This window comes from Synchiropus splendidus, chromosome 9, assembly GCF_027744825.2.
Source record: "Synchiropus splendidus isolate RoL2022-P1 chromosome 9, RoL_Sspl_1.0, whole genome shotgun sequence".
In the NCBI taxonomy this organism is placed as follows: Eukaryota; Metazoa; Chordata; class Actinopteri; order Syngnathiformes; family Callionymidae; genus Synchiropus; species Synchiropus splendidus.
Window position 1 is genome coordinate 18,024,052 of NC_071342.1, and position 263,449 is coordinate 18,287,500.

At 43.0% G+C, this 263,449-nt stretch overlaps 6 protein-coding genes across 13 annotated transcripts; 4 read left to right on the forward strand and 2 right to left on the reverse strand.

The window, feature by feature from the left end:
• Positions 1–32,820: 32,820 nt before the first annotated feature.
• On the reverse strand, positions 32,821–127,685 carry LOC128764517 (signal-induced proliferation-associated 1-like protein 2). 4 transcript variants are annotated; one of them, XM_053874286.1, is made up of 23 exons: positions 127,549–127,685; positions 114,641–114,724; positions 91,908–93,680; positions 88,158–88,291; positions 86,340–86,528; positions 80,105–80,279; positions 79,603–79,706; positions 78,626–78,783; positions 76,271–76,847; positions 67,838–68,112; positions 58,645–58,899; positions 54,046–54,189; positions 52,944–53,047; positions 52,669–52,757; positions 50,100–50,473; positions 48,224–48,502; positions 46,804–46,857; positions 46,069–46,207; positions 41,087–41,306; positions 39,478–39,609; positions 36,725–36,842; positions 36,580–36,655; positions 32,821–34,314 (listed from the first exon to the last, which is right to left on the reverse strand). In XM_053874286.1, exons 3-23 carry the CDS (start codon positions 93,415–93,417, stop codon positions 34,168–34,170), a joined length of 5,253 nt encoding a protein of 1,750 aa, XP_053730261.1. In that variant the 5' UTR covers positions 93,418–93,680; positions 114,641–114,724; positions 127,549–127,685; the 3' UTR covers positions 32,821–34,167. The 4 variants fall into 4 exon arrangements, with proteins under 4 accessions (XP_053730261.1, XP_053730262.1, XP_053730263.1 ...); XM_053874287.1 differs by lacking the exon at positions 46,804–46,857; XM_053874288.1 differs by lacking the exon at positions 39,478–39,609.
• Positions 127,686–128,086: 401 nt separating this feature from the next.
• map10 (microtubule associated protein 10) lies at positions 128,087–130,310 on the forward strand. The gene has a single exon (XM_053875520.1). The coding sequence runs from the start codon at positions 128,158–128,160 to the stop codon at positions 130,303–130,305; it is 2,148 nt and encodes a 715-aa protein (XP_053731495.1). The 5' UTR covers positions 128,087–128,157; the 3' UTR covers positions 130,306–130,310.
• A 600-nt stretch (positions 130,311–130,910) lies between these two features.
• Positions 130,911–135,693, forward strand: ntpcr (nucleoside-triphosphatase, cancer-related). 2 transcript variants are annotated; one of them, XR_008415809.1, is made up of 6 exons: positions 130,911–130,975; positions 131,187–131,349; positions 131,411–131,513; positions 132,293–132,490; positions 133,836–134,021; positions 134,118–135,693. XR_008415809.1 is itself a non-coding variant. In XM_053875280.1 (5 exons), the coding sequence occupies exons 1-5, from the start codon at positions 130,942–130,944 to the stop codon at positions 133,902–133,904; spliced, it is 567 nt and encodes a 188-aa protein (XP_053731255.1). In that variant the 5' UTR covers positions 130,911–130,941; the 3' UTR covers positions 133,905–135,693. The 2 variants fall into 2 exon arrangements, 1 of the variants encoding a protein (XP_053731255.1); XM_053875280.1 differs by having other exon boundaries at positions 133,836–135,693.
• Positions 135,694–141,916: 6,223 nt separating this feature from the next.
• LOC128765358 (uncharacterized) lies at positions 141,917–170,585 on the reverse strand. 4 transcript variants are annotated; one of them, XM_053876060.1, is made up of 33 exons: positions 169,962–170,585; positions 169,639–169,728; positions 167,714–167,842; positions 165,107–165,253; positions 164,470–164,661; positions 163,424–163,504; positions 163,120–163,238; positions 162,914–163,028; positions 162,767–162,844; positions 162,575–162,690; positions 160,185–160,347; positions 156,880–156,998; positions 156,697–156,790; positions 154,896–155,045; positions 154,618–154,767; positions 153,955–154,211; positions 153,267–153,396; positions 153,008–153,202; positions 152,209–152,361; positions 150,030–150,247; positions 149,564–149,747; positions 149,357–149,500; positions 148,826–149,167; positions 144,977–146,737; positions 144,739–144,858; positions 144,544–144,618; positions 144,385–144,471; positions 144,230–144,321; positions 144,068–144,153; positions 143,228–143,285; positions 142,953–143,152; positions 142,689–142,829; positions 141,917–142,621 (listed from the first exon to the last, which is right to left on the reverse strand). In XM_053876060.1, the coding sequence occupies exons 1-33, from the start codon at positions 170,433–170,435 to the stop codon at positions 142,392–142,394; spliced, it is 6,690 nt and encodes a 2,229-aa protein (XP_053732035.1). In that variant the 5' UTR covers positions 170,436–170,585; the 3' UTR covers positions 141,917–142,391. The 4 variants fall into 4 exon arrangements, with proteins under 4 accessions (XP_053732035.1, XP_053732033.1, XP_053732036.1 ...); XM_053876058.1 differs by having other exon boundaries at positions 163,093–163,238; XM_053876061.1 differs by lacking the exon at positions 169,639–169,728 and having other exon boundaries at positions 163,093–163,238.
• Positions 170,586–184,668: 14,083 nt separating this feature from the next.
• Positions 184,669–205,664, forward strand: klhdc3 (kelch domain containing 3). The gene is made up of 11 exons (XM_053875450.1): positions 184,669–184,775; positions 186,551–186,796; positions 187,795–187,971; positions 188,389–188,504; positions 188,579–188,650; positions 189,726–189,939; positions 190,163–190,249; positions 191,468–191,576; positions 201,425–201,498; positions 201,847–201,925; positions 203,605–205,664. Exons 2-11 carry the CDS (start codon positions 186,643–186,645, stop codon positions 203,669–203,671), a joined length of 1,149 nt encoding a protein of 382 aa, XP_053731425.1. The 5' UTR covers positions 184,669–184,775; positions 186,551–186,642; the 3' UTR covers positions 203,672–205,664.
• Positions 205,665–210,304: 4,640 nt separating this feature from the next.
• Positions 210,305–215,500, forward strand: npas4l (neuronal PAS domain protein 4 like). The gene is given in 8 exon segments (XM_053874521.1): positions 210,305–210,405; positions 211,461–211,624; positions 211,802–211,947; positions 212,013–212,118; positions 213,165–213,420; positions 213,477–213,577; positions 214,280–214,409; positions 214,486–215,500. Coding segments are annotated over 8 exon segments (2,019 nt in total).
• The last annotated feature ends 47,949 nt before the right edge of the window (positions 215,501–263,449 follow it).

Consider the following 263,449-nt stretch of genomic DNA (forward strand, 5'->3'; position numbering starts at 1 on the left):
GAGCCGCTCCGTGCTATTTATAAAGGCTTTGGAAAGACACCTGACGCTGGTCCATCCAAAACGCAGCGCCATGATCGCCGGGCGCCGGCCTGTGATTGGTCCAGACCGACTTCTGTCTGGAGGACGATGGTGTTTCAGCCATCGTGGAGCAAACAAACAGATACGTATTTGATCTCTGTCCGTCACCGTGAAGAGCATCACGCTGCTGCAGTGGGAGGATGATGATGTCACCATTGGAATGAATGGCCTCCAGGAGGCATCCAAATCTTTATCATGGAATCACAGCTTTGGCAGCAACAGTGTCGCGGACAAGACCGCTCATGTGAGGAGACACTTGACTTGAAGTTTTGACAACTAAATTAAATTGGATGTGTTCCAAAACACACGCATGAATTCACTCCCACAGACACGTCTGTGTTTTTTTTCTTTTTAAGAAGCGACTCCCCTCCAGCAAAAGTTACAATTCCGGTTTCTAAACTTCAGCCAACCTTGGAGAAATGTTTTCCATTGAAGGCGTTTGAATAGAACTCATCAACATTTCCCCTCACCAAGCAAGACACAAACACAAAACATGTCCAGATAAGCCGGAGACACAAACAAGCCTCGTGTCATGAGCGCCGGGGCGAACAAGCCGGGTTTTGTGTTTTGTCTGAATGGCGTCAAGAACTACTGCAGAGAAGCAGCATTGATCGAGAGGAAGGACAAGATATTTTAATGATCAATTCTTGTTAAATCTTCCATCTCACCGACCGACGACAAGAGAAACAAACACAATATGCTGCCGATTGTCTTCGCGCTCAGACTCACACACTTCAATTGCCAGTTGGTTTGTCTCCCACACACTGCTCCGGAATCAAAGCCCGCTATTGTCTCACTACTGGTTTCAGCTCAGTCCGATCCAGTTTGGAAAAGTGGCCACGAATGAGCGGAAGATTGTGGCATTTAACCAGAAAAACAAGCGGCGGCTATCAGTCCCTGACACACACACATCTGGTTGGTTATGAAGGCGGCGCATCAAGGCATGAGGAAGTAAAGTGACTGTTTACAAATGTCAGGCTGGTCCTGCAACACTTAGAGCAGATAACGTCAGAGAGCACAAAAGAACTGCCTGCCACAATTGGAAGATAATGGGAGGTGACTTTTACAAATGTGAAGTGGTGGCCTTTTCCAAATTCATTCCATCAAGTGACCGCGGCTGCGCTGATTTCCTGAGCTGCTGGTGCGAGTCGGGCCCGATGTAATGTCTTTGTTGAGAAGAAGAATCATCCGTCTGTCATCCATGGATGAAGAGGTGGAGCTCGGCTGCGGGTTGTTCTTCTTTAGATGCAACACATCGCAGGGTAAAAGAAAAGCGCTTTGTCTTTATCTAGTTGACGACATTTCCAGGATGTTGACAGTCAGCTCTCAACTCGGAGAGCTACAGAATGAGGTCAAAATCTGACTGGCAAAGTCGAACTGAAGAGTCTGGTTTTTGGCAGAAGATTACAAGTCTAGCTCGGGATAAGAGGAGTGAAGTGGCAGGAGTGATTTGCTGCTGCGCTGCTGAGATGACTGACAGCAGGTGTGTGAGGAACAGGCAGGTGAAGTCGATCACAGAGCAGCGAGACGTGAGACGCAGGTGTGAGAGGAAGTGGAAGTCAAACAATCCGAGTTTTTGGGATAAAAACTATTGACGACGACCTTGTCGAGAGGGTTTTCGTTCGCAGAGAGGTCTGAAAGTGCAACTGAGCTTTCAGCATGTTTTGTGCTGGAGCCTTGTAACGCACGCAAACTCTCATCCCCAGTGACTTGTCAGTGTCGTGCCCTCAGGTGGTGTTTAATTCTCGGAAAAAAAAGTGTTTCTCTTTTGCAATGTATTTAGGGCGCGAAAGGTCTGGGAAACCCGATCTGGAAAGCATAAAACCTTTTAATTTTGTCAAACTCCACGTGTTTCCATTGGGTTTTGTGCTTTTTAAAAAGAAGAAAAACTAATATTTCCTCCCTCCAACATTCTAATTCTGTCTGAAAAGCCAGATAAATACATAGTTGAGTGCCTTTTTTTGACGTTTGAGATCCTAATACCCTGTTTCGATCAGTTTTCAGAGGGATGCCGACTGCTGAAGTCTCCGCTTTGAGAATCAGTGGTCAAAATTGTGTTTTCATGCAAATGAGAGGCGAAACGCATGGAAATACGCGCGTGTAAACATGTCCCAAAAAGAGGCGAAAACCTCTGGATTTGTTTGTGACAGGCATCAGCATCAGAAATGAGGCAGGAGCTAATGGCAGTTGTTCATGGCCGGTCCTCATAAACATGAACTGTGGCTCAATATCTTCAGAGTCTCCTGCCTCCAGAGGGAATAAGCAAACAGGAAAACATGCTGTCAGCACGAGGCGAACTCCTCCCAGAACAAAACTTGGAGCGGAGCAGCTGCTAATGCACTGGCCCTTCAACCTGCTTCCATTGAGAGCGAGGACGATGCCCCCGGACACAGCGCGGCTCTGCATGGCTTCAAAAAAACAAACAAAAAAAGCTTTTTCTTTTGGTGGAATGATAGAAAGCTGCCCACTGTTCTTGAGCCCGGTGACTCATTCCCCCTCTTTTCTGCTCAGTGAGTCAGGACGGCAACATTTATTGCGAAGCCGACCGGAGCTAGGTGCTGAAACGGTGCAGGTCCGGTGACGTGAACGCTCCCCACCGTGTTGGTTGCTTCTCAGAGGCGGGTTTCGCTGCGGTGGATTGGACCTGGGGCGGCTGTTGGACTCTGCCTGACCTGGCAATACTGCAGAAGGTCAACGCAGCACTGGTGGCACTGCAAACACTCATGTATTGTATCTATACACGCTCCCTCAGGCAGGCAGGGACGGAGAAACATTCCCTGTGATATACAGACGACCCTGCTCCTGCTGACAGCGCCAGATCTTCCCTCTTATTTCGCAGACTCTATCCTTGTTTGGGTGCGGTAGGCGGCACAGCTTTACCGTCTCTGGAGTCACGGCCGGTGTGTGCACTTTCATATCCGTCCTTCTTTGACTATAAGCCTTTAATTACTGTACACACTTACCTTAAATTATGACGAACCGTAATCCAAATAACAACACCGTTGAAATACACAGTTTCTCAGGAGAAATATCGGAAATCTCAGCTGGGAATTATGAAGGTTATTTCTGGGAAGATTGTCGCAGATGGCATCTTTAATGTGCTGTCACCACGCTGAAACTGAAGAACCCCAACGTCATATGAATCATAGAAGACACACTAGAAATCTACTACAAGTTCTAACACTCTTCCACACCACTGTGCATTGAAAAGTTCCACCTAAATGATATCATAAATGGAAGAATTCGCTCAAGAATATAGTTCCAAACACAGGCCAAACTGACACACACACAGCCTCAATTCTCTCTGCACAAACACAAACTTCCAGAATACGAACATAAACTGAAACTCAAAAACAAACACCTGCATATGCATAACAAAGCCCAAAGCTGTTGTCATGAAGGGATGCCATTCAAAACACACACCAATAATAGCAACTCACAAGTTGAACACAAACACAGACTTTATCTTTGTGGGGACCCCACATTGCCATAATGCTCGCCACAGTCTCTCACCCACCTGGGGCCCGGTCAAATGGACCCCACAAAGGCATAAGGTCCTCACCAAGGTTATTATAGTTAATGAAGACTCGCAAAAAATTAAAACTGGATTGTACATCATTTTTGTCAACTGAAATAAAAATAAAAATGAAACTTTTTCATAAAATGATAACTAACTGAAAATGCATTTGCTGTTTGCTGTTGAAATTGTCCTTTGTTTTCATCTTTATTTAATAAAGAAGCATTTTTTTTTTCATTTAAAGTCTGTTTATTTTGGCTCAGCTTGGCATGTCAAGTCCCTGACGTCACGTGCGTTGATGCCCTGACGTGACAACACCGACTTGTGAAAGTTGGGTGACAGCATCATCTTTTCAAGCGTCTTTTGTTGACTGTTTATTGCTGACTATTTTTGTGACCTATTTCAACCTTCTTGTTTCAATACCCCACACTGAAGGAAAAATAAAAAACAAATAACGGAATTCAATTCAATTTCAATAACTGAAACTCAATAAACCAGCCAAGCTCTCAAAACAAATCAAAACCAACTGAATTTGAAAGACATAAATTCAAAACTAAATAAAAACAAAAGGTAATAGAAAAAAAAAACCCCAAACTATCATAACCTTGGTCCTCACAATAAGGTGTTTTAAGCATTGGTGCCCACAAGTGTGGATGATCCAGGTACACACACACACAGTTTGTCACACCATCATTGTGGGGACCTCTCACTGCCATAACCCTTTCCCCAGCCTCTCACCCTCAACCTAAACCAGGACTCTGAGCCAAACTTAAACCTATATATAATGACCAAGTTATTTTGAAGCTCTCGTCCTCACATTGATGCTTAACCTTGTGGGGTCCAACAAAAAGGGCACCACAAACATCTAAAGGCGACACACAATGACACACAACTACACTAAACCAAAGGACACACACATCCCCAATACACAAGACAAGACTAGTCTTATTTCGACTCCTCTTCACCAACATGAACACACTGGACACTGATCCTCTCAGTGAGTCCCCCACACACGTCACAAAACCTCCCTATTCACTGCACGGGCCAAGATCACAAACACACAACACAGCCACACCAAAACACACCCAGCTGCCTCAGCCGAGGAGCCGCATGCACAGGCTGAAACAACACAAACATGCGCGTGGATTCATCCCGACACTGATGAGTATTGACGCCAGGCCCATAAACAAACAAGTAGTCAGGTGCGATACAGAGGAATTACAGTTGACAGAGGCTGCTGAGGTTGGTCGCTGTGGCTGTCGAGCTTCTTGGCTGAGAGTGAAGCAGCAGAGCAGATGGAGGATCTGAATCGGCCTAATTGCCTGCCTTGCTGACACACCCCCATCTGCTGAGGCCGGCTCCTCCAGCTTCCTCCTCCTCCTCCTCACCAAGATCTGGAGAGACGCTCTGAGGACGTGACTGATGAACCTGTCGCCACCTCTCTCGAGCCACGCGGCCGGAGAGCGACACAAACATTAAAGCTGCGGAAATTTGGGTGTAGAGAAATATCCTCTTCTTTATTGGCTTCCTGAGCCACGGCCACTGATCTGTCTGTCAGAGCACATCAGCATTTCATAGCTGTGAATTTCACAGACGTCCGGATGGAGATGCAGAAGATGCGTCTGTGGGATTCAAAGCCTTCAAGAGACAGCAAAACCTGTCAGGATTACTGGAGTAGTCTGTGAATGGTAAACTTTGCAGCCCTTCTTGGGCAAGTTTGGAGGTATATTAAAAGCGTTCCACTCTTTCTCCTCTCCCTTGGTCGGGTATGAACTTTGACCTTAGTCGAGGATTGCTCTCAGCTATTGATGCATGCCACCTCCACCTCTTCAGAGAGGGGAACAGCAGAGACTGCGAGTCAGTAGCTGTCAAACATGTAACTCTTAGCTCCAGGGTCTCCACCATCTGCTGATCTATTGTACATTTTGACTCCCGGCCAGAACCAGAATATCAAGCTCATCAAGTTTTCGAACGGAAAAGAGTTGAAATATTTGTCTCATGTCTAAATGTAAATGTAACACACTCAACCAACAAAGGAACTTGTGGATCCAAACCCTCAGGAGAAGATGAAATGGCACTTTGATTTTATTCTCATCCTTATGGAGAAGACAAAGCTCCATCATGTTTGGAAGAATGAGGTCCATGGAGAAACCATTCGGTTGCTCTCGCGTGGGCCATTTCCTCTCTGGATTGAGATGTTTGAGGGCGCGGTGGCAGATGTTCTACAACAGAAGGTCCGGAGACTTAATCCAGCCCAGCACATTCATTTAACAAGGCCCACGAGACATTGTGTTGCATGCATTTAACATGACTTTAAACAAACGTGGCAGCCTCCTGCCACCAGTCAATTCTGCAGCCTCATAAATTTCAACATTATAAATCAGATGGACGAATGACAGATTCATGAGCCGTGATAAAGTTTTTGTGCTTGAAGGGGAGTCTTTCCTGTAATGAGTCAGTGGAGACAGTCTTTAAGAATCAAGGCAGGCCGATATATCGCCGTCCTCTTCTCCTCCCCAGCTGTGTAATTCATGTTTGCTCCACTGTTTTAAATCTAGTTACATTCTTGCTTGACACGGCATCGAGGCTTCACACAGCCAGAGGGACGAGGGGAGAAGGGGAAGCCTGGACAAGCTGCAGATCCATTGCAGGGCTCATGGAAACACAGGAAGGAGGTTGCATCAAACTTGACCTGGCAGATTCAAGATGTTGACCAACAGAAGATTTTTCCTTTTGTGGTAGTTGAAGGCACCACATTGTTCAGTCAGCCCATGCTGTTTGTGCGCGTGTGTGTCGGCTGCAAACATATGTTGCTCCAATTCTGCCACTGACACTCTTAACAGTGCGCTTGCTCCGTATGGTGATTCGCCCGGAGGCGCCAGTGGCAACACTATTGTCCTGCGAAGTTGCCAGAGGCGAGTGATTTAGTGGTGATTAGTGGTGTCCGGGGAAAGGGGGGGGTGTGTTGTACCCTGTGGATATACATGCTATAGAGGCAGGAATGGCCTCCAGGCAGAATTTAGAGACGATCCATAATAAAAACAAGGGTTACTGTAAAGCAGTGCCATGTGACTGTTCAATGTTTGTGTGGAGACGGTGTGAGTCCGGGGGGAGTGTGGGGGGGCGGGGGCTCATCAACTGGTGCCCTGTGAACTCAAATAGAAACCATGAGGAAGAGCTCGGGTGTGGATAATGAGGGATGAGGAGGAGAGAGTGAGAGAGGTGGGGGGGCGGGGGGGACAGGAAACGGAGCTAAAAGCGTCCCCCGGCTGCTGGCTCCGAATCATGGAGTCCTTCCGTCACATTTCAACATGAGACAGCAGTTCAGAGAGAGTGACCTAGTTTAATGCGCTGCATTTAAGTCAACTCTTGACTGTAGTGAGATCGGAAGCCAAACTGTGGCGACGGGGAGGAGGTCTCAGGTTCAATCGCAGTCCAGCGGTTTTCAATAAACAGCCTCAAACGCGGTGAGCTTTACTCATATATTTTACCTTTTTTTTTCTCACCCTCACCTGAAAGGAAAGTGACCAAATCGAGACTTAAACACGCTGAAGTATAGTCGCCTTGAAGCAACTCTCTGCCACTCTCAGCGTCACTGTGCAACTTTGGGTATGAATTTTTTACAAGTGAAGCCAAATGCAGCACTTGGAAGCGAGTTAAGACCAAAAATTATTTATTTAAGGAGAGAAACAAATGGCTAAAAAAGAGAATAAAACCACACATATCCACAAAAGTAGACTCATTGTAGAAGACAAAAAAAAATCCTGAAAACTTTTAACCTATTTCTTGGAGGCACATTTCGATTATTTGGGATGAACAATACTGGATTAAAGTTTTGTGTGTCAGTTGCTGAAGCAAAGTGCAATCCTGGGAGCCTCCCCCCAGTTGGACATGTCCCCAACACCTTGCCAAGCAGGCGTCCAGAAGACCTCCAGAGGGACGGTGCTTCTTTGAGGCTCTCCGGTTTGACTTCTCCTTGTCAATAACTTTCCTGGATCTTGTTTTGTGAGTGACAACCCGAAGCTCATGACCATGGCTGACAGAGGAAACATGCTCATGAGCTTGAGGTCATGAACAAGACCTCAGTTTTCTCAACTCTCAACTCCACCCTGGACAGAACATTCCACCCGTCTTCGACATGTTCTTGGATTTAGAGGAGCAAATGCTTAACTGTTCATGTAAGAATGAAAGCGTTTTTTCCCCCTTTGCGATGTGGTGTATTGACTTTTCTATATTCTGTCAAACCCTTGTGTGTTCGTGGGTGTTTTCTCTCAGCTACAGTGCGAGCACTTCTAAAATGACTGGCACAGCCACATGAGCCACACCATCATATCTGCAGTGTTGGTCATAAAAACAGCCAGGAGTGTTGAACATCGACCAGCTTGGATCAGCGTGTCGAATCTCTTCCATTTCAACTCTTGACATCCAGGCCATAAACTGGGCTCCATTTCGGTAGTTAACGTCGAGAAGCTTTGCTTGTCCTCTCCGGTCACTGGACCCTGCACTTTGAGACTAAATATTCTCCGGTGATTAATGTAAAGCGGTTTTGCGGCGGCGGTCGGAGGAAACAGCCAGTCGACTCATCTGGACTCTGACACCAGACACTTAATCTCTGTCTGTCGGCAGCGGTGAAGGAGAGCGTCCAAGGTCGAAGCCAGAGAACACACGACGAACAATGGACTCCAACATGACACATTGTGTTCTCTCCTCAGCCAGATGTAAAGATTCTGTCAAGTGTCACTCCACCGCCTCCTGGTTTACCGTCACACAAGGTTACCTGAAGTAAACTATCAGGAAGAGTGGAGCAGCATCGTGTCACACTCTGCTGTCGGCTCACATGAGGATTTGCTCCGGTGATGGTGCGATCAATAACCGTCTGGCAGCGAAAATACCCAAAACACACCAGGATATTATCGAGTGTGAAATCCAGATTTGAAGCAGACGCCTGGATAAACAGCAGGTCGTCTCTTAAATGCGTGAGAAGGTGGAAAACACAACCATCAGGATGGTTTTACACAATAAAATCAGTCAGATACAGAGGATTCGTTCTATAGCTGGCAACACTGCCGGAGCACTGGGAGCGACTGGGACCAGTTCAGTGTTCAGTGTGGAGGGAAAAAAAGAGGGGAATCAGACCAGAAGGGGTCACTCTGTCACCATCACTGCAGGGTCTTTGTGAGGGCTGCGCTCACAGCAGCTGCACATACAGAGCGACTGGTCCAGCTGGAAAAAAAAGACTGAAAGAAAAATGTTTTGAAAACCACTTATATTGATCATTAATATACAATATTTTCATATTTTATATTTTCAGCTACCTGGACAGATCAGCCGCCCACCACATGCTGCATGTGGAGGAGGATTTGTGTTTGTTTACAGCTGCTAATAGCCAAAGCTGTTCGCATGTTTGCTCTGCTTTGGTTGGAACAGCATCTGTAATTTCAGCCCAATTTCCTCTTTCAACACTGTACATTTAAAGTGAGCAACATCGACAGCAGCCGTTTACGTTTCTGAACTAAGAAAATGTCTTTGACTTTCAACACTTTTCCTGTACTGTTCCGAGGAAGAAATTCATTTTCAACAAACCCAAACTACAATTTAATCATCAGCAATTCGGTCGTCCAAATAGAATCAGCTCAATATTGCGCTCATTAAAAATATTGCGTTCATGCCCGAGAGGCAAATATTTCCAAAATTGATTTCAATTATCTGTTATGGCCTTCTGTCTTCTCTTCTAGAAAACAGTTCCTGAGTCTCCAATAGTCCGACATCAGCCCCTAAATGAGACACAGCGGCACAAGTGGAGTCTCTCTTCAAGGCTTGAGAGCTGCGCTGCCTCTGATCTCTCCCCCACACACCAATATTGTCTCTCAGCAGCACTCACTCGGACATATTGGAATAATTCCTCCTGCGATTGCTCTCCACGCGGCTGCACCTGCTCCACGCTCCTCTCTCCTACCTGGAGGGAAGGTGAGTGATGAGGCTCGGCCCGAGGAGAGGCCTCTCATTTGGACTAGTTTGATGGCCGTCTCTGGGGAGACCGTGAAAAGAAGGAGCGCGCAAACCGCATGCCCTCTTTTCTCTCCTTCACTTTAGCAGGAACAGGAATCATTCAATCACTCCCACTCTCCCTGTTGGATTGTCCAATCAGGCCCGAACCGCGCTCTGAAATGAATCACGTCGCCGTCTCTGGCGGTCGGCGGCGCAGGGATGAGCATGGTGGTGATAAAGAAGGAGCGCGAGTTCCACTGCGCACCCTTTGTCCTGCTCCGCATTCTCATTTCAGGCCCACCTTCACGTTGTGAAGCACCTGGGACAGTGATTCTTAACCATAGGGCCGCGAGCGCCCCCTAGTGGGCTGCTAAAAGTTTCTTTGTTTTACACCTTTGGGCTGCGAGACGCTCAGTTTTAATACATGAGCCACGTATGGTGGCAGTAGTGTGGCACTGAATTGACTTGACAGCTGCAAATCTGTGATAGTTGCCAACTATGGAGAAGTTCTTGAAAAGAAAAATTGATAAAGTGACAACGGTTCATGAAAGCGCCAATACTGTTATTTACACTTCACTTATATCTTCTTTGGAGTTTAAATATAACATATCATTTTGACATGGTTTTATTATATTTATTTTATTCAGATGTTTTTTTTCGATTTTGTCAACAGTTTGCATCAAGTTTATTTTTATTTCTTTCGTTTTTTTCTTTAGTAAGTTTGATGAATATGACTTGCACCTGGTTCTGCTGCTGGTTTGGACTTTTCGATGACAAATAAATAACTTGGCAATGATCACATGGTTTCATGTCATTTCACAAGGTTTCGGTTTGTTTCTGTGTAAGTAGATTAAATATGGTTATTGATCACAAATGAAATCAAGAGTGATGAAACAGTTCTATTACTTGAATGGGCCCCGGGTCCATTTGTTCTGGGTAAGGTGGGCACCGAGCTCGAAAAGGGTAAGAACCCCTGACCTAGGATACACCTGACATGTCCAAAGTCAGGCCCGGGGGCCAATATCTGCCCTCCATTACAGTCACACGGTGCAAAGCCTCTGCCAGTTCGCAACACTTTGGCTCTTCTCTACCTGAGAACATGGTATCACGGTGTGTAATGTGTGGACGGCTCGCCTGCTTCCTTCCTCCAGGAGGCCCTTATAAGCTCGTCCAGCAACTCAGGGGCCATCTTGTTTTTGAGTTCTTCATGCCTGCTTTAACTTGCTCCACTTGCCGGTCGACCGTTATTCTGAACATCACCTGCAACAACCCAGAATTCTCTTCTGTTCCACCCAACAAGCAATGATACCTGCCCTCTGTCAGAACAGCGACTGGACGCAAGAGTTCGCACACGTATCAGAACCATCATCTTAGAGTTCCTCATGACCTACGTCAGTTATAGAGAAAGCAAAACAAAACAGAGTCCTCTACATCTTTCATATGAGTCTGTACAGAACTTCAGATGAACTATTTTCAGGAAAACTTTATTCTATCAATATATAATTTGCATTTGAAACATGATAGACTGCAATGAACTCATAGGGGCAGCAGGTGGCAGTAGCACTACGGTGCTCCTTCAACACACTGGGGAGGCATGAAGAAGAACAGCAAAGCAAGCTAACAAAAAAAACCCTTTTCTAAAATTCTAAATATTTCCTCTCTTGGTGGAAGTAAAAACTGAAGTGTAGGCTTGATCCACCGGAGTTGGTGACTTGTAAATACTGTATGTCCTTCAGGAGTTTTCCAAGATATAAAGATGGACTGAAGGAACCTGTTTTAGTTTTTAGTTTCATTCACATTAATAATAACAACAACAACAACAATAACAATAACAATACTAATAATGATGATGATGATGAGTCAATTGGGTAGCATTTTAGATTGGGAACCCAACTATGAATATGCTCATTACATGCTTATACATGCTTATTATTTTAATAATCCCTAGTAATGGTGGTGTTTAATTTGAATGTTTGCTGAGCAGACAGACTTAACAAGGAGCTCCACAGTGCTTTATAATGCTTAGTTTCAGGCTAATATGTGGCTAATATTCTCATGAATAAGTGGTTTATTTATTGTAATATGTGTTCCATGATCTAAAGTATAAGTACCACTTTCGATCAATAGGACCTCAGACCTGTGAGGACCCCTCGGGCCAAATCAGCAAACAGTGTATGTGTAACAGAAATAGCTGATGCAACTTCCACTGTAACTGAACTCTTCAACGGATCATCATAAACCACCATAAGTCATAGGAGCAGAGCAAGGCGACTGCAACTGCTCTCACCAAAGTGAGAGCCAGCGACAGCATGCGTCAGTCAGTCCTTCAAATGAATCAAAAGAAGAAAGACAAAACACCAGAGCGCCGCTGATTCACACTCCGACGAAGGAGCTGCTGTTCCCAGAGAGCGACGCACACGTTGGCGTTACTCACCTGGGTGAGTCACTGTCTCCAGGGCAACGTGAAGATGATCCATAACTCAGAGTGAAGGACGACAGTCATAGAAACCGTGCTTGGTTATTAGCTTCAAGAGTGTTTACAGAGCTAAATGGAACCAATGGAAAACAGTTTCTGTAGACAAACAATGACACACGTCTGCTTGAAAACACTCGGCAGCGCACTTCACCTTCAGGTTTCACACCAGAGTCGGCGCTAAATGGACAGGAAAGGCTTCAAGGGTAATTGCTGCAGCGGCACAAAGGGGGTTTGTGAGGAAGACTTGACCCACTCTGGGCTTCAGGTCGCCTCCGATCTTCCCTTCATCGCTCCTCCACACAGTGCAACTCCGGATGCTGACCTGCTCCACTCTGTTCGGATGTTGGTCCCACCAGTCCAGCTCATCAATATTAAGGCTGTTTTTCACTCGCCGCTCAGAAGGTGTGAAGGAAGCCGCCGTGATTGTTGGAGCGGGTGGTGAGATGAGGACTCTGATGAGATGCAGGAGCTAAATCTCCGCTGGTGAGGGATTAGACCTCTGACAGGCGCCGCTACACCTCTCGCTGCATCGACACGGACATGGAGCTAAACGCCGCCGTGCGTGTGATCCAGCCAGGTGGTGTTATTCTGACCCACATATGTAGAACCTTCTCTGACCGAGCGGCAGCCATTTTTGTTCCAGTATATTTTCGCTCTCATCGAGAGCTCACTATCAATGCATAAATCAGTAGCCAGAACTAAATATTGAATATTCTACACATTAAACACACTGCATTATTTAGCAATATGACACTTTCCTATGATATTATTACACTATAACTACTAGCAAATGACAGCAACACCAACACGATTACAGTAAGAGGTTTCACCCTGTACTCTGCAACGTGTCATTATCAAATCTATTCAAGGATCACTTATTTTGTCATCAAAGTATTTAATGTTTACGTTGTTAAGTGTGAGTAAAGTTTGAAAATGGCTCGCCAGTCAAGCACTCAGGGAGTGTAGACCTCTGCCAAGCAGCTCATTTCCACTCAATGTCATCATTCTACATTGAATTGGTCTATAGATTGTTTTTTTTAGCTCACTAGGACAGAAGAAATATGAAATATTCCAGAAAAAATCATCAGTGTTTTCCATATTTTTGCCATGAAAAAACGTGTACAATGCAAAAATAGGTGCTGGACAAGTTCAGCAAACTGAAAAGTCACTGAACATTTGTTTGTGGTGGTTGCAAGGCAATGCAACTCCACATGGAACTGCACGTTTAGTAGTTGGTCTGTGCCCTCATGCTGAGGAAACTCCTCTACAACACCTCTGAATCCACCCAGAAGAGCGGACCATTACATGTTGAGTGTAAAAGAAACACAATGTCCTTCATCGCTGCCACAGAAGTATAACTTTAGTTTCTCAAGTGCCATTTCCTCCTCCCAGGAACTGAAGTACCACGGCCAATTGCCTCATATATTAAAGTAAAAACCTCATAAAGCAGCATGAAGACAATACTTTCAAACAAGTGCAAATATCGCCGGCGTTATTAACCTTCAGAATGAGACGCAACATAAAGTACATATACTGCCGCCGCCCACACCAGCGTTTGCACTGAAAATGGAAGCATGTTGTCGATGAATGCGCACGAGGAGCGGCTGAACGTCTCTCGTGGGTGTTTAATGTTCCGCTCGGCTTCTGCCAATTTTCCTTTTTACCAGACTGAAAGTATAAATCAGTCTGTCCTGATGCTCTGAAGCAGTCGACCATTGAATTCTTATCACAATTCACACCTTTTAATTGGATCCTGGCCAATATCAATCATGTTTGCTGCCGACTGTAATGAGTGGGTCAGCTGGAGTCAATAATCCATAGTAAAGCCAGTCAGACTCCCCAAAATGTTCATTGATCGGAGGGACTGAGCAGCGGGAGAGTCAACGTGGACGTCCTTCCTGTCTTCTGTCATCCTTCAATAGACTCAATGGCGGCAAACAACACCATAACATAAACAATATTTGAATCAAATGATACTTTGTAGTTCTAAAAACCATCGTGTACATTGACATTGTCAATGATGCTAGCAATGGAAAAGAACATAAGCCAAAAAATATAAAAAATGTAATTGATTGAAAATATAAGTAAGTATAATAATATAGTATAAATTATTATAAGTATAATCATAAAAAGTAAAAATTTTCATATAATAATATATTATTGTATTATATATTATATAATAATATTATATCTATCTATCTATCTATATGTATATATATATATATATATATATATATATATATATATATATATATATATATATATATATATATATATATATATATATATACCTTCACCTTCCTTCACCTTATATATACATATAAATATATATATATATATATATATATATATATATATATATAAATAAAACAGACAGCAAATCTATCTCCAACAAATTAAGTATATCTAAATGAAAAAAATGTGCTTGTATATATATGTAGGTTAAAAAAAGGTTACTAAATGTGGGAAGAAGATGCTGCTTTGAGTGAGATATTAATGAACGCTGATGTCGCATTAAAAAAGGAACGTAATAAATGACATAACACAAAATGATATGTGTTGAGGAAAAAAACAATTTTTGGTATGCAAGACTCAAGAATGCAAGAAAAGTCCCAACATGCAACAAAACAGAAGCATCAATTTAAATCAGGATAGCTAGTTTAAATAAAAGACATAACATAACATACAAGATGACATAACATAACATAAAAGATGTGGGTGTCAGGAAGTCACACCACCTCGCACGTGGAATGTCTTTTCAGACAGCATATCTCTGACTCTGAGCTGAGCTCTGAATCTCCAGATCAGGTGCCAGAAGGATAAACACTCCAGCTTTAAGCCCATTAGGCTCCAAGACAAGCTCCAAACAAGCCACGCAGGCCGTCTGACGTTCGGCTGTCTCGACTCATGAATGAAGGAAGGTGTTCACTGACCGTGGTGCTCAAGTCTGATCGGACACAGACTGCTCATAGCACAAAGTCCCACAGAAACAAGTGAGTGTCACCTTCCTCCCTTGGTTCTCATGGTTCCTGACCCGAGTCTCTTGACCACAGTTTTTCCCTCGGAGCTCTTTCAGGGGTGAATTTGCTATTTTCATGGAGAGAGAGGTGAGCGGCGCCTGCTCCTCCATGGTAAGTGACCTGTTGTGCCGACACGGTGAACCCGGACAACCCAAATAGGAAGTGACTTAAAGGTGAGTGAGCGTACCTGTGGGCCTCCGCTGCCATTTCAGCCACCAAACCAAAACACAACTGACAAAGCAGAAAAACAACACGCTTCACGTTTACACAACACGCCGCCATCTGCAGTTGCAACAAGGCAGCAGCCTCGTTTCTGGCTTCTCTTCTTCCAGCAAGTTCTACTGGATGATCTTCACGAGCAGAGGGCTCTTCTCCTGCAGGCAGCAGTTTCAGCCTCCTCTCCTCTCTGCCCTGCATCTATTTGTCTCCGCTGGTTCAGGAGCACCCTCAGGTCGTGGTGTTCCTGCCGACATCAGCGGGTTTCTGTTTGCCTGAGGCGCACACAGGAGCTGTGGGAGGAAACACGGACTCAGAAAACAAAGTCACCCACCTAAAAGCCTTTGGATGCTCCTCCAGATCCCCCCTCCTGTGATGGCGGGTCACAACATGACACTGCCAAACATGGGCCGCTCTTTCCAGCCGTCGCCATGAGTTACCCTCCTTCCCTCCAGGTTCAGTGAGCCGTGCTGCTGCCACCGTTTCAGAGATGGCTGCCTCGCCAACTGCCCTGCCACTTTAAATCTCATGATATCATCCTCCCTGGATGGTCCAAGTCTCTTCCTAGTGTTGCTCTTACATGAGGCGTAACACACTTAATTCAAAGGCTCTTTTCCCATATGCTGCCTGTCATGGAGTCTGGAGGAGCTGACTCTTCCCCTCCAACACCACCGTCTCACTTCATTCAAGCCCATATGAAATTGATTTGAAGCTGCAAATGAGTGAGTTATTGGGATTCATGTGTGCGTTTTTCTCTGCTGGTCGATTATGAAGTTCCTTCACGGAAGTTCCCGCATCATAAGAAGGACTTGCTGAAGAAAATCTGTTGTCTCGGTGGAGATTAGAGCCTTGTGTTTTTAACAACAGACTATGTTTCACTTTGTATTTAAACTGTGGATGTGTGGAGAACAGGTGCACTGGGGACCAGTATCGGTCCGTGGATCAATTGGTACCAGGCCACACGAGAAATAAGTAGCTATTTCCGTTTTATGTATTATCTGAGATTCAATGATCTTTTATTTTGAAAAAAAAAAATGACCTTCTTGGTTAAGCCTCAGTTACTTGAATGCCAAGATGTAACCCACAAGCTCGCAAAGTGAATCAGAAACAGCCGTCTTTGGGAAGTTTCTTTGCGAAGAGGAAAAGAGACAGGAGAAGAGCCCGCGACTTCCATGGAGAAGAAAGTTTTTAACAGACAATAGCAGGAGTTGTACTTGAAATATGGATTTATCATGGTTGGTGATTCCCATGCAGAGGCCGTATTTGACGGTTCAAAGTGGCAACTTTATCCACCCCGGGCCACGTTCAAATGGTCAAGCGTAGACCGGTCCGCGGTGATAAAAAGGTTGGGGCCCACTGCCCTAGATGTCTTCATATTTCCAATAAGATCAACACCTGTTGCTGTTGTCGTGACCTGGTTTCCACCTCTTTTCTCCAGAGGAAGTGGGGAGCAGGTTTTGCCAAGGCAGAGCTGCAGGGAAACCTGATGACACTGAATAGTCTTCTCCATTTCAGAATCAGGAATTTACTAATGTAAAGCAGGGCGCTCCTTATTTATAGTTAAAACTATATATGCATAAATGGTTTATGATTCATGAATCTAAGGAGCCAAGTGAGCCTTTCTTCTTAGTCACGGTGAGCAAGGATTTGAGTTATGCATTGTTGACCCAAGTTCTGTGCTTTATTCCACTGTGTTTTAACTGCTACGTATACAACCACACTCATATAGCCACTGTAGAAAAGCACTCCAACAGCGCACACCTCCACCTCCATTCATTTTGATTTTAACATTTTAATAGAGTTTTGTCTTTTTTAACCCAATTTTACACAATTGTTTTTAGCATTTCAAATATAACTGATAGCGAAGAGCTTAATGAGACAGCAGGTGGCAGTAGCGGTCTGGAACTCGCTCAGCGGTCCTCTGTCCAGCACAGAATGAATCCTTCAAAAGAGAATCTGTGTCCTCTTTCATTCATAAATGTCCCTGAATGATTGAAAGACAGATAGGTAGATGTTAGAATCCAAAAGTACTTTTCATTTCCAATCTAATCTCAAAATAAGATGAATGGAACCTGACTTTAACCATCTGAATTTTTCCGATATAAATGTGTTTTGCTTCAAGATTTGCATAGTTTATGGACCTAAAATAAACCTCAAAACTATCACAGTGTCTCAAATAATCCCTGCCTCTTATTTACGCAAGAAATCCTGATGAAATAAACCTTAAATTAAAAGCTATGTAACCAAAGTGAGTCGCCCTAGGTTGACATTTCCTCCGATAAATGGTCACCTGATATGTTGACATCCACATCCCCTTCAATTTTAAGAGCCCTTTTAAGTCAAAGCTCAAGTTACAGTGTTGCTATCTGGTTTTTCATTAAATCAATCTGAGGAATTTACTTCCCTGTAACTGTAATCCAGAGCCTCGTGAAAAAGGCCAGACTGTTCTCAAGTTGCGACCCTTTCCCTTGATCTGACAGACTTTTTGGAGGCAGAGTTTCCCTCTGCCACAATTAGATCAGTTACACGTTAATGCCGACAAATTCTCTTACCTTCGCTGTGCTTAAAATATGGAACAAAGCCCCCCCTGAGAATCCTGCGGCACACAGATATGACGCTATTCAGTCGATCCAAAATTAAATCGGGATTACGCTGGCACGGCTACACGCTTTACACCGTCGCGTTTTGCTGAGGTATTTGGAAAAGTGCCGAAATATGAGCAATCACGTCCACGGCTGCTGCTCAGACGTGACACTAAGCCCACAGAAGAATTCGCTAATAGGTCTGCGCGGAGGAGCTCAGACTCGGCTGGCAGAGACCAAGGAGTCAGGACCACTCACGTAACAGCAGGCCCCTCCACAAAGACAATACGCAGTTCATTAGAGGCCCCTGCTGAGCCGCTGGTTTGAAAATGAAAACAGTCGCACACCCAGGAAACCGCCCGTCGCTGGAGTACACTTCGCCACTCTGAGTGCAGCCAAGGTGCGGCGGGGTCGTGACTGGTGCTCACAGCAGGAGGGTCAGTCCTGCTTGCAGCAACTCCAGGTGTGCACTTTTTAGGTTCTGCTGTGCTACTGCGGGTTCTGCGGTGTCCTGGTGACCTCAAGAGGTTTTCTCACCTGCTGCCCCCTTGTGTCGACTGCTGAATCAGACGACACACAGTGCAACTATATATGCGTTGACACTGGACTAGTGAAACATTCCTTGGTCTTGGATGTATCACGACACTCAAGTACGGCAATATATTGTAATATTTGTTAACACAAGAAAGAAAGAAATATAGCTCAAACAATACAGTCGAAGCTGCTTATTTGTTCTGCTTCCAGCACAGTTCCAGCCGACTTCCAGGACAGTTCCAGCACAGTTCCAACCGACTCCCAACACAGTTCCAGTCGACTTCCAGGAGAGTTCCAGAACATTTGCAGCACAGTTCCAGCTGCTGGAGTGAGCCCCTTCTTCTTGAGCTACGACCGCTACGAGGTGTCAACTGACGGTGGTGCTTTCTCTTTATACAGAATTACGAGTGAAAGCTGAATTAGAAAGAAGCAAAATAAAGCTCAAGCAATACTGTAGTTTTCTGAGTAGCACTCACGTTAGCTGTAATGCTACATCAGTTCACACTGGAGGGTATTTGATTTTAGCAAGGCACATCTCACAAATAGCATGGCTCTTGTCTGCACTACCTTTTAGCGGTGCTGGTCTTATCCCTTCAGATTCGACTGTCATGTTGGTTGTGATGACCCTTATAAACCAACCTGGGTTTGAACTCCGGCTACATCTTGTAGCGTATCTCACGGTGCTGATGCTTCAATAACGTCAAAATATTGGTGGAGTATATTGTCATGTTCAAGAGAGTAAATATTTTCTGTTCAGCCCTGTGAACCTGGATTATATTTATATTACTCAGGAGGAGCGTTTCGCTTTTTTCGAGGTCGCTTTTTTCCTTCTAACTGATGGTGACAGTGATCGTCCTGCACTGGTGTCGCTCGCCCTGCTGCTGCTTGATTTAGCATTATTTGGAAATTATAGCATTAAGGAAGCAGATTTTACAGCTCTAGTGTGGAGGCTCTGCTCATAAACTGGCATTGTGAAAACTTTACAAGATCTCTATGGTGACAACAGCGGTGCCGTTGTGTGAGTTCCACAAATAAACTCCAGCTTCTCCAAGCCGCCGTGCACATTTCCAGCACCAAGCTACTGAGCTTTTGTTATCAGGAGCCTTTGATATTTCCTGCAGATGACCTCTCACCTCCTTTTCTCCGTCATGAATAGACTGAAAATGCCTCTGGGTTGGTCTTAGCGGATATGAACACACAACATGCATGTGCGCGTCAGGCGCTATTGATCCGGCTGCTCACTTGAGCGATTAGAAGGACAAAGAAAGGAGAAGGAATATGGCGGCGCACTGTATGGCCAACCTTCTGGGCATCGCCTCCGTCGCCATGGAGACCGAACATCAGCCCAGCTGGGAGGGTGTCAACAAACCCCGGACAGGGTTGGTTCTCACCCTGGCAGCGGTGGAGGCGGACAAACAAGACCGTTTGGCTCGTGCGCTGATTAAAACACACAGCAGTGCTGACTCAAACAAGCGGCCTGGATCAGAAGATTGTTTATCTCTCTGGGTGTTTGCTTTTAATGAGAGATTCCATTCACACCTTTCAATTGCTATTCATCTGTGCTATCGCTCACATCTCCAGCACACAACGCCGCCGCCTTTGTGGCTGAATTAGTCCTATTGTGCCAGCAAACCTACAGCTGTCCGGACGTGTGATCTCTCATCGCCCGGCTTCCCAGCGCACACTGCTTTTAAGAGTGAGGTTTTTTTATCTGGCTATTGCTACATGACACAAACAAGCAGCTTCATTATCACGGCGATCGGAGCTCTGCAGCGTGTGCCGTTTGACCAGAAGTGTTAAATCTGCCAGGGGTCTTGTGTCTTGTCCGAGCAGCGCGAGATGTCCGAGTTCTCCGTGGAGCCAGATGGTGGTTCATTAAACCTTGTGTGTTGTTGTTTTGGTGTGAAGCGTAGGAGGAACAGGGAGGATCTTTGTTCCCTCCGGCAGCCAGACTCACCGTCTGGCTTCATCCACTTTGAAAGCTTCATGTCTCCGAGTGCTAGAGAGAAGTGATACTACACTCAAGTGCGATGGGAGGAGGAGCTGCCACTTCTCTTCTTGCTTCAACATCTTGCTCATTTTAAGAGCAAAACAAACGTACTTACACCCGGCTGCCTTTTGGACACCAATTGCCCAACATTGCTAAAATGGACAAGGAACCTCTTTTCTTACGCTTAGACTTTTGGTGTTCCATCGTATGATCCAGTGGAATCAACGCCCCCATTGGTCACCTCTGTCCGAACAACGTTCCAAGAACGACCAATACTAGCTTTGTGGCAGTGATGATCCAGACATGAACCACCTTCTTCCCTGAGCTGTCCAGGAATGATCTTGGACCATCTCCACCAGGCCTTCGTCCACAACCCCCGAGGGATACCTGAAGGCTTAACTTGCAGCAGTGGCAGGACCAAGACCAGAGCACACTAAAAATGCGCTCTCCGGCAGGGTGCAAGGACTGTCCTCACTCTCAGGAAGTTCAGTTTTGAGCAGCAAGATTGAAGAGAGTATCGTCTCCATGTCAAGATACACCTTAGGATTGAGGAATACCCAGAATCCTTGGTGTGTTTTTAGCCTATAAAAATGGTGACCTACAAATCTATTTTCTTTGTTCACAGAGATTTTAAAAATATTATGAAAACCATTGTTCACAGCCATTTTACGAATTATTTGCCTCATTGTTGCATGACATTTACTTTTGTTTTCCGATATTTTGTCAATCTTGTGAATGTACAATGTACAAAATGAATGCTGCTTTTGCGTAATGCTGCCCCCAACAGTCCGAGGGTGCATCTGCATACAAGGGGTGTCCCACTTATAAGTCACTAAAACTTGATTTTGAAGGCTAAGATTAAGTGTTAAGATTGAGGATAAAACGGAGGATTTGGGATGCACTCCAAGACTGGAATCAACTCTCTTCAAAGTTTCCTTGATACTTGGGTCCATTGACCAATGTATTTCTCTACGCAAATGGATGACGGCCCCTAATACATAACCTTCATAATTTCAAGGGCAGTTATTGTTTTTCATTGTTTCATCTAGTGCTCACTAAGATCCCAGAGCAGCTCTCTCTTCCACCCTCAACCAAGACCTTGAACATGTGAGTTACAAATCGATAGTACAATGCGAACATAACTCAAATTACCTGCTTATTTTCATGGCCCTGTTCTTTAGATCCCAACTGCACTTCATGCAATGGGTCCTCAACCTTCATCATAGACTCTTAATCATCGTCTCTTGTCCTGAAAGTTCATATTTAGCTCATCCTCTTTGTTCTTGTCTCCACTCCACAACGTACAATCTGCCTTCCATAACTTCTGAATCTAGAGCCCTACCTCCAATATTCTCGTTCCTGATTCAACCAAATGAAAATCCTCCTTTTCCTTGCTGCGTTTGACAAAGTGCGGACCACACACACACACACACACGCACACACAGACTGGTGACATCAGTATTTACAGCCTTCGCCAGTGGGTTTATGTCACCACACTCCACCCCCATAGAAAACCTCAAGCGACCCGGTCTGCAGACCTTTCTGAGTCTGGAATTTAAACGTTATCTTTGTTTTTTCCACGACTTTCCAGTCTGGCTTCTCCAGTTCACTTGAGGATTTGTGCCATACTTGGGGTGTTTCCATACCAGTCCCACCCACGTGCTTGCTCTAGATGTGTTGAGCATCCATGGTGTCAAGTATCAAGTGAGATCATCTGGAAGCAGTGTTGGCGTCTCTGAGTACAACACAATGTTAAACCTGCAGATCTACTTTAGTTATCGACTGACTTCCTGTTTGGATGATCCGCCACAGACTACAGCTGAAACGATCAGCAGCGGAGACATCCGTAACTCGATGTTCATGTTCAAATGTAAAGCTGCCTGGCACAGGTATGTAGAGCCCATCCTACATCACAGCAAAGTTGGCCCCATGGAAGCAAGTCAAGTCCAGGGTGAGGTAAGTCACACATACACATTTTGAAATTTCGATCCAGGCGAGAGAGACCTGTGATAAACCGCGCTGTAAAAGCTCCAGCACAGCGATGTTATTTACATACATAGTTGGCATTTCAAGGGATCTGTGCCCGACATAAAACAGCTGAAATGGTTACCAGATCCAAACATTTGAGAAGAAAGACTGTGGCCAAAACTCTGTTTGTGGTTCCAGAATGTGGCTTGGCTTCAGCGGCGCCCTTCGTAAAGTGGGCGTTGGGTCGCACTTTATCTATTAAAGGGGCGTGAGGCGTCATTACAGACCGCTGGAATAAGAGGAACCACAAACCGTCCCAGCTCGGGTTTTTGTTGAAGATGGAGCCACTTGTTGAACAGTCCTCGACACCTGAATGTACGTCGGATCAGAACCGGTGAAGTCATTGATTTCGGGACGGAGACTTTTAAAAAACACGGGGGCTTCTAAATAATGACATATTTGTTTTAGCGTCTGTGTTTGCTGAACAATTCAGACAAGACTGACAGTCAGACAGCTGAAGGCAAATACCGCGAAGAACCGAGCAAACACACACCAGACGATGTCGCAAACACAGTCACATGGGCGCTGGCGCACACCTACACACTCCTGGCTGTCGGCACGGCTGTCGCAAGCAAAACAAAAAGAAAAGCTCGGAAACTCAGGAGCGGAACCAGCGATGGAATTGAGTTCAGGTGTAAACAGAGTAGAAAACAACTGGAGGCAGATGAAATAATATCATTTTGTCTTGATGTCGGAACACTTTGGTTCAATTCTGCGGCGTCTCTTTCGAGGTGGGATGGAAAACCGACCCGCTCCGTCCTCGCAGTTTTGAGCTCCTCCAGCTGCTGGCAGACACACAAGCCGCCGCGACTCTGGCGCGGGGGAATGTGTCACATGACACGCAAGGGGTGATGATGCAGATGATGCATGGGAAAAGGTGCAGTCACAAAAAGCCGAGGGAAAGCAGGTGCCGCGACCCAAAACAGGTTTTGCTTTATCAGTGTGTTTGGCAGGAAATCAAGGATTGTGTCTTAACGCAGAGAGGGGAGGAAAACTTTCCCACAGCAGTGGAGCGGAGGTCTGGACCCAACCCAGCTGACATGGAAGGAGAGGTTCATCTGGGACAGGCTGCCAGAACAAAACACGGAAAAGAGAAACAAACATGTGCTTTTAGATCCACTTCAGTTTGGTGCACTGAGGGTTTGAACCTGATCCCGGATCAATGCTGGAGGTCAAACAACTGATCATCTGAGAAGGTCAAGATGGAGGTCAGGTCTTCAACTGTAACAACTGTGTTTGTACATGTCCACTGAAAACTACACGGTTGAACAAACTGGATTGATCTATTTTTTTTTTTTTTGCTTTTATGATGTGACTTTTGTTGTAATAACCACTGAAGGATCATCAAACATAGAGGTCACGTGTCCGACTCATACCCCAATGGGGGTCAGCATCTCACATAAAATTCAAGATTTAATGTGAGTAAAAACAAACCCTTGACCATCTTTAATGCATGTCAATATCTTGACACACAATCCAAAGCTGTTCAATGGGCTGTTCTTTTGAGAACTGATAATAAATGTCAACAAATAATCTGGAAATTGAAGGAGGGGGTTGGTTGAATGTGGACATATGTGTTTGTGCTTTCGGAAGAAGCGTTCTGAGTGACAAAGTTTGTCACAAACCGTAAACAAGTTTCTTAGCTGAAATGGAGATGAACTGTTGTGAATTCCACGGGACACCCAAGACACTGGAGACAGATTTGAATCAAGCAGGGATTCAAATGTATCATTTTATTCAGAGACAAATACGAGAACAGTAAGGAGAACAGAAGGCGCCATGGAAGCGGGAGTGAGCGCACACAAACAGTAGCAAAGCAGAGATCAGACACATACACTCAGGGGAAATACATACTGGCAGGAACAGTGGGGGAAAAATACAAAAGATAAAATAAAGAAATAAATAAGAAGACGCACCGACTGTGACCCCAAACCTGCCAACACACCCTAAACTAAGAATAGCTACAATAAATACAGTACAGCAGAGTGGTTGGAACGGAGGGGACACAGCAAACAATAACACTCATTCAAATAAATTATACATTAAGGATGTGGCTTAATAGTGAAACATGGCAAAACAAAGGCGCCACATCTTTATCCAGCGGAGAAAAGGCGCTCGCCAGGCCTCAGCACCAACAGTGGTTGGGTTTGTTTGGGCCTCAGAACTGGCTGGTGAAGATGGCAAAGGCAGGAGCAGCCAGATTATCTTCTGTCTCCAGTGCTGCCCCAGAGTCCTGGCTGTTCGTGGACCTTTCATTTTAGTGTGTTTTATTTAAGACCCCAACAATTTCATCACTCCAAGCCACTTTATTATATTATATTAAATATGTTGCAACAAAGTGAAGCATTAGAGAGTAAATTTGAAGAATATTTTTGAAGTATATTTGTGTTTCAGGGCGAAATAAAAGCAAATTAATGGCATTAAAAACACTGGTGTTTTGTGTAGCCCACATGCTGATTGACCAGAGGCCCTGTGAGCTGCCCACATGAGGGATGAATGAATTATACTCCACCCAAACCATCTCATAATGCAGCTTAAAATGTTTTCCATTTCCTCTTTGTCCTCTCCGAAAGTGCTTCTGCCTGATTTGTTGCCTTTGCACTCAAGTCTATCATTGAGCTCAAAGACACAGTGACGTTCAGGGACGGACGTCCTCTGTGGTGTCAGACACCGACAAAGAAATTCGATTACAGCGTTGCCGCTCTTTTCAATCTCACATATTTCAACAGCATATTTGCCCAACGTGCCCAACACACCTCACTGTTGTTTGTGTGGCATTTCTACTTTTTTACTACCACTTTTTTCCTCCTGTGATTCTTCACCATCCGACATAGGAGATGTAAACCTAGACGTGTGTAGGCACCAGCTGACACCTGACTGCACCTATAAAAATGTCTGTGAATGGAGGACCTGTAGGGAACAATAGGTGGAAGAAGAGCTGTAAGAAGAGGGGGAGGGACGACTCAGGTGAGGAACGTTAAGGCGGCTTACAGGAGGAAAACAAACACTCAGACTAAGACGGTGACCTTCGCTACAAACCTGACGGCGAACTAAAGCGCTACCAGCAGAAGACATTTTTTTTGTAATTTGTTCTGTTGCTTTAAATGTATTCCTGGGGGACCACAGTCTGTGGTTGTTTTGCCGCTGCTAGCTAACAATGTTAGCACCTCTGTTGCGCCGGAGCTTTCCTTATTAAACTTGTAAATTACCCTGGTAGCACTTGTCAAAGTCTTATGTCACACCAGGGAGCAGGAGAGTGTGAGTCCATTATTAAAACTCAACGCAAAGAGGTGAAGCATTTTTGCCCTTTTTTTTTATTCCTGAGATGAAATTTGAATCTCACACTTCAAAGTACTGCAGCTCAAAGGTCAGCCATCTTGCTTCTGGATCGTTCCTCCTCCGTCGCGGTGTGATGTGTGCGTCGTTTAGCGAGCCGTCACTCCGTGAACATTAATTTGCACTTATCGATGCGGTTAATGAACTATTCCTGAAAACACTCATATTCGGGCTCCGCCTCATCGCTCCCGGTGATCGTAAAGTCTGGCAATTAAAGACGGATAATTAAATCCACAAATCAAAGGTTGGCAGTTTTATGTTTTCTCGCCGACGACAGGTGCGTCGCTGTTGTTTGAGGCGGACTGTGGTGGAAGAGGCGCTGACTCCTGTCAGTGTCCTGGAAAATACACCCTCATGTTGTGGTGGTGTTGACATGTGACAAAAACGTTCTCACACCTGAGGCGTCAATTTTTTGGCGGGAAAGTCAATCGCTTCCTGGCACTGCTGATATCCAACTGCAGCCAGAGACGACCGCAATAGTTACCGCCCCAATCCTGCTTTCAATGTGGAGGTTGCAGTCAGGCTTTTATATGACGTCTTACATACCGGGTGAGGTCAAATAGCGGGTCGGGGCGCATGTGCCGTACTAGAATAAAGTCTAATGTTAATAAAGTTATTCTGATCTCTATTACTTATTTTTCCTTTTCTTTAATGTTTACAAGGATATGCAATGTCATGCAGAGGTGTAGTTATAATCATGTTATAGACAAATGATGCTATTTACAGAGAAGAGTTGGCGGGCGCAAAACGTTCACTTCTTCCTGAGGGGGGCGCAACAGAAAATAATTGAGAAGCACTGGACTAGGGTTAGGGCTCAACGCTAGGAGAGACTCAAATTATACCTTCTGTTTTCCTCAGTAAACATAGTACCAGAAAGAAAAATGGCGACGTTAGCATAACAACGCACGATTAGCCATTTCAACACTATGGAAACCCTGGAGCAAGTCCTTGACTTTGGCCACAAAAAAACACTTTCACAGTTGAGCGTGCGGTTCTTAACTATTCTAGACAATGCTAAAGTTACTAGCAAAATGCAAGTAACTTGCTGTTGAGCAATGTCCTGCACTCAGCTGTTGCTGTGAAGTGATGTTTTTTTTGGGGTGAAAAACCAAAGGTGCAGAACTGGTGTTGTCAAATCGACCCACTCTGGGATCTGGTTGTCAAAAGGTTTCGGTTCTAATGACAGAAAATGCTGGCTCTGTGAGGACGGATGGCAAGCCTGACTCCTCGGGTGACTGAGTCCATCTCAACATAGACAGATCATTGTTGTTGTTCCAGGCGATGGTGGAACATCCTGTCCAGATTGGAGATGGGATCCAGTTCAAGTATCTTCATGAGAAGAACAAGGTCATGGATATAAGTAGCTGCGTGTCCTCACTGTGACTGGACTTGGCTAGTGACTTCCAGACACTCTGAAGACCTCTAGACTCCCACGGCAGTGAGCTGGTAACAAAAATGGTTGTATGGACAAACAACTCAGGTGGGTACCCAAGTCAAAGATCTGCTCTGGAATGAAGCCCCCATCCACTGTGAGGTTCACACTTCCCCCAGAATTCAACTTTGGGTTTGACCTTCCAGTGACTCTGCGTCTACGTGGTGATCGATGGTGGATCCAGTTAAGCTTTTGCTGCAGATGATTGGTCAGCGGGGGTTATCACACTTTCCATTCACCCTCCGGACGTCAATATTCCCATGACCCTTCAGCCAGACTAGTCCAACTCTGCATAATCAATACCGGTCGGACAAAAAGGGAAAGCGAGTGAAGAAATCCCGGTCCCGTCTCGTCCCCCCCCCCGCCCTGGCCCCGCTCTCCCGATCGGCCGGCTCCTTGAATGCCTCCTCGCTGCTGAAGCTGTTTGCACTGGAGGCGGCTGATTGAGGATCAATAGCCTGCTGCTCGGTGTCTGAAAAGGACGGCAGACAAGGACATCTTGGCAAACGGAGATAATTCCACAGCCCCGTTGTATCTATTTGTTCTTGTCTCTTTATCTAATTTGGCTGTGAAATACGTTCGACATCCTTTCACGCCGGCGACGCTGCTTTTGTTGCGCTGGATTCTTTGAGCGTTCATGTCTTCCCAGGCAAGTGGCTTGTTAGAAGGTGTCCTTCACCGGGTTTAACCACTCACCTGTGACGTGACTGACAGGTGGCCCAGCAACGCCTGGGAGGGCGGACATGTCCGCTGGCTCCTTACACACCCTCTGAGTTTGAGCTAGAGTTTCATTCAAAGCGCCTCCGGTAAAAGACGAGCCGCACAGATAAACAGGTGAGTGAGCTAATCCTGCCGTTACGCCTCACAGCCACACAACACAATTGGGATTGGGTTACGTGTTGGCAAAGCTACTGACAAACCCTCTTTATTTCACAGGCTTCAGGTTTTAATGATCAACTGGAGGCCAAAATATTGACGCTCAACCGTCCAAACGTGGGGCTGAACTCACGGCAGCCGGCGTTTTTAATAAAACACCATCTAAGTTATGAATACATTCCTGCAGGTGTTTGTTTGTTCAGCGAGCTGTTTTGCTTGAGAGTTCATACATAAGCCAGTAGCTCGATCGTAGAATTGCAAATGCGGATGGTTATTTAAAGAGCAGTAGCCTTGGAGGTTGACAAGAGAAAATGGTTGTCTGTGCACTGTTGGAATGTTACCGGCACTGAGACTCGGATTGGCTGCCTTCGGCGCCAATAGAGGGCGCAAACCTCCACTATCCCAGCGTCAATATATTACGGCATGGGAGTGAGGAGAGGTGGCCTTTCCAGGGTGTCCTCAGGGTTCATTTTGCTTTCCATTTTTGGGAGCCTTTTATTGTGGAATAAACGCACACTTAATCTCTGAGGACCAACGCTTCAGGTCGTGCAGCTCCGCACCACCTCCCATTCAACTTTGTACCAGAAGACCAGGACATCTGGTTAACCTACTACCTGACTCGCATTCATGCCAGGAATGTGGCTGTCTGCAGCTTCAGTTGCTGCCCATAACTATGTACCTAGATTTTGTGAAGCAGATTATAAGGGTTGGGATTCAACTCTGAATAACCCCATCAGGATTAAAACTAACAGGATTATCTGAACTGTACACTTAAAAAAAAGACCCAAACAAAATGTAAAATGAGGACAACCACGGGAAAATAGTTTTGATTTTGAATTTGCAGCATCGGGTTCAGCTGAAGAGGCTGTCGAAACAGTGGTGCTGACACATGGAATATCCCGGTCTGAGAGTGTGGACCGGGAGCTGGATGCACTCAGACGGCTTCAATGTTAATACATTTGATTCTAGTTACAATACTTGTCTTTTTTCTTGTAGCATAATTTCAAAATTCTCTCATTCTTCCCCAAAATCTTGACTCAAAAATGACTTGACATGAACCCAAATGAGGCTCAACAGTGGCTGTTAGCTTGGATTTACAGCAGACATTCGCTGTGAATGGCTATTGCAGTGTCGAGATGTATTTTCAGTGGGAATAAAGGTCGGTGCCTCCTCCAGTACCTCACAAAAAATGGGACTAAGGTCTGAACTCTGTGCTGCCAACCACGTGTAACAATGATGCTGAGACTCTTTCCTGATAGATTCCTGGAATTGTTACCTGCCCATGACATCAGGAAAGAAAAAAAATCACTTGGTCATCCAGTGTTCTCAGGTAGAGAGTGGACCTCATTCCTTTCCTAGACCTGAAACCCTTAGGTGGCTATTTGGTCGCGAGTGAAATCTCACTTTTTTCTCACCATGTGGTACAATTCTGAATGAGACATTTCCAAGATGGTTTCCAGTGTCCATGCAACAACTCACTGAATCAAATGATCAGTGATGTATTCAGTCCTATAATCTAGATCAGACGTGGACAAAGTGCAGCCCGGGGGCCACGTTTGGCCCTTTGCCTGCATTCATGCGACCCTCACCAGGTCAGAGCAAAACTACAAAACAAGTGGTTCTTTTTTCCCCCCATCGATTATTGTTACTTTAATTCAAAACATAGCTATTTTTTAATGTTTAATGGTCTGTTTTTCCTCCCATTTTACGTCTATGTCTTCCATCATTAGTCATAATGAAAAATAAAAAATAATAATGAAAAGATACCTAGTGACAAAACGCTTTGCATTTTGCCTTTTAACCCATAGTTTTTATGTATTACGCTTGGAAATATTTATCATTTATACTGAGAATCTTCAAATAAAGATGCATTATATAATTCAATACATTTAACAAACAGAGAAACAATAATATGTTTAATGTCATAGTGAAATTCAAATTTTTTATATTTTTGAAACGCAATTTATGTATTATTCATTTTGGCTTGAGAGCTCCTCATAACTGTCACGGTATATAATGTGGTCCACCTGGGATCTAGATCATGAAGAGGAGGTACTTCTGTGCTTATTCCTGTCCACCTGTCTGTCATAGGTTAAATAGACAACTGCACTTTGTCACACACCACTACGGGTATTTCAGTCCTCAGTTAACTCTGTATGTTTTTGTGCAGTGGGAGGAAACCAGAGTGCCTCACAGTAAGAGTTTCAGGGCAGGTACAATCCATCACATGTACAGTAGCATGAAGATGGAAAAACTTCAGATTTAGAGTGTGGGAGGAAACCAGAGTGCCATGTTGGTGGAAATGAGTTGTGTTGTGACTGAACAATTTCTCAGTTGTTTTAAAATGGCAGCCACTACAAGCAACAGATATTGTGTTGGGAAGCATGAACTCCATCTAGTAAGTGGAGTCCGGTCAAAAGACCCCCGTCTGCGTCCCTGCAGTGACAGCTGCGTTTTTCTCACATAAACAGCGTTACGGGAAAGACGATCCGGTCCAGGGCCGCACTTTCCGCTGGAGAGCATCTGCTGCCGGAGCAGGACAAGTGTGTCCCCGTCACACGCTATTAGGTGAGATGAGCCTCGCTGGGTCGGCGTCACTCCTGAGAGCTCCCGCAACTGCTGACACCGTCAAAATAGAAGAAATCAATGGCGTTAAAGTGACTCGCCATCTGGTGGGAGGAGATTTGCCTTCGTGCACGTCAGCATGTTCTGCAGGTGGATGGGATTCCGCTATTGAAATATCGGACCAATTATTTTGCATCCAGCAGCAGTTTTCTTCGATAAATTTGACGGAATCAATGCACACGCTCACACAGAACTGGTTTGGATTTTTTTTTTTTTTTAACTCCAACCATTACCCTCCGTGGTCCACTTTCTTTCCTGCCAGTCCGAGCTTCCCATCTGCTGCTGTCCTGGCGTGAGCACGCACATCAAGATGAACCACATCACGTGAGTGGCCCAAGACTGGACAGAACTGCACAGCACACACAACACACACACTCCAGTGTGGCGCTGGACGGTTTGTGAGGTCCACCAGGAGAGTCCAACCCAGACAGAAATCCAACCACAGAAAGGGTTTGCTCATCCTGGACTTGAGTTCTGCTCACATAATGAGCTTTAAAACTAAAAAAATGAAGCTGGGATCCCAATTCCCCGACAGGTGAGAATAATGATTAAAAACCCAACAAAAAAAAAACACGGCATGCTTTACCCATAATGCAACAGCTGCCTCCACGCCGACCTCTGGAGGACATGATAGATTGCTCCACGCGCTGGCAGCTGGACGCGAGCTCCTCTCTGGTTCTGGCTAACAAATGTAATTGTTTTTGGGGTTTTTTCTGCTCCCAAAAAGGCTTGTGATTAATTATTCAGTCGGCCCTGGGTCTCCCCGAGGTGAGCCAGACATCTGTCATTTATTTTGAGGATCTCACACGCTTGTGTCTCAAACAATAGAAAATACTGCGGTGGTTTTCTATGGCTGTTTTTGGGATTACAATTGTTGCTTTGAGGTGCATCAGGCCCCAGGTCTTCTGGAGAAAGTGGAGATGCTACGTTGACTGGAGAACTTCTCTTCATGGATCTTTCTAGATCGGCCAATGTTGTGTTTCAGTGCTGAAGTGCCTCTTTTTCCCTGGCTGCTTCATCATCTTTTGGATTGGAATTGTCCATGAAATGCCTTTAGACTAAACTATGTTTGCTGCTCTTACTCCTATATACGTTTGTTTTTGTCACAACTCTTTTCTTTTCTTTTCTTTTTTCTCACAGTGCTTGTCTGATGGGATTTGAACCTATGACTTCCAACTCTCACTGGTGAGATAGTTGTGAAAACTAGTTGCGAAAACAACAGGGCTCAAAATGGCACGATACTTGCTGGAAGTAGTCATTTTTTTCTAAGTTTGAATTCAGGAAACATTAGCTCTGACCACTTCACTGAGGTGGCAACCAGGAGATATGGAGACCACAATACAGTAGGCGCAGTCTCTTCACGTGTCATGTGTCTATTTGGTGTTCCCTAAGGGTCAACCCTGGGTCCTTGTTCATTCCATTTTCCCCCACCATGGTCCCATCTTGTCACACTTTTATTCAAAGAGGATCACAATGGACAAGCATGTACTGTTCCATCTCATGACTGCCCACTCCACGGGTGTCAAACCGGTCCTCAAAGGGCTGCAGGCTTTTGTTCCAACCATTGAAGTGTCTGAAGACAGTAACCAATGATTGTTAATGTGGTACTGCTTGTTTCAGCTGACACCTGACTAGTTCACTGATGTTGTGCATGTAGGGAGGGAACAAATACCTTCACCCACTGCGGCCCTTTCGCGTCTCAGTTTGACACCTGTGGCCTACTCCAGCATTATGGATGCTTCTCAGCATGGTAGCCAAATGCCCCCCAACCCACTGCCAGGACACTTTCCCAGGTAGGCATACTGATATGATCGACTGGCTCACTGCAATTGACTTGGTGTTCCTCTAGGGTCAAACTTAGGTCCTTGTTTTTTCCCCATGTTCTCTCAAAATGATTCCAACTTGTTCAATAGTGAGGGAGAGATGGATATACACATGTACTGGACAACCACTCAAACACACAGACACACACCTTTGGGCAGTTTAGTGTATGTCTATGAATTATGAGAGAAAAGTGTATGTGCCCACATGTTAGTAAAAGAAAAGAACCACAGCTCCAGCTGGATTCAAACTCACAACCTTCTCAAGTAATTTTAATACTCAACTACTCAGTCATAGACAAAGAACATATTTTTACAACTACATTTATTTAAAAAAAAAAGAACAAATAAAAAGCAACCAGAGTCTCACCTGCGAGGAGACTGCTTACATACAGAGAGACATTTTTAAAAGCATACAAACCAGCAAACTGTTGTCTAGCAGCATCCAAATGTTGGAATCTCCAAAATCATCATATATTTAAATATATAGTTTGTCTGTCTTTTTTTTTTGTTGCCCTGGCAAGCTACACACTTTACAACATACACAGAGCTTTATCTCTCCTTAGTGCAGAAAACAAATACCCTTAATAAAATAAACAACTTTAGGTTAAATAAGCTTAAATAATAGTGTTAAATACAAGACACTTCTGTGGCAGATATGTACACACATAAACACATTTGGCATTGTAAGTGTGGTTCACCGGCGCTGGCTCTAAGGTCGACTGCATTAGAACACACTTAGCTGTGACGAACTACTCACACATGTTCATACACGTCACTTCTGATCAGTGAGCCACAGACAAGGCATGTGTTTATACGAAAAAGCACAGCGAAACAATCCATTTAGAACCGAGAGTTTGAGGCACGGTCTCCTTCCTGCGTTATAAATACATCGTCGAATACTTCTCCACAGGAACGTTTGTGCTAACTGCTCTTTTTCTAAAAAAACAAACAAAAAAAAAAAGGAAATAATCGAGAAAAAAAAATCCACAGTTTTGCATCTACCACTTTGTTATTGCTAGGACAGTGTGACAGTGAAACTACTGACAGACGTGTGAGGGGAAAGAAGCACCTTGAAACACCGAACTTACTGCTGTGTGACGACACTGAAGAAACCAAAATGAGAGATTCCTTTTGTGAGGATAGAAAACGTCCAGAAAACATGGTTTCAGTTGAGCTACATTCATTTTTTTTCTCCCGCTGCGCTTCACTCGACTGCCACGAAACAGTTTGTACCACTTCATCAAGTCCAGTACATTCCTCCTCCTCCTCTTCCTCACTCCCTGCGTTGGTGAGGGCCGGCACAGAAACAGCTGCGTGAAAGTGTGTGTGGTATGATACAGTACAGCTGAGCATACAGTGCAGAAGACTGACAAACGTAGGTAGATTACATGTTGACTACAGTAAATGAGCTTTACATTCCACTACTGTAAGAAGATCCCGGGGGCCCTGCCGACACCACTCTCCCGCTTCCAGAAGTCTGCAAGGATGGAGAACAGCCTTGCGCTGATCCGCCACAAAGAAGTTCCACAACAGGGATTCAAGTTTGGCCACACAGAGTCTCTAAATCTGGACATCACTCGGGGCTGCGCTCTTTTAAATTGGCTTGAGGGAGTCTTAAGTAGGGAGTTCAGTGGTGGACTGGTCTCTCAGGGTTTCTTGTCGATGGAGTGAAAGAACCACTCGGTGAACTTCCTGAGCTGCGCGGCCGCCGTCTGGCTCTCCTCCTGGAGTCGCATGTTGTCCTGCCTCAGGTGCTGCACCTCCTCCTGGAGCATCGCTTTGTCCTCCTTCTCCTGAGAAGAGACATGAGACACGTGTAAACAGGAGTGAAAGAGGCCTATCAGAGACGGACTCGGCCAAGTCATTGTCACGCTCCTGATAAATCCCTCCTGAGGGAGTGTTTTCTAAGCACATCCTGGAACAGGGCAGGACCACTTTACCAAACAGGAAGTTAGTGATTTGAGTTAAACTTTTATTTACTGCTGATTTCAACCTGTTCTCCTCCTGACAAGATCCTTCACACAAGAGCCGGAGTCTATCCCAGCTGCGAGGTGCTACAGGAGGGACACGCTGGACAGGTCACTAGTCCAACACATCCAGACACCAAGACAACAGACCCAGTGATATTTAGAGTCATCTACAAACCTCTGTATGTTCTTGGATGGTGGGAGGAAACCAGAGTGCCACACAAGCACTCCACTAACTAACTCCACCAAGAAAGGTCACGGGTTCACTCCAAACCCAGGGCCACGCCAGGTCGCAAATGCAGATGAAATGAATCTTCAGTTGAACATCTTTTTTCCACGTCTGTCTGAGCTACCCCCCTATGACTGGGTTTATTCATTTGACAGAACAGACATCGACACTGGTCCCACAGGCGCATGTCACATGTTTCCTCTGAGCGCCATCGATCAGCACTGAATATCGCAAAATATGCTGTTTTTTTCCTTTCAGTTCCCAGCAGGGCTTGTCACAGCTGGTCCTCCACTCAGTCAGCACATCCATGACCCTCACTGGTCACCTTCCTCCTCTCCATCTCCAACATTCCCGGTCCAACGCTGTCCCTCCTCGCCACATGTCCAAACCATACAGCCTCCCTAACTTGCTCCTCCACGTGTCCCTGTGATATCATCTACTCATCCCCAATGACAACCTCAGTATCCTCATCCATGACTCAGTTTTTCTACTTCATCTTCTGTTGGTTCCATTTACAGACTGCATTTCATGTTTCTCCTCAAGAGGGGAACCGTTTGCTTCACATTCTTCCAGTCTGAACCGCCTGATTTCTCCGTCACTGTTCAGGCAGACGGATGCAGATCGACCTAAACAGGAAGTTCCCTAATCATCACATCAAGGCTTCCGTCAAAAAACTGAGACAAAAGAGGCGCATTTACTTTCCTCAAATGTACACAACCTTTTAACCCTTTATTTACCAGCCTGAAGTCCACACTTCACTGTAGCTCCTCTAAGGTTAACTAAAACTCAAATACTGGCATCACTGTCATCATGGCAGCACTGACACGTACGTAAGTCAGCTTCTCAGTGCAGTAAGGATTGGTGTGACTAAAAATAAATAAATGGTTAAAGCGGAAAACAGCTTTCCATTGCTGGATAGCATGTGCACAAGTGATGAAAAATCCATTAAACACACAGCTGCTGAGATGCGTTCACTGTGAGGCAGCCATACGGTGTTGGCGCGCCAATGGGACGCTTTATTAGCTTATAAAGTGAGTTGGAAAGGCACTGGTGTGTTGATTCACATGTTTGAGTGAGTCTCACTAACCATGCATAAAGACATATTAGCTCAGAACCTGATTCATGTCCCACCACAGCTGCTAAAAACAACAGTCAAAAAACTGTCCAATAAAAGGCCAGAAGTGAAAGTTAACACTGCGGGTTCTGGTTCTTGGGTGGCCTCACACCTCTGCACCTCAGGTGATGTCCCTTTTTTTTTCTCCTGAGCTGGTGGTGCTCTGCGCAAAATAGCTGGTTTGTGGCGCATGACGAAGTCCGTCAGCCGCGCAACCTGTTTACCACCATCGGCTTGACCTCCTTGTTTCTGTCAATTCTGAGCTCTATGAGTCGCCGTCACCTCAGATATGACTGATGACGGAGCTCCGCCACGACTGTAACAGAACGTGGCATTTCACAGCCAAAACTAAACATGAAAGAGTGTTGTCATGTTTATTTTACAAGGAAATAGCAGAAACAGGCTGCGTAATACGGAGCGTCTTAATTGATGCTAAACACAGTGAGAGAGATGACTGGCGATCGAGAAGGTTTTAATCATTTAAGTCCAAATCCATACGTCAGAAATGATCAATGAATAGTCTGGTGATCTTCAGTAACTTGGGAAAAAACAGTGTCTTTCCCCTTCGCTGTCCTCATGCTGATAGCTGCGCTGCTGCCACATCACAGCAGTGAAAACAGTTACTATTTGGGGCTTGAAAAGGTGTTGTTTATCTTGAAAAAATGCAAACGCACTGACTCGTATCAGTCAAGAATTACACCAGGCCGTTCATCAGACACATTTTGGGAGGACAGCAGAATCCCCTCACCTTTCTGAGGTCATGCTGCAGCTGCCGGAGAATCACCTCCAGCTGGTTGACTTTGCCGGTCAACGTTGACGGGGAGCTGCAGTGGAGGAGGGAGATAGTGATGATAAAGCAGGAGCATGGCGGTAAATCACATTCCAAAACTTACTCTGCCTGAAGTGCCGCTCCCTCCGCCTCCACCACCCGCCTGGTCAGCTCCCTGGAAATCTGCAGCGCCTCGGCCCGCTGCATGTCCGTCATGGTGCAGAACGAGGCCACGCGTTGATCTGGAGACAGAGCAGGTGATGTCATGGATCCTAATCTACACCTCGAATCAAAAAACAGGAAATTGTGTTTCACGGTGTCAACATGCCTCCAGAGAAAGAGCGGAAAAGGGCACATGCATGCAGTCCAGACAGGATGAAGCTGTTCATTCATGCTGCGTATGAATGAATGGTTCTGTTTAAGACCAGTGCCAACAAGCTGTCGGAGAACAGCCAGAGAGAAAAAGTGGCGTTTTCTTGAAGCTAATCTGCATCCTCGCGGCGCTTCTCTAAGACTCTCCTCCAACAGACTTTTGGCTCTTAATGGACCGGATCCCAGAGAGGCAGCAGTCACGCTTGTTTACCATATTAGACCCTTAAGCTCGCTCAAAGCCCAAATGAAAACCCAAACCTGGCATGTAATGCTCAGAGACTGCTCAGTTGGGAGGCATAATGCTCTTTCCTCCACTCCCCCCGCCCCTGCTCTGTCTCAAGCCCTTGGTCCTCAGAAGTTTCTGCATATTCATAGGAGAGATTAAGAACCGCTGCTGTTAATTTACACTCCAAAAAAAAAATCCACTCCAAGACAAAAGCTTGGAAAGGACTGTTGAGACGAGTCAGGAGCTTTTTCATTTGCATACCAATAAACATCCTTAGTTACCGCGGCTGCATCAGAATGATTAAGTTCATATGCAGATTCATAGGCACCAGATAATCACGATGAGCCATGTGAGCGACTGCTGCGTCATGTTGATTTGACTGGCTCTAAAAAAAGAGGGAGCTTTTCTGTGATTGTCGCCCAAATCCGCCGTGATAAACGCTGCTGTTCGTTTCTTGTTTAGCAGGGATATGAGCGGGCCGAGGTCGGCCTTTCCGAGCTAAGAGCACGCGAGTGGCCAGTCTCCCGAGGCCGTGCTGAGCCCAGTCACACACTCCAGAACTTTTCTGGGACAGCACGACTACCGCCTTCAGACTGCCAGTGGAGCTCTGGATCATCTCCATGATACGACTGTCATCCACAGAGGAAGCTCCGCAGAGTTGCCATTAATGAAGAGAAATGTCGGGTCACATGCTACACTGCCTGCGCATTAGGGTTGGGGTCAGGCAAAGTTCACATATGGGGGATTTCTTGGTGCCTCACATGAGCCACTGATGGCCGTGAAGCCTAAACTGAAGCAGCAAGTTCGACCTCCGCACAGAAACTTCTGAACTGCAACATATTAAATTATTAACTCGAGCTTAGTCATGCGGACCAAACAGGAAGTGTCTTCTGCTGTGTGTTTTTTTTAATTCACTTCCTGTAACTAACTTCCACCTGGAGCATCTAAGCACATCCATTTACTTCCGCCTTATGGGACCTAAGTTAACAAAAAAAAAAAAAAAAAAGAACGGGAGTCAATGGAGAGACAAAAGTTATTCTCTGATCAAGCTCACATCATTGTCATTATTTATTTATCATTTAAAATGAGGTACAGCACATGTGTGATCCAGGGCATCAGGCAGACCAGAAAATAACTTTCACCTCCCCATAGACTTCCATTCATTTTTGTTTCCCAAGCTTGGGTCTAAGGGACCAACCGGAAGGGTGGAGACTAAGGCAACTCTTAGTATCTAATTCCCAAGTACTTTTTTAATACACTGTGTAATTTGACTATTTTAGTTATAGTTAGTTGACACGCAACAATTTATTTTTTTATTTACTTAAAAAAGTTTAAACTGCATTCTATTTGAAAAACACTGTATTCTCTCACTGTTTCATGTATCTTAATACAGTTAGTTGGTGTGGAGTGTTCACATATTTTTGGCTTCAATGTACCATTTTTTTAATGCTACAGGTTCAAATGAAATTAAATTTAGTTCGCATAACATTAGCCCTCATCTTGATTCCGCCTAATATCATGACACATGCATTGATATCATAAGAGAGAAGAACACAGTCCATGCGGGGGATTGTTACGAGCCTTGACTAAGGTTGGTATAGACGATGGCGAAAGACGTCAAAAAACGTCTTCTGTATCACTGATGTGGTGATCACATTTCAATAAATTAAAATAAAGTGTAATGAGGCAGAACATGAAGAGGGTGAGATGTTCATTAACTGAAAATAGAGAGTGATTGAGAGAGAACGCAGCTTTCGCTCTTGGCAGGAACCAATCACTCATGTCGACGTGATCGCCGAATCCGCGCACAATTTCTTCCCTGAGAAATACAGCTGAGCACGTCGGGGATAAATCATAATTATTTCAAAGGCCAGTATCTGAAAAGCGGGCCAGATGAGATGTCATTTTCACATTTAATGGAGAAAACGTCAGAAGAGGAGCTTTTCCTGAAATATATCAACCTTCGGATTTAAAACGAAGTCTGCTTAAGTGGCAACCTGCTGGCTGTGTGCTGTGAAAATTGGCTCCGTGTCTGAGCTGAGAGTTGACGGCTCATTTCTCTGAGCTTCGGTGCTTGACGGGGACCACAATGGGGCGGAGGCGCGAAAAGCAAAAGACTCCCAGAAGTCAGCTCTTGAGCACTTAAGAGACATAAGAAAACGGCTGACACAAAGCTACATATGCAAGCGAGGGACCTGCGGCTTATTGACACACAAACACTCTATTAAGCCATGGTGGGGAGGGAGGGGGGCGCCAGCAGCTTCTGCCATGCTGGTTACCTTCAAAGGCTCTCGCCGCATCCACCAGGTGAGACCAGTCCAGGCCTGTGGCGGTGTCAGGGAGAGGCATGAGGCCCGGGTCGGCGTACTTGGACCGGTCCGCCAAGGAGCCGTCAGAGAACCAAAACTCATCTGCAGAGACAGGCAGGAGCTCCCATCAGAGTCTGGGCCTGGTTTGGAGGTTTCGGGCTGATCTCCAAGTCAACTTGCATCAGTCCAGACAGGAGGGATTGGGAGAGGAGTGGGCGTAAAGTGGGGGATGGGGGGCCAAGCTCCACAGTGACCTTGAATCCCATTGTCAGCATGCATGAGGGTGATCTGGAACTCCTCGCCGAGGAAACTGTTGCCGCACCTTTAACTTTGAGGGAGTCCACTTGGAAGACGAGGGAAACATCAAACCAACCTCTCGCCACGCTAAGCTGAGGGGCAATAAATCACTTGTCTAACCAGATGTCTTCATGTCTCAATCAATACAGCGTTCCCTGCCACCGTCTGTCTCTCTCTTCCTCCTCTCCGAGGCCTGGAAGGATGGAAGCGCAATAAACAAGCTCCTGCTTCTGCAGAGCGGCATTTAGAAGAGCAGGGAGAGGGAGCCAGAGCTTGAGGTGATGCCGGCGCTCGCCTTTCAATTTACACCGCGTCTCGCAGCCTGAGTGATTCACTGTTGACTAAATTGGGCTGTTTGAGGAAGGGACAGAGCCAGCGTGTGTTCCTGTCTACCCTTCAAAACAATTCGTCAGAAGAATGGCCACGAGAGGCAAAAGATTGAAGCATCTCTTTTTTAAACAACGGCAGGCGAGAAAGGAGTGCCATGGAAATGAGACAAGAGTGACAGAGACCAGGAGGAATTCATGAGTGAGTGAAACATCACGTATGACAGACGTGGTGGCATTCCTGATGGAAAAATGAACATGTCGATATCACAGATGTGAAGGACCTGAAGTGGCAGGAAGGACTCGCCACACCTCCCATATTCTAATACATATTCAGTGGCTACTGAGAAACCAGCGGAGCTTGCCAGCAGTGACAGGTGTCTACTTAATGCAGGCGGTGCAGGGAGACCCTCATAAGCATCGCGCCACCTCACACTCTTTCAATTAGCGATAGCCTCAATACAAGTTTGTCACCATCTCGCAGTGGCAGTAATGAATACAAGCCTACATCAAGCATCTGTGCCGTCCAAGTGTTTCTGAGGTTGTGTGTTGGTTTCACCTGCATGTGGCGCAATTTTTTCAAAAGATGAAATAAAGCCAGTTGTAGAGTTACTACATGCTAAAATCAATTGGTTTATTGTGTATCAAACTCAATGGAAGCCATATTTCCTACTTAGGTTGGTCAGTGCTCTGACCTGTCGGATAGATCTATGGCTTGTGGAGTGTTGTTTTCTTCTTGCCTGAGGGAAGATCATGCAGGACTACCAGATGTGGGTGACTGTTGAGATCAACTTTGGAGTTATCGCTGTTATTCGGCACCACAAGCCAATGCTAAAATGGCATCCAAACGCAGCTGAACCAGAGTTCTACCTTTTCTGCGTCATTTCCAGATAAAGGCTAATGGCGCCATTTGTATGACAAAGCCAGCATCTACATCACAAAGGGTTCTGACTTACTCCTTAAATTGGACGCGCCCTGGTTGTGGATCATGCGCGGTGGTAGCGTGCTGTGGTACGGTGGCGTCGTGCTGAACAGGATGTCGTTTGGCAAGGCCTGGTCCAGCATGGAGCTGTGGGAGCTGGCGTACGACGAGGCCTTGCGGTTGCTGCACACGCTCTCGTCCGACAGAGTTCTGTAGAGGGATCGCCGCGGAGACAAACCGCCCACCATCACCACCTGCGTGAGAACGAGGGGGTAAAAAAAGGCGGTTTTTAAAGTGCATTACAAAGTTAAATCTGCGCGTCTATAATGGCCTCCCGTCAGCTCTTTCTGTCAGCTTTCATCAGCACAGCAGGTTTACATGAACCCACAGCTGGGTGTGCGGAGAGGACAGTGTCAGGAATCAATTACTGCATGCTCACAGAGAAATGCGACGAATTGCTGAAGTCAGCATAGTGGGAACACCACGCTGAGACTGGTGTTGATCTTGGCAGAGGTCACTACACTGCGGAGTGATGTGACGCCGCACACTGCTTTTCTATTTGAAGATAATAGAATAATAGAAGTCCTTAGCCACATTGATTGAAAGAGTGCAACGGACATTTGGTAAAACAAGAGGCATCTTTGTGATCCAGGGTACAATGTCCTGTCCAGCTGGTAAGTGAGGTCTTTCAAAAGGTGATTTTCCGGTACTCATAAGCCAGGATGGGTCACGGTAGGGACATAGGGACTGGATGACATCATCGACCATGAAGATGCTGCATTGATCAAGTATCGGTTCAACATACTGTGCCATCCAATATGGATGCCTTTGGAACCCCTCATGGTCAGGTGTGTGGAGGATGTCTAGCTGGGTGGCCTGGAGGGTTTTTCTCATCTGTGCCACCCCAAACACTTTGGGGCCGTTTCCATGGAGACGGAAGTACAGGCCTCTTCACTTCGACTTACATACAACCCAACCTTAGACGTGGTCTATCACAAACATACAATAATCCAGATGTATGGGGCACAAAAACCTCCGCAGAACGTGTAAAACATTTTAATGACATGGCAGCAGTTGGATCGAGACCAACGTGAGTCCATTGTGTTAAGTACTCCTTAGTCTCAAACTGATTTACATGGTGACTGCTGGAGCTATAAAACGTCTGGGAAATGATCTCAGATGGTGTATCACATCAAAGAGAAGATATATAATCATCACTGCACTTCCAAGTGCTCCACAGTAACCATTTCCCTGGCACACTTCCCCAGGCTGTGTAACTCAGTATCGTGACTGTGGCCAAAATCCAGACAGGGCTCTGCTGAACAAACATACAAACCCACACTGACCAATCCAAGCCATCCTTGAAGCATTTAGCTTACATAAATACTGCAAATGTGACATCAGTAGAAGCCACAAATGATATGCGAAGAAGTCTAACAGATGTGCAACTGTCTGCCTTCGGCTTCCCAGCTGTAACCAACACAGGACTGGTATCTGCAGAAGCGCACACCCATCCATCTCCATTTCAAAGACAGATGTCCCACAAATCCCGCAGTGAGAATTTAACAAACATCTAGCACTTCTTTTAAATGGATATATAGTGGAGATATATACAGGAAATCAAAGCAACATGCTTTCGTTAAATCCCGAGAACATCTCTGAGGCTTTGACTTAACAAGCTTTTCTGTGATAGTAACTTTCACATAAAACTCCAAAAGATGAGACCGCATACTCCGCGCTTTCATCAAAACAACATAAAAATAGCAGCAACTTCTCTCTCACATCAATGCAGCAAAATATCTTCACAACTTGGTGAGGATCGTGATTTGCTTAAAATGGAATGCATGTTTTCTCGAGCAAGATCCCATCAGGTTAAAAGTGATTTCCTTTCCTTGACTTAATTCCTAAAGCAGAGGTCGACTGAAGACAATAGCTGACATATGGAGCGCTTTGAGGTGCCACCTGGGAGGATGTGTTGGACAACCACCAATTCACATGCCTTTTTTCATATTTCCCATGAGGGGTTAGAAGGAACACCACCGTGGGAGACGAACTTGACAAAGATCCTTCCTTCACGTCAGCAAAACAATACACTGCCCATCACTGGAAAAGTGTCCCAGTAGACGGAGCAGCTGGCAAAGAAAAGCACTCAACACCTGCTCTGCCACACAAAGAACGTCAACCTTTACCGTATATTTTACTGGATTAGTGTGGAAATGAGACAAGTCGCATTGAATTAGGAAGCAACTCAGCGGTTTTCCCAACATTGTCATGACTGTAATTCGATTCATTTACGAGCTGCTTGGTGATTCGGAAAATCCAGATCCAAAACTGAACAGTATGAGTTCATTGGGATCAGATGTTGTCTTGCTTGAGCATCTCGTTCCTAGATTGCTTTTCCACACTCTGACGGGAGATTAGAAACAAACCTCTCCTGCTCACTGAACCCAGGATGCATCAATGCTGTGAACCTTTGTGCAGGTTACTGATCCAGCCAACTGTGCTGGAATAAAATCAAAAGAAATAACCAGAACAGGACTCTGCGTTTAGATAAGATAGAGCTGATGGTGTGACAGAAGTCACAAAACATTATTGGTTTTCACTGAAATATACTAGACCAATTTACAGCACAACAATAGAGGCCTTCACACCTTGTTGAACCTTGTCACGGGGTCTGCAAGCTATTTGATGATATTCAACAACAGCTGTCAATAACTAACAGCAGCATTTAGTAATTGTGGAGATGAATGTAAAAGCTGATCCAGAGGTCAAGTCAAATGCCAGATCAGATAGCAAAAAACAGTTAATCTGATGAACACTCTCAGACGGCGTAGACACGGTAAGACAGATATTGTTCTGCCAAACCTGTGACATTTCCACAGTGCATTTTAGGAAAAGTCACGTTTTCAGACCAGAAATAAAATCGTACATCAGGTGTCATTTGTTGACCACCCTGAAACAAAACAAGATGCAACTTAAAGCATGAATTCATTTAAACATGTTCAATTTTCTACAGTGATAAAACTGTTCCCAATTTGACATGAGAAATTATAAGCTTAAAATGACAAACAGTACTAAAAAAAAAGATAAAATGAAAAACAAAAAACAAAAACAAACACTCACGATTATGTTATGCATCACACAGAGGTGAGATTAACCTGGGTATCAGCCATATAGCCAAACAAAGGTATGACCTTAATATTGATACACATGGTTATTTGTTAATGTGTTAACATTGGATTCCCAGACATGAGGAAATTGACCATGTATATCGGGAAAAATGACCTAAAAAGTGTATGATTTACATACACAGTGACACTGAATCATGAATTCACAACACAACAATTCATAGTTTTGATCCTTTTCAATACATTTTGACACAATTTAAATTTCTCAGAGCTCATGAAATGAATCGGACGAACAAAGCATTGGTTTTGGACAATGACATTGGGACATATCAAAAGGCTAGCGTACAGCTTTAATGGAGGAGACACGGCGACAGGACATTCAGGCTTAACCCTGATTCGCCACAGGACGAAGAGTGCCTGTCTACCTCTGGGACAAACTGCATTTATATCAGAACTGAACTGCATCCAAAAATAACCACTTATAAATCCCCAGGCTTCTTCCCTGGGAGATAATGGAATTGGGTAGCAGGAGGAAATGAAGACGCAATTAATAGAGTCTGCAGGACCCTGGAACATCAAACATCGCTGCACTGTCTCAAACTTCCTGTCTTTAATCCATGACATCGCCACTGAGCACACTCAGGCCTCGCAACAAATTAAATTAAGCAAACACTCAGCAGCAGCCACTGGGGGACTGAAAAGGTCCTGTGTTTGAAGAGCGGAGTGTGGCAGCGGGGCCGGCTGATAGGGAGCAGATGTGCGTCTTGTTTCTTTCTGCCTCTCAGCAGAAGGTTATCTCTCTCCGGGTTCAAGCTCAGGACTTGGGCGTGAAACAACCCTGTAGGATCTGTATCTGCGGCAGATCAGGTTTTGATGCTATCGGTGTTCACATCAACGTTTCAACAGGTTTCTCGCACCCACTTAAACAAGCAGGGGTGTAAAGGAAATTGTCTCCGAATTAACCACCTGGGCTGCGATGATGTTGTTACTGCACGCACTCCGCAAATACCTTTAAGTGGATTCACACATGGCCGAATCCAAACTTCTGTCATCGTGAGTATACTGTGCCAGAGAGCTGCCAAACACATCTTGCCTAAGACTATCAGCTGTCGCTTAATGGAGTATAAAATGTCCCCCAGATATATATGGACCGGGGCTTAACTCCACTACACTGACAATGTTCCAGGTTGAGTTACACATAAGGGCATCAGCAGTGCTGACCAAACCTATGTGGCTTAATCATGACTGTAAGGTTCTTCATGTTATGATAATGTTTGAGAGTGTGGGAACGACTCAGTGGTAATCCGTTTCCCTTTAGATGATTGGTCATGGAGGTCAGTCGCCATACTTCAGAGCTTCTCCAAGCGCAGTAGAAACCATGTGGAGGTTTCATGACCAGATGGAGAGATTAGATTTTACAGTGTCTCATCTGTAGGTTGCACAAGCCCTCAGTCAGAGAGGGACTTGAGTGTGAGGCGGGTTTTGGAGTCATTGAGGAGCAATTCTTCCACTGCACAATATCATGGCAAGGTGTCAAACAGAGACACTTCAGATCAGGTGCTGCAGATTTAGTTGTACCAACACATTTTCTTTATGTTGGGATCAGGTATCTTTGGACATGGAGGAGACCCAGGACGAGCTTGTCCCTCATTTGGTGCCAGTGGTAAAGGGATTCAGGGATGTTGGCTACACAACTGAGATAAGCAAAGGAAAGAGGTGCCCGCTTCCCAAAGAAATTCATTTAACTACCATAAGACAATGCAAATCAAGACCGAGATGGCAACATTCATCCAAGATGGCTTGTTGGTTTGCGGTTAGGGTTGGTAAACCATGAATGCATCTGACGTCTGCCAACCTAGACACCCCAAAGATGAAATTGTGACCTCACCTTCCGACTCCTGTCATCTCCTGGAGGACTGTCAGGCAGCATCATCTTAACATACTCCTCTTTGGAAAGTCTCTTCAGAGAAGTGCCGTCCTGTTCTGCAGCTTGGTGCCGGCAGGCGGCTTCCTGTGCGTACAACTGCCTGTAGACAACAGAGGAAGCAAAGACAAACACGACTCATCAGATGGGTGATGCAAGGATGTTGTGAGCGAAGCCTCTGGCCATCTCAGTTCAGGGTCAGAAAAAAGCTATTTAGGAGATGAAGTCAGCACTATAAACAGAGGGTTCAGGTGCTGCATGCTGACATCAGGTGCCTCCCTACTCCATGCTAGTCATGTGAGAAGTGGGTTGAAGAGAGAGACGGGGAGGGATCGTCAGCCAGAAGAGGATTGAAGAGCACCACAGGAGGGAAAATGGGAAGGCAGGAGGAGACAGAATTTGGACGTCAATATCTTACAAGTGCAAATCAATGTTTCTAAATCAGTCTTTTCTCAAAACAGCAGGAGTGAAATTACATTTGGAAACAGGATGTGGTGGTTGTTATATAGCTGGACATTGAGAGGAGACTAGAAGCTCCAGTGAGGTGCGTTGGCATTGGCTCCGTGAATGGGGCCCTATTCTAGCTCAGCACCGAAAGGTCAGTCACGGATAAGGAGTGGAGGGTTCTGGAACAAAGCCGACAGGGGCGTGTAGGGGTAAAACAGCAGGTCAGGGTCGTGGGGGTGACCCACTGTATACCTTGAACGCTCAGACAGCATATTGAGAAGAAAAGCTAACAAGCTCTCAGCTCCACTGGAACAAGAAGAGGCAGCAGCGGGAGAGAAAGAGATGAGGTTAGAAGAGCCGCAAGGCAACTGTGTTAGCAGAAGGAGGAAACTTTTAGAAAAAGAGAAACTTCATTATGTGCGCAGTGAGTGATATTAGACCATTCATCACGAGACACGCTGGTGTAAGACAATAAAACTGCAGGAATATCTAAACAAGCAACGGGGTAGGATAACTGAGTTACGCTGCTTTTTCATAAATGGGGAGAAGGTGACTTTGGTGTACACGATCAATCACAGAGCCCTTAAATATGGAATTTCAGAGTAAATGCAATTACTTGAGAGCTGGTATGAGGTTGCTTCACAGAGAAAATCTCACATTATCCTCAGAAAAATACGCTCCAAGCCCTCACACACACTTACACAATGAAGACTGTTTCATTTTTTGCCATCAACAGCTCTTTCAACAGCAAACCATTTAATAATCAGAGAGACACAGACAGACGTGGCTGCTCATACAGCGTCTGATCGTCTCTCAGCTACACTGCTGCTCCGTCTGGAGGCGATTTTCTGGATTCCATCCCAGCTTGTGTGTGTGTTTGTCATGAGCATGGATCTGCACTTGGCTCCCAGCAGAGATGCTGATCTGGTGGAGGATCAGTCCAGGCTCAGTCTGACAGTCCACTGGGACCCGGCTTCACAGCAGCAATCAATAACCACAAGTGACATGTGCCAAGTGTATTATGTCTGCGGCTCCATTGAGCTTATTTATTTTGTGGCTGTCTGCTTCAATCAAGGCCAGTTTATGCACATGGAGGAGGTAGGAGGGGGCACAAGTGAAGGGCATGGTGTTTGCCTCGCTTTGATTTGGAGAGTTTGGACAGATCATTTGGGCCACTAACAGAAATTAAAGAGGCTGTCAAAATGCATTGTTTCTGTTTGTACAAGCCTGCATAGCGTCACTTGAAATGAAGATAATAGAGACTCAACGCGGCAAGATGTTTCCCAAAAAAGATTTCATAATGATCAAGGATGGACAGCTTGTTACCAGCGAAACCATGTCCTTTGTTATTCTGAATAAGCATCATGCTGTTGTTAGCTTCCACCATTTTCAAATTTAAATTAAGTCGCTTTTAAATAGTAGTTTTTCCACATTCTCAAATGTGTTAAGTGGGTCGGCTGGTCGAATTGTAAGAAAACTGCCTCCAACATCAGCCTCCTGAACAACATTTGACAACTTGACACACACAAATAACCTTTGACACAAGATAAGGTGCAGCCATAGAAAATGTTGATGTTAAGAAGCAAGAGTTAGGATGGAAAAACTCAGACAAAATGAGGTGGACAAAAAGGTTTCCTGTTGATCTCGCTCACTGGTTCTTTATCTCACTCACCCACACTCTGAAATGTTGGGAGGCTCCTCCGGGCTGTGGGCATCGTCACCATCATCATTATGAGTCGTCTTCATGCCCACTTGGAGCTGGCCGACCGGCTGAGTGCGAGTCTGTCCACAGGCCTCTGGGCTAGGACCAGGAGCCGCCTCATGTTCAGGCTCCGGCTCTGGCCCGAGACCTGAGCTGTTGGTCTGAGGGATGGTGTACACCTTGGAGGAGTCGGCTGACATACAGTATCTGGCGCCGCGAGCCAGCGGACTGCCAGAGTGGTGTGAGCCACTGATCAGAAAATGAAATAAAGCAACATGTAACTCAAAGATGTCGATGCAGAACAAAAGAAGGAACTGAATAAAACAAAGAAGCGTTGATATAAAAATGGTTTTCTATAGAGAGATGGCGTGTTAATCTTTGACCTACATTGTGCCATGACTCAGGTCTATATCCTGTTGAACCCATATAAAATGTCAGCTGACAGAAATGATTGCGCTGTTTCTAGTTAAAGCGAATCAAGCAGACATGACCTTTTTTCATCAGTTAAGTTGTACACGAGTAAATATCAAGTACAAATACTGTGTTGGGAAAAACATGAAGTGGCCATCAGAGAAAGGATGAACCATTAAGATCAGATTGCTTTTGTGAGATTGGCACGCACTAATTTCGCTGGAGAATAATTTCAGGAGTTACCAAGAGGATGGTCGTCAAGCCAACCAAAAACAACACACAGTAGCTGTTCCACGCCGTCTCCTGAACTACCTGAACTAGACAGCACAATGGAGCTACTATAGATTCATACAAGGTCGACTATCTTTTGAAAAGGTGGCAGTTCCAAGGCACATAACAGTGTAGTTCAAGCTGAATGGGTCAAAATGAAAGTGTTTTTTGTCCTACAAACTGGCTTTTTAAAATAAACATTCAGTCATGTTCAGGTGGTCATAATGTTAAGGCTGAGAAGAAAAGACAAATAAATGAAAATGTTGGTATTAAGGATGATGGACCAAAAAACCCTGTTCATGGATGAAAATAATGTTGGATAAATTGTGTATTGGGTGGTTTTGAACTTTATTTTTGTTGTTAAAGGAAAAATATTGTGCGCAATATATCCAATAGTTGTTACACCAGGAAGTATTGTACACTCCAACTTCGATTATAAACCTATTTGAGTATTTTAAACTACTTTTCTGTCATAAAAAACTTCATATTCATTTGAGAATCCTCCATATTCATGACCATCTGGGCCACACCCTGTCTACTACGCTCCTGCTGTTTGGCTGTTCACTCAGACGACACTCTCCTGTCAAAACCTATTACCCGAAAAGCAGGCGGCGTCACAGTGGTCAAGGTGCGGACGCCGTCTCTTTCCTAATTTCTAAATGGCATCCCAGTTCTGATGCCGTCCAAGCAGGTCAACCGCCGAGCAGATTGTGGTAAGATAATCTGGTTTGGCAAGAACGAATAGATCCATTCAATTTCAGAACCAGATTGCTCGAGGTCGAGCGGCCAGGAAGACTCTGGCAAACGCACTTTCACCCACAGATGGGCTTGTGTGAGGATGAAGGCGGGATGAAGCGCCCAGCGTTGCTGAGCTGTGACAGCAGCTCCTGCCTCCCTCCCGGGTCAGGCACAGCTGGATGAGTCAGGCTGCCAGTAACAAGTGAGAGAGCACCACTGGGTGAAAAGGTCAGCTAACAGCCAGCAACCATTCCTTTGTCTCAGCCTGTGGATGTCCAACTACAAGAGCCATTTCTCATACATATATTCCCGAATGAAAGCGTTCCGTTTTATGAGCTGTCACACATCGTCTGTCTTGCTTTGACTAGCTCTGCAACTGAAAAGACTTCATACTGTTGGCTGACATTTCAAATGAAAACCATGTTACCTTGAGTGTGACGAGATCTCGCTCAAGTCTCCGATGCTGCCGTCTTTCACGCTGCACGCCATGATGGCAGACGCGTATCCTTGCGGCAGGTACAGTTTCCCATGATCCTCCTCTGACACCCCATCCTCGTGATGTTCAGATACCCAGGCATGTCCCTGATCCCCGATGCGGCTCTGCAGCAGCACCCTCGCCCCGGGCGGAATGCAGGGATTAGTGTCGATGCCGCTGTCCGTGGATGCCCCTTTGATGTAAGTGAGACCCAACATCTCGGGGTCCATCAAGTCTCCGGAGCCAAAGTGCTTGTCGTCACTGTTGCTGGAGGCGTTGCTGGAGAGTGTGTTGCTGCTCGAGTGACTGGAGTTCTTGTCACCCGTCTGTTGCAGGGAAAGAGAAAAGGGCAGGGAGGCCGGGGTTAGTGGGACAACAAAATACAGTCAATCAGACAGGGTCAGGCAGCAGCTGCAAATAATTTTTATGGGTATTTTAACATGTTAGGCACATCAGTGAGCAAGGGGGGGGGTAGAGTCACACGCTGCTTCACCGTCAGCAAGAAGTACTACACTGAAATGTAGCACTGCAAAGTAGAATAACAGTTGGCTTTGTGGAGGCAGATTTTGGCAACGCCTTTTCTTTTTAACAGCATCTGTGAAAATAATCATGAAAGAAATCCTATTTAAAAGACGAGGATTTCCATGTGCGCTGCCACAGGAATCCTTGATGGGGTAGCACTTAGGAGCAGCGGCACTACAGCAGAAGGAGTGTTGGACAGAGCAAAGTCTTTTATCATAAAATATCACGGCATCATGGCAGGACTGAAGAGATCTGTGGTGTTCACTGAAGCCACGTTGAGTTGCTGGGAGCTTGAATAGACGGCCGCCAAGGGGGCAAGTGTGGTTCAAGTACGTTTTCATGGCGATTGTTTTATTCTGTTTTTATCTGCTCAGTGTCATTAAGAGCGAAGAAAGTGGCCAGAACATAAAATGTGTTGCCATGACATCAAACCCTAACAATGAAACATGCAATTAGCGTCACATTTATCTGTAAAGTATGCAATGTTTGGCAAAATTGAACTTATTCAGCTCAGGATTTGGTGATTTGTCACAGTTCTGTTAGGGCCAATAAATCTTTCATAGTGGACTGAGATGAATACTTTTTTTTGCACATTTATTTAATAATATTGATGTGCAGTTCTGTTTTTTAGTATTTGTCATTTTTTATTCCTGCAGTATCAAAAAGGGTATTTGAGCATCGGACATCTTCCTGGGTATCGATATCAAGTCTGAAAGTTTAATATCAACCCTAGAGAGGGATGTGTAGAGTGGTAGCAGAAGACTGTGACCAAGAGTCAGAGGTAGAGTGAAAGAGAAGCTTTTCAGTAGTGAGACCTGCCATGATGCATGACTGAACGACACAAGAAGGAGAGTTCGAAGAATGACAGATGAAGATACTGACGTTGTCAATATGGGTCAGAAATGACTATATCAGACGGAGGAGTTCTGAGACAGAGTTAGGGAGGCAATGTGGTTTGGACTCTATGGGACGAAGAGATAGAGGAAGATGAGGTCAATGGCCATGGTGAAGGAGGACATGAAGAGGATGGTCTGACTCAAGGGGATGATCAAGACAGGGGATGGTCATTGGAATCAGTCTGGATCAGACCCAGGTTGAAATGACTGGATCAAGATTTTTTTTTATCACAAACAGTGGCAACCCCTGATGGGGAATGCAAAAAGAGGGTTAATTCATGATGCTAAAAAGACAGCGCACCCCAACTTTCTGCGCCCATTGTGTCTAAGAGAAGAGAGGCTGCTAGCACATTAATGTTCAGTACAACTGAGAGGCGCAAGGATCAAGAGACAGGCTGAATTCAGACAGTGTTCAAGTTACAACAACTCATTTACTGCCTCCCACACTTGCACTTAATTTGAAACTCAAATGAGATTAGGATCTGCTTTGTTTACTACAGCTAACTCTTGGCAGGGAGAAAAAAATCACATCACAGCAACACGGAAAAAAAAACCCAAAACAAACATTCCAAACTTGCTAAATTAGGGACAGAGCATCGCCAAGAGCTCGATTTAATTTTCTTCCAGTGGTTTTTATTAATGCTGCGCTGAGCGCTTTGACAGACGCTGTTAGCCGAGCGTGCCAGCCCTCAGCATAAAAACAGTAGATGAGCCGGTTCCAAAAATATGTACCGATGAGAAAATGAAGGGAAGGGGAAGCAACACATTTAATGCATAACAAAGCTTCTAGGAAAATGTGTCCTGCAAATGTGTGGGGTGATGAGACGAGATTGCCCTCAGCATCGTGATGTAGGGGAAGCGATAAGCGTGCACAGGCGCCCGCGGTAACAGCGCGAGGTTGAACACCCCAATTGAGCAGCTGATTGCCACGCAGCACATAAACAAGGTTGCTCTGACCTCGCTCTGATTCCAGCACAGATTTGGGATGAAACGAGGTATGACGGTGCAAATTTGGGCGGCGTGGAACGGTCAAAACAGAACACACACACATACACGTTTAAACAGATTAAAGAGCAGCAGGTTCAGACTTGAGAAATGGTTACCCTCGAGAGCTTGTTCGGGGAGTCCTTGCTGCCTTCTCTTTGCTTCAGGGGGTTCAGGATTTTGGTCGACGGGATGTGCCACTTGGCCTCTGCAGGTAAACAACAAAAGAAAATCACTTTGGCAGTCGCACAAAGAGCAACTACTAACTTCTCGGGCAGATAGGAATGATAGAGGGAAACAAAATCTGGCAGAGAAACTGGTTCAAAACCAGAGGAATGAGATCACACGCTGAACAGTGAAGTCACCCTGGCAAATTTCTGAATGGAACTCCCACCTGCTGATCGAGTCCTCTCCAGAGTGGGCTCTCTTTCTCTGTGGATCTCCACGTCCACCCCTTGAATGTCTCCCACGCGCTCATGCAGGATAGGAGAAGGACATCTGTGGGGGGTTTTGAAATATATCAACGCCTTTCATAGAATACCCACATTTAGCTGCAGCACAATCTAATCACCGGAGTTGAGAAAAGAATTCAGAAGCTGAGAGAGTGAAGCTTTTAAATGACTCAGCATGCCGCGCAGCACATTTGGGCTCTTAATTAAACTGTAAAGAGCCCTTAAATGGTAGGATGAATCCGCTGCAGCCATTGTGTTCCGACTTAATGGAAATCAATGTGCGAAAGCCTGTTGTCGTGCATCAGCGCGGCTCTTGACAGCGATCCGCGCGAGCTCGCTGCACTTTTGAGGTCTCTGACAGGAAGTCAGCGGTGCGGGTCTAAGCCGCTTGTCATGGTCCGTAGCTAGTTACAGACACTGGTCTATGATGGATTCTGCCCATGTGCAAGACTCAGCCTGACAGGTGTTGCAGCGGCAGCAGGACAGAGACGGCCGACTTCAAGGAATTTCAAATAATTTGTGCTCTTGAATTTAAGGAAAAAAAAAATACTTTTTTCATCTCCATGTTTTCACTTTTCTGCTGAGTCAGCACTGGAGTCGCAGCTGGAGTTGTTGAAGGACAATTCTTGAGAGTCACTTCACATTGCATTTCAGTTTATTAATTTAGATATTGAAGGGTGCTTTATCATGAAAAGAACTTCTCCATCAAAGCGTTTTTTGATTTCACAGCGGACATGAAAGACAATGATAGGGAATGATAGGGAAATAATATGCATTTTAATTCAACGAGTGCGTCACCCTTGTCTGTCGACATCTCTCAGTGTTTGACAGATGGATTAGAGGGCGGCTGGCATGCATTCCTGGCGTTTATTTGATTGCTTCCAGCATGAAACAGAAAGAGGGCGAGCCAAGTGCGCTGATGATTTGGCCATTTCGTCTGGAAAAATTGCTGTCATTTTGCAAAATTGCAAGTTCGACTAAGCAGCCCTGGAATCGCTTTTATCTTTGAAAACAACATGTTGCGCATTTTCCCCAAAAACGCACCCATCATATCCAGGCTGTTGCCAGGTGCTGCTGCCACACGGCCCCGGGTCGCTGGAGGACGACTGGTTGCTGGGCGAGCTGCGGTAGTGCTGGTCTCCTTTGTTACACGAGGTGACCTGAGGATTCTCCAAATCCTGCATTGTCCTGCAGACACAAGACATATTTTCACCGTAATTACACACTTAAATTCTACAATGCCGAGAGATCTGTTGAGGAACTATACAAGATCTCAGTAAAATGGAGGAGGTAGCTTGAGCTCAAACTAGATTAGAATTAAAAAATGCAAACAAACAAACATAAAGAAAACAAAGTGAATATATTCAAATTATTTTCATTCAATGGAATTTGTCAAATCCCGTCTTCCTGTTTTGCTCCTTATTCTCTGTCTCTCTTTCCTGTTTTGTTTTTATAAGTTGATTTTTTTGTGCTCACATTTTTATTTATTTGTCTTTTAGTCCCTGCAGGTTTGTGCTTCTCCCTCATGTTGTGTCAGACCTCTACTGAATGGAACTCCCTCACTTCTTGGACTCATTTTAAGTCTTTCAGTAGAGGTCGCTCACTGTTTGTTGTCTAGTTTACATTGACTCCACAGTCTCCATCTGATCCCAATGTCGCATAATAATTTTTTAAATATGACTATTGTGTGTGATCATCAAAGAACTGATGATAAAACAAAGAAAAAATGCTCTCCACTACATCAAATAAAAACAAAATGTTACATTCCAAATGAGAAGCTCGTCCACAGACTTGGCTCAAACAAGACAGCAAGACAACAGAACAATGGTGTGGCATCTGTTTTCTGGAAATAAAATTAAAAGATTAACATACAAGGAAATTTGGGAGGAGTAGATGTTATACATTGTTTGGGAAACAAACGTTCTGTCTTATTCTTATTAGTATGCTGATTATTTCATCTGCTTCATTTTCTTTGGTTTATGTTAAATGGTTTCATTTGTCTTGAAATGGAACTATCACTGAAACTAAGAGAATAAAGATAAATTTAACAGTTTATTCTTTCAAAAATGTCACATCTATTATTAAACTGATATTTACTCATACATATCTTGCGTGTCCTTGCATCCTCTCTACAAAATCTCCTTTCAAGGCCTCACCAACACAAATCCAACATTGTTCATCAAGTTCTTCCAGACACGTGGATAATCTCCGTCTAAGAATCATAAGTGAAAGAATCTGCGTCTTGTTTTTAGAAAAACACCAACCGTAAAGAAGATTAGTTATTATAATCAGACGCAGTAATCCAGATGGAAACCCCTCGGGTAGAAGAAGAGGTACTTTCTGCACAATACAAACCCAATTCTCCTCCAAACAGCCTTCTAATTCAATTGTGTCTCCTTTATTTGGAGTCCTGAAATAAGCTCTGGACTGACTTGATAAGTCGGAACAGGAGCTTTCTTTACTTACTTTTGCCTGAACAAATAACAAAGAATGTAGCAGACCACTGTCTGGAGGAATAAAAATAAACACTGGAATGAAATCAGCCCAGATGGCCTCCTTTTAAACAACATCAAAGTAGGTTAATTGACTTTAACACAGCAGTGAAAGAGAAAAAAAGCCTCGCAGTCACTCATAGATTTGTCGACTATGTTAGATTGTTTTTGCAGAGCAGAGACAATCACTGCAAATTCTGCACTTTAAATCTCAAAATCCAGCCCATTTTCTGTCCAGGATGCGGACGTGAAGTTGTACTTTGATCTCCTGATGACTCAGCTTCTAAAACTATCCTTTGGAAAGAATCCAGACATTGTTTGGATCGGATATCATGTTCTTTAGGGAGCGACCAACAGGTGAGAGTGGAAACTTAGATCCACCTGAGACTCAGAAGAATCAGTCCTGCAGCTACTTTCTCAACATGCTTGTGAAACACTCCCATGATACTACTCTGCTTGGACAGCACAATAGTAGAATACCAGAAGGTCGAGTTTTGAGTTTCCACAGTTGGACATCAGAGGAGAAACATTTATTATTATCTTACACCTGACACATAATAGAACTAAACACCATGGTGAACATCCATTTTCCATTTATTTTTGGGAATTATCCCAGATAACTTGGCAGATAACTGGGCGACAGAGCCACGGTACACCAAACTCTGAGTGACTGTCTGAAGTAGGTTGTTAGAAACCAGAGCCCAGAGGCTTCACACTTGTAACTGCAGAACAAACAAGCTTCAGACACAAGGGACATAAGAATTGGACTTGAGCATTTTGTGAATCACATGAATCATCTAAACGTTCCACACTATCACAACACATAAAGATCTCAGGCATCATTTGTTTCGACCTCCATGGGAAAATCTGAAATTCAATCGTAGTGTCGAGTGCTCAGACCAGACGACCAGTTCCTCCTGCGAGCGAGTGAGAGTGTCCTCAGCTGCGTCCAGGAGCATTTAATATAAAACAGCAGCTGCTGCTGTGCTGCACTTTCTTCCCTCATTTCCCTCCCGAGATATCATGTCAACTTCTGGGGGGGGGACTTCAGATGTGATTTTTCTCTACAATAACATCTGAAGCTACTGACATTAGCGGCAGCTCCCCGTCGGATAATGCGGAAGGTGTCGAATTTTATGGAGTGGATCTTGGGAGATGAAAGTCGCTCCGAGCGAATGATTTGATGGGGAGTAACATCATATAACCAAGATTTAAAAACAGGGCCGACTGGCTTGCATGGGTGAAGAGGACTTGTCAAATACGCTTAAAATCAGTTTATTTTATAGCACATTCATTTTGATGAGGTGCCGTAGATGAAATTACTGAGGATTCCAACATAAATACTTTATGTAAAAGTAGGGTGGAAGTCATTAAATATATGCTATGAATGGCTGCATTTGAACACAGACGCTTTTTTTTCTTTTTAAGAAAAAAAAGTACATTTATGCTGTGTCCTCAAAACTGGGAAATTCCCAGCTCTGCATCTGATGTCTGATTTGTGTCGGAAGGTGGGAGAATTCTCACCACCCCGAGCGTGAAATCAAAGATGGATGCTCAGAAGGCAAACAACGAGTAGAGCTCCAGTAATATTGTGTATATGTGACTTCCACCAATATTTCTTTCTCTAAATCGGTCAAACACATAGTAGTGTTCAATGCATCCATCTATCTATTGAACAACAACGCCTGCAACACCGCTAATGCTTTGGTAACTGGAACGCGCAGAACTCGAACTGAACTGTGACGTCGTTTCCAGCTCAGTCTTCTCACTTCGGAGTTAAGTGCGAGACTTACTCGGTGGCAGTGTGGTGACATTTTTAGAAACCCATTTGTTCTGCCACCACTTGCCAATACCCATCACATTTTAATGACCACTATAGAGCACAGTATAGCTTAGCAAAATGCGATGTCATTTTATGAGTTTAACTTAATAGCAACAAGGAAACCTCCAGAAGTAGAATCTATTTTCTGGGATGAACTTGATGAAAGATTGTGAGCAGATGTATTAAAGGGACAATTTCCGTACTAGATACTAGACAAAGACACAATTATGCCAACTGAGGCTTCCAAGAATTAAAAGGGATGTTCTTCTGTTTACACATGAATGCAGTTTGAATCTCTAAAGTTTTATCCCAGTTGTTTGTTCTCCCCTGAGTGGTTGCCTATGTAGTGCCGGAAGAAGCACCAATGATGTCGACACAATCTCGTGTGGGTGATTTAGCAACTCGGGAAAATTCTGAAGACTTAAACTAAAGTGAAAAACTGTGTTTAGATGCTGCCTTCTTCTTGAATAGAGCTGCAAAGGATTAGACTTTTCACACTGTGGTTAGGAGAAGAGCTTTGTCTTTGTTTCTGCAGTAATTGGATGAGACGAGCAGAGCAGTGTCAGTGTCCCCCTCACCTCATCCTCGGCAGGGAGTGGAGAATAGTAGCATAAGTGGAGTTGAAGGAAACCAAAAGGGGGGGAAAGAAAAAAATAACTGGTGCTCCTACAGTCAAAGGCTCTGATTAGGCAGAGAAGACAGCCATTATCCGGGCATAAGCAGAACAGGCGAGACCAGAGGGGGTCGTGGTGACACACTGGAAAGGTTATCATGACTGCGGGGGTTTCATTAGAGAGAACAAATCACCGCTAACATGGCTCAATGGAGATGTCCAAAAGAGACTACAAAGTGACAGTGGCCTTATCATCGAAAACGAGATGAAAGGGAGGCTGAGGATTCATCGGACTCGAACGTTCCATTTGTATTTATGCAAATAAGTTGAAGAGCTTTCACCCACAAAAGAAGGCAGTTCAAAGATTTTGTGTCATTAGATTGATCGGTGCTGCTTTTTGAGCTTTGGCCGCAACTTTGATGAAATAAATGTGTCAAGCTAGCGTATTGAAAAGATGATAGGAAATGTGTTTCATAAAATGAAGGTCAAGTTTTTGAAATGGAATTGAAAGAAAACATTTGTGATTTGTTAAGATGGCTCCTAAGGAGGAGGTCCTGGGACAGACCCGTGATTCCCCCCCTTCTCTCCGTTTCCAGATCCGTGTTTCAGGATTTCAGCTTCAAAAATTCTATGTTCTGTGCTTGAATGTCAAATCTATTTTCGTGTTGCCCTTTGAGTCAGAATTTCCACACTGGAAACAGTAGACTGAGTTGTACCTGGACCCATCTGGCAGCTTCCTATCAAAGGATGTGCTCCGTGGGATCGCTGCCTGGTGCTGCTGCAGGATCTGCTGGCACTGCAGGCGATCCGGGCCCTGAGTGGGCGACCCGCGGGATAAAGGTGGCGCAGCAGCCGTGGGCACCCGGTGCCAGGTGGTGTTTCTCCTGAAGGGCGTCTTGTATTCACATGGCGTGCCCTCGCTGTCGACTTTGTACTCCACCATGGGTATGCGGTAGAGCTCAGAGCAGCCCCTGAGAGGAAGAGAAAGAGGTGAAAGGTCAGCTATGAGCTTTTAATAGATATGAGAATATAGTAACAGCCTGCAGGATTATCAGGTTATTTACAGTGAAGGAAGTGAAATTTGGCCAGCTTGTAATAGGAAACAGTTTTTGTTAAACAACTGGATAATCATTTCTTATGAAATGTATGGTTTTAATAATATGAAAAAACGTTACAGTTGGAGCTAAAATGGTTTACAAATAATCTACATACACACACTTTGCATTGTGTTTGATATGAAACAATCCAATAGCAAACCACTCAAGTGACAGCAAATTCAATATTTAGTGAATTAGTGTGGTCATGAGACCATTTTTTTCTTTTATGCTTTGCAAAAATCCATACTGATTAAAATGAGACATTATATTGTCAATTACAGAAAATAAGTGTTGACGCCGCCCACAGTTATTCACAAAATCACGTCATCGTTTCAGATAATTCATAGATGACAGATTTATTGGGAAATGTTTAAATCACAGAAAACATGTATTTGTGGTTTGCGTGCATAATTACATAATCATGATGAATTATGTGTATAGCTCATCCTTATCTCTTGAAACAGACATAATGCTTCAGACAGCCTAACGCCAAATATGACTTCATGACTTACGACATAGTTAGTTAAGAATAAATTCAAGAGTGTGGTATTTGCACCTACGACATTTTCCTTTCTGACAATGATTCATGCAGGACCAGACCACTCTCTGTGCAGTCTTGAATAAAACCATGGAGGAGGGGCGGAATATGTTCTTTCTGTTGCCATGACAACACCAAAACACAGCAACACTGTCAGGAATACTTAACCACAAGCAGACGTCTAGATAAGGTCTATCAGACGTGCACACTGGAACACACAAATACACAAACGAAAGGAGGCTTTTACCTCCCCCATCTCCTTCCCATCATTCCTGACAACAGTGGAGATCTCGGGGATGGACAAGGCTTCTGATGACGTTTCATGCAACATTAATCTTCCGGGTTGTGTCGGGGTCTGCATATGTTTGCTGCTGATGGAGGCTTACAGGCTGATGGCTTTGACTTAAACGGGCTCTCCAGAAATATCTTGAGCATAAACCTCATGATAGCCACCATCCACAGCCTGGTTTTCCAAATCCTAAAAGCTATGCATATGTGGCTGTGGTCAAACAGGCACAAACAGCAGGGTGTGAGGCGGGCGATTGTGATGGTGAGGGGTGGAGTAATCCCTCTCTGAGACCCTCTCATCAAACTGGGACATGGCTGGCTGGACTGCTCATGCTGCCATCACGACTGTTATGGGAGCTGAATAAATTCTCCTGTGTCCTGCGTCTGCACAATGTCAGTGCCAGTGTCTCTTCAGGTCGGACGGCAAGTGCTCAGAGATCTTATGGCCATCATGAACTATTTATGCTGTATGTAACATGCATCACTGCTCTCATAAGTGGGACAGTGAGAATATTGACACTTCATTTCAGTGCACAAAGGTTACAGCATCTGCACAACCTTGAATGTTGAACAGATTAAATATGAGTCATCTAGTTGTAGCATCTGGATCCTGGAGCGCAGAGGTATGAATGAGATCTAAAACTGATAACAGACTGCAGTTTGATCCATAAATTCAACATTTTCCAAATGGGTTTAACATTCACCATGTTCTGAACAAGAGTTTGGTGGTGACAGACCGCAGACTGACTGAACTAAGCTACTAGATGTGGACCCAATGCAAAACATGGTATTTGTCTATCAATCTAGAACTAGTTATAATAACCATTAATTTTTAAATCCAATTTTTAAGCTTTGAGTAAAAGCAAAACTTTCAAGCGTCAATTGTTACAACATCTTGCTTTATATCCTTCACTCACAGTAAAGATGAGCTCTTAAGACCCATAAAATGTCACACACGGACTCAGGCAGACAATAAAACAGTTCAGTGGTACATCTGAAAAAAAGTTTCAGACAGAGACAGAGACCACAAACAAAGTGAAGAACAATCAAATGGATATAAACAAAGCTCGTCTGATGCGGTTAATTGAAATGATCTTGACTTTATAAAATGATGTTCTGTTGTTACTGGTTGCCATGGTAATAACGATGGCACAAAAAGAAAGTTGCTTTGTCAGGCCAAAGGAATTAAGTCTATACAAGACAGCGTGTTAAATCAACACGACCATAGGTACACTGTTTGCCACAGGGCAGCTAACACACTCATTACCTTGATGAACTATGTGTGTGTGTGTGTGTGTGTGCATGCACTTGTGCCAAGTTGCCACACGTAATTACTCCCTGAATAGGCTAAACCTAACAAACAGCTTGTCAACATGAAAGGTCTCGGTGATGGTCTCTGCTGCTGGATTTTTTTTCCACACAACCCAACCAATGCATGTTTCCTTCATTTTCTATATGGATCTCTATATGGAGCATTTGGAGGGTAGAATTCTGTGTGTTGATGCGAAAGGGATCTTTACTTTCATATACATAGTCCAAAGGAAACAAAGCGGTAATCAGAGATCAATGCTTCTGGTTGGAGCACAATGTTTGGACATAATCAAACGGGCCATCTGTCTCCACAACAAACTGCTGCGACACACACAAGCCTTCACTGATACTATAATGTGTAAACGCCTTGTTCAGTCACTGCTTGTTACTATAGAAGTGACAATGTAGAACAGATCGGAGGTGATTTTGATAAAGCCTTCTACAGCTAATTATGGAGTTGAGTTCAGGGTTTGGTTGGACTTTCGCAAGATCAATTTCAACACTCCGGGACCCCGATATGCTTCCAGCACTAGTGGTAAGTATCGGACGTTTAAATCAGAGGCTCTCAGCAGGGAAGCAATGGAGCAAATCCAGCGGGGCAGCAGACGGCAAGGTCCAGACTTTCCTCATCCCAAGAAACCTAATCCAAGCTTATTGTTCTTACAGCCAAGAACCAAAAAGAGAGCGAAGACTGAAGGGTATCTGAAGACCTCATTCACCCCCAGAGCCAGTTAGCATTGCACATGCATCTTGTACAAATGCCTTCTTGTTGTCAAGGAATGTACAGCTTGATGGAGATCCTGGAAGGACAAAATGAAAAGCTCTCTGAAGTGGCTGTTTCACACCAGCATTCACTTAAGAGCCATTTCTGAAAATGGCTTATTCAAAGATGACGGATTGGAGAACCCTTTAGGTGCCCCCCCCAAAAATTGTCTCCTTTGGATGAGCGAAACAACGGTGCAGCGCACCTCAATCACAAACCTGTCACTCAGATGACATGGTCAGTCACTAAAGGACGTGCTAATCCATTCCCACAGTCCATGTCACTGCAAAGAGCTGAAAGGGGTTGTGACCTCCTCTCGCCTTTTGCAGTGGACTGTCAAGGGGTTCATTAATGAGACGAGTCTGAGTGAACGTAGTGGAAGAGAAATAAAAGTTTTCTCAACCTTTTCTCTTTTGGCTGGAGAGTGTGTCCCCTGAGAGGAGGGATTAGGCTAAACAATTTGTAAAGGATCTCTTCGTTTCGGAGTAACTGGTGCTCCCTTTCACGGAGCGTCGGCATGGGAAGCAAGAAATCCGGCTTAACGTGGGTTCTGATGAAAATCCATACTGACGAGTCTGATGGCACTTCAAAGAAAAGGTCACTTCTATCCATCCACCAATGTCACAGGCAATTCTCGTTCACAGCAGGTGTCATTGAGCTACGAGCTATTTTTAAATGAAGTTACGCCGTAATCCCAAACATTCGATCACTCAAAATCCTAAACATGCTCAGCGTCTATAAACATACACGTGCCCTTTGTTTCCCTCACCGTCTGTCATCTTTCATAATCTGCGGCCCAAATTGGGCTAATTCATTTTGTTTACTCATACGTCTCTGATGACCCTTTACCAAAACATACGACTTATGCCATTCTCTGCACAATACACTTCTCTTTCAAGGGGCTAATCTCGTCCATCTTTTTCTCATTAGCTGAATCCCTGACTAGCATACTGAACTATTTTAAAGCTTTTCAGAGTGATGATGGAAAAGCCTCTGGTACTGCACAAGGCTCAAACCACATCCTGCCTGCAGTGTAAATAAATACACTACAAGGTTAGGCCAATATTAGAGCCATATCTCATTTGGGTTCAGACAGAGTGGGATAAAAATGTTTAAGGCATGAACTGCTTTAGGGGGTTTTACCACAAAACAGTCTTCAAATGTCCCTAACTCGACAGAAGACATGAGATTACTGCAGAAATTAGAAGACCACATGAAGTGGCAAAGAGTAACTTTATCCTAATGGATTCTTCATGTGCTAATGAAAACATTTCATTTTGACGGGGCGGCAGTTAAACGCACCAGATTTCATGAGACTCCATTTTATTTGGGTTTGTCCCATCTCTCGGCCCACAGGGGATTGACAGGGACTTTTCAAAGCTCCTCTGAATTCCTTTCCTTTGAGATAATGATGAAGAAACTGAAGCGCTTATTGTGGACTGCAACACTCAAGCAGCTCAAAGGACCAAAAGAGCTGAGCACCCTTTGGATGCTTCCCCTGACCTTTCACCCCAGACGCCTTGAGGGGAATGGGCATATTTGGAGATGTAGCTATTTCTGATGCTTGGAGCATGAATTTTACTTTCCCTGTCTGGCACCAAACATGACCCTTAAGAGTTCAGCAGACCAAACAAGAGCTGCTGTCCTCTGTAATACCTCCTAATCTGCCAGATGCATCTGTTAGCATACGCCATATATAGGTCAAGCTCATGCAAAGCACAACCCATTACATTACAGACTTAGTAAATGAACTAATGTTGTATATTTCATGAGCAAAGACTCAAAGATGCATCGCAACTTGATGGGCAGGAAGTGGCCCCATTTATTCTGATGGAGTGCATCAATGCATAGCTATAAATGCACAGCTTAACATACATACACCTTTCATTCATGGAGTTGCTGCTGTCACTTTCACATTGCTGCTTTGTTTCCCTTTTTCTCCCCTCTCTCTGTGACATGACCTCTGCTCTTTCACTACAAATCGCCAGCCACCCCCTCCCACGGTCGCCACTCATGCCAAAACCTTTCAGTGCTTTTCAATTCCTCAAAGACGCTGACAGACATTGATGAACTTGTTGTGATCAAAGTGTGAGAGAGCTGTGATGTCTGGTGTTTTCAGAAAGTGTAGATGAGACAGTGAAGTGTGGATGTATAATGTGACAGCAGAGTGTCGCTGTGGGAACTGAAAAATAACATTGTTGCATCAACAACTTCTACTCGTATGCACTTTTACACTAAATTCTGCATCAGCACATGCGAGTATGTAACTATTGGGGAATAACTCGTGTTACATAGCAGTCTGATGATTATTGTGGGGGATCCAGAGGCGAAATCCGTAGACAAACTTTGAATTCATGTCGAAGACACCTGGGGCCTGCTACGAAAGCATGATGGGAAGATACAATCACTTGCATGGCTCTAGCTCAAACCTATTTATCCAACTTCATCTAGATTTCAACCCAATATTCACTGCACTCAATGTACTTATTGAAAGCCAAGACAGCATATTGGCTGCAATGGCTTTATGGCATTAGGTACTTAAGAATTTTGTGCATTTTCTGCCAACTTCACAAGTTACTGCTTTGTTCTACAGTCTAGATGTTTCCATTCATTTACGTAGTTTTGCTTGAAAGAAAGCTTAACTCTAAGCCAGCACACCAGTCAGCAGTCTGGTCAAGTTTGGCCAACTGGGGTGCAGTGCTAGGTTCAATTTCAGGTCCCTTTTTATTTTCTGTTTATACTAACTTAACTTTAACGTCACAATGCTTGATTTTTATATGGACGACATACGCTCAAACACCCTCAAGGCCGAGCTGCTGTTTTAGAGTGTCTGGATGTGACCAGCTGGTAGACCCAAAAGGTTCTTCAACTTAACCGAGCAAAATCAGAACTTCAGACTCTCAGGTGACAAAACACCTACAGCTAGACTTAGATACCACTGAATCATTTGATTAAAAAAAATCAAAAAAGTTATATAAATTATACCCCACTTGATTCCCACAACTCCCTCATCTCTGGTATTTCCCCAAAGTCTCTGGTTTTAACAGATGACATCACATCAGGAGATTTACTGTTTCTCTGCCCTGGCTCCCTGTGTGTTTCAGAACAGATTTTGAAATTTTAGTAAAAACTTTGAAAGCTTGTTGTGGAACCCCAAGCTATACCTCAGACATAGAGGCCACTTTTGTGTCAGTTCACAGTCTTACATCCTCGGGTAGATCCCTTTTTGTCGTTCCAAAAGTCAAGGTTGAAACCAAAGAGGAAACAAGCCTCGACTTTGGAACAGACTGCCCGAGGAGATAAGACTGGCTCAATCTGTGCCTTCTTTCAATCTTTTTTACAAACACATTTTACAGACTGGGGATGTGATGTTTTACTGGCTCTGTTGATGAGAATTCCAGTTTATTTTAATGTCACACTGCATTCTCTTCTCTTTTGTTTGTCTGTGTATCTGCACTGTTTTTATCTGTGCTGTTGCGTGCCATGTCTGATTCTTTAGAGTTGATTTTAAAGCTGTTTTTTTGTAAAGCACTTTGTGGCTTTCAGTCTAAATGGTGCTATATAAATACAGCATGGCGCTATATGGTGCTATATAAATAGATTTATTATCAAAACAATTGTGTGCACTTGTAGTAATATATGAGGCATAAGTTAAGAGACTGACAGCACATCAGATCCTATGCCAATACCCCAATTAAAGAATCACAAAGCTGTTGTGCTGAGAGCTGACAGACTGTATTTATAGACTTTTATGAAACCAAGCTTTCCGGAGAATCAAAATATTCATTGGCCAAAACCATGTATATTGACATCAGAGCTCTGGTCCACACATTCAAATCTGTATTGGAAGGCTGTTTGTTTTGGTGTTTCTGCATCTTGAGCGGTGATTATTTTGTATCATCGCAGATCGCAGTAAGAGGATTAGGTGTCGCTTCTGCCAGAGTGTTGCTGGCCAGATGAGGGGTGTTTGCCCGCATGAAATATGTTACTGGTCTGTTTTCAGTCGCTGAAGTGAAGCATGTTTATCATAAAAGTGTTTCATATAAAAGCCAGAACGAAAACATTGGGGTTTAGGGCTGTAAAGTACAGCACGCTTGTAAAAATATATGATCGGAAAGCCTTGAGTAAATAGCTATTATCGAATTATGATTTGTCGTCGCGCCCTTTTACTTTCTTTCGAACCATTACCAGACGAATTTATCACCACAGAAAGAAAAAAACAGGGTCACATATTGAATCACTCTGTTGTGGTTATTAGTAAGTGGGAATAGCAATTTTGGGCGCACAAATCTGTCAGCCGCTGCTTGGAACTGAGAGCAAACAAAGCTGTTGACAATCAGAGTGTGAAGAATGATGCTTTCACAGATCCGCCCGTCACTGACAGACAAAACCACTTTTCACTTTCAAATCGTCTTTCGCCTCGACGTTCGAAAACGTTCCTTTCTTGCGATACAACTGGAACTGGATCAGAGGCTCTGTTGCAGGTTTGTTTCCTGAAAAGAAACATTCCCTTTTTTTAATTGCTGAACAGAACAAAGTTGGTTAAAGACGGCAGAATAAAGCAATCAGCAAAAGTGTACCGTCAGAGATGAGTCATTAATCAAAAAGCTTCCGCTCATTATCATTAGCCAGAAACGCTGACTGACCACGTCTGGGCGGCTCCACGGGTGCTCCCGAAAAAGTCACAGCTTAACAAATGGATGCCTCGTCTCCAGAGTATAACATCAACACAATCTTAGCGTTTCGTTTATGCTAATAATCTCCACTGTGAGGGCAAATGTCAAGCTAATTTAGCGCCGCTGCAGGAGCATCTTCTGTTTTTAGTAGACAAAACGCACCTGTTTTTCTGCCTCATTAGCAAAACGACTCTAAGGAGCCCTCTGATCGCAAAAGCGACACGTGCTGATCAAAGCAAACCAGCTGCTGTTATGGAAGGTCTTCTTCTGAGTTCCCTGTGGAAGGTGTCCCTTACTGGACACCGTTGGGCTATTCAGACTCCAGATAGCATGTGTCACACTCAAGGTCCACCAGGTCTGTTTGCAAGGCTCGCAAGATGGTTGGGACAAAGCAAAATTCTGATTTTGTTTAAGAAGTGTCAATGTATTTAAGCAGTGTTAAATACATTTTGTTTGTCCCTAAACTTTCAGTGTGTTTAAGAGTTTAGCCCCTAGCGTTTGACACCTCTGCTGTGTGGCAGTTAACCAGGACTATCGGCCACAAGTATTCATTATAATTTTAGCTTGAGTTACAGAAGTACTGCGTCAGTAGCTGAGCCAAGAGGCAGAGCTTACATTGGTAGATTGTTCCCTTTACCCTTTTCTATGCTCGTGAACTTTGGTTAGTGACCAAAAACCAAGATCCCGCACTATGTGGTCGACGACGCTCTGGGGTCATTGCGTCAGTTTTCCTGGGAATGACTGCATTCCCACTGAAGAACAGGAGAAAGTTTCAGATCGTTTGTTTGTGTATGCTGTTCAAGGTTAGTCCTTGACATCTTTGAGGCCTTGCGCCATGTTGTGGCTCTCTGCTTTGAACAAAATATACAGCCAAAACAGCTGATAATTTTTGTTAGGGTTAAGGCCTTTCTTGGAGTGGTTGTAGCAGAACTTTCATGGGAGATACAACTACCAGATACAGTTACAATAACTTAATGTTGGGGAAAGTTGCAGTTGAAATGGAAAAGCATATTTTGTGGCACCATAACAGCAGTGGTGTCGAAACTGTGGTAGCCATACTCAAGTGATGAGCAGATTTCGATGAGGATATATGACAGCGCAGCATGCTGCATATTATCCAGGTACATCACTTGACAGTGGGATCTGCATGTGTTTTAGAAAATGCTAGCTTCCATTTTCCTTACATATCCACGCCAAAACAAGTGTGTTCACAAAACAAGGAAATGGCCTCCTTACCTTCGAGGGGTTCCGTCTTCATGAGGCTGGATGATCACCACTTTGACGGCCACAGAGGTGCGCAGCAGGTCGATCATCTGCTCATGTGTGAGAGTAGCAACGGCCACCTTGCAGATCTCCACGAGTCGACTCCCCTGCCTCAGTCCAGCTTTCCAGGCGAAGCCAAACGGCTCCACGTCGGCAACAATGCCCTCAAAGTTGACGTGGAAGCCGAGCTGGCCGAGCCCGTTACGACGAAGGGTCATCTCTGATGTCTCGCAGCCTCTGGTGGTGATCTGAAACAAGAAAGGTTTATTAGCTTAGAGGGATTCCTAAATCAAAATCCAGCAGTAGCAACACTTAAAAAAATCACTTCATGTTTGAAAGCATCATTATTCTTTGAGCACCGTGAGCAACCACGTGACAAAACTCAAAAACCTTTGGTGCATTTTTAATCACTTTTAGAACAAGCTTTAAGCGTTTAAACGCTTGCTTTACATGCTGAGGTCATGGGTTTCAAGGTAATGTTTTCATTGAACTGTATATTTATGGAAATAGTTTGTTTATTTAAAGAAGTGTTTCACCGACTTTTACGTTGTGTTATTATACTACATTATTTACATAAGTTGAGAACAGATTATTTAAAAATGGCTGTTGAAACAAATATAAATCATTGACAACCGTGACAGCAAGGTTTATATAGTTTTCTACAACTTATTGCCTTTATGGTGTCACAGGATGCTGGATGCTAGGGACAATCCGTTCATCTCAGGGCACATGTAGACAGACAACCACTACCACACACCACTTTCTCAGTAGCTATGGACAATTTAGTCATCAATTAACCTCTCTGTGTTTTTGATCTGTGGGAGGACACCCAGCAACACAGCTTCTTAAAATAGTCCTGACAATCTTTCGGACAATAAAGCCCTGAGTAATTTAGATTTTTTTAAATGGCTGTGTAGTCCTGAAGTGACCGGCCAAAGTCAAACAATCAATTATCACATTTTTGCGACTGACATCATGCGACACTGCGATCAAACCACCTGTCAAAACAAGCAGCAGTCAATTAAACTATTTCGGAGGTCACTTTCTCCGTTCCTAGCAGGACTGCTTTAAGCAGCAACTCTTAAATTATATTTCAGATTATTTCCATATAAGGCATTGCAGTGATATTTGGCTTCCAGGAAGCACACACAAACATGATGAATGTGAGGAAAATGGCATGGGAGATGAGTGTGGGAACAAGATGTTTAGAGTGTCTGTTTAGAAATGTTTGGTGGAGCAACAAGACCCTGACAAAGTGAGAAAAACTGAACTGTTACAAAGACAACTTTGAACTCAATGAACAATATTATGGGTGTAAATTGAATCTTTTTCAGACACATCTCAAATGTAGGTTCAACAGTCTATAAACACAGGTGTGCAGTCTTGGCTGGAGTGACTGCAAGGAGACGAAAACATTGCGAACAATCAAAGAACACAAATGGATCTATAGTCATTCTGCAAAGACAGAATGAACAAAGTTCTGGCTCTTTCCAGTGCAGCTCTTGCAGTGGGCTTCACAATGTGCCGCAAGCAGTCTTAAATGCGGTGCCAGATGTTACCAACCTCCAGTTCACTTGGATCAAATTTCAGGTCTCACCATATTACAAACCATGAAACATCAAGACTCGTATTCAAGTTGCTGTGTCTCCGACACTTCTCACTGGGTTTCTCATTGTCATACAGTCTTCACCACCTGCAATAGGGAACTTGGACGTTCAATCTTTCTATTGCAATGTTGCACGTAGCTTCCTAGGTAGCACGCGTGCTATTATCCTCGAGAGTCAAATGTATTCCATGGAGCCAGCATCTCATTTTTAGAACAGATGCTCTCACCAGATAGGAAACAGAGCCGCTGATTCTTCCCAGATTGCATGTTTGGATGAAAGTCCAGTTGAGTACTTTTCATGCAAATTAAGTTGCTCACATTGCTCAGAAGTGTTTTCTGCCAAACCCTCCGTTTTAGGTGGGTCAGTTGCAGTTCAGAACAAGGATTAGTACATGTAATTACACAAACTCCCTCTAACCTTGCACTGCAACAACTTATCTACAGCCTGATAGCACGAAGTGACTATGAGAGATGCACAAGAACAAACAGTGTTCAGCAGAATATTTAGTGAGGCTGGACAGGAAAAATTCACTTTGTCCACGGAGATTTAATCACCCATCAGATTAGTTTTGGTTCAGTTGTGGATGACTGCCTCAGAGAGGCAGCTGGCTTCAGGGACACATTAACTCAGACTTTAGCCTGTCAACACCCCACCAGATTCTCACACTGGCAGAAATCCTACCCCGCTGAGTGAGAGGGTCGACCCCAACAACCCTTGATGGATCATAATATATTGGCCGTGTCCGTGCGTGGAGTCAGTAAACGGTATCTTAGTGAACTTCACACGTGAGCTGTAAAACATTTCGTAACTTCAGTGCGTGTTCAGTAGTGTTTGTGTAGCACGTCTAGTCAGTATGATTTACAGTGAACACTGCCTCGAGCACTCAATTTTCCAAGACGGAAAAAAAAGATAAAAGAAAAGAGCACTTAAGGAAGAAGAGCCACGAAGTGAACAATCAGTCAGCATAAACCATCAAGGGCAAAAGAAATTGGAAATGTGAAGTAGAAAAGCTCTCTGGGGATCACAGGTTGGAAGCAAATGGTCTGTGCATGAAGGAGACTTTGACTATTAGGAAGCATGAATCCATCGGTCCCCTGTCAAAGTCATATAAAGCTGGAGTAATGGTTTTCTAAAAGTGCTCAATAATCCATTGAGAAAAGCCAACGTCATTGATTAGTTGTGAACTGCTTGTACTGGCGGGGCTCCGGAGCCAATCACATCTCATGAGAGCCACACACACACACACACACACACACACACACACAACCACTCACTTTAACAGCGAAGGCGACCCTATCTCTTGTCCTGTCTTGCTGGGTTAGTTACGGCTAATATTTTTGTTCCAGCTGTGGCTGTATCATTGCTGTTGAAGTTGATTCTGTTCTTTCAACATATTGTAATGAATGTTGCCGTTACAAGTGTTTTTAATATTGTCGTAACATTGTAATCAGTGTCACTACTTTTATTACTTGTTGCTACTACTTGTTGATATAGATGCTCCTACAGTTCCTTCATTGTATTTATTACAGAACCATTAACTTGTTCAATTAACTCTTGGTTGTCATTATTGTTTCTTTTAGAATTACTTTTTCCACAGTTTCCACAGTTGCTACAGACATTTCCCGCTAGCTGTTCATACCTTCATAGTCGCATAGCAGCAGAGTCATGGCCATTAACTTTAGCCCTATTACACTTCACGATGCTGCTATGGTTGTTATTGTCACTTCAGGTGTACTGCTGTTCGTGTCAGAGACTGTGCGACAGCAGTAGTTACAGATTTCATGACAGGTGTTAATACTGCTGTCATTGAGTTTACCACTGTTCATATTCCAACTGTTGCCACTGTTATTATTACTTCTTCTTATCATGTCTGTTGTGTTGTTGTTCCTCATGTTGTGCTCATAATCTTCATTGTGGTTATCCTTGTTTTGGTTAATGGTGTCACGATGGTCGACATGGTTGTTCACTGGTTGCTTCTGTTCTTCCGTTTGAATGGTTCAGTGGATCGATCTATTGTGTTCAGTTGTAGATGACACTTTTGATGAACGTCATTATCATAGTTGTGATGTTCTTACCTTTCTTCTTCTTCTAACCTTTGCTGTTGTCCAGAATTGTAGTTTTTTTATTACATTTTCATAATAATACAATAAAATATTGTATTATATGTAATATGTAAATATCTATTTATTTACATGTTACTCTAGTTTTATTATTAATTTAAAAATGAATCAATTAAACCCGGAAATCTGTAGTTAAGAACGCTGCGGAGTCATTCATCCTCTGAGCTGCTCGAACATAATCTCTCAATGATGAGACAAACAGCGGTTTATCTAAAATCCTCCGTGTCAAAGTGAATTATATTCTGGTTACTGCAGTCCAACTCTAATCGAGACCAACAGAGAAACACCCAGGCTGCGTGAGAAAAATCAGCAGCTTCCTTCAGTGTGTTGTCAAACGCGAACAGGCTGCTATCGTCAGTGAAAGCTCAGCAGTCAGTGGTAGATTGATGATCTTGTCTCTAGCAGCGCGTCACACAGTCTGACAAAATCTGGCCAATCCTCTTAACCTCTTCTTAGGTGTTCAGCTGCTACTTAGAGCAGAGGCCCGTATGAACACAAAGACCGGTGAGCTTTATCTTTACACGTATTCTTCTAAATAAAAAAGAAACAAATTTAAATATAAGTCTCAGGCGTGGAAGGCACGATTTGATGGCTAACCTCAAACATGCTTGGGAATGGTTTGAGTCATCTGAAGTTCCTGCTCTTGGTTATTGTTAGCAGCCCTCTTAGCTGTGGTTATGACTCCATTCTTGAGGACATATTTTGTGTCTGTGCAGGACTTAAACCTGCGTGTGGCCTAGTTGTGTCTGGATGGTGAACTTTAATATGTTTCTTCTGTGAAATATTTAAGACACAAGTTTGTCTGGCAAGTGAAACGCTGAAATGTAACACGGCTACAGCAGTAAATAAGTCACCAAAACCAAGAACAGTTTGGCAATGTTTACAGCTTACATTACACTTTCAACAATGGCAGTTCCATTAAATAATAAACTCAATGAATTTTGTGATTTTCGTATTTTCTATTTCACACCGAAGATACGAAATCTCCCCGGGTACACTTAGTCACGCGTAGCTGTATCACACATCCTCCATTTCTCATCCATGCCATTTTCGTGATTGAATTCCACATGATTAATTTATAACCTCATGGTGACGCACACACAATCTTTTCATTCAGGGCAAAAAAAAAAGTGCTGAGATAAGAGTCGAGCTTGGACGACTTATCCCATAAAAGCAACTGTCCAATTCAGAACCACCCTAGGGAGCCGGGCGCACTAAGATGTGCTCTCACGTCGAGCAGTCTGTACACTTTGCCTGACTTTGTTCCGATTACATCACAAGTCCTGCGGCGTGTAAATCCCATCAATGAGTCTGAAACAATCAGAGCAAGGAGGAAAAAAAGGAACACATTTGGGACAAACTGTCGGCCTAAAAATCCTGACTGCCACGGCTTTGTTATCCATGAGACGAACCTACAATATATCCACGATGCACCCTTCTTAAATCCCATGGGTGTAAAGGACAGCGAGTGTGAGAGGAGATTAGCATTCGCAATGAAGTGTCCATGTCCTTTGGCTAATTATGAATGCTAATTTATCCGTCTCCGTCCTTATGAGGAGGTGAGCGAAGCTCCTCAATGACACCCCCATGCTTTAAAGATGAATTATGGGAAAACCTTTATAAGAATGATGCTGATCTGGAGGCATCAGGGCAAAATCTTTCTTTTCCGTCCAATTATGACACTAGTTTAATTCTCAACACAGTGAGATTATTCAAATGTGGGATTATGGGTGGCTTCAAAGCGAGGTAGGTTTGCTACAGTGGTCTTTGAATTAGCAACTAATCAATGGAGGAAAAAAATGGCAGAGGCTTACGGACCATCACAACCCAAAATATTTTAGTTTGGGAACATTTCGCAATGGACAAATCAGATTAAAATGATACTTGCCAAACATATCTTTCAAGCCATTTGAGAAATTAAAATGTTATGTTTCAAACATAATACATGGGTTTACAACAGCGAACAGTTAATATTCCCTTTTTTAGTAACAGTTCATCAACCAACACATCATGTGCCGATTAGTGGACGAATCACTATCCTAGTCGGTGACTAGTTGACTTGTTAGTTGCAGCCCTACTTTCAACAGAGTTGTCTACACTTGACTATCTATGCTGAATGTTCATACTTGAAGTCTCATTGCGTTTCAGACAATCTATTTTTTAGGTTCGTCTATTATTTTTTTGATCCATAATGCACTGCAACAGAACGGAAAAAATGAAAATGCTGATGTGTTGCAGAATGTCATAATATAATAAAAAACTGTTGTGCAATCTGACATATTCAACGGAGAGAATGTGGTCTTCACATAAAGGGATTGCTAAATGGTGAGGAATGGTGTTGAGAATGACCTCGTGACTTCTGCTCAAAAAATCTCCTCATAAGAGAGAGTCCTAATTGAATGTAATGCATCAATTATAGCACGGTAACAAAATAAAAGCATGGGGTTGCCATTCAAACACGCAGTATCATGACAAGATGTACAAATCTGCAGGTGGGCGGATAATCGTGGAATTAAGTTGCTTGTCTAGGAATGACACATTACATTATCTTGGGTAGTGTGTAGCTTGTGGCTCATGTGTGGCTGACAGAAGTAAACATAAAATAAACTTGTCCTCCTTAAGAGGGTTAACTGCATCAAATGATTTCTCTTGGACAGGCACGAGAAAGGCTTTAAATATTCCCATCATTCACCTTGTCCTTGTCATCAAACGATGACAACCAAATGTGTCATTGTCTTTTGCAATCCTCGGTGAGGGGGATTCAGTGGGAGGATTTCTGCAGTAAATGGACTGTTACCAAGGATTTTCTGGCTCTGGCTCACTGGAAATTTTGAGAGTGCTCATGATGTTGCCAAAGAGGGCCTAGGAGGAATACGCGGGGATGAGAATGCAGGCAGTCGGGCAGAAATAAAGTCCTCCAAAGCTCAGGTTTGGATTTTTTGAATTCTGCCTCAGGCTTTTATTTTTTTTGAAGAAACAAGGGCTTGCTTGATTATAGGGTCAGGAAATAAAGCACAGAGAAGTTAGAACAACACATTTTGCCATGGGGGAGGGCTTTTGATCACCAGTGAAGTTTAAAAATCACACACTCTCTACATAAGTGAGCCAGTTTTGACCAGAGTGTCTCTTCTATTCTTAGCAATTCAGACCCAAAAACATGTCAGAACTCTCCTCTCCCCTCCAACTAGGTTGGTGTATAAGCTGCTATCCAGACGACAACCAATTCACGTATGACCCCAAAGCCCATTATCCCTAATCTGACTCTATTAAATGGAATATCTCTGGCTCACAGTGACTTTTTTTCCATGATGGAAATCCTCAGTACATTTTTACCCAACACATTGAGTCGTGAACAAAATGATTGACTCCCAAACTGAGCCAAAGATATCTAACAGCGGGAGGTTGAAAACTCACGTTGGACTCAGACAGCTTCACCTTCAAGTAACATTCACAGGTCCACACAGTGCCAAGGAGCCCAGCTGGAGTCAAGGGGGAATTTAGGAAATACAGTGACGCGGTAATCCATCTGTAAACCCCACTTTTAGGAACGCTCCAGAAACAGGAGGAAAAACATTAGAAGAAGAGAAACCTGTGCATGGAAGCGAAACAGGAGACCTGACAGGACGGACGAGCGGAAGGTTAAGTATGCAGCATTCAGCCTGACATGATTGAAAAAAAATAACATGGTTTCCTTGTAAGTAGTAAGCCGCAGCGGTAAGAGCAATATTTTCAAAATCCATCGTTCCACCACAGAGTGACCACAAGCAGAAACAGGACCACAAATATCCCTTAATTCAGCTGCTTGCCGCTCAACTGAAGGCTTTTTTCCTTCGATAAGCTCGGCAGGCGATGTCAAGAGCTATTAAAAATGTAAAGCCTTCGCCTTGGATGGAGAACAACAACGGCAAACACACGAACTCCGTGGATGTAACAAGGTGCTTAAGGGGGAAGGACGTACACGCAGCAGAGTGGACAGAGCTGCATCAACAAAGAAATGAGACAATCAGAGGGCAAGATGGGAAATACAGTTGACATAAGTGGACACTATAGAGGTTTCAAATCCTGGCCGCATCAGAGAAGGAGCCGGTGCAATCATTCAGAACGCTCATAGCCAATCTCATATTGAGACTCAATACCATCAAAAAGAAGATGAAAAAGTTCCTTATAACATGCTTCAAATCGGGTAGTCAATCTCAGTAATGCAAGGGCCCAAAACTCAAAAGGAGCCCGGAAAGAAATTCAGTCAATAATGACATCCTTTCATGGGGAAAAAAGCAGTTTAAATAGAACGTGATATCAGTGTCCCTTTTAATAAGTTTGGACTTCTCTGCTGCTAGCTAAATAAACAAACTGTCCTTCTACACCACTCACAGAACATGGGAACATTCTTTCCCACCTTTTTTTCCATCAACATCATTTTTTATAGAGTTTTCCTTATTAATTCTTGACATTCATAATCTAAACTTGCAAGACTGTTGAGAAGCAAAGCTGGAATCTTTGTGGGTCATGAGATCCACATGCATAACCTAGTTTGTGGCGTATTTTAAATGAGTTTTATTTAGCTCCCTTATTTAGGATTTGGCCGCCGGGCCTTGAGATTTGACGCTTTAAAAGACCCACAACTTTTTTCTTCAATTAATCTTGATTTGGATGAAGAAGTAACATTAAAAGCACTGTACCTCTAATCTTTGCACCATCTCCCGGATGTCCTCTCCGCAGTTGTCATGGGCCGACAGCATCACACACTCCCCGCGTTCGTAGAAGATCCGAATGCTCATAATCCCTGAGGTCCATCCGATGACATCACGACAAGAACAGTTGAAGACTACGTTTTTGGATTCCTCCTCAATGAGGACAATGAACTCGTTGGATATGCCGAGCAAGCAGTCCACATCCATGGACTGGCCGAAGTCCCGGGCCAGAACACTCCAAGTGATTGCTCCAACACTGAACAGATGTGCGTCCTTCCTCGGCTTCACCTTCTCCTTCTTCTTGGCTCCGAGCGTAATGAAGCTGAATTTGACAGTGGAGTCGACAGTAGCAGTGCTGACAAAGTTTTCCGCCAAGTCCTTGAGGTACTCCTGCCGTGTGCGAGTCGCCATGGCGCGGAACTTCTCAGATTTGTGCGCGGCGTTTTCTCCGTTAATGACCTTGGCAAGCAGGAAGTCCCTGAAAACTGCTGATTTGGGGAACGTCACAGACTTGGGAATGGGCGGACCGAAGGGGGGCACGTCTTTAGATCTGGATACAGCCACGCTGGAAAACAGAATCAATCAGTCAGGTGATGGGCTATAATTTTAAGAACAAAGCAAGGGAGCATTAAACTAAAACGTATCGATGGAAATTACAGCAGAAAGACTGAAAAACTGTCGCCAACAAAGAGGTGCCCTTCGTTCAGAAACACCACAGGAGGGAGGTTGCGAGTCATAATTTCCAGGTGTCTCTGAAGATAATAAGTGTATCATCACTGAGAGGATGAAAAGAGCTGGTGAATCCAGCACGTAGCAGGAATTACTGTGAAGTCGTGACAGAAACCATAGAAAGCACTCAGCGGGCTGTTATTATTCTTTCAAATTAGCAGCCCCGAAAAGTTCACGCGGAACCATTTGGCGTGAAAACAATTATGCAAAGCACATCAAAAGATAAACACGTTCCCCTAAATCACCTAGAGGATGTTAATTCGCCTTTTATCCTGTGATAAAAAGCAGCAGTGTTTAGTGGTTTGACTTGATGGCAAAGGGTTTAGGGTTTATAGCAAACATCAAATGCAGTACAACAAATGCGAGTCTCGATGCGGTACTGGTGGAGTCTTTGACAACAACCTCCAGGTGTCAAGATGTCAAAATTGATTCATTGAAACAGACTTGTTCCTATAAATGGGGACACTTTTAATCAGTAAAAGTTAATCAGTACAGTTTAATCAAAACTATTTCTCTAGAATTAATATTAATAATATCAGTTATCATGACAAAATACATTTATCAGTGGAATTAAGTTTTATGAAAGAGTGAAACGTATAGCAGTATTTGCATTTTATTTAAATGATTTAAAAGGCGCACTACAGAAATATAATCTCAATGATCAGATTGTGGTAAAAAAATCCAATCAAAAATCAAAATAACAATAAAAAAATCTATGTGTGGTAAAATTAACGTCATCGGGACATAAATTCAAATTTAAAGACTAGTGGAGAGTGCCCAATATTCAGTCAGTGATTCAGTCATTCATCAAGTATTTTAGAAAGTGACACAAATATTTCAAAAGGTGAGTCAGAATATTTAGCATGATGAATCATCAATGCTATAGTGTCAACGTATTAGTTCTGCGGCTCTGAATGTCAGTAGAAGCCTTTAATTATTCCTATTTAAGTGAATGTAAATTGTTACAGAACAAGCTGTTGTTTATAGAATAAATACAGATATAAAAGAAAGTGATAGGAAATAACTGCGAAACAAACACGACTGGTTCTGTCACTGTGACAGCAGAAGAAGAAAAAAATCCTCATTGCGCATTACAGTAATCGGTTGATGTTCCTGAGCAGAACTAGTTCTCTCGGGAGCCCAACTGAGGGATGAATAAACGCAAAAAGTAAAAAAAAAAAAAACACGACACGGAGCAATCGATGTTACACTGAAAATACAGCTGTGTGATCCTCTAGTGTGCTGACTGTTGGTAAACAAGTGTGTTTGACTGTAAATACAATGATGTCTCATTTGTTGGTTCATTATTCTGAGACAAAATATGAGGATTTACACCTGTCAAACAAATGCATAGATTAGCTCAGCGCAGCATGAGCAGGCGAGGTAGCACAGCACAGGCAATTTATATATCTAAAGTATATATGGCACAACTCAGGCCATGAGATTTTGTGCGTCACATCAAGTCAACTGTCTGATGGACCACAACTGACACCTTGTTGAGACACAACACAAATACAACGCAAGGCATAAGGACCGTAGTTTGTCAGAGGAGGATTTGTGAGTAACAATTCAATGGCAGTTCTCTCCGACATGTGAGGCTCTACTTCCACATACCTGTAGCAGACGTTTTCAGTGCAGGGGTTGTGCACCTTGACGATGACAAACACGTGTTGGAAATGCGAGCGGATGTTTTTGGGAGTGAAAGGAAGGGCCCCTGGCTCCTGGAACACAATGGTGACGATGTCGTTGCCGATGTGCCTCTTCCTTAATAACTACAAAAAGAAGGAAGAAAAAGAGGGCATCTGGTGAATAATGCAAAGCTTGAGATGTTATTGTCAGCTTGTTTGATTTCCCCCACTTCAGAGGGAGTGCAGTGGCTGGTCTACCCAAGCATAGAGTAAAGACAAATTAGGATTAAGAGATTGCCGGGGTGAAGGTGTCTTCTCCAGCCAAACTTCAATTCAACCGCCTCTATTGTCAGACTGTGCCTGGACACAATGAGTGTTGAGTTTCAGGTTTCCAGCGACGGTTAGCAAAAGCCTGGGGCAGACAGGATTAGACGGTGCAGAGGTGAATTGGAAAGGATGAAGGGATGAGTGGTGTGAGCTCAGCTCGGGCCTGCCGGAAGATTAAGACCAGGAATTAAATTACCCCGTCCTGTAAATTAGGAGGGGAGAAGAAATGTCTTCAAACATAAGTGTTTCTTTGTTTGTCACAAACAAACAAGTAATCTGACACAGCTGAGGCCGTACACGCCTCTATGATTGCAGGTTTATCAGCCCACCACTTCACCCACTTAATTCCACTTGTTAGCACAGACATTGAGGCACGTCTAATCCAACGTCAGGTCCCACCCCTGGGGAAGCACTGATTAAAATCCTACCATGAGCTACCGTCTCCATGGCAATGCTCATGCTTTCAAATGATAGGTTATTACGGCGGTAAAATGAGCCTCAGGAGGAAGATCGACAGGAGTCAGAATTGGAAGGTATCTTTCAAGGGACTTATTACCTCCATTGGATTGTAGTTCACAGACAGGGAAAGCAAGAGGGCGGCCGGAATAAATTGAATTGTGGTTGCTATTGACTGACCTGTTGTCTGTTGTTGGGCGTGTAGGGGAGCATGGTGGACACATGGAACATCAACTCGTAGTCCTTGTAGGTGGTATAGAGAGAGTGTGTGCCGGTGGAGTCCGCTGGAACACAAAAGGAATTCATTGATGTGAAAATAAAGTCTATTTGAAGCTGAGATCTTGTGATTATATGCCAAACTATTTGGACCGAAAATCCATTGTACTAATCGTGACAACAATCAGACTTTAATCTGAAGATAGATTAGAGGCACACCATTTGAACCCCTTGAAATCTAAGGGATGTAGAGGTGATTACTGCCTATAATCACCTTACATTTAATCCATATGTTCATTGCCTCCTGGAGTGAAGCGAAACTTCAATTTTCGACTTCATGTCTGCGGCTGATGGCGTTTAGAAACACCGCCAAAGAGGGAAAATCGATAGCAGAGTTGAGCTGCAGGATTAGAAGTGTGGACTTTGGACTGTTTGTTTGGTCTGTGCAATGTGTGTTTTATCTTACTCTTGTTATCCAGCTGAGCTCTGTACTTGGTGAAGCCTTTGAGGCGCACGCGCTGGCCGAGCAGATCCAAGAACTCTTCCAGCGCCGGGCCAGCACTCTCGTTATTGTACATCTCCTCCTCTGTGCTCTGGCCCGCCTTGCAGTAAAGCACACCCACCTTGTGCTGGAAGCTTAACTGTACAGAGGAGCACACACGGACACTCAGTGAATAAGTATCATTTCCTGTCACAGGTCTCTCATGCACGCTGTACATAATGCACTCAAAGAACGTGAGGACCCACTTTCCATCACGTCACAGCTAATGTGGCGACCTGCATAACCCTTGAGAGCGCGGGCTGAAATCCCCTTTTGTAAATCTCAGCTATGAACCCGCAGGAGAAGACGATAAATTAAGTCAAGCTCATAGTTAAGCTACTTATCGTGAAGCTGTGGACAAACAAAGAGAGGCTCTGGGAGAGATCCATCATGGCATTTAAAGGAAAACTATAGGCAGTCGAAAAAAGATTTTTTTTCAGCAACACACCACTGCTTTAAGTGAAAATACATTTTTAAGTGTAGTAATAAAAAAGTCATTCAGTATGGTGTGTATTATCCAGAGTTGAACTCTGGGAAAAGTACAAAGAAATGAAACGTTAATACAGATATTGCCTTCACAGTGAGAGTGAGAACCGGCTCCACTGGCATGAATCTTTTATTGCACTTCAGCTCCCTCATGGCAGCCAGGAAGCCGAGTCAATGGGGGGGAAATAGATGAAAAAGCCCCCCCTGTGCCGGGCACCTGTTGCCTGATAGTCAAAGCTGAAGTAAACCCTTTTATCTCGGGTCCAGATCAATAAGCCAATACGCCAAATCAAAAAAAGGTTTCTGTGAATACACGAACAACAAATGGTTCATAAAGTCAAGCAAATGGGAATCGTCTACTCTCCTTTTTGGTTCTTATTCCTGAGGTGCTGTTCACGGCGTTGTCATGGCAACCTTGACTAATAGGCCGTCTACCTGCCGTGACCGAGAGCTGTTATAACATCACGCCCAGCAGCATCTGCTATTAAAGACTGGATTATGTGAACTAACTGTTCAATATAGAGACAGAGAATGAAAAGAAAATTGTCACAACCAATGTACTTGCACTTCTATAAATAGTCAGCAAGTGCATTTGATCACATAAGAGTTTAAGTAGCGCTGCTGCTGCCAAAGAGCAGGTTTTAATTCGCTGGGTTCCTTTTGGTTATAAGGGAGTCTCCGGTTTGAAATGGCATTTTCAGAACACACAGTCTTTCCTCAAGTGTTATTAACTAAAAGAGAAGGATACATGACGCTGGAGGTTTGTTTTCTCTAATCTATGTTACACCAGAAGTGTCTTTCCTATCCTCAATATTTCACCAGTGATTTTGTTCCCAGTAAGCAGCTTGTACAATTTGGTGCACACAGAATTAGTGAGCTGAAAAATGTTCCTACTGAAATAAAGTTTATATGCAATTAAACTGTATTATCGATTTGCTATTGTGTGTGTTATATAAATCAAAATTAACTTCTTAAAGTTGCAGTACTCATCAAAAAGCTAATGCCAGTAAATTTTGTTAGGGCGTAACCCTAAAGAGCTGAGCCATAAGGAAGAGCTTTTGAATTTCAGTGACACAGAGAAGCTAAAAGCATATTCTGATTATGACGTTGGTCATTGCGTGTCTTTCAGAAAAATCAGGCCATTTCATCAAAAAATTTAGGATATTTTCAAGTGTAAGAAAATTGAAGCAACGCATGAAGATTGTGGTTTATGTATAGGGTTTCTACTACATGTAAATGATCGCAGCGCAATGCCATCTTATTTGAAGGCCGCCATGCCTTCGGAAAAATGATCTCTTCTTTAAGACAAAATGTCATGGAGTCAAACATAACTAAACAAATTGGAAACATCGAAGCAAATGGATAACACATGACGGGTTATGGAGGTGGACTTGATCACGACGGACCTTGACTCTGAAAAAGGACAAAACTAAATTCTCAAGAAGGAACCCTAACCTAATGCTGAGTTCACTTGCTGTCGCTGGTCTGTGTTAACAATCAGCCACCCCTTCTATCCCCTCTTTAAAAAAAACCCTCAGAAAACACAAAGGTTGGACTCACACTTGATAAGAGAGATGAGAACACAGCCTCCCCGGAGGAACAAAGTGATGTTCTAACAGGACGTACAATAACCCAGTGACATCCATCTCCACGGCAATGCCTCTAAACCCAAAATAAAGCCTTAAAACATGAATACCAACGTTCATCCGCCTCTGCATGCTGAACACGGAGTACAGCCGAGTCGGCGCGTTTAGGGACAGGGAGTGCAGAGGAAAGGGACGGGATATAGTTCATGAGGAAGTTTTAATATCCTGACAGTGCTGATGGGAGGCGTGGGGAAAGGTGATCTATGAACCGGCAATAACCGCTGCAGCAGGAGTTAGATTAGATTGGATTCGATTTGATGTGTTTCAGGGGTGAGAGAGGAATCTCATTGTTCTTGCTTTAAGGTTTAGAAAACCAAGTGACTGAATAAATCGCCGAAATGTTTGGTTTGTATTGAAAAACAATTCATTATTTGTATTCAAATCTATTTCACCCCGACTCCCCTGACTATTGCAGTCTCTCGGTTGTTGGAAAACAACTAAACTTAAGGGCTTCAATTGAAAAATAATACATTGACTATTTTGGACAGTTGCAGTTTGTCACCAAGTCACTTGTTTCGAGACATGAACATGGCTGATAATTTGGGCAAAACACCCCTAACCCCTGAAACACCCCTGGGAGCTTGTAAAGAGGACCGATGTTTTGGTCACAGTTTAATATTTGATTGGTGCCTTCTATCGTCTATCATAACAAAAAGGCAATTTAGCTAATAGCTGCATGCTAAAATTTCCATATTCTATACATGTCCATATATTCAGTGGCTGTTTGGCCAAATGGGTTGCCCGTGACTTCAGCCTGTTTCCTTCTGATCCCTAAGCTTCTGAGTGACTGAAGTGTGTACCAGCTGTTTGGGGTGAGAGGCAGGGGACACCCAGGACATGGGTCACTACTTAACCTTTGAATGTCTATGTACATCAGAAGAGAATCAGACTCACATGTGAATGCATATATCTGTCCAATAGATATGGATGCTTTGGTTTGTTCACAGTAACTATTACTCCTTATTAGCTTCAATGGCTACTTTGTCAGAATGATGTCACTTTAGTACTCAATTGTTTCGTCACTGTTGATCTTCTACCTACGCTTTCTCATATTTAGCTCAACTTCTATTCCAGTTCTAAAGGAGAACATATTAAATTTGAACATTTCAATAACTAGTCTTTTCCCACAGTACGTTTCAGGAGCTGACAATGTAGGACGCATGCGAGAGAACAGATGTTGGAGAGCTGACAGTCAAAGTCGCTGGGAGCATAAATACTTGCCCAAGCTAGAGTCATTTTAAATGAACCCAGAATTAGAAAATTCCTTTTCATGTTCTCCATTATCAAAAAGATTCCAAAATGACCAGCAGCGCTCTCTCTCTCTCGCTCAGAAACACTCTGAGAACCACTTTCTAGCTGCTAACTGCACTGCTTTTTGAATCTCTTCTGGCTCCGCACAATACATTCCCGAAACCACTCCAGATGCAAACATGATAACAATAGATAATGACCATAATGAATGAGAATTACCACATTGTTGGAAGTAATTGAGAAAGGAGTGATCGGTTTACAGTTACAGGATTGGAGTGAAAAGCAGCTCTGTGTTATTGTAGAAAATCACTGACTAAATTTGATTAACAGCTGTAAACATTTCCCCGTCCATCCACCATTGCCAGAGTCGACCCAAAATACTTCCACATATGTTCTCCTCTCCTCTTACATCCACTTCAGCCGCCGAAAACTTTCTGCTCAACTGAACAGAGGAAATTAGGCGAGCTGCTGGTATCCCCTCGCTTTCCTGGTTTTACTGCAACAAAAGTCCCCTTTTAGCAAACAGGTTCTCATAAAAACTGAAACTAGTGCTGCACTTACGTAAACAGCACAAATCTAAGAGCAAGTGTGGGCCTGGAACATGACAGACTTGGAAATCCCTCTCAGATGGTTCCTTTCTAATGATAGCATCCTTACATAAACACATTTGAGGGGCGGTGGATGTCCAGCTCGGTCAAAAAGTAGATTATGGGGTGGCAAACCCGCTTTAAACCCTCACAAGAGAAGTATGGCATTAATGACCAAAACAGCCATGTGCAAAAATATTGACGTCCAACGCCCATATACATGTGACCTCACGTCATGTTTTCCTTGTGGTCTAATATGGGGAGTGGCTCCGTGAGGAGTTTGAACCAGAAAAGGTCTTTTACTTCTTTTGTGTCTGGTATTCTATCTGCAGACGATCGTTCTTACTACAGGAGTTCTGCAGCTCCTATTTCATTAAGGTCAGCCAACAGTCAGATTTCAATAAAGTTTAGATGTTGACAGAATTCCAAAAAGCATCATCAAAATGATTCTAAAGTCCAGTTTCCTTTATAATTCAAGTGAAAAGACATTTTCTGGATAAAATCAGATTAACAGCCCGCAATATCAGCGTGCCTTAGCCGTCATATTTGGTCCCAATGACCATCGTACTTATTTACTGCCACGAGCACGTGATGTATTTTTTTTTATCCAGGAATTGTAAGTTTGACACATACTAAGAGAAACCCAGTGTTTGAACATGAAGACGTGTATTCTTACAGAATCCAAATGAGTTTAAGGGTATGTTTAACATTATGATTTCAGCCTGTGGGCCACCTAAACATGCCTAAGACAACTTCTCAAAATCTTTTTTTTTTCATTAATTCATCACATATCCACCGTCACAGGAGAAGAAGAGAGGACATCACTGACAGAACATCAGTCCACAATAGGGCACAGTGACAGACACCCCAGAACAGAAAACACATACACAATTGATGGCAATTTAAGGCATCAGTTATCCTGTGTCTATTTTTGGGAGGAAACAAGAGTACATAGAGAACAGCAGGAGGAGAATGACCTAGTTTTGCACCCAAATACAGGGTTGCCTCGGGCTGGAATTGAACCAAGACCTTCTGGCTCTGAGGCTACAGACACCTTGGTGCTCGAGACACTTTGTGGTAACAGATGTGGGAATGTAAACTGGAATCCTGAGCCGCAAAACAAAAACAAGTAGAGAGAGAGAGATTCCATGGAATCAATCCAGGGTACACATTTTTGTTTAACAACCAATATAAAGTGATTTTCAAATCACAATGATGTTCAAACAAACCCCAGAGCCCTGATGTGGTATTCTATTGTAAATACATTCCAAAATGTCTTCATGAGCACGACACACTGTCCATAAATAAGTCCACCAAGGAAAGTCAACATGCAGTTCAGTCGGGGTCAGGCACTAGACAGCAATCTCACAGGTGTCATTTTTATTCAGGCTCTGTTCTTAGGGTAAATCAGATTTTTTTAATGTTTATTTGAATCACACTCAAATGTAATGTTTTCATTCCCATTCACCACTGTTGCATGGAAACACTTTTGCTTGTAATCTTGGCCTGATCCAACTTAAACTGGCACAGTAACATTGGTACTTGAGGTTCCTATAAACTGTTCCCACTTGGACCAACGAACAGATTATCATGCTCTGTGTTGATGAGAAGAGGCTTCAAGAAAAAGGCCTTGAAAGCAAACTAAGCAAATCACAGATTCTTGGTTCGCTACATTGTACCAAGAATGTAAAACAAGGTAAAACACCAATAAATACATGCTAAAACACAGAACATGTTTCTCTTCAGAAAAGTTCTATTTTGAGGCAAAAGAGCTCATTCCTACTTTCAAATGTGCAGTTTCATCACATGAGAAATTCAGATCTATCAGATCACAATGAATCAGCTCAGACACCTGTGAGTACCGTTAATAACCTCTCATCCAAACTCTGATGATGCAAGATGACATCCGCCCGCCATTCAAGCAGAATGTCAAATGAGGAAAAAAATCAAACATTTGAAGTCAGTTTCTTCACTGAGGGCCTTATCAGCAGGAGTGCCAGAATAGCCAATGTTTGCAGCAGACAAAATGGGATTCATATTGATTCCATTAAGCTACAATATTGACGTGATCTTGATCTTCAGTTCTCATCTGGAACTAATTCAATTTGGGATACATGCAACGCACAAGCTTTTCCACCCTTATATCGATGATAAACAAAAAGAAAAGACAGAACAGTGTGTGCAGCTCACCCCTTGCTCATCCAGTTTAAGAAGCTGCTCAGGAACTTTCGGTGAGTTAATGGCAAGTCTCAGACATTGGATGTTGAGCTCTGGGATCACATACTCCAGCACTTCCTTCAGCGGCAACCCACGGGCGGTGCCGTGCCTTGCTGTGGACGGAATGGCATCTTCCAAAATGGCACCCCGGAGTGTGGTCAGCTAGCAAGAGAGAAAAGGATTCCATCAACTTTGATCCAGCACCTTCATGTGTTGCTGGAGTTAACATTGTTCTTTTACATTTTATATTGGAATCAGTTCCTCATGTAGTGGGAGGCGGAGTAAGCAATACAGTCATCAATATTATTCAGGAGATGAGCTCCTTAAATGCTTCTTCACATGACTAAAGGATGTTACTTTATGAATAATTAACAAAGTGTAATTGAACACTCAGTGTTAAGTGGTATATCGTTGTTAAGGCCATTAATGTGGCAGTAATGTTTCCGCCAACCACCCACCCTTTAACACAGAGTTGCTGTTTTGAACGACTCATTTGCGCCTACAAAACTCGCTTCTGTGCGGCCAGTCAGTGGACGCGCAGTCAATGGCAGTTTAAAAGAATGAGTGGGTCGTGAAAATCAGATTACTCAACAGTGAGTTGATCGGAGTATGCGAGCGGGGCCGAGAGTGCAGGAGCTAAATGATAGGACGACATGAAAATAGACGCTCCATCGGTCGCGGAGTTAAAGTGTTATCTGCGTGCAGGACTGGCTTGACCCAGTTACATTGTTTTATCATGGGAGTGGTACTTCAAACCAAGAATGGCAGTGGATATCAGTGACATTTCCCTGCCTGACACATCTGTTGTACCTGAATTATTCAGAGGATGAGACCACCCACCATCTATCAGTGAGAGGTTTTGGTAACACAAGGGACCAGGAGTCTCGGCAAGCCATTCGGTAGATTAATCATGTCGAGAAGGGCGGCTGTCTGAGAGACTGCATTAATGACAGCACAGGTGGATTCGGTGCTGCTAAGTCTCTGTAAGACACTATTTGCACCTGTCAAGCAGTGTATCGAACAACCACGCACAGATTGCCTTTTCATGTTTCCTATCATACATCGGTCACCAAGCTTTATTTTGATGAAAATGAAAACACAGTTGAAAATACAAGCATGTTCCTCTCTCTTCATTAAATTACACTGATCGTTGAAGAAAAAGTTGACTCTTTGGTTGGTTAACTCTTGACAGGAGAGTCTGCTCTGTGCTTGGGTGGCACAACAACAGAAGTGCCTCAGGTGACTGTGTGGCCGGTTGAGTGCAAATCCCTAGTTCTAATAAGGATAAACCTTCAAGGAGCTATTGGAAAAGTTCATGTCAAATCAGTCATCTGTGACAGGATAGTTAATAAAGAATTCACAGTGAATGCAGGCGCAGACTTCTTCCAAATGAAAGATGTTTAAGTGTTACACAGAGAAACATACTCACGAGAAAGCCGAGTTATGACGTAGACTAAAACGAAGCAGACCCAAACACAGTGGTGGAAAAAAGTTTCAGACACTTCAAGAATTGCACAGTGTTAATGGAAGGACTGTAGTATTAAGTATTAATTTGATCTTATGTGTTGACTTTGTTAGAGATAATGTTGAAAACTAAAATAATAAAAGTTGGTTTGATTTTGCAAGTCTTTCTTGTAAACAATAAACACAACAATATTTGTTTGTGTCTGTTTTATACAGCCACAGCTTTTGAAACAAACAAAGAAAATCCAACAAATTGTCTTCAGAGTTTCTGATATTAAGTTTCTGAATTTATTTTGTGATAAATGACGATCATAGTAGTTTCATTACCTGGCTTGTTCTGAAGGTGACACGATAGTTGTATTGCATTCCATCCTTCTCTTTTCCTTCATCCAGTCTCTCCCTGCGGACACTGACTGCCACGGGCCCAAGATTTTCGTCCACCCCGAAATAATTTTGATGTTCTGCAAAAGAAATGATAAAGATCATACACTTATAAATACACTATATACTCAACGTCATAATACTTATAATAGTATGTAGATCACAGAGTTCATATCTGAAAAACAAGAATGACTCTCTGACCCAGACTGAACCGAAAGTGACCCAAATCCTCACACAGCAGCCTTTCACGTTCCAAATTCAGCAGCGTTCTTTATTTAACCCTCAGTGATTGGATGGCAGATGTGAATCTACTCCATCATCCCAAAAGAGTACACTCTGATAGCACTTACAGCCAGATGATTGGGAGACACAAAAAATGTCACTCATGGATTAATACTTGTGTTGGACAGCAGGCTTTTGGGACCTAGTTTTAGGGTCCAGAAATGAAGGCAGATAAGTCGACCGTACAATTTATTATGGTTGAACTAATATTTAGAGGGTTGGCTTAAAACATAATGATAGGCTTACGACCAGCACTATCAACATGATTTAGAAAATCTATTAGGATGCTGCAGTCATTCAACTTCCCCAATTTTTTGTCTTTTTTATTTCCTACATTTACAAAGCTAAAGATAGAGAACAGAACAGGCATTTCAGACGTCAGAACATTGGATCTTTTTGAGGCCCCATTGCGTTAGGGTGATGGTAAACACGATCAGTCCATCATCAGTAACATCATGAGCCCATAATGTGAACATATTCAATATGCAGTATTGTGTAGGTTTCTGTTTTATGACCTAAAGCTGTTGGAAAAATATGGGCCACTTGATATAAAACAGTCTGGTGTTATTGATGTGGTCTGTTAAAAAGCATCATTAATGTTGGTCTTTATCGATAGCCTTCAAATTCCAGGGGTTGTCAATACGGACGGACTTTAAAATCTAATCTTAGTTCCTCACTTTGACTGGGAAAGTCAAGTGAGTTGATGACCTGTAACTTTCAGTTTGAGCTATTAATTCATCTTATAGTTCTTGCTAATCTTACTACAGTTTTCTTGCTTTCTCGTCTATTGTTTTTCATATTTACCGCTACACAGTGGTTAAATCCTGAAACTTGAGTAGAATCCAGTGGCAGGATGCCATCCTTTAGACGTCAAAAACGGTTATCCACTGTGGGAGTCTGTTTTGTTGGTAAAAGCAAGCTGTAAATCAGAATTCAATTTTATTCCAAGTCAGCCAAACATATTTCAAGATAAGTAGACCAGATAAGTAGACTAGTCTGTAGCCTTAAGTTTGACACTTGATTGGTTCAAGGTACTGACCACTGCAGAATGGGGGACCAACAGAATAGAAGCAAGTATATACTTGAGATCAGTTTGTATTTAATTTTTAGGCAAAGGTAAATTTGGGGGATTCCTAAGACAAGCCAAACATATTTCTGAACAACACAGAAATCAGTCATTCATTGGTGATTTCAATAATCATGCTTCCAATATTTTGCATAACTCAGAACACAGGAAATGCTCCCAAACAATTTACATGCTAGAAACAGACTAAAAGAAGAAGCTGAAAGATCCAATTATTTTCTCTCTCTTGACCTATTCATTCAGCAATTGTTGTAGTCCTGGTTCAGACGACCATGAAATGGGCTGATTACACTAATGCACCACAACATATTAACCTTTTGAACCCGGAATATTTTTAACCTCCGGAGAAGCTTTGTTGAATCAACCTTGTGCATTTTCCCTCGAGAAACCTGGTTTTGCATGTGAAGCACTGGGGGGGAAAAAAAACTATAAACGACCAAGATGTTGGTGCGGAAATCTCATATTTAGAAATAAAAGAACGAGTCTTGACATAAAAAATGTATGCTTCCGCTACATTGAACTATTACAGACATGCCATCGAGCATGCGATGTAAATAGGCAGATCTTGGTTGTGGTGATGCATAGGGGCCATGAAGCATATTAGCATGTATAATTAATCAACTGCGCACATTGAGGTTAAATGTCTGAAGGATACAGAGCATGACAGAGATGGTGGCGGCCATCTCTGTGAGACAGAAGGTTAAATGCTGGTAGGGGGGGCGTTGTTCGTTGCCACGAGGTCAATGGACATCGAAATGCCAAGAGCACGGTGAGGGCAGAAGTTTTAAAGGAGATATTCTGTTTCACACTTCTAAATGTCACTGAGGTCAACAATACAGGGTTGTAACTAATGCTAATGGCTTTGAATCTTTGCTTTACTTTGTTTTGAATATATGAAGACAACATCATTAAAGTCCAGTTCCAGTTACAAGCTAGAATCTAAAAGAGTTTTACAGCCCATACTGTATCGCAGTATGAAACTTAACAACAGGTCAACTATCTGGCATGTCTACATTCGCCTGCGCATCTATGCGTATTTTCGCTCGGCCGTGACCTATATATAGCAATCTTGGCCTGGAGGTGTGGTGAAACACTGTGTCCATTAGGGCAGTCAGAGGGGAGGCACTCCTGTTGCGAAGGGAGATAAAGCTTTAGACAATCAATGGGATCAATGTTCAGCCCAGGTTGATAAAAGTGTATCCTAAAGTGGTGACACACGGCAAGTTAGTGAGTGTAAGTGTGTGTTTGAGGTGAAAGAGAGGTGACGACAGGCTTGTCTTTCCAATAAAACACCTCAGAGTAAAAGGGCAGCCATTCCATCCGCATGCTGCAAGAAAAGGCTTCTTCTCTAAAAGAGCCATAACGTCAAAAGGACAATGACAAGATAAGTCATACACACCTTGTGCTAGCAGCGATAAACCATTTCCTGGCTGAGCAGTGCGGGAGGAAATGCATCATAGTAAATGATTATCTGTGGAGGCGTAATAGCAAATGCAAATACAGTAAAAGTGGAGCGGGTATGGGCTCATTATCCTTGACTGGAGATATTGAGCCTTGACTGAGGTCACAGAGTCGTGCTGAAGCTCATTTAATTCAGGCTATGTTTTTGAAGACGTTCCAGCATCTGTCAGTGTTAAAGGTGAGGCAGCTGTTTCAAGGGGGGTTGGCATAAATAAAGGTAACACAATCTGCTGAGAGCCACAGAGAAAAACACATGTAGAATGATGGAAGGGGTAGGAATTGTATTTCCAGTATCATTCACAGAGGTGTTTTAATGAGGAGACTTGATACCTTGACATAGTTCTTCTGACCCTCTGGTTTCATAAGAGGAGTCCTCATGCCCCTGAGTCTCCCGTGGAAAACAGCTGCAGTGCACGCCGCTTCTCACCCCTCTTTCCTCACTTCTCCACACAGTTCACAGCAATAACAAGGAGGATATGAACACTCCCTCTGACGGGGAGTGAAACACACACCCTCACAGCCAACACAAGTCCATTATTGTTACATTAATCGTCTGGTCTAGAGGAGTTTACTGAGCCATGACTGAAGAAAGTGTGTTCACTATATTGGCCAGCGAAGACTGTCGCTTGATTATTTATTGTATTTCCCATTTTCTCAGTAATGACTCTCATTTTATACCCATGCCACTTACAGTCTGCCCCTAAGGTTTGTCTGCCCTTTTGTGGTCTCCTTCTTTTCGTTTACACACAAGTCTAAATTTCTCCATGTAAGTTATCAATTACAAACTCAGTGCTGTATAAATGAGGCATATAATCTCAACAACAGACATGAATCTCTGGAAGGAGCTGGAAAGTTTAGTAAGTTCTTACCTTTCCCATAAAAGAACTTGTGGTAGTAGTAGGCTCCAAGGTCAATGTGTTCGATGATGTAGCGCTTGACTTTCTCACGGTGGATGGGCTGGCTTTCTCGTGGCACCTCCAACACAGACACTCCTGCGTTGGTGCAATGAGAGCTGAGAGATGACTCGAAAGAACAGCTCTCTGACACCCCAGTGTAGTTGGCACTATTGGCTCTGGAGAGGGAGAGCTTTCGTTCACCCTCACCACCGATCTCATTGCGAAAGTGTGGACAGCCCAAAACCAAGCTGTTGCTTTTCCCGTCCCCATCATCTGCATCCAAGTTCTCTTTTGGGTTCAAGTCCTCTCTGCTGCCAAGGGGAGACTCAAACATGGGGACATTTACATTGCTGCAACCGCCTGCTCCAATGTCTGGACTTGCTATAGGTCCGAGTCCAGGCCCTGGCCCAATCCCGCACAGCCCCACTTGACCAGGTCCAGCAGAGGCAGCAGATGCCCCAGTAGTTATGTTCTTCCTCTGGCCTAGGTTCGCTCTACTAGCTACCGCCTCACTGATGTTAAAGAGAACGCTCTGTACATCATAATGGGCAAAGCATTTCTGGAAACTAAGGGGTCGCCGGTCCTCTTCCATAGAGAGCCGCAAGGCATCACTTTCACTTTTTATGGTCCGCAATTTCCTGAAGAGTGAAGGTTCTGATGATTCTGACTTGAGGCGCCTCATAAAGGACTTCTCCCTTTCCCGACTGTAGAGGAGAGTATTGTCTATGTAGTCGTATCCTGGAATGTGGACAATCTCCCCCCTGGCTATCTGCGCTGCAGTCTGCAAACTAGGGGACAGGGAAGCGTCGCAGCGCAACAATTCAGGAAAGCCTAGTGGCGGTATGCTGCGATGATCTATGGTGTCTACTCTATAGCCCTTTAGCAAGGTAAAGAAGCCATCCCCGGTGAGGCCTTGGCGGTCGATGGAAGACGTGCTTCCATATTCTCGGTGTAGTGAAGCCCCAGTGTTTGGGTTGACAGCGTCCATAATATCCTCAGAGTCTATGTCGCTTATGGTGACGTCACTGTTACTGCGCTGACGAATCGGATGGAGACCTTTAAGAGGTGAGTGGCTGAGGAGGTCGCTCAGTGCAAACTTTGTTGAGTAGTCCACCTCAACACAAACGGATTCTCCTTCCTCAAGAATTTCCACAGTGTGTTCTTGTTGTCCATTCTGGAATACTGGTATCACACTTTGATAGTTTGGCGAGGGCCGTCCATCCCATCCATCTTTCCTCGGTGGCCATTCTGTTACTCGAGCTCGAACACCCATTTTAGGCATGGCTGGCGTGCCATTTGTCTTCCCTGGACCTTCAGGTTTGACTTGTATATTAGAAGCTGGTGGTCCCATGCTACCATTTAAGGACTTCAGTTTCCTGCTAAATAACTCCTCCGACTGCATGGCTTTGGAGTACTCTTCCGGACTTCCCACAGTCCCTGCAACGTTTGATTTGTTATCCGTCACAGGACTCAAAATACTCATATCCTGTTGGCAGACCCCTGGAAGAGCAGACGTCCCGTCTTCATTACATCATGTGACCTGCTCACTGCTAAGCAGAGAAGGAGCCTCTTTCAGGAGTCAACGGAGCAGCCATCGTCATAACTCACAGAAGGCGGCTGCCACGCCAAACGCCGAACAACATTTGGATGTCAAGGACAAGTGTCTGAGGTACACTGAGACACGGCAGAGTGGAGTCTCTCTCACAGCGTGCCGCCACTGCAGAACGACAGCTGGAAGAGTTGGATCTATGGCAAAGGAGACAAAAACACACAGGGGAAAATGTTAGAGCACAGCAAGTGGGTTAGGGCACAGTAACTGAGACAACTTTGGGCAAAGCATCAGACATTTTTAGTTCAACTTCAAAGATGCTCCCTCAGACGGCTATATTATCGACTATTTATAGAATCCCCAAGACACCTAAGGTGATGTATATTTTACAATAATATAGAACACTGGGGAAAAGAGCTAATTGGATGATTTCAGAGGATATATGCAATTCTAACCAGTTGTCAAGACTCTTTTTATGTCGCTTCCAGCTAGTGTCTAACAGATGGCAGTGGAGCAAATTACAACAGCAAGAGGCAGATGTTCGGCTGGATGTTCGCATGTACCAATATCTGATTCAACCGCTCGCATCATCAACCCAGCAAATTATGCAGAGGGGGAGAGTTCTACATATTCAACACAAATTCCACTTCAACAATAAAATTGGAGTTTTTACAGATATCCCTTTCTGTTGTGAGAATTATAACACCAAATGAGATAATATATCTGTGTGGTTGAAAAGGGGAAAATGTTTGTTATTTTATCATCAACTTCGTTTGATGATGAGCTAAGCTACCTTTTAAGGAAGGCACATACACATAGTTGGCTTTGTGCTATGTAACCGTGACTCATCATGCATACGTACAATAGAAAACAAGTGCAATCCACTGATACCAAGCGTTTCATACCAACTATGTGAGCTCCGGTTAAGGTTTGGCGTGTAAATTTAAAGGATTCATAAATTGATGCACTAAACAAGAAAGCAACCCAGTGAATGTTTTTCACCGCCACACAGCAACAGGAAAGCAACACTCAACATGTGCTGCAGGTCTGCCAATATCATCCATGTTTGTCGTTCAAATATGTAACTGGCAACATTAAATGACGGCAGGTTATTTTCAACAAAGCAGATCCGGGGCAGTTTTGCCAACAAACACATGCTAACGCCAGAAATAATCATCATTTCAATGCCATTAGCCATGTTCGTGACGGGGTGAGGGCCATGTTTCACTTTCACTGCGTTCACTTCACCGCACAGAACGCTGGGTTTTGGATACCGCACCAAATTGCAATACGAATCCGCTACCCAGACCTTAATGGTTTTTTCTTGTAGTTTTCCCGGTGTTGCACATTTTTACTATCATGTGAGAACAATGGAGGTTTTTTTAGTAAACGGTCCATATCACTGGGAATAGGGATTGTGAAATCACCCCTTCTCTGAGGACGACCATCCAAGTGAAAGCCCTTTGTAAACGCTTCAGATATGATAGATGAGAGTTCAGTTGCACACTCTTTCAGCAGCTGCTATTTACCAGTATAAAGGCAGTTGAAGTACATTTTGATAAAAATGTGGGTCACAGCTGGATTAGCAACACCTTAAAACTTGTCAAATAAATGCTTCCTTCTCCTCGGACCAAATGCAGGTTAACGACAGTAATGCATGCATGACCCAAATGTGTGGCGAGAGATTGATTGAACGATACCCTCTCAGCTCAGTCTGCTGCCAAATCTTTAGCATTTCAGCCACTCTCATGATGGACTGACCTGGTTATGAAAACAGCATCATAAACACGGGCGTAAAACTGTCCTCGGCGTCACCATATTTTAAGCTCGGCTCGGACTGAGTGGCAGAATTTTGTGTTGTGTCATGCGAATGGAAAACAGAAGAGCTCAGGGAAATGTGCTCGTCTTCTTCAGTAGGCGCGGCATGAATAATGGAACGTGTGTCTGGCTGCGGTGCCGGAGTTGCTGTTTATATTTCATTACATTCTTAAATGTCATTTACAGTGTGGGTAGCAAGTAAAAATATCCTGAAGCATACTAGTAAAATATATTTCTCTTTAAGAGCATATAAATACATAAACTTTCAAGGAGTTCAAAAAAACAATATTAAAAAAAAAGTTGATATATGAAAAAGAAAAAAATGAATTTAAAAATACTGTACAAATACAATGTGTAGTCATTAAGTCATGAAATAATCGGATTATATTTCACATCATTCTTTTCACCACAGTTCTATAAGGCTTTGTATTATCTTTTTTCAAATGTGTAAGGTAATCCTCTGAAAATAATGGAAACCACAGACGCAGCGAGACAACGCCACTCTGAGACTACACACCCTCTTCAAGAATGATGTCTTTCGGAGTCGCTGTCTTATTTTAGTCTCCTCTTGTCAACCAAAATCCGTCTGGGGTCATTTGCCTGCGTGACAGGGAGAGGAGGTGACTCTGGCAGCTGACAGGCACAACTACAACATATGTCTAAAGCTTCTTCTTTTCACACTTGCAATGTGAGCGAGTGACAGCAAAAATGTGCCACCTGTGCGAAAAGCTTTATCGAGGGAGACGCTCCGACAGACGACTTTACAGATGACTGACAATGAGACAACAAAGAAGCTACCGCGGTGTAATCTCCATGTGAAATACTTGCGCTCCACAAGTAAATATGGTGGAGAGAAACAGGAGATAAATGTGAAAGGTAATAGCTGGTGACATTTAGTGAAAATACAGGCTTCTAAATAATAGAGGCGTATTGTAGCAGGGCTCACAAACGACTGCACAGAGAGTTTGAAACATAAATATTGTCTTTTTACACCATATTACATCACTTTTTTGTTCTTATTTTAGCACCCACTTTGCTTTTCTGTCTCTCATTAGTTTTAACAACATTGACCTGTGTTTGGTTACTGAAATTTGAAAGGCCAGAAAAGGTGATTTTAAGTGTTTTTAATCTTGCTATTAAACAGGACAGATGTGAAAGGCAACAACAGTAGAAGAGTAATTGGTAGTGAGACACTCCACTGAGATGGTTACCGTACAATATAAATATATCCAAATAGCAGTCGCATAACACAAAATGATAAAACTGCATGTTTAATAATCAAAATTGTAAGATTTCAAATATTTTTTCAACTTGAACTTCATTTATTCTTCCACTGTGACATTCTTTTGCTCCACACTGCCACCCACATTAATTCAAGTTTCAATTGACCATAATAGAGAGTACACATTTCACGTAATGCAAATGGACTGAATGTGTAATTTTCTATGCCTTGTTGTTATTTTCCTTTATTTTCTTGTATTTTTTGTCAGCACTTTATTCCAAAACACTTTCCTAGTTGGTGGGCTCCCCACTGACCATGGCAATAAATTAAATTCTGATTCTGATTCTGATCCTAAAATAAATACTGTCCGATCACACCAAGTGACAACAATTTAAAACGAACTACAATGTTATCAAAGAAACCATTTTTAAAATCTAAAACAGTGGCGATGCATGAAGTTCATAACTTGACAGGTGAGTCAGCACTTAAAAAATGCTCACTAATTAAATAGAAATTACATTTTCATTTTAACAGGATTTCTTCAATGACAGCTTAAACATAAACAACAACATTAAAACCGACAGGCCTTTATACGTTTCCATATTGTACAGTTAATATTATCTCTACTTATTGAGGAACAGCCAAAAGGTCGACTTGTTATCTGTATCTATTTGTACCACAACAAAGGCTCAGGAGTGGGTGAGTTAGCCTTTATTTTTCTTGTGGACGACATGGCAGGATAAACCGCAGCACATGGTGGTCCCCGTTTCCCTTTCTCCCCCACTTCTATTAGCTACTTTCCTGTGACAGTGATGAATGAACACAGTGGCACCATGTCTCTATCCACATCAGGACCCAATCACCCACAGCCAATGGAGAATGTCAGGAGCGACATGGTCAGCAGAATATATCTTCGGAGTGACCCAAAGGTGGCTGTTTTCTGCTCGCCACTTTTGTGGTGGCTGTACTTGCGAGACGGCAGATGGTGGGTGGGCGGAGTGGTTTGCTAACAGCTCTTTAGAACTGGAGCAATGTATCGCCATTATGGCTGTTTAAGACACATGCTCCAACAGACAGCGGACAGAGATGAGGATGGAGAAACAGAGGGGCCGGAGCTAATTGAGGAGATTCATGGCTGACCCAGAGTGGGCACTTACAAAAAGCCCATCAACTCAGCAAGCCATGCCAACACCCAATGCAGAGGTATTTTTAAAGCCACTGAACCATCATGTACGACAACACAAGTCTTTGATCATGAAACACACAGTGGTTAAAAAGCAGCTAATGACTGTAGGAAGACAGAAGCTCACACAGTTACACACCTCCAGTTATAAATTACATTGTGTGCCATTCAAGCTCATCCAGCAGCTTGCACCAAACTAGAACAGCACTTCAATACCAGGCCCAAGCAGAGTTATGGAAGGTTGCTCGATGAGATCAGTGAGCCATGCAAGCACGATCAAATAATTCTTTTTTTTGTAATCTCTACAGATCAATGTGTGTTGTACCTGGATTTCCTAGATCAGGAAAACTCAATGGGATATGACTCAAGTGTTTTCTGTGTATAAGAAGATCATCCGAAACATAACAAAGTCCTTTCTACTGCAGTGCAGCTACTAGCTATAAGATGTCAGAGCTAGACTATGAGAGTTTCTGACAAGGAGGAGAGATATTTCTCACCCCAAAACAAGGCACAATACAATAACATACAATGCCATCTGAATATTAAACAACAAATGCAACAGCCATTAGTTTTTAGCCATAAATAACATCTCATAGTTGGTCTCCAAGAGCTACAACAAAATGTGTTAAGCTAAATAACCTGAAGCCAGATCCTAAATCTGACCTCAAATCACACGTTTATTAAAACAAAAAAAAAAGCATTGACTGTGTCCAGTCCAGAAGGTTGTGGTCAAGCATGTTTATTTAGTCCTGGTCAGGCTTCTGGGCAACTGTGGGACTCAGGCGAACACAGGCCTGTGATTATAGCCAATTATCTTTAATAAAGCTCGGTGTAATTGAGACGTATTAGTGTCCTTCAGTTCTCAGCACGAAGGAAGTCGTCGCTGGCCTCCTCTACCAGAAGCCACGACCTCCAGATGAGAGAGCAGGCCTTGATACAGTCATCCACTCATCCCACAGGCCAATTTAGGGTGCGATGCAGGTTAGGGGGCAGGATGATTACACCAATTTTCCAGCTCATGGACTTCATCATATAGTGAGTAAGCCGCCACTGCGATGGAACTTTTATTTATCTGTCCTTCTCTTGCATTTAAGAGCACTTCACTTAGGTCATTGTTGCAACTTGGTCTCTAAATACCTGACAAATATCGACAAATTAAAGCAAGCATGTCTTGTTTTACGAAACACAATCACTTTCAAAGAGCATCTAGAAACAGCAACTAGAAAAACAAATACTTATTAACTTTTAAATGGTAAAACCTATCCCACTATCAACACTTTTAGACAAAAACTACACACTTCTCCAAGGTCAAAGTAACAGAACAAACCTTTTCAGGTTGAAGATTATAATATACATTTATTAACTGGAAAGGAAGTGTTTTCTGTGACACAGCTGCTTCCTCAAGCAAGGGATGTGCGATGGTTTTGAGAAGGACTGGTATTAAATGTATCACACTCTGAAGTCAGATGGAAGGACTGCAACCAGACACCGGCCTCTCCAGGATGATGAGAACACTTGTGTTTCTGCTCCACTGGCACGAAGCTTAACTCGGTTATTGCGAGGTTACGAGGTGGAGGAAAGTGATAGAGCAGGAACGAAAGTGGCATTCGGCCAAACGTCGCACAATGAAATGTGCAATTAAAACTCGAGAAGCAATTAATTGCCTAACCTTATGTGTAAGAGTTCATTACCGGGGCCTGGGAAAGCTTGGCTGCCATCTTCCCCAAGTTTTTCAGTAACCAGAGAAGACACTTGTAGACGTGAGTGAGGACCACCAGCGAGACCAACTGTGACACAAAATAAAGAAAACCAATTCATCTTCTTCCTCTTTCATCTTGATGGCTGCACAACTAAAGCTCACAACAGGGAGGGCTCTCCCACCAGCTGACGCTCAAATTAGCACCAACACTAAACAACTAAACCTCACGGTATCTGAGCAGGTTCGAACCATCTCCACCTTCTCTCATTGTCCACCAACCGGACACCCCGATGTGCCGACACTGCCTGCAGGGAGTAATGCTGAGATGTTAATGGCCAGTATGAATGAAGGGTCACACCCGTGGTGGGAGGTAAGGAAGCCAATAAAATGAGTTTCATGCAGCTGCCTTATCAAAACCCATATCTGGAAATTGCGAGAAAGTCAGCCAAGTGCTTTCCCAAAAAGGATGTGTTTGTGTGGAAAAAAACACTCACACATGCTTGGCAGTAAAATCACATGTAGCTGGTTTTTATTTTACTGAAATAACTTCTCATTAGAGTAACTGCTATCTGGGTCACGTTTATATTCTTCTACATAGACTTTGGAGAAGATATATATATATATATATATATATATATATATATATATATATATATATATATATATATATATATATGTGTATTATGCTAAATACAAAAATATAGGTTTGAGTTCGTTTTTTTCTCATTTGCCACTCTCTTTAAACTACTTATAACACATTTTATTGTTTTCTCTTTTCACACTTATATTACATTTTACATCTTACACTTTAACAATCACCTTGAAAATTAATCAATGTACGATCAAAAATGAAAAACTATTGTGATATCATTTAAAGGTTCAGTTATATCAAAGAAAAGCAGAAATAAGTCTCAATAAGTATCAAAAATGAAGTGCAAGAAAAATATATTTTCACATTAACTGGTTTCAAATTTTAGTCCCAACAATTCTTGAGTTAAACACCATATCATCACATTATTTATAATTTGTACATTTGAATAATTTTCCATCAAAATACTTGTTTTTGTTTTACTTTATATATATTTTACACACATTACAACTTTGCTCAGGCTTGGGGTTACTTTTAAAAACAAATGAACTCATAATTGTAAAATTGCAGTTCCAAAGTCAGATTGAAAGTGCAGCAAAGTTCATTCATGAAGTACATCAAATTTGGCACAAGTGGAGCAGCACTTGTGCCAAACGTCCCTTCCAAAAAGACTTCAAGTGAGGATGCCAAAGAGGGTGACTCCCTGTTTCACAACAACACATTTCGACTCAAAGCTTTAAGCTTTCAGTAGTGTGAATTATGAAGAACTAGATCCAGACAAGCAGTAGCTGCTGTACATCAACGAACAACATGTTTGCTTGGCCTTTAAACCAGACATAGACAGCAAAAAGAACTGTGGAATGTTTTCTTTCTCTCAGCCAAAACAATTGTGAGGATAAATCTACACACTCGTGTTTTCATTTCTGGTCTCAGCAAACCACGTGCAAGTGCATGTTTATGTGGGAATGCGTAGTATCTTCTATGTGGCTCCACCATGATCAACGGATGCATTTCTCTGAGAGTAAACAGGATATTGCTTATCTGTCTGCCAAGTTTAGATGAGAGGTAAACAGAAAATGTCCATTGAAAAAAGGCCATCTGATATTCTTATTACTGCAGTTACAGACAGTCCAGTACTATTTATTTCACATGTACCTAACTGAATGTAAATCAAGAACTGCTATAAGTCATCTGCATAGAAAATAAAATCACTGTCTTTTGACGGCTTTAATTGGTGGAATAGAATAATTACTGTTTAATTATCTTATTAGATGCAACACAACTTATTTCTAATGTCCTCAAGCGATTAAATACCTGTGCACTAATCACCCTTGTGCCAGCTGCTAGAGCTGAGATTCATATCAGTGTTTTTTTTTCATGAGAAGGAAGAATAAGTGTGCTCGTACAGGGTTGATATACTGCTCATAAATGTTGAAACATATTGTATAATTACATATTCCACACTATACCTTTTAGTCGAGAATGAGTAAGGAAAAGGGAGCAATATTGTCGTTCAAAAGGGAAACCCGCCATCACGCTACATTTGTACCCTTTTAGGCTGACGCAGGTTTCCCCCATTTTAAATGTTGTATGTGTTTAGGAGACACATTTTTACATGACTGACCCGGTTTAAATCAGACATTGGTGGAATTCCTGTCAAGAGGGGTTAGATTAAAGATGCTTTGTTTACATCTCACTAGACAGAGACCCCGGGTTGACCACTCGCCAGAAGACAAGTCAGATAAAAACAGGTCAGACAGAACAGGCTAAACTTATCACCTAAACATGTCATCATTCACCAACGTCAGTTTTTACGATTCACTGACGATGTACTTGTTTTTGTCCATTCAGTATTCCAGGTGCACAAGCGTCAGCACATTTTGTGCAAACTATAGCCGACACAATGTTCTATACCTCGCAGGCCACTGCCAGCTTAACAGAGTTTCTTGTTTGTCTTGAGTTGATTCCATTAATGCTCACATCCTCTTCAATACTCCCTTAAACCCACAGCTTGCAGCCAAACGACACACAAGCCCCAGAATGATCTGTTCTGAACAGATAAGTGATCCGGTTATTTGTAAAGCACAGCTAGGGTTGCTGATCTCTTGTGTCATAGCAGGTCAACAGTTTAATACAGTAGGATATTGCAATAGATATTAGAGAGCAATGTCCCATTTAGAGGCACGCACAGCTCTTGTGATGGATCAGTTTCATCATGAGTCACAGGTTAGTTGTTTCCATACAAAAATCCAAATTGACATGTCAGATGGGTTTTAAATGTATTAAATACCCTTTCTCAAAGACAAAAGGAAACTACCTGAGTGAAAAACCCCAAACAATTCCATGAGAACAATGATGAAACCTCAATGTACTGAATTGTTGTGGAATTTTGTTTATATATTTTAGCACCTTTTTGGCGCCTATTCCTGCCTCACATACTCAAGGCTCTTGGAAAAACAAATGCTTAAGAAGCTGACCTTGTCCTATATTTGTATTTTCACTCCAATAACAGTCGCACATTTGACAGTTTCTTCCTTGAAGTTGCCAGCTGCCTTGACCCCAAAGGATTTAAACCTTTTGTTGTGAATCAAGCTTGACTGTATTGCATGAATTTGAGGCAAGAATAAGCACTTACAAAAGACAAACTGCCAACTGTCCATTTTCCACACACACATTTAAATACTTTAACATACACCATCTGTTTTGAAACAATCCAAATGATGGTCTGTCAAAACTGAAGCGTAACACTTGTGTATTTATGCCTCTTAACTAAGCTCAAAACAATGTATTTTAAATGGAAAGCACTGAGGTTTTTGTGAGGATTCCATCTGGTTTAATCTGTTTTTGTTGATAATATTTCGGATGCACACATTAGCTATACTCATTAGCTTTAATATTGTTAAGCTCCCACGCTCGTCGAGATGACAGCCATTGCTAAAATTACCACTCAAGCTCTGGAATGACAAGCTAAAGTTGCCAAGACCAACATAATTACTAACCGCAATGCATCAAGTGGGTGTTTAACCACAGTCCTGGAAGCTTCAAATAATCACAATGACAAAGTGTGGAGCTGTGTGGAGCTGTGTGGAGCTGTGTGAAGTGGTGATTCTTAAAGAAGAAGAAGCTGTGACGGTGCTGGTTAACGCAGGACAGAGGCACACCTCCTGTTGGCACCGCTGAAAATGGGAGTCTCCCACCACTATTTCCCGGCCAGCTGGCTCTCTGCCCAGCGCCTGCCAGGCAGCACATTGCCATTGTCCTTTGGTTGTTTCAGGGTGATCTGAGAATTAAAATAGACTAGAGAAAAGACTTCTCTTACTTCAGAACAAAGCTGTCATAACAGTGACCCTAATTTTCAGTGTTGTAAAAGATTTAAGCGACATTAAATCATCTGTAGACGAGGAAATAGTCCCGATTTTGTTTCAAAATTAATGACCGCCGAGGAATATGACTAATGGAATTTAAAGCTACAAGAAACTTGATGAGCAGCCTCCTGCTGCAGAGATGTCAGTGAGCATTAGATAACAAGACGCTGCAGTATCAAACGAAAGCTTAAAATGTCACTTTTGGTACATCAGCTCTCAAAGATTGGAGCTCTTTAATGTTCCTAGCAGAAGGAGAGTGTGTTTGTTCTTGGCTGCTCCAGCAGAGAGCCGTGAACAGACACTACTGAGATGTGGCCTTACTCCAAAGGGGACCATCTGTCCTCCGAACCGGGCCGAGCAGCTCCAGTTATGAACACAATTGTGGGAAAGAGAGAGAGGTGGAGTTAGTGTGGCCCAGCAGGTCTCCCGAATATTGCCACCACAGTGGCCTATTTTCATCAGCACACACATCCACCACCCCGTCCGCCCCCCTGGTGGGCTGCTGCAGCCAGCTACCTCCGAAGCAAAGAGTCTCACAGCAAAGCGGACGCTCTCATTTCACAAAAAAAGTCGTGAACACAAACTGAAAACCCCAAAGATTTGCTCTTACTCACATTATTCACATGGAGTACACATTACGCTGAGTAAAAGGTGAGTCACGTGACCTGGTGACCCACCACAAACTGAGTCCCAAGTGATCCAATCAAGTGAGCAGCTTAAAATGCAGATCTGAACGTATCCTAGCTTTGTCACGCATGACAGGGTTTATGCACTAAAATAACAGCCTAAATTTGATGGTAGAGTGATTCATAATGCAGAGAAAACAGACCACTCTCCTGCGTCACCTGATATGTAACTTTACTGTGTGCACTTCACAGAAAATTACTTATTGAACACTCAATTGGCTTTAGTGTTTGGTTACACATGCTGTTCTTGTCAGTGTTGCCAGCCCTAGCACTAAACCAGTTGTGGATTTTACCTAGAAGTGTTTCAGATTGCCCTGTTTTAGAGAATTTCATACATTGGGTTCTCTGTATCTTCCTCACTTCACTTCACGTCAAAGCTTTTCGTAAACACTTAGTGGCGGTAACTGCGACTGGCTGTTTCGCAATTTGACCAAAAATACTGTGATGTAGTCTGGTAATGCTTGGCCTCCTCAACTACAGATGTCATTCTCAGTAAGAAACAACCAACAAGCATAGCAGTTTTTGGAAAAGGAAACATGACGTCTAAACCCTGACTAGCAACTCACCCGAGGCTCCAATCCTGTGCTTTGATATGCATTTCATCTTCATGTTATTGTCATCTTTCATGACATTTTTTTTCAGTGTAGTAGTTAGTTGGTCTCTGCAGTGTGCTGGGCCTGACCTTGGAGGCAGTCCCATAGGTGCCAAGTGGATATCTTAATGCTTTGTTAGTTTGTCGGTCCACATTCTCAGGATTCTATGTGGTGTTGGCAGCATTTTGTTAAGCTAACATTTTCCGACGTCTGAGTGTGAAAACATTTCAGTCACTTTATTAAAGTGTTTCCTTGAAGGTGAATATCAGTCATATTACACTGGTACGTATTCCCACAGATGAAACAGGTTTTGCTTTGTAGTGGCACGTCAAAGTTAAGACAACTAAAGATCACTTGAGCATCACATTTGGCAGTTCCCGGGCCACATGAGGTGACATTCCTAAAGCGGTGTGAACTGTGCTGCAAACAGGGAGCACACAGCAGGAAGTAGCGACTAAGAAAGCAGCATTTTTTCTTTTATCTCACATGATGCAGTGAGGCGTGAACTTATTAACAGATGTGATATCACAACCGCCATGTGATCAGAGAACCAAAAATACATTTGCCGGACCAAAAAAAGAAATAACAACGTCATGCATAAAAAGTAAAATGCTGAGAGGCAAAATGACCTCGGTTCACGTCAATGCAGAGAAGCATCTCCCTTTAAGACACATTTGGGAGCATGTTTTTCACACATGGCCTGCCGTCTTTGACACAAATCTGGCATTAGAGATACAGTTTGGTCCCAAGGGCGGCATCTGGAGGCTCTACAGCTGATGTGAAGTTTGGTCAAGCAGAGGATGTGACGCAAACACGGGGATTGGTTTGACAGGCGTTAGAACAAATGCAATGGTGAATCATATTTACTCACCTCGCAAGATATGAGTCCTGTCACTGGCAGAAGCCAACTTGGAATTACAACATGCCGCCGACTAAACCAGACCAAAGTTTCCTAATGGCACACAGTTCAACCGGACACTTGTTGTTGAGTCTATCCAATCAGATTAAGAAATACAACTCTAACTATCCCTTTACACATGGCAAGCAAAGCATGAGCTGTAAACTGTCCTGAAAGTAATGCTGCATACAATTTTTGACCACAGCTTCAAGTTATTGCGTCTTAAACACACAGAAAGAGAAACTAATATGCATTGAGTTAAACCTAGATGAGATTCAACCAGATTCTTACCTGATACTGTGACTCTCTTAGAGCCATAAATCCCTCCAAAGGTAGACAAAAAGCTCTGTAATCCCCTGAGATGATGAGGCCACACTGAAGACACAAGCCAAATGTAGTAAATCCATCAGCCACTTGTTGAATCCCAGTCTCCCAAATATAGTGGAGTGCAGAAATATGTACAGAGCCAAAAGCTGCTCAGTGATCCGACCTTTGACAATGCGGGGAAAAAAAAGAAAATCAAGGAAGGAAGTTAACTGGAGATAAATCTGCCGGCCATCGGGGAGTCAACATACTAAACTGCATACAGCTGCCAGTTAATGCACACAAGCCTCCACCTCCCCCTGCGACAAAGCCACCAACAGCTGAATAAGACTGCGGCATTAGCATATGTAAGGGAAAGTAGGTGGCTGTGCTGGCCGGGGAGGGGGCTGCTGGTCCTTGAAGGTTGGGTTGGGGGAAGGGGTGGACCATGACATTCAGGACTCCTCACTCTGACAGGAAGGGCAAGAGAAAAGAGATGGAAAGCCATTGTTCCCGCAAAACTTTCTTGAAGCTTGAAGACGCAACAAGTCAGACCGCAAACTACCGCACACATGTATCTGAACCAAAGGTTAATTATCACAGAAATATGTGGCTGCATGTTTGATGGCATCGAAATAGTGGAGGATGAATAAAGTGATGTGCAATCATTTTATCTGTGTCTCCAGTTAACATATTATCGTTGCAGTATACAAAGAGAAAACTTTGCAAACGCCACGATTAAATGTCCTTAAAGTCATGGCTTCTGTTAGGTTTAATCACATGCAGTCTGTAACAACATCTCCACAACAGCTCATTGATCACAAAGAACTTTATGAAGGCAACAGTTCTTTTTGGGAATAAAAAGAACCTTTTGGTTAGTAGTGAATGCTTCCTTGTGAAAGTTAGTATTCATGCCCCAGGCACGGCACATAGGATTCTTCAGGAAGCATTCCAAATAACTGTGAACATGCTGGTAAGATAAAGAACAAGATACATCAATGTAGGAGTGGTCAGTTTCTAAAGGAAGACTCAAAATATTTGCCTCCGTGTGCTGTCGCTATTTTAAGTTCCGATGCTTTCAGTATATGTGAGGTCTTTGCCACATGCCAAAACAAGCAGGGTACTTGATATTTAAATGCACATGGAAAAGCTTCACTCTGTGGCGTATTGAAATGTCACACAAAGTTGACCATCTTCGGACACATAAACGCTAAAAAAAGAACAACCCAAGGGGGTAATTGAGATTTGATTATACATCTCACCGCCCGCGAGCAGCAACATAATCAGGTCTCGGCGAACTTAATTGGGAAAGCACTAAATGGTGTCATACAAACCGCTTCCTGATGACTGCCTTGCTCTGTCTGTTTCTGCTCGGAGGTGGGAGCATGTTAATAGCAGGAAATGACAGACTTTAATCAAGTCGAATGAATGGCAGCAAGTGCAGCTCTGTGTGCCTTGTTGGGCTTTGATGCAGCCTCAGCCGGCAGGTTCACAGCTTTCATTTAGAATGTGGGGAAGTTTTTTTTTTTCCTTTTGAAAAGTGGGAAACACCAGGAGGTAACACTTAACATTTCTTGTCACTGCATCCCAGCAACAGACAAACTATTCATCAGCTTTACACACATGTGCAGCAGAGCGCGTGTAGAAGCACACAATCCCTCAAACAGCACATGGAAGGCCAGGTCTCACGGGCAATTTACATACCAAGGTTAGTCATTACAGAAACGGATATACATACACGGCGACCTACATTTACAAACGCCAAAAAACACGGCTCATCTTTCAAAGGCAGAACATGCAGCGTGTGCTGGGAGATGTGAAGATACAGTCATCCCTTCGGGAGGCTGCTGAGTACGTTTTTCAATCATGTGTTCCACAGTGAAACCAATTTCTTGAACAGAAATCAAAGTGATTGCGGCTTTTGAACTAAAACATGCAGGGCAGTTCAGCATTTGGGACTATTATGTTTTAGAGAATGCATTTGAGTGCTAAAATATATGATGCTAATGAGTCAGTCCCAACTTCTTCAAATATAAACGGCAAATAGAACAACAAAAATCTCACCAATAGGCATGCGAGGAACACGAGCTTTTCAGGGTTTTGGAGTTTAACCCTAAAGTGCAATGGTAATTTTATTACACTTATTTCAACTTCTAATATAATGAATGATTGCTTTAAATAGTATGTAGATCCAACAATGGTAATACGTTTATAAATGTCATGTCAACCATTTGGATTTTTGCGATAGAAACCTTCAGCAAACCGAATAAAAAAAGAAATATTTTCAATAAGTTCTAATAAAAAATGGAATTGGAAAAGTATTAACAAACATATTAGCAAACAAATTCTAATTGACTAACATAGGAAGCATGAGTCTGATCTGACTATAAAAGTGTAGTATTTCTGTAACTTATAAGTCTGGAGAAATAAACTCTAAAATGAATGAACAACTGAAAGGAAGCCCCATTTGTCCGCAAAGTGTTTTGAAAATAAAGCAGCTAATCTGGAACAAAACACCCCTTAAGTCCACACAATTCAAAACCACATTAACCCAATTGTGAAAACTCAGAGCAAAGAGCATTTGGAGGCGAGCCACAAAAGTTCACCCAAGTTCTCCAAACAAAATCAGATGACACATGAGGTCTCAGCCAGCAGTGTGGTAGAGAGTTGGAGCGCGTGTTTAATTAAATACTCCGTGGAAAATCATAACACACAATTAACTTATAACCGTAATAAAAATAGTCATAATTTTGGGGAATTGTTACTCAGCTCAACATGATGTCTGGACAACAATGAGGCTTTCCAGGCAATTACATGACGTCAGACATTGGAACAGCATTTGCTGAGCAACCAATGGTTTTCTCATGAATTCCATCAGAGGACTGAAGTCATCCACACAGGAAAAACGGACCAACATCACCTGCATCTCCTCATACTGAGCTCATTTTCATGGGAGGGAGTTGAGGGCCGGTGATTCATTCACTGGCCGGTATTTTTAGTCCTGCTGATAACGGTCGGCTGTGGCAGGACAAGTTGCTTCTTAGTTATGCAGGGAGGGAGAGGAACCGTTTAGGGAAATAGGCTGTTCTTCCTGCAGAGAGCATGGGAGGGAAAACAGCTGGCAGGCTAAAGAGAGACACACCAGCTCTGAGTGACACTTTCCCCCTCTTCATCCACCCATATTCTCCTCTTTCTCCTCCTTTCAGTTTGTTGTGAATCCATCAGGAGTTTCCTTCAAAAGCACTCCATCACTTAGGAATGGAGCGAGAGAGAAGAGGGACGCGGGTGCATAAGATGAGGGGATAGAGAGTAAATAGTGGCTTGTATCCATCCATGTTGCTAGGCAACATTTTCTGCAAATGACAACCCTGAGTGACAGCAGACCTTCCCTCCAACAAAGACACAAGGGAGGAGAAGAAGAGTGGACCTGAAAGCAGCACAATACATAGGAATGAACACTTTTACCAGGGTGTGTTGAATTAAAGCCAACCCTGGTTTGAAGAAACACGTGTTCTTAATGTAATGTGATGTCAGACTTATTCACTCATTTAAAGAAATTTGGCTCTCATAACATTAGAAGAAAAAGAGCTTGGACTGCTGCTGTAATCATAGGACTTGTAGTTCGAATGTTGGGAAACATCATATGGGCCTGATGTGTGTGTGAACAGGGATTGAAATAACAACGCAATACAAGGATTGAAGAATAATTCCCTTGAGAGTTACATGAATGATCCTAATACCGTGGAAATAAGACTTTAACCAGATTTTGCATGCTGCTTGTTTATCAGAGAAATTAAACAGCTGAAGGCTGTGTGCAGCCGTCACCACATTTAGGAGAGCAGGGAAGATTTATGAATGAAAACCGCATGGTTTTCTTTCAGAGAGCAAAATAGTTTCCCTCCAGAGACGGTACAATTTATATGTTGAGCTCAAATAACTAAGTCAGATTTCTTGACAGATCATCATCGATCAACTGCAAATTTCAAATCTGAAGAGTCACCGGTTTACAGTTCATGCAGTACATTGAGAATCACAGAAGACACATAATGCACATCTGGTTACGCACACAACTTCTCGAATGTATTGAAAGTTATTAGACATCATTAGCCCGTGATTAGTCAAGGAGTTTGCTTACTGAAGCTGATCACCAAGTCTGGTCATAGTCGACCTACATGCTACAGACTACAGGCTCGGACTAAGCTGTTCACATGCATGTTAAAAGCCCAAACTTAGCTGGTCTAACAGAATAATTTGTTTTTCTGAGCATCTTGTAATGGCAGTCAGTAATTCGGGAAGGCTAATACAGTGTCCAAAACATTACAGAAGATAAATCAGTTTATGGTTTGGCAGACACTTGTCTTTCATTTCAATGTATGAAATGAAAATGTTGTGGAATCCCATGCAATTACAATTAGAGATGAATGTTAAGTTATCATCATCGTATACACAAATGCGACCACAATAAGGTCTGAAATACATTGAACGTTGAAAAGATGAATGATTTCTTCTTCTAAATTAGATATTCATTCATATTCACATGCCACAGAAAAGCATTTGCAAGGTGCCCTTGAGTAGATGAGGGTCCGGTATAGTGATGAAAATGAAGTGTCATGCCTTCATTGCGTTGAGAGAACCATCATGGACTGATGGGGGACATCAAAACTAACACATAAGACATATTTCTGATCAGGAAAATAGCGGTCTGGGTCGTGTGCGGCACACATGGTAGCACTGCAGTGTCATTCAGTAATTAATTAAGCACTCCAAAGGGAACAGTCTGGTTAAGCGAAATATCTCTTTATTCTCCACAGGCAATTTTTCAGAGCAGAGAGCAGTCGCTCATATCATTTCTCAGTCCCAGTTCCTCCTGCAGTTGGCATCTCCTCCATGGAGTCACTTTCAAAGCACTCCCCCCAACCAGTGGCATCAAAAACATCTGTTCCCGGCACTGCCACCCACATAACGTCGCCCAGCCGCGGCAGAGTGGCCTGCAATTGCAGGCAGCAACCAACACGCAAATGTAAATGCAAGAAAACCAGACAGCCACAGTTTGACAGCGAGACAACAACATGCCAACAGTCACAGCCAGGGACGGAGAGCAAAGTGGAAAAGACACACAGAGGGTGGAACGATAGTGGCCAGGGACCGGCGATGCCGCTCAAGGGAGAGATACACAAGAAGAATCTACCGTAAAAGAAACTCAACAATGAGAGATGATGGGGTACTGTGGAGTGTAAAGGCTAGCAATTGTGAGTCAGACTCTCCAGGGCATATTGTGGGATATAAGGCTGCAGCAGAGCAATTTGACCTCCATCTAGTTCAAAGCAGTTCTGGTGGTAAAGAAGAGACACGGCTAGATTGAGTCCGGCCGTGTGTCCTGTGGCTTTCCACACATTTTCAGGGTACACTAATGTATAATTTTGCAGCAAAGCGTCTGGGTGTCTTGAATGTTGCATGTGCGATAAGAGCTCCCTCCACTATACCGAGCATCAAATCATAAACTCAATTCAGTCAATAAATAGAACCTTAAGACAGTTTAATATGGAAGCGGCTACATAAAAGAAACTGCGCTATATCACGGCAGAGGAGGCGAAACATAAACGTCCTCTGGCTCTTGATCAGAGAGCAAGAGACAGTAAAGTGGCATGATAGCTTGAACATTAATATTATATAGCTCTGATTATGGTGAGAGCTGTAGAATGATTGGCAGATAAAAGATTCAGCCTTTTCATAAGGCAGACAAATTGAAGTGCAATTTATTGTCACTTAGAGTATTAAAACAGATAATCCAAAAGAGCTGCTAACATGATAATAAAGGACGCTAACAACTATATTAGAAATGCATGGATGTTGACATAACAGGGCGGTTGAGAGACTTGTGCGACTCTTCACGGCATGCGTCAACTGGTTGTGTTGCTGTCGGATAGTAAGGCGATGTTATTGCACACATAACGATTGCCAGCATGTATTGCGTGTGTTAGAGCAATTATTACACTTGTGTGAAATGTGTGGGATTAGAGTCTGTCTGTGCTCGAATGCTTCCTGAAACACAGAGGGGGCGAAGGGTGATGATTAGATCTCGGGATATTAATCTGCCAACACATGTCCAGGCTAATGTTGAAACCAAGTTGTCTGTCACAGCCCTATTTGCATCAGACAAGTATTATCATGCTCTTATTAAAAGAAGCCTTCGCTTCAGTAAGATCACAACAACACCACAACTGTTGTTCTGTGCCGTATTTTTTTAATTTGGTGCTTCCCCACGAGGTGGTTATATTAGTCTATGAATCTTGTGAATGTGTTCTAGTATAGTGGAGGGGTCAAGATTGCAGACTGTTGGTGTTGTTCGCCTGCAGCCAGGTTCTCGTAGCTTATTTTGAGTAGGATCTGGATACTGATATGACTGACTGCGAGCACTTCTCCATGTGCAGTTTAAGTGTGTTTAAACCATCACCATGATCTAAAAACGTTATTGCAACCGTGAAGGATGTTTGACATGTACTGCCTAGAAGTGTTCTTTCCTGGTGTGAACGCTGCACCATTCAGGGAAGTGTGTTTAGCTCAGGCTGTTGCCCGGTGCAGAGCATCAGGAGGGAGGGGAAAGGATAAAGAGAAGCAATGGGTCTGAGTTGTTTCCATTCCCTCAGCTCGTTTATGGAAACATTATGTGTGTATGTTTGAGTTCTCACGGACAAGGAAAAGATTCGGGAAGTAAGTAAGCAGAGAGAAGAGTGAAAAAGAAAACAGAAGAAGGAGAAATGCTTCTTTTTGCTGTTTTCTCTGGACGGGTCCTTGCTCTGTGTGTGTCCTCCATTGTGTCGTTATCCCTCTGGCAAGGACCACAAAAGCCTCCATTTATCTATCCTGAGTATCCAGCCATATTGAGAAAAGGCCCCGAGAGGCAGGCAGCCATCACATGCGCCAGGGTGACATGGCTTTTCCCTTGTTAACACTACAGTCCTGCACCCGGCACCACCTCCAGCCGAGTGAGGGATTACTCCTCCTGACAAACCGGCAAAAAGAAGAAGTACATCTGTTCTTTATATTTGCATTTCTTTGGTTGGGATCACAATGCAGCACTTGACTCGAAGGAAAGGCGAACATTCTCAGTCAGGCGTGAGAAACCCACCCCATCAATGAGGCCTTTTTTTTCCTACCATTTCACTCCTTTAACACACATCACAAGGAGCGGCTCCCACAAAACGCAATCTGTCAGTTCGGGGACGGATCGGGCCACTTTATTCATGATGCCCTCTCATCAATTTCTATTTACTCGCCATTCTTGGGTCTGGAGTGCAATTTTAGGACATCGCAATGTGGGCTATTCAGCGATCGGCAGCTCTAATTGCAGAGTGAGAGGAATTTTCTTCAACGTTGAGGCGCAACAGCTGCAGCTGGCATGGCATGTGCTGGGTGTGTTTGAGGGAGGAGTGTCGCCCGAAAGGGTGTCAGAGACCAACCTCCCACAAAGCGCCACCCGCATGTCCACACCTTTACATACATGAGATCTAACTTCATCACTTCATGAGTCACTGCGGCAAAGAAAGGTTTTGGAGAAAGACCTTAAAGGCACAGAATGCTTTGAACGCCGACTTGCTGAAGATGGGACATCACTATGTGTTGATGTCATTTTACGTAGAAATTTGGTGCAGTTTATTGTGTGTAGAAGCATGTGGGGAGCAAAATTGCATCATGTTACATGCCATTAGAACAAAAATGCAAAATAAGGGCACCTCAAGTAACTCAACGGAGTACATTGGGTAGCAGAAGAGATGTCATCTTCAGCCTCACCACTATTTGCTTTTACCACATATTCATGGACAGTAGAGTAAAATGGCTCGCTTTTACTAAATAAACACAATAACAGCACAACAATGACATGGAGCACCCAAATTTCCCGTCTCCCTGAGGCGTCATTATGCTTTGCTGAATATCTAGGTTCCTATTCAGCCACAGACAATAAACAAACCAGCCATTTGTACGTGATGTCGAGACATCTCTTGCTCTTTTTTGCGTCTAAATCTATTCCCATTCCCTCTCGCTACACCAACATCTCACCAACCGCCCCTCCCCGACTGCTAAATGGGTGAAGCATCAAGGGAGACGAGTGCGGATGAATTCATTCTATCCACCAGGAGCCAAGTGCACTGATCCGACCTGACATGGGGGCCCCTTGTGATCAAATGACCTTTGACCTTCAATGCCGATCGAGGCCACCGATCTGATGAGGTGATCTAATGGAGACTGGGGGGGAGCAACAAACCGCCAAATATTTGTTAAGGATGTTTCCACTTCAAGAGCAAGTACAATCGTTGCACTCACCAATATAACACTGAGGGAACACAACTTACGGACAATAGTTAGGCTATTTTTATATTCCTCATGAAGCAAAATACGCACTTGTTTAGGACAGAAATAGTGCAGTAACAGTCGAGCCATGTATCATTATAGATGCTGAAGTCAACAATGAGAAATGATTATTCAGCCTTGATCCTTGCTCATGCAGGTTTATATTACCCATCTCTGGTTTCCCTCTTGTGTATTTAACTCAGCTATGAAGCATCTGACACGATAATTATACGTGTTTAGACAAGAATTCCAAGCAGCATGTGAAAATGAAGTCTCAAGAGTCTGTCTTATAACAAAAAGTATCAGCGAGTTGTAAACCTGAAGGCCAGTGCACGGTGAGGCTCAAGGTGTCCGTCCTGATCATAGTAGAAATTAATGTGCTTGAACTCTCCATCCTCCACCATTGCTAAATAAATAGTTATTATTCAGGATTGATAGCTTGTTGTACTTACATGGTGATGTTGCATTCAAGACACCAGGGCTCTGGGTAATTCCATTGAAGTGACCTCCAATCTCCAACAATAACTTGACAATTTCTGGGGGAAAATGAATTTCAGATATTAGATTTTGAGTAGCAAAAAGTTTCATGATTCAAGTTTCAACTGAAGAGTTCATTAAATAAAGAACAAAGGTACGACATCATATTGAACTAAATTCTATCAACTATTCTCAACATAGTTAGTGTTACAGAGGCAGCAGTCTCAGCAAAGACGACCTTCAGAAACCTCCTACCACACCAGTGAGTTTTGGATTAACTTGGTAGTGTTGTAGTCTGAGACCAAGTCGAGACAAAAACCTGGGAGGGGCAAAACCAAGACCGAGCTCTTGACCAGGTTTCTGTCTACTCTGGTCCTGGTCTCAACTCAGTCTGTTGTTATGTGGTCTTGACGATAAGACTACAACCTGATCCCTTCATTCCGGTTCACCTCACCTTAGGATGTCTCATCATCTATTAGATGTTCTCTAGAAACAGGTCCAATTTCATCTGAAACCAGACTGTTACATAGGTCAAACCAAATAGGTGATAATAACAGGGTAATGAAATAGTCCTAACTTCCCAGAAACAGCTACGTACAGATTGATGTCATTGCAAATGATCTGTCTTTAACACTCAAATCTGTTCAGAACACCACCTTGTCTGTCAGAGGTTTGTATAAAGACAGATTATGGATAACTGGAGTTATGTGTACAATTGGTTGTGAGACACTCATAGCCCAAAGCTATTTTTACCATGGTAAAGACGGAATTTGCCCAAACCGTTCCCTAGAATTGAAGGAGATTCACAAAATATCATATTTCGATATTCATTTCATTTATCTCAATATTGCAACAATATGACTATGGGATTAGTGACTCTATTTATCTTTCAAAAAAGTAAATGTAAAAAGTAAAAAAGGCAGTATGTGTTAAGGACAACAAGACACCAATATTAAAAATGTAGTTCATCTCTTGTTTATGAAAATATTCCCGGTGTATTCCACAAGTGAAAAGTTCACAGTCGCCAAGTAGAATACAAATCAACACCATTTTTCTTCACACTACAATTGAATAATGTATTTTTGGGGCTGTGAACACCAAATGGCTGCAAACCCATCAAACAGTAGATAAGGAACGCGGCCGGTTTAAAAAAAACAGACTGGATGAGGCAGTGTGGATGAAGTTCATGAAATGAGAACAGACAGCACAACACAGGCTGATGAGGGAGCTGAGAGGAGTCGGGAGGAAATATGAGCTGCCTCCACCGGGACCGTCTTTTGGGAAAGCCTTTCATTTAAAATCAAGCTAAATGACAGGAAACAATTAACCTACACTGGTTCTCTCTCTTGTCTCGAGAAAATGTCAAATGCTACCACCTATGAACATAAACCCTGTTGTGCACTGATGGGACACAATTTGTAACATGCTGTTTAGCAAAGCGATTACTACTATGGGTATAAACTCCAAATTAAGGCACTTTTCTCGTTCGTCTCTGGTGCCAAACTCAAGGCCCATGCGAAGGAATAAAAAAAGATGTGTACTGATGACATATTCAGAACCGCTCTCCTTCTGATTGGACCTGAGTATTAAATCCGTACTGATTAGTCAAACTCATTCTTTTCCAGAGGCAGAAAAGCAGAAACAATCATGTGGACGGAGATTACATTTGCTTTTAAACGCAAAGTGAAAGTGCAGTGTTGTGTTCAGGGCCAGAATATTGCATGACTGAGCCTGGGTTAGCTTTATTGGAACAAACATGGCAGGAACTGCTCCACAAATTACATTAAAGCAGATGTTCAGTTACGTTTTGGGTTCAACAGCGCATGAAGAAGGTGAGCCAAAATAAAGCTCATGAATGGAGGCTTGTATATTCAGCATTAGAAAATATCACGCAAAACAATATGCCCATTTGCGCAATTTCAATTTAGAGAGAAACATGCTTGTAAAAAAACAAACATGTATTTGCACTCTTAGGTTTTTTCATAATGAATCCTAAAATGCTCCTTTTATATTCACTTTTGAAAACTCTTCAATCACTGGCTTGCAGAGCATAGAAATAAATGACATCTTCAGAGTTAATCGCTCAACTTTGCTTCTTGTTTTGATACCCAATGACAAGGTTGTAAATCCACCATGTTGCCTTTTTATTGTTGTTGTTGTTTTTCGTTTGGTTGATTTACGACAACTAAGCAAGCAGCAGTAGAGTAAATAAGCAACTTCCTGTTGACACATAACAAATGTTGGTGGGTGGTCATGTGACATGCTTAACCAGCTGTTGCTGTAGATACTGAAAATGCAAAACTTGAGTCTTCACTGAATTGGTGGGAACAATTGTGTTTTGCGTTTGCCAAGAAGAGGGGCAGAATAAGTGTTATATACACAGGGATTTTATCTCCTATTTTTTATGAAAATTATATATATTATTTGCATGCCTTAATGTCATTTGTATTTTAAGGTTACACTTTAAATTTGTAATGACTCATTATCTTATGTACTTTTTTCCACAAGTCAGAAAAGGACCTTCATTTCTTGCCCGAAGGTTGTGCTTCAAAGCAAGTGGATTAGCATGATGAGATTTTCCCAGCGTAGGAGGAGTAACTCCTGTTTTTGGCAACATAGTGAAATGTGACTCGATGGAGGGGGACCACCTCTTAAGATAAACCGTTAAGTAGGACTATGAAAAATGTACAATGCGCTCGGTCCTATGGAGAACCCTGCAGCCCTTTGAATCTGGGGGGTCACGTCCTGTTGGAAATTAGATACTTCCCCAGCTAAAAAAAGTATCTAGGAGTCTTGTTACTGGGGGATCAGCGCAGCATCTTCATCGTTATTCTGTACTTAACCCAAGGACAAAGATCTCCATTTAGTCCCGATACCACTTTTTTCCAGACTAGAAAGAAGTATGAATTTGAGTACTGACAGTTGCCGAAACTGAGTACCAATATGAGCAGTTAACAATACCACAGCAACCATTTTAAATGATGTTTGTTTTTTCTGCATGACTCCACTGCCACAGATTGAGCGTATCTGAGTCGTTTCGTCAGAAATCAGAAATCAAAGACGGCGTGTCTGCAATCGGGCAGTGGATCTCTTTTATATTAAAATGTGAATAACAACCTCTTCACGTCACTTTTCATTGATTTGATGTCAGAAGACCAGTAAGCGCCATGCAGTGCTCCGTAAAAAATTGAACCGTCGCATATTACAAGAGGAGCCAGGTTCGCCACTGTGATGCGCATTTGGGAGTATATTTGTCATATGAGAAAGGATAAGTGTGGCATTAGCGCTTGCCACCATCCTTATTTGTGGAAGAGTAGACAGTCCCGTAAAAACATGTGATGATTGAATATCCAGAATATAGCAAGGGAACACTGTAGTGGATATTGGGTGCTGTCATGAGCGAGTTCTTGACAAGTATCGCAAAATTGGCCAGTAAATTGTCAAGTTCCGATAAATGCTCTTCCTCTCACCTCAGCCTCAGCCATATGTAGCAGCTAAAAGAACAAGATGGCTAAAAACGAACCAGGTGTTGGTGTTTGAACCTTCTTTCAGAGATACAGCGAGTAGCCCAGCCATCTGGGACAGACGCAGAGTACTGCAGCTCCTACATATCATGAGGAGCCAGATGCCTCCCTCAAGAGGTGTTCCAGATATGTCCATCTTGGAGGACCCAGGACTTTGGAGATATTACGTCACATGGTTGGCAAGGAAACACTATCTTCCAGAGACGGCCTTTTTGCATCAGGTACAGCCACCATGACCTTTGTGTATAACAAAGACCGACAGTATAACATGGGAAAATAAACTATTTATTTTTTTACTTTCTTAAACAACCAACTAAGCGAATGAAATCCTTGCCAGGAAATACAAGCCAATACATTCAAACCTACTGCATCTATCAGCATGCTGGAAGCGTTAGCCGACCCCTGACCTTCTGTGCTTGTGTGCTCCTCCTAAACATAGATTATCTCGAGACAGACGAGAACAGTGTAATTATGCAGCTGTTCTCAGATATACAGCACCTGGTGATGCACACAGAGACCGAGCTTTGGCCGGGGCACGTCAAGCAAAGTGCTGAACTGGCTGTGGCCCTTCAGTCTTGTTAACATTTCAGAGAAGCTCCACAGGCCTCCAGTAAACAAAGCCTGGGGAAGGTAAGCAATGAATGAAGCAACAGTGTAGCTTCTAGGCATTATAGGAAGAGCACACAAAGACCTCTTGTTGGGATCCCAACATAGCATCCGAGACAGTGTTTGTGAATACGTTATGTAATCTCCTTTTCATTTGTGCCCTCTTCTTCTACGGCACTCAGCCCATATAAAGACAGGCATTCAGTGTCAAATGTACTGGTCTTCTGGCACTCTATCCCACAGCGTCCCACCCGCTGTGGCAGACCTCCAAACATCCACAGCAGCTTTCAATACACTTGGGATGATGGGGTGAGGGGGGGGTCAGTTGATCTCCTTCACACTGGCAGATTACAGAAGCAGGAGAAAGAGAAGAGAAATCAGGCCACTGTCACTTCAGATCATTATCTGCCATCAACAGTCTATACAAATGACAAAAAAAACGAGGCTGGGCCAAACTGATGTCACCGAGAAAGAGGGAAGAAAATCTCAAGTGAGACGGAAAACACTTCAACAGCTCTGAATTAGCTTTGCCTGGCCGGGCGGCAGCTCCTTAAACACACCACACTGCATCTCAAACACTTCACATCCACTTCACCGTTGCCTTCCACTCGTAAAATGGTTTCCCATGCACACCAGTAAGCCCAGTATCTCAAGCTTGAATTAAATAGTCACTGCCTCTGCCTGCTCTGCAGTCAGGCCAACGGCAAATCCATCTTCAGGCATTTTTGTGCTTCAGTTGTCGACTGCGCCTGGCCTGGTTTAATGGGCTGAGTCAATTTAAAGCGGCATCAACAAGAGGAGAAAATATTGACAAATGTTTACAGCATCAATTATTCAGACAAGACCGACCCTCCCTTTATTTATTCTGCAAAACAATTGTGGTCACGTGATTTTCATTGTGTCGCTTGTGTATTGCTTGGGAAGCTTCCTCACTGATGTAATTGAAGGTAGTTTCCCTGCTCCCGCCTCACTTCATTCTGTATTATAATAGAGGGAAATAGCCTGTAATGTTGATGAACTTAATGGTAGAATGGGTTCATAAAAGAATCCTTGTTTCTAAATCTATCCTGAGACCGTTACCAACCGGTCAAGCTAATGTTCTTGTAACACGCGGCCTTTCAAATATGTGCATGAGCCAGTTCAACCTCTCAGTACCTCTGCTAAGGAAGTTATGTTTTCCACCCCATTGTTTTGTCTGTCTGTCTGTCTGTCGGTGTTCAAAATAACTTAAGGATGGATAAAATTTTCCGGAAACGCGTGAAGGGTTTCTGCTGGGATATTATGAAAATGTGGCAATAAAAAAAACTTGACTTTTACTGAAAAGGTCACCATAAAAATGCTAGGTCCACAAGCAACAGACTTCAGTCATTATGAGCTTTCTTTGTACAGTTTACTGTTAAAAACATCATAACTGTGTCAATCTCCAAGATGTATTACGTATTATCTGCTTGTTTTATGTTTCAACTTTGTTTTAATATGTTTGATCACTTTAGAGTTCATCTTTAAAAAGGCGTGGCCACATTCATTATTGACATGGCGGTGCACCACCATTGTTTACATGTAGGAGAAACCCCGGTGTGTCATGGGACAAGGAACATCAAGTGTTAAGTACAAAGGACATACACAGGCCCAGGTTCAATTTCCAGCCCAAGAATCAAGTTTCAGTTCTTTAAAGGATTCTATATTGGTGGAGATTTGCACTCTCTGAGTGCATTTCTAGTTTAATCTGTCATGGTGTTTCAGATACATTTTGAGAGAATTGCCACCAACATTTCTGAACTCCAGAGAGTTTTCAAGCGAAGCAGGTGCTTTTTCAGGCAGACATACCTGAAAATCACTAGCTCAATTAAGTTAAAGACAGCTCTGAACATTAAGTAGCACGAGCTAAAGGTAGAAACTGCAAGGCTGCTCGTAATTTATCTGTGATTGCCACTATCGAGAAGGCACACAAGTAGTTATTGGCAGATAAATTTAAATGTTGTTTGGAGCAGCTGCACCAGAGAAGTTCTCCCGCCACACTGCGTGCTAATTGTTTTTCAGAACCAGATTCATCACCCCTCATTTAAGGTCCAATGGTTCATGCTAAAGTACACTTAACATAACCCAAACCTGTTAGTGAAATAATCCAGCTGTCCCGCTGTCAAGCAATGAATAGTTTCATGTCAATTATGATATTAAAATTTTCAATGACGATGGCTGGTCAATTGCAGTCTAAAACAATGGATTCCAAATATCTTATTAAGTAATTACTGGAAACACACAACACTTAAGTATGCAATGTTTTTTTTTTCTTTCCAGTCTCATTAAATGCCTTTTCAAAACAAGAGAAAGAACAAGTTTTAACTTTCAAAAGCACAAAAGCAGACGACTACACTTTCTTTAGTGGAAGAGAGGGCACATGAAAGGCCTGAGCATAAAACCCAGACGCTTTCTCACCATTGATAAAACTCTGCTTGAGCTCGAGTTCCTTCCTGTAAAAAGGCTGATATCCACAGACGAGGCACATTCCACACAAAGCAGAACAATCCAGTATTATGTCCTTACACTCTACAAAGCCGCGCTTCTTTGTCATGACTAAAATGTCTGCGAGATGTCTTTTTTAAATCTACGAATCCTTCGCAAAATTGCACTAAACTGGAGCTGAAATAATCTAGCGCAGAGCACAATTTCACTTCCTCACAGTATGGTGCCATGATTCAGAAATCATTTTTAGTTTTACAAACGCAACGTCAAACAGCAAAAACAACAAAAACAAATTAAAGTGCTAGCCACAGCTAAAGGTACTATAGCATATGAGGCAAAATAGTATTGAACAACTAGGTACTAAGTTCCAAACACACAATGGTCAACACATAAGGAAGTGCTACTGTACGTAAGGATGGAGTCTAAGCTGCCTTATTTTAATCCTCTGAACTGGATGGGTGAGGATGTGTTGCCTCAGTGGGCACGGACTTGACCTTCACTCCCAATTCTACGCTCAACCAAATCCAGTATCACGAGGACAATCTTCCTACTCCTCAGTTCACCACTGAGGTTATTTGAAGGATACTGGCGGCGATGGCTCGCTTCACTGGCTTACACTCGCACCCACGCCTGTGAACAGGGTGGAAGTTGAGCACTTAACGGCACATCTGTCACGGTTCTGCCCCATTTGACCTGTTAATTACAATCAACCTCGATCAGAAACAAGTCAGCGGAATGTTTACCTTTGCAACTACTCATTCATCGCCTCACTTGGATCGACGCGGTGGGCTGCAGTTTGTAAAAACGGGAACGGACGACCCTCACAAAAGCAGCATTGACCTTGTTAGCCAACCGAACACGATACTTGAAGTTATATTTGACCGCTTAAATCAGACACATAAGCAAATCGGGGCACGTTAGGAGTTACTTGATATGACTGTTGTTTCTGTTACATAAATACCACTTAATTAAAATGTAACAGAATCCGGTCCATAGGAGTCCTAAGAACAAATGCAGAGCGAGACAAAGAGAGGAATGTTGGGTGTATCAGTCATGTCTGCTCAGCCGCTTTCTTTTTCGCTACAGTAGGAAAGAGGTATGCAAACCAAATCCCTTCTTATCTCCCAATGGAGTGCAACCAGAGAGGTCAGTTGCCCTGATTGTCTGAGCCTGCTGAGGAGAGCACAGACCCGGTTAACCCGCTGGGTCACGGCTGGTCCTTGGACACACTGACCATTAGGTTAATGACAAGCCAGCGATTCTTTCTCCCCTTTGTGTCGCAGGAATAGACATTTAGACAAAACACGTAGGGAGGGTCAGCAACTTTCTCTGGCCTTTCCCCTCCAACATTCCTGATATAGACACTAATGAGCACCCATGGGAACCAGAGGAACCGACATAATTCATCTTGGCAGGGTGTGTTTTCCTGTATTGCTAATCCATAATGCATGAACATGATGGTTTTTGGAGTGACAATAATGACTGATATTTGCGACCTGGTGTGGTGGCATTTGCCCTGATGTAGACCGGCTTGGCAGAGGAAAATACAAAAATGTCAAAGTAGGCCACATTAGCTCGCCTGCCGCCCGTGTGACGTACGATAATAACATGATGGAGTAGCAGCGTACAACTGTTGTACACCACTGAGGTGTAACTTGTCTCCTTAATGGAGACAGATAATGATAACCTCGACGTAATGTTAGCAAGGTAAACACATACCACAAAAACGAGGCATCAACATTACATTCCTTTCTCAATGTGGGTATGGATTTATTACACTCAAATTTTTAACTCTCATTATTCTGTAATGTGAATGGAAAAATTCCCAGCATGTATTAACACCCTGAAGTATGAGCTGAGATTTCCCAACCTTACCAGTTCTGGTTGGTTTAAAAAAGCCAAAGCAGTTGTTTAACCATGTTAATTGGGCTCAATGATTAACATGAACATAGTGAACATCGTACTCAGCATTGCTTGTAAGCATAACATCTTCCACTGAGTCAATGTTTCATCTGTAAGACCAGTTGAGATTTTTATTTCCCTCTTTATTTTAGCGTCTTAATCACCTCCTTTGGATACTGATGGTTGGCTTAGGAACTACAACACAGCTGAATGGCATTATTGCTTTTAGGAAAAGGTTTATCATCAAAACAGACTATAAAAGCAAAGCTGACTCATCAGTGATGGTCTGAAGTCCAATATATACTTCCTCTTCAGATGGAAAAACATCATCGGTATTTACCATCTGAGTCACATCTGTTAGCCATCACCATACAGTAAAGATCATCCGTCGCCCGAGAGTGAACGTCAAATCTCACTCAGTAAAATTGTGGGTCGGTTAAAAAGGTCATTAAATAGTGTGAAGTTGAAGTCTATCTAAGCTGATCATGTGATGCTGCCTTCACCAGCGTTTGGATGGATAAAACGAATACAAGATTCATGAAAGAGAATGTGAATCGAACAAGTTTGACGGGTGATGCCATCATAATGTCTCAACATTCTTGACGCGCATCACTGCAGCGAACTAAGCTGGATAAACTTTTGACCTCCCTCTTGACCCACATTGCACCCTCCTTCTTGGACTAGTAGAATCTTGGCTGTGTGTCACCATGGGCTGACCCGGGTTCTCACCAGCACTGGCACGATCAGCATTTGACTTTTATCATTATACCATCTGCTTCATGCAGCAGCGTCGCCTGCAGCCATGGTAAAGCTTTTTCTCTGGTACAGGCACGTCACGACATCCAGATGAGTGGCAGCTTTCACGGAATTATATAGAAGGAAACAAAGTGCATTTGTGTCAGGTGGGGACGACAAACATCATGTAATGTTCCCTCAATGGTCACGCTTACTAATACTCAAATATTGATTCAAAACATAATGCATAAATCCCTGGGTAAGCAGGTTTTAACATCTGACATCTGCATCTACTGTAAAGCTCAGGCATAACAATAAACCCACCGAACGTCAACTTGACACAGATAAACAAACACGCTTTGCGGCATACAGAGGCACATATGTCCTCAAGTAACATGCCACTGGCTATAATGCTTGATTCTGCATAAAGCAGAAAGAATGGAACAACAAAGCTGCTGGCGTATTCAAGTGGTTTCACATGATGTTTGCTGACAGTCAAATGGCAACTAAGCAGGATGTTGAACATGCCGTGTTAAGGCCAATGCACTGACTGCACATGAGTAGTCGCACGATGTATAGAGCTGACCCAAGAGCAAACCCAGTCTCAGAGCACTCAGTGCCGACTTCTGGCGAGGTATAAAATTTAAACACACACCATTACTTTCACAGTCGTGAAGAAATTCTGGAGAATATAACCACTCAATTCCGGAGGTTTTCACGCACTGCTTTGCAATGAGAAATGGCTTGATAGGGATAGAACGTTAAAAATAAAAGGGCTACTTAAGCAGGTGATGGACCTTCAAAGTTAATAGTAATACTTACAGTAACCAAGTGTACAAAATCCTTACTTAACATAACAGGTGCAGGAGTCATCGAACGAATGCTGAGACATTAAAATAGGTCGAAACAAACACTAACACACTCTAAGGTCAGAGGTGACAAACTCACAGACAGATGAGGCAGAACAGGCCGACAGAATGTGGAATTTTCCGCCTATATGTAGTCAACAATATTTTGATCTAAGCTGTTATTTGAGCCTCAACTGTTGCTGTGCATTATGGGGCTTCTAGGACAAGCACTATCTACTTTTCTTATTGTTGGTTGATGTGATCTGGTGTTGGACATACCTGCAAATGAAAAGTCGAGAATAGCCACCGGCAAGTTTTACGCCATGAACAGTGGCAGTGGAGAACATCAGTCAACCAAAAACCAAGTGTCCAAAGCTTGGTTGGTTATCTCATATAAGTTTGGCATTTTGTAAACTTTTCAGGCTAATTCACGGTTACAATACACCTGGACACAGCAGGTCTGTCTTCCCTGAGGCTGCACTGGTTTTCATTTCAAATAGACGCCAACACAGTTGCCAGAGTTCAAGTTGTGATTTCAACATTAGTCTGATACTATGTGCACTCACTCATCAGTCAGTTAATAACACATGAGAGCAACCTAACAACGCCCTAAAGTGGAGCTCAACTTCTATTAACGTCATGGGTTCATTGACATTAATTCATACACCCATGCAAACATTTCAGTGCTACCTAGCTGAAACACTTTTCTGATGTTACTCCCAATAGCTAACTCTGAAGGGTGGACTGCACGACTGCATCACGAAGGGCATTTCCCTTGAAGTGACAAGGGCGCTGTAATCCTTCTATAAATCCAGACTGCAATCAAAACAAAGGGTGAAAAGAATACCAAGCGAACCTCTGACTCTCAAAACAGCAGCAGGCAGCATGTGATCCCCGTCTGCTGGTTGTTGGGTTTTAAAGCAACAGGATTGGCTGGTGGAGGTCCCATTGTGTCTCTCTGCTAACCCAGCGGTCAGCAGGTCCATGCCATTTTCTGATCCTCATCACATGCAAATGGGGGTTACAGGATTTTAGTGGTAGCTCATGCACTAAAGCAAGAGCGAATAATGATGAGGGAGTCATAATGTAACTTGACTTGTGCTGATGCTCTTTTATTGACTCGCAGCAAAGCACCGTGGGAACAGACAAAGAGATCCGAAAACATGACCAAGTACACGGTTCAGTAGAATTTCTGCAGCTGGGGTGTAAGAAAAAAACATTCTCATTACGCACTTGATATGTGGGCTCAGTGTTATGGTAACATCTTTAGACAAACACTGTAACTCTAGTGGGGCGTCTCCAGGCCCACAAGGCAAGAAGACATCCTAAATAGCTCCGCAATGATAACAACTGGATATGTCCTGTGGGCATGTCACAGGAAGCCGTTTCTCCGCCAAACTTGACAGGTGCCTCATTGTTCCGCTGAGCGCACATTGTGCACATAACTTTATTTTGAAAGACACATCTTTCTGGATCAATTACCTATTGTCTGGTTATTCACGCGGAATGATGAGGATGCGTTTCTCTCTAAGGAGATTAATGCAGCTCGGTGAAGGAAGAGAGTGACAGATCACCAGTGAGACTGAAAGACTTGGTGCTGTCATTACGCAGCTCATGAACAGCTCTCCTGCTATAAGACAGTGGGTGAGAAAGGCTCTTTAACCTACATCTTGTTTAAACTCCCTTATAGGGTGGAAAACGTCCTCCGGAGAAAACATCAGCAATTTCTCTCTTTCAATGTACAACAGGCTTGTTGAACACATTTGTACACATGTGTCACTCCATATGTCGTTCTCCTGGTGTACAGCTGAACAATAAAAGGGAACCAAAAAAAACGTTCAATGAAACACCAGGTCTTAAAACACCCCAGTGCCTACTTAGTTCAGCGGAAAACTAATCTTTCCCAGACATAAAAGCCATCAAAAAAATAATAGTTCCTTATTGATTTTTAAGCTTCAGCAGCAGAGAAACAATCCCAGACTCACATTTACACTCAGCTGCTCTCATGTCTGAGCAGGACTGAGGCCCATTTATTTCCTTTTTATTGGGAATTTAGCGACAGCTTAGAACAGCATAAACATCCTACAGGAAGGCAGCGAAGAACATGGAACTTGAGAGCAACAATAATTCCCCTGTTAACTTCTACAGTGGGATGTATGGGAGCTTGCCACAGCAGTCACAGGATCAGACATACATAACGTCAGCTCCAAAACAGTCGTCACGCATAATCTGTCAAAGAAACTAGTCATGATTTGTGACGTTAATTTATGGATTTACAAATAAGTGCAGCAGAACAAAGGGAGCATGGCTGAATTCGCGAGAATAAACGCATTCTTGTGGCTATTACACCCACAACTCCCCACGATGGCAAAACAAGAGCCATTGCCACTGACCAGACGGACAATGTCGTCTCTACCGCCTCCCACTGTTCAATAAGGGCACTCCACTCTGAAAATTCATTCAACAATAATAATTTTGAACGAATTTACCTTGACCCCACAACGCCATGTGCGAACTAAACACTTTAAAACAAGGACACAATCCTCCTCCCGGCTGTGTAACACTAAAATCTGTTGTGTTGAAGTAATGTTTACCACGGTTATTTAACGTACCAGGTGGAGAGTCACTTCGAGATTTCAATGTGCGCGAAAGACATTTGAGATTTATCACAAGTGTATGTGTGGAGACGCGTAGTACAGAGGCGTGAAAACAACTTTTGTGTCGGATACATATTGAGTTCTCTGCTGCTCGCTAGCGTTTGTGTCCTCAGTTTTCACACATGTGGAAAATAGAAGCGTCTCTTACCTCACAGGGAAAAGCGATATCCTGCTTGTAGTGCTGTGGTTGTTATCCTTATAGGGTAAAGCCAGTTGTAGTTGGATAGTCGCCGGGCTCGCACCTCTCCCTCACGGTCTCAACCTCCAGACTGAAGTCGAGGTCCATCCAGCACCGAGCTCCGCGATGACAACAGGAGAAAGTCCCCGCCCACCGGCGCGCACAGGCGGCTGCTCACCAAGTCCACTCGGAGATTCTGCTATTGCAGCGTTAAAATGTTTAAAACGTCTAGTGCGTCTCGTAAACTTCGCATTCTGTTCAATATGAATCACTTAATTCTAGAAATATTCCAGCGGCGCCATCATGTGAGCTATTAAGAAAGAAATATCACATTTTATTTGTGCTATGCGTGATTTCACTTGTCTGTTCACATGTTAACTAATTTATACGATATGATATAAAACTAAAAAGAAAGTCTAAAAATATCCGTTGAATTCAGTGATCGCTGTGAAACTACAGTTCCCAGAAATCAATGGGTGTTGATGACGTAATCGACCCTCGACTGTATCCATGGACGCTGCAGGTGATTTAGCCACCGAGCTAGTGTCAAGCTAACAGAGCGCTATATCGCCGTCCAGAATGGCCAAACAACGAGGCGACCTCGTCGGAGATGTTTTATTTTCGTTGGACTTTTTAGTGGAATTCATTAAAATCAACGAAGAGAAGACAGTCTCGGACGAGCTCGCTGTTGCGGTTCGACTGTTGGACTTTCCGACGCTGATCGTTTATCCACCTGAGCAGAGGCGCAGCCACAATCGACGTGAATATGTTTTCAACAGAGGCAAGTCGTGTTCGTTCAGAATGAATCTGGACTCTCTGTATTCACAACTGTCCAGCAACCCCCTGTCTGTCATGGTTTTAGACGTGAAAGAGGAAATCCCAAAGCTATTAGGGACGTGCTTCATTCCACTGGAAAAAGTTGTGGGCAGAGTCAGACAGACTGTTGCAGGAGTTGGTGTTTCTTCACATGGAGAACGGGGGACAGTAACTCTGCGAGACCTCAAAGGGGACACCTCCGGATCTATGACTTTGAGTTATAAACTGTCTGCTGCAGGAGCTTCTTTACAACCTCGTGTGATGGAGAATAATCATCTAGACTATGTTTCAACGGACAAACTACCTGCTCCACTGGCTTCCTCGGTAAAGGCTCGAACTTCAGCAGGTGATGAAGCTCCTTTATCCATACAGGATGAGACTGATACAGCTGACATCCGGTTGCAAAATGCAAATCATTTAAAAACTGAGCAAGAGCAACATTCTCCTCCGGTCAACGATGAGAATAACAGTGCGAATGTATTCTGCCCTCCTTATCTTTACTTCTGCAACACTGGTGACAACAAACTAGAGGGATGGGACACTAACATTCCACAGGAGGCTGAGACGTATAAGGACTCTTGCTCTGAAGATGGATCTGAACATCCTACAGTGAGGGACGTTAAAGTCGGACCACCTGCAAAGAGTTCGAAAGACTCCGTCGTGGAAAATGTCTCTGGAGATGCTATAAGACAGTTGCCGCTATTAAACGCTCTTCTTGTTGAGCTGTCACTGTTAACTAGCCAAAGTCCACACCAGGCGTTGTCCATTCATCCCAATTTGGCATGTATTTATCGTCCAATTTCCACAGACCCTGCAGCCGCACAGGTCAGCGCACCACGGAATACCAAGCAGCAGGCTTTCCCTTCTCCTAGATACCACTCCACACCAGTCACAAGTCCTAACAGAGCCCATGAAAGCGTTCAGAAAAAGGAAGTGTTTGAAAATAAAAACGCAAAATCGGTAAGGAAGAAGCTGGTGTATCGAACAACGAGAACTTTCAATCTGCGGCTTCAGAAAAATTCTGCAGCGTTAAACCAGCGTGAGTGTGTGATGCTAGTACAGAACTCGTGCAAAGAAAGTTTTGTGAAAGTTAAAGCATCAAGCAAGAAAGAATCTGTAAAACATGATGTAAATGTGCACAGCAGTCTGGCAGATTTGAAAGTTTCGACAGAAGAAGACAGAAAATCTCCTCAAATTCCACAGTTGCCACTTCCTGTCCCCAGTGAGGATGTTGTCCCACTTCAGGACAGTACTGAGCATCACAGTAACTCAAACCTCTCACATTCTGAGTTAGAAGATGAAAAGAGTCATTCATCCAGGCGAAGTCAGCGCAGCCCTGTGAAATCTTCCTACTCAGCATGCAGCAGTGAAGACAGAGAGGAGGCAAACTATGCTGATGATTTCAATAGTCTCGACCCCACTGACTCGTGCTCGCCTGACCTGGCCAGCAGTCCAGAGCGCACTCGAGCCCGGGTGCCTGCATCACCGACTCATCCTGACAATTGTGAGTCAGATTCAGATGCAGCTCTGAGGAGAAATGCCCTTCCTGTGCCCAAATGGGCTGACTGTTCTCCACACCAGACGCAGGGTGCAGTACAAGCTGCAACTGCGGTACGTGCACCTCTCTTTTCCTCTGATGAAAGCGACACGGTGGGTTCAACTCATTCCAAGAAGACATCGACGGAGAGCATCAGAGGAGATGGCGCTTCCTTTAAAGACAGTGACGGATCACAGGAGGGACAAAAGAGGAGGATGAGGAAGAGCAGCGGACGTTCAACAGAATCACTTTCCTCTTTTCATCACTTATCAGAAGAGGAAGAGAAGGATGAACTTGGAACGCTGGATTTGAGAAAAGAATATCAACATATTTCAAAGCTTGTGGCCAATAAACTGCCTGGATACACCATGTGAACACTCAGAACATGTTTTGTGTGACGTTAATAAAGTTTGAAAATAAATCAACGTTTCTTCTGTTAGTAAGCTTTTTCATTAATATGCATTCCTTCACAGAAAACAAAACAATGCCATCACTCAAATTCGAATTGCCTTCACTATAGTCTACAGTCATTCTAAATTTTACAATAATTCTTAAAAAAGAATGTGGTAGCATTTTGTAGCACTCATATATATATACTGCATTATTGTCATGTTGAGTGTATATAATAATGAATGGTATCTCAGGACAAGGTATATCAAGCATTACGAGTAGCGACTAAGGCTTAAGAACCTCGAACCCTAACTCTTATATTACTTAAGAAAGCGTGGTATCGTTATTACCATTTGAACTATATACATTTAATTATATTTTGCAGCCATCACCGAACTTCAGTGACAAATTTCGGTCCGTTCCTATAGAAATGCAGTGGCTAAACATATCAACATTTGGACTAACACAGTTAGAAAGCGGTAAAAAATAATTGATTTAAATTTCTGAAGTCAACATTTATCTTTCTTTCAAGACAAAAGGCCCGGATCGTCCGTTTCCCCTGTAAGACATCTGCGCATGCGCGGGGCTCTGTGTACGGAAGCAACGTGTGGAGAAGTGCAATGATCAAACACGTTTTCTTGACAGGACCTCCAGGTAGATTTCAACTCTTCTTAGCCTCACAACTTCGCTCTAGGCGGTGAAAATTAGCATTTGTCAGTCTGTTGAGTCTTGCCTTAATTTTGCAACGCTTTAATCTCGAAATACTAACCAGCTTTTAATAAAATAACTTAGCAATTTTATTTAAGATCGATATCGATTTTATTTTTTCCCCAAAAGCTTTTACATTTGTTGAATGTTTGACCAGGTGTGGGCAAAACCACTCTCGTCCAAAAGGCGTGCGAAGCTTTAGTGTCATCGGGACACGCAGTGGAGGGATTTTACACCCAGGAGGTCAGAGATGGAGGCCGGAGAGTGGGCTTTGATGTGGTCACCGTGGACGGACAAAGGGGGCCCTTGTCCAGAACCAGGTAGTATGTGAGCCTCCCTTTTTATCCGAGCATGTTTTGACAGTATTTGATGTCAACACAGAGACATGGCTGCAGCCGCTCCTGGTGGAAGGGAGCACACAGTCGGGCAGTATGTGGTTGACTTGTCTTCATTTGAACACCAAGTTCTCCCCCTTTTCAGGAAGGTAAGAGAACTCCTCCATCGATAGATCACAGAGTGCAAAACACCCCTTTTTCTTGTCCATTAACAAGTCATCGCAGCTTTGAATCCCCCCAAACTGATGGCATAATTAGAGGCTTGCAAACACATAAATTCCGGCGTGACATTTTTAGTGTCGGTGGTGCCGTCTGGCTGCTGCTGACCGTGTTTAATCCACCATGTAAAGTGAGCCTCCAAGTGCCGCCTACACGTTTGCTGTAAAATAAGGTGTCTATATATCGACCGGAGTGTGTTCCACTTTCATCTCAGTCATCGCAGCGGAACACCGCTGGCGTGGAACGTGCGTCCACTGCCATCCATCAACTTCACGTGTATGACAGATTTACATTTTCTTTCCACTCAGATGTTATAGGTGTCCTACTCTACCACTCAACTGGCCAGCAATGCATGTCGTGGGTTGGAGTGAAATGTATAGAAGAATGTATCTTCTCACAAAATCATACTTTACAGATACTGTTGGCAAATTTGAGCTTTACTGGTACTTGTGTCAATGCTTCATCAAAGTTTTCCTGTGTTTTTCTGTGTTCCAGATTCTTTTTTAAAATGTACAATCTCCACTCCAAAGGAACATTTTAAACATGTTAATATGCTAGCTTTTGTTGCACTTTAAATCACCATTTAATTTGATTTTGAGTTATTGATGCATATTTACAGTCCTCATAAAAAGATGCCAGATTTGCCCCCTGGGTCTTTAGTCTGACAACTGCTGTAGATAAATGGTTAATTTGTGTCCTTTATCTACAGCCAGCCCCAGCTGACCACAGGAGGGTGTTCATCATCGATGAGATTGGGAAAATGGAGCTCTTCAGCCAGTCCTTCATCCGAGCGGTGAGAAACACCCTTGACAGCTGCACGGTTTTGGGCACCATCCCTGTTCCAAAGGGGAAGCCACTTGCTCTGGTGGAGGAGGTTCGCAGTCGCGCCGATGTCAAGGTCTTCACTGTGAGTGCAAATACCAGCACACTCTTTGTCGTGAAGGAAATATATCTGGGTCAGTCAAAGAGCTTTAAAGTGTCGGAATAGCTGTTTACACCGTGTCCTCTTGGTCTTAGGAGGCTGTCAGTCTGCTTGGCAACACAGAAAGGCCGTGCCCTGCATTATCCCTCTCCTATGGCTGGATTAAGTCTAAATCATGCGTGACTGATTCACAACAAAGGGTGGTCTCAAATGTCAAAAAAATTCATCACGGGAGACTCTGCTTTGGATATTGTCATGCAAAGTTCTCGTCCTTGTTTAACGTTCCGTGGTCCTAACTGTAAACAAGGCAATACGAGCAGCTAGCGGGGACAGCAATGATCGATCCTGTCACTTACAAGACAGTGGGTCAGAGATTATCCACAGCATGCGCAGCGCTAATCTCATGGTGTTCACTGTTGATCTATGTTTCGAGGACACTTGGTGGCTGTGAGCTGTCCCCAGACCTCCACCAGGAGAGGAGGACTTCCAACAAGATGCATAACTTTTGTTTCATATTCTCATTGACAGTGTTTTGTTTTCTCAAGTTTACCTGAAATTTTGTTGCCTTAACACCACCTGGCTGCAATTGACTAAAGTTGAAACAAATAGGAGCTGTTCACAATTTGACACCCTTGAAATCATGCTGTCACATTCACTCATCCCATTTTCTCATGAATTATGACACTTCTGTAGCTGTTTTAAAATGCCATCAGCTATTAGTGTTCTAGTGTTGGTCAGGAAATTTGTGGTTATTTGTATTATTTCCAGGGTTTGGACTGTATGAGATAAATTTCTATTAATTCATCACATAACAATGCTAAGAGCACAGATTAACTGTGTATAAACTTCCCTTCCTGGGAGACATTTTGCTACAATTTCTGGCGCGCCACATTATTCACTGTCGTGTTGTAACCATGATGGAGAGTGCGTAAATGAAATGGTGCTGATGCATGGAAAGTTGAAAAACAACAATAGAAAATGTTGTTCAGTGCACTTTATCTTTTTAAGATTTCATTTATCACTTTAGCATCTTGATGAAATGATAGATCATTTTTTTGAGTCCCACTTTTTTGCGATACATTATTTTCTTCTGTTCATGAACACAATACAGTTTCTGAATCGCTTGTACTGTAGTTATCTGATGCGCGATGTTGGTCTCACTTTGACCCCGGTTATTGACTGTTGCCTTGTATATTGACCAGTAACGGTAAATTGATCTGTGACCTCGGGCCTGGTCACCACTTTTCATGAAAGTTATACACAGTGTTGATCGAAAACAAAAGAGCATTTTGTAGGATTTTTATTTTTATTATTCTCTGGTCTCTTCCAGGTGTCCAAGGAAAACAGGGATTCCCTTCTGCCTCAAATCCTCTCGGTGCTGCAGGAGTGTTCTTCCTAACACGATTATAAAGAGACTCAGGCAGCAGAAAAATGCTGCTTTTCTTCCGTGTCGTTCTGCTGACAACATGTTTAGAATGTTCAGACTGCGTGGATCCTCGCAGGGCACCATGCTGAGGTGATGACCTTTGTTCAAGGTCGTCCCCAGCTACCAGAGTTGGTGTGTAACATGCATGCATTCATGTATACAATTCATTTTTCTTCCCTCACACAGCCTGAAAATGGACTGCATGCTGAATAATTGATGGTGAGCCTGAACGCAGCGGGGCGGTTGTCGAGCGAGTGCGTAAATATCCTAAAGCGCCCGGAGTCAGGCATCTGCCAGTCCCCAAAACAGCTCTGCTTTGTTTCTCCTGGAGCCGTACTGTTCATGGTGTGCTCTCATCACCACACGGGAATAAAGTGTTGTGGAAACAACGATGCCCCCGAAAGATTATTAAAAATCTGGGATTAGAAGATGGCACTCTTGTAGAATACATCCGTTTTGTTGCCTGCTTGAGGTTGGTTCTCGGGGCAGCAGCCAAGATAGCAAGGCCCCTAATGTCTCCTGCAGCTCTGAGTTCTGAGAGCATAATCTCTGCTGTGTGTCCTGGGTCTGCCCCAGTGCCTCCTCCTCATGGTCATGCTGAACACCTCACAAGGAGCCATCTTGACAAGATGTTGGCATCACCTCAGTTGACTCCTTCACTGATGGATAGAAGTCGGCTGGAGTGTCTCACTCTTATTTCTACAGGAGAGTCTCATGTTCTTGAGGTCACGACTCAAAGCCTCATTGGTGAAGATGAGGCTGGTGAAACCTAAGAAAGCTGGGAAACGTTCACAACATGGATCAGAACATTTTCTGTTAGAGCTGTAATCTTGAACTCTCCTTGATCCTTGACTCTTAACTCAATGAAGCCAGCATCACCTGCAACATTGGAGCATGTATTTTTCTTTCTCTATATCTTTCAAAACTTCATTTGATCCAAATATGAAATAGAAATGCCTCTTTGACAAGTTGAAGTCTTACTATCTTGCTTCTGAATTTTCATCCACCACTCTTGGAAGAAGATCAATATCCCTAGCTAGCAGGGCAATCAATGGGTGATGTCATCATCGATATCACTGAATATGATTTATTCATGCCAATTATCTGCTGAGCTCATCATAAAAGTGCAACATCTCTCTTCCCTGGTTTCATTTGAAATCTTTTAATCTTGACGGTCAATAAATATCTTTGACTGGTTTCAGGGCTTTAGTGCTTCATCCGCTCAGATAATGGATTCTATATCCACGTGGCTTCAGATTACAGCGCAGGATAAATGATATCACTGAGTGTGGGATTTTCCCCTTGTCAAGAGCATTTAAGGAGGATTTGGTCCGCTGATGTAAAAGGTTCTGCATCTGCCAAGTCTTTTGTTTCTTTTGTAAACTTGAAGAAAGTGAAACTTGACTGTCAGCAAATATTAATCCTGTTCGCCTGCTGTCGCAATGTTCTTCAGGACAGGTTTCTGCGCACTGAGCTATCATAACAGTTAATATCGACAGGCTTTCCTATGCTTAGTTGAGGTCAAGTCGTGGGGGCAGCAGCCAAAGCAAAGACGGCCAGACTTCCCCCACACTTCTTCTAGTTTTTTCTAAATCTATTCACATTTACATCTCCAATTTCTTGTTTTGTGACCATAAATTGCATTAAAAATGTAACTGTTGTCCTCCACTTAAACGGCTTTATTCTCCTTTTATTCTCCCAGTGGAGTTTAACATGGTAAGGGACTTGGAAAATTGATACAATGATCCAAACACAGGTTTTAAGATTCAATTCAATATTCTTTCTTGACAAACTCATGGTCGTCAGGCCGTCGTGATGGATACAGCTATACATAGTTTCTGTTACTCAAAGTTCAGTCAAAGTCTTTTGTCTATTGTTGTATGCAGAGTATAAGTATGTTTCCCTGAAGGATGAAATTCTTTCTTTGCCTCGACAAGAAGCTCATGCTACATATCCCATGATGCACTGCAGTGGTTATTAAGTTAAAATCTAATTTGAATTCCTGCTTAAACTAAACATGTTTAGGGACAAAGAAGTGTTCCTTTGTTTTGCTCCCTCGACGTGGTTGCCCCCACCCTCTTGCTGTGTCCTGGCATGACATGAAAAGACATTTTTTGGATTGAAATACCCACCAACTGTGGATCATTTGACCATCATGAATTCAGAAAACTCCATCACGGAGCACTAGGACAAAATTGTAATTTTCACAATTAGCATAGCCTCCTAGCAGTTCAGCTTTGTGGCATGACTGGAATGCTCTTTAATGTACAGATTCAGAAATGTTGTGTATTGCACATGTTCTTGTGGCAGAATGTTCTTACATGATCATTATGCCATTAGAAAGCAAATAGAGCAAATAATACGGAATACATATAAAAGTATAAAAACATACAAAAAAGCATGTTCACTTTTTTCTTTCGTTCGCACGTTCACATTTTACTTATTTACTTCCACATTTATTCCATATATTCGGGTTCTTCCGCCACAAATAATATCGTCAATGACCGAAGTTGAAATCTCCACTGGCCTCTGTTTTGGAGGGTTCAAAATAGATGCCCTTTGGCAAACACATTGGCAAGACATTTGCAGGTCATTTAAAGAGGAAAAAAACATTTTTTTTTGTTGCCTTCAGTCAAATGTCTCTGGTCCAGCCTGTCCTGTTGGCCGCAGTGAATGCTGCCAGCTGTGATGGACGACAGACTGTGCCAACATCTGCTGTCTAATGTGACACACCTCTGGATTAACAGCCTCAGAGTTGAAGCCAAAGCCTATTTTTTTTTTTTAAACGCCACAGATATATACCATGGAGGTGTTATCATGGGCATTGGTTCGACGGGTGATTAGAGTCGCCTGCTGTCCTGGCAGGAAGGTGATCTTTGCTGCCTGGAGCTGAGCAGCAGATGGGTTATGCAACAACACAAACCTTGCCAGTTTGGTCAAGTGTAGAATATGAGCATGTTTTAATGAGAGATTAGCACAAGGTTGCATGATGAACACGTAGTATAACACGTTTGTGTTGGGGAAGATGTTCTGTAAAGCTGCTCGATCTATAGCTGTCTGTCTGCATGACTTCTCGGTCCACTCTAGGTATCTTGTGGAGTCTTAAAGGAGACAAACATTTCCATATTGTGGAAGGCCTGATGCTCTTCTTGGTACAGTAAGTCATGATGTAGCCAACACACGGTTTAGATTAGTGTTTGGACTCACAATGTTTTTGTTTTTTTATTTGAATGTTGTGTATCAGCCAGTTCTGGAACGTGGCAGAGAATATCATACATGAGTTTGGGACGCTGCCCTTTTATTGGACCTGCAGTGCTTGGAACCTGAGCCACACGAATGAATTGACAACAACTCAGGCTTCATGGATGGTAGGTAGGATGGCAAATCTCTAGATCCTTTGTGTAGCTCAGGAAGAAATATCAGTCAAGATTGTTGCAAGAGTTGCTAAAGCTCATGGCGAAAAAGCGACCAAAGTCTGGAAAACAGTGATGCTTCATCTGCTACAAAGCTGCTGTTGGGGCTGGTAAACGGGGAAGCCGTGTTCATTCCCACAAGTCCGGAGAATCTTCTTGAGAATCTTCGAGATGAACAAATAAATGCTGGAGGGGACGAGAACAAAGGAGAGGGAAGTACGGCTGTCAGCACATGCTTCTCCCCGAGCAATGACTCAATTCCAAGTGGCAGTCCATCAGTTTTCTTTGGCCATTTGGAGACACCGAGTCATCAGTCACATGACTATAAACACCGAAGAGATAGGCGGTGGATGCGAGAACCGACGCTATATGATCAGTTTGCTTAAGCAGACGAGATGGCAGCTGATGGAGCAGCTCGGCGTCTATCTGGACGACCACACTCGCCCGCACTGTAATCTCCGCCCATGGCAACAATAGCCGTCGCTGAAACACCAGGACGTAAAGCTTCAGAAGACATCAAGTAAATTAATAACCATATCGCTGCAAAGCATTCACACCGTATCTGCGGGACAGATGTCTGTCTGGCACCCTGCATCCTTTATCCGCCCGCACTGGGAGGACGCAGAAATGCAAGGAGCTTACCGACAATCCAGGACAAAAGAGGGCCTGCTGGTGGGAGGGAGGGGAGTGTGGATGATTGGGATCTTACACCAGGACATTTCTCTCCAGTTATTGCATTTGCGGTGCCAACCCAGGGGGCACGGTGACAGCTGTAGTGGGAGGAGGAGGGCTCATGTTATATTGTCCAGCATGCCCCTGGCCAGAGGGGGAGCCACCATATTGGAGCAGTGGGAGTAAACCAAATAAACCCACGTCAAAGTTGATTTGATTTATAAAGGCTGCTCCGTTTGTGGGAGCGCCAGCGCTCCACGCTGGAAGACGGCGGGATTAATTGGTGCTTTAATTGTGCTAATGGGCATCACCGAGGTCCACTGATCTTGGCAGGTGGGTAGTTAGTGTGGATCAGAAGGAAATGAAGCCATTTGATCCGGACTCTTAACCACGAGTCCACCCGCTAACTCCTAAACCTCTCTTCCCATTACCTCATGTTCACCGGCTCCCCAGGGTGAGCAGGCGGCCGGCTTGGGTTTCAAAGAGAAGCCCACGACCAGCAGGGTTTGGAAAAGCAAGAGGGAAGACAATGGTGTTGAGTGTCGGCCGGTTCTGGACGCTTCAGAAATACAAAGTTCAGTTCAAGCTGAAGCTGCAGTCACTGCCATTTTAAGGCTACGTTTGAATAAATCTACATAATTATGCTCTATACACACAGAGAGACGATGAGCACCTTGCGGTTCCTCACCTAAACATATGAGGAGAAATCCAACACATCCCAACCTAAGGAGCTGTTTCCATGATCCTGCCTTAGAAAACCAGCAATATAAAGCATGAGTAGCCCAGACATATGACCTTCCTTTGGGAGTGTACAGTTCTGCATGTTAGACGCGTGTCTATACATTCAAATGCACATGCTTGGGGGTTTCATTATTTTTATTCCATTTCTTTATCTCATGTTTACCAAATCTTCTCTATATTAAATTCTAATATTTTGCTAAAAAAAAAAACTTTTTCAACATGTACATGGTTGTATTATCAACAAACCATGCGTTGGCTGTAGTGTCCGTGGTGGGATGGTCCGTTTTGGATCTCCTCAAGGGGTTGGGGTAGCGGCGATGTCAGATTTAATCCCCGGCTCGTAGTGTTGATTTTGTCAATAAAAACTGTGACTTAATATTGTCATCAGCATATCTCTATCAAGACGCAACGAAAATGATGTGAATATGACGGTAGGTATAACTGAATATACAAGTGTCAATGTGGTTTACAAAATAAAACGTATGATAAAAACTAGTTTCATCTTGATTTCATCCGTCATGTCTCACTTCTGGAGTTGCCGACTGCTACTATCAACTCCTGGCATTGTTTGGAAGAGGCGCCTATGGCGCTCTGTTCGCAACTTCAGGAACAAAGTTTACGATAATGTCTCAGAGAGAGAGGCTGTCATCTGTGTTGTCAAATCAGGGTTAGGGCTTCTTCTGCACCACGCAGTACTTAGAAAACATGACTTAAATTGAAAATTCTGATCAGTTTTCGTTGACAGAAATGATCAGTCTTCGCTGACTAAAACGTGACGAGACAAAACAAATAAAAACTAAAATGATCACTTGATGCAAAGACCAGACTGACCGTGCGCTAAAACTGAAACGTAAACACCCTGCTAAATATCATGCTTTTCTTTTATTTTGGTTTTACTTTGTTGGCACTGTTCCTGTTTTCTCACATGCTTTCTCTCGAGGACTTGACTCTTGCTAATGGCACACACCTGGAGCTGATTCCCTACAATCTGTTGAAACTCCTGCTCCCACTGAGGTGTGAGCCAGATCGACGTCGCTCCCCTGCAGGCAACTTGGCACTTTCTTGGTTGTTTACGGTTGTGTTTTATTGGCTTTTATATAGGATCATGATGTGTGTGTCTGATTGGTGAGTGTGTTTTGTGTTCATGGACACAAGTGTGTTATTTACTGTTGTGTGATGTTGTGTGATCGGATTCTTATTTGTTCCTGATTTATTCCTCGCTTCTGTTGGTGTTTACTCTTGGTTTGGTGACGCCCTCAGTTCTTGTGTTATTTTGTGAATTAGTAACATGTTAACTTTTATTCTCATTGTCGAGTCTCTTTGCTGCTGACAGTACAGAGCAAAGGTGGACAATTAAATATCCTCAGGGCCACACGTATAACTAACTGTTGTAGTGGCTGTCAACTGAAAAAAAGTCTTGATATAATGGGGAAAAAACAGCAAAAAATAACAGACCAAATATAGCAACGATATTAGAAGTGTAAGTACACCGTGATGATACACAAATCTACAGTTGCTCGATTGAATATCATTTAATTTCATATATTATATTCAAATATAACCCATACAACAACTATGGAGAATACTAATAAAAAAAAAAAAAATATATATATATATATATATATATATATATATAAAGGCTCTTTTTCCAAAATTGTTTGGAGGGAGCTGATGTACTCACAATAATAATGGAAAAGAAGAAAGAAAATTCCATAAACAAAGACCCTGAAGTGAGAGTTATGCTTGTACCAGTAATAAAAACTGAACTGAACTGGCCTCTGATAAACAGTCATCGATTCACCATGTTTTTAGTGGCTGTGTGAATAAAACGGAGTGGCCTAAGAAAACCCATGTCCACACAGAGAGAACGTATAGACTCAACACACAAGTCAACTCACAAATGATATCCTTGAATTGAACTGATGAAGAACTAGCTGTTACAAAGGTCAGACTGTGGCCTCTGCTGATCACGCCTTTTCCACTGAAATATTGTTTTTGGCCTGAAAGACACATCACGAAACCCACGCATGCTTCGCAACACCGGGGAAGAGGGGATAGCTTTTCTCAGAAGAGACCATGGAGGCTCTGTACATGTGAATTCTCCACAGTTTTGGTCATGGGGGCAGCAACAGAAACAAGGAGGCCATGACCTCTCCCCTCCCAGAAACCTTATCAATATCTCCCCAAGAATACAGAGACCTCCTCTCTGTTGGACACGAGCTGTATTTGAACCAAAACCACCATCAGGGTCCCATCACAGACTTGCTCAAGGGCACCGTTGCTGTCAATAACCTTTCCAACATGGAGACTCACTGTCAAAAAACTGTATTTCACTGGTAATACAAGTCGTTTTGCTCATATAGAGGACGTGACACTTCTTCCTCCCCCGGTGAAAAGTCATGCCTCCAGTCGGAGACCACCATCATCATCCTCCCCACCATCAGTCATGGCCCCAGGACATCTCTCTCCTGTTACACTAGCATGGCGCTTCTTTGTCATCTCCAGTACTCCGTAATGAGTCACTTCGACAATGGCCGTCATGTGGTCAGCTGGAGGAAATACTGACTGATGATTGTGTGTTCGTGGTCACCTGAAAGAAGCGGTGGTCAATGCAGGGGCGGGACACACGCGAGCCGTGATTGAACTGCGTGGGAGCCGTCGGCAGATGATATTGAGGTCAAAGTGCACAGAGGGGGCAGAAAGTTCAGGGGAACGCGGATCAATTCATCGACAGGAAATGCCTGTCACACACTCAGAAACACACACAGCAGCAGTGACTGCGGCGGTGGCACATTATCATGATAGCGGGGGGATTTCGCAAACTAAACAAAGATGGGTGTTCTACAGTACCAGAGGTTGAGTCACTGGGATGCGGGGGCTTGCTAATGATTCACAGATTGCAGCGTTGAACTATCGATTTTCTTGTACTGTTTACATTCCAAAGGTTTCGGACGCCGTCTGTGAGTGCACCGAAAACATGAGTGACTTTGTGAGCCGTGTAATGTTACAAAAATCACAAAACAGAGAGCTCAAAAACGACACTTTTGCTGACACTGTGTTTCCTGCCGTCGTGGTTCAGCGCTTTTTCAACAGACTGCAATGCTTGCATGTACTTAAACTGCCAGTTATGATAAAATAGTTCAGCAGTATTGTCATCTCAGAGCAGTTCCTAGGGTCGCCGCTAGTAGTCGCAGTTTTAAAGTCTCAACCATAAGATATCTTATCGCTTATGAATCATACAAGACGATTAAGGGGCAAATAAGTTATGAAAAGTTCTTCACTGAAGATCTGAAAATGCTCCATTCCCTTTGTTCTTCACAGAGAATTATTCAGAAACTACAAAAAAGGCTTTGGCTCGCACGTCTTTTATTAGAAATGCTGCAGTAAATAATCAGGTCAAACGGAACAAACAAGCGACCAAGAACTAGTGCATTTGTATGAAGGTTTAAAAAAACAAACAAGATGGTTAAACTGCATAACCAAGCTGGTAGAAATGAAGATATTCTTGTGTTGATGCAAATCGACACACACACACACACAAAAAAAACAATATACACACACAACACTCAACATGAAGACTCCTCTGCTCCCTCAGTAGTATTTAACCCTGCGCTGCATGTTGAAAGCCTTTTCTTCAAATGTCTCTTTTCCCAAAGATTTTCCTGAAGACGGACTTGTTGCGAGGCCGCGGCAGGCTGGTGCAGGTGTCCAGACAGGTGCCCTGCCGCCACCCGGCCTCGGCCACCAGCGGCACGTCCGAGTCGCTTCTCTCTGACGTCTTGTCTCCCACCAAGAGTGTGACGCAGTAGTTGGAGCCTGCAGCTCCGGACGGTTGTAGTACCGGTTTTATCTTCTGATAAGTGGCTGATAAAAAGAATAAAATCAGCCAACATTCATATTCACACCAACAGTAAACTTCCAGTGACCCAACCTGAAGTGAAAGAGTGGGAGCGGCGTTTGCTGCTGAGCAGGTCTTGACTGGGGGAGACGGGGGAGGATGGAGAGCTGGGTTTGTGGCAGGATTCTGCTGAGAGTCTGTGAGTCACAGTGTGCTTCAATCTTCCATAATCATCTGGCAGACAAACCAGACAGCTTGTGAGAGTGGATCAAGACATTGGCGCCCCCTAGTGGTGCAAGCTCTTACAGCAGTGAATGATGTGAGGGTGGTGCTGCAGCTGCAGGTATATGTGCTTACCACAGGAGCCTGTCGAGTGCTCGTGCAAACTTCTTAAGCGGCTCTGTGGCATCTGACCCAACTCTCTGGAGAGGACAACTATCTCGTTGGCTTGACTGTGGCCCAGCGGCTTTCGCCTGGGGAACGTGGACACGACATCACGCCGGGAGGAGCAGAAGCAGCTGGCCAGACCGTGACATCCCGAGCAGAGAGGAGGATTTCTGGAGAGATGGAGGAGTGTTTTTACCGTTACAGATCGCTGTTTGAATCAAATAGGTGTCACCACTGTGACTTACAAGGAGACCGGGAAGGTTTGGTCAGCGGAAACGCTAGAGGAGCTGGAATCAGTCTGACCTTTAAATGAGAATAAAACAAGTCAATTTATGTTCAATGCAAGTGCCACAACCATGAGCAACACCAACAATAATAAGTGACAAGTATCAATGATTTTCTTCGCAGGGGGCTACAGCCATTCCCAGCTACACAGGGTAAAAAGCAGGGGACAACCATAACGTGGAGGAAACTCACAGGAGAAGTGGGGGAAACTGCTGAAAAGAAAGTCACAAAACAAACTGTATTCTGTCAATTTGATAACGGACAAATTGAGCTAGTCGAGGGCCACACTTGGCCCTTGTCTTTTCTGACTCTTAAAAACCTCAAGGACGCCACATCATGAAAATTCAATCCCCAGCCTTGAGCCTCAAGTTAGTTTCAGTCAATGACCTCTGACCTCAAGGAGCTTTACTTTTTTTGATGACATTGGTCGTGACAAAGTTGGAAGTTTGTTCTCGCTGTCCATGTTTTTATAAGTATCGATGGCTGCTGTCCATCATCTGCCTGATATCCTTAAATATGACCATCACTTGCTGGCGGATCCAAGTAGTGGCATCATATAGCCACAAGGGGGCAGCCAGTTGCTGTATTCTCTCACTCAGATCTTACTATTCTGCATTGAAACATGGTTGTCAAGAAGTAGCACAAGTCATACTACACACCCAGAATGTGCTGCATATGTAAATGCTCCTATGACTTTGCTCTTCGGACATCACACAACTCAAAGTGGTAAATCATATTCCAGAATCAACAAGTCTTGCGTCAGTAAATGCTTGTGTTGTTGCGCTCAGTGTGAGCCTCACCTGTGTTTCCCTGGATTTTCATCATCCACTTCTTCATCATGAACCGTGAAGAGGCGTTGAGTAGATACTCAGACCCGTCACGCAGCCTGCAACACATCAAACGTCAAGCCATAAATGCCTCACAAACAATAAAGGTGATTCACGTGTTGTGTTCACCGCCACCTTAAACGGAAGCAGTTGGGCTTCTTAGTGTACTCTGGTGCTGGACTGCAGTCGGCTCCGGTGAGGTTCAGAGGCAGGCCACATGCTGAACTCTACCACAAAACACACTTTAATACAGGTGACCACGGCATGACCCATGGATGAAGTCTGCTCACCCTCAGCGTGTCCTTTCGATCCTGATAGAAGCACAAGGTGTGTCTGTAAAGCACAGCGTGGCACGAGCTCCATCCTCTGGAGGAGGCCTGTGAAAACAAGATAAGAGTCAGTGTGTGCTTTAAGTCTGCTGACTGAGGGTGAATGGATCTGCTCTTTACTTTCTTTCCTCCCAGCTGCAGCTTCTGCTTCCTCTCCAATGTTCCTTCCATTGACTGCAGCTCAGACTTTCCACTCTGAGGAGCAAGTGTGAAAAATGTTCTTTAAAAAAAACCCCTCAAAATATCATTTATTAAAGCTGAAAACTGGCAGCCACATTTTTCAGAACTGGAATCAGTACAGCACATTAATCGTACCGGAGTTGTTCTGCCTCCAGAGGCCGCCGAAGGTTCCTCTGTGTTCCTTTGCTCCTGGTCGAATCCATCTTTTCCTTCATGACCACCACAACTCAATTGGACTGACAGCAGACTAGCGTCCTGCTCAGAAAGAGGACAGAGATGAACTCATTCCACAACAAACGATTGACAGATCGCTGACAATCACACAAGTTCCTCTGCAATATAAAGATCTTTTTAATTCAAAATGTGACCTTACCGTTTGATGATTTGCCTTTTTCTCATCCACTTGTGACTCCTCCACGTCTTCCTCTTCCTCCTTGTACTGATAAATATATCTCCGGTTGTCCCCAGACTCAGGTAGCTTCAGAGGAACAGACGCCGTCTCATTCAGAACCACCGAGGTCTTGCATGGCTGCTCTCTTTTAGAAAAGGCTGCCCAGGATCTCCTGTCTCCTATGGTGAGGGGGGGACCACCTTTGGGGCTCTGGTCTTTGTCGTAACCCAGCATGGTCTGGATGTGGGCTGGGAGTCTGAATTCGGCCACGAGGAGATTGGGTGCGGAGGCAGTGGCCAGCTTCCGATAGAGCACAGCAGGAGCTTCAGAAGACGTCTCATTGGACTCTGCTGGATTGGGCTGATACATGATGTCCGAACAGATGCTCTGCCTCTGTTGAGAGTTTCGACTCCATATATCCTCCAGTTCTTCTTCTTCCTCTTCAAACTGTTGGTGGTCCAGGTGAACTGCTTCTGTCTTCAGCTCTTCTTTGCCTTCCGATGACCTCACGCATGCGCTGTCTGGTGCGAGATGTTCCACCTCGAGTGACATGACCTGCCCCACCACTCCTATTGGCTGGGGATTCTCCGTACACGGGGGTTCTGTGCTGAACTTCACGCTGCTGGAGGTGGAGATGCCGGAGTCCACCGAGTCCTGTCGGGCACTGACCGAAGATTTCAAGCTCACGACCATGTGAGAGGCTTGGCTGAGGCAAGGAGCAGAACTTTCTCCGTGAACACTTGTCGGCCTCGCGCATCTGTGGTACTTGTGCCCGTTCAGGTCCCGGATGCGTGTGTGGACGCTGATACACTCGTGCTTGTGCGCCGCTGTTGCAGGCCGGTTGGGTTGGTTGATGTAAATAGGCAGCTCAGTCACTTGACCACTCTTCTTTACACCTGTAGAAGTGCCGTCTGCGTTCGCCTGGGTGCGTGACAGAGCCTGACCCACGTCCCTGCTAACAGATGACCCGGGTGGCTCGTCTTCTGGGGAGGTTTTAATGGTTTCTGAAACATCTGCTGCACTGTTTTTGCTCGCTCTGATCTGCTTGAAAGAGCTCAGCGAGGAGGGTCTCTGAGAGTGAGGGTCTGGATCGGTTCCCACAGCCTTCTTGGACTCTGGGGGCGCTATTGTAATGATGTCCTGAATGCTGGGAATGAGCGTCATGTCTTTGGGGAGGTCGAAGCTCAGAACAGAGCCCAAAGAGAGGAACCTGCAGTGGCCCCTTGCCTGACTGGTTGAGGGTAAGATATTCGGTCCCTCTGAAATCGCATATGGAGTGATGGTGTCTTCTGAACATTCGGTGTCGATGTCCTGCAGCAGCGGGTTCTTTACATACGCCATGGCCGTGGCGTCACTGCCTTTTTGAGAGCTCTTTCTCCGCCGAGCTTCCTTCAGAGGCCACGTGTGCGTGTCATAGGTCTCGCTGGAGTACAGAGGCTCCTCCGTTTCCTCCTCCACCCCCATGATCTTCTGAATGGTGTGTCTGCGGGCGTCTCTCTTCCGCTTCCGCTTCTTGCTCTTCGTCTTGAGGCTGCTCAAGATGGAGCTGCTGCCGCTGCCCGTGAGAAGATGGAAGGACACGTTGGCAGCTGAGAGGGAAGACGCAGGGCAGGGAGGCGAGGGGGCCGACGGGGAGCGAGCGATCGGGGAGGCGGAGGCTCTCTTTTGGGGCGGCAGGGTGATGCTCTCGTACACCGGGGCGGCTGTCAAGTTGCTGTCCTTGACATGTAAGTAGGTACTGACCTGAAGGAAACATCACACACCAGCAGGAAGTCAGAGGATGCTACATTTGTTAGCCACAACACGCATGCTAAAGTCGGTTTAAATTCACTCTTCCAAACTCCCACAAAAGGAAAATTACTGGAACCAAACGTTTGCATGAAAACAAACCTTAAGGAAGCAGATGAAAGAAACCTGATTGCGATCTCTTGTCGAAGGCTTAATCCAAGTCACATGTGGCTGTACATGCCGTCATACACAGCTGTAATGGCTTGACCTCTCAACTCTGGGTCTAATCTCATGTTGCGTGGAAGCCCCCTGTCCATAAATCAGCAGTTTTAGGGGCCTCATCTAAAGAGTTCAGCTCCAGTTCCCACCTCTAATGACCGACGTCTACGCTGGGAGAAGCTCTTCAGCTTGAACTGTACGGCAACAAGAACTAAACACGCGCGGCTCAGAAGGAAAAGAAGAGGTTCTGCTAGGTGGGAGACGGCGTGTGCTTTTCTTTCTCATCACCCTCATTCTGTCGGTACGATCGGCGCCTGCCAGGTTTATATCCCGCCTCATTGAACAGGCCCCCGTCCAAAGAAAAGTTTTATTGTCAGGGGAGCCTTTGATTGTTTAAGCCGGTGATTCATGTGCTGGGAATATTTTATCCGACGTTTACATGAGACGGGGTGGAAGGCCAAAACAACTACTGATGGATTACATCAGCTGCTTTAATGAGCGCACTTTGATAATGTTGATGAAAACTGCAGCAATGAAAACAAACAGGTCCCATATTTGTGGATGTGACAGAGCGAGACGGGCTTTTGGGTGCAGCGCCGCGCGGTGAGGCATCTCATGTAAAACTCAGGTTGATGAATTATTTTTAGATCCTGAGTTTGGCACCCTTTTCCCCCCATCAACTAGTTAATATAATATAAGGAATTTTAACATAAAACCTTTCACAATTATAAAATCCCTCTCAACTCATTGTTTATGTCAAATGTAGTCAGTAAATCTAAGGTTTGAAAATCGGAAATTTACAGGTTGTAAATATGAGGAAACGATATTTTAACTTTTTACATTTCACTATCATTGTGCAAAATTTCAAAGAAGATGAAGCCACATACGAAAATATATATTTTTAACACTTAAAATAAATTGCAAAGGCAAGTAAAATTTTATTTCATCATTCCCCATCCCAAACTAATACAACGTGGCTCCTTCACTAGGCAGCACCACTGAGTAGCACTAGGTTTGATTCCAGCTTGAGGCACTGGGTTCGCAGGGGAGCCATGTTTGTTATTCTGCCTGTGTCACCATGAGTTTATCATGATGTTGGTTGAGTCAATTTTTTTCATAATGTGACCTAAGGCTTGCTTGACTAAGGTAGCAGGCACTGCCCACACATTATGAGGGGAATAAGTTAAATAAAGTGAATGTTCCAGTGATAAAAATAGCTTTCAACTGAGGTTAATGGTATTTTCTCTTACCATGTCACTTTTTAAAATCTATATAAAATATAAAATGTCTATTTTTTATTTTGCATACCATTTAAAATAATTCAAAAATCTCTTAAGCAACTTCTTGAAGTTTGACCGTGACATGTGAAAAAGTTTCTCCTCCAGTCTTCAGAAAAACACTTTGAAGATGTTATATTGACAACATGCTGTCAGACAGGACGACAGCAAGGCGAAACTGCTGGCCGTCGGCACCTCGTGCCCGGGTTCAGTCCAGCATATTTTCCTCAGAAAACCACACAGCATGCAGGCCTGGCACACCGGGAGACACAGCATGCAAACAGCACTTCATATCTCACTCTTTACCTCATCTGCACCGGGCCGATAAATCTTTCGCTTTCGCTTTAAACTACCAAAAGTACTTTCCAAAAGCCCTTGGCAACGCTTCCAAAAGTTTTTACGGGCAGGCCGAGAGGGCTGAGAGACAAACGGGAGGGGGGGAAGAGGAAGACGTGAAGGCCAGAGAAATGAAGGACGGAAATAAATGGTCATACACATTGAAAGAGGGAAATCCTATGTAATTACAGTGATGTCCTCAAGGAGGTATATTTTTGTCAGCACATTTGGAGAAGAAAAATATATCATCCGTGTCTAATAGTTTCCTCACCCTGTGGATTGGCTCGAAGATCTCCTCCGTGTCCTCATCCATCCGACCAGGCGGGTCGAGCACCTGCACCTCGCTTTCTCCAGTGTTGCCAAAACTTAGAATAAGGTTCACGGTGCCTCCGAGAGATGGGCTGCCAGGGTCTTTGAAGACCATTATAGATGGCTTGGGGGACTCCTTCGGAGGGGGTTTACAGTCCTGGGGGTTGATGCTCTTCATGACCTCGTATCCATCCTCTGCTGGTTTCTGGTCCTCCTGCTGAGTTGGGGACCGGCTTCCATTTGGGTAGTTCTCTTCAGACTGAGCCGCTGGAAAAGACTGGTTTGTCCAAAAATGAGGTGGATTCTGCAAGACAAGCCGGGAGACATTCTCATGAGTGCCTCAGTAAATCATATCATATCTTGCATTTGTAACATGTTCCAACTCATCTCTGCAACATACAAAGACAAGCAGACCATGTGATGTCACCATGTAACCACAGTCATTTTTGGAATGTAGGGGGACAAATATGAGTAATCCCCGTTGCATTTTCACCTCTGGTAACGTGGCCGCCTCACAGTAGATGTTATCTTGTGACGCCTCTTCCTGACTCTTGCGATGCTGCTGTTGTTTCTGAGCCCTCCAGTGCACCAAAATCCAGCCCAGCATGCTCTGCAGTTCCTCCATGCGCTCCTTGACCTGCCACATTTTCATACTAAGATTTGTCCTTTCAAGTAACGCATGCAATGCGGTGCGTCCTACCATCTGAGAAAGGTGGTGGCCTTCATCTAAAATGTCTTTTCCTCTGGATTCCAGTTTGTCAAATTCATCAAACTTCTGCTCGATCTGTCGATCCAACTCGGAAGCCAGAGGACTCTGTCCGTCCCTCCCGAGGTTTAAGGCGGTGTTTGAGAAAATGCACGACCTGGTGTCTTCTGTCCACGAGCTATTGACAAGGTCGGGGGGGTGGGGGTGAGGAAGAGCGGAAGAGACTGTGAGAGGAGCAATGCATCCGCCCGCCATGAGGCTGAGCAGACAGGATCTGTGAGGGGAGCAGACATACATCGCCCTGTCACACTAGGACTGGGGAAACTTTGGTCGACCTCCTCAGCACATCTTAAATCATAAATGCCACCAGGGACCGGTGCTTCACAGACAGAACATCCTGTTCTTAAGTGCGCAGATGTTCGCTCAAAAGTCTGTTCCAGCCTCCCCACGCCCTGCTTACATCATGGCGAGGTAGCTCCTGAAGAAGTCTTGAAGCTGCACAAACTCCTGCAGACGTGACCTGTTCTCCGCCACGCTCGTCTCCAGCTCCCGCCAAGCCTGCAGCGTCGCCTGGATCTTGGCTCGGAGGACGCTCACTCTCTCTGGACACAGCTCATTCAAGATGGACACCTGGCTCTCCATATCTCCGACCTCCTCCCTGATGACTTCATATTCAGCCTGCGAATAATCCCCGGAAAAATCGTCCGTTATTTTGGGCATAACTCATGCACCTTTCCCCGCTATGACATCATCCCCGCAGATTTACGCATTTGCTTCGGCGAAGCCGCCATATGGCCGACACATGGCCTCCCATGTTGCAGCAAGCTTGCAGTTTTGGCAACCTTTCAGCATTTGACAAGGCAGTAATTAATAACCTTCTCTGGGAGCAGTAAGATCCTTGTCAGCTACAGTAGACTTCAAGTACACTGCAAAGTGAATTCCTGTGTCCTGACCGCGGTTATTTCAGTTCGAGGGATGAGGTCATCGCTGTTCTTCAACAGTATCAAGTCCAGACAGCTGGGTGCGCGATAAACATGAAGCTGCCTCACACAGAACTAAAACATCCTCTCCGTGATGAGATCCTGTTTAGTTATTTTCGCTCTTATTTTGATAATCTGCCGCAGTTTAATTTATTTTCCCTCCAATGTTTACGTTCACTCACACAAATGCTATTTTCAAGTGTCTTTCTTACGTAAGTTGAGTGAAACATGCTGCTAAAAAAGAATTGTCCATCTGTTTTTAGCAGCTCCATAAATTCATGCTTATATTAAACAGGAAGTCCTACAGACCAGAACTACAGTACATTGACAGACCACATTTGTATTTCTTTTGAATTCACATGACATAGTTTTTGACTTTTGAACTCCCCATTAACTATTAATAAACTACTTGTGTATATGTATATTAGCAGTATATAGTAATTACAAGTCTCAAAAAAGTTCACTCTGAACAACCCGCCACCTCCACTAGAGGAATACCATTAAAGGGTACAGATTCATCATCTGTCAGAGACCCCAAACATTAAGATAAAAAAATGTGGCGTTGATCATTATGTCTGTGGTGCACCCCGATAATCTCAACGCAGCACACCGCACACGTAAAGATTCTGTCCCATAAGCAGCGTGAAGCTCCACCCCCAAGAGAGAGGTCAGTCGTAATAACAAGTGGAAACATCACAACAAGCGGAAAACACACCAGTGCGCTGGATCGTGGCTTTTGTGTCTTTTCTTTCTTTCTATTTTTTATAATCCCAAAAGAAGGAACACAACTGTTGCCCGCGGAACTCAAGTTTGCACATGCTGCCTGGACCCCTGAAGGACTGGACCAGAAAGGACGGCATCTCATTGGACAGACATTTACTTCTCCTTATTAATAAGTATTGCTTTCGTTTTCAATGTTTTCATTCTCATCAGTCTGCCGAAACTCCAGCCTTTACTTCCAAGTTTCTCTGTCGGATTTGTCACATTCAGTCAAGGTCAGCGAGCGATCGATTCTCCGCACATAGACAGACACTCTTCAGACATTTATCGTAAAAACCACTGAACAAACAAAGCACAGACTGTTTGAATACGTGGAGAGGATGTTGGACAGAAGACAGGAGTGTATGGAAAAGGGTGTGACCCAGGAGGAAGAGCTAGCTAGTGATGTGTAGATGAGGTTTCATGACACAGTATTGACCGCTATGATAGGCTGCAGCCCTCCCCGCACTGTATATATGTAATGAAAGGTTTCATGAAACAGTGTCCTCATTTTACTGGCCACAAGATGGCCAGTAAAATGTTTGGATTTGAACAACTTTCTATTTCTAAGCCAATAGCGCCATCCAGTGGCCTCTGAAAAGTAGGCCACTGTTTCATTCATCCTGCAGTACTGTTTCATGATGCCTCGCCTACCCATCGCTAGTGCGAGGTAGTGACCGGTGGAGGACCTGCTGCTGTGCTGCTGAGAGAAACTCTTTATTTATTTATTTTTTGCCACGACCATTTCGTAAACTAAAATCTGTTCAAGCTTGACCCCGCTGCCAGAGGCAAGGCTCGAGCCGAAACCCAAGAGTGAGTGGAAACAAATGCTCAACACATTATCTCCTGTGGCTCATTTACAACCGTTTACACCATAATAATAACATTATTCCTCCTCACCTCCAGGTGGCCCTGCTTCTCCTCCAGCGCCTCCAAGCCGCAGCGGTCTGGCTCACACTGGATGGCCATATCTGTCTCCTGCTCCAGAATGTCCAGACAGAGCTCTTTGCTGCAGCACAGACACTCCTCCACACACACCGCCAGCCTGGAATGCTGATGTGGTGCGAAGTCGTCATGAGGACTTGTAGGATATCATTAAGTCATTACACTTCACCATGTATTATTTCTTTCTCTTTGAAAGCCGCGTGGCAAATTACTGCTAAGGACGGCGTTGTGGAGTCCCCTTCTGTGCGCTAGTCTGACATGTGGCCTTTTTTTTTTTTTCTTCCCAAAACACAGAATAGATTAAATTAGCATCGCTCATGTCAGAGAGAGTGTTGGCCCACACGCTGCCTATTAAAGCAAACAGCCACTTTCAAAAGCAAAACAGATGTGGTGCTGTTGGTTCATGCAGCTGTTTGTGACAACAGAGTGAAGGGATTCTCTCTTGTTTTTTTTACGATTCTTTAATGGCGCCGAGCTCGTAACTGGTCCGATCAGACTTAATAGAACAATAAATCTGCTAAGGCATGTTTAATGAGCGCAGCCCTCATGTGTTGCTCATCAGCGCATAAATAGGACCACCTAAAGTCGTCCTCATGAGTCAGGTCAAATAGATAATATTGCCAGAGAAGAAGGAAAATAATAATGTGACAAACTGAGGCGCCAATAATTCAGGGTTTTCAGCTTTTGGTTCTTTGAAATGAAAGTTTGATGAAACTATGGAAGAATATCCATTTAAAATTTGGAGTCTATTTACCTTGCTGAGCAGCTCCTGAACTGCCTGGTCGTGGGATTGCGAGCGACCCCTCTCCCTCACGGTGTCGTTCAGCATCTCCACCGCCTCGCGGAGCTCCTCCACCGGGTCGCCGATGGGCTCGATCAGAGGCTCCCCATCACCGGAGCTTTGGAGTTCCAGCAAAGCCGGGGGAGAGGAAATCTCACCGTGGAGAGGCTGTCACAGAGATCACGGTGATTCCTTCCATAGACGTCAACACCCTCTCACAAGGCGTGCCTACCTGATCTAGGCTGAAGCGGCTGAACTCCATGCTCTCCTCCAGCTCCACACGCTCCAAAAACTCTGTCAGCATGCGAGTGTCCTGGAGCTCCGAGCTCTGCTGGGTCAAAGCACTGAGAACACTCTGGTACCTAAAAAGAAAAATTGAACCTGAAGCATTGTCGACTTTCATAAATAATCCCACCCTGAATTCTTTTATTTTTCAACTCCATGTGTCAAGTATGACATAAACATCGGGCACTTCAGAGTATGACCTCACCTGCTTTGATCTTTAAGAATGTATTTTTTCCCGGTGAAATGAGCCCTAAGGTTGAAGTGTTAAATAATGACATCAGCCTAAGTGTCTCGCAGCTGCCGACCCAGCGGTTTCTCGGTCTGCAGAGGTGTTCTTCCCCGTCACGCTCTACACTGGAAACACTTGAACAAGCTCTTTCCACCTCTTTATTTTCTTTGGTCATCGGGATGTTTTCAACAAGGTCTAATTCTGTGTTTATGGTGCAGGTGAACTGGTCAAGATCACACTCTGGTACAGAGAGGAACTGACTCTTTTGAGCCCACTAGCGCTTTAAATATTGGGATTAGATAAATCCCTGGGAGGTGAGACGCTCATACATTCATTCACCACAGCTTCAGTCATGTCCCCAACGAACTGCACCTTGCTTTAGCTCCTGTGTCTCCTCTGGACTTACTTTCTCTCCACCTCTTCCATCCGTGCAGGCAGGGCCCGGGTGAGTGGGTGACTGTGACCCTGGAGGAGGTCGACCTCCTGTCTGAGAGCGCTGAGCTCCAGCCTTCTGGCAGCCACCTCCTTCTCCAACAGGCAGCTCTCCCTCTCAGCCTCGGTCATCGTTTCGGCGTCAGCCGCCAGCGAGGACTCCTTCATGGAAAGCTCCACAGACTCCAGCCAGGCCTCCAGGCTTCCCAGCGCCTGAAGCACTTTGACAACCTTGACAGAAGAAAAGCAGATGACCTAAACCTTCTGGCTGAGGGTGGGAATACTACTAATGATTCTTGTGCGGCTATTTGCTCGTGATTTAGTGCACGCACTCCAGAAATCCATAAGTGATGATGCGCTGAATTAAAACCAGATTTTTTTTTTGTTCGATAAATAATAAAAAGTGGATTATTGTGTCTGGACGATCTGACTAATCTACGCAGCTGTGCTCCTTGAAAATCATATTACAGCACAATTTATTATGATGTGGATGAAGCCACATTCTTTGCAGAAGCTGGAGATAAGCTCTCCGTCAGATACAATCCAGAATCGCATATCGCATCCTTTAAATTCGGAGGTAAATGTCTAACCTCCGCATGACTTCATCGGATTGCTGGCTGTGAAATATGAATCTTACCCGAAAACCCAGCTCTTTGGAGGCTTGCAGGAACACAGCATTCCTCTGGTGTCTCCTCCGCAGCTCTTCCCACAAGTTCTCCAGCTGGCTGAGGAACTCTTGGATCTTGGCGCTGCCCGGGTGCTGAGCACGGACCAGTCCATGGCCCTCCTGAGTATTGATGTTGGAAAATATACACATCAACTTTCACCAGCAACTCGAAATAGTTTAAAGAAACATGAAGCAGGCCAGTAAAGTAAAAGAAAGGAAGAAGATAAGATGTGTTTGTCTCAGCTTACCCTTTTGACCACCTCTATTCTGTCTCGGTTGCTGAGGATTTCCTGCTCCAGAGCTTCCTGGTACTTCTTGGCTGCGTCCAGTCCCTCATAAGTGGCTATGGAGCTCACCTGTGTGGCCAACAACACGTTGTCCTTCAGCCAAGACAGAGTCTGAGACGTGTAGAGGGGAAAAACATCATTCAATTTTCAACAATGGAGAAATAAAAAGCCAAAATTGGCTGGTATTTGTATCCATCATCACTTGAATTTGACCTCAACAGGCCTTTATTGACATTGCAGCTCAGAAGGTTAGTGATATGTTTTAGTGATACAAGCCTCTCTCTTAAGGAGAAACAAAGCATTTCCAAGCACAAAAACCATCCAGTTCTTCAACAGTGCTTCCCTTCCTGTGCCCTCTTTAATGACAGTCTGCAACATGAATCACTGATGACTATGTTGCGCTACTTGGATTAGTGTTTCAAAAAAATGCAAACTCATCATTAACTGTTAGGGGCACCTCACGGAAACTAGATTTCAGATGAGGCAGTCTTTTTGGAATATCACATTTTAAAAAGCTCGATATATTATTTCAGGTGGCTGTTGCATACAAACTACGTCTCCTAGTTTCTCAGCACGATCTGGATCACTGGTTTGAGCACAGACCTCAACACCAGGTGAGACCAGGTGAGACCAGGTGAGACCAGGTGAGACCAGGTGAGACGTTCTCCACTTTAGAATTGACTTTTAGATTGCAGATTTTCACTTGGGCTGACCCGAAACTAGAGACTTGAATCTTTGGGTGACAAACACGGCCCACCAGGGCGACCACCTGCCCGAGAAGATCTGAATTGCAACCTCCATTTTTAGAACACTTACTGTATGAGGACTCATTGGTTACACTTCATATAAAGTCTCATCTATGGCGCATTATTAGTACATTCATGAGACAGCATAAATAATTTACGTATAAGGCTTTAGAGATGATGTTAGGAATGTTCATGATCATGTAAGACAACGTGTTTCTTCAGGGTTATGGGTTCTTGAGTCTTCAAAACTAGTTAAGTCCACAACCTAAAATGCTTTAAAAACCTTGTCATAAGATATAATACATGATCATAATGATGTTTATAACATCTTCTGTGAAGCCTTATGAATGCATTTTGATGCCTTGTGAATCTACTAATAATGCATTAATATATATATAATAAAGTGTTGCTGACTCATTTCTATGGACTTGTACTTATGTCACATCATCCTACTTTCTGACTTCTGTTTTTACTGATGTGTCATTGACACTGTTGTTGAAAAGTGGAGAATAAATAAAGTTTTACTTTTTGGGCACTTGATTGTTTACTGTTTACTTTCCGTTTACTTTACTTAGTTACTTATCTACTGTTTCTAGAAGGCCTCCTTCCTTGCAGAACATTGTTATTCTACCCCTGGTTTATGCAGTGCTTTATCTTCTGTGTTTTAACTGTATTTTTTTTTTTTCGCTTTATGGAGCCAGTTTGTTTGCTGCTCACTGTTGAAACTTCCACACTTGTTCCTGAAGTTGCACCACACACAACTTGGCAACCGAGCCTTTCACTGGTGACTGTCTTCTTCTGGATGAGAAAACAACAGCCTTGGCTCCACATGCAAAAACCACAAAGACGATTCACTCCAATTTCAGCGTGACATAATGTCTGTGGTTGGTTTGGAGTAAAGGATCTAATGAGTGATGAGCGTAAACGTCTCAGCGCCGCTCGCAGCAACGCCAGCGGCACACGGGAGAAAAATTCGTTCCAGCTCATGACCATGAAGCGCTTGCAAGTCTCCTAACCTTGTCGGCTGAGACGGTGAACTTCTGGAGCTGGATGTGGAGCTGTGTGTGGCCTCGCGGGGCAGCGGCAAGCTTGGGCTGAACACTTAACTTCCTGCGGCAAAGCAAACACATGTGAGTCAAATTATAACTTACATAAAGACCATCATCACCATCACCATTATGTAAGTCACAGGCAGTCACCTTCCCCCCTTCAATTGGTGTCTGACATCATTTCCACAGGCCGGGCCGTCTCCCATGGGTGAGGAGGTGTGGCTCCCAGATTGCTGCGGCGGGCTTCCACTCCCCCAGTCGAGGGTAGTCTGCGGACAAAGAGTACGGGAGACTTTCAAGGGCAACCCACGAACAAGTGAGTAATGCTTGCTTTGTCAAAACAACCATCCATCCAGTGAATAAATGTTGATGGGACGCATAAACCCCTCAGTCTCAGCCGCCATGTTGCGAGAAGACACTAAAAATGAGGTGTTGCTGTGGCTAATGGAAAGGTTACAACACAGTTGGATGATGGACAACATGAACCAGTGCCTGCCGTTCCATCTGTCCAGAAAATGACACATAGCATTCTTACATACAAAGGTTGATTATTCACGATGAAATAAGCCAGACAGGACCGGGGGATAAAACCAGCTTTGTTCTGGAGCCGCAATAAAGCGTGTCACTGAAAAACTGAAGATGACAGAATATTTTAGGTTAATTACACGTGCTCTGTGAAGCCGCTTGAAGCCAAAGTTTGCACATGGTTTACCAATTTGGTGACTAAAAGGAGCCGTTGTAATAGAAACATAACCCCCGTCTTTAACTCCGTGTTCCTTCGACTTTCTCAAACAGACATGTTTGGGAGCTTGGAAAGTCATTTCCTCGTCTAACTATGACAATTGGATTATAGATGTCAGGTGAGTCAAAGACGGAGCAGCCCAAATAAAAGGTCAGAACATAAACTAACACTAAAATGAGGATTTACGTGAGGATACGAGCAGTGTGAGAGCAGTGAGCCACGGAAGTCCCTTGAGCGTCAGCAGGACGATGGGTTGTATATTCAATGGCCTTTAGAGGAGTCAAATTATAGTGAGCAGTTGAATCAGACTCAAGCTTAAAAATCATTCCCAGACGTGTGACCAATGTGTAAATGCTTTTGCCTCAGTGTGTCGTCTTTATGTTTGCTGTGAGTTAAAAATCATTGTTCGATAAACTTTAAGCATAAATCATCAATAAAAAGAGAGGTTTTCAATGAACTGTATAAAGAGGTGACGCATCGGGGCGTGGTCTTGAGTTTGCTACAAAGAGTTAAGGTTATTGAGGTCAGAGCCAAACCAGATGAAAACCCCAGAGAACAATCGGAAACAATATTAGGAATATGGTGTGATGGACATTATTTGTCTTTGTTTTTGTTGTTTCCATTTTAAAGTGTATTGTAACACAGAAATGACCAGAAAAATGGTAGTACTTCGTAAATATATTTTTTCATTCACTTGAGAAACTAAAGGGAGAAAAGAAAAGAAAAAGTTAAGCTATTACGTATTTATGTCTTATCTCAAATGGCACTTAAAAATACACACTAGGCAACAAGGCAGGTCTCCAAGAGGGTGAAAAGAGTGACATGAACAAAGTTTGAGGTTCAATGCTTTATCAATAACTAGTCATTAGATGTATCAAGTTTTACAATCTCCTCTGCTAACACGTGTCGCAGCAGACGCCATGTTGCCCAAAAGGAACAATTGTTTCCTTTCCGGTTACTTCAGATCTCTTGTGTGTCTACGTGCCCAGTAAAGTGATGTCAGCCAAGAACTTTCACCTCACACTCGGCCCATCTGGTCTGGAGTCTCCACATCTGGCTACACTTTACCAGAGAAACAGGCAATAGCGAAGTTTACCTCCGTCAACAAGCTGGTGCAACACTACACTCACTTGCAGCAGCAACTGGTGATCCAGTACAAATATGATATGGTGATTAAAAAGTACGCAGGTGCCTTAAACTGAACCACGCAAGGAGCAGTTGTGCTCTATAAACAAACAACCAAAACAATATTTATAGTCCGTAACTGGCACAAAAAGTTTAAACAGAAACCGATTGATTATTGAAGGCTAATTTTAGCATTTAGCATGTGTGTAAATTGATGTAAAACAAGAGGATCTTTTTCTCATCCTGCATTATCCATATCAACATGCATCAAGGTGACCTCTTTTATTTGACCACTTTAACTTATATTTTTGAGTTGGGCCGCTTTAAGTGAGGTGGCGGGCTGGATTTGGCCCCCAGGTCTTGTGTTTCACCCTTTGGAGAGGAGTGCTGGCAACCAATGTGACCAATTAGATTGAGGTTTTGCCTTGAGTTGTGAGTGTGGCCGTCCCACTCTCTGGGTTTCTTCCAGTTGTTAGATAAATCCACCCCTGAAGAGCGATAAATTCTCCTCCTGCTAAGGTGCATCCTGGTCCTGACAATAAAAGACAAGCGACCAGACAAGAGCGGTTCAGCCTCCCAGCTCGCCGTTCATTGTTGACAAAGTCACGGCAGCGCTGGTGGAAACCTAAAAACAACAGCAGGGAAATAAACTTGAAGCAGAAAACAGAGGTAATGGAAAGACTGAAGCCTGCGTTGAAGCATCTGGGCACTTTCTCAATGAGCCAAAGTCACAGCGGGGACTTTACAAGAGCTCGGGGTCAGCGAGCGGAGAGGATCGCTGCGCCGCATAAATAGCCACGGAGCATTAAATTGTGGGTTGAACATTGATTGAACTCAATATAAAAAAAAAAAAACAACCCACGATACCACACGCCCAAAATGCTGGATGTTTCAAATGGGCTTCCTAGGGCTGCAATAGCTGCACTGGAGTGTCGTGCGTGGAGAATCCACTCACCCGAGACTGACCCACCATCCATTAATACATCATAAATCCTGCGAGTGCGTGCTTAGATGCTATTCAACCATGAAGTGGAAGAATATGAAAACTTGAGTAAGAGGGGAAGACGTATTTGCTCTGGCTCTCGGGACGATCATGTTGTGAGCTCACTGCAGCGCTGCCAGGGTCAATAACCTCTCTGGGCTAATTGTTTGTCATGGATCCTTCACTGGAGATGAGGCACATAGAGGTACAAAAATGGAATTTGCTTTCTCAAGTAGAGATTTGAAAACTATTTCGCGCTGACGCTGCAGATGTGGTCATTTTTGCCGGCATGCTTCACACACTCAGATGGACAAGGTGCTGTGTCTGCTCTCTGAGCCAAGCTGAAAGTCATCATCATGCGTCATATGGTTGTCCTTCTGTGGAGGTTTTCAAGGTCCGTTGAACAAGGAGGAGTCCTTTTGGACAAAACCAAGGGTGATATAAACATCTTACTCATGTTCGCGGCGTCAGAAGGCTCCGACAGGGAGCAGAAGTTTGGGAACCATTAATGAGACTGAAAGGTTCAGCTGGATTTCTGATTATACAAAGGACATATTCATCCCAAGCCAGAGCCAAGCGTTTTAATAAACCACTGAAACCACTCACCACGCAGCCTTTAAGACGATTCTTTCCTTCTTTAACCTCCTTTCCCATGATCCTTTGCACCCCGTCTCCCATGTTGTTTTGGGAGTCTGAGGCTGATGTCAGAGGGTCAGCGTCTTCCCTGGTGAACATGGGCCCAGTGTGAGAGAGCGCGGTCCTGTCACTCCTGCAGGTCAAGCAGAGCCAGAGGTCAGTCCTGGTGCTGACAGTGATGCTGAGCAGACGCACAACTGAGCCCAATTTTGGGCATTAACTGTCCTCGTGGAGCCACTCATGGTGTAAACAACTATGGTTGACAACGCTGAATAATATTGGCTGCTGTGGAGCTGAAGTATTTTTTGAATTTCAATAGTGAATTGTGAAATAGCAAATTATGAAATAATATTAATATAAAATATTATGAAGAACAGTGAATATATATATATAATATAATAATAATATTTCATTGTTTTCAGATTTTATATATATAAAATCTAAAAGCAATGAAATATTATTTGTATATATTCATATTAATATATAATATTAATATTTCATTGTATATATATATATACACGTATATATATAGTAACATCCGACTTACGACCGGGATCAGTTCCGGCTGCGGTGCCAGACATTGAATTAAATAAAAATAAAAAGGGATGTTACTTGTATATATATATATATATATATATATATATATATATATATATATATATATATATATATATATATATATATATATAGTATTTTTTGCATTTGCATTTCAATAGTGAATTATGAAATTGCAAATTATGAAATAATATTAATATAAAATATTATGAAATGCAAATAGTGAAAAAAATATATATATATAATCTAAAAACATTGAATTAAATTTAAAAAAATGGGATGTTACATATATATATATATATATATAATCTAAAAACATTGAATTAAATTTTAAAAAAATGGGATGTTACATATATACATATATATATATATATATATATATATATATATATACTTCCAACTTTTTCCAACTTGTTTATACATTCTTTTATTTACTGTAATGTCAATAATAATAGTGACGTGAAACAACGAAAACAAAAAATGTGGTCATTTCTTATTCAAAATTTTAAGCTAAAAAATTGTAAATAACAAAAAGCTTTCACTGATGTTTATCAGGTTTCACAGAAGAACATCAAGCTTCCACAACAGAGACACATTAGCAGTTATTACTGTGATGCAGTCACTAGTGGACACTACTGTGAGGTCAGCACACAAAGTGAAGAGGCCCAGACGTTGCTCTCCCACAGCTCTTCTATAGGAAGGTCATCTGAGAGACACCATCCTTCCAGTTGCCTATGTCACGTCAGTAAGGAGGTGTCCAGGCGGTTTGCACCAGCTGAACTGGCTTCTCTTGATATGGAAGAGCAGCACGTTGAGCTGCTCCCAAACTGCTCAGCTTCTCAGCGTATCTCTCAGAGACAGTCCAGATGTCAATTTCAGCTGCTTGTTTCGCCGTAAAGAGGACGAAAGCAAGCCATTATTTTGGCTGGAACACTTTATTGTCTCCATTTCAAACTCATACTCAGAAGCATGTCATGGTTGTTTACGGACCTCTAAGGAACACAGAAACACACAAGCCTTCAACAGAGTAACAGAGGGTATTCAAACAGCACATAGACCTCTACAGGAACAAACAAGCCTTTGTTTTATAAGTGAGCTTTTAACGTCCTCGTTTGATGAGAAGAAATCGTCCTTTTTAAGAGGAAGGAAATCTTGTATATCACTCAACAACATCCCCAGAACTCATTCAGTGCAATCAACTGATGGCGAAACGACCAACGTTTCCTTTGGAAAAGCTCGCGTCCACGGCCGACCTATTAATAGCCCATTACTGTCGGCATGGATTGTTTTTACGAACGCATTCAAAATAGCGATCGCGGCAATAAACCTGCTGAGTCTTGGACGGAGAAAGTCACGTTGGGATTTCCCGGAGAGAGGAGGGAACAAAGATGGCTGGCCAGCTCAGCAAGCCAAGACGCTGTTCACTCACTACAGTCTTCAAACAGAGGCCTTCCGGCTCCAAATCCAAGACGCGCTGGTGACGGATGCAGCGTAGCTGAGGCTCTCTCTTCATTTTGCTTATAATCACTCATTCAAACTCATGTAAAACAAGAGCAATCACGGCAGAGCGATCTTTATACAAAGCTGATTTGGGGTTTCGCGGCAGTGAATGTGAAGGTATTTAACTCATTTCCTGCTCAGTGGAAACTCAAATTGCGGGGTGTAGATTCGCAAGGCCACCTGGGTTGTTAGCACGTGTCCAGGTGCACATCGGAAGCTTCGGAAAGCTTAAACCCAGCCAACGATAAAACCATTCTGAGTGTCGCCTCATTCACGTTTTATTCTCAAGTATCTTTCTGTCTTACCTGAAGATCTTCTGAAGAAGTGTCCAGCACTCTTTCACTTCGCTCTGCTTCTGAATGACGCCCGCAGTGAGCGCTGGGTGGAGATTTGACAACTGGGATACGCTCACGTCCAACATCTGCCACAGACCAGACGGACGTCAGGTCGAGGGAAAAAAAAGGGTCCAATACATCAGCTCAAAAGGTATTTCTTACCATGATTTGACTGGCGATGTCACGGATGTCCCTCTCTCCAAAGAGGTCCAGCTCTTTAGAGGCTGACATGCTTTTCCTCTGAGACATCAGAACACATCGGTCACATGAACATTCTGTTAATTCTGTATTACTCAGCGCTGAATTTACCATATTATCGATCGCAAGCAGCACATTGTCCGCCTGCTGGTAGAAGGACGACACCTCTAGAGCAAGCTGAAGATTCTCATGGCAGTTTTTCAAATACGACTGGACCTTCAGCCACCTGCAGCAGAGGAAAGTTCAGTTGACTTTGTGTTAATTGCTTTTTGGCACACTATAAATCATACCAGGTCATTGTAAGGGACACTGTATACATTTTATTGATGTTTTTCCTACGGCTGCAAATGTTCTTGCCGTCCGTCTTCCCCTGTTTCTCCAGCTTGAGCGCCAAGTGGTTGATCTCTTCGTGGAGGTTTCGGTAAAGCTGCTCGTCCTGCGGGGAAACAGTGGGACAAGATCCAAGTATGACTTCAGCTGTTCAGCTGTCACCCTGGGAGACAAAGTAAACTCCCACACAGATAAGGGCATACATGCGGAAATGGTGATATTTTATTGCACTCGAATATGTCGCTGTTCATGTATAGTGTTGTGAACTGCTCTATGTTTCATGAACCTCACCTCCTTGAGATCCAGAATTCTTCTTGTGAGTTGCACTTTGTCATTCGCCTCCAGGACGTCGACCAGTGACTGTTCTTCTTCCTGCCAGCACATAAAAGTCAGCATTCAGAGTTCTGCAGTCTTGGCAACAGAATCGTAATGATGTCACTTATTACTGCCAAAAAAAAAAAAAAAGAACAATTGTGTGAAGAAAAAAATGCATGCCACATCCTCCAATCGTCAGTTCCTTATCAGTCATCGGTTTGGCTGTTTCCTTGCACAGACAAGGACAGAGGTAAACAGAGGTTTTGATCCTCACATGCCGACTTGGTTGCATGCAGACAGCAGTATTTTCAGGGGGATATTCAGATGTTCATTTGTCAAATAAATCCACAGAAACTGTTTACTCGTGTTTGACTCTCAGACAGATGTTCACCAGAGTTAAGGGTTGTGAAAACGAAGGATCAGATTTTAACAGATCCAAGAGCCATTTCAAGCAGACCTGGGGGCCACATGTGGCCCTCATGAGGACAATGTCAGAACAGGAATATGACAATGTGTATAATCCTTTTGTGTCATCCCTTTAGAAAACATTTCGGTGCGTTAATTTGAAAAAAAAAAACAAAAACAAAAATCTCAAATTCAGGTTTTTTTAAACTGTGTTTTTACATTGAATTTATATTTTTTAAATTCTGTCCAGATAAATATAATTTATTATCAAACTTATTTATTATACAGCCATTATTCAAAATGTTCCGCCAAAATAATTTTCTCTTTCATCAAAAAATGTGTATCATATTCAAGCTTTGCTCTTAACAACACACAGGTACTTCTACAATAATTCTGAGGTGTCACGTGACCCCACTGAACTTGGACTATATCTCCATGAATGTCATTAAACTTTTCCACTAAAAGCACTTAACTGAGTCAGATATACCCTTGTAAAATGTTTCACCTTTTTATGATATATTTGAAACAGATGTTTTTTATATATATATTTAATTCCAATATGTCATAATAAACCAAACAGAAGAGTAAAGCAGTATCATGCTTGACAAAACAAATACCTTCTCTTTAATCCACGCTTCCAGCTTGTCCACCTTTTTGTGAAACTCATGTATGTTTTTGGCTCCGCCCAGGGCCCGAGTCTGGCCGGCAGCCGTCTGTTTCAGAACATGCCATTGATCTCTGAGGTGACCGAGCTGCTTCTTCACCGTGTCGGCGGACGGGTTCAGCTTGCAGATCAGTTGATCGCCCATCTGTTCAGACAGAGAGGAGCATTGTCCACTGAGAGCTCAGGAGCGATCGGACCTACCAGCAACGGTGGCTGACTGCATCTGAGGCTCTCACTTAGTCAGAGTAATTGCTCTGGTGGCAGCTGTCCGCAGACATGTTGAAAAATCGCCACCCATTTCTTGAACAAACCGACTGAAAAATCTCTGTCCGAGTCCCTCGGGTGTCAAGTTAATGAACAGCAATGTTTCATTTCTGAACTTTCCCTCCAGAGGGAGAACGTGTAACCCGGGATGACAGGAATGTCTGGAACACAAAGGCTCCACTTTTCCTTCAGGAAAACGCCTCAGAGATCAGGTTATGTGTTACACCTTCTGACTGCACCTTTAACAACCAACAACGATTCATCTTCAGATTCAGAGCTCTGTTGGGAAAATAACTGAAGCTTACGCCGCCAAATAATCTGGTTACCTGGTTGAGCTGGATGAGCGTGTTCTCAAAGTCTTTGAGTTCCCTCTGAAGGGTTTGTGAGGCTTCCTCTAGGTCCTGCAGGGGGCACCTCTGGAGTTTACAGCCGTCTTTCAAGTCTTGCAGTTTACTCTTGATCCAAGACTCCGCCTGAGTCACAAATGCACAGTCAGTAAGGATGCAACTCAGGAAGGCGAACTGGAACATAGATCTGCTTTTATATGCGTGTAGTAACAGAGAAGATGAAGACAAAGCATTCGTCCTCTCCATTTTTCTGGTTGCACCATCTCCAAAATCTATGGTCCAGCACTGTATCTCCTCTCTAGACCATCTGACCTTCTTAACTTTAGTTGCTAAAGTTCTCTGCTGGCTCTCATGTACTCATTTCTGATCTTGTCCTATGTAGTCACAGACAGTGACTCAGTATCTTAATATCTGACTCTTCTAACTCTGCTTCCACATCTTCTAAAGTATCTTCTGTCTGTGTTCTTCGTTCTTTTTGTCCGTATTTCTGCATGTTTCCACAAGGCTTACAGATACGGACCAAACAGTGCAGTACCAACGGAAACCATGGGGGCAATGTTGCTGTTACTACCCGATATGTAGCTCCAATGAGACACGAAGAAGACAGAACAATGGCGGAAATTCTCCGTCCTCCTTAACAGTCTCATCGACCACCGCCTCCTACAACGCTACCTTTGTGTCCTCTTTTGTGCAAGAGCTACATTATCAATCCTTCTTCCACAGGACAAACGTTTGACTGTGTGTGTTCTTGGCATAGGAAAATGGACAATAAAAACAGATTTAAAAAGGAACATACGTTTGACTCTCCCTTGCTAAAGGAACGCGTAAGAAGAGAGTTCCCCACATTCAATAGCTCAAGGTAGCGAAAACCCATCAAAAGACGCTACAGACGGTTACAATTGTGTACGTGACGGCAGCATAAATGGGGCTTAAACCATGCAGTTCTCACTGCTGAACAACATAGCTTCTCTCGTACACTTGCTGAAACTACAGATCACCCATGTCAGTTGTCTCCGCCCTGCCTGCACTTTCCTCTTCACCTGCCGCCACAGATGAATCAACATTGCAACAGTAAAGCAAGCAGCAAACACAAAAGAGTAACAACAAACCTTATATTTATGATTTTTTTCAATGAAATAATATTTGTGCTCAACAATAAAAATACAATTTTGGTGGCAGCGTGTGTACGATTATGTTACTAATACAACAGTTGTAAAACGTTTTATATTCTTGAAGAATTATAGCAGTTAATAACTATATAACCGTCCGACTTATGAGAGCAAACAAGTCATTTTGACATTACGTCACTGCCCTGTTTCCCAGAGGTTGGGATGTGACATTACATAATGAATCCACAGTCACTCCCACTTTGGAATTGATAAACCTCAAAGTTTGCACAACACAACTGTGTGCTGAGGATTTAAGCCGTGATGTCACTTCTCCTCTGAGAGGCAGGCCATTAACTTTACGAGCCCCCAGGGGCCACGGAGGCATTTCTGGGTTCAACAGACGGAAAAGAGTTTGACAAAACAGACCCGCTTGTATCTCCCATGGCATATCATGACCTCATAGAGGAAGTCTACGATTGGCTTGTTTCTTCCTGCAGACTCTCCACAACAATGCGGTTTTTATCAGAAAGCACAGTCGCGCTTTGGTCTGGCCTCGAAGAATGGAGTGCTAATTTATGCGGAAGATCGTATCGCTTCTATTGATATTGAAACTCAATGTCCATCGTGCCAGACTCTGTATTTAGGGCCTACTGTTTTAGGAGACGCTATTTAGGTTGCATTATATACCAGTGATTTTTTAAAAATCACTTGCATTGACTAAGCAACTAAACAGAGCAGTAGATTGTTGGTGAAACACATCTCCCTCTTCTCATCACTGATAAACTATTCATCTGCTTTCAGAGAAACACTTTCGGATGAATTCCTTCCTAAGCCGTGGAGTTATGGGATTTTATGCACCTCGCGAAAGTTTGTCATCAGCGGTTGCTCTGGATCACTTTAGTACAGTTTAATGGTCGCGGCTTTAGCTGCGAATCCTAATTCGACTTGGGGTGTTTTGGAAAGACAAAATGACACAGTGGTGAGACGGTGACTTAGTTGTGACGATAATAGATCATGGCGAAGAAATGTGACACAGATAGTGGCACACATTAGAAGGATCGTGAAGCTTAACTTAAACCCTCCATTTCTATCGCTGTTTTCATGAGATCACTCATTTTATAGTCCACTCTTAAAGTTTTTATCACTGCTAATCCATGCGCCATATTGAGCGAGCCCTCCAGATTAGCGAGAGAATTCCTTGTATGGCTCAGTAGATGCTCAAGCAATAAGATAGAGCAACTCATTGCACTGCTGGCCAGAGTCTCTCCTGGCCATAGGCGTGAAGAGATGGAGCCAAACAATGATCTCATCTCTAAATAATTGCCTCACTTGTGGCGGTTCTCCCTCCCTCTCTTCCCGTGGCTGAACACAGCACATGAAGTTCTCGGGACAAAATACGAAGGAGGGTCACATGACCCTCAGGATTGAGCTCACGAAGGGTAAAGAAAAGAAACAAACATTCTATGGTATATTTCACCTGCAGGACCTCTTGGCTGAACAGAGAGTGGCGCTGGGTGAAGCAGTCAGCTGTCGACTCCCCATTCACTGCCAGCGGACGACTTTCTTTCCGACATGTCTCTTTCTCGCTTGACTCAGACGGCGAAATCTGTGTTGAGGAAGGACAATGTGAATGCTGGCATTAAACACACAAACTCATTGTTCACAAAAAACCGAGTTGTCAGCACGACTTGTTCAACATAAATCATCACCACAGGAGCAACTTCCCTAATGGACAGGCGTTCCAGGAAACATCTGGACAGAGGAAGCAGGAAAGGAGAGTTCCTCGGATGGTCCACATTTTTACCTTCTCTCCGACATGTAAACACATCACCTGTGTTTGACACATCACCGGGCCTCCATGTTGAAAAATTAAAAGATCATTTCTCCCTCAAAAACATCGGAGCAGTGCTTAAGCTAACTAAGGCAACTGGTGAATAAAATTGATAAATTATGATGTTAAAAAAAGGTTTTCAGCTTATTCAACACATAAGACAAAAGACACAAAGGATTTGAAAAGGAAGCGATTGCGCCGTTTGTTGTATCTCAGTTTACTTATTTATAATATGATATACATATATACTTTCTTTTACATTTGAAGTTTCAGATCAAGCATTTTATTCATGCTTTGAAATAATAATAATAATAACAATAATAATAATAATAGCCCATAGTTTTAAGAACAAAGTTTTAAGAGCAAAATTCAGAAATAAATATTTTTGCTGTGTGACAAGATGGTTTGAAGTATGGAAAACACTGAATTTATACAGCCACATACAATAGCCCAAACACTGTTTTCCAAAGTTCAAATGGAGCAACATAATTCATAAAAAAAAACAACATAAAGGAATAAACAATAAAGCACAGATGAGTGGGTTACCACAAGGAAAGTAAGAGCCAAGCGACTAAGACCATACAAAACAATGAATCGATGCTCTTATCTAAACTACTTTTAAACTATTTTAAATCCAATCTGAACTCCCAAAGTTTTCCTTTAACCTGGTTAGTTGGAAGACTCAAAATCTTGGCCGTGGACACTTCAAAAACTCGGTTTAAAATCTGTATAAACATGGAGAGTTAGCCAGTGTAGTGAGAAAACGATATCTTGTCTTCATTTTTAAAAACTTCAAACGGAAATAGTCAAGAAACAAACAAAGAATCAACATCTTTATATCAATGTTTGTCTCAGTAGTCAGAGAATGGATCCAATATGTAGTTTAAATCCCACTGCCATCCCTGCTGCTCCACTGTAAGTGGATGAAGGCGTCTGCTGTATGACTTGCAACTGAATCCAAGAAAGATTTCATAAACTATGATAATGGATGGAGTCAGGCAGACAATAGAAATGTTGCATTGCGGCAAATACGGTCGAGATTTTATTCTGAATGGCTTCTCAGTGAATCTGTTATTGTAACCAGCCTCTCGGAAGACCATTCTCTTTTGTTAACATCTTCTCTGACCTCATGTTTTCCAGCGGTCTGCTGTAACAGAGATGACTTCAACACGGAGCGAGCCAATTGCAACAGCAGAACAAAATTCTGCAACACAATGCAGTTTCTAAACAGCTATTCGTGTCTTCGTTGAAGCATGAAGTTCAATATTAAAGTGGTTACATTTGTTTTACACCTCAGTCCTAGTTGAATTTGGATGTGAAGTCAGTAAAACCTGAATGTATCAAACAGGAGAGTTCAGCATTACGGCAGCAGGCAAATCCTTCTAAGTCAATAAAGTGACACGTCATGCTAAAAAAATCTTACTTTTTATGTCCACAAAGTCCAAATAAGTATAATTTCCTTTCATGATTAATTTCAAAATTGTTGCGTGCAGCTATACCGCCACTTAAAACATGGAACATATTCACTAAAATCCGCTAAAATGTTTTGCTAGTAGCAGCAAGCATCATACCTTCGGCACAGATTTGTCCCCATTTAGTTTCACACTCGAGTGGCCCTGTAGAGCGTGGTTAAAATCCCTGGTGTCAGTTTTCAGCAACACCTTAAATGATGCAGCAAAATATTAATGTTAAATTGTGTGAGAATTAACGTAAAGATATGGATTTTTTTGTTGAATATTTTAATTTTTTTTTAAATATTCACAGAATTAGCATGATGTAAACAAAAAACTATAAGTTTGAAACAAGTACATGCATGTTTCAAAGTACAACTGACATTACTGGGAAGTCAAAATTTAAAAATAAAAAGGGGGGCAAACCAAACTAAGTTGCGTACCTTGAATTGTGAATTGGGAGTATTTTCGCAGTTTACTCCCACAATCCGGGGCAGATGCGGCTCGGACGTTGTGCTGACGTTGTTGTTGTTATTTTTATTCTCCGATGAGAGCGTCCCGACTGACAGCTGCGCCGGTCCCTGTGATCGCACCTTGCTGCCAGAGATAGTGATCTTCTTAATTGATCTGGACACGGCCACGTTCTGGTTCAGCTGGTCGTCCGCTGCCATGTCCTCCTGGCTGTGCTTCGCCGCTGGAATTTGCTGGATGATGGGTGAGGCCAGGCGGGAGCCATGTGCTCGAAGCTGCGAGCGACGAAGGTAGAGGGAGTTGAGGTTGTGCTGAAGCGTGCAGTTATCTAGAGCCTGGCCCTGGAGATAACTCGGGGTAAACTCCTGGCATTTTGGCACCGCCGGGGCCGACAGCCTCGTCCCTATAGTGAAGGGCTGAATCTTCCTCACAATGCTTTCAGACATGGCCAGCGTCCTGATGAAAAGTCCTGCGTTGAATCCAAATGGTTTTGTCCGTAGGCACTCCTTGGTGTCCAGTCTCTGCTCGGCTGATCAGCGAAGGCTTAATTCTCCACCTTCTTGTGCATGTTGAGAATGCACAGAACACATCCCAGGATGGCCTCCTTGGATTCTTGAGATCGGATGCGGTCCCAGATGTGGCGCAGAGCCGTGCCAAGGTGGGCAGCACCTGTGGAAAGGATTCTTCTGAGGTGCTGTGCCGCTGAGCTGGCGAGTCTGCTACTGAGGAGCCTGATAACCAGGGACCGCAGCAAGATGAAAACTGCTGGCATGCTGCCTCACTTGCTGCGCTGAAGGGAAAAAAAACGTCAAAAAGGAGGGGTCTGCTTCAGGAGAGGGGATGAAGTCACCACCTCTGTTCTCTCTCTCCCTCTCTCCGCCTCAACTTCTTTCTCTTTTGTCCTTTTTTTTCTTCCCCCCTGTCAGAAGTGACAGAGCAGACTGGGGGTCAGAACTGGATAATAGAAAAAGCCTGCCAAGATTAGAGACATGAAGGGAGAAACTTCAGTCAGATCTCTTTACCGCTTATCTGGAGTGATGTAATATCCCCGAGTGAAGTGCCTCCTCACTCACGCGGATCTACATGAAAGTCAGCCTGAAGGTTGTCTCCTCCTTTGGTGTGCAGGAACTGAGATGCCTGAAGATTGAAAAACGTCCGGTGATCTCACAAGAAGACAGGAGTGAGCTCATCTCAGTGGCGGACGTCGGCTGCTTCTGACCGGGAGTGAGACCCTCCAGTGGAAGCCACCCCTTTCCTCCTGCGCTGGCAGCAGTTGTCAGTACAGCTGTGCGGAACACAGACTCTTGTCAATCACTCCCTTTAACCCCAGACCTGCTGTCATTGAGGACAAGTGTGGCTGGTAAATAACAGCCCGGCAGATGACCACTCCTTGACGCTGGCGTGGGTTCAACAGAGCACATGAGGGGGTGACTGAGTGGAATGTCAGGGGTGGTGAGCACATGTCAAGGGGATTACACAGGGGGGCCAGACAGCAGAGAAAATATTTGCTGGGAGGAGAGCGGAGAATCTGCTTCCACTAGAGAAAGCTTTTCCCAAAAAAGGAACTTTCACTCTCAACTTGTCTGACCTCTGACCTGACCACAGCACCTGGTGTGATGGTTCAGAGCAGCAGTTTGGCTCCGTGTGTCACCAGTGAGACGGTAAACTCGAGGCCATCACCCCCACCCCCAAAATAAACTCCAAAACTCTCTTACCATTGCTTAAGCCTTCTAAATCAAATTAGATAGTTGGGTGCCTTTTGAATTTTTTTCTTATTTCTTATAATTTCCAGGATTTTTTCTTGAAAGAAATGTACTATTGAAAGCTGTTATTCTTATGTTTAATTAAATGAGTTTTAAAATTATCATTATCATTATCATCTTAGAGGATATATATATATATATATATATATATATATATATATATATATATATATATATATATATATATATATATATATATATCCTCTTTTACTGTTTTAAAACGTTCAACTCAAGTTAGGCTGGGAAACAAAAGTGAGTTTTTGAATCTCTGAAACATACTTTTGGGGAACATGACTAATGTTACCGCTAGTCACCACTAGGACTCTGCTCTCCCTAGGAAATTCACTGACATATCCAAGCAAAGAAGTGTCTTGTGTTTTTTTAAATACAGAAGATTAGAGCCACATCATACTTCTTACTCATAATAGCTTGCCAAGTCAAAGCTTTATTTCAGTAAATGCAAAGTAAACAGTTGCAAAAACTTTAAATATCAATGCCACACTTGGTTGCCATAATAGAGATACGGTTTTATTCCCAGCCACATCCCCGAGTGTCTCAATCCTCAAAAATGTGAGAGCGAAGCCACGGTTGGCCGCAGCGTACTTCTCCTTTGTCATTTGTATTTCCCATCAAATGTTTATAACACCAACACGCACACAGCTCAGCACAAAACCGAGAGGTTTAAGCTCAACATCATGATTCACAAGTGTTTTGTTAAAAGGTGTTACATTTAAACGTCGGCCCAAAGTTGTTATGGTTCCCTTAAAAGAGCCACAATGAAGTCATCGCAGGAAGAGGCTTTACTGTGGTGCAGGGTGAATCACTGTGAGATTGTGTTCTTGCTGCTGGGCGGCTCTCAAGAGAGCTGCTTAGGTGGAGCTCGGTGTGGTTTGGTGAAATTTAAAAAGATATTTCCTTGTGTGTCTCAGCGTTTTAAAAGGTGAGATGTATGTGTGTTCTGCAACTGGACGTCTTTTGTATTCAAAAACATTTTGAAAAACATGTACATTTTACTTTCATTTTCTTTGAACTGAACGCACAAGATATATGATAAACAGCATCAGCACATTTCTCCAAGAGCTAAAAAAAATAATAGATAATAACCAAATAAAGAAAAAAGGGAAAAAAAATTGAACTGAAAATTACATCTCAGTGAAAATGACTGCACTGCAAATCTATTCTGATATCGGTGGAAATACCAAACACTGTACTTTTGGAGAAAAACAAATGGTTTGTGACAGGTTTGCACATATTTTTCTAAAAACACACATCAACATTATTCGTCCTCAATAGTAGTCAGACAGACATAAAAGCTACAAAAAATCAAATTGCTATTTCATCGGTAATTTTACAAAATAAAGAGTTCCCTTCTTGAAACTGTTCTCAAGGGACAAGACAAACTTCACACTGTCCTAGCAGTCTACAAATGGCACTCCTTCAATGAGAACTATAGGTATGATCAGAAAACACATGAAAATTTTGGAGCTACATTTAACTTGGTTTGGTGTCAATTGTCCCCCCTCATCGCCAACTCATAACAAAAAGCGTCTTTTTCTTCCTACAGCACAAATACTTTCCACAGTGCATCTGAAATTACCTTCCCTCGAAAAATAAAAAGTAGCATCTTTGCATGATAGCAAAGAGACAGTGAGGTCAGTGTACCAACTGAACACTTTCAATTCATATTGAATTGTATTTTCAAACCCTTCACATCCTTGTGTCGAAGCTCTCACAGCCCTAGATGGCTAAAAGAATGCGAGTTTGTGAGATCATAATATTGTTTTCCTTTTACTTCCACTCAGCATTCTACATCACAAAAGAGCCCCAGTATTATGTTCTCATCCACACCGGTGTCTTTTAAAGCTTTTGGGCGCCAATCCTTGTTTGCCTAGGCCCAGCATCAGCCCGTAAACATTTACAACGGATGTAAAGCTGTTTGCTCACAGAGTCACTGTCAGGTTAGATTTGAACCAGGTGTATCACCTTTGCAACCCGGTGAGATTAGACTACTGTAACACCTTCCTGATGTTGTTTACCCTGGAAGTCCTCCCACTCCAGCAGCGCTGAGCGCATGCTGCCCACTTCTCTTGTGGATGATCCAAACCCTCATCCGTGATCTGAGAGCTTTTTTAATTTCCCTTCTTTATTGCTGTCTTTGATGGAAGATGTAAAAGCCAATCTGGTTCTTGTCTGATGGCTGATATCATCGCCTCCCAAGAAGCTAACAGGAACCCGATGCGTCGCGACCGCAGCGCTGCGTGATGATCGTCCATAGGAGATGTTCTCTTTTTTTCATTAGAGCCACTTGGAAGACTGGCTCAGGGAGTGATGTCACCAAAAGCCACTCGGCATGAAAGCCGAGTGATAGCTGTGGTGGAGGAGAGCATGCGAGCTGGAGGGGGTCTGTACTTTTCCACTTTCTGCGTGTGTCATCACAAAGGCATGATCGGCCTGCTGGTCAAGTTTCAGTGCAGATAAGATTACGATTGTGCCCTGGATCATGACCAAAAGCCAAGTTTGTGAGATGGAAAGTTATCAAATAATATTCCAGTAACCCAGTTCTGTATACTCTCTGCTTAGTATCAGCTCTACAGAGTCATCATTTAAAAACTGTGAGTCGCTTTTGATGCTCCGCAGCTCGCCTGGAAACTTCCTGGATCTCATGGATGAAATACACACACATAACAAGAAGAACCCCAAAACTGTCTGATACCCGTGGAAATAAAACTGTGTGTTTGATCAGGCTGTCATAACAACAGGGACATGTGGGCCCTTCTCTGTAAACTCCTCGACGCTCGTCTGGGTTTTGTCATTGTACTACAGTTTTCACTCCGCAGACAGAAAAAACATTCAGCTCTGACTTGAAATTTATATTTTTGGAGAGACCCTGGAAAGAAGATGGATTATCCAGGACACAGCCAAACAAACATGAGTTTCAAACCATGCGCTGGTGTTGCTTTATTAAAGAAAAATTCAAAAATATATTGAATGTGATGCCAGTCAACAGATCAGACCACCACTCATTTTATACACATAAGTGTAAAGAAGACAGAATAAAACCAGTTAGCAGTGGTACCAAAGTGATTTGAGAGCAATGTCGTCCATGAGAGACTCAATATAGAAGTGTTTTTATGCAGTTTGGGAGATTACATTTCCAATATGGGCAGAGAACATCCAGCATTCACTTTACACACTGTACAGTTCCTCCTAGTGCATTGAAAGGGAGGCCTCAGGCTAAGTTGAGCTCTATTCCTTATCGGCCATCCGCAAGGAAATCCCTGATTTTCTCTCCTTCTCTGCAACGGATCGCGCAAGTCATGTTGTGAGTTGTGTTGTCAAGTGGTTAAGAAGGACTTTTACCAGTTAATACACCACTCAGAGAAGCCTGGTCCCATGCAGCCTGAGCAAGACCTGTGCCACAGATAGTTCACTCAGTCCTCCCCACCACATGCTAGAAAAAAAAAAAGAATCTTTCAATAGAACTGTTCAGCCCATTCAGAACTAACTATCCAAGTATATAATTCACAATGGTTTTATTCATATACCAAGTCTGATCAAGGCTTGGGTTGGTTGCAAGATAGTTGAGGACAAATATACTTCACGCTATACCAAAGTAGCCTGTATCAAACATCCTCTTACTGACACAGACAACTGTTATGACAAGTTAAAAAGCCGCTCTGCAGAAATAAACCCATCTCGATTAGCAGAACACACAAGATGCTGAACAAGTCCTGACTGCGGAGCGATGGAGCGTGAAGCCATTCAAATAGTGACATCATACATTTGCACTCATGCTTATCAGTTCATCTGAATAGCTGTAGATTCCATTGTTCTTACCTCACAGGTCTGAGCCCACATCTTGACAATGACCCTAGAACACAAGGACATTACTGCTCTTTGTTTCCCCTTGACTTTCACTTCATTTAAAAGGGACAAAACAGTCATTGAAATCATGAAAGACGAAGAAGTTCAGCGCCTTTGATGATCGATTTTATTAGACTCTATCTGGACGTTAAAGCCCGGGGCCGAGATGCTTTTAATGAGGCCGCGTGCTTATCAGCTGACGTTCACACACCTGCGGTACTTCAACCCAGGAGTCCTGTTTCACTGGTTTCTCCTGAACATGTCCGCTCTTATCTCCACTGCGGAGCCTGCGGTATCGCATGACTTCATCCCCAATTAGCGCTATCTTAGTCATTGTTTTAGGCGAAGGGTGCCAGGTCCGTCACCAGGCAAGTCGAGACACTGCTGGTTATGACACATCCAACCGACTTGTTACACTGTGGCGCCTTGGTCCTTTGCTGCTTCCATGCTACAATGGTGGTTCGAGGAGCCATGTGAAATTGGTGGCTGTTTTGAGTTATATTTTTGTTTTATAATGAAGAACATCCTCTGAGGTCATGGTTTTAAGCTTGACTTCTTTGAAAGACTGATAATACATTTCATCACTTTTTCTCCAAGGAAGTTGCATGAGAGTGCAGGGAGAACTGGCAGCACAAATGCATGTGCAGGACACATTGTGGTCTTCTGGACTGAAACTAATGATACTCTTCTCCTATCTATCTATCTATCTATCTATCTATCTATCTATCTATCTATCTATCTATCTATCTATCTATCTATCTATCTATCTGTCTGTCTGTCTGTCTGTCTGTTTGTCTGTCTGTCTGTCTGTCTGTCTGTCTGTCTGTCTGTCTGTCCGTCCGTCCGTCCGTCCATCCGTCCATCTATCTATCTATCTATCTATCTATCTATCTATCTGTCTATCTATCTATCTATCTATCTATCTATCTATCTATCTATCTATCTATGTATCTATCTATCTATCTGTCTATCTATCTATCTATCTATCTATCTATCTATCTATCTATCTATCTATCTATCTATCTATCTATCTATCTATCTATCTAAAATAATTCCACACTCTTTTCCGTCTTTATATTTTTTACACTCTTTATTTTACCCACATTTCACTCTTGCTGGTCAAAACAACAATTTCAGCTTTTACTGGAGCAATTCTCTAGACTAGTCTGTCTGTCTGTCCATCCATTTATAGGCGCCATAAAGGGACTGCCTCATGTCCTTTAACAGCACTTCAATTGCCACATTTCAAAAGGCAAGAACTAGTGGTGGGACTTTAGTGAGTTAATTGTGATTAATTAATTCCAACAACATTTAATTTAATTTAATTGAACTGTTTGCTCTCCACACAACAGGGAACCTTTGTAAGAGCAGGAGTTCCTGGTCCACTGATCACACTGATGCACAAGACACGTGGCAGCTAGGATGATAACAACAACAACAAACATGGAAAAACCTCCCTGAACAAAAGCAAAGAAAAGCTTCTGTTTGCTTTTGTTCAGGGAGGTTTTTCACTACACAATGACCAGGGTTTCCACTACTCTGAATGTACTTGAAATTCTTATAAAATTGAAATTCTACAAATATTTTCAAGACTATAATTAAAATAAGGTGATCTAAAAACTTGAATATAGCAAACAATATTTTGTTGTTTAAATGTATGCATGGGTCCATCATTTGATTCAGTAATATACCAAATTCATTGGAACAATGTGGCTTTTTATGGCAAATATTCTTAAACACTGTGTTATATGAGTCAGTATTACTCCCTTTAGTACTGTGAAAGCTACAATGACTGATGCATTAATAAATCATGGATGCCTTCAGTTGTGCAGAAGCAGTTTACAGACTTCTTTTTTCAATATGGTCAAAGTCATTTAGTATCTCTAAATCAAGTGGCATGCAGTTCTCGTGATTATTGTACTTAAATGGCAGGAATAGTAAAGCAAGTTACTGCCCAGCATTCTTCAAAAGTCTCTGTAGTGGAGCCATAGAGGTCCAGAAACACAACGTATGTTTTGTCCTTTTCGTGTTTCTTATTTGTGTTGATCCCTGGTGCGAACGGTCCCGCCACTGATACTTCTCGATTATAGGTTATAAGTTTTGCAGATTATTCTGAGCGATCGTGACAACGCCGCCAGCGATGGAATGGTTTTTCCAAGTCATGACTAGAGGATTCCTTCCAACTGGACGTGCCCTAAAAGAGACCAGCCAAACTGCTTTTGGATGAGTTTATCTTCAATCTTTTTCAATTCCTGTTGAATGACCTCGTCTTTATTTCCATAGTTACCCACGAAAAGCAGTCGTGATGGACAGTTCTGTGACGGTCATCAGACACGCCAGGAAAGTATGCTAATTAAAAAGCATTGAAATTGCCCGTCTGGTCGCCATGAACTTAAATGATCTGACAGAATCATTTCATGACTGCTTCAACACGCGATGATTTAGCTATGTTACAGACCCATTACTCACAGAGGCAGCAGTGCTTCCTCCCAACACTTAGAGTCTCTTTCTGGCTGCCGCCTTGAAAGCCAGTCAGGTCTTAAGAATCAAACAAATACCCCGGAATCCCCCACTCCTCGATGTGCAACGCTACAAGGAGACTCCTTCAAATTCACTCTCAAATTCTTAACAATTTGCAAAAGCAAAAACCTATGGAGCAACAGACAAAAGGACGGACTCCTATACTGTGTTTGGAATTTTAAGCACATGGGTTCTGGATGGGTCTGCTGCTCTGTAATCATGACGTACTTCAAAAGTCCTCAAGAGAAGCAGCCGTAGAAAAACAAAACAGTTTCATGTGAATTTGCTGCAGGCAAGAGGAAAAATGTAAGCACGCCAAAGTACATCTTGAGTCATTTTTAACTCCACTGTTCAAGATTAGTTTCATGTTTTGGTTGAGGTCATTCTTCTCTGTAATTTCCCCCCATATAGGTAAATAAGAAAATGCCAATAAGAAGGCAGACAACACGGAAAAACCTTCGCAGATGTGTTTCATCCTCGTCCAAAGCGCGGAGTGGGGTCAGTATTATCTCACGGTGAGGACATCATTACACCTCCACTCAGGAGAGTCTGGATTTAATTCAGGACAGGCGAGTAGGATTCAGTTTCTTTGTGTTTTGACATACAACGTGGCCTCCGGGGTTTTACATAACCTTCTGGACCTACCTGAGCGTCATGCCTAGCTGTGAGCTGCACTCATGTCGCCTCCTGTAAGAGGAATGGATGAGCTCATCGCTGACACCGGCGTGTTGATGCTAATCCGACACGGCGGAGTTGTAGCTGAGAAAATGAACAAGCTGTATTGACATCATTCGACTTATTTTATTTCTTGGATCTCTGGGCACTTTCACTGAGAGAATGGTTTCCAGTTCCATGTGTTTTTGGTTGCAGATGGTCAACTTTAGCACTCGCGGGGGGGATTTATTTTCAGAGATGCAAAGGGCGGCTGAGGTAAGAAGGAATGCTCTTTGCCTTAACAGTGCATGCTTCGATATATTGAGCTGTTAAAGGACAAACTGAGTTGCAGTATCAGTCCAAAGTCACCATCCCTCTCGACCATCTGCGTACTGGATTTGACCTTGTCTTATTCTTTGGGTATTTGTCATCGAGGTTGCCACAACAAGCCCATCTTGATCAGACCTGTTCTCTTCATGTTTCCATTTCCGTCAACCTCACTGGCTGTAATTGCCATTGCACTATTGCACTTTTTTGTCATCTTCTGTTTATTTATTTTATTTATACTTGCATGAATATGTTACTCATTTTTTTGTTATTAACTGTGTGCTGGGAGGACAGCAATTTCATTTATACTGGATGTCCTGCATTCAGAATTCATAACAATAAACTTGACTCTGACTTTTGTCTTCCACTTCTTCCACCTCAAACTTGTTTTTGTCCTCCCTTGTCTTCCGCATTGGGCGTCCTATTTCTGATCTTGTCTTTCCCAATGACAGCCTGAGTATCTGACTCCTGTCAATCTGACTCTCAAAACCACACATCACGGCAGTGACCACAACTGTACTGTAAAGCTTCCTTCCATCCATCTCTGCCATTACTCATGAATTCTAGATACCTTCAGTACTTTCATTCATCTGTTTTATCTACTTCTATCACTCTTCGTCCTGCCTCCATCTCATTCACTCATATGTATTCAGTCTTGTTTCACCTAACTTTGATCCCTCTTTACTCCAATTTCTTATCCACTGCAAATCACTACGTCATAAGAAAACATCATGGTTGTCAGTGTGCCATGTCTTTTAAAGTAACATACATAAAACGGATGTTCATGCAAATGCTTCCAAGATTTTAAAAAAAGTATCAAATATCCATTAATGTAACTGAACAACTGCAACAAATGAGTTTCATTGAATGCTGAAGTGTGTCGTCCCAGAACGGGTGTGATAACAATCTTGAAAACAGGTGCTATACACTTTGTAAAGCAACTGTTTCAGGGGATGGGCAGACTCAAAAATAGAAAGTGAGCAGTGTCATAATGTGGTTGAGAAGAGGGAAGACCTCCTGCCACCATCCTGCTGCAGTCAAACTGACAGCCAGGGAACTTGCACTGACGGTGGAGGGAAAATGTCAGTGGGGTGAAAGTGGTGGAAAATGTTGTAGCAACAAAGAAACACGTTTTAATGCTCACTTTATTTGTGAGCAATTGAAACCAGAAGCAATTCTTTCACTTCAGTTGGGTTCACCCTGGAGGGTGGTATTGCCACAAACTAACCACCAAGGCACTAAACAACTTCTTCTGGGTTCAGGAAAGACAAGAGAAAACCACTTCTCTATCGCACACAGACTTTTGGGAATGAGTGTTTTAGAAAGCTAACAGATGTTTGAGAGAAAAACATTAACAAAACAGATGAAGCTCCTCAATTTTCAAAGCTATTCTACATGTCTAATCTATGACAGGCATCTTTCATCCCCATCAGTCACTATGTGTGTGCAAACAAAAAGTAATGATGGTGCATTAAATGCATCACCTGCTTCAGAACTGGCTGCTCTGCAGGGCGGCTCGCACGAGGATGGCATCTGTGGTAATTGGAAACAGGTCCCAAGCAATAAAAAGCCTGCCACAAAGAACTAATTTTGCTCATAATTCAGAAGAATCCCAACGAACCGTGAGTGATCAGATGACCTCAGCCACATGCCAATCCTCTTCTTTATGAAACTCAAAGAGAGGCGCTCTGTTCAGTTAATAGCTCCCAAATTAAAGGAAAATGTATGATTCAGTCATGTGGCCACAGACTGTGTTCGATGACATCATTCTGGACCAGGCCATTGCTGTTGACCAAGTCAGAGCGGAGCGGAAGTGATCCCGGGAACATCGCGAATGAATCAACGATTCAAGCAAATGACGGGCCCGAACCAAACCCACGGTGAATATGGGCGGTGGAACCACGACCGTGTGATCTGTGATGCTTGCAAACCTGACTGAATCTGTCTGGCAGTTATGCATGAAAGCGATTTAGAAAGTCATGACGTAACATGTTTTGCTCAAAATGACTGTGTGCAAATTCTGTTCTTCAGGATTTTGAGACTTATATTCTATTCTATTCTATTCTGTTCTATTATATTATATTATATTATATCGCATTGCATCGCATTGCATCGCATTGCATCGCATCGCATCGCATCGCATCGCATCGCATCATATCATATCATATCATATCATATCATATCATATATTTGACTGCCTTCATTGACACATCTGAACAACCACTTATCTCCATTGAATTAACTATAGATAGACCTCAATAAAGACCTCAAGCAACTAGGAAAAAATAAAGTTCTATCTGTCTATCTATCTATCTATCTATCTATCTATCTATCTATCTATCTATCTATCTATCTATCTATCTATCTATCTATTTAGCTGTTTGTCTATTCAAATTCTTCTCCCTCTTTATATTTTTTATCCTCTTTATTTTCCCCCGATTTCACTCTTGCTGGTCAAAACAACAATTTCAGCTTTTATTGTCCCGTTGCTCCAAAGACTGGTTAACCAAAGGAGCTATTCTCAAGACTAGGTTGTATTTTACGCCGCCACAAAGCATTTCAACGCTATTCCATCATCCTGTCTGCTTTAGAATACTGAAGAACAGTTGCTGCTTGCAGTTGTTTGTTCACTTGCGCAGCTATTTTGCAGTTGGACAACTCCTGTTCCTCACTGCAGACAAGAAAAAAGCACATGTGCCGGCTGTAAAGTTAGCGAAACACACCACGAAGCAAATGTGTCGAAGAGTATGTCAGCAGGGTCTGACGGGTGACGCAATGTGTGCAAATGTTGACAGGTGGCAATTCTAAAACTGGCAAACAAAGACGGCACTCATTCACTTTTATCTATATATGAGCTAGTGCGTCGATGGATGCATTAGTTGAAATTGAATTTTTGCAAATCAAGTTGTTTCCTCTGGAGGCATTGTGGAAAACCATGGGACTAATTTGTAAAAAAAATAAAATAAAATAAAACAAATAAAAAAAACAAAAAAACAAACAAACAAACAAAAAAATATATATATAAGAAATAAAAGATTAGAAAATACAATTAAAAAATTATATATATATATATAAAAACCATGTACATTAGAGTCATCACATGTTCTGTGCATTGCTTGAAATTTGATACAATGAAGAATCAACAACCACTACTGAAATGGAGAACGACATAATAACAACAAATAAGGACAGCACATGTTCCTCTGCTTCCATGCAATTCAGTGCGGAGAACTCAACCATCAGTGTATGAATTTTTGTGTTATTTCTTCATGATGAAGTATGTTTTCATATTCACCTCATGATTATTTACAGTATTAACTAAACCCATAAATTGAACTGGTGGAATCAATTTAGTCTCTTTTCATTCACTCAAGATGGGGAAAAGTTTGTGTGTGAATGTTTCACTTTGTGAACCAAATCTTGGATCCAGTTACATTTGTAACTGAGGTCTGACTTTATAAACAGATGCACAGAGCAGGGCGACGCTTCAAACATCATGCATCATCAATGCATCTGAAAGAAAGAAGACGCTAGACTGGCACCAACTTAGATGCCCAGTAGGTGACCACTTTTTTTTTTTTGCAGGCCTCACTTGATTCGCGGGAGGAGTGTTTGACACTAATAATTTTTAATGATATAATGATAAGAAACAATAATCTGAATTCTTCTGCTTGGAATGAAAAAAGAATTCAATTAAAACCATCAGTTTATCAGTAATACTTTAGATGACAAAAAATATACGTACATATGAGAGGAAACAGAACACTACACTAACACAAATGAACAAATATTCTGGCGAGAAAGAAGACGTCTTGGAGCCCATTTCACTGCCGCCATCTTTCATTTTTCATGACACATCTCCCAGCTAATGTCTGTAGCTACTTATCTGAGCTCATGGAGGAGCGACAACAGCTGTCGTTTTGGCCGCACTGTGCACAGTCTCGCCATTGTGCATCGCATGCAGCTGGCACTATCTTGGAATGTCAACAAACAATGAATAAATCAACGTTTCTCCAGCGAGCGTCAGACATGCACGGTGATAGAGGCGGATCTGCAGCAGCTGTACGTGGCTTCTTGATGTTTTAATCCTTTACAGGGCTCCACTTTCCCTTCTGTCAGGATATTTGGGAACAAACCCAAAGGCCCAAAATAACCATTCATCATGTACTGTATGGAAAACATGACCACCTATGCACTTGCTCACATTTTTCCACTGAGGGTCTTGACGACTATCTTTAAGATCTTTGCAAACTGCTCTTTATCTTTCAAACAAGCTGAAACCTCTTTGTCATGGCCGACTCTACTGGTAGGCTCTAGACAACACAGTTGGTTGCATCGCCAAGGGGCATAAACACAATATGAGGAGGCTTCTGTTGGAGGAGGAGGTTTTATCTAATCTAAATGTGTGGTCTGTGCCTGTTATTTAAAAATATATTTTCATCGATATAATATTGTATTTCGTATTGCGATTCATATTGTGAGATTGTCACCAAATATGAACTCAGTTATTTGATTTTATTTAGTTGTTGTTGAGTAGCAATAATTCAATAATTTATTTGAGATTATCTTAGTAGAAGGGGTTCAATCTTACAGGGAAGCCATGCAATTGCAAGATGGAGACGGTTATGGAGAGATGGATGCTCCTTGGTTTCAACATCACCTCCCCTCCATCCGCTCCTAATCCAATACAGAAGCACATGGACCAATAGACTGAGACTGCCCAACTCAAAGACCGAGCGCTGCAGAAGGTCCTTTCTTCCTGTGGCAATAAAAACATACAATTCGTCCCTGAAAGAAATACAATGAAGGGTTTTTTTTAACTGAACAGAACATTGTTTTTCTAAGATCTTTTGTATCACTTTTTTTGCACTTTATAATATCACTTCTTTTTAATTTATTGTGTTATGTTGTGTACAGAGCATGTTACAAACACAATTTCCCTTGGGATTAATAAAGCTTTTTCTGATTCTGATTCTGAGATGTTTAACAGCTGGAGTTCAGCAGAGGATGGAATTTTGTCAATGAATGAAAGAGCGCCATCTTCCGCCTGAAACGTGTTGGTGTGAGCCCAGATGAATGTGCGTCTAGATATCGTTGCATGTGTCACACTCCTGGCCCGTGGGTCAAACCTGGGTTAGCAAGTCGTTTTAGGTGACCCGGACGTGTTTTAAAGATCAAAATTTCAGATCAAAATTATCAGGAAAACTGTTCTTCAGACTGCATGCTTACCATTAATTGACTTTGCATCGCACATATTACTCGTTTTTAGAATTGAACTTATTGTTCACAAATGTTTTTATTGTCCTCAGAGTTACAATAATAATAATAATAATAATAATAATAATAATAATAATAATAATAATAATAATAATAATAATAATAATAATAATTTAATGTATTATTCTTATGTATGGGACCTTCATTATTCATTATAGGTCTTTCAGTTGTTCGTCAAAATGCTAAATGTTTTTTTTTTTAAATTACCCCATATTCTTGTTGTACAACGAGATCTTCAAAACCGTGTGTGGTTTGGACTGTGTCCACACAGAGAAGCAGTGTGTTCAACTGAGGGCGGTTCCACCTCCTGCTGCCTACGTCACGAGGGTGCGTCGCTACTATACAAAAACATCAGCCAAACAGCAGCACCTTGGGGAGAAGGTATCGAGAATATTGTCAAATTGCCATTATACCTGTCTATCCTCACTTTATTGCGTTATCTTATCATGCCAACAATTTGTATCGTCTGTTTTACTTTACCGTAGCAAGCTAGCGGCTAACAGCCGGTGGCACGTTCAGGTTAGCTTCGTCGAAACTGGCGACATTTTATTCGTCTGGGGTGTGTTATACACAATCATATTTGTTTGTTTGTTTTGCTCTGTTCGTGCTTAAGTTGTGCTTCGCTTCCAGTCTTCTAACGCCATGGCTAGTGGTTGATATTCGCTGTCTAAAGCTGGAATGTGTGCTGGAGCTAAGGTTAGCTTTAGCCTGACTGACTGCCAGGCGTTGCATATGCTTTAGTGACCCGATTTAATATTGGCGTGAGCCGTTATTGCTCTCCTCTGCCATCATCATATGTTTTAAACACCATCTCCGGGTTCTTGAAATCGAAGCAAATGTGGACTTGCATGCTAAGCTCTTCTGACTGACTGTCACAAGATTGTTGTTAATGCACCGTTTAGATATTATTCTATACTATGTAACGCAGTTACAGTGAGTTATGAAGCATCCTGGGTTTGTGTGTAAATCGTATACATCTATTGAAACTGACTGTGCTTGGAATAGTTGTAGAATCTGGGCTAGATCCTGCCTTACATGGGTCTCCTGCAGAAGAACGTCCATTACAAACTTGCCAAGGATAAATACAGAGTCAAATTCGTGACATAAAAATGCTTTGTAAAGATTATTCTCAACTTTATTAATGAATCGATTGATCAGTAAAGTAAACTACCGTATTTGGAATTTATATTCATAACAATTTGCCTGTAGGGTTGGAATGCAGATGAGAGCCACCAAGGAAGGGTCAATTTTTTTTTTTTTGAAGGCTAAATGCTTCACTCCAATTGCTCCCCATTGGTTTCTTGTTGTGGTGCAATAGGGAACAATTAGACTGATAGGAATATGTGTCCATAGTTGAATAAGAATTAAATGTTTGGCCGAAAAACACATGCATTTGATGTTTTTCACTATTTTTAATATGTTGCTTAAATACATTTTCAAATAAGTTTGTCTAAGAAAGTCAATGTTTATTGAATATTCTGGCTTTTTTTAAGTATTGCAATAGCCTTCAAAGTTTTTCATTCATATTAGGCCTTCAAACAAAAAGTGCATTAAAGTAGCTAAACCCACACAAATTCTTGTCGTTTTGAAAGAAACCTCATAAGACTCATAAGGTTTTCGTGTCCTCCACATATCAGTCCATTGTGAGGCTCTTGTCATTCCTGGGGGATGTCTCCACTTGAAATAGAAATGGCCATGGTCCGTGGTCTCCCGAGGGTTTATTTTTAAAGTCTTACAAAGGTTAGAGGTGGCTGAAAAGTAACTCTATATCACAAAATGAATTGGGTCAGTTGTTCTTCATGCTATTCTTACTTCCACAAAGTAAGTGTATATGAATCAAACCTTGTTTATTGCAGTAACATCATTGATATGGAGGAGAAGAAATATAAATATTAAAATTAAGAGAAATAAATGCTCATTTGTGATACTTATTGACAACTGCATTTCTATATTTAAAGTTGTTTGCCGCATTTGAATTGCTGCTGAATATGAAATAGAAATGGTGATAGGTATAAGTCGCATTACGTCCTAAAATACTCGGATAGTGAGCCTGTCAGCAGCAGCACTGTGGCTCAGCAGCACTTTGTGATTTCTACTTTGGCCCCTCCCAGCCCTCAGATCAGGGTGCACACTGTGACTGTTATTTGTTGTTGCAGGATTCTAAGCTAGATGTTGGCTTGATGGAGTCCATGCTGGAGGCAAAGTGATGGTGTAAGGACTCAGCGTGGCGAAGGTGCTTGCGCGTGGGATGTTGCGCTGGTCAGTGCACCTTGAAGGAGGGCCACGGAGAGTCAACCATGCTGCTGTGGCAGTGGGACACAAAGTGTACTCATTTGGAGGCTACTGCTCCGGTGAGGACTACGAGACACTGCGTCAGATTGACGTGCACGTCTTTAACACAGGTAAATACTGATTATATCTTTCATTTTCCGCTCGTTTATTGTGAATACCTGGCATACCTTACATGACTTTGAGAAGCACTGATGAAACAAATCAAGTAGAATGAGGTATTTGACAAGTGAAGGGCTAACATGTCCGGTTTTCTTTCTTTTGATGGACTTCCCATCTATTTTGAGCACTATAATTGCATTTATTTTACAGCATTTGTGCTAACTTTGGGTTTGTTTGATCTTGCTATCCATCCCATTATATTCTAAACACGGACAAATCATTATTTTGGTATAAAGACTTGCTCATTGCGTCTTATGTTTTGTCCCAGCTTGTTTTCTAGTTTTACGTTGACTTTTCAGTAAAACATTGTACTATTTTCCAAGTTGAAATCATGAAGAAGAATTGAAATGGGTGTGGTTGCATTGCCTGGAATTACTCAAAAGCAACATAACAAGTTCGTCAACATGAATCATCTGCAAGTGTATTGATAAGAAAACTCAATCAAAGTATGAACTTGTCTGCAACAGGCTTTCTAAGGACCAAGTAGACGCATCTCTATTTTAGGAAATACGGGGTTTCACTGCCTTTGTTTAACCACTGTCGCACCCTGCGGTTTCTGTTGATCTCTTTTTGCACTAGCTTTTCAGTTGCTGTCTTTGTACTCGACGGAAGCAGATGTGTCTTTTGTATAATGCCCCATTTTTTTTGTCTATTTTTTTCTTTTTGCCTTTGTATGTTGGAAATGTCACACACCTGTTAAATGGTTTTACAGCTTCCTGCGTGGCATTTGTCTGTTTGTTAAAGTAGAATCTGGGGAATGTCTGTCATACTTATGGCGGCACCTGACATTCCAGGTGTTTTAACTCAGAAATTCCGAACCGTGTTTTTTTTTTTTTCAAATTCATATTGTGACATTGTTTTAAATGAATCGTATTGATATTGTGTTAGATGAATTCATACTTCATGGTCTGTTATTTATTGATTTCTGTCTGTGTCCTTTTCCCGCCAGTGTCTCTACGCTGGACAAAACTTCCTCCTGTGAGGACGGGTGGAAACGAGCATGCCCGTGAAGTGCCATACATGCGCTATGGCCACACTGCTGTGCTGCTGGACGACACAATCTACCTCTGGGGCGGGCGCAACGACACAGAGGGTGCCTGTAATGTGCTTTATGCATTCGATGTCAGTAAGTAACTTGGCTCGGAACTGGAACCTAATTGTTTGTGAGAAAACTGCTCAAAGTGCTAAACCAGCTGATTTAAATTCTTTCCGTTCCTGTAGATGCAGGGCCTCACATTTTGCTGATACAGTTCCACGGAGATTAAAATAGTATTTGCGAATTATAAAGGAACAAAAGCGTCTGCAGAGTGATGTTGCTGGCTGCACAGTTTTTATGTTGCACCATCATCATGGCGAGGAAATCCAACTTTGTGTTCACTTTAAGCAGAACGAGCATGTCATGGATGTTATTTTAATTCTGTAAATACATTGTGTTACAATCCTAGACACGTGAATCCATGCTAACATGTGTTTCCTATTTGTGTTCTAATCTGCTTAGCTTGTTTGTTGTGCTGAGTTCATGTTGACTTTTCTCCTGTCATAGATTCCCATAGATGGTACACTCCCAAAATCTCTGGGACACTTCCAGGGGCGAGGGATGGCCACTCCGCCTGCATCTTGGGGAAAGCCATGTATATATTTGGAGGTTATGAGCAGCTGGTGAGTACACTTCACTCTGCCCACCTTGCACAGTCTCTCCATCCCTTCACTTTTTTTTCTTTTTGACTTTCCAGGCTGACTGCTTTTCGAACGACATCCACAAGCTGGACACCACCACCATGGTCTGGTCACTAATTAACGCTAGAGTAAGTCGCTGGTTTCGCGATTTCTCTGAAGTCCTTATCCACCAGGGCTGTGACAAATGGCTGCTAGTGACAGACTTTAACAATTTTAACTTGTCATATGACATGTTAATTAACACTTGTGTTCTAGTAATTAATAAAATAAAGTGTTTTAAACACTTGTACGGTGTTAAATGTTATGTGTCCTTTGTGAAATGGTCCCATACCTTTAAGTTGTGATGGTCCCGTAGCGAAGAGAGCGATAAAGTCATGGCTAGTTCACTCATGAACCTGTCGGCGACCTCTTTAATAGTTGATCATAGTCGACTACGTCGACCAGTTGCTGCAGCCCTAATCACTTTGTATCAATGACTTGCACGAAACACAAAGTGCTACAAAGCATAGATTTGTTTTTCACTTCTACTTTCGACAAGAGCTTGGTTGGCTGTGTACAACAGCTTTGGTTTATAATGCAGCTTCCTGGTGGTGAGCCAAGTGCAGTTAAGCTTCTGTGGGGGATATGTAGCCTTTCATTTTGGGGAAAACCATTCGTGTTACACGCAGACCTGCAAAGTCCAAAGGAATTTGTAAGAGTGAAAGAGTTATTCATAAGATTTTATAATTAAGGTGATTAATTCTAGAGGCTTTTAGTATTCCTTCGTTTCCTGAAATCCAGCCTTTGTGCTTCTGCTTTATCTCTTTCAGAATTTAATTTTGAACTCAAAGCCTGTTCTTTCCCCAAAGAGTTTTAGCTTCCGAGCTGAATGCTTGCCCAGTGTGTCCTTGTAGTTATTCTTTAGAGCACTTCACGCTTACCCCTTCTAAATATGCCAACTAAAAGATAACAGTTTCTTTTTAATAGTTTCAAATTTTATTCAAATATATTTTATGTCGTAATTGAAAAAAAATTGCTCTTGTAGTTAATATCTCAGTCCTCTGGGTGGCACTGTTGAAATGCCTGTCACTAGTTGGCTGTTCATGCATACTTAACAGTTCTCAAAGATAGAAAGTTTGGTGCTTAGTAAACTAGAACTGGGTCACAGGATGTAGTGAAAGTTTCATAAAAAATAGTCTTCTTAATAACCGTTTTTCTTATCAGGGTGCTCCAGCACGCTGGCGGGACTTCCATTCTGCGACTATCATCGGTACAAAGATGTTTGTTTTCGGAGGACGTGCCGACCGCTTTGGCCCCTTCCACTCCAACAACGAAATCTACTGCAACAAGATCAAAGTGTTTGACACGGAAACCAATTGCTGGCTCAGCACCCCGTCGACACAGCCGCTGCCCGATGGGCGACGGAGTCATTCTGCCTGTAAGATGATCACGCCACCACGCTCCCTGGTTGGAACTACAAATGAAATGCGCTATAGCATTTCTTGGAGTATTATTCCCTCAGTTCTTCTGATGGTTGAAATAAGTATCGCAGTAACATTTGTGGTTCTTTAACTCTTTACTTGATCATTATTTTGCCATAACTACAGTTTTGTTGTCAAACAAAACCATTTTTTAACTGCTTTTCTTGTCTTTATTTGTAGTTACCTACAATGGTGAGCTGTACATATTTGGGGGATACAATGCCCGCCTGGACCGCCACTTCAATGATCTCTGGAAGTTTAGTCCAGGTAATTCATACTCTTGTATTTCCAGATAGTAGAATCTGTTTAGTCATTTCTCTCTGATGTGGATTGTTGCAGCCTACACCCTTTTTTGTCTGTCTGGTGTTGTGCATAAAACATTGCTCTCTGCTTTACCTGCAGCTAACTTGCATTGACCCACTTTCCTCTAGTTTTGCTCCATAACAGTTCCTGTGCATGTTTTTTTTTTCCCCTCCACCGTTGCGTCATTCATATGCTAATGATAATGCCTGGTTGTTCTCATTCACTACACTGAGTGTGAAATGCAGATGCAGTAGTATTTTTCCAGACAAGAGCTGCTATGTAGAGCAAAATAATGCAGTCCTCTGGGAGCGTCTACACATATTTTACCTATTTTGAGATCGAGTCTGGAACTAGAGCTGTTTTTGAACACTCATTCTTTCATGACAAACAGTGGTTATTTCTCCGTCGTGCAGCCGATGGCACCTTTCAGAGTAGTTTAGAGCTGGAGTCACAAATTGTCATTTATCTTTCTTCAGTAGGATAAAATGGGTGATGTCAGCCGAAATGAGGCACCAATAAATAGCATGCCGTATCTCTGCCATCAATTGATAGTCTTTTATTTTGTATTATTGTTCAATCGTTGTCTTGATCATTGCCAAAGAATGATCAAGTCTCTCACAATATTCAAAGGTGTTGTCGCCTTTACTTGTTTATGTAATTGGACCCACGCATGGGGTGGCACTTTCAAGGTAGAGCAGAATTTCCATACATAGACTGATCTGTTTGAGAAAGATGAAATGGACACAGTTGGGTATTTTTCTTTCCACTAGATGGCACTGTACCCGTTCATTTCCTTGTGATCAATGAGCTACGGCTTGTTGCTATAGAGATTGAATGATGCAGTTTCCTCTGATGGTGTAAGACCTTATTGTTTATCTTTCAATGAAACGGCAGGGAGCACCTCGTCATTATTTCTATCGCACCTCTGAAGAGAAGCTAAATGTTTTGTGTTTCTGGTTTTGAAATGTAAATGTTCGTCTTCAAAGAAGGTCGGTGCTGGCTCCTCAGCCTCATGTCTCATGATGCTCTTAGTTGTCAAGGCAAACATCAAGTACATACCAGCTGTCATTGCAATTCAAGATGACTCAATGAAACCAAGTTAATCAGAGTTTTTTTTTAATCTGCCTTGTTGACCTTCCCCGGTGACAGATTGCTAAAACGCCGCATGTTTGTGTTTTGCAGAAGCCTTTTCCTGGAAGAAAGTTGAACCAAAGGGTAAAGGCCCGTGCTCGCGCAGACGGCAGTGCTGTTGCATGGTTGGTGATCGAATCATCCTCTTTGGAGGAACCAGGTAGGACACTGTGCATTGTTGTGTCCATACCAACTCTTTAGAACTCTGTTGAACACTGTGCTTTTATGTAGCTTGTGTTCATGATTATTATCCTTAGATGCTGCGGAACACTGTCGATCTAAGACAAGTAAAAGCTCACTTGATTACACAAATGAAAAAAAAATACTCCCATCTGTTAGGCAGATATATACTCAGCCTTACTAGTTTTGGAAAACAATTTAACTCTTGTACAGGTTGACTACTGTTTTCTCCTAGCTCAGTTTTATTTTACGTGCTTTCTTCCTTTTTTTTGTTTTTTTATCTATTGAATCAGTCAAATAAATGTACTGTATATAAAGTCTATATCTGGGCATATTGATGGACCATAAAAACAATTTTAAATAGTATTCTGCAAATCACATTGCTCTGCAAATAATGAATTTTAATAGAATTTAATTAGTTTCATTTGAGAGTAGCGGCAGCAAAGGGATGACAGTGCCGCCAGTTAAGGTGGAGCAAACAGGCTGAGAAAACAGTATCTAAAAGGGGCCACACACGCATTTTTAAAAATCTATCAGAGACCTCACACGTATACATTAAAAAAAAAAAAAAAGATCTGGTGTAGGTCCTTATATCTGTGGTGCACCACGATAATCTCACAGTTCACACATAAAGATACTGACCCAGCACTGATCGAGAGGCTCGTCCCCCAAGCCAGAAATCTGCCATCATATCACATGATAAACATGACAGCACTACAGAAAAAAAACAATGCACAACCTGGAAGTGCGTTGGATGCATGTTTGTTAAAAAGCATAATATTATCTAAATGACAGAGACACTACAGTTGCTCGTGGAACTTACTGTAAGTTCATGCATGCTGCCTGGACCTTGTCGTTGTAGTAAACCTACTGCAGCTTTACCGTTCAAAAAGTTTTCTTTTTCATGCTGTGAAGAACTGAGGTGGAGGAAGACCATTTTTCGGCCTTGTGGGTGGACATGGTGTAATTGTTGCGTAGAGATGTTATTATCTGAGGGATTCATAACAAACTCCCTTTCTGGAGAAAGTCTCTCAAAAGAAGTGAACCAGTTAACATCCTGCTGAGAATGTGATTCACTTCATGTGCACCCACTACGAGTTGTGATACTCTGACCTTATTTGGTAAGCAGACAGTGACATAATACTTTAGGGAAGGTCACTCGTACGCTTTACATTTTCACATTCAGGTTAGTGAGCCTGAGCTTGTGTTGGTTATTTGCTAGGAAACGTGCTCCTCACATCGAAGGCTTCTTTTCTCTACCCTGAACCACAGTCCTGAAGACATCTCCTATTGTCTTGCTAGCTTCTGACTGGTGTGAGGCTCATCATGGACCAGTAGCCTGGTTGGTGATAGGGTGCCCATCAGTACACAAATGATCCAGTTTTCCAGCACCCGAGCTACTGTTATCATAAAGTGATATGTTATCAGCCGAACCCAACTGTGGTTACCAGATAATGGAGATAGGATACCCGTGGCTAAGACTCCCCTCAGCTCTACTTTGTCTGCAGTGAGATGTTCTGAAGACCCTCTGATTAGTCTACACTTGAGCTGCTTGGCCAAACTCAGCACACACTGATAATTACCTTGAGGTTTTTCAGACCATTAAACGTGGTTGCAGCAACACTGCTGTTGTATTGTAAGTTCCATCCTCTGTCCCGTAACTCATGTCAGATTAGAAGTTGTTTTCCTCATACATCAGATGAGGTCTAGCCAATATAATAAAACTCCTAAAACCATTTTCTTTGTTAAGGTGGAGGATGTTTTCACCGGGGTTGTTTAGTTTCTCACTAGGAATAATCCAGGATGGACTTTCAGGAGTCATGATTTCCTGTTGCAAGGAGACGGCTGGGGTTGGGAACAGGAGTGTCGTTGGAATCACTGGAATGATGGAGTGTGTTTTTAGAGGAGGAAATAAAACACCATAGAATTTCCCTCTTTGTTGGTGATGTACTTGGGTAATTTCGAAGAAAAGGCTTGAAGGTTGAAACCATTTGCTCAGTTTGCTATGTAGAATTATTACAAAGACTTATATTGAGTTTTGTTCTGTGGAGCGAAAGTCTGTGTTTCCATGATGAATAGGACAGCATTTCTGGCTGTGAGCGAGTCGGCCACACAAAGTCTACTGACAATTGCATGTTTGTTATTTAATGAGAGAAAAGTTAAGCTCCTTACACACACAGGAACTTCCCAAAGCACGTGCATGCACTGAGAAAAACACACAAACATCGCACTAAGTGGCGTCTTAACCCACATATTTGTTTAGAATGCCTTCTGAGTGGATGTTTTCTAATCACGGCTTAGTGGTTTTACACTGCCGCCATGACATCGGCTAACGTTGTTGTAATGCTTTAAATAATTTATTTAAAAATTAAGGTCGCTCCCCATGTGTTTATTTTTTACGTGACCCTGCTATTAACCAGCTTGAAAGTTATTAGTATCTGTGGCAATGCAATTGACAAATGTTTGCACAGAGCCCCATGAATTATTTGCTGGACACTTTGCTTGTGTTTATTTAACAGCGCTTCATTTTGGAAGACCTGCAGAGGAAATTGTGTGGAAATTTATGGTTCAAGTCTTGTTGTCTTTGCTTGATTGTCCTTTCAGATTGATCTAAAGCAGAACCCCTTTGTTTGTATTTATTCCCTGTGCAGGGGTTTGAGCAAGGAGACCCTAGCGAAGTAAACTCCTTGAGTCAACACCATCGCACATGCTGGTGCGGAATACGCAATAATCTGTGTCTCTGCTTGCATTGTTGGTGTTGTTCACATTCTTATTTATTTGATTCTGCAGCCACTGCATGTGCTAGTGAGAGAGACAATGTCAAGCTGGACATTAGTGGCAATCTATTGTGGGCCACTTACGTCAGTGTAAACAGGAGTGCTGTGTTGCAGATAGGCGCGAAATTCTGGCCCATCTCTGATTTATGACCTGAGGGAGCATTCTTTCTCACGGAGTGCAATTTGATATCAGCACCTCTGCTACACTCATTTACTGAGACCTGCTCGCTGCCCCACGAAGGACAACCCACGCTTGACTAACTCCACCTGCACTGACCTTCACCTACTTGGGCAAGACATGAGCAAGATCTTTTTTGGAGGAACATTTGTTTCCCCCTTTCGTTCAGCTTATGCTACAATCATTTGTTGGAGCAGGCTGCCGTCTGTTGTTGTGTTGGTCCTTTTACGCAAGTTAAAGTATTTAAAAGTCTACCAGCTCTACAGATATGCACAAATATGATGTGAACTTCTGAGATGATTTTTTTAAGAGTGTTTGTTGGCGTCGACCCTTGGCAACTTGATGTGAATTTGAAATGTTAAGCTTTAAAATGTCTTTTTTTGTTAATTATTCATACAAATCAAATGATCTTTCAGTTATAGTAAAGAAAGTCTTATGTTTTGCTTATAAATCTTGCAGCTTTTAAATTACATTGGAAAGAGTGCATTCTTTAAGAGGCATGGTGTAAGCACAAACATGACAGATTGGTGTGCTGTGAGGAGACAGCCAGAAATCGTGCTAAACCAGTTAGTGGCGCTGGTCCAAAGACTGTGCATCACCTCTCAATTATACTCATCAAAAGTAAGATTTACGTTCTTGTACAGACGAACTTTGACACACCTTACATCTTCTGACTTGCATTTCTCCTGACTCACTTGGAATCGTGCTTCACAAGAAGCACTTCACTGCACACTGTTGGTCAGTCTTGGAACACCAGCGTCGCCCTAAGATATGATTCTCTCAAGTAGTCTCTATGATCACTTCATATTGAGATCGAAGAGTGATAAAAGAGAAATAAAAAAATAAACATTTGATCTACTTCAAAAAATGTAGACACTCTGGAGGAATTATTCATGACTCATATTGATTGTCTGGCTATGTATCTGTACACATTTTTATTCTCTGTGTTCAGACATCAGTGCTAGTGGACTGGTCCAGCTTTGAGTTTTTATACATTACACGCATTCAACATGCCATATGACTATCTTCCGGTTAGTTAGCATACAAACAAATGCATCTAAAAGTTGGGGAAGCTTTCACTTTTAGCCCTAATGCTGATTATTGTATTTGCTAATGCCCTCCGTTGTTCATTCTGCATGCACCAGTGAGACCACAGAGCTTGTAATCTCCGTTGTAGCCAAAACATCTTGAGCCACAATCACTCGTGAAATCCACCTGAACCTCCCCCTGATATTTAATACGCATGGAATTTTGCCAGTGCATTGGAATTGGCTTAGCAAGAAACTTTTTTCTTTTTTTTTTTTGGCCATTGTGTTTTGTTAAGGTGATCACGAAGACCGGTGCCTTGATATCACCCTCTGCTCCAATTTGTATCGCTATCAGCCATTATCAATGGCTGCTGTTTAGTAAGTCCAGCTGGGGTGCAGCTTATCATCATTCAAACTGATAATTGTCAGAATGTGAGTCTAAACACTTTGTAGGAATCAATCTACATGAACAATGTTTCAAAGTATTTTGTTCTTTTTTTTTACCAACTTTTCAACACATATTTGTACCCTGTTGTTTTTGTTGCCCTTCAGTGTCAAAGGTTTAGCTCCAGAAGTTTCCTTTATTAATTCTTCCTGTGTGTGTGTGCGCGCACACATGAGTGTGTGTCTGTGCTATTGGAGGGTTGATGAAACCTGTCAAACACAGCAGATGACCCCTGCGGGATGTGGGGCATCTCACGCGTGCGGTACAAGACCTTTGTGCAGCTCGACAATACCATGATTTACTCTTCAAAGACAAGCTCATGATAGTATTTCATCTGCATCTTAACCCTCCTTAACCCACTCGCACTTGTATACATGAAGGTGTCAGAGGGCTGAGTGTTACACAGCAGCTCAAACAAACACAGGGCATGGGTGACACTTTATAATGTCGGCCTCTGACTGGATTGACATTTCTTACTTTAACGTCGACTGTCATCATCAGCGGGGGTTGAACAAAGCCATCATCATCTTGTATGTTGAGGTTTCTGTTGAAAAGTGGTTCATATGAATATTAATAAGGAGACACAGGAAATAAGCTTGGCTGTGATATTACTTCCTGTTATACAAGGACAGTGCTGGGGGAGTAAAATCGTGGTGGAAAAATCATCCTTCATGTATTGTTTGCTGGAAGCGTCTGTGTCTCAAGAGAACATGTCTTACACGTCGCTGTTTCCATGCCAATTCATAACCTTGGACTGTAACACCTGCACACACAGCCACCTGCTGGAAAATAGAGATTGTCATTGATGTTCTGTTGTTGAGATCAATTGTTAATAGAGGTAATGAAAAGCTATGCATTTGCTCAACAGCCGTGTTTTACAAGCACTTTATACACAACCAAAATGTTATCATGCGTTTACACTTTGAATAGATAAGCAGTCCTCCGTGATAGATCTCTTCAAGTTTCACCAAAAGAAGCTGACTTCTCTCCGGTCTAATCTGAAGCCAGGCGTCTTTCTCCAGGAGCCAAACGTAGCTGCTGTCCCTCCCTCGGCATGGGGTTTCGGTCTGGGCTGCTGTAGGTTTAAGCCGCCGTCCAGCCACCACCCGGGAAGGGGGACAGATATCTTCGTAAGTCTAGGTGAGACGGCAGAGATTAGAGCGGGAGAAATGCACGGGAATCAATCAGCCTGTGATAACCAGAGCAGCAGCGCGAGATAATGTCCAATTGTCTGTGTCACCAAGCTGACTTTGGCTTTTGGGGATGTATCCACATTACAGATTTTGAGTTGCACATTTAATCGCCCGCCTGCGGGATCTTAAACTGCCTCTGCTCCTGCCCTGTGGGTCCTTGAATTCACAGCTGGTTTGAAGATGACGGACAGTTTTATCATGAAAATGGGTTTTATTAAATAATTCATTTGCAAGGAATATTTAATCATGGCCGTTTAATGGAAAGTTATTATAAGAAAATTGACCTTTTACTACATATTGGGGCTTAAAAAACAACCAAAATAAATGATTTCATTAGATTAGAAAGCCTTTATTCTGGGGAAATTCCATAAACTTCCCCCAAAAATGAAGAAGTCGTGCAGTTGAGGGTCATCTTACGTGGCCCATAAGGGCCTTTAGGTGAGTTAACTTTGCTCAAATATCAATGAGTACCGGTTTAAAGTGCACCTATTGATGTGTAATTGAGTTTGACACCTCTGTGTGAATAGTTGTTTTCCTCCTTTTCTGAGTCGAAACTATCTGTGCGAGGGTTAGTTCATTTTCAAAGCACATTCCTATAATCACTTTGCACATCTGGCCGTACAGATAAGACGCTCTGCAGGAAGTTGTAGTGCATGATGAGTTCCTGAGTGAGCAAAATGACACTTTACTGCCGAGGGCTTGAAGGATGCAGAGAAGGAAAGGGATGTGGATTATATCTTCCCCACAGACGAGGGCCAGTGACACTATAAAGACCATGTCATGGCCTGGGTCGCACTTGGCGCCTCACGGATGAATGGAGTCTCTTTCACTCAGCGCTGCCTTCCCACTGCGTTTTTATTCCAGTTCACATTATTACTGATGCTCCCGCTCAGATCATGTTATTGCTGTATTACTGCTGGTGCTTCCCCATTGGTCCAGCACAGTAGTTCTGGTCTGTCTTCTACTGTTTTGGATGCCTCAGCGTAGCAGGCAGTGCAGCGCAGGGCAATTAGGCGATTAGACGCCCTCAATGAGTGTTGTTTGAAATAGCAGCCTGTGTTGTTTTAGTGGGGGAGCAGCGTCACTCAGACCTCATCCAACTGGGAAGCACAGGGGGAGGAGCACTTTCACACTTAGTGATACTTTGCTGATCGAGTAACAAAGCGGGCCATCAAACACCAGGACACCACATAAAGTGGAACGTTACGACTTTCCCGCTTCCAACTCCTGCATCACTCGGACGCCTTCTTCTTCTTCTTCCTATTCTTCCACCCCCTCGCCTGCACTGTCTGCTCAGCTTCATCCTTTTTTGTTGACCAATAAAACAATAGCAGGCTCTAATGCTGTGCTGGGTTTCACACCGATGCCAGCCCATGAGAAACCTGTGTATCATCCAGGGATTCAGGCATCGTTTCGCCTCTCACTTGCCTGCAGGCATCTTCTTATCTCTTCTCTTTCACACGGCAGCATCCCCGGTACGCACGCTCCTTCATCTCAGTCTGCTGGGCAACTTCAAAACTGTGGTTCAGCCTTCTGGCTGCTGTGAGTTGATGCGCATCACTGTTCTCAGTAAACACTCTTATCGATGGCCACGGTCATAACACACAAATATAAATGCTAGTGAGACCTCACTGCTCAATACCAACTTTGTGATAAACTTCAAGCGAAAACAGCTAAGCCATATTTGATGCACGATCATAGGGTGGTGTCACACACCTGGTGGGAAGTCTTATTCGACGGGGAGACCATCTGCAGCTATGGTTTGTTTTGTTTGTTGGAAGGTTATGTAACCGACACAAGGATGTTGGTGTTATGGAGAAGCTTATCATTGTTTCTTTAGATAGTAACACAGTGTAAGGTTACATTCAGAGTAGATGGTGAAGGCACTTCATCCACTTTAGAGTGGATTGTGGAGTGCTGTCGAGTCATTTTCATCCAAGTGGCAAAATTACCTGCATAGATTCGATGACTTTTTCTAGATGGTAAAAGGATACAAAATTATGGGAAGTTTAAACTTGGTGTTTTATAATTTAGATTTGTTTCCCCTTTGGGTTTTGTTTTGTTGATGTTACCAAGACAGCAGACCCCTTTTACATGAATTGGGCTGCTTTTAGAATAACAACTTAATATGCTGGTTAAATGGCCTTGAGAAAAATAAAAACCTCTACTATCTCGACTCCTCGGCTCAGTGGAAGAAAGCAAAGCATTGCTTTACATCTAGTTTGTAGGCTATTTTGCTGATTGTATGTGAACTGCGCTTTGTAGTGTTGCCTTTTAATGTTTGTGTTGTGTTGGGTTTAGGCTTGTGTTATTCATAAAACCTTTTTCCATGAATGAATTGGTTTTTAAAAATATGACTATGGATTCTCACATCTCATCTTTTTCTTAATAATTTGTTGAATATGTGGTTTATTACAGTTTTACTTCACATATGCACGTTATTGTTGTGATTTCCTGTATATGTCGTCATACAAGCTTTGACCATCATAGATTAGAATTTTAATCTCAATTAAATGGCAAATTTCTCACACATTTTGTATCTGTTCTAGAAGCTTTTATCAACACCAGAGCGGCCATTAATGCTTACAATGTTGTGCTTTTAGCATGTTTTTGAACCTTTTCAGTGCCCCTGAGGAATGTCCACAATCTGTTATTTTTGGGTTGTTGTAGTAAAGTAATGTTTGCATGAGGAGAGCATTAATGCCCACTCTTGGGGTTATAACATCATAAGTTACATTTAGATTTAAAATGTCTGATTCATTTGCCATAAATCGCCAGTGAACGTTTTTATTGAGACCCCTCATTTTTACCTGAGGATTGTACTTTTTCGATGGCTTATGGTTTCCATGGAAATATAATGGAGGTGTGGATAAAAAGCTCTATTTACTTTTGATGATGGAGTTTCTGATGGGAAGTCGGTGTGAGAGGAGTCAGTGCGGTGACAGCGGGCACTTGGGTGGTTCTGCTTCTCCTGATGATCAACTGCGCTGTAAGTCGTGCGGGGGAGCGTAATGACTTCCCCAGCTGGCCCCCTGGGACAGCGGTGCTCGTGCTCTGCACCTCTCCTGGCTGCTTCAAGCCTCAATCATGTTTGTTTAGGGAAGATTAGCAACGTAAAACCCTTACAACATCCTGAACACGCAGCGAAAGAGAGAAACGATGGAGGGCATGGCGGGAAGAGGAATGGAGATTGATGAGTCAAGTAAATGGAAGACAAACGCATTTTGTTAAGAAGGTTTAGACAAAACTGGAAATGAAAGACACGTTTATACAGTATCTGCTGGTGTCTTCTTTTACCACGTCCCCCCCAAGATTTGGGTTCTCTAGATATATATGACTAGGACATTGTAATTTTGTTATTATTTATCACGTCTGATATAGAAATATCTGTTTTGATTTCAGAGCCAACATTGGAATCTTGGAAAATTCTATTCTTTCGGTATCTAGTTACATGTATTGCCAGTATTACATCGTGAAGTGGATTTGTGTCCTAAAATTACGTCGTGGAAATGTAAATTTTAATATCCTTCTTTTAAAAGGTACATTTTTGATTGTATTTTTATTGGAGAAAAGAGTCAAATACTTAGTTTTCTAAATTTAATTTCTTTACTCCTAAAAGTTAGATTTTACTGTTGAGCCTTTCACTGAAAATGTTCTGATTTAAGTTTTGAAAAATCACTGTCATTCTGCTCTCTTTCACATTCCACTCATCCTCTACTGTAATGTCTCCTCTATTTTATGTATATTTATATTTTCTGTCTCCTTTTGTGTAAGTTTCCGAGTGTTCAGGCTTCAGGTGTTGCTGTGTGTGAGTGTGTGTGCAGACGCAGGAAACAGATGTGCAGTGATATGAGCTGAGGAAGACTACCTTCACTGAGCAGCTACTTCCTGTGAAACTTTTAAATCATGCCTGCTCATGATAAGACGGCTTTTTAATGATCACAGCACTTCTTTTATGCTGTGCCAACTTTATGAAACCTTGATATAAAAATAAGAGCTTGGGCAAAAGAGGAGTTTTTTAAAGTATATTTTTAGTTTTAAGTGCGTGGATAGGCTCGTAAATTACGACTGTAAAGTAGGCCATCCTTGGAAAGCTGTGCGGGTCGTGCTCATGATGACGGGAAGAGGTTCCTGACCTGCTTATACTTGTATATTTCTGTGTATTTCTCGATGATAACACTGACCTCTGGAACACTTATCTTTGCAGCCCCTGTCCGGAGCAAGGAATGGGGGATGAATTTAACCTCATGGATCATTCAGACTTGTACATCTTAGATTTCTGTGAGTATTTCTTCTGTTTTACACTGTTCATTTGTTTTTGTTTTTTTGACTATATTACATGTTCCTATTCATTGACTTCATGGTTTGGGGTTTGTCTCCTCCACATGAGCCCAATGGAAGGGCACACACTTCAGGAGACCTGTGTCCTTCTGGTCACTGCTTGATAACTGCATATATTGAAGAGCACTTTGTCTTCAAGTATTTATCTGGCATTGACTGACAAATTATCACAATGTATCAGGAGTTGTTAGTTCCATGTGGCTCAATTTCCAAGTAACAAATGAATGCTTTCACTTCAGAGAGGATCAATGTGATTTGTCTCTGACTCATTTTCTTCTCTATTTTCAGGCCCCAATTTAAAGACTTTATGCAAAATAGCTGTAATTCAATACAGTCTGGAGCAGTCGGGACTCCCCCATGATATCAGGTCAGACTCAAGTGCACGTCATTGTTGTGACTTTGTGGTAAAATTCTAAGCTTTTTTTCTGTGGCATCTACATTTCGGTTCCCTGTTGCTTTGTCTTATTGAACAGAAACCTTTATGACTCATAATATATAGTATATTGGCAGGAATCTGGTGATGTGATACGTATTGCGACACAAGAATGATATGATATATCGCGATATATGTCTCTGCTACCATTTGAATAAAACTAAAGGGGAAAGAATGAATTACTCAATGCTTATAAGTGGTGGGAACTTCAATGGACTCAAACACATTTCCAAGTATTTCTTGAACAAATCTTGCTGTTGTGGTCTTAAATATTGATGCAGGATGATGCCATCAGATATCATGATGTTTCAGTGCATCAGTATTTCCTTACGTCCATGCTCACTGTACTGGAATATTGTGCTAATTTTGACTATTTTTTCCCTCTCTGTCCCCAGATATCAATTTGGTTGTAAATATGATTTAAATATGAACTGCCAGAAAGGTGTTTTTAAAAGTACTAATCGCTGCACTAACTCCTTGCCACCTGGCGAGAGCCCACTTCACTGCGCAGCTGTGTGTCTAACCCCTCCAGGGTCCTTCAGCAGGGTCACGGGAGCACGGTTAACTCCCTTTGCCCCACACTGGCATCAGCGGTGCCCAGCTCCGCTCTTAAGCACGCGCACGCTCGACGCACAAACGAACAAAGCAATCGAGAGGGAGTAAGTGTGAAACCAGAGCCAGTGATAACAATCTGGAGCTCAACCTCTGACCTGTCATCAGGTCAGCACTAGACCCTGTTGTCAGGCCCCTGCTCCTGGATCTCATGTTACATTGATGGCTTCCCTCGTCCTGTCACTAGGACTGGATGGAGGGCAATCAGCCCGGAATAAATACCTCTTTTCAGGGTGACGGTACCAGTGGCATTCTGATGGAATCTGGGCACCCAGATATGAGAAATATAATACATGCCGTTTAAACTCTACACTTGTTTATATAGTAATATATAATTCATACATCTGATCTGTAAAATTACAGTAATTTCTGGACCATAAGATGGTATTTTTTCTTTGGGTCTGAAGCCTGCGGCTTGTACAACGTGGCTAATATATGGGTTTTTACAGGCTAAAGAGCATCATGCTGCCAAAATATTGACGTGAAATCGATGAAATCTCAGGTGTTTTATTCAGCATAAAGCGCTCAAACCGCGCTGTTTTCGCCCGTTTGTCCGCCACTCCGCCAACTGCAGCTGACACCACCTGTGGTGTCGGAACTTCACACATGACCGAACAGTGCATTTTGAGCTCATGATTCAAGTTAAGAACATTGCCGAGTTTGTTTCATGAGCCAGTCTTCATGCTGGAGCCTGTTTTCAAAACTAGTTTAGGAGTGATCCTCATGCATTTTTGAGTTGGCTGCACCAGTCAACTGTCTACGGCGCAGACAGCACCACTGCTCCTTATGTGGCTTATGTATGAACAAGATCTATTTTCCTTCTTAAACTTAATGGGTGTGGGTAAATATTCTGTGTGAATATTTGTTGAGCCATTTCTTTTGTGCGTTTCTAGAAGTTTTCCATGACAAAGAAGTGCTCTGCCGTCGTTGCAGAGCTGCTTGTGTTGCATATAAAAGAGAAGTGTGTGTCTCTAATAACGGTGTTGGGCTTGTTGTTCCAGGTGGGAACTGGCTGCCATGACAACCAACAGCAACATCAGTCGGCCAATCTTCTCCTCCCACGGCTGATGTCGCTGAACGTCAAGCAGAACAAGAACAATTCATTGCTCAGTACAGAGTGTGTTCTGAGGATTGTTTTTTTCTTTATGGGGGTTGGATTAATCAAACAATAAATTCCATTCCAGACCACAACCTCCTGCTTAGAACTCTCGGAATCTCACACTCACAGACTCTTTTTTTTTTTAAATTTTTTTTTTTTATTCCTTCTTCCCTCCCCTTCTCCATTTTAGTCTCTCTATTAATCCAATCCGCCTTTGATAATCATGGATTGCTAAGCACAAAGACTTGAGCCAAAGGTCTTGAGCGATTTGGATGGCAGAAGTCGCACTCTTAACAAAGTGAACAATTCTCCGATGTGTTGAAACCTTCACAACCTTTGATGCCCAGAGTGACTCACTTCAGGAGACTTCTGTTTGCTTTGCTTCTGAGCTCTGCCCAGTGCTTGTGTGTCCGGATTCTAAATGGCCTCCGTCGCTGAACGCACCCTCGTGCTGTCAAAAGCCGACCCAAGTCGACGCTGCAGTGTAAATGAAGAAATGTAACGAAGAAGATTCTAGCGCTGAAGTCTGGTCCGTATAACCGAGTGGTCTATAAGGTGCCTCTACTTTAATTTATCTCAAAAATGAATCAAGACTTCTGACTGTTTAGAAGTGTTTTATCTGTCCTAACTGTACTAACCTGAAGATTTCCAGTGCTGCGAGTGCTCTAGCTAGCTCCCACCTTCACGTGGACATTTACAGAACAGAAATTTGACTCTTTTTTTTTGTGCCTTTTTGAACCCCATAGTGCACCAGATCAAGGAAAAGTCCAGCGATGACAAATTGAATAAGCTTAACGTCGATTCAGGAGTGAAACCGCACGGTAAAGTTCTTCCATTTTACATGTAGAAACCCATGATCAAAAGTAGAATGATCTTTGGTTTCACCTGATCAAAGTTTATCCGCTTGATTTGTGCGGAGATGCAACTTTATTGAATCTTTTGAAGGCTGTAGATCCCTGTTAGATAGTTTAGTAGCGTAAAGCCATGTATATTGAGTCGTCCAGTTCTGATAGGATCACCGAACCTTATTTAAGGTCAGAGACAAATCGGGGTCAGGTTGACCACCTTGTGTTTTCATCAGTTCCATCTACCTCCCGCAGTATAATGAGAAAGTTCTTATTAGCGCCCAGAAAAAAAAAAGCCTTGTATGTGTTGTATACTTCGAGTTCTTACAGTTCAGTGCCAAAACTATAACTGCTGTAAACAGTGACTGTAAACAATCAGATGAAGGTCCACACTCATGAATGAACTTTGAGACAATCTAGAGTTGAAGAGCAGGTGGCCGCGATTCAAACAATATTTCAGAACAAACTAACAGTAAATATTGTGATAATCATTTTAGAATGAAATTGCAGGTCATGGTCTTGTTGTGTTCTGTATGGGTGTTTTATTTAAGAGAAATAAAAAAAATGAACTGACACCCATGTGATGCTCTTAAAACACGCTGGCTACAGGCGAGCGTTTTGTGTGACGAATTTGTACTTTGGAGAGTGACTGTTGCTTTGCTGAAGAATGAAACCCTCCAGTGTTTGTTGAACTGACTACAATATACACCAAGTGTTTCAGAGGGTTCTCGCCAAGGCCAGGCCTCACATCAAGGCTGTGTTTGAGGTGTCAGATCTTAACAGTTACATTGACCAACCAGTGGGGGAAGCGTGACGCGACATCACAGACCTCAGTCCTTCGGCTTGCTTTTTTTTTTAAGATCTATTTTTATTCCTCTCTGGTGAAGGTTATGGTGGCGGTCTCCAACTTTTGAGGAAATCTTTGGGCAATGAAATAAAAGTCGCCAAGAAACATTTGTGTTAACTAACAACAAGTCTCTCCTCTGGTGGTTTATTAAAGAACAAAATGCTGAATGGATTCTCATCAATCCACACATTTTATTTTTGTTCTTCCTCCCTTTTTCGGTCAGGACTTTACTGTGCAATATACTTTATATAACAATGACAATAAAATACATGAGACAATGATTTGGTGTGTGCTACTGTTTATTGGGAGCTATTGGACGGATCTTGAATCCATCCATCCATCATCCAAGGTGGGTCGCAGGGGCAGCACCTGAAGGAAAGAGGCCCACGCTGGTGACCAAACTGTACACACAACACTGAAGAATAGTCAGACAACACAAGTTGATTTTGTATAGCAAAAGAAATGGTTCAAATTGTTCGAAATGAATCAAGAAATGAATGTTCACTAGTAGCACCAGTTGACATACAGTTATACTAGTGCTCCTAGTGAACTAAAAAAACTCACACAGTTCTAGATGATTATGTTGGCTCACTTGTATCACCTGGTCTCACAATAAAAACGTCACGAGAAAAACTATTTTTTGTTTACTACGAGTTCTAGTAGACAACAAAAACGTTAACTTGAACGACAAGTCAACAGTTTTTGGTTTACTAGCACTACTAGTAAAACCGACCCCTACACTAGTAGCACCAGGTGACCTAATGCAAAAGTAGCCTGGACCCAGCCGGACAGTTGGAACGCCGTTCAGGAGACATCCTGACTAGAGCCACCTCAACAGTGGAGCAGTGGCTCTACTGTGAGAGTCCAATTCAGTCATTTGGATTTGGATTTCAGCTGTTTGTTTTTTGTTTTGTTTTGTCACATCAAACATGTTGCAGTTGACCTCATCCGTCCTGTAGTGAGATCCGCGTTACAGGGCGGCAGGACGGGGTCACCCCGGGAAGGTCACCGGTCCGTCACTGGACACATGAAGACACGACTCTTACAGGTCTCATCAAAGTTCTTCTTCCATAAACTTTGAATTTTAATGCCGCCTCGCAAAAACTCAACGTCTCCTCTGAACAAACTAGAACAGGCTCCTCACTCTGATCCGCTGCATGAGCAGTGCAGCTTGTTTCCGACTCATCAGAATTCAAATCTGGACTCAACATCCAGGCCTTTGCTCATGAACAGAAGTGTAACCTCCCAAGTTGCCCATCCCTGATCACACCGTCCACCCAGACTCGTGGTTAGGAACCCAAGCCGGAGTGTCGCCTCCTGCCCGTGAAGTTGCGCTGGCAGTCTGTTCCCATCTGTCACCAGCCCGGAGCTATAAAGCCACTGTTATCTTCAGTGTTAAGTGCAGGCCACAGACGGAGGGTCAGCTTAAACTGAGCGGCTAGAGACAGCGTGTCCCGCCTGGCCCCACAGGACACAGGAAGCGAGGCCGCGCAGGGTCCCGCGTCTGGCCCCGCAGCCTGCCTCGCTCAGCAGCGCAGGCGCTGATGCCGAGACGCTCTCAGCCAAATTGCTCTCTAATTTCCCTCCAGGACTCAGACGCTCCCAGCGGTGCTTGAGAGTCAGTCTGAGGATTTGTTCAGCCTGATTTGTTTTGTCTTGTCCCACATATCACTGTCCAGCTCCTCACTCAAGTTCAGGCCGTCTCTCCCGGGCGCTGTCCGACCACCAAATTGGGGATTTGAGGCCTCAAGAGCACCACCTGAGTCGCGGCTGTGGGAGCAGAATTTTAAGAAAGACAACACTTGATCTTCCTCATCTCTCAGCTCACGCATGCGAGGCAGGTGCAGCAGGTTTGGGTCCGAGTCGACGCCCAAAAAAAAGCCTCCCGAACCACTTGTTTGTTCTCAGCGCTGACACATCCGCGACGCTTGAAATTCACAGCCAATTTGAAACGTTTTTGATCTTCAGAAGCTGCTGTTGTTTTCAGGATGAGCTGCTTAAAAGATTTTTTGAAAAACTAGGCCTCTTTTTTTCTGGCGCTGGTCTCACCAAACGAAAACAAAAAATAAAAGTAGGTGCCCATTGCACGTTGTGCAGCGCTCACTCTCCACCAAACAACCTCATTTTGAAAGTTCCCCTGAACTGTATTGCGAAAAAGTTGGAATGACTTGAACGAAGTTTGTGGCCACAGACTTGCAAATCAGGCTTTTAAATAAACTCATTATAGGACTCACTGACATGGAAGGAGCTCATCATCACCCCTGGTTGAATCAAAACTTGTTCTTGTTGCAGGAAACGTAGCCTTGAACTAGAACGGTGCCGCTGGGCTTTTCAAATATCATTCAAAATATAATATAGCACACATATACTCTTCAGATAATGTCATAGCCACAAGTGTATTTGACTGGGTTTTTACGATGCGTTGCGATGCGTTGCGATGCGTTGCGATGCGTTGCGATGCGGTGCGATGCGTTGCGATGCGTTGCGATGCGGTGCGTTGCGATGCGGTGCGTTGCGATGCGTTGCGTTGCGGTGCGGTGCGATGCGGTGCGTTGCGATGCGATGCGGTGCGTTGCGTTGCGTTGCGTTGCGATGCGTTGCGGTGCGGTGCGTTGCGGTGCGTTGCGTTGCGGTGCGGTGCGGTGCGGTGCGGTGCGGTGCGGTGCGGTGCGATGCGTTGCGTTGCGTTGCGTTGCGTTGCGTTGCGTTGCGATGCGATGCGATACGACACAATACTTATAAACTTTATTGATCTAACAAAGAAGAAACATAAAGTGACATATACATGTGAAGTATAAAGAAAATAATTGTGTGATTTTCACTTGTTAACAAAAAGAAAAAGTGACAAATGAGAGTATTCAGTCCTGTTCTGAGGGCATCCAATTGCCTTGAGAAGTTGCCGGATTTAAGTCAAGAGTGATTTAAGTCCAGGGACTTAAGATACTGCCGTCCACCTAAACCTACAGGGGCAACAAGGAGAGCACTGATCGGAGATGTAGAATATAGAAGAACTGTAGAGATCCACAGCTCAGGTGGGGGAGTCTGGGAGTCTGGATGAGAGTGGCAAGAAGAAAGCCATAAGAAGTCCCGTCAGCAGTTTGCCAGAATCCCTGTGTGGGACACAGCTGAGGTCAGAAGACCTGAATGCTGAACGCTATGAACAGCACATCACTCTGAACACAGCGGCGTCCCTACCGTCAAACATGGTGGAGGCAGCATCGTGCTGTGGGGCTGCTTCTCTTCAGCAGGGGCAGCGACCATGGAGATAGATGGAGCCAAATACAGGGCAACATTGGAGGGAAACCTGTTGGAGTCTGCAGAAGACTTGAGAGTGGAGCGGAGTTTCCCCTCTTTATGACAAGCCGTAGGGTCATAAATCCCACAACAACCTTGTTTTCTCTCCACAAGTGAAACATTTTTGGGTAGCAGCCCTCAATTTTGTTTGGCAAGTACACCTCACTAGTAAGTGTCACATGTACAGTAGTTGCTGTAACGCTAAACAATGCTCACTAGTAGTACTAGTAGACATACATTTCTACTACTGCTACTAGTGAAGTAAGAAACTCACACCTATTGAAAATATTTTAACCGATCAGAGAGCGGGATTTGGCAATATCGCGGCCGCTACATGTACTTGTAGTGCTAGTAAACCAAAAACTGTTGACTTGTACTACTAGTTAACTTTTTTGTTGTTGTACTAGAACTACTAGTACACATTAAATAGTTTTAGTGACTAGTGAGTTCTAGTGACTTTTTTTGCAGACTAGTGTGAGACTAAGTGAGGCAACAACTGGTACTGAGTGAATGAGCGAGTTTTTTTTAGTTTACTAGTAGAACAAGTACATTTTTTAGTTCACTAGTAGCACTAGCATAAATATATGTCTACTAGTGCTACCAGTGAGCATTGTTTAGCTGTACTGGTAGTATATGAGACACTTATTGCTTTACTAGTAAGGTGTACTTGCACACTAAAAATTGAGGACTAGTACGCAAAGATGTAGTACATGTAGAGCGAAACAAGGTTGATGTCAAATTTATGCCCAAACAGCTTTCCACAGGTTTTACTAGTAGTGCTACTGAAGCAACAACTGTCTCGCACGACTAGTTAACTTTTCTGTTGTTGTACTAGAACTGTTAGTAAACATAAAATCGTTTGACTTGTAGTTTGATACAAGTGAGGCGACATAATAAGTAGACAGTTGTGTGACAGTAGCATTACTAGTAAATCTTAAAAATGTACTAGTGGTTGTTTCATAGCCTGCCAGTAATAAAAATACTGTAAGTCAAAATTGTCTCCTGGAAGATAATATTGCACTTGGGTTTCTAGTGGCACAAGTGTGACTTGTTTAGTTCAAGGATTTTTTTAAAATGTCGCTTCTATTTGCTTCACAATTGTTGACACTTTGCATTGGTCTTTCTCATAAAATTCCAGTAAAATAAATTCATATTTGTGGTTGTATCTTGGCAAAATGTGGAGAGGTTCAAGGGTTTCTAATATGCAAACCAACTTTAAATCTGTGCAGTGGAAACAGCATGTTTGTTTCTGTTATTTGTTTTAATATGTTAAGGTAATTTGAGAATTCGAAAAAGCTCCATGACTGAATAAGACTGATAGATTGAACACGTTAAAAGGAGTGAGTTGTAAGCCGACACTTGTCTGTTGGTCAGACACCTCTGAGCGTCCAGTGGAGTGTCGGTGTTTGGTGGGGTCGGTCGTTTGTCTTCACGTCACACCAAAGCAAGACAATCCCATCTGAGGATGAGAGCGAAGAGGTTGCTGGCTATAAAAGCAGGGATGGGGAGAAGAAGCCCACTCACTCCCGGCAACAGAGGAAGATGATCTGAGACAAGAAGTTGACCCTCAAATCCACTTCAAGTTCCAACGCTCATTTCCCACGTGGAGACGCAGAATGCCTATCTGGTGCAACACCTGCAAGTGCCACGTGAACGCGCCATGCATCTCTCACCATGAGTCCGACGATCAGCGCCGATCTCCGGGCAGAAGGTTCAGGTCAGTGCCGCTTCTGCCCTCCGGGGCTCGGTTGCGTCCTCTGCTGGCTGCTCGGGGATGTGCACGTCTGTCTGCAACCTTCATGACTCGGTCACAGCGGAGGACGAGAGATTTTTTTTTAAATGTGGTTTGCGACACAGTAGTTCAGTTGTCAAATGTATATGGTGAAAATAAAGTCAGGTAGAACGGTTGGCCTCCGAAATGTGTTCAAACCAATGCTGTGACTCCCAGTTAATCGTATTTTTCATCAGTTCTGTGACACGAAACTCAAAAAACAGAAGGGTTTTTTTTTGTCTAATGAAAGTACATGTATTATTATTTAATTTTAAGTGCAGTTAAAATATTATTAGGAAGGAATTTTGGGTTTAATTTTATGCCTGCCGCTTTAGAACACACTCAGATATTTGACATTTTAAAATCTATTTCATCTTAATGAGCAAATGCATTCAACTTTCAGTGTAATAATTTTGTCAATCTTCATAAACAACTTTTAATCATCTCCTCCAACTCGCTTTCAAATCGTTCGGCTAATTCAATGACTTGTAAACTGTGAAAAACTAAAATATTTAGTGGACTATCTTGTCTCAATTTGACTCAAATAGTGCGCAGTTTATTCAGAAATAACGCTCAATTTTACTTTTTTAGTTTGCAGGTAGGCAATTTAACTTTATTTTTATTGAAAACCACACTCACAACTTGTTTTTTTTTTCAACATTGTATCGCTACATTGCTGTATCTGCGCCCATCACTATTTGATTTTAACCCAACTGAATGATTTAGATTAATTTCTTAAACTTTTCTTCAAGAGCAATAGTGAACCCATGTGGTATTATAAAGGTCTCATGTTCTTGAGTAACCTGATCTCAGAGAGCCACGCCCCCTGACCCCAGAAGCAGGGCTATAAAGCCACCCTGACACTGGTGGCACTCCAGCAGACCGAGGCCTCGCAGCTTCAGCAGAAACCTCAGAGGCTGACTCTAACACCATGGTGACTAACAGAGCAAAGTAGCCCCATCAACCTTTGACTCAGAACCGGTGACCATGGTGCTCCACAGATCCACCAAAGGAGCATCCAAGGCTCGACGTGACCACATCAACCGTGAGATCAGGAACCTGCGTGCCCTGTTACCCATCTCCCCGGGCGACCAGGAGCGACTCTCCTACCTGCACTCCATGGCCGCCATCTGCACCTACATCCGGAAATCGCTCCTCTTCCAGGGTGAGTCTTCAAACTTCCCCGACTGAAGCTCTCATCTGTATTCAGCTGCTGTTACTGTCATATTGTCAGACAAAATGCTACAAAGTTTGCAGCGCCTCTGGGGACGCAGAGCAGATGTGACTGCGCACGCATGCATGGAGTGTTACTAACACTCGACTCCCTCTTTTCTCCTGGAAGATCTCCAGAGTGAGGAGGGATCCCGCTGCTCCCTGCCCTACGAAGCCTTTCTCCAGGCTCTGCACGGCTTCATCCTGGTCACCACAGATCAGGGGAAGCTGGTCTATGTTTCTGAGAACGTGTCGGAATATCTGGGGTTCTCCATGGTGAGAGATCTGTCAGTCGATTGGGCGTCTTATCTCTGGCTTGCTGACTCATGGAGGTTTTGCAGGTCGACGTTCTTCAAGGGGACTCTTTCTACGACATGGTGGAGCAAGCTGACGTTGAGATCGTGGCCAGCAACTTGAGGAGGCACAGTCTGAGGGACACATCAGCAGGTACATGAGCCAGAGAAGTTCCGTTGAGCATGTCTGTTCATAATCTAATGGCCACATGAAATACAACAGTATTTTATTTTTACTATTACTTCAGAAGAGCTGGAGGATGTTTCTATAGAGAGGGGAATCTGGCCCTCTTTCCTTTAACTGCTGCCTCTTTTTTATGTTTTAATTCTTCAATAGCGAGACCCTCTAAATCAATGTATTCTTTTCACGTTACATGTACTTATGTTACATGTAATAAAAGACAAACAAAAAACTATGTGTTCTTTATGTTTTCCAAAACAAATTTAGCCCTGAAAAATAGTTATTTTTTGCTGCTTTAAGTCTGTGTCCCATTTTTAATAATTTAACATTTTCTTATTATTTTTGCATTTAACCATCTTCTTCTTTTTTTAGTAGTAAAATATGTTAACATAATCTAAATAGATTTAAATCTAATTATTTTGTACATAACCAAAAGTTTAACAATGATTTATATTAATAATGATTCATATTCATAAATCAATTAGTAGATTACTTAAATTAATATTAATTTTATTTCATTTTATAATTATTTTAATGTAATATTAATTTGAAAAATTGACATTTGAAATTATAAATACATAAGGTGATAATGAACTATTTTATGGAATAAAAAAAAATACTGACTTAAATTTTTAAATGTCAAAATACAAAACAATTTCCCTTTTATTTTTTTATTTATTAAAGCATGGTCCTTTTTTCATATCCATTTCACTTCACATATTTAAACTAAACTACTCATACATTTGTTGTCACGATTGTTATTGGAAGACTGTTGTCTCCCAACAACAAGTAGTGCACCGTAGTTTTGCCCAGTTTCGAAGATTATTAAGACTTGACAGTGTCCAGGACTAAACTGCCATTGAAAGTCATTGTCTTACTCTCACTGCTGCTGTGGATTAGACACCCAGTTTGTGTTTGCCTGGCTGCCTCGCGATGAACTTGTCACTCCATCTCCACTGCGACAAAAGCTGCTCTGTATTTGCCCACGACACCATCTCACTTCACGTTGTCCTCCCCAGAGAGATCCTTCGTGTGTCACATGCAGAGCTCCAGAAGCTTCAGGCTGCTGCAGGGCGGCTGCTGCTCCATGCTGGTCCGGGGAAAGTTCACCTCCTTCCCTGGCTCGTCCGTCAGTGGGCCTCTGTTTGTGGCCGTCTGCACCCCCACGGTGGACCGGCTGACCCCCGGCGACTCCCACTGGGGCCACGGCTTTCACAGCCTCCACGGACTGGACATGACTTTCACTCAGCTGAGGGGAAGGTAGGCGACGCTCTTGTGAGGACCACAAGTGTCTGTGAAGTCTGCTGAACATTTGTGTGGCCCGCACACAGTGTTCTGGGATATCCAGCAGAGGAGCTGACGGGCCAGTCCTGGTACCGTCTGGTCCACCCTGAAGACCTGACTCTGGCAGCAGATGCCCACAGACGCTTGGGTAGGTTTGAATGCAGCTGAATGAATGAATGGAGCAAAATGAGCTGTATATTCAGAGCCCAATAGATGGCGCTCAAGGCTTCATACACAAATTGTTCTGTTGAACGGACAGCGCCTCCTATCGACCAGTGACAACAAGTGCTTCATGAAGCTTCATTTGGAATCTTGTTTGTTGTAAAAATTCCTCATTCTGTAGCCCATCACAATGGCTTTATATCTCCTCAGTTTATTTAAGAATAAAAGTTCCAAAACATCATCAATGTCTAAATAATTCCTACTTTTCAATCCATAATTCAACTTCAAGGAAACAAAACAAAACTTCTTTCTTTCTTTAAATTCCTAAAACATCTTTCCAAAAATAGTAAAAATACTATTTAAAATGTGATATGAGCAATGATACATGACGGAAAATATAATCAATAAATAAAACATATTTATTATTATTGTTGTTGTTGTTGTTGTTGTTGTTGTTGTTATTACACATCAACTGCTTTCTTGATCACATTCTGGTCTCCATCCATTGAATTAATTCACCTTTATTATCTATTAAAATGATAAAAGCATCTCTCAATTAACATATTTAAAGCTCAATAAACCGCACGACAATTCAGGAAAAACTGTGTCTGTGTCTGCAATGTAAAATGAAATGAACATGGATGATCAGTAGGACTGAGAGCGGCCCCTCTCTCTGTGTGTCCTTCAGTGCAGGCAGGCGATGACGTGCAGGTGGAGCTGCTGCTGAGACTCCAGTCCCAGGACCTGACGTGGACCTGGGTCTACACACGCGCCAGCAGAGATCCAACAAGCATCAGCTGCACCAACTTCTGCATCAGGTTTCTAACTGTCTTCTATTGTGGAAACTTTCTTTTGTGCTTGTTTTGTTGACAGTTTTTTTTTTTTTTTTTGCAGTGAAACTGAGAGCAAATTCCTGCAGAAGAAACTCAACAGCGCCCCCAGCTTCCCGGCTCCTCAGGCAGGAGAGCATCGAGGGTGTGAGCCCGTGTCCCGCTCCTCCTTCACAGACTCACCTGCTCTTCTCATGAGCCCGGTTCTGTTCACCCCTCCCTACAGTCCCGCCTCCTCCTCCTTCTCGCCCCCCCAGCAGCAGCAGGAGTTCCACCCCCAGCTGCTGATGGATGTGCAGGACTACACGGAGCACTTGCTGTCTTCTCCTGAAGCGTCTCCCACCTACTTCCCACGGACGTCTCTCACCTGTCACCTCCCGCCCTCCGCCTCCCTCCCTGCAGCCACACACCAAACCTTCCATCAGGAAGCCTTCGGCCCTCTCACCGCCCCCTCCCCCTCCCCTCCACCCGTCTGTGATTTCCAAGCTTCTACGTCTGATGCTCGATTAGTTCCAGAGTTCTGCTCAGACATGAGCGAGAGCGTGGAGGACCGTGATCTGCATGAAGATGACTTCTGCATCATGGAGCAGCCACAAGGGGGCAGCCTTCACCATCAGGTTCCGGTCATGCACCCCGGTCTCCTCACACCAGTCCCATCTCCAACGTCGGTGGGCTTTGACGAAAGGGAGCGGGAGGAGATCAGCATTCTGGCGGAGCAGATCTCATCTCTGGCCAGCAGCTTCGACATGTACCACGCCCTGAATCCTGGGAGCCAGGGAGTTTCCAAACAGGAGCTGGACATTGACGTGCTCATGTTTGACAGCATCCTGCAGGACCTGGTGCCTTGCAAAGACAGCTCGCCTGACTCCAGTGTCGCCCCCTGCTGCTGCCAGCAAGGTGCGCGTCCTGACAGAGGAGACTTCCAGCTGGACCATGAAGCTCTCAGTTTCTCCCCCACCTTCTCAGACCAGGCCGGAGTCGACACTCTGGACTCCCTGCCGCTCCAGCATGCTGGGTTGTATCAACTCAGCCACTTCACGCAGCACAGCCTCCAGCCAGGTGAGAACATGGATGGATGATGCATGGCTTCATGTCATGAAACATCAGACTACAGTGACTAGTTTTCAAAACAGTCCCCATGTTTTTATATTTGTCTCACAACTACTACACTGCTGCAGTGCATTATGGGACATGACTGCAGCGATTGTGCTTCAAACAAAAAAAGATATAAAATCATGTTGTGGACCGTGTTTAATGGCATCTCAGTCCAAGTGTGGCCCACAGGCCTTGAGTTTGACACCACCAGAGGAGGTACTATTTAGCAAACTAAAACACTTTTTTGTCTCATACACAAACATGACCTGAAACTGTTACTAAAACTAAACCTAAAACTTTATCAGTCATTTTCATTACACCTGAAGCTAAATCTGGGTTTAAAATCATTCTCAAAAACTTTTTCTTTGGTGTTTTTTACTATATAATTTTTTTTTATTTTAAGGGAATAATAATAATAAATGCATTGTCATTAATAACTCTGAGATTTCTCATGAACTAAAACCCTTCCATCGGTTTTCTATACAACGTCCTAAACAAACATTCAGTTAGTTTTTTTGATCTTTGAAACACTTGACTCATTGTTTACAGTTTCATTAGGATCCTAGACAAAATCCTGAAATCTGTGGAAGTCAATGTTTGGCTTATTATTGTCACGCCCATTACCAAACACCCTAGACTGCCTAAAGTGTGTGTCAAACTCATGGTCTGCGGGCCGAATCTTTAGCTGCCTGTAAAATAACCGTCTCAAAATTCAAGGATAATTTTAAGCACATCATTAAAGGGTTTCTTCATGTTTGAGTCTGAGCCCTCTGCCCTCGATTATATTCACTGAAAAATATGTTTTTTCTCCATGTTTTTCAGTTAAAATGAATCAGAAAAGTTTTCAGAACAGCTCTAACAAAGTGTTTTTGCCTCCTCACTCCTGAGAGAAATAAATTAAACTTGTGTCTGAGGGTAATATCTGCTGCATATTTTAAGGCTTTCCGAGTCAGAGAATCTTCCCTAATGATCTCAAGACAAAACACGAGTGCAAAGATAATGGAATATTTTGTGTGCAACTATAATATATTTCCGTATTCTTTCAGACGGAGCTGCTGCCAACAACCTGTGCTGACCAGGTCTGTGACCGTCGGCACTTCCACTTGTATGACATATTGTCAACCGTCCCTCACTGGATTCCAAATATTGCCTCCCACTTGAATGTGCCTAACAACCTCCCCTTACGTCCCTGCTGAGCTCCTCCGCTCACGCAGGTAAAACGGTACTTGTATAGAGCAACACTGAAGTCCCCTCTTCTGGCGCCGAGCAACCACAGTTTACTGGCGAGCACTTTATCATTGTCACTGCCATAAGAGTTTAATAAATGAGACAGCCTGCAGTTTTCTGGGGGTCTTTGACTGGATTTAAAAAATGACCGTGTCGGCAACATTCCTTACAGCGTAAATACCTCACACTTCTTAGTGCCTTACTTCATAAGCAAGCGTCTCTACGTCTGTCGATACATTCCATCGTTGTTTTTTTTAATTTATTCCCTTTGACTGTCGCATGAACTGATTCCAGATATATGTGTGTACGATGTTAAAGGTACTTCCATTGTTTTTCCTGCGCCACAACAATAATAAAACTTTTTTTTAACTAAACAATTTATTCTGTGTTTGTTTTTTCATCTTGCTTTTGCTGAGCAAACATGTGGGGAATAAATTGAATTTGAGGTCTCTCCAGTCGCTTCTGAAGTAGTCGCCTCCCAGCGTCAGGAAGTCCTCCAGCTCAGCCTGTTTGAACGATTCATGCTAGTTCTCAGCACGCAGCTGTCCTCTGGGTCATGAAAGGACAGAGGACGACAAACCATCTGGAGCACTGTGGCGCCGAGTCACTCCATCACTGGACTCCCAGGCTGTGTAATAAACTGGTGCCATCTCACCACTCCAGTAGGATGGTAGTCCCCTGTGGTGTCCCTCAAGGGTCGTTGCTTGGTCCCATTCTGTTTCAAACACAAATCATCTGAAATGCTGGACCTTTCACTGCTAGACCGACGACACCAAAACCTCATCTTTGTCTAAACGTTTAAAACGTTCAACCCTCACACTGGCACGGTTCCTTTCTATTGCGCTGCCATTTTGAACCCTCTTCACTTCCTTCTTGTCAAACTTCCACTAGAGGGCACTGTCTTTGTGGCTTGCTGCATCGATTCACAGCCACAAAACTTGGCCAAACATTGTTAAATCGACACATCTACTGTTGGTCTTTTGGCACTGGATCACTATCTCCTGGGATCTTGCTGAAGACGAAAGTCCAGTGAATCTCCCCCGATGTTGTGCTGCATAGGTTACTGACATGGCACATTCAGACGGGACTAAAACCTCTGGTCCCCAGGTAAATTGAATCCCAGTGGTGCTTTAATGGGTTCTTGGCTGCTGAGTAAACAAAACAAAGCGCTCCGATAAGTAAGAGCCTTATACCAGCGCCTCAAAACTGGATTACTGCCCTGACCTCAGCACTGGGATTTAGCACAAGAGCATCCAGCTCGGATCCTGAGGGTTATGGAACGAAAAAGGTGAAGCTTGAACAATGAAATACTTCAAAGTCCTCGCCTGATTCAGGGTCTGGAAACTGGAATTCAGATGAGAGCGCCAAACATGGGACATCGATCGGTGTAAGAAAGTTTTATTTTCTCATGAGAAAAAACATGTAGCCTTGTCTTGAAGGTGTTCATGTTCTGCAGGGCTTTTTCCTTGAAGGCCCTCTTCTGTTCGGTAGTGACAGGGTTTTGCCGGGTCACTCTCCTCCAACTCTTTCCTCAGGTCAAGAGTTACCCACCATTTGCGAACCAAGTCTGGACGTCACGGAGCCTGGGCTCTTTTAAAGCTTGCCTGAAATTCCATTATAGTTTTGTGATTTATTACTTCTGCCTTTTATGGCATGACTTATTCAACACCACGGACGACTTAAAGGGAGCCGTAATTACACGCCAACGATATTATTTAATCAAATCTGCCTTCAACGTGGTGCGGAGTCAAGTTAAACGTAGACGCCCCACACAGGAAGCCATCAATCTTTGGCTCTTGCTAAATGTAATTGCAGCCGGTGTCAGGAGAAGCGTTTATTAGCTCAGCGTAGCTTCTCAAACCAGCCTCTGGTGCGCTTCACGTGTCCTTTCCCAGCATCCGCTGGACAAACAGTTCCGTCCCTGTGTCTCCGGGGGTATTGATTTGCACGTACTGGTAGCTCTCGGGCCGATGAAAGCGTAGGAACGGTACACACGCTAATCGATGACGCGCTTGAACGTCGGTGCACGGGTCGATGTGGAGGGAACGGTTGGACGGGTGAAGGATTCACCTCAGGTGGATGTGTGGGAGTGGAGTAAAACTTGGAGTGGAGTTGTGAAGTGGCAGGTACCATTTACATCACCAATATATGTCCTCTAGATCAGACCTGGGCAAAGTGCGGCCCGGGGGCCATATGCGGCCCGATGCCTGTATTTTCATGGCCCTTTTGACGTCAGTCAAAAACTACAACTATACTATATATAATTTTTCTTCCTATTTTCTTCTTTCTCTTTTAGTCACCACCAGCATTTCAGCGGTAAATATATCATGTTCTCGTTTGAAGTATATAATTTTCTACTTTTCATTCAAAATCTCAAAATGCATTGAAGGAATTTTGAAGCAGTTTCATGGGAGAGGGGAGTCTGGGTCTCTTCACTTTGACTGCAGACAAGGCAAATCAAAACAACATGATGGCAACACAACTAAAGTGACTCATATTTTATTCCACTTTTTCAACGTGCAGATGAAGAATGTTTACCGACTGACACGTCGAGTGTGAGCCTGTGAGGACGTGAGGTCATGTGATGAAAGTGACAAGTGCATCAGAGCGCTTCTCTGTGTCGCTTCTGTGTATGATTTTCCTAAGAGCTCTGCAGCGTCTGCAGAGGGTGAATGAAGAGAGTCCTGAGATGCAACATGGCCGATCAACATAATTCAAGGGGATGGTTGAGAAATGATTTCGTCCGCTGAATCAACAGTGTGACGACTGTGAATATTACATGGCTGAGGTGCTTTTACTGTCAGAGTGGGAAGGTGGCAACTCAGGACTATCACATATAAATGTAACAGACGTCAGAGGTTAATAACAATGACTCAAATTAAAGTTTGAATTGACCTTGTTCAAGATATTCTTAGACGTGGACTTTCTTTATTGGCATTGCACAAAAACATATCACTGTATTATGGCAATGAAATTTTGGTCTGAGGCTTCCGGTCCAAAAACAAAACCTATATGTCCAAAAAAAAAAATTTATATATATTAAAACATAATAATAAAATACATATATATATATGTATGTATATATGTATATATATATATATATATATATATATATATATATATATATATATATATATATATATATATATATATAATAATAATAATAATAAAATACATATATATATATATATATATTGTCCAACGTGTCCAATATTCAGCAACCTGACAGCAAACCAAACACCTAAAAGAGTGGCTCAGTCCAGAATCCACTCCAGGACTTCTGGGTAAATAAAGTTTTATGACACTGTATTGCAAAAATATATATAATAAAACATAATAATAAAATAGGGTGGGTGAGGGTTCATGAAACAGTGTCCTGATTTTTAGTGGTCACCAGATGGCGCTGTCAGCTGTAAACTGTTGGACTGGAAGAACCAATTCAATGAAACTTCACATCAGTATAAAACCAAGAGCGCCATCTAGAGGCCTCTGAAAACAAGGCACTGTTTCATCAACCCTGCACTGCACTGTTTCATGATACCTCATCTACCCATCACTAGTTCATGACCACTGACCGCCTCCATTAATGTCCCCAGCTGACTCCCATCTCCTCCGTCGAAGACGCCAGCCGTTGAAACCTCATTTTAGTCAGTTTGGAGTGGACCAGAAATTCACTCACTCCTCTCTCCACAGTTGTCGATTCCACTTGTCATAGTAGCTGTTTTGGGGACAATTTCAAGCTCTTTGTTACTTGAAGAAAATTCTGTTATGGTCTCTTAAAAGTTGACTCCGAGTCACTTCACCAGCAACATTGTCCCTCTGAGGAACATTGTTTCAAAGGCCACCCTGGGGAACGATCACTGTTTCTGAAACAGGTGGAGTAAAGCACCACTTTAACACATAAAACTGCTACACGGTTTTGTGTGTCTGCCATAGACATTTTAGGGTACTTTCTTTTTGAAGATACACAATTGTACACGCTTCAGAATGCTATTGTTTCCATCACTCTTTGGATCAAAACAAGTGCAAACCAATTTTACTATTACTATCGACTATTTTAAACTGGAATACATGTTTGATTTAGCCATTTGGTTTGTGTAATTCTCACTTGATAATGGAAGTCAAAAGTTGAAATAAAGACATAAGCTCACACATGCACATGCTTGCATGTATTTTTTTTAAATCAGCATGTGGGACTCCCTTATTTCTTTTTTTTTTACTTGATAAAAATGTGGTTTTTATCAGCACCAATTACACAAACATGCACTTTCACCCACCAGTCTGCTTCAATTCTTATTGACTTTTCAATAACCATTGAATTTCATTTTTAAGATAAGATAAGATTTTAACTTTTGTGGACCACACAACAGGACTAGGTGGCCTGGATGTAGTCGCCCAGACCTTGAGCTAGTGTGAGCTAGTGACCGATCTCCAGTGCTACAACACTAACTTGAGCACGACCATCGTCCTTTATTGTTCTGTTTGGTTTGACTGTTGTATTCATGCTTTGTTGTTCATGCTGTGTTCAGCTGAATTCGGGAAACACTGCGGACTTATGTGGACTGTTTCAAAACATTACATGACATAGATAGGACTGTGTCTTCAGCAGAGATGTGTGTCCATCACTGTGGCCACCTTTGACCTCCAACACCGTGGAAAGGTGAATCCAAGGCAGCAACTTTGCCCCTGCCACTAGATGGCGTGCTCACTCCAACAGACACCCAGTGCGTCTCCAATACAATTTCAAGTATGACATGATGTGACAGTGAGAGTGTGGAACGGGGTGGGGAGCCTCTCACACAACAACACATCCTTCAGTCTGCTCATGAGTCTCGCAGTCTGCCCTCATCCTCGGAGACCCAATTAACACAGCAACTTCTGTTGAAGGGTAAAAAGGCAAATGAGGATCCAAACAAGAAGGCGCTCATTCAGAACAATAACGATTTCCCAGAGGCGGCCGACACCGAATCTGTGCCATCGACAGGTTTGTTCAGACTGAGGAGACAAGGAGAATAGCACCTCTTACGGCCCCCACACACTCGCTCGCCTCCGCTGGTCGCACCACACCAGAAAACACCTCCCTGGTGTCAGAAAACCATTCGACCTTTCTGCTCACGTCTCCTCACTAACTAAGACACATTTACACCGCTCACTTAGGCTGAATCCGACTCATCTGTTTCATCCATTAATGTGATAAAACGTCGACAGTGCAGTGTCTAAACAGGAAAACCATTCGCCTCCACTTCAGTCTTGTTTTCTAAAACACAGGCTCCAGTGTTGTCAGTGGCAGTGGAATATCAAATGTTGAAAAGTTTCTGGAGTCTGCCTCTGTTTCTGCTGTAGCAGGTAAATATTGAGAGGAGTCTAGTGCATGAAAGAGTCTGCACCTTTCCATCAAAAATGTTTTCCAGGTCATTACTCGACAAAACTGAAACTTTCATGATCAACATTCTCTTTCTTCCAAAGTGGAGTTGGTGTATTTTCCATCAATATTTGCTCAAGACTATTTTTTTGTCTCCTGGTAGTTGTGAACTTTCTGTAGATCCTTGCAACACCTCCACAGCCTCGGTTCAATAGCTCAAACTAGACACGGCATCAAACTGTTTGTTTCAAGTTGATGTTGCAGTTGAAAAGGCGAAGCTTTTGACACAGTTCTGCTAGTCTCAGTCCACTCCAGGATTCTTCGCTTCCTACATCGAGGGCAAACTCCTGCTGCTGAACTTCATCCCTTCATTTAATGCTGTTGACACAACGTGATCAAAGCCACAGGTTCGAGCTTTTGTCTCAGTAATCTGAGCCTCTGTTCGGCCACTGATTCATGTCATAGGAGAGACGGGCGACGGGGTGTTGCTTCCCCATGGGTTTGTCTGGTTTCCACCAGCTGCATTTGTCTTGTAATAAAATCCATGTCTCTTCAAGATCACTGTTGCTCCTCTCTATACAAGCGTGTCTTCTTGTGACCAGCTCTAATACAAAGGACACCATGTGTTCAGCTGTAACATAAACGTCTGTGCAAAAAGGAAAAAAAACAGCTGGTCAATGTTTTCGTTTCTTTAATAAAGTTTTGGACAAAAATGAAAAAAGGTATGCATTGAAAGAGGTGCTCATCTATGAGGCACAGTAAGAGTCTACTGGCCCATTTCAGTGGGGAACGTGTTCTATGAGAACAAGCGATACAGTGACAGGTGCCGTGCTGCAGCATCTGATGTGTTCAGTTGCAGCTGTATATGATGCACATGCTCAGGTGTCGTGATGCCGTCAGCTCCGCGACGTTTATTTGTTCATTTGGCTCCACTGTTGCATTTTCAAGTCATATTTTCTACATACAACTTCCATAGCATTGGAACCAACAACCCCAATTCATGAATAAAATTAGAAAAAGAAAAGTGGAGAGACAAAAACAGAACCCTCCTTTCCCTCTGGGATCATAAGATAATTCAATAAGGAGTGAGAAGCACTTAACAGAATTTCCCTCAAGGTATCCCACATGTAAACAAATGCAATCTCATGTTTTTATAAAACTACTTCTGTTGCTGAAATTTTTAAAAAGCTTGCAAGAAAACTGGGGCTTGAGGCAACTCAATTGTCGTTGAGATCATGTGTCTTTTCTGTTCTGGAGAGTTTGTAGGCTGTTCTGTGCTTGCGTGGGTTTTCTCTGGAAACTCCGGTTTCCTCCCACAGTCTAAAAACTTAGTGAGGTAGCTTGCACAGCGCCACAAAGAAGGACGTTTTGCTGCAGGAAATATATTCTGTAACGCTAAAAGACCTGTCTCGGACAGGTTCATCTTAGTCTATATATAAGCCAAATAAATGGCAAACACATTTCTATCTGTCGCTTGATATTTCGAGGAGGGTCACGGTGAAATGTCTGGATTTTAAAAATACATGCACAAGAGACATACGTTGGACGTGAACATGCAACCTTGTGACACACAGGGATGTGCTTCAACCGCTATACTGCTGCTAAGTCACATGACCAGCTGTTCAGGTGAGCCTTGCATATTTGTAGGATGTGGCTCTTTTCTGCAACACAGTAAAACAATGTGGCTCTTAGCATCTGACTGGTCGGCCACCCGTGCTCTCAGTTGTCCACAGATCTAGATGTTAGTGTATTTATATGTGTCCTGCCACATGCACATGCGTCTCCCACCTGTCGCCCAAGCAGCTGGGATGGACTCCAGACGCCCACCCTCTGCCACTCTGGTAGGGAACGAGTATAAAAGAGAAAATGTTGCGCTGTAGAAGGAGATGAAAAGTGTGTTTTCACATCCTAGAAGGAAATATAAGGCCTCATGCAGGAGAGAAGGCATGTGGAGATTCAAGACCAAGAGAGTACAAACCTGCGTCAGGTGTAGAGTCACAGTTAAACTACACAGAAAAACAACCAACCTACTATTGGCCATCGACGGCGTCACTATTGGTAGATGCTAAACATCCGAGCTGTAAATAAAGGAACAAAACTGCACTGCTGAAGTGACAAAAGAGAAAGAGTGTGAAGAGTGTCTTCTGACCTACTTCAGTCGCTGGTAAAGTCTGTCCTCGGGTGATGGCTGGAGGCTGGAAGCCGAGGGAGAAGCAGGGGCTGCTGCCTTTCATATCCTGCCTGTTTGCTTCCCGGTGATGATTATCTCATTCACCTGCAAATTAAAGTGCTAAACTGGAACCCTGATTGATTTCAGACGACAGGCTGTGGGTGGCACCGCTGGGGCTTTGTCTGCTCACCGCCTTTGTTTTCCTGCAGCCCAGCTAGAACACTCTTCCCTGAGTTTGCACATGCAAGTCATTGTTTTGACTCTCATCTGATAAATAAACACATTCTGCTGCGCTTTGCTTTTATTAATGGCTCTTCCAAGCTGCAGGCTGTGGCTGGGGAAAGGGATTTGACGGCTCTCAACACAGCACCACAGACGGAGGCTTTGATTCGCTGCTTTTCAACCTTCTTATTTATCCATGTTTCAGTGGTCCTTCCTCTCCATTTTGTACCATTTGAGACGACTCAGGTGGAAGGTGTTGTGCAGCCAAGCACCATGAAGAGAGCAGCACCGATCGGTTGTTCTCAACTTCATCTCATGTCGATGCCTCCAGTTAAAACCAATTGTTTTTCTCCCGCAAACAAACTGAACCAGTGACAGGTGGATTTCTTCAGGGATTAGCTCTTCTTCTTGATGGACAGACTAAGGATGCCTCCTTGGATGATGATGTTTGTGGATGACATGGTGATTTGTATGGAGGCGAGGGGGTGAGTTGCAAGAGGAGGAGTGATGATGAGGAAGTAGAGCTAAAGAAAATGAGTGAGATTAGAAGAGTCAAAGTTAGGGAGGGCAGACGAGAGGAGAGACAGTGTTGGACCAAGAATGTTGGAGACGGAGGAAGAGGAAGACAACCATTGAGATTCATCATTGTAGGGAATGAGGACATGAAAAGGTTAGGCGCGATACACTTTAGTTCTCACCCACAAACTAATGTGTGTGCCAGACACACCTTTTAAGCGCATTGTAAATCACACTATTTTTGTTCTTTATTTTGCCTTTCATTTTGCATATACAACGGAACATTTATTTTTATAATTTCCTCCAATAATTCACCATTTTTAATTTTTCTCTATTAGCGTTTTGCCATGTATCCAAGTAACTTTTTGTGTGGATATGTCTTTTAAACTTGCTAAAAAAAAACACATTTAGCAACACCTTTTTTAAAACAAATTATTTAATGTATTGTCATTGTTATTATAGCTTTTCATTTCATTTTGAAATTTTTTTGTATTCACAATTACTGACTTTTTCTTTAAAAATACTTATTCTAATTCTTTAAAAATGCTCTCATTGACCCCCAACAACAACAACAAAGATTTCCGTCCACCATTCCAAAAAGTTCCTGTGAGAAAAGTTTGCACTGTTCAGCGAAAAGCTACTTCTCTCCAGGGTGCTACTTAACCGTACCAGAAGAGCACCACTCTGCTGCGGGCTCTCAGGTCGCAGACCCCTGTGTTTAATTCCCTTCAGTTTAGGCTGAGATGGACTGGAGACCTCCCCAGGGTGTCCCATATTCCCGGGACAAGTGGGTGAGTTTCCACAACTTTCATATATATACAGTGTATAAATGTATTTACATGTAAGAAAATCCCTAAATGTTCTATTTCCTTTGAAGCGTGCTTCTCGTCCGATTGTTTCTCGAGTCTGAATGGGTCATTTTTACACAGTTGAAGCAGATTTCCATGTCTGTGCTCCAGTTTCAGAAGAGCTGGACACCTGACAGTTGCATCCACGCTGCATCTGGGTTACACAAAAAGCCTGAAAATAGGCTGCAGTCTGCTCCTTCAGGACTCGGCCCCTCTTGTTGCTTGGATCCACAGCTTTGAATCGACACCAAATCCCAGCCATGCACTGTCAACAATTCCAATTGTTATTCACTGCTGCACACAACGACACACGCGGCAGACGAACAATGCTGCTCTGAATGTTTGATTCATATTCCACTGTTGTCTGCGTGTTGCTTACAGTGACGCACCTGTCGACAGAAGCGTCACTCTGTGGGGAGATTTAGCGCTGACAATTTCTATGTATGGAAGGAATTACTTTAACTTTGAGCCTTTTATGACACTATTGCTGTTTTGAAAAGCATGATTCAGATCTAACAGCGCTTTCAGGAAACGCCCTCCATAACTTATCCATAACCTCCATAATCTCCGGCTCTGGAACATCAATATGGATGGACTGGAACCCTGCTAAGCCTCTGTGAGTCACAGCCTCTCAGATTCTGTCTGTAGATATGAGGAGTGAACGTAAAGCTTCGGAAATGAAATGATAATAAAGTGATGCGAGTATCATACATCAGTGCGTCAGTGTGCGCATCATATCGCGCCCGGCTTCGTCGATGGATTTCTGAACGTGTGCTTAAATAAACGGCTCATATTTGCTGCGCTCTTCTTGAATGGCTTATTAAATACGAGATTATTTCATTAATTCCATTATTGAACGATCAATTTCATGGCTCAGCGTGTGATTCAAACAGATGTTGGGGCTTATTTTATAAGCAAAACACGAGTGCTGCCAAGTCAAGCATGTGGCGCCCAACATGCTCACAGTGAGGTTGAGTTTTTTGAACTGCATGATGTACTGTACCGTATGTACAATGTGTTTTGTGTAGTACAGGTGGGCGTGTCACTGGAAGTCGTGTGACGTGAGAAGTCCTCTGAACAGCAGCAAGTGGAGGCACTTATTTTCAACTCCTTGCGGTTGGTGGAAGAGCAGTCTGGTCGGGAGGCTCTCAGGTTGGAGGTGCTGGTGGACCAGTGGTGCGTGGGTCCCCTGGAACCTGAAACTGGAGAAACATTCCACCACCATCCAAGTTGCCTCCATTTGTGTCTGGATGAAACTCCCCACTGAACGACCTGTGCTTTGCTCCATGAGTACTCAGGCTGCAGAACTAACCACTAGTCCACCGCGTTGCCCCAGTCCAGTTATCATCTGTATCTTTGAATGTTATTGACGGATATAAAAAAAAGGACTTTTTGAGCGAGGTTCAGAATTGCTACTTATTACCGATGATGGTAAAACTAGGGATGTCAATAGAAAAAAAAACATGAGTCACATTTTGAAAAACATTTTTTTCTCGAATAATTCAATAATCATAATTCTGTTCACAAACTGTTGCTGGGTGTGTTAGATTAGTCATAGAGCGATGTGGTTCCAGAGAAATTCACATTTTTTTTAAATCAATAAATAAAGTCATTTATTGAAACACATAAATCACATAAACACATAAAGCGTTTCTAACTCAACCATCCGCTGAACTGTTCAAACTGCATGTAATTCAATAATGCATTAATATATTTTTAAAATCTAATATTTCAGTTTGAGTTGCTTTGTTCTGCAAAGGTGCGCTGGGTTCCATTGTATACTTATGTATGTTTGCGGTGGTAGCAGAACTCACACTCACTCAAAGTTCTGAAAATACATGTTCCCATCGTGCCTTACTGAGTCTGTTCACCAAAAACCAGGTGCGTAAGGGTACGTGACATATGTGTCAGAGGTCGTGCAGGCGCTATTAAAGAATTGTAATGTCAATTATAGTCACATTAATTTCATAAATTAAGGTGTTATTTTAAACAACCCAAGTAAAAACACGATGTCTTGAAATGAAATTCAGTTGTGCTGGTTTCTTTCAATGTGGATTTGTGTCTTTTAGTCTTTCCCATCAGGAGTTGCCAAAGGAAGTCCTCCGCCTTCTCCTAGCTCTTCTTCACCGTCATCTCTATTGCTCCTGGTCCCCTCCTCAAGTCCAAACCATCTGGTGTCTGGACTCCCTACCTTGCCTCTCCAAATGACCAACAAAGAACTTTAGGTGACTGGACACACCAACATCACACTTTTCGATTCAACAAGTGTTGCGTTCTTTGAACCACTTTTGAACTGTGTAAAGTTCAGCTGGAGATTCTCGTCTATCAAAACCAATGTCCTTTAATGCTCTTAAAAGCAGTATTTGAAATTCACAAGGAAGCCTCGCCCCCTTTCGCTCTTCTCTTACATTTAATCCTCATTAATAATTCTCATTGTGCAACACTCCTAAAAGGGCATGAATCGCCCAGTCGAGCATAAAAGCGAGCCACGTACAAGTGTGAAGAGTTTACTCTGCCCCGTTTCAGTCGCGGTGAAGGGAATCATCATCGATGCTTCAAAAAATAATGATAAAATTGGGGGATTTTATCCCTTCATGGATTGGCAGCTTTATAAAACTTCAGCTCCCGCTGGGTCCAAGCTGTAAATAATTCAGATCCCTGGCAGCGACTTTGAGATTCACTCTCGTCTGTTGTGTAGATATTAATATATCCTGAGTGAAGCCAGGCTGTGATGATGAAGCGAAGTGGCAATTGTCTCTGCAGGAGCTGGAAGGTTCCACAAAGGGGAACATTTATCCCACCGTGAGACACAATGTGGAACTTTGAAGAACAGCTGGAATGAGGCACAAGTCCTGTGGCTGCGATGCTCCTGCAGAGCCCGGAGGAGGTCAGCGCGCGTGTGTGTGTGAGTCCTGAAAGATGGGGCAATAACAACAAGATAAGAGAGCGTCTCTGCAGACCTTGTGACATGGCTTCACTTTTTTATCGCTCAGCCTTCAAGGGAAAAAACATCCTCAAACATCAGAAAGTGCATCATTCTGCCAAGGTCCAGTGGTTCCTTTCAGACCTCTGCTATTTGTGAGACATTTCGTCCAAAAATGCTGCAATATAAGCTTACATTTTTAGACTGCACTTGTAATAATGATTCAGTAACTTTAAAATTTCATTTTACTTCACCTCATTCACTTGGTCAATTTTGCTTTTCTTTGTTTTACAATATATATTTGCCCGTATTGTTCCGCTTGCACTCCTTCTAGTGTAGAAGTGGAGTGTAGTTCTGTTTGTAGTAGTTTGGTTCTTCTGTTACTCCTGCCTCCTTCTAGTGTAGAAGTGGAGTGTAGTTCTGTCTGTAGTATTTTGCTTCTTCTGTTACTCCTGCCTCCTTCTAGTGTAGAAGTGGAGTGTAGTTCTGTTTGTAGTATTTTGCTTCTTTTGTTACTCCTGCCTCCTTCTAGTGTAGAAGTGGAGTGTAGTTCTGTTTGTAGTATTTTGCTTCTTTTGTTACTCCTGCCTCCTTCTAGTGTAGAAGTGGAGTGTAGTTCTGTCTGTAGTATTTTGCTTCTTCTGTTACTCCTGCCTCCTTCTAGTGTAGAAGTACTATCCGGCCGCTAGCTCCTTAGCTCCTTCCTAATGGCTGTAATTGAAGGCAGAGCCAGGCGGGTGACAAGGTGGCGCTAGCTGCTCATTAATCTATTCATCGTACTCGGAGATTAATGTCCCGCTCTGATCCGGGTCGCCTGGTGTCTTCTGGGATGGAGTCACATGATTTGCTCATCTCAGGTCAGGCCGACCTCCTCCCGCTCGCTCGAGGAACGCCATCCCAGACAATGAGGGGACATAAAGACGATGACTGATAATGTGGATCAGGCTGGCCGCCAAGCCCGGTATAAAGATGTCACCGATATTGTAGGATTAGTTTATCAAGCAACCAGAGGGCGAATGGCATCTGTGTTGAGTGAATATGTTTCTGAAAGTACCGATCTGTCATGTCTTTAATAAGGAGCACCGCTGGACGGTGAACAAGATGGATGGAAGGACGGACCCAAAAGGACATGGCGGTTATCATGTTACGGCTGCTTGTGACCTTTCGAAAGATTTTTATAGAGTCTGTGGATGTCTTCATGACATGTTAAAGCTCATGTCGGGGGCGGGATTAAGAAACGAAAGCACGAGCTGTCGCCGCTTTATTAGTGCTGGGAATCATTGTGTGCGCAGGAACGGACCCGACACAAACACATTCTGATGTGACGCGTCTCCCGGCAAGGCTCAGCCGCGGCGGCTCCATTATAAATCATCCTTGTGTCAATGTCTTTGTGCTCATCATCAACTCCCATTAGACTCCACCAGCGCGCGCTCAGACTCATAAAGCTGGGATTAGGAAACAAGAGCACGGCGGAGAGCCATATATATTCAGGATTCAGGAGGAAATTGTGTTTCTGGCTTTGGGACTCTTTCAGCAGTCTGTTGTATTTCAAAAGGAAGGTGGGAGTGAGTTTATTTGAGTCATGTTTGAGGGAGGTGACTGACATCACATCACACAATACTAGTTGTCTTTTCTTCATAATGCAGCGCAACACTCTAAAGTTCCTGCTCCAGTGTCAGTTTAAAGAAGAAACATTTATCTTATCTCCCATCAGTCATGGCTTCATCCTCCTTCTGCATCACTTCACTTCTTCTTGGACAAGATTTGCTTGGTTGAAGAATGACCATCTAGTCAACCTATTCTCACTGACTAGGCATCAAATAGCAAGTGACTTCTGTCGCTTCTCATCGGCCCATCACATGGCAGTCACATCACAGCTCACTTTATCACACTAGAACCACCAAGTCTTCAGTTCGGTGACTTGCTTGCAGTGCTGAGTCGGGACACACCTGCAGACAGGTGGCACAGTGGAGACGTGCTTGAAATTACCAGTTGGTTGTTGACATGTGACCTGTGGTGTACTGAGTACCTTTCCATGGTGTCCCTCCCTTTTGCTCAGAGAGATTTCTAACACAGTCCTGGCCTGTACAAAGACTATATTTTATATATTTTATATTTCATTTGAAATACAATAACTGAATCCGAAGTTTTTAGCAACTCATCTGTGCGGAAAATTTCAAAATATATAACTGCTCTTCTATTCTTGTCCGAACACAGAAATCTTTGTAGGTCATAGTGTTAACTTGCATTGGAAGTTAAGTTTGTCTTTTACGCTCTTTAAATTTTTGTACCAAACTATATGTATAAAGTGCTAGAGGGCCACATGACTTGTAGGTGGCATAAATAATGTATAAATCTTATACATTTCTGGCTTTAATGCAGCAGCAGTGTTGATTTTAGTTGCTATTTTATTCTCCCATGTCAGATCTTGAATGTTAAAATGAAGTTGTATTGACGTCTTTTCAAATTCCCCCACGCACTGCTCCTCAGACCTTTTTTGTGTGTTTGTGTAAATGTACTTCAGGATGACGCCACATGTAATTGCAGTCCGACTGCAAGGCTTCAGTCGCTTTGGTTAATGGTGAAAGTGGCTGACTTGAAACATTTAAGTCTCTGCAAAGAGAACCTAAAAGCTCTCTGAATGTCTGTTAATTGCTTTCAATCTTGGGCAGAAGAAAAGAAATCTACCATCAGAAACCTTGGTGTTTTTGTTGGAAAACATCGGGGATGGAAGGAATAAATTCATGTCAAAGACAAGACAAGGGTTTGCAGTGAGCGTGTGGCTGCGTAAATTGTGGCATTGTTTTCCTCCTCCTTTGGTCCGGCATCTTTACCAGTCAGTTCAGTGACGTGAACACACGGATGAATAGGTTGTCCAACGCACCACAAGCATGATGGTGCTGCATGTAGTTTTTCATGACCCGACCTCATTGTGCTTCCTGTTCTTCTACTGACCATAGAGAAGGGCTACAGTTTATTTTTGAGGTTAATGCTAGTTCCACTGGTAATGAAGAGCCCTGACTGTACTCGAGAGAAACAATTGTTAGTAATCTTGATGTCACGATCCGCTTTTATTTTGTTCCCTTGACCCCCATGGCTCTGTATCCGTTGTATATTTATCCGTTCATTGAATTGTCTTCTGTTCACCTCTTTCTAAACCCTGGTGCTCTGAGTTTTGTATTTTGCTTTTCCTCTGTCTCTCTGCTCCGTGTGGCTTCTTGGTTTTCTCTTTGTTATTGTTACTTTTTACTTGTGTGTTTGTTTTGACATCCTTGTTAGTTTATCTTGTGTTTTATTGTTCATTGTGTGTGTTCTCTCCCTTTTTACAGACTCCGCTCGCATTCATTCTCCCGGTTCGGTGGCACTTTGGATTTGCTCTCCCGGTTCTCCTGATTCCTTTTTGAGTTTTTGTATCCTGCGAAATTAAACTATTGAATTTGACCCGCCATCTGACTCCTGTAATTCTTCCGTAACTGCACTTGTGTCCCGCTCCGCGTCTCAAACGTAACACTTGAATATGTTGTACTGTCATGTTTTCACTGTAACAGTGTTGACAAAGAAACAAATCTACACTTATTTTATTTAAAGAAAATCAAAATGTTTACTCAGGAAATACTTTCATCAATGTGTTCCGATTCCCATTTAATTCTGTTTTTATTTTGTATATGCAGTTCCCATCTGTCACACTGCCTTACCCAGACAACAAGTTAACCGATGTGATGGTGCACACCTCCACCTGCTCTTGAGCCCAGCTGTTCCAGTGCCGTGTGCCAGAGCATCCATGTTTGTCTTCTGTTCTCAGCTCATTGACCTCTCTTGTGATTCCAATTGTTGGGTTTTTCTTCAATACCATTTAAATCCAGTACCAGACAACACTACCTAAGACTACGGAATGACTTGGGGTTTACAATAGCTATTGAACAGACAGCTTAAAATAAGATAGAAGTGAGAAAAGCCATGCCTTTTATGAGGACGTAAACTAGAATCCCATGGCAGCGTATGGATCCATTCACATACCAGCACTGATCTCACTCTATAAATGTGTGAAATATAGAGTTGCATTGATAAAAACCATGCATCTGCCAAGGCCTTTTTACTGCTGCGATGTCAAGCATACATTCATCACTCACCACCTTTGACTCACACGGCAGAGAAGCAGCTTGAAATGTGATCAACCAAAACCTCTGCCTGTTTTCACCCATCATTCCGTTCTGCTGTCCAATAAATCCTTCAGAAAATAATCAACCAACCCACTGCCATTGGAAAGTACCGCGAGTCAATACAGGGGTGTAAATGAAAATGTATGAGTCTAATAACGACGCATGGAGTCATTTGAATAATTTCAGTCACGTTGCTCCTCAGGTCATTCATCACCGGCGGAATAATTCTGCTTTGAACAATAAACACTGAAGGCTTTCGGAATGATCGGCTCATTTGCCAGAGGAGACAACTTCCTAAATCCACTGGGTAATGAATGAATTAGGAAATGTGATGCAAAGTCGTCTTATTAGTGACAGTCAGTGGGTTTAAATATGGAAAACACGTATTGACGTGTTTGTATTCCAAGGTATGTTTGCTATTCGGTAATAATGTCTGAGACAGAAACGTGGATGCAATGGAGAGCGCTGCCTTTCATATAGAAAGTTTGACTTTTCGATTCAAGGACGTACAGTACATACGTTTCTTAGAAGTTATTTGGCAGGTTCAGTTAATACTATAACTGACCACATGGGAGGGTTACAGTAAGCTTTCACAGATGCAGCTAGAAGCAGGGTATTCAGACCCACCTACATATCTCCGACTATGAAATTCTCTCCAGGTTTTCTTGCACTGACCTTCACCTGCTGTTCCCACCAGGGATTTTCAAGAGGGTTTGCTCAGTTCAAACCATTGACTGCTTTACCCCTCGAACCGTTTGACGGTATGTTTGGCCTCATGATCTTGCTAGGTCCAAATGGAATGAGACTAAGTTTGTTGGATGTTCCTCGTCGAGGGGTTGTTCTAACCGGTCCGTAGAGGGTGGTGCAGATCAAGCACCAGATGACCATATTCTGCGGCCCGATTGGTGAAGCTGTGCCAGTTGTGATGGAACCTGCGCCACCCGGGCCCTTTTGGGGACCAGTTCATCCTCACCTGTCTATCGATGGTAACCAATTCTCCACCAAGCTTTGGCAACATGTTCTTTTGTTTGAAAGGTTCCCAATCTTTCGCCAAACAACAAGAGCTCCATCAACGTCCAACTTTAGAATCGCGCTCATGCATCTGCTTCAACCTGGTGATCTCTTGACAAACTTCAGATCTTGTATGGTTAGGTTTGAAGGTTGGTGTCTTCTGTGGTCGGCATACGTTGAGTTCTACCCTGTTCAATGTCCCAGTGGGTGTTCCTCTGTCACTCACTCATCACCTGCGATTTTACCGATTTTTTACTGGGCCAGTTTCTCCTCAACCTCTTGCACCAAATAACTTGGAAAGTAACTTTGAAATCTAACCCTAACCCTAACCCTTGAAAAACAAGTCATAAGGGAAGAAGTTCAGAACATACCACTTAGTGTAGTTGTTTTTCATAGCGTAGTTTTTCATAAAAAAATCTCAAACTAAATGGATCATTTTAAAATGTTCCACTCTCTGGTTGTAAATTCTATGAAGTGCCACCCAGGGAAAATGAAGACCGAGCACAACAGAAGCAATTCAATACTTGTGGCGTAGCAATTAAAGTACAAATTAAATCCAGACATTTAAAAACTTCCCCAACAGCCCATGAGGATCTACGAGTAGAGAACGGTGAAATGGAAACAAACCTCAGGTAAGACAGCCCGGGAAGCATTTCACACCTGGTGGCTTGGCTTTAGCTTGTCTGAAGACAGGAAGTACAAAACCCAAATGAAGAAGACAGAAGAGACACTGAACACAACTAACAAACCGCTGCACTGTAAATAAACCACTGAACTGTACATGCCTGCAATACTGGTTTCAAATTCTGTGTGATTTGTTTTGATATTACGTTTTGGTCAGGTTTCCCAATTTAGTCCCAATATATGTAGCATTTGATCTCTGTGATAAATATCCACTAAATTATGTTAAAATATGTTAAAACTTTTTATATATTCAGCTTATTACATAGTTGTTATTCGTGTTTAGTCCATCAGCGATTCAGGTGAGACCAGGTACAAACACATTGGTGTTTCTGTCCTCTGGAACAGCGATGCGGTCGCACTAATGTATACGTCTCCTCCAGTATCTCCTGCGCGCCTGGCCTTCAGCTCAGTGCTTGTCATGCAGGCTGTGATTGACAGGTTTACTGCCTGGTAGAAATGCAAGCGTCCTCCTCCAGAACGTGAAGCTCAGTGGTTCTCACTGGGGTTTCTTTTCCGTCGGCATCGATCAGAGCCTTTTAGATGACATGAAAGGTCAAAGGCTCTTTTTATGACTGACTCCAGTGGCGTTTCAGAGCTGACGGCGTTCTACAGAAGCGGTTTACAGACCACCTCAGGGACCAATACTGGATGAGCATGACTTGTGACATGAAAGAGAATGGCTCCGCTGCGGAGGAAAATGCATAGAAGCTAATTTTCCTCTGCCCGGTTTTAGCATTGATGAAATTGCTCTGTCTCCTTCACTTGGCTGGGAGATTTAAGTATTAAGTACAGTTCATCGAACTTTGCAGATTATGAAGTCTTCTTCTTCTTTCTCTTTCAGCTCCACAGCGGATCATCTTCCTTCCTCACACCCTGTCCTCTGCGTCCTCTTCTCTCAAACCTACAAACCTCCTTCACCACCTCCATCAATCTCCTCTTTGGTCTTCCTCTCCACCTTCTGCCTGGCAGCTCCAACCTCAACATCTTCATCTACCAATGTACTGTCTCTCTCTCCTCTGTACATGTCCAAACCATCTCCATCTAGCCTCTCTGACTTGGTCTCCTAAACACCTGAGCACATGTGCTGTCCCTCTGATCCTATCCATCCTGCTCACTCCCAGAGAGAAGCTCAGCATCTTCATCTCTGCTACCTCCAGCTCTGCCTCCTGTCTTTTCCTCAGTGCCACTGTTTCCAAACCATACAACATTGCTGGTCTCACCACCCTTTTGGACACTTTCCCTTTCATCCTTGCCGACACCCATCACACCTGACACTTTTCTCCAATGAAAAATCCGTATATTAGGCGCATTGTTGTATAAGACTGCGAAAAAAAAGTACAGTGGTATCTCGGTTTTCGAACGTCCCGGACTTCTAGATGAACAAAGATTTTTTTGCTAAAATCCAGAACGGATTGTGGTCGAGAACCGAGGTACCACTGTAGCAGCTTATAGTCCGGAAATTACGGTACTTGAAATCCTCCACCTTCTTTCACTCTGCATGCTGTAACGTCACCTGTCCACTTGGCTCCCTCTCATTCACTCACATGTATTCTGTCTTACTGCGGACTTTAAGAGATACCTCCACCTCTCTGCAGATTATGGAGTAATACTGGAGTAAGACTGCTCCCAAACTGCTCACCAGCATCTTATCCACGGCTTCAACATAGCTGAGGATGGAATTTCCAAGTATTAGCGAGTTATTAAGTCCTATAATAGAAAACTCCTGCTTGCGGAATGTAAATGAGGTGGGAGAGCAGCGAGGTGACAATGAGACCATCGCTTAGCCGCTCATGGGCTAATAACCATGTGGTCACCCAAGCGTGGGGTGAAACGGCCTTAAGTGCCGGTCGGACATTGACGTGCCAAAAGTCAATCCTTGATGTTTCTTTCAGAGTCTGGTCATGAAAATGAAATGTCAGGGTCATTAAGAGCTTGTAGATATCGAGAAAAAGCCACCAGCGATCAGTCATGGCTTCTTTCCGCTCGTGTTAATGATCATTGCCGGCTCATTAGCGGGAGGACACTGGTGGCTGCGTCCGTTCTTTTGTCTTGTAATTATGAAAACGTGCCGTCGGGAGAAAATAAAAGACTGAAAGAAAACATATTCTTTTCTGTTCTGGTTTAATTTTGCTAGTACACATCCTCTGCTTTCTGTTTTTTTAAAGGCTGGTGGACTCTCGACTGGAGGTGACAAGAATTATGCATAAATTCTCCTCACAAAATTAACTTATATTGTCCACAAATTTGGTTCTGTTGAATTCCAGTGCTAAAGTGAATGGAAATGTAGGACCGTGTTGTCGTCGTTTTGTCAACATAAACAGGCTCAACTTTGAGTGGAGGTTGGCTTTTCTCAAACTTCCAGTCAAAGCAACAGCTTGTTCCGTTCCAAAAAGATGTAGATTTTTATTAAAAACAGTTGACTTTAGTTTAAAAAAGACAAGATAACCAACACCGTCTTCTGTCTCCATTGTAATCGTGTCACTGGAGACAGTTTGGAGGGGATGTCAGTGCTGATGTGGATGAGGTTTCATGAAACAATGTCCTGATTTTCAGCGGCCACCAGATGGCACTGTCCACACCAAAAGGTTTGAGCTTGAACATTTAATTCAGTGAAAACCTCACCACGAGCGCCATCAAGTGGCCTCTGAAAGTTAGGACACAGTTTCATTCGACTTGAAGGTTCATCACAAATACAGTTGGTTCTAAAACTGACTGCCATATCCACAGTTTTTAAACAAAACTCTGGGTTAAATCTACATAACTCAAAACAGTGAGGATGAGCAGAACCACTTGGAGTGTAAAATGAGTTTGCTGCCATGGAAGCTCATACGTGAGCAATAGGAATTATCGTCGATCCTGCCATCAATTTATTCTCTGCTGCTTAGGTCTATCCTCACAGGGTCGCCCTGCTGGAAGAGGTGGGGAACAGGAAGAGGGCACTAATGACTGACATCCAACTCTGGATAAGCTCGGACTGCAGCGCCTGGAGGTAAAGCAGGCGCTGGGAAGTATGTGAGGTGAGGTGCATGAGGGTTGACCACAGACTCAGTTGCCAGGAGCTGAATTTGAACCGAGGACCCTTTTACCATGGAGCTGCTGAGACCTGTTTGACTCCAGCGCTTTTAGCTTCGACTGATGCACTGAGACAGAGCGGATCCGGGGTGGAGGTGGGTTGTGAATGTAATGGTGGATGAACAGCAGTTCAGAGGTGATAAACAAGGGGATGGAATTGCAAAGCAATAAAAGTGCGTCCAGGCTCTTCCACTTTTACAGCATCACATCAAGACGCTGCCGAGCTTTCACAATTCCAAGGTGGCCGTGGGGAGTTCTGTGAGCAGAGTGACGGAAGTGGAAGCCGGAACGTTCCAAGGAAAGCTGCGTTCCCAGGGCAGAGCATTGTGTTGGCTTTTTTTCATTTACATTTTTATTTAGTTGTATTCTTAGTTCTCAGTCAGAAACCACACCATCAGTGACAAACAAAGACAAAGGGATTAAGTAGTGGAAGCCATTTGACCAACCGACCAGTGCAGGAAATGAACTTGTTCCCACCTGCACTGAAAAGAAAAGATAAATTGAGATAACTTAAATTTATTTAAATTTTCTAAAACTTCGTAAGATTTTTGAATTATGTCAATGATGTATTCTTTCTTTTTCTCAAGTGACATTTCGTTGTTGTACCAATTACATTTCTGCTGTTCTGTGAATTGCTATTGCTATTAATTCTTCATTTTGCCAATATTACTATATTTATTTGCTCAATATCAGATTCAAATAATTCATTAGCAAAAGCTTATTAAATGCATAATATATTTGAGTCACCTGAATTCAAATCAATATAAAATTCCAAATCAGCATTTCCACACTTTCATTTTGCTGTGCGAAAAACTGTCAAGAAAAGCACATGTGCTCAATAATATGCAACACTGAACATTATATAAATAAATATATAAATAAAAAAAAAAGTGTGCCAATGTGACATCAGTTTACCATTACGGGTATGTAAATGTCCACTTTAATAATAATAATAAAAAAGATTTGAAAGAAAATAATGTGCCAACATGACTTATCTGCTTAGTTGTTAACCACCGCAGGTATAGAGGCATAAATTACATGGTAGAATAAAGATTAAAAAGTAAAAGAAAATGATGCAAGACGATGGAACCAATAACAGTGGAACGGTTGAGAAGAACAGATACAATTTGCCAACTCCATTGGTTTAAAGAAGGAGTTTCTTCTGCAGCCACCACACACACTGTGTACAGTCAGAAGCAATTTCCATGGAGACATGCTGAAGAGTACTTGAGAGCCTTTGGATATGAGATATCGAGAGCGTACAGCAGTCCACAAAGGTATCCAAGTGCTGATGGAAGGTCTGGACAATGGTCTCCTCCAAAATCTCATATATGCGTTACACTTTCACCATGAGGCTCCACTCCTGTGACCACACTGCTAAAACCATGCGGGAACACAGGGCCTTGCTATGTAAAGTGGGAAACCCTCTGGATCAACTTCAGAACTGCATTATGGGAATTTTCCAATTCTGTTGTGTCATGGTTATTCTGCTAATTTAGAATTGAGACACATATTATTCGTCTGACATGTATTTTACTGTTAAAAGGTTGGCATTTAAATTTTCTAGATCAGTCAATTCAGAATACTACAGAACCCCTAAGGGGACATGACAACAACAACAAAAATAAAGAGAAGAGATCTCACAATACTGTGACGTTCTGGGTTTATGCTACTGTTCCTTTAAGAGTTCAATGGTGACAACTGAGTGAGGGTGGAGCGAGATGCTGGGGTTGAGAGTTACAGTGGTACCTCGGTTCTGGACCACAATCCGTTCCAGAAGGCCGTTAGAGAAGCGATTTGTTCGAAATCTGAATCGATTTTTCCCATTACAATGAATGGAAAAGCAAATAATGCATTCCAAGCCTTAAAATAGGCTTTTGTAGGAGTGAATGTAGAGTGTCTGCTGCAGGTGCGCTGTTCCTCTATGTGTGTGGCCGCTGCATGTGGGAGGGGTTGCCGAGTGAGTGACGTCTCTCCAGAAGTCAAGAGGTGCCCGGTGCGTGTCCAGCTCTGAATGTGCGCTTCTGTGCAGTTTGGCTGTGACAAAGTCATGAACCAAGTAACGCTCTGTCCCAGACTCGCCTCATCCCTGTCCCAGCTCCAGCCCACAACAGGACATCAAACCCTGGAGTGAGCGCTCCAGCCTCGGAGGTGTGGAGAGCGAGCACCTCCCCTGTGACACTCTACCACGGTCCAGTGCGGAGGCAGGAAAGGTTTTACCTTCTGGATTTTCGTTTTCGAATTCCGGGACGTTCAAAAACTGAGGTACCACTGTAGTTCTGCTTTTTGGGAGTTGTTAAGGTGAGCGAGGAGCTACTATTGTTTCTGTTTTCTGGAGACCACTACACAGTGTTTGAGTGAAATAAAAGAAGAAACTAAACTACAGAATGGCTGTTTTTGTCTACTACCAGCAGACGCTATAATACTTTTGCAACATCTCACGCCGTTCAAATGTATTGATTCCTCTGCGAGAAGTAGAGGAGTCATGGAGGATGACCAAAACCATGCTTGTGACAAAGCACAGACTGTACGTCCTCATATTTCAGTCCAATTTCGAAATAAAATTCAATGGAACTTTAGTAGTAGTTAGTTACGACGTCACTTCAACTAGTATTGCGAGATCTCACAATACTTTATGCGAGATCTCGCAATACTAGTTGAAGTGACGTCGTAACACTAGCTTTGCGATATCGCGCAATACTTTTGCGATATCGCGCAACACTAGTTTTGCGATATCTCGCAATACTTTTGCGAGATATCGCAATACTTTTTTTTTTTTGGTCATGTCCCCCCAGGGGCCCCGTAGAATACTAACTCTGTTGAAAAGATTGCTGTTGTCTTTTTTACAGCGTGTGCTGGACCAGTTTTAGCACATATACTGTGGAGAAAAGGGGAACGGAACAGCAATGACAAAAGGTAGAGGTCCCTTTGTATAACAAGCCAGTGGCCTCTTGGAGCTAAACACACACATTTCAGCGAGTTAAGCCGCAACCTGGGCTCACTGTCACGAATCACAGAAATCATGACATTTGAGTCAATCCATTAAGCAATTAAAGCTCTAATTCCATCTTATTACGCTGCCGAGTGGCGATGGTAATGAACTCCACGGAAACGCATTGCTGAGACCTGGTGACGTGTCTTGAATTGTTTTTCATGTTCTGCATCAAACGTTTCGGCAAATGAGGTGTGCAGCGGGATCGAGGCTCACACTCCGTGCAGATGGAGAGTGTGGGATCAATTAGCAAACATGTTCCACTCCACGTCTGGCCTTGTTTTGGGGCCTGTACGGTGCGATGCTCTCCACGCCTCAGTTGGCACCGGGACAAAATTCTCTCTGCGAAATGTCACGAGAAGCACTGACCTTTCAAACACAAACGCCGTGTTGCTATAAAAGCGCAGGAACTCAATTCATTATTCACCAGCGATACTTTGTACAAGGAAATGAATATTCCCTGCTCTGGTGGAGTGTCGGCTGTGATCCGGTTTGATCCTGTGGTCAGCGTTTGTGAATTGGAGCCCAGACGAAAGGAGACTTTCCATGTCTGCCCGTATCATCTTTTACAAAGTTCCTCATCTGGCACTAATCTCCTCTGGGCTTTTATTCCTCAGCAAACACGATTCACCACTTTGCACTGCACAAGTCATTTCCACTCAGGTCGCGCGCGACTTTGATGCCCAATTTTTCTTCTTCATTTGCATGTCAGTCATTTTGCGAGAGGATAATGACATAATAACCACGCGGCTCTGATAAATTGATGGGTCGACTCATGAATTGTCTTCGTGGATGACAGCGGGAAGTAAGTGAGTCCATGGCTCAGACACTTGTGTTTCTAATTGATCTCTATGCCAGCAGACAGAAGAAGGGAAGGACGGGGAGCTGCAGTGTTCGAGGAGACACAGTGAACAATGTCTCCTCAATTGTCCTTTAAAGGACGGGTCCAATGAAAAGTCCCGATGCATTAATAATGTCTCATTGCATCAACCTGGGGATCAGTGAACACTGAGTCTGACCCTTGCTTCAGTTACGTTGGGTGAAGCGTCTGCTTTCAGAATCAGGATCAGCTTTATTGCCAGTGTCAGTGAGGAACGAAAGCGTTTCAAAATAAAATAAAATAAAATAAAATAAAATTCATTCAGAATCAGAATCAACTTTATTGCCAGGAAAGTTATTGCGAGGAAAGTGGAGGAAGGGAGGAGGGAGGTAGGCCAATATTCTGGAGGCTGCTTCCTTTAGTGTGGCGCCAAGTCATCGCTGTTCTGTCTAACTGCCTCAAGCGGACAGAAACAAGTCGAAACAGCAAGTAATCACATAAAATAAACGCGACAGACTATGGTGGAGATGCGAACAGTGAAACATGTTAGGGAGAAATGAGCTGCTCCAATATCAGATCAGCTTTTTGGAAAGACAAAGATCTCATGAGTCACACTGTTTTTTGTTTTTTTTTTGTGTCTGCCAGCGAAGAAGCAACAGTTTCCCAAGTTTGTTAAACCAGTGGAAGTCATCTGCTCTTTATTCTGAATGACACCAAAATTGAAGTTTGAAAAAACCATTTGTAAAAAGCAGAATACTTTTGGCGAGGAATATTTTATTCTTGTTTATTTATTTATTCAAATTAAATAAGGAGGCCTGATAAATCTGGCCTTCTTTGGACACCTGCGACTTTGATGTGGTTGTTGAAATTTTATTGATTCACAATCAAGACACATTTTTTTTTCAGCTGAAGATGAAAATAATAGTGTGGCTTATTCCTCTGGCGTTTCCTTCCCCCAAGACGATGTGGTCTCCTTTTCTTCTTTGAATTGGCTCCCTCAGAGTCCGGGGAGGTGTCGAGACTCCCACATGGAATTCCTTGGGCTCTGACTTTACAAACTGGCGAACCTTCATACCTCTGAAAAGCTGTTTCTGCTGACCTATTTCTAAAACACTGAGGCGCACCGGCCGATCTCCTGCGTAGCTCAGCGCTTCTCCCTTAACTATCAACAGTCTCACCCACGCAGCATTTATCTTAATGCTCCAAATTGGAAGCTAATGGATTTCGAAGGGCTACTCTCGATCCATCAAAGTGTCTCTGTTTGCTGGTTGGATATTAAAATAGCTATTTTCTTGATCAAGTGCCTTCAGCTTTGAAGCTTTGCCAATACTTCAGCCAAGAACGGATGGTGTCTCATGCATCATATCACATAAAAATATTCCAGCGTGAGACGAGGAGACATTTGAACATGTACCACGAGGAGTCAATAGGGAGCATGGGAGGATTTTAGCTTTGAATCAAACACCCATCTGATCCCCTGGTGTCTTCACGTCGACGCGTCAATAAACACATTAGTGCTGCGAATCGATGAGCGCGGACAGATGGGCCTTCGCTCATCAGCCGCTGTAATAAGAAGATACTAATAATCTCCCTGCAGATTACACCCCTGAACTTTTCACCCGGCCTCCAACATTCGTCAAAAACATTCAGAGCGGCAGAGTTACTTGCCTGATCAATTTGGGTCTTGACAGGCATTTACCAAGAGGAGGGCTGTCAATATCTGTTAAGGATGCGCTTCAAATCTCCCATGTGTCAGTCCACCCCCTGCGCGTGCTACAGGAAACAGGCGGATAATGATCACGATTATCACCTTGTTTTTCTCACATCAGATTCAGTCTTTTTTTTAAATTTTATTTTGGTTGGAAACTTCCTCTCTTCTTTGCCCCAGAGAGCTTCACTTCATCACACCTGCTCTTCAGCACCGGAGGTGAGGGTGCCAGATCAGCATTGCTCGCATGCGGGTCAACTGGCTTCACTTCATGTCCTCTGCTGAGTCATAGTCTGAGTCTTGTTTGGCTGTTTTCATGAGCTACTTTCTGACTTCCAAGTACTTTTTGTTGGTCTCTCTGTGAGCTTGTTCATTTGCTCTGGTTTACTCGTGTGTTTTGCGTATTCCACTCATGTGCACCTATGGTCGGTTTATTATTTGTGACCCTATTTTTCTGAGGCGCGTGTTGGTCATCTTGTATATAATGTCCTAAATTCTTCCTGCCTCTCCCAGTGCAGCGGCGCCCTCGGTTTTCCTGTCTGTTTCTGCTCATGTTATGGCATTTAACAAATAGTTAAACGGTGTTCAAGGCGGCGATTCGTGAACACTGTCCGCAGAACTGACGCATAAACTCAATTTGACATCACCTCCTCAGCCAGGATTTGTGCACAAATTTTAGATTATCTTTAATGACCATCCCCTCAAATACTTTTTATTTCATAGTATTTGGAGCATGCCATTTGAAAATGAATATTACCAACCAAAAATCATGGCTTTGTGTTGGGAATTAAAGTCATGGATTTACTGTCACTGTGACTTGTGTTATTGTGAATTCCCCTGTGAAATGTAAAGTTGTTGTGTTTATTCAGCCAGACTCGAGCAGTGTTCCCACTCAACTCACCTGATCTGCCACACCTGGCCTCATTTCCATCATCTTGCCAGATAATACAGTTTCCTTCCTGCTCTCCTGCAAGTCGGACCCTGACCACAGTCTCTAGCCCTCTGCGTCTGCCAGGTTTGGACTGTTCATCTGGTATTGCTGACCCTCTTACAGTGTATTTTGCTTGAACTTGTTTCCACTCCACTCGCATTTATGTAGAAGTTGGACCAATTCATTGACTGGGGAAAAAAATAGCTTGAGATGATGTTTCATTGGGATATATTTATATTGCTAATATTGTTTTCGCAGAGTCAGATAGTTTGGACCTGCGCTTTGGGGATTGACAGAAAATATTTAGCATAAAACTTTGACAAAAAAGTAAGTTTTACATTCAATAAATAAACCACTCTGCCCCCTCACTCTTACTGTATTGTTAGTTCACTTATGTAGAAGAGACGGAATCACCATCACTGGAGTTCTGCTGATCTCTGTATGGGAGACTGATGCTGTTGCTTAAGACGTGGACTCCACATGTGCGCCAAGGGTTGGCAACAGACTGAGTCAAAGATCAGGATAAGTTATGGGGAAGACTTGCTGTGGCAACACCTGATATGAAGCGATCAAAGACAGGGACATTATTTAACTTGACAAAAGCAAACAGAAGCTCCACCCATGCGCTGTTGACCGTCACGTTGAAGACACTTGCTGTCATCTACTCTCACCCTCACTGTGATCTCATCATCATTCTGCTCTGTTTACATCAATGTCTTGTCTGTAAAAAAAAAAATCAAACAATTAATATGAAAGTTAAGAGCCACAATCTAAGGATTCAAAAATAAAGCCATGTGACCATTATGATGTGTGTAAACATGAATATTTTTTTAATACATCCCGTCATTTTCATGTGGAAACTCCACCACTGATTTTAAGTCTCCATCAGACCCCAGGGTCGACGGTTACAAGCCTCCTGACACTCTGAGTGTTTCATTTCCTCTTGACAGATCTGAACGCAGACCACCTAATGTGTCACTGAGCATGTGTGACAGCCTTCATTGCGGCTAAAATGAGAGGCCTGTCGTTTTGTGGGGCGACTGTAGATCATGTCCGAGACATGACTGGAGCTGCTATGTATTCCGAGCGCGACGCATGGTGTCACCGGAATGTCAGAGGCTGCTGTAAGTAAGGTGGCTTCACGCGCATGGCACTGGGATGAGTTCAAATTCATTACTGTAAATCACCTGAAGCTATTCCTGCGTGCTCCAGCATTTTGGATGATGCTGTGGTGGACAAGTTCCAGTCCAGTCCATGACCGTAGCTGTGGATACATGGGCACTTGTTCTTCATTCTGAATCAAAGATTAAGACAAAACTATATCCGATTCAGATCAGATCATGCAGTGAACTTCTCTGAACTGAAATCTGAACTGAACCACTCGGACATGTCCAGTTCCATAAGAGGCCTAGAAGAGGAGACTCTTCTGCAGCTTCACTTCCTGAATGCGTTTGTAAACAAATGTATCTGTCACCTAGCAACATGTTTGAGCAAAGATGTGTACATTATTCCATTTGTTTGAGTGTGTATTTTGTTTAATACCTTTGTTTTGCACTATTTTCTGCTATATTCACCTGCTGCAGTGACTGCTTTTGTTTGCTGAGTTTTCGTGGGGCAGCTCTGCCGCTGCACGTTCTCAGTCAGTCAGAAGGATTTGTCAAGAATTAACTTGCGCGAATAGACGTGCACATCAACCACCTCTCTCGGTCCGAACGAAAATTAATTGGGAATGAGTTAAATCATGACATCTCATTCGGGAAGACGGTTTTTACATGAAGTATTTTCATTCAAATCAGGAATTTATTCTGATCAAACGCAGCTGTTCCTACAACTCCCAGCTGAGCTCCTGGTGATTTTAACAAAAGATTCCTGAATCAAATTCATTCAGTCATCTAGATTCTTCTCTCCCCAAAAATGATAAGCAAGAGCATGTTTGTCCTTCCTTGGAACGTTAGTGTTAGACCACAGGGGTCTCTGCAGTTCCTCCATGGCATGTCAGGATTTGTCCGTTTTCCTAAGGCTCTTACTGAAGCATGTTGAACACAGATGCTTCTATAAGCCGACTGGTATGATCCACTATCTGTTGCTCAGCTTTGTATCACACTGTGCGCTTTAGATCTGGACCAAAACAGGAGTGTGTTGGATTCTAACATCACTGATGACATCAGAGCTGAACTGCATGATTCTGGACACAGCTGTCGGCACAGATAGGACCTGCGTCCGTCTTCGTCCTCTCAGCTGCACCAACTGCACCCTATCGGCCAACATCATCATCATCATCAGTGGTCACCACTGCACTGGCTGTTGGTGTGGTTCAATGGGTGACATTTATTTTTGAATGTCATGGGATTATATTCGGCCGGCATCCCAATGAATGAATGGCATTAAGATATGTGTGCTTTATGAGATGTTGCAGGTTATGACATGATTATTACATAATTGAAGTGCATTCTGTTGATGCCTCAGGTGACATTTTCCTTCCTGGCTGCCGACGATTAATGAATTACGACAAAAAAAATTAATTATATTTAATTGAACAGTTTGCTCTCCAGACAACTGGGAACCTTTGTAAGTGCAGGAGTTCCTGGTCCACTGATCCCACTGATGCACAAGACACGTGGCAGCTAGGATGATAACAACAACAACAAACATGGAGGAATCCTGAACAAAAGCAAACAAAAGCATCTGTTTGCTTTTGTTCAGGGATGTTTTTCGCTACACAATGACCAGGGTTTCCACTACTCTGAACGTACTTGAAATTCATATAATATTGAAATTCTTCTACAAATATTTTCAAGACATTAAAAGAGCTTTAGTTTAGAGAAGGTGATATAAAAACTTGAATATAGCCACCATGGTAATTTATTGTGCTGTTATTAAACTGATGCAAAATGAACAATATTGTGTTGTTTAAATATATATATGGGTCCATCATTTGATTCAGTAATATAGCAAATTCATTCAAATTGAAAATTGTGGCTTCTTGTGACAAATATTCTTATACCATTAAACTGCGATGATTTTTTTTTTTCGAATCTCACCCCATATATATATATTTTTTTTTCTTTTTTTGCAAGGCAGCCATAATATTAAATAATAAATTGTGTGAAGAGCCTCGGCGGTGCTCTTATCTGCTACCAACACAGAGGCACAAAAGAGGCGTCTGCAAGTGAAAAACTGCCTGCATTTAAGTTTTATTGACAGCTTAAATTCCGTTTCAGAGTTGCCTCCATTCTTTACTTGCCAACAAAGGGTAGTCACATGTAGCTAACTGTGGATGGTTAAATGTATTTAGAGCTTACTGGGCTGCGTTTCAAGCATCTGCGGTTGGGGAGTGACTTTTTCCATGATAAAGCAAAAATCACACCCATGAGATTTTGTCTTGTGAAACTCTCACCTGTGCTGAGAAGCTGGTGAGATTTCCAAATGGGATATGAGGAGACGGGATCTAAAGGTTTCAGGCAGAGCTGGTCCCCGGAGATGCAGCGTGTGTCTGAAATGCTGATTCATTCCTCCTTTTATTAATGGGTTTGTTTGCTTGGCTCTCTTAAAAATGGGCTCCGGCTCAGGCGCGATTACTTTAAGGCGACGGGTGAAGGGGAGAGAAGGAGCGACTGCAGATAAAAGACTCGGAGAAAGGTGTTGTGTCTACAAATTTCACTTATTTAACCTGCACTAAAGGAAAAAAAAAATGGCTCCATTAATATGCAAAGCAGCTCTCTCACAAACTGCAGTGTTGGAGAAATGACCAGGACCTGCTCAGATGAAGACAGATCCTGATGGCTCTTCTAATTGACCACAGGAGATCAGCCAGGACCAGCGAAAGAGAAAGCCCTCACTCTCAGCGAGCTCAGCGAAAGGAGGCCGCTCTAGTTTAATCCCTCCTGACAACAGCATATGATACACAGTTGTCGAGTCAGTATCTTTAAACCTGTCATCCAGGCGCAAGCACCCAGGAGAAACTATGCATTCCTGGTGCATTACAAAGTGATGTCTTGGTTTCCTTTGATACATGTAAGTAAGATGAAATATGGATGTGGTTTTACCAGAAACTTCAGTTAAATCTTCAAGTTATGTGTTGTTGAACCCAGTGATGAACCTGTGAACATGTCGCAGACCCAAGATCTTTGTTTCTGTGGACCTATTTCTGATCAGAGCTCACCCATATCAGAACAGTTGCAGATCTGTGCCCTCAGTCAGAGTAGTTGCAAACAAAATATTCATGTCCACACACACCTGAAAAGAAGATTGCATTGGTGAAAAGTGCAAAGAAACCCCGCTGATGGGATGTTAGCTCAAACCCGTACTGACGTCTGTGGTCCTTTGAGCGATGTGCTATGATCACATGAAACCAAAAGTCGAGCCACCAGCAGAACCAGGTGCAAGTCATGTTCATCTAATAATGAAAAAAAGGAAAAATACACTTGATGTATGTTGAGAGAAAAAAAAAAACTACCTCATGAAAAATATAATAAATGTCTAAACATATTTGGATTTTCAAAATAAACTCTAAAGAAGATATGCGTATATATCTTATATATCTATAAGTGTAAATGAAAGTATCGCCTGAAAATGTTCAAATTCATTTTCAAAACTGCTTCAACAGGTGCTTTCAAGAGCAGTTTTTAATGTTGCGGGGACGGCATCATTTTTTCATTTTTCTTTGAGCCATGTCACATCAGAACAAGGAAATACGGGCGTTTTATTTGCATGACTGTGCAATGGTCTGTAGAGAAGAGTCAAATTATAGTGGCTCTGTGATGCGCATTCAAAACATCGCTGAGTTTCGTCTCGACCTGTTTTCAAAAATAGTCACGATAAGTCATGTAGTCATGTCGGCGTACTCATTTATAAGCCGGTTCACAAAAGTCGGCACAAAAATAACCATGCTTCAGCCCCACTGACACTTTCCTCATATTTCTTAATTTAACACGCATGACTTGGTTTCTGCCAGCGGCAAATCTTCATTACCGATCATGAATAAATTGATGACACTTCACCTACAAGGAACGTTTCCCACAGAAGCATCATCAGTGTTTTCCTCAGTAACAAGAGGCCCGGAGCAAACTCAGTGCGACCATATTTCAAATGTGGTCTTGGCAATGTAGAGCGTGAATAACACCTGCATGCGAGACAGGAGGGAAATATTGATCGATATTGTCGTGGTAACGCTCCATCTGGTAACTGTGAAATCTCCCACCATCTGTGTGACTCACGACTCGGCAAACTTTGATTCAGTTCTGAGTATGGTCTAAAATACTCGTGTTATTCATGAGCCCCTCCAGATGCAGTGCACCTTTTCTTTCCCATGTGCATGGTGGGGATTTCTCTTAAGGCTCTGTGGCCGTGTATGAATAAATTAATTCGCGCAGACGCTAATTTCAGCTCTGATTTCTCCTCCGGCGGTGAGCGTCTCTCTTTCCATCCAGTCAGCGGAAACCTCTTCAGAGTTGCTTTTTGAAACTCCACTGCGCAACACTGAGCTTGGTGTGCGCCATTATGTTGTCAGGAAATAAAGCCCACCACTCTCTATCGAGTGGGATCAGCGTGAGAGGAATCCGTCAGTCCCACCTTCACTCTCGAACCCTCTGAAGACATGACGCTTTTCATGTCAACCTGCCTTCCCTTCTTAACACAGCGAGGACAGCCAGCGCCAGCTCCGGCGTGTGTGCGGAGGGGATTAACATGAAACCTAATATGGTGACTGCAGCAGGGAATTATAACAAAGACTCTGCTGTAAGCCTTCGAACACAAAGTGCAGGTGCATAATCTCCTGGCACACGCTGCCACAGAAGTGATCGAGACTTTGAATTGGCCTGTGTGAGTCATCGCGCTGAGGGCTGTGCGAGGCTTTAGTCATATCTGTGTTGTCTTTGTGTGCATATATTCTGCACGTTGTTATCTTGCTGCGTGGAAAAGATGTTAAGAATTCTTTCATTCACATTGTCCTTTATGTACCGTCCATTCATTTATCCATTCTATGCTGCAGTAAAGAAGGCCACCTTCCATCTTTCCACGAACCTTTTGATATTGGAGAATTAAATTCAAGGCATTTTATGCCATGATAGCAGCTGTGGGCCACAGGAAATCGAATCAAAGGGCCACCAGTGGCCCCTAGACCATAACTTGAACCGTTTGCCTCCCATCTAAAAAAAAAAAAGGACTGTAAACGCCCAATCATTGTAACACTTGATCCTTGATGTGAATTCCTTTAGCTGGTGTGAGTTAACCCTTTGGTTGCCAGAGTATTTTCAATAAAATATTCAACTTTATCACTTATTCTGTAGGCTGTACTCCCTCTCATCTGACCCAAAATTTGGGGTGGAGGTAATCTCACTCACCTAACTAGTCACCAGTTGGTGGTTACATCACTTCTACAGGTGTTTTCTTTATGTTGCTGATCCTTCCTGACCCTTCCTCATCTCTGAAGCAACAACGCCAGCTGGGTATCATCACTGTTCTCAGTGGAGGCCACACTGTTCCTCCTCCTCTGTTCCCACAGCATTTTCTCCTACAGCTTCTACATCGACTTCTTCATCGACTTACACATTTTCTTTACATTCCCAGCAAGAGGTTTGTGACCAATGAAGTTTAGCACGGGTCCGATATGCGGTGATTTTTGGCAACAAACTGGCTGTCACTAAGCAGCATCACAATTTACCACACAACTTTCACAAGAAACAGGTCCTCAAATGTTGCTCAGATTAAAGTTACAGGTGTCCGCCATCTACTTGTGTAAAGCGTTGTTTTTCAACCTTTTGGCCAATACACACTTGCTTTAAGTCCTATAGAAAATCCCTGTTAATTTGTGAAAAAGTACCTACTGACACTCGGTTGTTATTTTTCCAGGCTATTTACAGAAACAAATTGCAGAAAATTTATTTGTTTCAAATGTGTCCATAAAGAAAAAATACATCATGATTTGTTTATTTATGTACTTACTTTCAAATAACTGTTTGGATTTTATTGCTTTTCCTTTGCATGATTTTATTGTAGTTTTGAGTTTCCAGACAAATCCATTCTGCGCCTGAACTCGCTTCATAAAAACAATTATTCTTTCTCTCTTCACATTTTGGAGCACATTTATTTTGTTGTGCATTTAGTTTTTCACCAACTTTTAAACCACAAAGCAAACGTTGAAAGTCCATGAGTATCAATAAAGTTTTGAAGTGAGACGTCACATTAGCTGTTAGCTCTGTTAGCTTTGTGGCGCAGACAGTCTTTGGCGTTGCGGGTCCGACAAGGATCCCTCCCTCCCTTCATGGTTCTGAGGTGAAAGTGTGTGGTCTAGTTAGAGGCGCGTCAGGTTTAAAAACAGCTGGAAGTTGTGCATGTGAGCGGCTTCTTGGCTGTGAGTGTGTGGGAAGAGGAGCGCCGCGCACCACAGCAGCGCTGCTTTGACTGGCGGACAGATCAGCGCATCAACACACTGGAGCTCTACAGTAGAGTGGAGAGAAAGTTTAAAGTTTAAATGCAGCGATGCCGCTTGTCGGAATTTTGCGACTTTGGCGCCCAAAGGGTTATTAGGGAATTAGTTCCTAAAACATGATGTGAGTGGGAAAAAACAAGGAAACAAAGGGCGCTGCTTATTGAAGTGGTCATAATAACAGCATTATTTGTTTTTTATTATTATGGCGAGAAAATCTCACTGCAATCCGCAGACGTCCTCAACGGTCCGTCCCTCCAGATTTTGGGTGTCATACTCAAACAAACGTCAATGTTTCTTTTGGGATTCTTCCATTGAAAAGCCACTATCATCCAGTGCACTTCCGTGATGCATGCTGTGTTTCACGCTTGTTGAAATATCATGTGATGTTATGAGATTTCCATCTTGGAGGAGGAGCTTCTCAGTCGGCGCTGGGACAGAATCTTTCTGTGTGTGCTGCGCTGCTCTGAGATGATCGGCGCACGCCACAGGCATCACGCTCAAGGCCAGATATTTGATCCTCACTTGCGCTCTGACAAATTGAAAAAAATATATATTTTGAAAATCCTGATATGCTTTGTTATCTTCAGATTATCACCTCAGCTGCCTCACACCTTGAATATCTCAGCCTGACTGAGCCTCACAGAGACTCTTGCTTCGCCAAGACATTCTTCCAATGGAACATTCGGAACAATAAAGTGCAGTCGAACGGAGGCAGACTTGAGTTTCAGCATCGCCCCGGTGCTGTTCATTAAATCTCTTCCTGCGTTTTGGCTCATTGTGTGCTGGATTTACACGCCTACGCAACAAGACTTTAATTGCATGTAAAACGGAATATTCAGAACGACTCGGGTTGCATGTTGTTGTGAAGAATTCGAGCCTGGGAAACTTGGCTTGCCCTCACAACACGTTTGTTTGGCCTCTAAATGAGAAAACCGGATCAAGGAATGTAAGGTTTATTTCAAGGAGAGCTAGTCGGCCCAATTAGCTGGTGCTGGTCAGTCGGTGGTCACTGTGGCTACAAAGGCAACACCGTTGTAGCTGTCCCAGCTCAATGAATGCTTGGCCTGTAGTTGTGCTGAAGAAAAAAGACCCAAGAGACTTTCAGCTCATTTTCCACGGACAACTTGACAGATGCCTTTGGCATCCGTGTCGTGCAGACTGCTGCTCTTATTGCTGAGGTCACTGTTTGCTACGGCGTCAGTTAATATTTGCAATCCATTATGTTTGAAATATAATAAATGTTTCTTATTTGCCGCCTCGCATTTCATAAAGGAGTCAAGACATTTACACACGGAGTGACAAGATGAGCAACGAAGGCCACTGTGCAGCTCTTTTTATTCTCTTAGAGCACGAGGGAGATAAATGAGGGCCACTGCTGTTATAGTCTGACACACAAGCAGCACTGCAGAGACTGCAGGCGGCTTTACAGGACAAGCGCTGGCTTCTTGTTAACATTGTGCGAAGAAAGAGAAACTTTTTTGGAACGTAAATCTTTGGTTTTGTCCATCCGACCTGGGACTAGAACAGGGATTCTTGAACATAGGGCCGAGGTCCATGGTTGGGCCTTTGACCGCCCCCTATAGGACCAAATGTGTTCTACACATTTGGACCGTGAGATGCTCAGTTTTAATACATTAGCCATGTATGGTGGCAGTAGTGTGTTGTGCGCATTGACTTGCATTGACAGCAGCAAATCTGTGACAGTCAACAACTGTGGAGAAGTTCTTGAAAAGAAAAAAATATGAAAGTGATGGCACTGTAAAAACTGTTCATGAAAGCAACAGTTTTAATATTTATTCGAATATTTTATGGCGATACTTTCAATTACACTGTCTTGTATCTTCTATGTAGTTTAAATGAAATATATTACTTTTTATGTGATATTTAGACTTGGATTTATTATATTTATTTTACTCAGAGTGTTATTCAATTTTTCCAATTTTCTCAACAGTTTTCAATCAAGTGTATTAATAAAGTAAAGTAAATTTAATGAATATGACCTGCACCTGTTTCTGGTGCTGGATGGACTTTTCAATGACAAATAAATATCTTTGCAATGATCACATGGTTTCATGTCATTTCACAAGGTTTTTTTTTTACATGTAAGTGGATTAAATATGGTTATTGATCACAAATGAAATCAAGCTTATGAATCAGTTCTATTACTTGAAGGCCCATTTGAAGAACCCCTGGTGTCGAATGAACCCGTACAGAATAATAATGAATAGAATAATAATAAGAAGAATAAAAATGTTGGAGACGGAAGAATAGAAAGACACTGGTGAGTGACCACAAGGAGAGGTCAGGTGGTGCGGGGGAGGAGGTCAGAGTGGTTGCATCAAACCTGAAGAGACCTTCGAAGAGAAGAAATAAAATGCCTTTTTTTTACAAGCAGCTACAGTGTAATAGGGCAGTGCATGAAATAATAATCATCATTATGTTGTGGCTGTTTTAATGTGCGGCTCTAATGACTTCTGTGTTTTGGGGTTTTCCTGCTTGTTAGGAACGGAGATTTTATTAAAGCTCCCAGAGTCACGCTGATACGATGCATTGACTGCAATGAAAGCGCGTTTCATAACCTTTTAGGACGCTGTTTCCGCGCCATGCAGTTGAAACGGTTGCTGTCGTGTTTAAAAGCCAAGAGTGCCAAGTGTCTGGACAGGGTGAGCCGGAGACGGAAAGGAAGCTCTGACGTCTCTCTTCTCTCCAGTGGAACATTCATGGATTCCTTCAGCAGCTTTTCCATTCGTGTTTAAACAGTAAGACGTGATCTCGCTGAAATAATTGCCAGCAATTGCTGTTGTCAATTTAAATTCAGTTTCAAATTTACATGCTGAGACCGTGTCTGCGTGCGAATCGTATTTATATCACGCCACTCCTCGGCTCCTAATATTTGTCTGATCTAACGGGCGATTCTGTGCAAAACACAATTCTGCCAAGTGTCACTCCACTTAAGAGTCCCAGTGCATCGTCGAGAAGCTCGACAAATTGCCTGCCACCCTCTTTATACCAAGACTATTCAGATGAGATTTGTGTCTCCATTCCTTTCATCGCTCCTCCACGGAAATTTGACGTTCAATTGCGAATTTATCTTTTTGTTCTTCCTGAATATCAAAAGCATTGAGGAATAAAGATGGCTCTACACACAAGTCCCGAAAACTCTCGGCACATCTCAGACAACCCAGCACTGCACAACTACGCTGTGAAAATCAAGCAGGCGGTGGTTGGTTAAGAATCTCAGAAGAACCCTTTTAAAGTTGTCTATAGGGCGTACTCCAAAATGACCCAATACAGGTGTCAAATGATGGGCATTTTCACCTTTCCTTTTTACTTGATGGTTAAAACCTCTTGAAGTACTTTGATATTTTGATCTGTTTATACCAGAATGCATTTGTAGAAACAGTGTGTCAGCCATTTTAGTTGATTTTTGCCTTTTATACTAGCAAACATTTTGTCATTTTTAGCTATGTCATAGCAAATGTAGATATTTCAAGTTGTTTCTTTCCTCAACTAGATGTGTCCATGCAAGCAGCTAGGATGATAACAACAACAACAAACATGGAGGAATCCCTGAACAAAAGCAAACAAAAGCATCTGTTTGCTTTTGTTCAGGGAGGTTTTTCACTACACAATGACCACAATGACCAGGGTTTCCACTACTCTGAATGTACTTGAAATTCTTATAAAATTGAAATTCGTATACAAATATTTTCAAGACGTTAAAAGAGCTTTTGTTTAAATAAAATATATAAACTTGCAATTGTCACACTGATGCAAAATAACAATATTTTGTTGTTGAAATATATATATATATATATATATACCTACCTCCTCAACTCGCAGGGAAAACAGAGACATCACAAACACTATAAAATTGAATATATATATATATATATATATATATATATATATATATATATATATATATATATATATATATATATATATATATATATATATATATATATATTCAACAACAAAATATTGTTATTTTGCATCAGTGTGACACAATATATTTTATAAAATAAATACATTATTATCTATGTTGCAAACCTAATGGATGAGGTTTGCAACATTGGTGTCCCTAACTTTGGTGTCCCTCCCCTGTCACCATGGTTAGGCACCACACCTCTGAGTAGTTGTTACAAAAGGAACTTCACCCTGGAAGCTTAACAGCCTGTCTGTTCTTCATGCTCAGCAGCCAACGTTTTAAGACCCCATAACATATCTACAACAGTCAGGGTCTTCACCTTCTCTGATCCACCCGCTGTAAAGCCTGTTTTAAGAGGCTTCACACTGTCTCTCCCCACATTTCAAAAGTTCTCGCCGTTGTTATTTTCCTTTATTTCTCTTGTTATGATCGTGATGTAGGCCAATAAATGAGTGGAAGCTTACCAGCTCAACTTTAACCCAAAGTGGGCGTCCAGTGTTTGTGATGTCTCTGTTTTCCCTGCGAGTTGAGGAGGTAGAAAACAAAACTTTGTGAACATTGCTTTTTATCCTTAGGAAGAGATGATTATTAGAAGTGAACTGGAGATTTTTCCAGTTTGGTTCGCAGGTTTGGTCTCAATGTAACATTTAGACAGAGGGAGGATCAACCTCCTTTGTGTGCATTCAGAGTTGTGCCGTGTGTTGATGTTGAAACCTTAGGCTTTTTCAATGAAAACTAAAATATTGGAATAAATAACAGTTTCTTTCATTTTTTTTAGGGCTTAAAAGTGACATTTTCTCACTTAAAAATAAAAATGCATGCAGTCACAGAGGAGAGGACGAGACTTTAGCACCTGAAGAAGAGCCATTGGTTTTACCCATAAGCTTCCAAGCTGACCACAACCCACCTCCACCCTTGCTCCTCCTAGTCCACTGAAAATATCAATTTTGTTTCCACTTGAAGAGATTTGAACAGTTGTGGAATCAGCAGGACAAGGAGGCTGATATTCTGCAAACAGAAGACAAGGCCCAAGACTCACCGGCTGAATACTGATTTGTAGGACTCCACTGAAGGGCATCCAAAATCCCAAGGACAGAATCCTGAAATCACCGCATGATGTGAAAATGACCTGTCTTTGTGAGCGTCGCACTTCATCGGTACGACAGAGTTGTTTATGTCTCTCTTAACTAGACCTCCTTATGAGTTTTGTGTGTCTTTTTTCCCGTCCTTTCTCCCTGCGGGAAATAATTTTCAGACACATTTTGGGACATTTTTTATGACATTTCTTCTCTTTTGTTTTGTTTTGTTTCCAGACTGCAATTTGGGTGATTTGTTTTTCTGTCTTCGTTTTTTTGAAAGGGTCAATTTATCTTTTCCCCTGTGTTTTTTGCTCTCATCAACCCACAGTTTTTCTGCTAAATTTGTATTCTTTTGTGTTGTTTTTTTTTGTTTCTTTCACTGCTTTTCGCTCAAACCTGACTTACTGTGGTGCATGTTTGTTTCTAATGATTGCCATAGTTTTTCATTTGCTTTTTAATGACTGCCACTTGTCTCTTCACTTGACAGTTTGTCATAACAATCGAGTTTCTAAAAGGGGTTTACAATTGTTCTTCGCCTCTTCTTCTTGACATATGCAGCTCTTTTGTGACAGTAAAGTTCACCAGCAGGATTTTATTGTTCAACTGAACACACATGAATTTAAGTCGTTGCTATCAAGTGAAGGACAGAGATCAAAGGGCTTTAAAGAACATGTCGGGTTTAGAATAGGTTAATGATGCTCCCGAAAGTGAGGGAGAGAAGCTTCCCAACAAAGATATTACAAAGAGCTTGGCAACAAAATAAGGTCCCAAATAGCATATGTCTTGTCCTTCATTAAATAAAATATATATTTTGGAGAACTTTCTTCCAACAGCTTTTGGAGTTAACTTCAAACCGTCTCTTGTGTTGTCAGGATTTAATAAAATGCCGTGACTCAACTACAGAAAGTCGTGTGTTTGAGAAATGATTTCCAATTTCCAATTTCTTCTGGGGAATCGTTCTGTGCCATTTCTTTCTTTTTTTTTAATGAATTCAATTTTATTTTTGTATTTTTATATTAGACTCTCCAAGTATGCAGTGATCAACAGAAACACAACATTTGATTCACTATGAAGCGACATATTCAACACGCTTGTAGACAGTTTATTTTGAGCTGGTCACAGGAATTTACTGTTAAAACACACACACACCACGACTGTATTTACACACACAAGCACATGTTCGTCAAATGATTTGACAGAGACTTCATCCAAAGCCTTTCAGCTTTTAATTGAGCGAAGAAGAATCCATTGTCTGCAGATCTGAGGATAAAATTGGGCTTTCTGAGTAGAGCCCGATCGGAGAGCAGCCTTATCTGCCGCCTGTCTGTCGGTGGCTCATTAACAGAAGACAGAAGTCAAATAGGCAGAGCTCCTGATCTCAGCTCGAGACTCGACCTGTTTGTTTACACGTAACGCACCGATATAATCAAAGGAGATGTTTCTGAATCAGTTGTTGTAGCACACTTCTGCTTAGTGAATAAATTAAGTACAGTGGTACCTCGGTTCTCAACCACAATCCGTTCCAGACAGCCGTTCGAGAAGCGATTTGTTTGAAATCTGAATGGATTTTTCCCATTACAATGAATGGAAAAAGGAATGATGCGTTCCAAGCCTTAAAATAGGCTTTTGTAGGAGTGAATATAGAGTGTCTGCTGCAGGTGCGCTGTTCCTCTATGTGTGTGGCCGCTGCATGTGGGAGGGGTTGCCGAGTGAGTGAGGTCTCTCCAGAAGTGAAGAGGTGCCCGGTGCGTGTCCAGCTCTGAATGTGCGCTTCTGTGCAGTTTGGCTGTGACAAAGTCATAAACCAAGTCACGCTCTGTCCCAGACTGGCCTCATCCCTGTCCCAGCTCCAGCCCACAACAGGACATCAAACCCTGGAGTGAGCGCTCCAGCCTCGGAGGTGTGGAGAGCGAGCACCTCCCCTGTGACACTCTACCACGGTCCAGTGTGGAGACAGGAAAGGTTTTACACCTCAATATGAAGAAAAAACAGTCAGTAAATGGAGCTAACGGGACACGTCTGCATACAGAGGCTGCGTTATACACAATAACAAAGCGCCTCGTGGGTCAGCTGATCTGTTTCTCCGGCTTTTTTCGGGGCGTTCAAGTTCTGGATTTTCGTTCGAAATCAGAAGCAAAAAATCTTGAAATTTTTCAAGTCTGGGACGTTCGAAAACCGAGGTACCACAGTATTCAACACACATCGACATACAGTATCTCATCACTTTTCCACAATATACATGATGTATTTACCGATGTATACTACAATGCGCTTGCATAATGAGCTCTTCAAAATGCATGATAGAAGCTCACACCTGACGATTGCAATGGTCCTGTTGCAGCACTCGTTTTCTCCCGTGAGCTTTGTATTGGCAGAGAGATCTGTTTCCCTGAGAGCTCAATGATCCCAAAGCATTCATATTTTCATTTTTGAATAATTTATGATGCATCCAATTGGCTTATTTTTGTCGCTGTTTTCACTGTTTGACATACTGAAATCCAGCCAGAAAATTATGACTGAAAATCACTACACTGTACACAACCAATTATATACTGTGTCTGTTTATACAGTACTGATAATAGTAATACACTCATTACATAGTTTTGGGAGGATATGTGAGTATTAGAGGGGAATGTTCAACCTCCTATGCCAAAGTATTCTTAGAGCACATTCAAATGAATGGCATTGAGGTGTGTCAATGTTAAAGAAATGTATATAAATTTTGAATGATTTGGTTTAAAAATGTTTTGCACTGTCAGTGTCATGTTCTGCTTTTCATTGTGTGTTTCTGACGGATACAAAAGAGAGCTGGGTGTTGCTTCCTCAGTACCGACTCATCATCGATCCCTCTTTCATACTGAACGGCTCCTTCATGACATTGCCTTCCTTGAGTTGTTGGTATGTTCTCTTGTTTTCTCTATTTTTTCATTCCGCTTGTGACCAAAGGTGGACTATAGATCATCCAGCAAATCGAAAGCCTGGAGCCTCTCTGACCTTCCCTCACCATATGACACCCCTCAACAACAGAAACCACAGGTATCCACACCATTCTTCTTTCTCATCTGATCTAGACTCTGAAGTCTTGTTCAACAAACCGAGACGCACGTCGACAGACTCGTTCATGAGCGATAAGACTAATGTAGTCGTCCGGCCACCGATCATCACGTGGAGGACGCAGGAGGTTGAGCTTCACGTGCTGTCTGACAGGCAACATTAGTTCTCAATAAAAGCCGTCCCTGGCGCCTGCTGGAGAGGGGTCAGCCTTTAGAGGCCGTTTTCCCCACATGAGAGAGTGTGATTCATGGACAATCAAGGAGCGAACAGAGCGCTGACATGAGAAACAACTGGGAGTAAATGGGAAAATGTCAGGACGGTAATTTTAGTTTCAATTTTTAATAGCATCCTCTGTCTCCAGACAAATGAGAAGTGACAAGATGACAGGTTTTTATTGACTGGCTGACATTTAGACCACGAGAGAAGACCCCGCTCCGTCCCATCAGCAGCTCTACAAACAAGAGTTGCAATGCGATTCCAAAGAAACAAGAGAGGCTCTGGCCTCGGCCGGCTGTCAGCCATCCCAAATATAAAGCGCTGGGTTACCGGCGGTGACGTGCGCGCACACTCTCAAGGGCAGGGATTTAAAATTTGAATAAAGACTCTTCATCTTAAGTGCTGTTGAGCTCCAGGGCCGCGTAGAATTAGGAGGCAGTTCCGAGCTGTGCCGGAAAATATGCCTCGAGCTCGAACCATGTTTTGTGTGACAAACGCTCCGTCTTGTGATTCCAAGGTTGCCATGCCAATAATGGCGGTGTGTTTGCACGAGATAGTCAAGGGCACCTTTTTCACGCATATGCTTGAGAGCCTATACGGGACCAACAAACGGTTACAAGCTGCGTCAAGCGGCACACAGAGAACCGAAATGAGCAGCTCCGGGAGCTAAATATACATCAAATACTGACGTCAAAATGGAAATATAACTTTCACCGTTCATGCACAAGAAAATTGAGTCCTTGTATGCTCTCCAATGGAGCACTCTGGTTTCCTCCCACAGTCCTTACATATGAATAAAAGGAATTATCAATGATTTAAACATTTGTCATCAAAACTATATATATATATATATATATATATATATATATATATATATATATATATATATATATATATATATATATATATATATATATATATATTCAATAAGATTTATAGGAAACATTGATAATGGGTCAAAGAATAGTTGATCCTGTAAAAATGTAAACAACAGACACAGTTGGGTTTTGTTCAGAATGGCTGGTTGATGCAGTCGACTACAATTAACTATTAAAGTATTTGCCTGGCTTTGTGTATGACAGAGTCGCAACATCATCACTTTTTTTTCCAGCTAAATCCACAGTTAGAGGAGAAATGGCTGACACTCAAGGATCAAGGTTCAACATTTGCCAATAGGTACCTTGCAGGTACCCCTTTTTTTTAAGTTTTGGGTTACTATTTTCTACGGATGCTACAAGAATTCTGACAGAGTTTTAGCACTGAAACAACATGGCCAAAACCAGAGCCAGAGAACTTACTGCTACAAGTCTGCAGGTGTTTGTGAGAAAGACCAACAGAGAGACAGTATGATGTAAATGTGTACAGTAGCACTGCATCTGTGTAGTCGTTCTACACGTTGCACTTCTTCCATGTTAATATGCCATTCTTGAATCTTGAATCCTGGACGTTGTTTCATTGGTTTTGTATTCAATGCTTGATAAAATTGGTGGAATGAGCTACTCGCTGGAGGTGTGCCCTCTCTGGGTGCTTTTCCAGTGTTTTCAAAGCAAAAATAGCTGCGTGTGAAGCTGTATGTTCATTAATTGAAGCTTCCAGAGTAGAAACGGGCCACAATCTCTGAATACAAGAGTCCATATGAAAGCAAGGATAACTGTCTCTGTGGTACCTTTTCAAGCCTGGGTCGAATCACCGCATGCCAGATGAATTAAAGTGTGCGTCTGTTCTCATGGAGCCCTCTCTTATGCAACCATTGCTGTTTATGACCGTGATAAGTTATTTCATCAGGCGGAACACTTTCATGTATGTTCGCTTCCCGACCCCTTGAGCAATGAAAGAACACGTCGGTGAAAACATATTGTTGTGCATTCTCATGATCAGCTTGCACCGAGAGTGAACCCAAGTGCACAGTGTTTACCGTTCAACTCACCTGGACCCGGAGTAGAAAGCTATAGATTCATGAAACACGGCAAATGTAAAGAAGGTTGAAGCCAAAAAGTCATCATTAAATTTCAGTCCATCACTGTTTCAGTTATTTTGAGAGAAGATGGAATTGTGTCATGACTTCAGAACCCAAACTAGATGTGTCCCACCATCATCAGCAATGTTTCTTTATTGAGCCATTGTTCTGTTTTTTCCTTTCCCGTCACGCGTGAATCCACAAAGTACTTTTACACTCGGTCTTGTCAGATACTATTCCTCTCCGTCTTCTGTACTTCAAAGTCCACGACTCTGGTTTGTTAGCGGATACACAAACGCTGTCAGCCGTCAGGAGTTAAGAATATAAACAATACTTGGAAGTTTGAGTGGGAGTCTCAGGCTGACATCTGACTTCCAGCTCTCTTATTAGCAAGAATCTTTTTTTTCCTCCAAGCGCAGAAACAACAACAAATCATGTTTTAAATAAATCCCAGGTGTAGGATGTAGTGCAGTGTGGCGAGGGTGTCGTGATGATTCTCGCGACTTGACCCCTCAACAGCAGCAACAAATTAAAGTGTGAACTTGTCCTCACTTCTTTTAAAAAACGTATCCATTATTTAAGGACACCTTCTTCACCTTCTTCTGCCGCTTATCCAGGGTCGGGTCGTGGAGGCAGCATTTGGAGCAAGGAAGCCCAAACTTCCCGATCCACACAAACCTCCTCCAGCTCTTCCCGGGGGATCCCGAGGCGTTCCCAGGCCAGACCAGAGACATCATCTCTCCAGCGAGTCCTGGGTCTTCCCCGGGGTCTCCTCCCGGTAGGACATACCCAGAACACCTCCCCAGGGAGGCGTCCAGGGGGCATCCGGATCAGATGCCCGAGCCACCTCAGCTGGTTCCTCTCCATGTGGAGGAGCAGCGGCTCCACCCCGAGCTCCTCCTGGATGACCGAACTCCTCACCCTATCTCTAAGGGTGCACCCAGCCACCCTGCGGAGGAAACTCATCTCAGCCACTTGTAACCACGATCTCATCCTTTCGGTCATTACCCAAAGCTTGTGACCAAAGGTGAGGCTGGGAACGTAGATCGATCGGTAAATGGAGAGCTTCGTCTTATGACTCAGCTCCCTCTTCACCACGATGGTCCGATACAGCGACCGCATCACCGCTACTGCTGCACCAACCCATCTATCAATCTCACGCCCCTTTTCCCTCACTCGAGAACAAGACCCCGAGATACTTAAACTCCACCACTTGGGGCAAGAACACTCCACCGACTTGGAGAGAGAAAACTACCTTATTCAGGTCGAGAACCAAGACCTCAGATTTGGAGGTGCTGATCCTCATCCCGGCCGCTTCACACTTGGCTGCAAACCACCCCAGTGCATGCTGAAGGTCCCGGTCCGATGAGGCCAGCAGAACAACATTGTCCGCATCGGAGGGGATCCGGTTCGGGAACCACAGAATTTCACCTCTGCTATTTAAGGACAGTTATGATAAAACTGAGAGACAGTTATTACTGCAAGTTGTTGCATACACATTCCAACGTCAGCTTGTCACAAATGCTGTGACAGTATTTCATAGATGCTTTGCTGCGTCCCACCACACGTGAAATACACTGCTGAAGATAATTAGCAGGATGTTGCGCTAACAAAGCGAAAC

What these genes read in the sequence shown, in the direction of transcription:
- LOC128764517 (XM_053874286.1), bottom strand. Translation starts at nt 93,417, where the DNA reads ATGAGTATTTTGAGTCCTGTGACGGATAACAAATCAAACGTTGCAGGG. An exon ending in ATGCTGTCTGAGCGTTCAAG is followed by an intron (nt 46,208 to 46,803) that starts GTATACAGTGGG and finishes TGTTGTCTACAG; the next exon opens with GCAGTTGTACGCACAGGAAG. An exon ending in GGGCGCGTCCAATTTAAGGA is followed by an intron (nt 39,610 to 41,086) that starts GTAAGTCAGAAC and finishes CTGTCTCTGCAG; the next exon opens with ATGAGTTTTGGTTCTCTGAC.
- map10 (XM_053875520.1), top strand. Translation starts at nt 128,158, where the DNA reads ATGGCCAAACAACGAGGCGACCTCGTCGGAGATGTTTTATTTTCGTTG.
- ntpcr (XM_053875280.1), top strand. Translation starts at nt 130,942, where the DNA reads ATGATCAAACACGTTTTCTTGACAGGACCTCCAG. An exon ending in TTCTCCCCCTTTTCAGGAAG is followed by an intron (nt 131,514 to 132,292) that starts GTAAGAGAACTC and finishes CTTTATCTACAG; the next exon opens with CCAGCCCCAGCTGACCACAG. An exon ending in CCGATGTCAAGGTCTTCACT is followed by an intron (nt 132,491 to 133,835) that starts GTGAGTGCAAAT and finishes GGTCTCTTCCAG; the next exon opens with GTGTCCAAGGAAAACAGGGA.
- LOC128765358 (XM_053876058.1), bottom strand. Translation starts at nt 170,435, where the DNA reads ATGTCTGAAAGCATTGTGAGGAAGATTCAGCCCTTCACTATAGGGACG. An exon ending in ATCGTCTTAAAGGCTGCGTG is followed by an intron (nt 156,999 to 160,184) that starts GTGAGTGGTTTC and finishes CTTTGTCCGCAG; the next exon opens with ACTACCCTCGACTGGGGGAG. An exon ending in AAAAGGCAAATCATCAAACG is followed by an intron (nt 144,859 to 144,976) that starts GTAAGGTCACAT and finishes CTTTCTGAGCAG; the next exon opens with GACGCTAGTCTGCTGTCAGT.
- klhdc3 (XM_053875450.1), top strand. Translation starts at nt 186,643, where the DNA reads ATGTTGCGCTGGTCAGTGCACCTTGAAGGAGGGCCACGGAGAGTCAAC. An exon ending in GGTCACTAATTAACGCTAGA is followed by an intron (nt 188,651 to 189,725) that starts GTAAGTCGCTGG and finishes TTTTCTTATCAG; the next exon opens with GGTGCTCCAGCACGCTGGCG. An exon ending in ATCCTCTTTGGAGGAACCAG is followed by an intron (nt 191,577 to 201,424) that starts GTAGGACACTGT and finishes TTATCTTTGCAG; the next exon opens with CCCCTGTCCGGAGCAAGGAA.